We start from the raw sequence: 288,358 nt of genomic DNA, 5'->3' as shown, positions 1-288,358 counted from the left end.
CAACAAGAGCCCCAAACCGAGAAAAATCATAATGTGAACAACAAAGAGACAACTGCAAAGAAAGCTGAAATTGAGTTCCAAGCTCCCCACCCCACCCCATTCCCAATATCCCCTGAGAATGTCTTGTGGCTAGAAAGGTCTTGGTAAAGATAGGCCCTATCTTGAGCAAGTTGACCCCAAGAGCAGAGGGGGACATATCCCCTTTGAGGGCTTCCTCCTCACCTGGACAGATGGGGAACTACTGCTGGGGTGCTGGGGTGGGAGATGAAAAGGGGATGCAGTGTCTGTCATGTCTATTGACTAAGCCTCAGAACCTCTTCTGGTTCTGGTTTGGCTGTGTGTTATTGGTTTTGTGTCACAATGTGTGTGAACCTGTTTGTGAATTTAATCCTGAGAATTAGATCATTCCGTCACAAGACTGTAACTCAGGGAGCAAATGTAGGGAGACATCAAAGAGATGCTGGCCCTGGTTGGGTGGATGGATGAAGGCGAACCCCACCAACAAAAACAACCACAGAGCTTGCCTCCCTCTTCAATAGAGTGCAGCCCAGGTGAGATATTTTTGTTCCACTGGCCGGGAGGGAATACCCCATAGGCTAACTTGAAGGCTCCTAACTTCCAGAAATGGACAGGAGTTTATTTTTCAGTAAGGAAGAAGCCAATGGACTGCTCCCCACTGCCTGTCTCTGCCCTGCCCAGCTTCCCTACTACTGACACCTCTGAGCTGGTACCCATCCTCAGTGACCCACCCACTAGGAACACTGACCAGTAGTGACCTGGCAGATGTTCCTCTTGCAGAAAATTCAGTTCCATTCAATGCCTAAAGGCCGGCTGCCTACCTGAACAGCTCAATTACTGCCAAGGATGCTCCCAGAAGCTCTATTTCCCATCTTCTCAGAGGGGCTTGGTATTGAATGATGTGAGGACTCCATCCTGAAAAGACAAGTGATGCTGACTTTGGCTGACCACCAGGCACTGTTGGGCGTAAATTAATCCTCACCACAAGCTTAAAGAAAACTATAATGATCTCTATGACACAGATGGGGACACTGAGGCTCAGAGAGATGAAGTGCCATCACCATAGTCACACAGCCAACAAATGAAGTTTCATCACAGACCTGTGTGGTGCCAAAGCCCGTGCCTCACCTACCACATCACTTGGCCTTTTGGTAGTTTGGGCACCACAAGGGCAACAACATTCTGGTGCAGCAATGCCAGCTTAGGCAGGGGACAACTGTGGCTTGTTTGTAGCCCCTCCCCATCTTGGGAAAATAAGTCTGCTCAGCCCCAGGGTTTCCCATTCAGTGTAAGGCCTGGGCCCTGGTATTTTAATAAACTCCCAGTGGTTCCCGTGGGAAATCATGGACCACTGAACTAGGCATTCTCTAAGCCCATACTGCATGCACCCGTGGATTTTTTTTTTTTTTTTTTTTTTGCGGTACGCGGGCCTCTCACTGTTGTGGCCTCTCCCGTTACGGAGCACAGGCTCCGGACGCGCAGGCTCAGCGGCCATGGCTCACGGGCCCAGCTGCTCTGCAGCATGTGGGATCCTCCCGGACCGGGGCACGAACCTGTGTCCCCTGCATCGGCAGGCGGACTCTCAACCACTGCGCCACCAGGGAAGCCCACCCGTGGATTATTGAGTGCTAACTGTCCAGACACTTTATGTTCCTCAACTCATGTAATCCTCCTGAAAACCCTGACAGGTAAAGAAATTTCAGTAAATCGTGCAAGGTACCACAGCTGGGAAATGGCAGACCAGGGAATCAAACAGGGGCAGTCTAGCACCAGAGGCTGCAGGATTAGCCACTGCTCCATATGGCCTCCCCACTTGCTCTGCCACATCTTAACAGGGTCTCCTGGAGAAAGTATCTTCCCTCCGGTGAAATGAATTGACTAGTAGGAATACCTCTCTAACCACAGGGCTGAGGTTAATAGGATATTTTGAGACAAACAAAATTTTCAACATTTCCCTCCTCTCCCACCTCAAATCAGATGCCACAGATATGCCAGCTTTTCTGCTGATAGCTAGCTCTGCTGATTCCTGGCATTTACCTCCTACTTCTTTGCTCTCTGTGTCCCCCCAACCCATCCACCCATATAGTTTGCTTCCAGTAGTCCACCAGAAACAGTGAGTGGGAGAAAAGGAATAGCAAAGAGAAAGATTAAGAAACTACTACTGTATTGGGAAGCAGTGATACTGTTTTAGATTGAAATTTAGACCACTGAGTCATGTTGACAATAATAAATAGTATTAGCTAAGACTTGCTTTTACCAATGGGCCAGGCACTATTTCAAGTAATTTACAAATATAACTCATTTAATCTTTACAAGAAGCCCACCAAGTAGGTTGTATTACTATTCTCATTTTCCACATGAGGACACTGAGGTGTGGAAGGTTTGAGTAACTTGGCCCAAGTCTCTCAGATTTGCATGTTGGGGCCATCCATGATTTGAACCCTGGCATTCTTGCACCAAAGAAAACAGGGCAAGCAGCTAGTTTGGGAGCAGCCTCTAGGATAGCAGTGGACTCTGCCCAGGAGCAGGGGCAGCACGCTCTGAATGACCTCTCATTGACCACCACCTCTTCTCCAATTTGCTCTCCAGGATTACCTGGTCATTAGTGGCTTTCCAAGGGAGGAGGAAGAAGGGGACTTTCCACTTTTATTTATGTTTTTAATTTTTATTGGAGTATAGTTGATTTATAGTATTGTGTTAGTTTCAGGTGTACAGCAAAGTGAATCAGTTATAGACATATATATATACATCCACTTTTTTTTTTTTTGCAGTATGCGGGCCTCTCACTGTTGTGGCCTCTCCCGTTGCAGAGCACAGGCTCCGGACGGCGCAGCCTCAGCCACTGTGGCTCACGGGCCCAGCTGCTCCGCGGCATGTGGGATCTTCCCGGACCAGGGCTCGAACCCGTGTGCCCTGCATCGGCAGGTGGACTCTCAACCACTGTGCCACCAGGGAAGCCCCCCCCTTTTTTTTTTAGATTCTTTTCCCATGTAGGCCATTACAGAGTATTGAGTAGATTTCCCTGTGCTATACAACAGGTTATTATTAGTTATCTATTTTATATACAGTAGTGTGTTTATGTCAGTCCCAATTTTCCAATGTATCCCTCCCCCCTCCCATCCCCTGGTAGGGGACTTTCCACTTTTTATTCTATTTTGTTATACTTCTTGTTATAAGGACAACTTTATATATATATATATATATATATATATATATATATATATATATATGTAAGTATAGATGATTTACAGTGTTTCAGGTGCACAGCAAAGTTATTCAGTTCTATATATATTTATATATGTATATTCTTTTTATATTTATATTTATATATATATATTCTTTTTTAGATTCTTTTCCATTACAGGTTATTACAAGATATTGAATATAGTTCCCTGTGCTATATAGTAGGTCCTTGTTGTTTATCTATTTTATGTATAGTAGTGTGTATCTGTTAACCTCAAATCCCTAATTTATCCCTCTTCCACTTTCCTCTTTGGTAACCATAAGTTTGTTTTCTGTGTCTGTGAGTCTGTTTAGGTTTTATAAATAAGTTCATTTGTATCATATTTTAGACTCCACATATAAATGATATCATATGGCATTTGTCTTTGTCTGACTTACTTAGCTTATCATGATAATCTCTAGGTCCATCCATGGCACTGCAAATGACATTATTTCATTCATTTTCATGGCTGAACAATATTCCATTGTATATATGTACCACAACTTCTTAAACCAGTTGTCTATTGATGGGTACCTGGGTTGCTTCCATGTCTTGGCTATTGTAAATAGTGCTGCTATGAACATTGAGGTGCATGTATCTTTTCAAATTAGAGTTTTTGTCTTTTCTGGATATATACCCAGGAGTGGGATTGCTGGATCATATGCTAACTCTATTTTTTAGTTTTTTAAGGAAATTCCAGACTGTTCTCCATAGTGGCTGTACCAATTTACATTCCCACCAACAGTGTAGGAGGGTTAAAGACAACTTTTTTTCTTTTCTTTTCTTTTTCTTTTTTTTTTTTTTTTTTTGCCACACCATGCAGCTTGTGGGATCTTAGTTCAATCCCGACCAGGGATTGAACCTGGGCCCTCAGCAATGAGAGCTTGGAGTCCTAACCACAGGACCACCAGGGGATTCCCAAGGACAACTTTTTTTAAAAAGGTAAAAATCATGACTCTCCTACAGATATAAAATGGACACATGTTAAAGATCATTTAAACACATTATTAATGAGAGGACTAGGCAGATGTTACAACTGACTCAAAGGAATCCAAAAGACAACACATTTATAGATCAGGAATATTGCAAAGAATTTGCAAATGGGTGGGAGCAGGGAATGTTGTCCCTCCACTGGACAGAATTCATTTGAATGTCCATAGGTGAGAATTATCATTTTGTACTGCTATCAGATCTCTACTATCTACAGGGTTACACAATAGATCAAAGACAATGAAAGGCTAGAATCAAATAATCCTAAATGGTATGCTTTAAACAATGCATAGTTTTCGATTGGAGACAGTTTTTTGGGTTTTGGGGGTGTTGCTATTCCAAATTTCCTTATATTCTGCTTTGCTAGAATCTTTACAGCATATATATATTGATGTATTATTTGAGTAATTAATATATGTTAACTGTATTTTTTAAAAAAAGAATCCAAGCCCAATACCCTCTTCATTCTCTCACCTTTTTTCTACCCCCAAGACATCTTTCTTTTCCTCATCTCTCTGATACTAAACATATTTAATTTAAATTCTGGTTTGATAATTCCCATATCTGAAGTCTCTGTAATATGATTCTTCTGTTGGTTGTTTCTTCTGACTCTCACTCGTGGCATTTTATTTCCTTTTATGTTTTATCATTTTTTAAAAATAAATTTATTTATTTATTTTTGGCTGCATTGGCTCTTCGTTGCTGTGTTCAGGCTTTCCCACAGCAGTTCAGCTCTGCAGAAGTCCAGCTTTGTGCTGGGGTATCTGATCGGATCCTTAAGCTTCTGTGGCCCTCTAGTTGCTAGAAATTGACAGATTTCACATCATGGTGCCTCTGGTACCTCTCTAGATTTGCTATTGCTTTGATTTTTTTGCCTCTTAGTTTTTCCTTTTCTCTCCGTGTGTGTTGCCGGGAGGTGGGGAGGGTGGGGATACAGGCACACCAGCTCAGCAGTACATTTTTAAAATTTAAAAACATTTTTGAGGGCTTCCCTGGTGGCACAGTGATTAAGAATCTGCCTGCCAATGCAGGGGACACGGGTTCAAGCCCTGTTCTGGGAGGATCCCACATGCCGCGGAGCAACTAAGCCCGTGCACCACAACTACTGAGCCTGCGCTCTAGAGCCCGCGAGCCACAACTGCTGAGCCCGTGCTCTAGAGCCTGTGCTCTGCAACAAGAGAAGCCCGCGCACGGCAACGAAGAGTGGCCCCGGCTCACCGCAAATAGAGAGAGCCTGCGTGCAGCAACAAAGACCCAACACAGCCAAAAATAAGAAATAAATATAATTTTTAAAAATTAAAAAAATAAAAACATTTTTGAGTATTTTTAGATATTTTGTGTATTTGGTAATGACAGGATTTTTAAGAATGTCTAGTCCACCATACTGTGGGAAATAAAAGTTATCTGTTATTACTAAAGTAGTAGCATATGGTAATAATATAAACCTGGGATTTGGACTAGTTCATCCAAAATGGCTGCTATTTGCCAGGCACTGTACTAGACATTGTGGACAAAATTCTGTCCTTGCCCTCAGGTAGATGCCTGGTCCCATCTCCTTCATGAAGTCAGAAGTGGACTGAATTGGGGCTAAGCTACTTACTAGGTTTATTAACTTAAATACATTTATTAACCTATAAAAAGGAGATATATTCCTTATGGACAATGGTGAAGACCATGTGGACTAACCTATGGATATCAGTCAGAATGATTTCTGATGCAAGCAGCAGAACCTCCAATTTAATATGATTTAACAATAAGAAAATTATCATATCACATACGAGGAAGTCCACAGTTATCCCAGGCTCCAGGGGAAAATATTAGGCCTCTTGGCTCTGCCCTCCTCTATGTGCTGACATTCATCCTGATGCTGATAACAAGACGAATGCAAGCAATTTCAGGAATCTCATCCCCACACGATACCCAGAGAGAAAAGCCATCTCTTTCCGTGTCTCTTTCCCAGAACCTTCCTCCTCTCCCCGCAGAAAGACTTCCCTTCATGCTTTATTGGCTAGAATTATATCACATGACCTTTCCTAAGCCAGTCAATGTCAAGGGAAATGGAAATATCATGATTGGTTTAGATTGATTAACACTACCTTTGGAAGTGGGGAATAGGGTCACCTTTCTCTGAGCCTCAGAAAAAAAGAATAGATGGACAAAACTGGGGTTCTGTCAACAAGGAAGAAAGAGAGAAATGTGAGTTGAGTAGCCCACCAGCAGTTTCCACGGCAGCCTGCAAATGCCCAGGACAATGATGGCCACCTGGCAGGTGCATGTCCAAGAAAGGTTAGTTACCAGTTCTCTCAAGTACCCCCAAACCAAATCTATACAAGCTGGTTTGAGGGCAACATCTTAATGCAATTCTCCACTTAGAAAGCAAGTCATCTGAGAGGGGCCAATGAAAAATTTTCAAAAGCTTGAGATTAGACAGTCTCCAGAAGGGGATGCCAGCTCTACATACCTTGCTGCCTGCTACAGAGCACAGCACAGTACAGCACATGGCCAAGTCGGTGTTCTTGGGTTGATCAGGTCCTCCTTCTGCTCTCCTCTGTGTTGGTGGGTCCCTGAGCCTCCATACAGCCTTTGTTCCATAACTGGCAAAGAAAGTCTTGTCTGGATAGAGCCTCCTGTCCCCCGCCACACACACACACCAGGCCTGGGAGGGATGATACCCAGCCCTGTCCTTTCACTTCAAATAAAATACAATAAATATGAAAATAGAAAAACCCAGACAGACAAAAAGCAGAATTAGAAAGACAGAATAAGGAAAACACACACATTTTCACAAAAGCAAGAGAGAATAAAAGGAGGCAAAGGAACGATCTCTGGGTCCACTGGAGCTCTGGGGAATCTGGAGTTATTTTTTTTTTAAAAAACTACTTTTCAGATTTAAAGATTTATTTCTTATCCCTCCTCCCTTCCTAATAGCCGTCTTTTCAGTAGTTCCTTTATTCATCTGGAAGAGGAAGAATGAACAAAGGATCTTTCCTCCTCAAGAAGCACCCACTCCTTCCTTGTCTCCACACCCCTGGCCTAGGAATCCATGACTCCAGGAGACGTTTTCAGATAAAACAATTCCAGATACTGGAAAATCTTAAGGCTTTCCTCTGTGGGTTTGCAATGGCCTGGGCTGTGACTTACAAATAAAATAGATTTACTAAGAGATAGTAACACCTTTTATGTAATTACCAGTCACTTTTTCTTCCCCAAGTTCAGACTCCTCAATCACTCAATGATGAAGGTTGGAATGGATTAGTGGTTTTCAAACTGTATCTGTGTGTGTGTGTGTGTGTGTGTGCATGTGTATATGTGTGTGGATTTAAACAACAGAACATCTTTTAGAATTATGCTATTTTATGTGGAACCCCAACATAAAAAACCAGGTAAAAGAAGATGTGCTTTTGTTGAAAGGAGGGTGGGAGTGGTGAGGGTAAGCGAAGTAAGTGAAGGAGGGGTGTCTTTAAAAGCCCCATTCTTGGCCCCAGCAGCCCCTTGAAGTACTGCCCCAAGCTGGGTCTTCCCACGGTCATTCGACAACCACTGGCCTAACTGTCCTCTATGGTCCCTTCTTGTCTAAGATACTAAGGTTGGGCTTCCCTGGTGGCACAGTGATTGAGAGTCCGCCTGCTGATGCAGGGGACGTCGGTTCGTGCCCCGGTCCGGGAGGATCCCACATGCCGCAGAGCGGCTGGGCCCGTGAGCCATGGCCACTGGGCCTGCACGTCCAGAGCTTGTGCTCTGCAATGGCAGAGGCCACAGCAGTGAGAGGGCTGCGTACCGCAAAAAAAATAAAATAAAATAAAATAATTTTTTTTTTTACTATATAGTTTATTTAATGTCTTTCCTATACTAACGCAGAAAGTTTTTTTTTTTTTTTTAGTTGCTGAATTTACATATCCTAGAACAGTGCCTGGCAAATAACAGACATTTAAAATATTTATTTATTTATGTTTTTGCGGTACACGGGGCTCTCACCACTGTGGCCTCTCCCGTTGCGAAGCACAGGCTCTGGACGCGCAGGCCCAGCGGCCATGGCTCACAGGCCCAGCCACTCCGCTGCACGTGGGATCCTCCCGGACTGGGGCACGAACCCGCGTCCCCTGCACCGACAGGCAGACTCTCAACCACTGTGCCACCAGGGGAGCCCTAAAATAAAAAAAATAAAAAATAACATACTAAGGTTCTGCTCTTTCTTTATCAAAAGAAAGTCTGATTCTTGCCTTCTAGATTCACAAGGTAGCACAACACAACTTCCATAGGTATGAATTAGGAGAAAATATAGCATTCCCTTCTTAATACCATTTCTCTCTTTTTCTTTCTGTAATTTTGAAAAAAAAATTCTAATAGAGGGAATAATATATATACAGGGTGTAATATATTATAGTATATAATATAATATAATAACACCTACCGTCCATTATCAGAAAATTACAATTTAACATATTTATCTCAGATAACTTTTTTAAAGCAAAGAAATAAAACCTGGCAAATAAAGTTAAATTCTCTTAGTTCATCTCCCCCATCCTATTTTCTTCCTTCTCTCCTCATATAAACACAATCATGCCTGAATACTGACCCCCTAAAGATGTTCAGGTCCTAGTTCCCTAGAAACTGTGGATACACTGCCTTACATGGCAAAGGGGAACTTGCAGATGTAATTTAATTAAAGATTTTGAGATTGGGGGATTATTCTGGATTATTCTGCTAGGCCCAATGTAATCACAAGTATCTTTACTAGAGGGAGGGTCAGAGCCAAAGAAGGACATGTAGTGATAGAAGCAGAAGTTGGTGTGGTATGACCAAGAGCCAAGGAACGTGGGCAGCCTCTAGGAGCTGGAAAAGGCAAGAATTCTCTCCTAGAACCTCCAGAAGGAACACAGCCCCGCTGATCCACTGTAGACGTCTACCTTGAAAACTGTAAGATAACAAAGTTGTATTCTTGAAAGTTACTGAGTTTGTGCTAAGTTGTTATAGCAGCAACAGGAAACTAATACAATGGGTTAAGCAAGTTTCCATATGGTCCATGTTTTTATACTTGAATTAGATGGATAGGTAGGTAGGTAGGTAGATAGATAGATAGAGAGAGGGAGAGAGAGAGAGAGAGAGAGAGAAAGAAATAGAGAAAATAATTTTGTTTTATGTATTTTCTATACTCACTTCATGTTTTTGAGAATCTATCCATTTGATACATGAATATCTAGTTCATCCAGTTTAACTGCTATATAGCATTTTGTCATATGAATATATCATAGTTTATGTATGTAGTTCTCTCAAATGGGTATTAGGATGTTTAAAATTTTTCACAGCAATAAACATCCTTGCTCATATTTCCTCACACACATCTCTCCTTGTACACATATACGAAGGTCTACTAGAATATATATCTAGAATTTTCAGATTATAGCTTTCCCCCAGCCTCCAGATTATACTTAGCATATGTGCCCAGACTCTGACAGGGGCTACCTCTGGGGAAGGGAATAGGATTTTGGGGGAAGGATGGGAAGGAAAACATTCTTGTTTACCTTAATTCTTTGATGTTTGTATTTTTTTTTACAGGTATATATTACTGCGGTTAAAAAAAAACATTATTCAGGTGTTTAGGTTATAAACATGGAATTTTTATGTGGAACCTAAAATATGATACAAATAAACTTACTTACAAAACAGAAACAGACTCACAGACATAGAAAACACATTTATGGTTGCCAAATGGGAAAGGGGGTGGGGGAGGGATAAATTAGGAGTTTAGGATTGGCAGATGTAAGCTACCGTGTATAAAATAGATAAACAGGGCTTCCCTGGTGGCGCAGTGGTTGAGAGTCCGCCTGCCGGTGCAGGGGACACGGGTTTGAGCTCTGGTCTGGGAGGATCCCACATGCCGCGGAGTGGCTGGGCCCGTGAGCCATGGCCGCTGAGCCTGCGTGTCCGGAGCCTGTGCTCCGCAATGGGAGAGGCCACAACAGTGGGAGGCCCGCATACCACAAAAAAAAAAAAAAAAAAAAAAAAAAAAATAGATAAACAACAAGGTCCTACTGTATAGCACAGGGAAGTATATTTAATATCTTGCAATAAACCATACTGGAAAAGAATATGAATATATATATATATATATATATATATATATATATATATATCACTTTGTTGTATACCAGAAACTAACACATTATAAATCAACTATACTTCAATTTTTAAAAAATTGAAGTATTCATTTATATTAAATAGGAGATTTCACATAAAAATCCAAAGTTCCAACTTCTCTTGAAATACTGGAAAAGCTGGAAACAGTGGACCTATTTTTTCACTTGACAATAATTGGCAGGAGCAAAGTTGGGCTGTCCCCTAAGAGGAGCAAGTGTTCTCTTGTTTTGCCATGATCCCCACCTTGTTATATTGCCTTACAGCTGGCCCATATTACTCATTCACTTTATCTCCTAGCCTTCTGTAGGCATTTGAATTTGCCATCCCAGCTAGAGTCGCCAGATTAAAAAACAGAAATTTAGTTAAATTTAAACTTCAGGCAATCAACAAATAATTTTTTAGTATATGTCCCAAATAATGTTGAACATCCTGGATTTTTATCTGCTAAATCTGTCAACTCTAACTCCAGGTCCCCAACTCTCAATAGCCTGGCCTCTTGATTCCAACTATCTCCCATTGATCTCCCTTACAGGCTCTATCTTCTGGCCAAACCAGACTGCTCACCAGTTTCCTGAACATGCTATTTTCATTCTCCTCCTGTCTTGGAGATCCTACCTCTGTTCCTCTCCGGTCACTTAAGATTAAATCAATGCCCTTCAAGACCAAGTTCAAGTTCCACCCTTGCAGAAATTTTCTCTGCCTTGGGGATCACATCTTCCTTCCAATTCCCGTAGCATGATTGGTAGAACTCACTTAGAATTCATCATTTTGAACTTCAGTGATACTTATCTTTTTGCAGATGAAACATTTCCCCAACTAGATTATAGTCTTTGAGTTTTTATTTATTATTGTACCCCTAGTGCCTAACAAATGCTTTGCACGTAGGAGGGAGTTGATATGAGTGCATAAGTGTAAGTTGTAAGGATGATGTATTAGATAGCTTTTCATAACAAACTATCCCAAAACTTAATGACTTAGCATATATTTATTACAGTTCATGATTCTGTGGGTTGGTTGGGTGGTTCTTCTGGTCTCAGCTGGTTTTGTTGGGGCTAGATGGCCTGGGATAGCCTTACCTGTAGATCTGGGGCCTCAAGTGGCATGCGGGAGCAATGGGTATGGCCAGAGCCTCTTTCCGTGTGGTGCCTTGCATCCTCAAGGGGTCAGGGCCAAACTTGTTCACGTGGTGGCAAAGGGTTCCCACCAGGGAGAGCCTCCACTGTGTCAAACTTACTCTTGTCCCATTCGCCAAAGGTCATCCGGCCAAGCCCAGATTCAACAAATCGCGACAAGAACAACTTAGAGGCTCTTAGCGCAACAGTCTACCTCAGATGATAACAAGAACCCAGCTTCCAATGTGCTTAGAAATTCATCTCAGTTAAAGAAGTATGCTTATACTAACATGAACAGTAACAATCCCAGTCAAATTATTAGCATGGTGAAGGCTTTTCAGACACTTTCACTAGCCTCACAATCAGTCACGCTTTTGCAGCCTTCAGCCCAGGGCTCACACGACCTCCTTTTAGATGTATGTTTTTGAGGGCAATCACCTCCAATGGAGGTTGGCTTCATCAAAATTTAAAATCTGATCCCTAGTGTAGTTTTAATCATCAAAAAATGTGGTTTTTTTTTAAAGGAAAGAGGAGAAATATCGTGGCAGCTTTTTCATCAGCACAAGCAGCACCACAATAGAGTTTAATGCTATGAAATGCACAGCAATTTTTGAAGCCACTAAACCATCTACTGCGTGCACTAATGGCACTTAGAAAGAACTTGCAGCCTTTTCATTAAGATCTCTATAGCTTACTAAGTATTTTCTTTAATGGTGAGAAAGTGTGGTCTTTATTGCTTCACTACATTAACCTGTTAAGGAAGATGATGGCATACGAATGGATATAACTTCTAGATTATTCTGCCACTGTTCTTTCAGTTACTAATCAAATATGGCCTAATTTGCAGCCAGACACTTGTATTTTTTGCAGAGCAGAGTGTATACTTATCTATTTCATTCTTTTTAACTGAGGTATACCACTTCTTCATATGAATATGCATTTGCCAGCTGGTGGACATTTGGATTCCTTCTATTTTTTTTTTCCCACTTACAAACAGTGCTGCAAAAAATTTCCTTGCACATGGCTCTGAGGAAGTAGTTTTCGTTTGTTTGTTTGTTTGTTTTTTGCGGTACGCGGGCCTCTCACTGTTGTGGCCTCTCCCGTTGCAGAGCACAGGCTCCAGACGCGCAGGCTCAGCGGCCATGGCTCACGGGCCCAGCCGCTCCGCGGCACGTGGGCTCCTCCCGGACCCGGGCACGAACCCGTGTCCCCTGAATCGGCAGGCGGACTCTCAACCACTGCGCCACCAGGGAAGCCCTGAGGAAGTTTTTATAGGTTATGTTCCTAGAAGTATTACTGGGTCATAGGACACGAACATATTTAATGGAACATATACAGTAATTTGAGGAGCATTAGCACCATCATGATATTGGGTCAATTGATGGGTATAGTTTAACTATCGATTTATTCATTTTTATGTCCTTTAATAATATTTTATAATTTTTTAAATAAAAGAGTTGCACATTTCCATTGAGCCTACTTCCAGGTATTGTATGGGTTTTATTGCTATTGTGACTGGGATCTTTTATAAGTCATATTTTCTAATTGATTTCTGCTGTTTTATGGTTATCCTATATCAATACAAATGTTAAACTCCTATTGATTCTAATAGTTTATGTGCAGGTTTTCCAGGATTTTAAATACAATCATATGTATAAATCCGACCCCCACAAAAAAAAAGAAAACAAAAAGAAGTATGCTTATATTCAAGCTTGGTCTCCATGTATCAGTAAACCTGGACTTCTTTTGATATGTGAAATGCCTTTCCCCGAGGGCCTTTCCCGTGCTGTTTGCTCTGCCTGCAATGTTCCTCCCCACCTCCTTGCCAGGCTAATTATTACATTTCCTTCAAGTCCCTTTCTGAAGTGACTTCATGAGGGGAGCTTTTCCTGACTCTTCAGACCACATCAAATCTCCTGTTCTGCATGATCAGAGCACCATGGGTGCTGCTTTTATAGGACCTCAAAACCATTGTTATGAATTTCTTCGTTGTGTATTTTTTTGTTTAATGTCATCTCTCCCTCTCAACAGAAAGAGCTCCAGGCCAGAGACTGGGTCTATCTTGTGTGATGCTGAATCCTCAGCATCTAGCATCATGCTCAGCATATAGCAGGTGCTCAGTATTGGAGGAATAAATGAATAAACACATGAATGAATGGCTGACAATGTGCTCCCAATGGAATAGGACTGTTCAGAGTACTCTGACTCTGTCAGACTAGAAGGCCATGGAAAACTGCAATCTGTTGGGGAGATAAGAATGGGTTGTACAAAATAATTCGAGAACAACTCAGGAACAAACAGAAAGCTAAACACCAGATGCTGGACTGTAATTGCTGTGGGAGATCAGGAAGAAGGGCTCAGGATATGCCAGTGGTTACCGAAGGCTTCACATAGGAGGTACCACTTGAACTAGGTCCAGAGAAGAAATAGGATTTTGATGGGATGAAATTAGGGAAGGAGGCTAATAAGTCAAGATTATGAGTTTGAGCCTCTGTAGCTCTTTTTATATTGATATCCTCATAAGTTACTGATCACAAGAGGGACCAGGCAGGAGAGTAAGTGGAGTCATTCCCACTAACACTGAAACAGCTCAAGAAGATTGTTTCAGAGGAGACTGCAAAGTCCAGTGTTGTCCACATAAATAAAAAACAGGTCATTTAGAGACCAGACTCCTCTGAACCAGTAAAACAGAACAACGGTAAACATCTCCTTCTACTCTTCTGGGAAACTTGTAGTCTGAATGATCGATCTCTCTCTCTCTCTCGCTTGTCCTCTCTTTTGTGTTTAACTATGTATTATGAAAACTTCCAAACATACACAAAGAAAAGAGTACAAGAAACCCCATGATCAAGTTCAACGAGCATCAATACTTTGACGTATTTATTTCATCTCTCTCCCTCTCCAACTCTATTTTTCCCTCAAAGCATTTTAAAGCTAATCCTGGATACCATGTCATAACATTCTGAACCACATCAGTATGCATCTCTAAAAAAAGTAAGAGCATTTTCTTACACAACCACAACACCTTTTTCACACCCAACAAAATAAAACGTAATTCCTCAATATCACTTAATACCCAATCCATATTCAATGTTTCCTGAACATCTAAAACATATCTTTTTACAGCTGGTTTATTTGAATCAGGATCTAAACAAGGTCCACACGTTATATGAGCTGACACATTTCTTGAATCTCTTTTAATCTAGACAACTGTTAAATTAATTAAACAAGGAGGTTGTCAGACAGAGGTGGCTGTAACTCCATGGCAGACTACAAAAGCAAACCAAAATCTAAGCCTGTAAATGCCTCAAGTTTATGAAATCAAAATGCTGAAGACAGCCAATCACGAACAGCCTATGGCTAGGCTTTAAGTCATAGCCAATCAAATAATTTCCTTTCTTTTCTTCCTCACTTTCTCTACATAAGTCCTTCCCCTGATTCCTGACAACAGATCAGTCCTAACCACTTACAGTTGGGCACCACCCAACTGGAATTGAGTTTTGCTCAAATAAACTTTTACAATGTTTACTGCGTCTCCGTTTCTTTTAACACTATGAATGTTCTCTTGTAGTTGGGGCTTCTCTTTGCTGCCAACCACCTCAGGCTCACACCCTTTATCTCACCCCTGGATGGGCAGGGAGCTGAGGGATTAGAAGATTTCAATATGGGGAGAGGGTGGATGGGATGGAGTGAGTATCAGAATCCTCAGATCTTACGGAAAAAAATTCCTAATGGGCTTCAGGGCAAACATTAAAATAAGAGACTCTTAACAACTAGAGTTGACCTGCACACTCTCCTAGCACCTAAGAATGACAAGAATTTACTGAGATTGTAAGAGTCTGATTCCTGTGAACAAGAGAGGGAGGGTGAGAGAAAGGAAATCTGGATGAACTGATAGACGATATACAAGCTCAGGTAGGACAAGCTACATAATTTGCAGGACCCAATGCAGAATAAAAATTCCAGAGCCCTGGTTCAAAAATTATCAGGAATTTCAAGATGGCAACAGGAGAGCATTAAAACCAAATGTGGAGCCCTTCTGAGCACAGGGCCCTGTGTGACAGCACAGCTGCGTGCCCACACATGAAGCTGGTCCTTGCATAAGTGGCAGAGTTAGGAGGCCCCAGGGAGTTCTACAGGGCAAGCTTTTTACCAATATGTGTCTCACTTGCATTTCAGAGACATGCCAAGACAGTGGGAATTGTTTCCATGTCAGGTGGCCACTACCAGTATATCAGACTCTTCAGGATGCTTAGGGGTGGTGAATGGCTTCGGGAGCATCGCAGAGATGAGCGCTACATGGATAATCACGGATAGTGATGGGTCTGGATCCCCTAGCCTTTACGATGGTCTACATGAGCATGGGCTCTACAGCCAGCATGCCTGGCATCGCATGCAGACTCTATCACTTACTGGTTACTGTGTAACCTTGGTCAAGTTACTTGATCTGTCTGTGCTTCAGTTTCCTCACCTATAAAATGGGGCTAATGAAAGTACCTTCCTGGGACTTCCCTGGTGGTCCAGTGGTTAAGACTCCACGCTCCCAATGCAGGGGACCCGGGTTCTATCACTGGTCTGGGAACTAGAGCCTGCATGCGGCAACTAAGAGATCCCACATGCCACGACGAAGATCACGCACACGACAACAAAGATCACCCGTGCTGCAACTAAGGCCGGTGCAGCCAAATCAATTTTTAAAATAAAGTACCTTCCTCATAGGGTTGTTTGAAGATTAAATTAGTATTTGCTGGCACATGCCAAGCACTATATGTGTTAGACAGAACAAATCCAGAGGCTAGAGCTGGAAGGGCCCACACAGATCTCTGGTAATGGTGGTTAACAGTCACGACGAAGACCGACTCTGCTCTTCTAGTGGAAGGAGGCTATGCCTGGCATCTTTATCCTGCTCCCCAGCAACTTACACAATGGTCATTCACTCGATAAGTATTTATTCAGCCCCTACTATATGCCAGGCACTTACTGACTGGAGAGTGGGCCAGGCATGGTCCTTGTCCTTACACTGCCGACTGTCTAGCACAGGGAGGGCTCCACTGAAAAGTCAGCCCTGCCCAGGTCTGAGACCAGGCCTGTCTTCTGGTAGGAGGAAGAGGAGATGCCCTCAGCCTGTTTCCCACTAACGAGGCAGTTCTGTAGCTAGTATCTTGGTTTGACTTCTGTATCCTGATTCCCTGTTATCAATCTGCCTTATGATATTCTATTTCGACCAAGCCCCTGCCTTATAATTCATCATTCCCCCTCTAAGATCCAACATGTTATTTCCTGCCCTGGAACCTAGACACCTCCAGCTTGAGTTCCAATACCTGCTGTTGAAACCCCAAGAGGCTGTCAGCTGCCTGGCTGACCCCCTTGGAGAGGCTCCTACGATCTTGGACTTGGTTAAGCCCACACTTGATTAACAATAATTATGTCACACTGGCCTTTCCAGGCTGGCCTGAACGCATGTGTGTCTATCTCTCCAGTAATTAGTCCGCAACCTTGCCCTGCCCTTAACCCCCAGCCATCCCTTGATTCGGAGCAGCTATGTGGATTTGCATCTTCATCTCACTAAGACTCAAGCCCAGCATCTGAAGGATACAGGCAGGGGAGGCTGTGGGAGCCCACTGAAGGGAAGATTTCTTCCCATCAACTAAAAAATTCTTGGCCCCCTGCCTTTGAGGGGTAGTTTTTGGCAGGGTGACATGGGAGGGTAAGGCCGGGTCATACGGGTGGAGGGAGGGTGGTGGTTAGAGACGCCAGCTGCTTTCCCATTGGCCCTCCAGTCCTGAGGCCGTTTTGATGCTATTCTACGGCAGCTCAGCGACACTGTCTAGTTTACCACCATCCTGGCTAAAGGCTTCCAGGCAATCGGACTCTCCCGTAGCTGGTGATAAAAAGTGGCAGGTGGGAGACAAGGGAGAGTTTTTCTGCATATCCTTCTCCTTCCCTAGATCTGCATTTTAGAATATCTGAAATGGTGAGACTGAAAAAAAATTCTCTAAAGTCACTTTGAAAGAAGCAAAGTAAATGAACTTCCTCCCTAGGGCCACAGAGCCAAGGTAAGTTAGAAAGCTGCACGTCCTGTCTGTGAAGTATTATCAGGACAGCAGAGAACCAGACCCCACAAGGGTTACCCTAAGAAAGTCGGAGAGGGACTTCAGTGTGTAAATCTAGGGTTGCCTCGGAATCCTGTGGCCCTGGGAAGAGAGAAAAGAGCCCAGTCTTGGGGGAGGCCAAGCAGGAGGACAGACAATGAGGAGGGTGCCAGGGCACAGAGCCAGGACCTTTTCTCCTATTAGCCCTTTGCTTTCCTGCAACTTCCAAACGTTCAGCATTCATCCTCCAGAAACCCTGGGCTTCTGAATGGAGAACAAATGGAGCCAGTCTTTAAGCTAAATTTTTTTCTATAATCTAGAAGATGTTAAAACAATTGATGTTGATGTCTTAGAGGACCAGTCGACAAATTAGTCAACAATATCTCCTAAACAAAACCAAAGGCTGGTGTGGGGAGGGAGGGAGTAAAAGATGTGACTTCCCGAAAGCATATTAGGGAGTGTGTGTGTGAGTGTGTGTGAATATGTGCATGTGAGTGTGAGAGTGTCTGTGTGAGTGTGAGTGCTTGTGAGTATGTGTATGTGTGAGTGTGTGTGTGGGAGAGTGTGAGTGTTGTGTGTGTGAGTGTGAGTGTGTATGAGTGTGCATGTGGTTTCTGGTATGTAGAGGGAGAGAGAGTGTTCTGGATGGGCTCCATTGAGGATGTGACATTTGAGCCGAGTCTTGAAGCCTCAGTTTAGTCTGTGGACTCAGAGGGAGGAGGAATAGCATCCTAGGTGGGGGAACAGCTAGTGAGAAGGTATTGTCAGGAGGCACAGATTAAAGACAGGGTGAGAATTCAGAGAAATCTGTGTGACTGGAACAAAGGTTACATGTTGGGTGTGGCAGCAATCAAGTCTGGGAAAAGGGGGCTGGAGAAGTCATGAAGGACTTCTAAATAGTGCCAAATAGTGTGCATTTTTATCATGTAAGGAATCAAGAGCCGACCACAACTTTTAAGCAGGAGAGGGGCGGCTTCATGCTGACATTTACAAAGATCACTGGGAAAAGGGAGTCCTGGGGCTCAGAGGAGCCAGAGGAAGGGGACCAGTTCTGGGGGTGGTGGGTGAGGCTTTTAAATGAGGAAATAGCAGCAGCTCATAGGACACTCAGAGCTGTGTGGTGTGCAGGATGCATTAGAGGCAGGAGCATTCTTCGGGTCTCGGGAAACCATTAGCGGGAAATGCCCTGTGAAAGCTGTTTAACAAATACTTTCCCATTGCTCCATTTCTCCCCCCAGGAGCACCTGTCATTTGGGGATTGTTAAAATAGCTGTCATTTCTGTAGCTTTCTGAAGTTTGGGTGATAATTTCCCTTTTCTCTCAGTTGAAATGGATTCTGCTTCTCAGGAATCATCAGAGTTGACTTCAACTTTTTGTCTCCTGAGGGCTGCTTCAGGGTGTTGTTGCCCCTGGCCTTTGGCAGAGGGAGGGTCTGTAACTGTCACAATGGTATGAATTTTCTAGAAATATGTACTGAGATCAGCTGGCACAATTGAGCTGCTTTAAAAAAACAAAACAAAACAAAACAAAAACCTTCCCAGGGCAGTCCCCAAATTCTGCACAAGGGAACCCTTTGCCTCACGGCATAAATGGTTAATCCTGAGTTACTCAGCACACCCTACTAGATGGAGGTTTTATGAGGTAGCTCTACCCTCACAGGAAAAGCTGGACTGTAAGAAAAGGGCACTGAAGGAAGTGACTTTTGTTCTAATGCCAAACCCCTGGGAGACTGGTGTTTGGAATGTTTACATCCTCCTGACTTTTTACATGATTTCTCCAACTCTTACATTTCATACACCAAGAGCAAAATAGAACTTGACCCTGGTTTATTACACGGTGGGTCTGCCAGGCTGGTCTGGAACTGTGGCTTTGCCATGTGCATGGGCTGGTTAGTCAGGAGATGGGAGCAGAGGGCAAGTAAGGTTGAGGTTATGGGTGAAATTCCTATAGAGGCCATTGGCTGGGCACACCCCACCCTTCTCTCTCTCTGGCCCAGGTCATGAGGGGGAAAGAGGGTAGGGATGGCAGCCCAGCCCCACTTTCTTAACCCTCATTTCGTGTCCTGAATGGTGGGTTCGTTAATAGGAATTTCAGACATAATGAGACCTTGATTAAGAAACCCTGTGGGAAGAAAACATCATTATATGTTTCAGCTGTGATTTTGTTTTTCCCCAGACTTCATTAGTGACATGGAGCAGTGTTGATTGGAGCAACTTGTCTACTAAACAGAAAATACTTTGCTGCTCTGGACAGAAATACCTGCCTTACAGCTTCAGTTTGCCCCCAGAGTGTTGTAGGTATACAAGGTAAGGCTGTGCTTCCTCCCCACTTCCTCCTTCTCAGCCCTTTCTCCCACAGTGGTGGCCTCGCCTCCCCTGGTAGCCCCTGGAGGCCTTTCTTCTCCCTATCAAAGCAGGAATGCTCAGAGTTGACTTCAACTTTTTGTCTCCTGAGGGCTGCTTCAGAGTGTGTTGCCCCTGGTCTTTGGCCAAGGGAGGGTCTGTAGCTGTCACAGTGGTGTGAATTTTCCAGACATATGTACTGAGATCAGCTGGCACAATTGTGACTCTTGTTTGTACTCATAGGTTGACAGATTGGTCTTCTTGGAAACTATTCAAGAGACGTCACCATCTCTTCAACTGAACATTGCATTTCAACGTGTTTCCTGGGAGGATAGTGGTTAAGAGCCAGTGGCCTAGAAGCAGATCAAAGCCAGGTTGGGATCTGGCCCTGACAGTTACGAGCTCTGTGATGTGGGTTAAGTGCTTTCCCTTGCCAAACCTCAGTTTCCCCTCTCTGTGAAGGAAAATCCATAATGCAGTGTTGCTGTGAGGACGCATGCTAGCTCTCAGAATTTCCTGGCACCTGGTAAATGTTAGTTGTGATTACTGGTTGGTGAACTGACACACAAACAGCTTTATTCTACTAAGTCCTTAGTGTAACAGCTAGCAAGTGGAGAGAATTTTTTCAGTTGATTGTATTAACAAAAGTTTCAAATGTATGGAAAAGCTGAAAGGATAGTACAATTGACTCTTGAATCCCTCTCCTTGATTCTACAGTTGCTTACATTTTGCTGTATATATGTATATATATATGTATGTATTTTTTTCTGAACCCTTTCAAAGTAAGATATAGATGTGACCCCTAAATACTCAAACATACCTCTCTTGAAAAATAAGGTTATTTTCCTACATATTCACAATAATCTTTATTATACTCAAGAAAATTAATAATAATTACCTGAGTTAACTAATTCCTAACCCATACAAAAATTTTCAAAATGTCCCCTAATAAGTCTTCTAATAGATTTTTTTCAAGCAAGATCCAGTCAAAATTCTGACATTGAATTTAGTTGTCATGTCTCTTTGTTCTTTTCTAATTTTTATTGGAATAAAGTTGATTTACAATGTTGTGTTAGTTTCAGGTGTACAGAAAAATGAATCAGTTATACATGTACATATATCCACTCTTTTTTTTAAGATTATTTTCCCATATAGGCCATTACAGAGTATTGAGTAGAGTTCCCTGAGCTATATAGCAGATTCTTATTTGTTCTTTTAAATCTAGAGCAGTAGAGAAATTTTGAGATCTACCTTGTTACTGAAAGGCTGCCAGGTGGAAATGGCCACGGCTTCCATTGAGGCCCCCTGGGTCTGGCACGTTTACTAACATGGGCCCTGCATTGTAATTGCGTTGTTTGCTTTGTTGAACTTGTTGATTACTAGTTTTACTACTTGATAACCTGAGGTTAGGAAGTCTTTTATCATCTTCATGTTCCCACCACCCACACAGTACCTGACACACAGATAGTCAATAAAAGTGGATGGAAGGAAAGGAGGCGGGGAGGGAAGGAGGAAAAAGAGGAGGGGAGTGGGAAGGAAGCAGGCCCTGATGGGCACCTGCTTCTGTGTCTGGTAGGTGCCTTGGAGGGAGGGGCGGGGGGGAAATTCTGCTCTCCTGGAGGCACCAGCCCTCCTTGGACTTGGGGAGGATGATTACCTGCTGTGGCATGTGCCTTCTTCCCTCTCACTCTTTTTCCCCACTTCTGCCTCCCTTGCCTGAGCACTAGCTGGGCTCCCCTCAGACCCTTTGTTAACTTTAAGCTCTTCCTCTCCAGTGACAGGATTAACACTTGACAGTATTTTTAAAAAGTCGTCTATAGTAGATTATCTTTTCCTACAACCACATTCATTTTTCCAACACCCTGGAAGGTAACTGCTACATGATTTCTACCTTCAGGAACAAAATTCCTGGCACAAAGTGAATCCTGGGGAATATGCACTCTTTGTCAGGAAAGATGTCATGGTACCTACAAGGGGGCATGATCTGCTGAAGGGAGAGGATGTGTGGGTTGATTAGCACCCAAGGCCAAGAGAAGCTGTCCTCCAAACACAACCAACACAGCTGGGCTCAGGCTTCAGGGTCAAACTATTACTTCCATTCGGTGTAGAGAGAATCATGACTGAATTGGCTGGAATAGACCAAAGTTTGTAGAGTGAACTTTCTCATACCTCATACCTAATCCATCTCTAAATCGCCTCTAAAATTCTGAGTTGAACAATGGCAGAGAAGATATAGGGAATGAATGTAAGAAACTCTAGATAATCTGCATGGTGGGCTGGCTAATTTCCATTCCAGGCTGACCTCTTGGATATGCTTCTCCGTCACCTCTCCTTGTTGAGCAGCTGGCTTCTAGTCAAAGTACACAAGGCCATTTAATTATTAATCTGAGCAAAACAGTATTAGGAAAGTTAAACTGTTGAGCGTGTGTCTATGTGTACACATGTGGATACTTTCTGGATTATCTGGCTGTTTTGTTTTGCTGTTTACCTTTCTGGGCCCCTGTTCCTCTCCATTTGTGGAGATACCTGTAAGGTGACTATGACCAACAGTGAATTCTGAAGAGCTTTTTGGTCCCCCACTCCTTGGATGTATGTGGAAATGTTTGTCAGCTGTAGAGGGCTCATGGACACAAGAAGTGACTGACCTTAACCTTTGATCGGACTGCGTATCTGTGACCAGGAAAAAGTTCAGTGTTTGTGTTTGATGATGGTTTTATGCCCTGCTGTCAGTAGAGAGTACTTTATAGGGCTTGCTGATGGCCCAGGGCCCCAAGAACTATCATGATTATTTAGCCAACAATTTTAATGAATCTATATAAACTCACTCTATTTTTATATTAATAACAGGGATGGAGAAGTTGGAAGATTAAATATAGAGGAGAATGGGTTTTAGTTTCACTGCTTAGGGCCACTGGGAAGTCTTTTACTGAATTAGATCCAGCCTATTCTCATTATTTCCTTCTTCCTATGGCTGTTATTCTTTCTTTTTCTTCCTTCCCTTCCTTCCTTCCTTCCTTCCCTCCCTCCCTCTTTCTTTCTTCCTTCAACATTTATTGCATGCTTAGTATGTATTAGACACAGTGCTAAGTGCTGGGGATACAGAGATGAATAACACATGGCCCCAGCTCTCCTGGAACTTGGTTTAGTGAGGAGGCAGAGACACATCATTTCAATACAATGGGACAGGATAGAGGTAAGCTCAGTGGAAAGGCCCTAACTCCAGCTTGACTTGGGAGAGATGGCAGAAAGCTTCCTAGAAGAGAAAACTGGATGATTGATTAGGAGTGGGGATGCGGGAGAAGCAGGGCCCAGGACCTTTACCTGGCAGGCCAAGCCATTCATGTTGTTCAGGAGCACTGGACAAAAGAATTGGGATGAAGGACTTTGGGGCTGTGGGTTTTCCATGGATGGATGACAACAGATTTTGATGTCACTGGGTATGGTTAGGACCACGTGGGCAGGGTAGAAATGATGCCTCCTTCTACTCTGGGAAAGGACAGGTGACCCACGCATGAAGTGCTGGATATGATCCAAGGTGCCTGCTCAGATAGCTGACCCCAGGGAAGCCTGGCAGACATGAGAGCTAAAGTGAAGGAAAGATCACCGTTGAAGGCCAATGCTCAGGAGTGAAGAGTTGTGTAAGGGTAAGTGGGCAGGGTAAAGAGGTATGGATGAAGATCAGTGCTCACCAGGGCAGGACAATGAGGGTTGGAGAGGTGGAAGAGCACTCCTGGCCTCCTAACAAACAAGGCCTAACTTGTGCTGTGAGTTTTACTGGGAGCTCAGGGCACAGGAGGAGTTCTTCTGGCCAGTACTCAGGCAAGTGGCCACCACAGTTCTTCTGCTCTCCAAGGGCAGAGACCTATGTTGGCTGCTCCACAAGATACAGAAAGCAAGAGAGCTTTTATAATCTCAGAAACATGAGAGGCAGTCAATTACAGGAAATTGAATTCCTGCTTCTTGGAGGTCTCAGCCTAAGAGTAGAAAGAGCACCTATGAGCCAGAGAGCTATAAGTATCATGTCCAATAATATCAACTGCAGTGATATTAATACCACTGTTTAGTCAGTGCTTCCTCTGTGGCAGAGTGTTTCACGTATATTTAATTTAACCTTCACACGATTATAGAATGATATATAATGATAGAAGGTATTATAATTCACTCATTTCATAGATGGGGAAACCCAAGTTTGGAGAGGTCATAGGCAGGGCATCATAGAATCACATTCGAACCCAGATCATTCTAATTCTCGAGCCCTGATCTCAACTGCTCTCCTTACTGTGAATAAATATTCCATGCAGCCCATCCTTGACCTGACCACTGGACCACAGCCCATCAGAAATGGTGAGGTAGAGAGACCCTAGAGACTGGTGACCTGCATTTCTACAGCACTAGTGGTTGTTATGAAGAGGCATCATTTTTATTTTTTTATTTATTTATTTTTTTGCGGTACGCGGGCCTCTCACTGTTGTGGCCTCTCCCATTGTGGAGCACAGGCTCCGGACGTGCAAGCTCCGCTCATGGGCCCAGCCGCTCCGTGGCGGCATATGGGATCCTCCCAGACCGGGGGCACGAACCCATGTCCCCTGCATCGGCAGGCGGACTCCCAACCACTGCGCCACCAGGGAAGCCCAAGATGCTTAATTTTTAAATTTCCATTTCTTTAACTAATATAGTCTTAGTACATTAAAAAATTTAGTATTAGCCAAAAATATATGACTTAGGGGGGAAAATATGGATTAGAAAATGGACTCTATAGATTGTGTCTCCACAAGATTCATCTGTTGAAGTCCTAATCCCCAATGTGATAGTAATTGAAGGTGGGCCCTTTGCGGGGGGTAACTAGATTTAGAGGAGGTCATGAGGGTGGGGCTCCCATGATGGGATTATCACTCTTATAAGAAAAGGAAAGAGACACCAGAGTGTTCTCTCTCCTTTCTCCCTTTCCTCTCCCACACCCCTGTACACTGTGTAAGGACACAGTGAGAAGGTGGCCATCTATAAGCTGGGAAGACAGACTCACCAAGAACTGAATATGCCCACACCTTGATCTTGGACTTCCCAGCCTCCAGAACTTTGAGAATATAGACATCTGGTAAGTCACCCAGTCTATAGTATTTTGCTATAGCAGCCCAAACGGACCAAATCAGAGGTTGATATCAGCAGTTGGGTGGACACGCTCCCTGTGTGTGTGTCCATGAACTAGATCCTCTTAGAGGGTTGTTGGCTGTATCTTGAGACCCCTCACTCTCCACATGACATTTGGCTGTTCTTTTTCTCATTGGTATTTATGAATAATTTATGCAAAAATAACTTTTCAAAACCTTCTAGGGAAAGTATGTGAGTTGCCTTATGATTCTTCAGCAGATGAGATGCCTGCCATCTGTAGCCCCCGAAGAATGAACGGGGAGATATGCAGGTGGTTCTCACCATGGAGGGGAGATCTGCACAAACCACCAGGCTGCCTGCCTGGCTCCTTGCTCTGGGTGTCTTTGATGGGCCTGAGGGAGGCACACCTCAAGTGTATTGCAGCTGCAGTCCCTCTGAACACACACCGGACTCCCAAGCTGTGTGGTCTCCCAGGAGTTTGCCACAAGGAGTCTGGTGTGTGTTCACAAGGACTGCAGCTGCGGTCCCCTTAAGGTGGTGGAGAAACGTGTCCTGTTAAAATAGATGAGTGGAGAGCTGTGGCTTGTGAGGGGAACAACAGCATGCCTCAGACTTCCTTAGCAGCCTGGTCCCCCCTCGCAGAGGGACCACACTGCTTCTCAACTGGGGTGGCCCATCAAATCCCCAAGTAGGAGGAACCTGCAAAGGTCATTCAGTCCAGCACTTCTCAGTCTGTTAGGTACAAGTGTTTCATCTGGGAATTTTGTCAAAGGAGACATGCTTACTCAGTAGGTGGAGGGTGGGACCTCAGAGCCTGCATCTTTAACAAGCTCCCAGGTGAGGCTGATGCTGCATGTCTGGGGACCACCCTTGGAATAACAAGGATTTACTCTTTTCCTCTGTGTCAAGGTAGGATGAATTTCAGTGACCATCTCAGTCTAATAAGAATCTATCCTGCTGCAGAGAAGGAAATTCTCTTGTTCAGCAGCTTTCTTACCTTGTGGAAGTTCTTACTTAGCAAGGCCAAATCCCTTTAAGCAAGTCCTTTGAGGCCCTTTTGCCAAGTTCTGCTCTCCGTGGAGATGGAGCTCCAAAGTAGCCCTCTCTCGTATCATAATTCTTGGTTATTTAAAGGCTACTAAGTCAGGCCTATTTTTAAAAGCACTGCTCCTCTCTCTGTTCTTAGGAAAGAAATTATCAGGGCACTTTTTGTGGTGGAATTGGCGTTTGGAAAATTCATGTAGCTGCCCATCCAGCTAGAACATCCTCGCACACCTGAACGCTATCCACTCCCAGTTTTCTCTAATAAAGAGGATGGCAGATGTTATGAAAGTCAAAGCCTGAAAGGAGAATAAAAATCTCCATTGAACCTGGGTACTCCTGTGTACTCCTGTGTACTACACCTGGGTACCACACTTATCAGAACCTGATCATAGTGTTGATCACAGGTAACAAAGACCTAGTTTGGGTTTTCTCTTTTCTCCCTGACTTTATACTTCCCCCCAATTGAGAGACCTGGAAGGAAGCAAGGATTTAGCCGTCTACCAGGACCAACCAGAGGAGTGTGAATCACCCACAGTGTGAATGAGAGTCAGTTGATTGTATTTTAAGTACCCAATAATCTGTGAATGGAGCCAAGCCACTTCCACCTCTGTTATAAATCCCTCCGAACTCTGTTTTCTTTCTGCCCCAGAAAGGTCTGCCATCAACTTTTTGTACTTTTGTGTGCCTTTAAATCAATGTGTTTCCTCTCTTATGGGCACTTGTATTTTTAAACCTTTTTCTGTGAGTAAGGAATGAGAAGATGTGTCCTTTGTGAAAGAGGCTAATGGTCTCCTGGTGACAGGTTGTGTTATGTACCCACCTGGAATGGCAGAGTGGGGCTGCTCAGCCATTGGCTGTGATAAAGAAGCCATGCCCCTTACAGGTTCACACTGATATCCACGGGGAGGGATGGACTCTTCCAGTAGAAAGTGAGGCTTCCAGGAGAGCCTGTGCAATTTGCAGGTTTCCAGAGCACAGGAGTACCCAGAAGTGTACTATTAACCTGACCCCACCCTCTGCAGAATATCCTTTGTCATTTCAAGGAGGTAAAATGAGACAACCAGAGGAGGGGAAGAGATGGAGACTTCTCCTGGTTTATTCTGACAGCCAGTGTGTAGGGTGCTCGGTGTGGGGAATATGACTCACCAGCCTTGGTCATGACTCTGGGCCCAGGATTCACAAGTGTTCCAAAATTAGCAATCAGCCTCGTACACCCACATAGTAAGACACTTCCCATTGAAAACACTCAAGCAATGGGCAAATACATGGAGAAATGGAAGGTTAAAAGAGCTGTAGATTATTATAGCTCTTTTGGTTAACCTGGAAAATCTTTCTGGAGAACATAGTCCTCTTTGTTTTACCATTTATTACCGCTTCATTCATCCCTTCAAGAATTTTTTTTTTTTTTTTTTTTTTGCTGAACATCTTCCCTGTGCCCAGCACTGTTCTAGACCTGAGGGAGGCAGCAATAATAAGGCAGTCCTTCCTCGTGTGGAGTTCACAGTTCAGTGGGGGACCCTTGGGCAAGTGATTTAAACTCTTACAGTTTCCTCATCTGTAAAAGGGGGATAATAATGTACCTGACTCATTGGATTCACTGGGTAAGGTATACACAGCACTCGTCAGAGAGCCTAACACTTAGCAGGCATTTAACTAACGTTAGCTGTTAGCTCCTGCTAAGAAACAACTGGTGTGGGACTCAGATTATCAGTGTGCTGATATGCCTGTTGGTGCCGTAGTCAAATCTTCCCTCCCGGGAGCTTAGCACCTCAGCAGTGCCACAGCTAGAAACTTAGCTCCAGCGGGGATGGGCCCACAAATGCTGACTTCGGCATAAGCCTCCACTCCACTGGACAAACCTCACCCTGACTCACTTGATCTAAAAGGAGCTGGGTAATCTGTTAGGGCTTGATGGTCATGATAATAATGCTGATGATAAAGAATCTGTATAAAGTATAACTCAAATGTATAGTCATTCATCTTATGAACTCGATTTTATAGTCATCATTCATTTCCTCTTTAGTATGGGGAGCCACCCAATCAGACAGCTGCACAATGAAATACAGTCTGGGAATGTCAAGGTGTGTCACAGGTCATAGCCCCATGCTGGAATGGGGAAAGTCAGATTGTAAAACCAGTGTTGCCTGCCTTCAGCTGATAAACACTGCTGCCTTCCAGGCCTGCAATTTCTCTAGGCCTCAGTTTTTTCCCTGGGTGTCCTCCTTGGTGATGTTTCTGGACACCTGCAGGCACTGATAGTTTCTGGCTGGGGTGTAAAACTTCTTACAGGCATCTGTTAACACAATCTCATGGTATTATCATTATGTGCATGTGAGTTTTTCAATAGATCCTATTTCTTTCTATATTCCTCGTGATCCTTCCAAGGACTCCTTCTAGTTAGAAAAAGACAGAGTGGACCCCCCGCCTTCCCCAGTGAGGACCTAGCAGCTGGAGGTATGAGGAGGAGGTTGGCAGGCAAAGCCGTTTTGAGAAGGCAGCTTCAGCGTCAGCTTCCATTGTATGATTCCAGACAAGTCCCTGAAATAACTCTACCACTAGCCAGCCACTGAGCCCCATTAATAAGGGGCAAGTCTTCTTCCTCGGTCAAGGAAAAAAGGTTTAAACATACAGTGAGTGGTAAGAGTTGCTTTAATTAGCCTTGACAAGGGACATTAGATCATCTCTAAGATTCCTTCCAGTTCTGCAATTCTGGAATCTGAACAATCTTAAGCTGAAGAGAGTTTGAAGTGGGTTTGAAAAATCCCAGTAGAGAGAGGAGAAAAGAAAAAATATTAGATGGCTTAGAAATTGAGGAGGGAGAGTGAGAAAAGCTTTAAGATTTTTCCATTTGGAGATCTGGTGCATTTAGAGTCATTTTTTCAGCTCTGCTGGGTTCACCTTTCTAAAAGGCATGCCACTCTGAGATTTAAATCAGCTCACCTATCTGGCTAATGGTGTGGCTTGAAAGTGGCAAAAGAGCAGGTAATCCAAGGTCTGGCTCCTTTGCTGTGCCTGATACAACCTCCAGCAGACCCAATCTGCACATCCCTAATCTTTGTGATCCTGCAGTGACCTCCTTTCCAAAGCCCACTGAACAACTCCCTGTCCTTTTCCACGGTCTTCTCTCTATATCATGGTGTCATGGAGTCAGATAGACCTGGCCTGAATTCCACAGATAGTTAGTTATGTCACTTGAACTGAGCTTCAGTTTTCTTACCCATAAGATGGGACCACCTTAACCTATAAGCTATTACAGAGTTACTGTGAGAATCAAATGTGGACAAACATACATGATCACACTTAACCGTTAATTGAAAAGCTTTTGAGTAGGAATTAGGTGCATGTCCAAGTGTGCCATATAGTAGCTGTGAGACCTTAAGCAAGTTACTTAACATCTCTGTGCCTCAGTTTCCTCATCTGTAAGATGGAGATAATAACACTACCTACTCCATTGATTTGAGGTAATGATTAAATGAGTTGATATGTGTAAAATGCTTGGAACAGTAATTGGCAGGCGGCATGTGCTAACTGTTAATATCATTGTTATTATTATGCAACACACATGCATAATATCTGGCACAGAGTAATGCTAAAAAAGTACGAAATCCCTGTTCCCTGACACCTTTATTACTAAACTTGCTGCCGGTCTTCTGGAACTCCTTCCTCTCTAGTTGTCCTGCTTAGCTGAGCTTCTCTCCACCTAATAGGAAGCTGGGGCTTCAGGAGCTGCTCAGCAATCAGGCATTTGAGAACCATGTTTGGTAGCCCAGGTAAGTCAACAGGTGTGTCCAAAGGAGACCAAAGGGGTGAGAAGGTCCAACACATTTCACTGCCTTTATTGCATTATTTGTCCAGGGCTCTAGCCTCAGGGACACCCCAGAAAGGGAAACCAGAGTGTGTGACTTAGACTACCTCTCAGGAAGCAGGCAGGTGTGCTGCTTTCCTGGAGGGAGGAGTCCCCAAAACAGATTGTACCCGTGCATTTTGTCGGCTCTTGGCACAGGCCAAAGGAGGCTCTGGGTGAGCTTTGGTGGGGATGTTTTGCTAAGCCTGCAAACTGAATACAAGAATTCAAGGGACTAGGATACGCGATTCTAGCCCCAAGAATCTGGCTCTGCACACAGCACTAGGCTTCCACTTGGCAGCAAGGGCTGCTGGCGCTGGGCCATCCAGGGAGAACTGCTTCAGGAAGGCTGCGGTGGGGGAGGGGGAGCTGGGCTGCTAGCCCACTGACTACTACACTCGTCCAAACTGACTGTACTGGGGCTGCACAGAAAACGCTCTCTTGGGACTTCCCTGGTGGCGCAGTGGTTAAGAATCCGCCTGCCAATGCAGGGGATACAGGTTCAAGCCCTGGTCCAGGAAGATTCCATGTGCTGCGGAGCAGCTAAGCCTGTGAGCCACAACTATTGAGCCCATGTGCCACAACTACTGAAGCCCGTGCACCACAACTACTGAGCCCGTGTGCCACAACTACTGAAGCCCGCACACCTAGAGCCCGTGCTCCGCAACAAGAGAAGCCACCACAATAAGAAGCCCTTGCACCGCAACAAAGAGTAGCCCCCGGTCTCTGCAACTAGTGAAAGCCCGCACACAGCAACGAAGACCCAAAGCAGCCTTAAATAAATAAATAAATAAATAAATTTACTTAAAAACAAAAGAAAATTCCCTCTCACCGATCAGCAGAAGCAATCATTGATCAGGCACTTACCGGGCAGGAGGCACCCTGGAGGGCACAATGGAACCTGAGGCCTAGCACGTGCCTTCAAGGAGGTCACGACTCTGGTGGAAGAAACAGAGGTACTTAAAAAGTAACGAAAAATAGCAGGATATCTGAAGTCATCAGCTTGTCCTTGCAGATATCAGTGACCTGTAAGACTATAAATTCCTGAGATTCTAGGTAGAGCAAACCCTACTAGCAGAGGCATAATAATAATAATATCTGCTCGATACTGGACACACTTCTAAAGGCTTTTATATATTATGTCATTTAGTTTTCACAGTAGCCTTTTGTAGTTGCCCTTGTCATCCTTATTTTCAGATGAGGAAACTCAGGAAAAAGGAGGCTAAGAGATTAGCCTAAGATCACACAGGTAAGAAACGATCCAGGATCCAAACCCAGGCCCTCTGTCTCCAGAGACCATGCCTTTACCCTTCTGATTAAACTACCTGGAGCTAGGGAGGGTGAACCCGTGGTCTCACGCAAGAAGGGATTCTTTTCTCTCTCGGATTGTAGGGAACCCACTGGTTACAGTTAATGGGGTTTAACCCATGGAGCTATCACCCGGCCTGCCCCTCATAAAGAGGCCACTCAGGTGTAGTGCATTCAACACCCTGAGGGAGGATCTACCTGCTCAACTAATTCAGTCACCACCCCAGGGCAGAGGTCTCCTGCCAGGTCCCATTTGGCCGGCCTCCAGATGGCTGCCTTTGTTGGGGAGGGGATACCAGTCCAATCAGTTGTGACCAGGATGGTGGGAGGTCATGTGGTACTGAGGAATCAAATGGTTCCCTGCAGCCTGAAAGAGCTTGACTAACACATGAACCACAAGGAAGCGTGTGGATGCTCTGCTTCCCTAACCCCACGGAATTGCTACTGGCTGCTCACTTACAAGTCTTTAAAAACAAAAATAAAACAAAACAAAACAAAACAAAATGTATATATACACACACACACATATATATGCACAAAGTATATTTATAAGATTGTTTATAGTAATGCAAAATAATACCATCCAGCTATCCAGCCATAGGAGATTGATTAAATAAATTAAGGTGCATCCAAACAACAGATTAATATATAGCTATTAAAATCACTGCTATACAAGCATATTTATTAACATAGAAAGATGTTTTCAGCATGATGCTAAATGTGAAGATCAACTTGAAAAACAAAACAGATATTCTGATCCTGTTTTCATAAGAAAAATAAAGTACATGTGTGTATAGAAAAAAATCTCATTTATATACACAAAATATCAATAGATGCTATCTTTGATAGGAAGGATTACAGATTGTTTAATTTCTTTCCTTTTTGCTTATTTGTATTTACATTTTCTATAGTAGACTTTTTTTTTCACTAATAATTTCCGTTTATTTAGAGTTTATTCTGTGCCAGGAAGCACCAGGCTAAGTTATTGACACTATTTCACAGATACAGGGATAGTCTTGGAGAGTGTGAAGAATTTGCCCAAGATTAAGAGCTAACAATTGGAGGAGCTGGGGTTTGAACTCAGACAAACTTCAGAGGTGATAGATTCACATGACAGAACATTGGGAAAAGTACACAGGCGTATTCAATGGAAATTCACCCTTTTCCCCAAGTTCCCCAGCCACATATTTCCCTCCTCCGAGACATCTGCTTTTGTCATGCTGTGGATCCTTCCAGAGAAATATTTATACCCCAACATGTATGTATCACAATTTATTGACTAATCTGTACCACTGATTTGAAGTGTCACTTTTATGGTATAATAGGATCTTATATGTATTTATATTACTCTTTTCAGAGCTGATAGTGACATTATTACATTTATAATGCAATAAACTTATTTTCAAAATCTAATGGTATGTTAGAAATAACCTTAATTTTGTAAAAAGAGTCATCTCACCTTAAATATGAGAAAACAAAATGTCTGAATTTCTTCTTCTCTCTCCTCTTTGTACCTCCTGCTTTTGGTGGAAAGCAAATAGTATTCATTGTGGAGAATGACTCTAGGCCAGTAGCTTACATTTGAGTCATGGCGTATAAGAGCTGGAAGGGATTTTAGAGATTGTCTAGCCCAATTCCTTGTTTAGCAGATGAGGAAACTGGACCCAGAGGCTTAGCAGGTTTTCTAAGCGCTTGGTAGCAAAACCTTGGCTGGAATCCAGGTCTTTGGACTCCCAGTTCAGGGCATTTTCTACACCATCATGCCAGACCTTTCAACTTGCCCATTAACACATAAAGAGGATTGGAGTCATTTGGCGTGGAGGTGACAACTCTAAGCATAGGACAGGCTTTTATGCTAATGATGGTCAGTCACTATTTTTCATCTCTACTGAGAAGCAAATATGGAAATTTGGGTTTAACTTACTGGTTAAACCCAAATTTAATAGTGAGAGTTGACATCTTACACTATTTTCTGGAAATCTCCTATCCGAAAAGCTTATATGTGATCCCACATGAAGGCAAAGGCCAGCCCACAAGTCTCCTCCCCATATTCCTTCCTCTTCTTCAGTAGTTGGGTCATAAATGCTGCTTGGGATATTTTCACTCTTCTTCCCACCATTTATCTTTCTGGGAAGTAGAGTAGTGATAGCAATTCAGTCAGCATACTATAAATATTGCTCTTAACCCTTTGTGAAACTAACTTTGAGAGGCTGCACTGATAACATTACTTTGTCAACTTCCCTAGGGAATTCTTGGCATTAGCGCAATCATATTAGTCAAGGCTTTTGGTTGCACACACCAGAAACCCCACTTGAACTAGTTTAGGCAAAAGAAGGAATACATTAGTTCATGGAATTCAAGGAAAGTTGAGTATCCTAACTAAGCAAAGCTCAGGCAAGCATGGAGCAAGGCACAGGAACCACTAGAACCAAAGACCTCAGGGCCAGGCCTTTGTCTCGGCCTCTTGTCTCTGGTTCTCTCTCATGGTTGCTTCATTCTCTTTCATGGCACAGGCTGACTCCACTTTCCATGGCCATATTTCCATCTGACAGTCTCCTTCGCCAGGGATGAACTTTCCTGATGATCTCTCCTTGTCCCAAGTTAAGAAATCCCATGGGAGGGCCAGTGTGGGTGAGCTACAACCAGGGTGCTGGGTCATATAAGAACATGACAATTCCAGTGGGAATACATTGTTTGTCCAAAAGGAAAAGCAGGTCCCAGAAGACTGGGAGGTATTTTATGAGATAAAGATCCTTCACCCTCTCCTTAGAGATAATGAGTTTGAGGAGAAGAGACTGAAAAACTAGATGGTGAGTGAGAATCCTTAAGATGTCAAAATAAAATTCTGGGGAGTAGGATCTGCCTGACCAGGGACATCCTTTTTTACAATGATCCACATCCAGTGGAAAAAAACTGTAGTGAATCTTCCTGGACTAGGCTTCCACAGAGACACACCTGGGTATTTTAGGACTTGAGACAAGTTTCAAGACCTGTGCTCCCTGCCTCTTCCCAACTCGCTCTTCAGAGAACTAAACCACGGGGGTAACAATCCTGTAATTTTAACTGTATTTATAAATCCCTGATCCTTTACGTAGCGCTTTTTTCTACTCTGCGCTTAGTCTGAATGTTGCTATTTTCGCAGAGGAAATCAGAGGAAAGAGGCTATAATTATAGGTCAAACACCAGCTCCGGAAGCAACGAAGGCAACAGAGAGCCTGTGGCTCCCTGCCGTCTTCCGGGTTGCACCCTGGACATTTCCCCCCTCTTTCCTTGGGCCTAGGTCAGCTCTTCAAGTCTTTATCTCATATCTTTTCTCCCTTTTGTTTGCCACTCCAGCAAGTCACGAGCAGAAAAGGGAAAGTTAGAACTAAAAGTCAATGAATTAAAAACTGCACGATGCTTGGGCAGGCCTGTCTCTTGGAGATAATTCAAATGGAAAAGAAAAGAAAAAAAAAGCCACCATTTCAGGTCACTGGCCTTTTTAAACAGACTGCCGGCAATATTTACTCCTGAAATAGCACAGTCACATGAAATAAAACCGTGCTCGGTAAAGCCTGCAAAACAAAAGGACAGTTTACAGGCTGGCATGCTCACTGAGGGCCCTCTGTGTGCTGGCTGGATCAGGGCCTCTGCTTCCTGACTCTCCGGGCCACCTTCTGCCCAAGACCTGAGGGAGATCTGTAGGGGTCAAGGTCAGATTGCCTTGGAGACCCTCCTGGACTTTTTTCCCTTCAAAGAATTTGAAAAGGTAGCCAGAGGGTTGAGAGCAGGTTTGGATGTGGCAGATGTGGCCTCTACCACAGAACCAGTGCCCGGGGAGCCCAGGATGTGGCCATCAGAGGGACAGCTGCCGGTGGCGCCCATCACCCTCCCTCATGGTCAACTCTGTTTCCTCCCTCTCCTTTACCCCCTACTTTTTTATCTGTTACCTACCCATCTTCCCTGTCTCATCCACTTTCCTCCATTTTCCCCTCACTCTTTCTTCTATTCCTCTTTTGCCTTCTCTCCCTATGTCTTAATTCTGCTGGGGCCCCTCGTGGACCTTTATTGATTAGCCCTGCTGTGGCCTGGAAAGTCTAAACAGGCTTCCGGTTGCGGTTAATGGATGTGCGGTCACAGGCCAGGTCTGGGATCATGGTGAGACTCAGACCCTACTGAGGACTCAAGGGGACCTTCTCAGCCTCATTCTTCGAAAGTTTCCCTCTTAGTTGCCCAAGATTCCTTTTTAAAAATGCCAAAAGCTATTTTTTAAAAAAAGTTCTTTATATTTGTGAGTATGTTTTCTCAAAGGCTTTTAGATCCATTGATTTAATCTTTATACCTTGGGATGTGGGCAAAGCAATTGACGAAACAGAAAAATAAAGCTGTTTGGTAACATGCCCCAGTCAGTCAGAGAACTCTGTTCCCTGCTCCTTGGCCTTCTATGCTTCAAAAAAGACAAACTGAGACCCATTGCAGATGCCAGAGAGGGGCCCTTCCAGAATCCAGAGTGAGAAGTATAACATTGGCCTGAATCCCTGGCTTATCAAACTTGAACACTTTGTTGACCATCAACTTTGTCACCCGGAATTTCATGAAATCGATTTCCCTGAGTATCTAAGTTGCTTGCTTCACATCAGCAATCCAGAAGGTACCACCTTCATTTTCTTTTGCACACGCCAAAGTACATACAGTAAGTGGGAAAGAGCCAGAAACGTGTATAATGTGCTCCATTTTTTCAAGTGTTTTATGGTTGTAAAGACAATTAGTTTTAGGACTCCAATGAAGTCTATTGATCAATCAATCAATCAATCAATCTGGATCTCTCTGTCAACAAATACTGAGTCTCAGCGCCATGCTACGTGATAATATATACTAGGTTCTGATATGTTTGTGGGAAAAGGGAACCTCCTGAAAGAGAGAGTAGCAGAACCTGTGTGCTTTCACTTCTAGCAGTCAGCACCTGCGTCTCTATGTCAAAGGGCTGCTCTCAGACTGCAGGATGGCCTTTGCCTGGGGTCTCTGCCAGCTGAAGGGTCTGGACTCCACATACCAGGGGAGTAGCCCTCAACCAATGACTGACAGGGGCAGGGAACACACATCCCACTCTGAGGAGTGACATGCACCATCGCTCCCCTATGGGACAGAGCTTAAGTTCCCCGCTGTGGGCCCTCACTCATGGCTTCCACACTTCCCAAGTGCTTCTTTCCCACACTGCTACTGCTTTTTCCTGGGCACATCCTAAAAAATGACTTTCACACCAATTCTTGTTTTAGGATGTGTTTGTTTTGTCTTGGGCATCTATCTTCCCACCCTGGTCTTTAGGGTCAAAGTAAATGAGAGACATGTGAGGGAAGAAGACCTCCTTCAAGTGCCAGAGAGAGACATCATTACAAGCTGAAGGTGAGTGGGGCCTTCCTAAAGGCCCAGGGGACAAGGGCAGCTCTCAGGCAGGAAGGGAGACCATGTCCTCACGTCTGCATAGGATGTGGCTCCAGTTCTGAAAGAGGAGGACTGATGGGAACTGAATGTCGTTTGATACCTTAAGGTTAGTGTTAGGGGTTTCCAATTCGAAGAACCAGAAGACAGAACTGAGGCAGGGGAACAGTGTTCTCACAGGGGACAGAGGTAGCAGCTGTGAGGCACTTCTCCCAAGTGGCTTCTAGAGAGCAGGCGTCTGTGAGCACACTTGTGCCTGAGTACACGGGAACCACCATCTGGGATGCCCAGAAAAAACTGAGAAAAGGAGCAAAGTACTGATACATATGACAACATGGATGGACCTTGACAGCAGGCTAAGTAAAAGAAACCAGACACAAAAGGCTACATATCGTATGATTCCCTTGACATGAAATATCCAGAACAGGCAAATCCATAGAGACAAAGAGTAGATTAGTAATTGACAGGGGCCGAGGGAGAAGGGAATGAAAAGTGACTACTTACTGGGTACAGGGTTTCTTTTTCAGCAGTGACAGTGTTCCAGAATTAGGTAGTGGTGATGGTTGCAAAACCTTGTGAGTATACTAAAAACCACTGAATTGTGCACTTTAAAATGATAAATTTTGTGGTATGTAAATTATATCTCAATTTTTTAAGAAGGAAGGAAAGAATTAGGAAACTTTGGGGTGATAGAAGGATGGCCCGAGGTCCTAATCCACCAGAGCTACAAGCTAAAAAATTTTGGTTATTTACATTAATGCGCCTTCATCTGTTACCTGAATTGTTCGTCATTAGGCTGCTGATGATTGGGATCACTGGCGTTACATAAGCATTGAAGGAGGTCTGGTCTTGCAGACTGTACAGGGTGTCTCCTCTGTGTCTATTATGTAGTGGCTCTGCTCAGTTCCATATCTCTGTGAACTTCTTTAATACTTAGGGTCTCCACTGCCCAATATAGAATGTGGGAGACATTTTTCTAATTGTTTCCTGAGTGTCCATTTCATTTCCCTAACTGCAATATAAAGTTTTTGAGGGTAGAGATTGTGTGTTTTTAGGGAATTAGGGATACCCTCTTCTTTTCCTGCCCTAAGCTGAGCACCCATACGTGGTCCTTGACCCAGTGACCTTCTCATGCTGACTCTAAACTGGATATAGACCTGAGGCCTGGCAACAAGGCCCACCCTGTGTGACTCTTTGACTCTGGACAGGGCTCTATTCTATTTGCTGCTAACCTCCAGCTTCTTCTCCAAAGGTGTGGATGGTTCATGGGTCCAGAGATTTTCCTGATTTCTATCCTGATACTTGGCATCATTTGTTCCCTTCAATGGGAAAGTGGGATTGATCTCTAGGGGTCATATGTCACCTGCTTCTTGGGTCACAATACATGCCAATGTGGAGTAGGCGGATTATGATATTTGATATTAAACTCTAGCAAAATTGAGGCCTAAGCAACGAAGCCAGTACAAAAGTCACTACAAGTTTTCTCTATTTTTTAAAAATTATCAGTATTTTTTATTGAAGTATAGTTGATTTTAAATGTGTTAATTTCTGCTGTACAGCAAAGTGACTCAGTTATATATATAATTCTTTTTTAATATTCTTTTCCATTATGGTTTATCATAGGATATTGAATATAGTTCCCTGTGCTATACAGTAGGACCTTTTTGTTTATCTATTCTATATATAAAAGCTTACAAGTGCTGCGGCCTTAGGAGTGTGGGCAATGTTCTCTATCTTGGTCAGAGTACGCTCACTATGTAAAAGTTTATCAGGATTCTTGAGATCGTGCACTTCACTGAATGTATGATAACTTAATATTTTAACTTACAAATAAATACTAAATAAGTCCTAAAAAAAAAAAAAAAGCTTACATCTACTAACCCCAACCTCCCTCTCCATCAAATTTTCCCTCTCAGTGGAAGAAAACAGAAATTCCAATTAAAGTGTAGAATTTATCTCCCTCCATCCAGCTCCTCCTGTACTTCCTAAGCTTTCTGGAATAAAAATAAATCATTTCTGACAGCAGTTAGTTCCCTTCTGCTCTGGGAAGCCCGGTCAGGAAGGTAGTTATGTCCCAGCAGTCCTTTGTGTGCTGTGCTGTGCACTGCAGCCCTCTGCCTCTCACTCCTCCACCTGAGAAACAGACTAGTACAGCTGGGCCTCCCCTCCAGGACCTGCACTTCATAGGGGTCTTCAGACACGCAGGTTGGCTGTTTACTGGAAGGCTGGGATGAATAGGAATGCCACTTCCTTGTTCCAGAGCTGGCAGACTGCCTGCCCCTCCTACTGGCTAAAAGCCAGCAATGGCCTGAGGTCTACACGTTCTCTCTGCAACCACATTCTCAGATTCCTGCAGCTGGGGTGCATCAGGACTCAGTGTTTCTGCCTCCTGAGGGAGTCTGTGTGTTTGTGTGCTTTATGTGTGTATTTGTGGGGTTTGTATATGTATATCATGGACTGGAGTATTTGTGTGTATGTATGGGTGTGTGTATTTTGGGAGTTGAGGTGCTAAGTATATGTAAAAATCAATATTTATTGTAAAACAGTCTAACAATAAAGAAAAAATAAGTAAAAAAAACCACTCAGTATCACCTTAGTGAACATTCTCCCATGTATCTCTCTCTCTCCGTACACACACACACACACACATAGATGAAAATTTCCATAAGTGGTAACCATATACTGGAAGGCTATTTTCTAAGCTAATGATAATAATTGTGAGTTACTGAGGGCTTGCTATGTGCCAGGCACCATGCTGGTCCCTTAACATGGACTAATCTCATCTAATCCTCATAACCATTCTATGAGGTCCATACTATCAATATCCCCATTTTACAGATGAGGAGACTCAGCCATAAAGAGGGTTAATAAGGTTAGCCTCCAGTTAGTGGCCTCACAGCTAGTAAGGGGGCAGAACCTGGATCTGGACTCATCTGATTCAGGAACTCTGCTCTTGACCATAGGGCCCAGCAACAGTAGGTAACAGAAGCCAGCAAGGGAGTTCATTCATTAATTCAACATTTACTGAGCGCCCAACATGGACTAAGTCATGAGGGTAAAAACATGAACAAGACACAGATCTTTTTGAGACTCAAAGTCTTGTGAGGGAGAAAGATGTGTAAATGAATCATTGCAACTCAGAGTAATGAGGCAGATTACAGAGAGAACAAAGGGGAAGCCATTAATACTATCTGGGGAAGTTATAGAGGTGACATTTTAATTATGTCTCAAAAAAAGAAAAAAGAGAAACTATCTGCAAGAGAGTTAAGGTGGGGGACAGATAAGGGGTAAGGCTATTTCAGGCTGAGCAAACAGCATGTGCAAAGGTACTGGAAATCTCAAGTCCACGGTGTGACTGCAGGTAGAGTGAGGAAAGGGGGCTTGCAGATGGGAATGCAAACTGTAGAGCGTGCTCCACCGAGGAGTTCGGCCTTCATTGTATAGGCAGAGGGGAGATACGGGGGCTGTTTGATCACGGCGGTGTTTTAAATGGACAGCTCGACAGTGTCCTGCAGGAAGGTTCAGAGTGCAGCGGGATGGGAAGCAGGGATGGTAGTTATGTGTTGAGGCAGAAAAGCAGTAGTTCTCAACACTGTCCAGGAGCATCACCTGAAGAAGGAGCCTGGAGCTCAAGAGAGAAGTCTGGGCTGGAGAGATTTTTGGGAACTATGAACATATGGGTGGAAAGCTGAAGCTATGGAAGGAGATAATGTTTTGATTCAGTTGGTCTGGCGTGGGGCTGGAATAACGTGAGGCTTTGAAATCTGCCCAGGTGATTCTAGTGTGCCCGCAAAGTTGGGATCACGTTAGTACAGGGTAGTGGTTATGAACAGAGGCTCTTGGCTCTACCACTTACCAGCAAGCAGGGAGCCTTGTGCAAGTTACTTGATATCTTTAGGCCTTCAGAAATTTTCTCATCTGTAAAATGGTAACTACCTCATTAGTTTGGGGGTTTCCCTGGTGGTCCAGTGGTTAAGACTCTACGATTTCATTGCAGGGGGTGCGGGTTCAATCCATGGTCAGGGAACTAAGATCCCATATACCGCGAGGTGTGGCCAATAAGTAAGTAAGTAAATAAATAAATAAATAAATAACGACCTCATTAGCTTGAAATTAAATCAGATAAGGTATATAAGGGTTTGAGCACTGTTCCTGGCACATAGTAAGAATTCAATACCTATTAGCTGTTATTATACTGCAGTGATTCTTGCAATTGCAAGAGAATTGGAACTAAGCCAAAGGAAGGAGAGATTGCAAGAAGAATATGAATTATAAAGACATTTTATAATCAGGGGTAGAAAGTTGCGGCTTGATGAGCAATTAGATAGAGGGTGCGTGAAGAAAAGAGAAGAATTGAAAAAACTCCCTGATTTCAAGCTTGAACACCTCAAGAGATGGTGACACCATCTCTGAGTTTGGGAACGAAAGAGGAACAAGAATAGGGTACAAGGCAAGGGGAAGGGATAAGCAAAGTGTTGGGATGGAGCCAACAAGCTGGATTAGACATATTGAGTACGGTGCCTGTGGACCACGCTGTAGAGACACACCTGGCAGGAAGTTGGAGCTATGGTCTGAAGTCAAAAGAGAGGTCTGGGCTGGAGATGTTTTTTGGGAGCCATGAACATATGGGAGGAAAGTTGTGGTGAAAGAAGTAGATAATGTTTCTCAGGGAGAATATACGAGTGAGACGAGATGAGGGCCAAGTCTAGAAATTCAAACGCCTGCATTTAAGGGGCAGGTGGTAGATAAGGTAGTCTGTCCCCCAAGAATGAGGTAGGGGTAGAAAGAATAAAGTAACAGGAATTATCATAAGGAAAGCACTAAGAAATAGCTGGCTGCAGGGAAAGAAATAAGCCTGGAATGGAAAGAAGTCTGGTTGAGAGTACTGAGCAAAATAACAAAATTTTTTATCTGGTCACTTTGATTCTAGGATGCTCTTAAAAGACTTTCAAGTTCTCTCACTTTGCCCACTCCTTTCAAAGGCATCTTTTCCTTCCAAATCGGGATGGCAGACCCTGGGGCAGGAGCAGTGGCACAAAGCCTTAGCCACGTCCTGCCTGGCGGCTGACCCATGCGGGGCTGCTATGAATCACTATACAGGGCACAGCTGCAGGCACACATTTTGTACACGGAGGACGTAGCTTGAAGCTCTCAGCATCCAGCCTGGGGAAGGCCCCTGCGGCCCAGCACTCCTCTACAGCTTTCTGAGACTCACAGAACCTAGCTGACCCTTTCCTCTATGTCTCTACCCTACAGTCAGGCCCCCCACTCCTCTCCCTCCACCAGGAGAATGTGTTTTCAAAGTAGCTCCTCCCCACGAAAGGTTTAGAGAACCAGATCACTCACTGAGCCCAGAGAGAGACCTCAGAAGTGGGCAGTGCTGGAAATCAGGTCTGTGTAAACGGCCGGTCCACCAAGGACTGTGGGAAAACTTTCTGAAGCTCTTGTCTGATTTTAGTGGTTCTCAAAGTTTGGGCCAGCAGGATCATGTGGGAACTTGTTAACAATGTAGATTCTCAAGCTCCATCCCGGACCTACTGAGTCGGGAACTCTGGGTGTGGAACCCCGCAATGCCCTCCACGTGGTTCTGATGCACTTTCAAGTTCGAGAGCCAGTATCCTGCATCATTAACAGAACTGGAAACACAAAGGTTAGGAATCTGTCTCTTTCCTCTGTATCTCTCTCCGTAGTACACAACGCTGCAGACAGTAGAGCATAATAAATACTAATCAGCAAGTATTTATTGAGGATCTGTTATGTGAAAAACTCTTCATTACACTGAAGCTAAACACAGCACATGACACACACACGCACACACACACACACAGAGACTTTCTCTTTGGGAGCTCGTACTTCCACTGGGAGGTAGTGGTACATACACATACAAAAGTTAGGTCAGAGACAGGGTAAGGCAAGATGTAAGAATTGAAATGAGTGGGTTTAGATGATACCACAAGGAAGCAGTTGGCCAAATGCAGAATGTGGGACATTCTACAGGACCTGGTTTATTTGTTTACTTAGGCAATGGCATGGGGGGAAAGGTGGAAAAATTGGGCTATTCTAGTTTAAAAGGAGTTTAGAAAGATCTCACAGGCATAACAAAGGATGATGAGTAAGTGTGACCTTCTTTGGATCCTGATTAAAACACACCCAACTCTAAAAATGACTTTTTAAAGACAATTTGGGAAACTTGAATATAGACTGAGTAATAGATGATAAGAAAGAATTATTGTCCATTTTATTAGGTGTGATAATGGCATGCACAAAAATGTCCTTTTCCAAGATGCCTGCTGAAGTATTTGTGTATAAATTCACACCATGTCTAGAATTTGATTTAAAATGGTCCACCTTCCCCCCACACACACCAAAAAAACAAGGATAGATAAAATAAATATGGCAAAACTTGATGGCTGTTAAAGCTGGCTGATGAGTTCATGAGTGTTCTAGATGTGTTTGAAAGTTTTCATAATACAAGTTTTTGCTTGTAAATTGTTTAGTGAGTGTTGTAGATCTGAATGGATGAGAAGTTCAGATCTGGGTGCTACAGTAAAGATTAAAGCCCTTGGAGAAAGATTTGTGGAGGGGATGTTGCCAAGCACTTCCTTCCTCCCTGCCTCCCTCTCTCCCTTTCTAGGAGTTAGCATCTCCCACATACCAAGTGGGGTTTGGTATTAAAAGCAGCCCAACGGGAGCCGTGGGTGTCCTTTGGAGAGTGGGGAATTGCTGGGGAAGTCAGCAGCCAGACTGCAGAGGAATGTGGGGAATGCCAAGCTGCATGTCTGGCTGGACTTTGTGCTATAGGCAGTGATGAGGTTTCTGTGCAGAAAATGTAGCGATAAAATCTGTGCTCTGGGTGGATTAATTTTGACATGCTGCGCAGGATGTGAGCTGGGGAGGTCTGGTGGGGGCTGTTACCGAGGTCCAGGCATGAAGAAGTGATAAGGGCTTGGACTGTACAGGAGTGACGGTGATGAGGGGCCAGTCGAATGACATTTCCAGATGAATCAAGGGACTTCCCTGGTGGTGCAGTGGATAAGACTCCATGCTCCCAATGCAGGGGGGCTGGGTTCGATCCCTGGTCAGGGAACTAGATCCTACATGCATGCCGCAACTAAGAGTTTGAATGCCACAACTAAGGAGTCAGTGAGCCGCAACTAAGGAGTCCGCCTGCCACAACTAAGACCCCACACAACTAACTAACTAAATAAATAAATTTTTTTAAAGATTCATCAAGAAGCAGCCAAAGGCTTCCCTGGTGGCACAGTGGTTAAGAATCCGCCTGCCAGTGCAGAGGACACGGGTTCGAGCCCCAGTCCGGGAAGATCCCACATGCCATGGAACAACTGAGCCTGTGCGTCACAACTACTGAGCCCGCGCTCTAGAGCTCTCGAGCCTCAATTGCTGAGCCCATGTGCCACAACTGCCGAAGCCCACGCACCTAGAGTCCGTGCTCCGCAACAAGAGAAGCCACCTTAATGAGAGGCCTGCACACCGCAACAAAGAGTAGCCCCCACTCGCCACAACTAGAGAAAGCCTGTGCACAGCAATGAAGACCCAACGCAGCCAAAAATAAAATAAATAAATTTATAAAAAAAAAAAAAAAAGAAGCAGCCAAATCTGCTGGTGATTATTTAGGAAGCTAGCAGGTATGAGTCAAAGATTAACTTGAATGACTGGGTAAATGGTGGTGCTGTTTAATAGAAGTGAGGAAACTGGGCTGATTTTGGAGATGAGGACGAAAGGCTGATTTCAAATGTGCAAAATCTGAGGTGAGGATAGAATAACCGAGATGAGATATATCAAACGATAGACTGTTCTAAACAATAGGCCGTTTCATGGGGAGGTAAGGAGACTGAGAGTCAAATAAATCTCCTGGTTAAGTAAATAAAGCCTGATGAAAGTTTGGAGACTAGAGTCTGAAAGAGAAAATGGAAAAGTGAGTGGCTGAGCAGAGATAAGAAGTGAAACTGTGGGGAGAGTGGGTGGCAAGTGGGTGTTTCCAAGGTGCTAAAGAAACCTTGCTTTCGAAATCCTGCTCTCCTATGACCTTTGCTTCCTGTTTGAGATAGGAGGCCCTTCCTAGGGTTCCATCCGTCAGGCATGGCTCTAGTGGGGCATTCAGTCTGCATCTCAGTTGGATACTGATGGCTGAAGAAGGACACAGGGCATTAGGCTAGAAGCTCCTGGAGGGCAGGGACCCATTCTATTACTCCAGTCCCAAGCACCCAGGACACAGCATGCGCTTTCTGGAGATGCCACGGTAGCTGCTGGTGGGCTCCCAGGTCTCTGCCTCACAGAACTGGGGGACTGTTTGTCATGACTATTTAATTACTGGGCTAACAAACAAGAAAAAGAAAAGCCACACAAGGCAGGATTTCAAGACCAGAATTACTTCAGCTGCCTGTGGAAATAACACCAAGTTGTGCAACAAGACTTTTGGGGTGAAAACCACACATTTGATCTTGGTCTGACAGTCTGGCCATTTGTAAAACACAGCCCATTTTTCCTTTTTTGGAGTTGCAGATAGGACAGTGGTAAGACTGCTCCCTGGCCAAAAAAAATCAAAGAGAGAAAGGCCCGATATTTTGTGACACTCCAGAAGCTTTGTGTTGGGTTCTCTTTCTGATTCTTTGTTTCCAGAAAATGACACCAAGAAGCCAATAAGACACAAGGTGGATTATCTTTTTTCTCAACTGCCTTCCTTCCTGCTAAAAACCTCTGTAGCTCATCCCCTCTTCCTTACCCCGCCCTTACCCCATCACAAACCCACTTCCGCCCCAGAGTCCTAGCCTGCCCACTAAACCCCATTTCTCCTCTGCCTCTGTGCTCCTCCTCCCACAGCTGCCAGCCCAGGGGTCACACCCAGGCAGCACGATCCTGGCCCAGATCCTTACCTTACTCAGCAGCCCTGGCCGGAGCTGGCACGGCCAAGATGGGTTACCTTGGGAGAAGGCAGGCAGCAGTGATTGGGGTTGTGGCCTAAGAGCACAGCCCATCTGGGCCCCGTCTTGCTATAATCATTTTAAATATGACTTCCTATTATTATTACTCTTAATATTCTTTTTTTTGTTTGTTTGTTTGTTTGTTTGTTTGTTTTGCGGTGCGCAGGCCTCTCACTTTTGTGGCCTCTCCCGTTGCGGAGCACAGGCTCCGGACGCACAGGCTCAGCGGCCATGGCTCACAGGCCCAGCCGCTCCGCGGCATGTGGGATCCTCCCGGACCAGGGCACGAACTCATGTCCCCTGCATCGGCAGGTGGACCCTCAACCACTGCGCCACCAGGGAAGCCCCTTAATATTCTTAATATACGAAGAAGAGCAACCATTGAGTGAGTAGCTAACTACATGCCAAGCACCTTACAAGCCTTTTCTCACTTACCTAATCCCCCGGCAAACACATAAAGTAGGTGCTATCACCGTCCCCTTTTTAACCATTCATCTGTTGATGGAACTTAGGTTGCTTCCAGGTCTTGGCTATTGTAAATACTGCTGCTATGGATGCTGGGGTGCATGTATCTTTTCGAATTAGAGCTTTTGGCTTTCCTGGATGTATGCCCAGGAGCGGGATTGCTGGATTATATGCTAACTCTATCACCATCCCCTTTTAAAACATAAGGAAATAAGGTTCAGAGAGCTTAAGCAACTTGCCAAAGACTGGATAGCAACCAAGTGGCCGTGCTGGGATGCAGACTCAGATATGCCTAATTCCTGATCCCCTGCTCTTAAGCATCATGACACGCTGCTTGAAAGGCATTTAGCTCAACTTATTCCCACCCACTGAAGTGGGGAAGACCATTTCAAACAGGAAGGTATTTTGGGGAGGAAGCTGGTCACCAGGGATCTGGGATCAGACTGCCCCAGAAGCCATAGGGACCTGTAAGTGGTCATTTGCAGGGAAGCTTGCTCTTTCTCAAGTTTGCAGTCACCATGCTCCAGCTTTGCCAGGCCTCTGGGCCCACATCCTACTTGGGCGAGTGGTAATAGGGCCAAGGTCACAAATCTGATTCCTTCGTGGGCCAGTTCACTTCCATCTATCTTGTGGCCACAGATGGTACTCTGAACTTGGGCCAGCATTTCTAAAGTGTACACCACTGGATGAAATGAAAGTGGCTTAATATAATCCTCTATTTTAAAAAATAAATCATAAAAGCATATGCCTTACAGATGGATGGTCAAAAGTTACAACCTTATATAAAGATAGTTTTCTATTTGCAATAGAGACCTCGCATCTCAGTGAATCCCAATCCCTGAAAGGCCAAGCTCTAAAATTTACTCCTTTTCCCCTAAAAGGTATACAGAGAAATTATAGAGGTGTTCTAACCCTGTTGAGATATCAAATTTTGTTTAATTGTTCTGAGCTTGTTGAGGTCATGACACACCACCTCCTGACATCCCAGAGACAGAAGTGAAATCTCTAGTGTTCAGTAACTCAGCACAGATCTGGTACAGGGCTGGGTATACAGTGGAAATGAATAGCTACAGAGAAAGCCATACAAGTTGGCCTCTTGCAGCTATGGCTGGAGACTGTGGGGACTGTGCGTTGCCAAAACAGGCTCCAGACTAGTGAAGGAGGTGAACTCTACTGTGTACACAGCACTACAGTGGGCTTGGTGGAGAGCCAGGGCCATCTTCGGAACCTCAACCTGAGTAGGGGAAGCAAAAATAAACATGGAAACATGTACCTCAAAACACAGCGCACATAATGATGAGCGGGGCAGAGATGAGAAGGGAAAAGAACCAAGTGGGTTTAAAAAAGGAACAGATTTCCAAAAAGAGGTAGAGCAAGGAGCCTGGGGTTGAAGAGTTCCAGCCTAGATGGAGAGAATAATGTGCCCCTGTAAGTGGACACAGGGCCTAGGTCAGAGAGGGCTTCTGGAGCTCAAGGCTTATACCCAGGGGAGCACTGGAGATGAAGTCAGCTGTATTCTGTGGCACCATGCCAATGCCAGCTGGTGGGCATGGTTTTACCCCCAATCTATACCTAATTAATTAGTTCATCAATATTTATTGAGCTTCAGTAAGTGACTGGCATTGTGCAAGACACCAGAAATATAATCATGGCTAATACATAGTCTTACCTTGTAAGAGCTTATGGTCCATAAGTCTAGTTAGGGAGACAGTAAAGCAAAGAGATGATTACAGTATCTTGTAATAGAGACAATGATAGAGATATGCCTGGGTGCTCAGAGATAACAGAGGACAGAGACCAAGCTCAGGGATGTGTCAAGGATGGTGGCACCTGAGTTATCTTAAAGAAAAAATAGAAAATGGAAGTGACGAAGGTGGGAAGGGGCATTCTGAGAGAGAGTTCAGCATGGGCAATGCTGTTGAAAGGAGAGAGCGCATGGGGAATTAGAAGTATTTAGGTGTGGCAGGGAGTGTTGGGAAATGAATTTGAAGATACAGGCAGGACTAAATGTCAAATCAAGTGTGCAATGGTAAGCATCTTGGGATGAAAGATTTTAAGGAGGGAAATAATGGTGTTAGATTTAATACTTCAGCAGTCAATAGTCATGGAGCTAGAGTGAGAAGATAGAATAGTTTTACGGAGAATAACTATAGCACCTCTGGGAATCCCCTGGCGGTCCAGTGGTTAGGACTCTGCGCTTCCATTGTAGGGGACATAGGGTTCAATCCCTTGTCAGGGAACTAAGAACACACATGCTGAGCAGCATGGCCAAACAAAATAAAACAAAACTACAGTGCTTCTCCTGAATGCCCACTGGCTCTCCCAACACCCTTACTTCCCCCTCAACATTTCTCTTTTCCTTTTCCCCCTGTACTATTCAGTGCACACACCAAGAATGTTGGGAGGGTGTCCTGATTCTACTCCATTAAGGAACACGAGCAGGCCTGGTGTCGAGCTTACAGGCCTCCACGTGAAGGTCTAGAATTCATTCCAAGGTGCCCTTCAAAAGTACCCAGGAGACTGAGAAGCAATTTGCTAGGAAGATGCCTTCCAAAGTCTTACAGATATCTCTTACTTGCTGCTCCAAAATCCCAGGGAAAAGGCAGGCTCTAGGAGACAGCATGTTCATGATATTTTTGATATTAGTTCAGAACAATCTGAGAATAGGTAGTATAGGTAGATGGTTGGATGGATAGATAGATAGATAGATAGGCAGGAAAGCAAGTACTACTTTCGGTATCACAATCATATCCTGCTACCACTTTCCCTTTTCAACAGCTACCCTCTCTGCTGTAAGAACTTTAACCTACTTACATCTAATTATTTTTCCTCTAAAATGGTTAAAATGCCCATTTGATTTCTAAGACAAAGTGGGTATTGGGGGCATGGACTAACTTTTTAAATGGGCCTATTTCTTTCAAAACAGGAAGTAGCACTGGCCACGTTCATTACAAATCAGCATCAGAGAACACTTACTAAGTGCTTAATTATGTAATCAGATTTTGGCTTGGGGGCTGGAATAAAGTTAGAAAGAAAGAGAGAGAAAGAGACTGGCTGTACCTGTGTGGGTGAAAAAGAGAGCATGAGCAAGTGACTGAGACAGCTGCGTCCCTCTCCACACATGCTGGCCTCTGTTAGTCCCATGTCCTTGAGCCTGGGGGCCCAAGGTAACCAGTCTTGAGATGTCATATTTCCCCAAATCCAGTGATTAGGGACTCTTCCCTGGCGAGGGTCAACCTCCTTCCAGGAATGATTGTCATTGGGGGATCATGCCCAGTGACAACAGTCTAACTTTAGAATAATAGAATTTTGAGGAGGGAAGGCACCCCTGTATTTTGCGAACCCATGTGAGTTGGTACCCAAACTCATGCTGCAGTTAATGATAAGGCCTGAATCACGCCTATACTGTCTTCCACCATGTTGCCTCCCGTTCTCCTTGCCAATTCACCATCACCTTGGAGCCACAAAAATGCAAAACAAGCTGGAACCTTGTGTTGAGAGCTAAGCCCATGAGTCATAGTTGAACAACAGCTTTTTTCTCTCCACATTAGCTGTGTTTTTCCTCCACTGTAGCCCAAACAAGAATCAACCATGCCAACCATTAATGTCATTAGAACGACATTGGTTCATTCAATGGTAATGGAGTGCCTGTTATGGAGCAGGCACTGTTTGGATTCTGCAATGACCCAGCTAGTAAGTTGTCTTCTCCTAATGGAGTATCCAGGGGAATTTGTGAATGCAGAAGGCACCTGACATTCACTTTCAGATGGTCAGCAAAGACTAAGGTGGAGGGAAGGATTTCCAAACATCTTAACTACCTGGGTGTAGTGAAGGCTCCCAGGGCAAGAGGAAGGAATTTCTGGGAATAAGCTGTCTGAGATCAGCAAAATAACTGATTGGTGAAAAATATATAGTTTTTAAAATTAAAAATTCAGAGGATGGGATAATCTTTACACCTGAAATAACTGAAAAGTGAATTAGTAAATTATATTTTGGTAGCAAGTAATTTGCCCAGAAGCCAGAAGGAGGAGAAAAAAAATTAAAACTTGTGAAAGACCATTTAAGAATCAGGGTGGATGGTTTGAGAGTCTCCAAATTTAGAGGCTTATGGAGATGTAGAACCTCTTATTAGAGATTCCAAAAAGAAGGCTGGATCAACTAAAGAGCAGTATTTGTACATAAATATACAAAAGTTTTCTTTCCATTATCACAGAAAAATGAAAATCCTAAGTTGAAAGTGCTCTGTAAGTATTCAGGAGCATAAATACAAATAAATCCCACACCTGGACAAATTTTAGTAAAACTGAAAAATATGACTTTCAAAAGCCAGTAGAGATAAATGGTAGCGTAGCCTAAAAAGAAGTGACTATCAGACTCAGAGCAGATTTCTTATCAGCAACAAAAGTTAGTAGAAGACCCTGGAAAAACACCGTTAAAATGATGAGGAAAGATAATGGTTAATATAGAATTTTATTCCCAGATAAACTACCATGCAACTTTGAGCAAAATAATTATATTATAAAACATACATTAGGAATGTTTAACATTTACAAGCAGTCTCTAAAAGAACTAATAAAGGATTTATTCCAGCAAGAGGACATGTGAATTCAGAGGAAAGGCATGAGGCAAAGGAAACAAAGCATTTGTTTTTCTTGTCAATGAAAAACAAGTGACATTGCTGTGGTGGTTAAGCTGTACCGCTTTCAAAAATGCCAAATGCCCTTGAATTCAGTAATCTTAATATTTCATCTCATACTCCCTACTTTAATATACTGTTTTTAATTTCACTAAAGGAGAAAATTATATTTTCAAGTACAGAGACCAAAAATTTTTTTGGCAAGAACATGCTTATAGAAATTTTAAATGACCAGAATAAATCAATTATATATAGACACAATGTACCAAGGATACAAAAACACTCTTCAAAAAAATAGTTATAAAACATCAGGGTTGCGGGGAGAAGGTAGAGGAAATACAACCATCAAAAAACTGAGAACAGGGAGAACTGTTGTATCCTGGACCCTGCTCTGTCACAAAACCAAGATCACTTTAACTGCTTAACCTACAAAATAAAGGTTTGAGGGACATCAACATTCTTGATCCTTGACCAAAGGAGTTGTTAATCTAAAAGATCATTAAGGTATCTTTCTGCTCTATTATTTAGCAAAAATTATATAGCAGCCACAAGTATAAAATCTTAGCCTTGTAATATATATGAATTAAAGTTTTAACTGTTCCAAAAAAAAAAAAAACTGATTGGAATGAGAACTTGTGTCACTTTCTAAAATTGGACGTGGCTAAAAATAGCTGTTGGAGGGACTTGGGAAAGAAGGAGCTTTACCTTGAGTTCTAGGAATGTCCCACAGGGTGGGTTTCCACTTTGCTTCCTGACCTCTGCTCTGTCCTTAGCTACCACCTCTGCCTTTCTCACTCCCACACCACTTCTGTTCTGCCTTTTCATGCTTATCGCAAACTTTTGCTTAAAACTTCCTCTCTCCAGTGTTGCTCTTTGTTCTTTGTAGAGGATGCTTGAGTCTCCTGAGTCCAAACTCAAAAAAAGTTTCCCCTAATTTTTTCAAATGTTCCCACTTGTTGACCAAATATTTTTTGAGCAACTATCATGTGCTGTTGGGGAATTCACAAATTATTAAACATTCACCCTGCATGATTAGTTTAAACAATACAAAGTAATATATGATTCAATGCCAAATACACACAATGGGTGGGGGGTATTTCAGGAATTTAGAGGAGAGAGAGAGATCATACTAGAGCTGGAGTCCACACTGAAGGCTCCATAGAAAAGCAGGCCTTCAGTCTAGATGGTAAGAGGGTGGAACTAGGGAGGTTCAAAGTAAAGCAAGCTTAGGGAACAAATACTCGCAGGAGGAATTTCATGGTAAAGAATAATAAAAATATGGGACTTCCCTGGTGGTCCAGTGGCTAAGACTCCACACTCCCAATGCCGGGGGCCCAGGTTCTATCCCTGGTCAGGGAACTAGATCCCACATGCTGCAACTAAAGAGTTAGCATGCTGTGGACAGGAATAAAGACACAGACGTAGAGAATGGACTTGTGGACACGGGGAGGGGGAATGGTAAGCTGGGACGAAGTGAGAGAGTGGCATGGACATATATACACTACCAAGTGTAAAATAGAAAGCTAGTAGGAAGCAGCCGCATAACACAGGGATATCAGCTTGGAGCTTTGTGACCACCTAGAGGGGTGGGATAAGGAGGGTGGGAGGGAGACACAAGAGGGAGGAAATATGGGGATATATGTATATGTATAGCTGATTCACTCTGTTATAAAGCAGAAACTAACCCACCATTGTAAAGCAATTATACTCCAATAAAGATGTTAAAAAAAATAATAAAAAAATAAAGACTTAACATGCCGCAATTGAAGACCCCACATGCTGCAATGAAAATCCTGCGTGCCGCAGCTAAGATCCAGCTCAGCCAAATAAATAAATAAATAAAATATTAATAAAAATAATAACAATAACGTTTAACAACTAAAGAGTACTTTATGATTTGCAACTTCTTGCATGCACACACTATTGAATTTAAGAGTGGTGAGCTGATACAACAAGGTCCTACTGTATAGCACAGGGAACTATATCCAATCACCTGGGATAAACCATAATGGAAAAGAATATTTAGAAAAGAATGTAGGGACTTCCCTGGTGGCGCAGTGGTTAAGAATCCGCCTGCCAATGCAGGGGACATGGGTTCGAGCTCCGGTCCAGGAAGATCCCACATGCCACGGAGCAGCTAAGCCCGTGCGCCACAACTACTGAGCCTGCGCTGTAGAGCCCACAAGCCACAACTACTGAGCCCACATGCCACAACTACTGAAGCCCGCGCGCCTAGAGCCTGTGTTACACAACAAGAGAAGCCACTGCAACGAGAAGCCTGCGCACTGCAACAAAGAGTAGCCTCTGCTCGCCGTAACTAGAGAAAGCCTGCACGCAGCAACCAAGACCCCATGCAGGAAAAATAAATAAACAATAAATAAGTAAACTTATAAAAAAATAAAATTAAAAAGAATGTATATATGTGTAGAAAAAATCTTAAAAAGAGTGGATTTATGTACATGTATAACTGATTCATTTTGCTGTACACCCAAAACTAACACAACATTGTAAATAAACTCTACTCCAATTAAAAAGAAAAAAAAAAAGAAACCTAAAAAAAAAAAGAGTGGTGAGCTGAGCCACATTATGAAACTTCTGAACAACAGCTAAGATGTGGAATATTCAGCAAGCTTGTGGTTGGGCAGTCACCTCCTGTCAAATAATTCTGCATACCTTATCTCATTTAATTCAGGAACTAAACTTGTGAGGTAGATGTTGTTATCACTATTTTACAAATGAGTAAATTAATGGTTAAGAAACTTCTCAAGGTCACATAGTTAATAAAACAACAATAGCTATTACACATGGTAATTACTATGTGTCAGATACTATTTAACAATTCTTATAACAACTCTATGGGGTAGAAACTATTGTTATCCCCATTCTTCAGAAGGGAAAAACTGAAGAATGGAGATGTTAAGCAACTTGCCCGAGATATATAACTAAGAAGTGTCAGAGACTAGACTTGAATTTAGACTATCTGGGTGTAGAGCCCAGTCTCTGAAGCCTCTACTCTAGAGCAGAGCTGCTAATAGAAATATAATGAAAGACACAAATGTGAGCCACATATGTAATTTTTTTTTGGCCGTGCTGCATGGCTTGCAGGATCTTAGTTCCCTGAACAGAGACTGAACCAGGGCCCCTGCAGTGAAAGTGCCAAGTCCTAACCAGTGGACCACCAGGGAATTCCCTACATATGTAATTTTAAATGTTCTAGTAACCACATTAAAAAAATAAAAAGAAACAGGTAAAATTAATTTTAATAACACATTTTAAACCAAATATTTCAAACTATTATCATTTCAATATATAATCAATATAAAAATTATTATATATTTCACATTTTTATGTGAAATCTTCTAAATCCAGTGGGTTTTTTCTAACTTAGAGCACATTTCAATTCAAATGTTAAATTTTCACCAGAAATATTTATTCTGTAATTATATTTCATAAAATTTATAGTTAAAAAATTAGAGTTGTATACTCAAATTATTCCTAACTTACTGAAAAGTTTTCCAATGATTGAACTGAGTTCCAAACACCACTCTTTTAATATTTGCATCTGTATTGTCAGACTTGGTTTCTTTATTTTAGAAGAAATGATCTGACTTTGAAGCAAATCCTATCAGTTTCAATTTTTATCTAAGTTGAGTAATTCACTAACTCTTCTGTCAACCCAGTATTATTAACATTAAATTCAAAGAAGTATTGCATAAATTGAAGAGCAACTATGAATTCATTGAAATTAATAGTGTTCTTCATATTTTTATTTTCAGTTTTGCAGCTAATTTACATAAAGCTCTTGATTACAATGAAACTCTTCTGTATATTAATTCATGTTTGAAAAATGTGTTAAATTGTTATTATTGATTATTACTATGAAAAATTTCAATTTCAACATAAACTCTTGTACATTCTAGCTAGATCACAAATACATTTTTCCTTTCCTTGGAACTTCAAATTTAGCTCATTCATATGCAGTATGATATCAGTGAGAAAACATAAATCACACTGCTATCTTTTTGTCTTTGATTTTGAATATTTGGCAAGTATTCCTTTCATTTCAAGAAAATCTTTAACTCGAATTAACAGTACAATCAATCTTTGTAAAGGTCCTCCACTACTCAACCAAAGAGCATTGGAAAAGAACATGATCATTACATTCACTTTCTTCTATATCTCTCTACAATTCTATAAGCTGATGATTCATAGCATAACATACATAGAAAAATTTTAACAACTATATCCATGGCACTGTTCAGAAAACTGAACACAAATATCTTCATATGTATCATATAGGAGGAATGAAGCAATAGAAGAAACATCCGTTCTTTGCTTTAAAATTTCAATAAATCCAGACTTCCAACATAGTTGGAGAACTTTTCATTGTAATGGAAACTACATTTTTCATACCTGGCTGAAGTCTTTCTTCAACAGTTGTAAAAGACTCAACAGTATCTATACCAATGAGTTCAGTTTTTAGGCTGCAAAATAAGGCTTTTTTTTTCATGAGTTTGAAAATCTTTTGAGATAAAACACATCCAAAGTATTAACTGTGCAGTATCTCATATCACAATTACTTTAAAGCTGAAGAAAGCCCTTGCAATTTTTCAAAAATTGAATCAATTAAATTTTTATATGGTTAGAAAGATTTTGTATTCAACAATCAATTATTTAGTACCTTAATTGAATAGATTTCACTTTTTGTAAAGAATATCTTTTCAAGTTTTTTTCTTATATGAAAACAAAATTTTTTAAAACTAAAATAATAATTTATTTTATTATCTCTCCATATAAAAATAGTTTTAATTTCTGTGCAAGAATCCAAGTCATCTTATAGCTGGCCAAAATTATAAGCTCAGATTCTGCTAAAATTTGTTTTTTAAATGTTTGTTGGACATTTAATTTTAATTTCAAGCAACTAATATTAATTCTCTTTGGTCTGTTAAGAGGAAACAGTTTATCAAATTCACTATGTATTTCATGAAAATATGTCTTAATATTGTCCACTTTATTATCTTTAAAATTATTTTTTACAAAACGAGCAGCTTTTTCATTTGCTTGGCTGCAGCAAATTGCAGTTGCCATTCATTTCAAAATCTGCAACATACCTTCTTCCAGTCTCTTTTTTTCTTTACTATTTTAGTCGGAGTACTTACTAGCTTCTGCATCTCTACTCAGTTGTGTGTCAGTAGTATGCCATCATTTTAAATATTAAAAATTTCCCATACTTATTTTTAAATTAGAAACAATTTATTATATCATAAATAAAATTAAAATAAGTATTTCAATTTCAATACTACTTATGATTTACATACATATTACTGTAACTTCCACTGTCTGCATAAAATAGTCAAATAAACATAATCTTACTTTACAAAAATCATTCAACACAGTCAATCCATCGAAACCAACTAGATCAGAGATATGTTTATGTGTGTAACTAGGCACACACCCAACACATACACTATGACAATATTTTCCACAATATGCTTAATAGGAAAATGATTTACAGTGCCTCAGGTTTTAAATTAAAATTAAATAAAATTAAAAATTCAGTTCCTCAGTCACGCTAGCTACATTTCAAGAGCTCAATAGCCACAGGTAGCTAGTGGCTACCATATTGGACAACACAGCTCTAGACTGTCTCTCAGCAGCAGAATCAGACCTATGATTCAAACCCTAATTTGAAATCCAGTATGCCTTTATTAACCCCTTCTTGCCTCTGAAGCCAGGAGCTCTTGGCTGCAAGGAGACATCCTGTGGCCTCTCAAGTTCAAGGTCTATAAACTTGGGTTAAGAGAGCCAGCATAAGTTTTGAACAACCAGCACTACAGGCATGTAAGAGGCTGAGGGAACAGGTGTGGGTCTATTTAGAAGCAAAAGGAAGCAAATGAAGCATAAAGCACTTCTAATGGTCCTCGTTCAGAGACCCAACAGAGAACTGGGCTCAATAAAAGCAAGATAAAGTAGGGAATAACATGAAGCCCTACACATAGGAAGCTTTGGGAAGCTGAGGGCCAAACTCACATCTGTTTAATGGTGAGGAGGCATGATCCATCCCTGTGGCAATCTAACATAAGGGCTACTTGGATACCAATTTCACTAAAGATGTCTGGCAGAGGAGTGATGAGATTCTTGGATTTAAGGAAGCCACTCTGGAAGCAGTGAACTTCAGGATAGACTGGATAGGGAAAAGAATGGAGTGTCAAGGGAATTCCCTGGGGGTCCAGTGGTTAGGACTCTGTTCTTTCACTGCCGAGGGTACGGGTTGATCCCTGGTCAAGGAATTGGGATCTTGCAAGCCGTGTGGCCAAAAAAAGAAAAGAGGGAAAAAAAAATTTTTTTAAGAAAGTTTTTTGTTTGTTTGTTTGTTTGTTTTGCAGTACACGGGCCTCTCACTGCTGTGGCCTCTCCCATTGCGGAGCACAGGCTCCGGACGTGCAGGCTCAGCGGCCATGGCTCACGGGCCTAGCCGCTCCGCGGCATGTGGGATCTTCCCGGACCGGGGCACGAACCCGTGTCCCTTGCATCGGCAGGCAGACTCTCAATCACTGCGCCACCAGGGAAGCTCTAAGAAAAAAATTTTAAAAATAAAGAAGAAAAATTTTTTTTAAAAAGGAGCTTCAAGCCCAGGTCTGAGATGATTGTCGTCAAGAAGTAAGGTATGGGAACAAGGAGACTAAAAAAAATTTTAAAGTGAAGAAAGTTGGAGATGCCACTCCACCCTTTTTTATTCTCAAGAGTTCCTCTTCTTACTCTGCGATATGTCTGCATCTTTGGTATTTGGGTTCTCCAGAGGGCCCACCTCTTCTCCTTTAATATGTTTCTGTGTTTGTGTCTCCTAGGCTGGTTTCTACTTTCTCACATCACAATTTGTACAGTTTCCTCCAATTTACAGATCTTTCCTCTTCCTCCCTGGACTAAGCCTTCAGGTACTGGTCCATTCAGAAAATCACTCCATTATTGAAAAAATTCAGAATGCATTTTCTATCTCAATTGATTTTTACCCTTCTTGGGGTTTGTTGAATTTCTTGAATGTATGGGTTTGTGATTTTTATCAATTTTGGAAAATGTGCCGCCATTATTTCTTCAAATATTGCTTCTGCTCTCCCCACACTCCTTTGGGATTTCAATTACACTGTCTTACACCATTTGATATTTTCTCATGGGTCACCAAGGGTTCCAGGTTTCTTCTTCTCTGTAGTGTACATAGTTTCTGCTGCTATATTTTCAAGTCTATGATCTTTTCTTCTGCATTGTTTGAGCTGCTGTTAAGTCCATTTGGTAAATTTTTCATTTCAGATATTGTACTTTTCAGCTCTAGAAGTTCCATGGGGTTCTTTTTTATCGTTTACATTTCACTCCTCATTATTTTCATGTTTTCCTTTAAATTACTGAGCACATTATAGCTCTTTTACAGTTTTTGTCACCTAATTGCATAACCTCAGTTTGATCTTTTTTAAGCTTTGTTAGGGAAGATCTAACCTTTACTTTAGGGCTTTACTTTAGGGCTAGTTTAGCCCTACTACATAGGCATGCTCCCTCTAGGATCTCTTCTAAAAGCCACAAGAGTTCACCAAGGTCTCTCCATTCTGCCTGCTTAGAACTTGAATGTTTCCCAGCTCAGCTCAGGAATTTGTTTAACTTTTAGCAATCTAAGAGTTCTCTTTCCTGCGTCTCATAGAGTTATACCTTATGCAGCCTAGTATTCAGCTTAAGACTCAAGGGGACTCAACGTTTCTTTCTCTGTATACCTCCCTCTTCTCTGGTGCTCTGCCTCAAAAATGACTGCCACCTCAGCCTGCCCAAACTCTGATCTTTTTGCCCTCATTTTAGCAAGACTGTTTTGTCTGCTCGGATCCCCCCTTCTTGTGATCTGGAAAGTGCCTCTAAGCTGAAAGCTAGGAATATTGTACATATCACTTCATTTGTTTCTCTTCTCCCAGGAATCACAACCCTGCGCTCTGTGTTGTATGATGAAAACAATTATTTCACGCTTTTTTGCCCAAACTTTTTGTTTACTGTGACGGGGAAATCCAGTTTCAGTTAATTTTCATGTCTGGAATTGCAGGTTTCTTCATCATGATTTCTTTTTGCACTGCTAAAATTGCTCTTGCTTAAGTCAATAAAAATATTTTTCTGTACAAGTCAAACTGTCTTCTAACTTTCCTCCCTGATGTCACTGACAGCCTATTACTTCCTTTCTCCCCAGGGATCTAAGGAATTGCATTTCCCTTGTTTTTGTTTTAGCAACCCATCTGTTCTTCTAGTTTTTACCCTGCTGGTGCTACGTCAGTGTCACTTTTCCTGTGGGTGGACATCGTCTAGAGTGGTGGTTGAGGCTCTTTTTCTTCCCTCTAGCTCCTTTTGGGGGATCCTTACTCTGGTGCATGAAGGGTGGCAGTCTGTCTGCTGGCTGGATCTAACGCATGTTGCAAAGGATTCTCTCCATGTCTGGATTTCCCCTTTCATAAGTGCCGAAGTATCAGCTCAATCTCACCATTTTCAAAATACAGAAACCCTACTTTGTTCACTCTGAAATTAAAAGATACATATATATAAATATATTATTTACTATGTACATACTGTATAGAGAATAACATAAACACCCACTAACCCAATATCCAGCAAAAAGGATATATAGATAAAGCTTTACAGATATAGGTATAACCCTCACTCCACCCCTCCCAGTTGTGTTCCCATTCCTATCCTCCTTCCAGGAAGTAAGAAGCTTCTGATTTTGATGTTTTTAATTCTCATGAATATAATGCTATTTATTATTTAGGAATATAGATAGATACATAGATAGATATGGCATGAGTGTTTGTATATATAACTACATGTATACTCTCTCCATACCCCTAAACAATAACATTTTACACGTCTTTAAGCTCTACTCATTCATTCAGAGTTATAGCTTTTCTGAGCTGCAGTGTTTGGACACAGCAGAAAAAACAGACACTCAACAGAACTCTACTTACCAGGGGCTAAGAGGTCTCCCAGTAGAGTGGTTACCTTAAGGGACAAAGGAGCCAGTACAATTGCTTGACCCAATACACAGCCTTGGTCATCTTGGGGGAGGGCCAATTCTGGCTACAGCAAGGGTTGGCCATTTGGTTTTATTTCTTGAACTCGTGGCAGAATTCTGGGGAGAAAAAAGGGTTACAAGGAAGAAGCGACAGTACAACTGCTACTGATGCTACCACCACCCCAAGTACCATCACCAGATCTGTCCCACATGCCTAGTATTAGTCAGGCACTGTGGTAAGTGTTTTTCAAAGAATTATGTCTAATTCCCCAGGCATCCTCAAAGTAAGCGTTTTTGTCCTTGTTTTACAGATGAAGAAACTCAGGCTATGAAGACCTTAACCATCCTGAACACAGACAGACCCTCATCCCAAGCTTTAATGAGCATCTTCATTTGGAGAGTCCACAGACATGTTAGACTCAACATGGTCAAAATTTCTCTCTACCTGTAGCCTCCTTTATTCCCTGAGTTATTATTCCCTGAGTTAATAGCTGGAGCAGTAATCCTCTTACATCCAGGTTTGATCAATCACTGCCTGCTCCTAAGTCTTCAATAGTTTCTCACCCTGCCATTCAAAGTACTCTACACTAGGCCCCCAACCTATGTTCCAGCTTTATCTCCTGTTACTCTATACTCCAGCCAGACTAAACTAGCTGCTGTTCTCAAATATGCCACACATTTCAGCAACTTTGCTTATGCTTCTCTTTACCAGAATGTTCTCCCCCTTTCCTCTACATATCTACCCATTGAAATTCTGTGCATTTTTCAAGGTCAGTTTTTTGGTTTTTTTTCTTTGCGGTACACGGGCCTCTCACTGTTGTGGCCTCTCCCGTTGCAGAGCACAGGCTCCGGATGCGCAGGCTCAGCGGCCATGGCTCTCGGGCCCAGCCGCTCTGCGGCACATGGGATCTTCCCGGACCGGGGCACGAACCCGCGTCCCCTGCATCAGCAGGCGGACTCCCAACCACTGCACCACCAGGGAAGCCCTCAAGGTCAGTTTTAAATGTCCTGCTCCTCCCTGTCATCTGTCCTTCACCTCCCCGCAGGATGTTATTTTTCCTCCTTTAATTCTAATTGCATTTTGTCTGTACATCCCTCGTCATGACTGATTCTCTGTGCATTGGACCTTTCTTCCCCATGAAAGCGTAAACTCCAAAGAAGCAAAAGCTATGTCTCCCTCATCTTTGTTTCCCTAGCACCTCCTAGCCCATAGAAGGAGACAGTGCTGTAAATCATTGAATTGATAGAGTTCTTTCTCTCTGAAGAAGACCAGTACTCAAAGAATTCATGTTGAAATATGGAGTCTAACATGTGCAAGGACTGGAATTGCATCCTCACAAGGTTGTGGTCATTCTCCAGTCCTATCCCACATCCTTGACCCTCCGTAAGCTGAAATACAATCACTAATTCAGTGTGAGGGAGTGGGACTGAGCTCCTTAGGGCAAGAAGAGGTCTTAGCCAGTCAAGAGGCTGGAGAAGCTGGAAACCTTACACAGGCTTTGCTTCAAGCTGGAGAGATCCTCAGTTGGTAGATAGATTTCTTCCTCTGTAAAGGTATCATAAAGAGATTTTGTCATAGTTTTGTGATTAGGATGGTGGTTAGGAATTAAGGACAGTGTGTGTGTGTGTGTGTGTGTGTGTGTGTGTGAGAGAGAGAGAGAGAGAGAGAGAGAGAGAGAGAGAGAGAGAGAGATGGTGTGTCCAGAGGAGTCACTGAGCCCTATTTGTGAATAGCAAGGGCTGCCTCATTCCTGATCCCTGACCCTCTGCCACAGCAGGTACAAGTGGCTGGGCCCTGCTTCTCTCCTGTGCACTCCTACTGTGCGTTTGGCACCAGAGACCGCTGAGACACATGACAGGCTACACATCTTTTGCCCATTTGTTTCTGTCATGATTTTTTTCTCCTTAAAGAGGAAAAAAGAGGCTTGTGTTGTTTGTGTAATTTCCTTCTTTGCTCTGGCCTACTCCAGGCTGTCAGCCCAGTCTAGTCTTCATCTTTCCCCAAATTAATATACAACATGTCATCACCTCTTTTTAAAAATAAAGATCCAGCCCTCCACCTCAATGACCTTAAAGAACTATTAACTCGACGTGTCTAACCTCAGCGTCATCTTTGCTTCCCCTTTCCTTCCTTCCTCTGGCACTCCTTTCGTCTCCCTCCCACAGAAGAAAACTGGCTTAGCTTTTGAACCTTTTGGTTAAAGGCCCACAGTTCATGTTGTCAGCCAGTTCAAAACCTTGGCACCCTTTGTAATTCTTCCCTTTGACTTGCCACCCCCCATTCATCAAATCTCTTGGGTGTTTCCTTTGTAATGTCTTTCATATCTATTCCCAGGGCCATTTTTAGCTTAAGCCAGTGATCATCAAGGAATGGGGGATGGGGATGGGTGGGTGGGGGTCTGGATTGTCACTTGGGAATTTTTTCAAAATACCGTATAGCTTAGAAAAGCTCCACAGGTGCTGACACACACTGCTCAGCACCACTCGGTCAAGTCCTTCTCCTGGACACCTATCCTCACCTCCAGCTAATCTTGCTGGCTTCCACTTTACCCACCCAGTACTCTTTTTTTTTTTTTTTTTTTTTTTTTTTGCGGTATGCGGGCCTCTCACTGTTGTGGCCTCTCCCGTTGCGGAGCACAGGCTCCGGATGCGCAGGCCCAGCGGCCATGGCTCACGGGCCCAGCCGCTCCGCGGCATATGGGATCCTCCCAGACCGGGGCACGAACCCGTATCCCCTGCATCGGCAGGCGGACTCCCAACCACTGCGCCACCAGGGAGGCCCCCACCCAGTACTCTTAAAACACTGCTTTCCACGTGACATCTTCCATTCAAACGTGCTTTGACGTCTCCCCACTGACCTCAGCATAAACTCCAAACTTACAGACACTCCATAATCTGATACCATCTTCTTTGTCTGCCGTTACCTCAAAGTTTTCATACCAAACTCCCTTCACCTTCCTGATGTATCCCCTTCTCTCAGGGCTCTGTACCTTAAACATCTCCTTCATGCTTCTTGAAATAAATTCCCCTTTCTGGGTTTTCCTGACTAACTCCTTTTTTAAATTTTATTTATTTATTTTTGGCTGCATTGGGTCTTTGTTGCTGCTGAGGGGTTTTCTCTAGTTGCGGCGAGCGGGGGCTACTCTTCACTGCGGTGCACGGGCTTCTCATTGTGGTAGCTTCTCTTGTTGTGGAGCACAGGCTCTAGGCACATGAGCTTCAGTAGTTGTAGCACACAGGCTCAGTAGTTGTGGCTCACGGGCTCTAGGGAGCAGGCTCAGTAGTTGTGGTGCACAGGCTTAGTTGCTCCGTGGCATGTGGGATCTTCCCGGACCAGGGCTTGAACCCATGTCCCCTGCATTGGCAGGCGGCTTCTTAACCACTGCACCACCGGGGAAGTCCTGACTAACTCCTTATGTTCTTCAGTTCTCAAATCTAGAACCTCTTCCTCCAGAAAGGCTATCTTGCTCCCCGCCCCATAGATTCTGCTTTCTTCCTCTGTGCTTACCTTTGACACAGCACTTATTATACTGTCTATGGTGGTTTGTGAGTTTTTTTTGTTTTTATGTTTTCATTTTACTTTCCTTTCCAGACTCTCTGAGGGAAAAACCCGTTGTTGTTGTTTTTTCTATCCCCAGAACCTAGAGCAGAAAATAGCCTATAATAAGCATTAAATGTTTGTTGAATGACTGAATGAATGCACCTTTTCCAGCTTTCTCTCCCATTACCCCTCCAGAAATCACCTTCTCTAGGAAAGACATCTAAAACCCCCTGTACATGCCTGTACTTCCCCACTCGTGTGCCTTCACACCCTTCCTTCACTGACTGGTGGGCGGCAATATCAAGTAGTGGGGGAGGAGGAGGTGGGCATAATAAGCTGGACACTTTGTGCTGGAGAGATGTGTAGTAAGTAGCTGGATGGTGCTCTCCCCTAACACGTCTACTTTTCTTTACTTAGTTAATTATTCCCAATCCCCTGGATCCAGCTAAAATCCCATGTCTTCCACCTCAGCATGAGCATCACCTGTGAACTCCCTTGGACTTCGTTGTCTTGGCTCTCATCGAATACTGTCCCGAATGAGAAGTTATCTTTCCCTGGGCTTATGCCTCATCTCTTCCCCTAGAGCTCGTGCTCCCTTAGGGTCAAGACCACAACGTTTAGCCATAGGCCGTGTTCATAACAGGCCTCATAAATTGGTGATGGTGCTTGTTTGGTCCATAGCATGACCAACCCTCCTGGTTTGCCCATACATGTATGCAATAATACCATGTTTCCTCTGGTGCATATTCCCTGCTTTGTTTCCATAGTTGAATTTTAATTGATGTGAGCTCTCCCCACTGACGGTGAGCTCCATGCAGGCAGCCTTGTGTCACTCATGGCTATTCGTCAATCACCTGGAATGAATCAGGCATGTTATAGGAGATTAATGAATATTTTTTGAGTGAATGAATGAATAAGAAACATTGGGCACCATTATATCTCTTGATAATCTAATTTTCCTTCTAGGTAACAGGACTTCAGAGCTCTACATATACAAAAATTTTAAAGTGCTGGGCATCTTATGGCAGTGACAGTCCAATCCATTCAATTTCATTTTTGGTGAATGTCTTTGTACAGAGTGAATAAAGAGAGCTTGAATTTTCACTGATGTTTACAAGAGAAGAATAGAGGACCCCAGAGATGCTAGAATACAAAAAATTGCTCCTGGACATGACAGAAGTCACTGGGACCAAACTCCCAGGGGAATAGACAGGAGTGTCACACAGATGAGAGGGACTTTAATAGAGAATCTTGTTTGATCTCTTTTTGCCAGATTCTTTATATGAATAATGCTTAGTACACAGTAGGTGTTAAATTTATGGTGATGATTATATATACACACCCAGAGACACACACAGTTTTTTTTTAAAAAAACTGTATCCTCTGGTATAGAAGTCAAAGCTTAGGATCTGAAAACACGGGAGAGTTTCCAGTTCAATAATTCCTGAAAATCCCATAGTACTACTAGAATTGCTTCTTCAAAGCAGAGACACCTCCTGATATTGAAGATACAAGGTCAATTTCTTAGATTTTCAAATTAATTATTTTCGGCAAGTTTGAGCCAAAATAACAAGCCAATAAGAGAGAACGTATTGCTGGCATGCAGCCGCTAGGTATTTTAAGACAGGGACTGCTTCGAAGCTTACTACGTGCTTCCTCCAGGCAGGTGAAAGAGGAAGACCACTTATAGGTTTATATAAAATCTGCCTATGAGTGGAACATTAAAGAGCCATACAGTAGTTTTGTAATCACTGCCCCTCAGTATATACCCAAAGAGCAGTCCTGTGTTGAATTTAATCTTTGTTTTTCTTTGCCCAGTCACCTCCAGGTCAAATTCTGACAAGGTGTGGCAAAATATATTCTTCTGTTGCAATGGAATTTTTTCTTTTTCTTTTTTTTTTTGGTAACATATTGTGTGAAATAAGTAAATTCATTGACTGAGATACGGAAATCTTTTTTTTTTTTTGGCCATGCATCTTGCAGGATCTCAGTTCCCCAACAGGAATTGAACCCGGGCCATGGCAGACCACCAGGGAATTCCCTGGAAATCTTTTTAGTGATGAAGAAATGTGGGAAATTAGTTTCTTGAATGGCAAGTATTCTTTTCTGTTGTTGTTCTTATCCATATGAAAACTTCATTTTGTTTCAAGGTTCACTTCAAGCATTACTTTTTCTGTTAAATTTTCTCTGACTCTCTCTTCACAAACCAAATTTGCTCTTCTTTCCACTATGTTTACACAACACTGTACGGAACATTTAGGGTATAGTCTTTGATTTGTTATGCTGTCCGTCCTCACTAAATTGTAAGGTCCATGCTTTATTTATCTCTTCACTCCTAGTGTCTGGCATATTGCCTGGCACATAGAAGGCACTTAAAAAATACTTGCAGCGTTGAATTAAAGAGTGGAGAGTTCGCCAGTATAGGTCTTTTAAATCCCACTCTGAAAGGACAAGAGGATACGGCATGAGCTGAGCCCCTTCAAACTATATCTTGGTTCCTCATCTCGTATACAGGTAGGATTGGGCACACCAGGGGTTATTGAACATTTATGATTGCAGCCCACTTAAGATGGGGCAAAAGATCTCACAGCTGTGGAAAAAGGATTCAGAGATAATCATAAAGTATAAGTGTACCAGCATGTTTTGGGGGGATTAATAATACCTCTGCTGTACCAATAGCTCACATTCAATCATTCTGCAAGTCCTATGTAATCCTCCTCTAAAAAAAGTCTCCAACCTAACCATCTCTACCGCCACTGACCTAGTCTAAGTTCTTGATTGCCCAAGACAGTAGCCTGTATAATAGCCAGCAACAAACTGATTTAATAATAACAAGCTTAACTGAAAGCAATTTATAATTAAAAGCAAAAATGGCAGCAATTGAAAACCATGACTACGGATCTTGTGCTGTTAACAAAGGACCCTTCCTGAAAATTGCAGGAATTCCAGTCATCTCAGTGTGTACTTGTGCTTGAACAGTGGCCGGAAAGACAACACAGAATTAGAGTCCCTGAAAAAAATCTAGAAAAGCGCTGAGTTTAGTTTATGAACCAAGTGCCTATAAGCTTTGACAACTTGCATAGTAAGTTATTGGTCAGAAGATCTCATTGTACATAGAAACAAAAGTCTCCTGTAAGATATATTAAAAAAAAAAAAAAGGACTTTCCAATTTGGATCAGTTTGAAGGAGGACCTTCTTGGTCTACCTGGGGTCAGGTACCAACTTGACTTGATTAGTATCTAAGGTCCCTTCAACTTTCATATTTTGTTGATGCATAGCATGTATATATAAATGTCTGTTACATGATGAATTAATGAATAAAATAATGAATGAATGAATAGGTATGAATAAACCTGTAAGAACTCTGGAAGGTTCATTGATGGATAGAGTAGTGGTTTTCAAACTTCTTCAGGTGATGAAATAACTATAAATCATGTAGCTTTTGGTGGAACATCTAAAAATGTGAATTTATTAAATCTTAAGGGAGTAAACCTATTCTATCTCTGGAAGCACATACAAGAATCTGATAGCATTGATTCCCTCCCAGGAGGGGACCTGGATTTTGGGAGACAGAAATGGGAGTGAGACTTTTCCTGTTACCCTTTCATTCTTTCTGAATTTTACATAATTTGAATGTATTTAAATAAAAAGGAGTGACATATTAAAAATTAAAATTTTTATGATAAATCAGATACTACCTTGATTTAGATTCCAGTATAGTAAAGCAATAGAAAGGAATCAAACTTTTAAGAAAGATGTAAGGAAGAAATTTTATTTTATTTTATCCTATTTTTGTAAATTTGGAAAAGACCACTACTATTTGATTCTGCAGATAAAACACATTTGTTTGGTGTTCTGTTGGAGCACAGTTTGGGTATTATGGCTCTTAAGGAAAGAGAACGTTGACAGCCAAAACTTTACTTGGACATGCTTTAGAGAATTTCACAGTGATTTGAAAAGAATACTCTCCCTGATGCACTCTTTAAAAAAATATTTCTTCTATTATTCTTGAAATTTAAAGCATAAATAATATACTCAGCCATCAGAGGTGCTGGAATTTTTTTTTCCCCCCTCGGATGCACTCTTTAAACCATTTAAAGACTGTGCTTTTGCTTTGTGGATATTGTTGTCTCACGAATTACTTATTTTCTCCAGCAAGCTAGGTATTGTGAATAAAAGAATGAGATCACTAAGCATATTTATGCTTATGGACTAAGGAATTCAAGTCATGCGGGGATAAAGTAAACCAAAGAATTTGCAGTGATGAAGCCTTGACCTCTGAATCACGTATGGGTCTTCACATGTGGGAAAAGGCAGGAGTTAAACAGCATGGAATCATCCTTGACACTCTTCCTGTGTCAGAATTACATACAGATCAGCACTGAGATTGCAGTTTTCTGTTAGATGATTATTAGTGAACAAATCTCTATTTAGGACCCAGATACCTTATTTACTTAAGATAGTAAACGGAAAATAAATGTTCAATAAATACATATGTCTATAAAATTATCATGTGCAAAATATTCACTTTCCCAAGTGCTTTGTTTTATGAATCACATTTAAAACTCATGTCAACGTTGTAAAGAAGGCTGGTTACTTATTTTTTTTCTGATAAACAAATGTGGAAACTAAGACTCAGAGGGGGTGAGTGACTTGACTGGCCCAAACTGTTGATAATTAATAAAGTCAGGCCTTTTGATTCTTTGGCTATGGTATTTTCCATCTCCCCCAAAATGTTTGGTGACTTCAACATGGAATGCCATCCTTCTCTCTTCTTAGGGTTTGACTCACTCTTTATTTAAAATTTTTCTCAAAATTCTTCTCCAAGAGGCTCTTTCAGAAAGCCCTGACAGTTATGCTGGTTCCAAGCCTCCCAATAATTTGTTTCTAGTATCTATTCTATTTGGTCTCTATTTTCCATTATTTATTATCTATCATATTCCAGTATGAATTTTAGCTTTATTGGTGTGCTTTCTGCTATTTATTTCCCCTTCTTATCCTATGTAAATGCTCTTTATTATAAATAGCACTACCCTTGACTTTTAGACATTTATAATCTATTCTAAATAAAATCCAGGTGACTAGAAAATAGTAGTTTCAAACTTTTGTGTGCATAAGAATGACCTAGGGAGCTTATTAAAAGTAGATGTCTCCGTGTTTTTCCCATAGGTTCTGATTCTGTGTGTCTGGGATCTGCATTTTAAATAAGCACCAGGAATAAGCACCTCAGAGGATTTTGATGCAGGCGATCCAATGATCATGCTTTCAGAAACCTTGTTCTTGAGAACTAAAAATTAGACTGTTACATACTGCATATCTATCCTTTGTTCAGTAAAAGATACAGAGGTATAAAATAACTGAGTTCTTCCTCTCTTAGTGTTTACAGACTTCCAGGGGAGAAAGAGCAGAGTGCCTGCCATCTCTGACATTATATGATGACAGACCCTGTGGGTGTTATAGATAATAAATGCTATAGGAATGTAAAGAAGAAAGGCATCCCTTTTGACCAGATTATCATGAATGGCTTCATAAAAGATAGGGGTTGAGCTAGGGTTAGAAAAAAGTTAGGTCTCAACAAGATGGGGAAAAAAGTGGATTATTTCAAGATGTTGGAGCTGAGGGTCAAGGAAGCACTATGCTTTTAGGGTATCAGTATGTAGAATGATGTGTCTAAATCGAAAAAAGAGTTTGTGTAGGGACATGGCACGATTTATGCCTGGAAAGACAGCCACGAGTTAGATTGAGAAGAGCCTGGAATTGGGACTTTATTCTGTAGGTACTGGATGGCTCTTCACACGTGCCAATAAGATAAATGTGGCATTTAAAAAGACGGATCTGGAAGTGAGTTTGAAAGCCCTGAACTACATTTGGTGGGTTGGTTGTGCAAATTGTAAGGAAGGCTTGGTTTGAACGTTTGTGAAGATAGATTCAACACGATCTGGAACTTGATTTGATGAGGAAGGTGTCAAAGACGCTGCTGAGGTTTGAACCTCCTTGACTAGGAGGCTTGTGTATGATTTCACCACTCAGTGAATGTAAGGAAGGAAATATTTTAAAGTAGTGTTTGGTTTTAGATCTGGAATCCAACTTCCTACCCAAAGTTGGCATCTTCGGTACATACGCATCAGATAGTTTTGCTTAAATATATGTCAACCATTTTAATTTTGTAGAAGGGAAGAGGTCTGGGGCTCGTGGGAGAGAAATGGAGATTGGGGTCCGCCAAACCGCAGAGAAGACAGACTGTTCAGCTCACTTATTTTTATTAAGCATCATTATACAGAAAGCGCCACACAAAAAAACTAAGATGACCAGCAGTCCCTGTCCTTAAAAAGTTTAAAATCTGGATGGAATCTACAGGGGATCCCAGTAAGAGTAAATGGCAAGCCCTCAAGTCCACAAACCACAGATCAGCCAATTTTTACTCTTTCTGTTGGAGCAGCTGAAGGCCTCCAGCTGAAGAAGAGTGAAAATTAGTAAGATAGTAAATTGGGAATGAGAAATCTCTTCCTGCAGGGTGTGGATCTGGGAAACTCTTTTCAGTAGTGGACGCCAGACTGCCCAAACTCGCGCTAGAACAGCTCTCAGGAACTGCAGTGCTACAGCCACCAGAGAGCTATAAATTTACCCCGTTAACTTCCAAGTGCGCTGCTTAGGGCAAGCGAGGCTCCAAGGCCCGCCCACAGAGGCCAGCACCTCGCTCTGATTGGACAAGTTCATTTCCTCGCCTTCCTCCGCGGGACTACTTCAGCCATCAATCACACTGCTTGTTCCACCCCTACCAGGCCTTTGCTCCACCCCTTTTCAGTGACGTAGCACCTGGCGCTCTTTCGCGCCCCAGCCCTCAAGCGCTCCAGCAGTCGCTTCAGTTCCTCATTGGCCAGTAGAGAGGGGAGGGAAGGATGGGCGCAGTCTATTTTGTTCTCTAGACTCCCTCCTCTAGTTTCCCGGTCTTCTCATAGGCTGTCAGGAGCGCAATTATAGCCTGGAGCTGTCGCGCAGGCGTGCAAAGCTGCTCGCTGGTGGAGGGGCACCTCCCCTCAATCCTTAGAGAGTTTGTTACACTGTTGTGACGTGAGAGTGGCACTCCGCTTGTCATCCTCACTAACGATTGGCTGTGGCCGAGGTCCGTCATACAACCACGCCCCATTCCTCTGCCTAACCTCCCAGTTTGATAGCCCTTGCAGGAGGCCAAGCTTCACCCCGTTGCTGCCGCTTAGCCCTGCGATTGGCTGAGGGAGCTGGCATGCTTTCCCACCCCTTACTCCTTCCCGGGCCTCCAAGAGGCTGGCGGGACCCCGCGGAAGTTGTCAGTCAATCTCCTCCCTCCCCATCCCCCGAGCGGTCCCTCCCCCTGGCCGCGCGCCCTAGCGCGCGCGCACACACGCACTCACACTCCCCCCTTGCCTCTACCCAGCACCTTCTCAAGTTGTAGCGGTCGCCCGCCAGGGGTTCTCTGTTGGCTGCGGAAGGGCGCGTGGGGGAGGGGGTTCGGACTGCTCGGCGCTTCGAGGAGCGAGTGTGTGTGCGCGCCCAGGGCCGGGGCGGCGGTTCACCGCCCCGGGAGATGAGGGGTCGGCGCTGACAGGGAAGATTGGACACCGCGGCGGTGGCGACAGCGGCTCGGAGGGGACCCGCGATGGCAGCGCCTCGGGAGGAGGCTCCAGGCAGGGCGGGCTGCGCTAGCTGCGGCCACTGAGGTGCTGGCGGGCCGGCCGGCTGGCGACCCGGGCTGCAGGGACGAGAGGCGCTTTCGACGTCCGCACCCCAGTGTCCTCCCCTCAGTTGTCTAAACTTCGGGCTCCCGTCCACCAGCCCTCCGAACTCGGAGTCAACAACTTCTTCACCCCCCCTCTACCCCCGCCCTCGCCTCCGTCAGCCCCGGGAGCTCGCCGCGCGTCGGGGACCAGGAACCTCCGGCATTGAGATGTGGCCGTGAGCCGTCGGTGGGCGGCGAGGAGAAGCTCGGCGGCGCCCGGGAGCGGGAGGGCAGTGCGGCCGGGGGAACGGGGCGGAGGGGCGCGAGCTCTCGGCGCCTCTCCCCCGCCTTCTCCTCCTGCCGCTGCCCGTTCCGTGCAAGCAGCAGCCGGAGCTGCCAAGCGCCAGGGCCGTGGTGATGTCGTCGTCGTCGCCGCCGCCGGCGGGGGCTGCCAGCGCCGCCATCTCGGCCTCGGAGAAAGTGGACGGCTTCACCCGGAAATCGGTGCGCAAGGCGCAGAGGCAGAAGCGCTCGCAGGGCTCGTCGCAGTTCCGCAGCCAGGGCAGCCAGCCGGAGCTGCACCCCTTGCCCCAGCTCAAAGGTAACCTCCGAGGGCGCAGCCCGGGGAGGAACGTGGGCGCTCGCCTCCGCGCCGCCAGAGTCGTTTCTTCATTTCTTTCTGGGGGTTTCTTCTGCCCAGCTGGGGCTCGGAGTGTGTGAGTCGCGTTCCCCATGCTTCCTTGGCGTCCTCCCACCCCCTCTGATTCAAACAGGTTTGCTGTTAAGAGCCTTGCTTTTCTCACTTCTGGGTTCACCTCAACTCTTCCGGTCTTGGAGGAGGTCAGCACCCCTCCCCACCTGCGCGCTCTTTTAGCTGCCCTTGCGACTGGAACTCTCCTCTTGCGTCCCGAGGGGTAGAGTTCTTCACTCTTCTTCCCCGAGCCTTGCCCTTACCCATCTTGCTTTAACAACCTGTCTTACGTTCCGACCTTCCCTTTCTGAGACCTGCCTCCTCTTTTCGGCCACCCTTAGCCAATCCTTTACTTTTCCAACTATAAAGCGCCTGTACGCACTCTCTCCCTAACTTTCCTTCCCATTGATAGTTCCTAAGAGTCGTACAGACCAGGAATCCTAATGCAAACACCGGTTAGGAGTTACCTGGCCTTCAGATTTATTTATAAAGAAAAAGCCTAAAAAAATCTGACCAGTGTAGTGTCTTACTTACTGGGTCATTAGATTTAAATGTTCCCTTTAGCCCAAAGAATAGAAAGACTTAAAATACTTTATCGTCTGAGAAGATACACACGGTAAACTTGGAGAGGTGTTAAGGAGTAGATAGTGTCGCTTTGCAATGGAATGGGAACTTAGTTCGCCAAGCAGTGATTGCAGGGACTTTGTAGGTTTGTACAGTAATTCAGATTGGTATCCGTGTCAATGCCTTGCAGGAGAACTTGGCACTCCTTTTGGCTCACTCCTTTTTCCCACTAGGTTTAGAGGATTAAAAAAAGAAAGAAAGAAAGAAATTGGTTCCTGGTGTTCTAGTTTATTCTTTGTGGATTACTGCCTTTTAATTTTATAATTTTAATGTCTTTGCTTTTTATGAGATAGGCATCATCATGGAACAAGATGATAATGGTCCTAAACATTCGAATTTTTTTTTCGACAAAAGAAACCTGATAGAAATCTAGATCATCTGTTTTGCAAGGCCAGGAAATGAAAAGTTCATACTGAAATAGATAATCGTTCAGCAGGTTTTTCTATCAGTTTGAAAAAGCTCCAGCATCCCCTTTAAGGCCAGTCCGGTTCTGATTTGTCTTTGGGCCTATGAATCCAGTCTTAGTTTGGCTAAGAGTCTAAAGAAAACCCCAGCTCAAATCACAGTTGACCTGCAATAGCTCTGGAACCCCATTCAGATCCTACACTGCCCTGCCTCTTGGGGTGCTTCTAAATTAAAGACATCCCACAGCCAGAATCAAACTGACTTTTTTTTTTTTTTTTTTTAATATTTTCTCCCATTCTTTTTTTTTTTTTTTTTTTTCTTTGCGGTACGCGGGCCTCTCACTGCTTTGGCCTCTCCCGTTGCGGAGCACAGGCTCCGGACGCGCAGGCCCAGCGGCCATGGCTCACGGGCCCAGCCGCTCCGCGGCACATGGGATCCTCCCAGACCGGGGCACGAACCCGTATCTCCTGCATCGGCAGGCGGACTCTCAACCACTGCGCCACCAGGGAGGCCCCAAACTGACTTTTGAAAGAAGGTTTTATTTAAGATGTGTAGCCTGTGGTACTGCATTTATCATTTGCTATGTAGCATACAAAAATTGTGAAAATTTACATAGCATAGTCAACAGTAGACCACAATGGTAGGCATTGCCAAGACTAATTCTTGAGTGATGTCATAGCTATAAAAGAATATCGTCTTACCTATTAGGACATTGAACTACTATTCATGAATTTTAAATTTTAAACTTAACTAAAACATAGATATTTTTACCTTTTTAATTTTTTTTCATTAAATTGGCAAATTATTTTTGCAATTTGAAGGTTTGGTGCTAGTGTTTTTCTTTCACGTTTCTTTAATTTGCTTTTTAGTAAGATGTTCCTTATATTGTCTTTTTAATATAATATTTACTTATATTTAATAAAAATAATTGAATATTAGATATATGGTTGCTTCAAGTCAGGAGATGCAATTTGAATATATTTTGTTTTTAAAAGCCTAGCAAAAATATGCAGAGTCAGTATTCATCCAGGTTTCATGGTGTATAGTTCAACAAGTTGAAGGTGCCATTGAATGTTTTATTTATAGTATTTTGCTCACTAGTAGAGAAAAAAATAAAATTGGAACTTTAATTTTATTCTATGTTTTACATGAAAATATAGTATTCTTTATAAAGAAAGTTACGTATTCAGGATAAATTTATGTAAATTTAATTGAGGAATAAGATTCTTACTTAGATTACCCACTAGGAAAAACTAGTTTTACTCCAGATGCCAAAATGCTTGAAAAGTGGTTTTTTAAAAATTCAGTTGCTTCACTTGGTACTTTGGCAGTGTCTTTGATACCACAACGTTGAGTGCTTTTTCTGTCAGTAGTAGTTTTTTCCATTTGTGGCCTTAACAAAAACCAGTGGAAAGCCCTGTAATACATGTATGAAAGAGAATTTTTCTTCCTGCTCTGAAATATAATATTGCTGTGGAGTGATTCAATGTCTGTAGCCATCCAAAATCTTTTAAGTGTTTATGCCAACCTGCTTATGTTACACTTTGTCCACATGAATCTAAACTGGAAAGGTGCCAGCTGTTTTCCTTAAAGCATGCTATGGGTAAAGAGTAACAAAATAATCCCACTTTTTAATCTATAAGAAGTTTATTCGTGTGAAATAATTTAGTAAGTGGGTTGCAGGATTTTAATGGTGAAAGTGTTCAGAGAAAATTCTGTTTTATTACAGAAACTATTTAAAAAACAAGCCTTGTTAAAAGGATGTTTTAAAAATGAGAAACTGTTATGTGGGTCATCAAACTTAACTATCTTATATTTTATAGCTTAAAAATTTTTTTTTTCCAAAATACTTGAAATTTCTTATGTTAATTCTGTAAGTTCCTCTGAGAACTAGGTATTAGAAAATAAAGGTAGGAACATTCTGTCAATCATTTTTTTCTGTATTTAAATTTACATTAGTATAGTACTTAATTTTTCTACCTTAAACTTTTCCTCTGGTAACCAACAGTTAGGAGACTTTTAACTTTTAAAAAAAATCAGTTAATTGGAAGCTTTTCAGTCTGATTAACCTTTTTTGTGTAAGTCTCTAGAAGGATTGGTTTGGTAAAATAGTAGATGCCATACAGTTATATAACATTTAGCATTTACAAATTAATTTACACTTTTCTTTATATTTTTAAATTACAAAAACAGTATTGCTCATAATAAGTGAAATAGTCCAAAGTTGTGTAACATCTTATCCCCGATATCCCTTGCTTTTTCACACCTAAGGTAATATTGTGATAATCCATAGCTCAATGTATTTTTACAAAAATTATATTTCATTGTGTTATCCCAGCAACTCTGTGCAAGACCAATATTGTTCCCAGATGAGAAAGCTGAGGCTTAAACAGCTTAGTTTCAGGCCTGTGATTACTTATCTGGATGGTGTTGCACCTGACACCGGAACCCAGGTTAAATGATTTCAGTATTTTTGCTGTTATCCTGCTTTATGAAATTTGGGCAGTATGATAGAGTTGGGTCATTGGGGTCAGCCCTGGGTCAAAGGTAAAATTTTAATCTTTCTGAGTTGCTTTCCTTATCTGTAAAATGGGGATAATACCTTCTATCTCCCCAGGATTTGGGGGATTAAGTGAAATAATGTAATTAGTGCCTAAAAATAGGCAAAGAATGTTAGTTCCCATTCTCTTTGATATTTGAAAATCCAGATCAAAGGTATTTTCTAAATGAAGGATTCACATAAATTGTAAACTTTGCTAGTGTACTTAATGTATAATTTGTTTATAATCAGTTTTCACATATTCTTTATGTGAAATGAGGTGAAGCTGTAACATCAGCATAAGTGTGGATGTGGAAATAGGGTAGAGTGACTATTTAAAATATTGAAAGTTGTAGTTAGAAGTTTTTTATCAAGCAGAGAAATTGAATTAACCAGTAAAATTGTATAGATGTGCATTTCTTATGGGAGACAGCCAGTAAATGGCAAAGAATAGAATGAAACTGGATTTGAGATTGAAGTCCCCTTCAGATGAGGTAAAGAACTTACCAAGTTTCCTCAGTTTCTTGGTTGGTATATTCTTAGAAGCTGGGTCCCACTGGAGGTATTGAGTCCAGTAACAGTGGTGCTCATTTGAAGTGCTTTGCTTACCTATAGGGAAAAAAATTTTTTTGTTTTTCTTGATGTATGTGGTCTTTTAGGGTATCTGGAACAAGAACAATGACACGATTTGAAATTTCATAACTAACTTAACTTTTTTGTGCTGGTGAGGGACACTACTGACTCAACTTTTAAGGTTTATAGATTTCTTTCAAAATTAATTTCATTCCATCTAAACCCAAAACCCGTTTTAGTAATTGGGGTGGCAATAAAGGAGAGTTGAAATTCGTCTGAATATGTTAAAAATGTTTGTTTACAAAGGGATATAACATTTTACCTATTTTAGGACTGTCTTCTGGAAGTAATATTATATTTCTTCTGGTAGACTTACATTTAAATTTTTAAAAACTTTTTAAGGATATACTTCTAGAGAAATTAATATAGTGTCCGTTGCTGGCCTTCACATGAAGGAAAAACTTCCATTTAAGTCTAACTTAACATCTTCAGAATTCCTATTTAGGGTCAAATTTCTTTTTCCCCCAATGTTATTACCTCCTCTGATTCTTAATTGAATTTTGGATCCTTTTATGAAGTGCCTGTAAAGTGAGAATCCAGTAAAATGTATTTAAGTAAAATAGTGTGATCACTGGGATAGAGTACCATCCTGTAAATAGTACACTTAAACTGTCTTCCTGTATCATTGATGAGTCACAGTTGCTTTGGGCTAGTTGTTTAACCCCTTTGGCCTTCAGTTTACTCATTTTTACTTGTAAGAATAATATTTTCCCCTAATAAAATCACAAAAATGAATTAGTCTTTAATGAGGTATTGCCTCTCTTTGGATGACAAAGACAGGTTTATCAACAAAAATCATAGATTTGGGAAATAATAGATTTTCGTGTGTTTTTAAAATTTTAACTTTTTAAATTGTAAAAAGCTGGGGATATAAAGTAGCTTATTTTTATTTTATGTGTTTAACAGTGTTCTCAACCTGGCTGTGCACTTAGAGAGTTTTAAAAAACATCAGTGCCTGGGTCCTACCTACCCTCAGGTGATTCTAAATAAATTGGTCTAAGGTAGGATGCAGGCATTTGTATTTTTGAAAGCTCCCAGGATGATTCTGATACGCAGCCAGGGTTGAGAATCACTGGTTTGGCATTATCTGTCTATTGATTTAATTCATTAATTGAGACTTTGTCCTTTTCTCTGGATACTCGCGGCTCATTACCCAGCCTATTAACATTTCCTGCCCTCACTTCACCTCGTGCTATTTACTTTTCACTCTCTTAACTTTACTGCCCCCTATGGCTAATCAGCTACTTTCCTGAAGGGGGATAGTGCTCTTGGATTCTGGAGTTTTAGGTGTGATGAGTTGATTCTATTGGATTTTGCTGTAGTTATCGTAATTAAAACTCAGCTATTATCCTTTGATACAAGGTGGTCAAGTTTTTTTTTTTCTCTCTGTGATTTTCGGAGCTGTGGCTGAGCTGTCAAGTAAAAGCGAGAACATATGACAGCAGTTTGCCTAGTTTTAATCCCATCATTCAGAAATGTAAAGCTGATATTTGCTATATGTTCACAGCATTGTTCTGCCTCTTGAAGATTTAGAACTAATATTACTAGTGTATATGTTGACTATTAGGTGTTGAACAGATGAGATATTGTTGATCATAACTGTTTTTGGTCATGCCTTATATTTATTTAGCGTCAAGTAATGTTTTTCTTGTGGTTGCTTTGACAGCACATATACTAAAACTGAAACTATTGAAGATTAGCATGATTCCTGCACAAGGATGACACACAGATTTGTGGAGTATTCCAGATTTTTGCAGAATAAACAGGGCATTTTAGAAAGAAAAAGAAAAAGAAAAAAGAAATGTTTTTCGTCAGAGTGTTTTTACATCTATCATCTTAATCTTGACCACAGTTTTTTACTGAAGGTAGGGCAGCAAGGACCTGGGGCCACTTATATTCCATAACTCTCTTTTGTCTTTGGCCTTTCTGCTCACCAGTTTGAATGATACCTGTATTTGTTGATTTGTTGTGCTGAGTCAGTGTCAGTTATGAAGTGATGTTCTCCCTCCAGAATGAGATGGTAAAATTTCTGTGAAAGCAGAAGTCATCTGTGTTTTCATATCCTATTATAGTACCAAATACAGTGTCCTGTGCATAACAAGTGTGGTCATGTAGGCGGAGTCACTGTTTTGATTAAGAAGTTACCTGTTGGCCCTCCCTCTACACACATTCCCCATTATTGATTATGCTTCCTTCAGTGGTGTTCCGTGCTATCTACCACCAGATTGGTTCTCTTCTGTTTTGTGTTTTGTTTTAATATATTTGTGCCTAAATCTGATTCAAAGTTATGTATTTTGGGTTTTTAATACCATGATAATAAATAGTAAATGTAGGTTTGAAACAAAGGATTGTTTGCTGCTGTATTTGTGCTTTGCCAGTGACGGGTTTAAGTGACGTGTAACATTATTGATAGATTTATTTCTAGGAAAGGTATTGTGTAAGGTCTGTGTGGAAAAGTAATACTGGGTTGACTTCCAGATGTGGACAACTGTATATAAATATTGGGTAAACTGAAATAACTAGTTTCCAGTAATTTCTAAATTTGAGGCTCAATTTTTATTTATAAGGATGTCCTTGAAGGAGATGAAAGGAACAGATTTTAAATATATAATTACTTTCAGTGCATTATTATGTAATAGGGAACCTAAATGCTTTACTGAAAGAGTTTTACATGACAGGCTAGGTTTATGTGAAATAAGCTCTGCTTGTCTGGGCAGGATATTCACTAATGAGCAGTTTCAAACCACTTTTTATATATATCTTTTTGAACTTTTCCTTGAAGGAATTTGTTTATGTGGGTTTTTCGTGTAATGGTGAATTTTAGAAATCCTGCAATTTTGATCAGATTTCTTAAATCTATTAGGATTTTTTTTTGTAGTTTGCCAAATATGATAGGTTCACATTATAAAATTCAGAGAACCTATTTCTAACTTGGATACTGAAGGCAAGGGATTTCTTGGGAACTCACTCCTCCTACTGGAATGGTGATGCTAATTGCATTTACTGTAACATTATTGTGATGTTATATCTAGTTGAGCCTTCCAGTGCTGAATGGGACCTCAGAAGTCATTCTGGTTTAGCTTTCATTGGGAATGAGTTTCACTCTTGTTCTAAATAAATAGCCATCTTGTCATTTCATCAGAAAAGCTTTCTTTAAGGTAGGGAGAAGAAGTACAGGGTTTTCAAGCTCTTAGATACTCTCTCTGATTTTGCTTAGTTAGTGAGGAAACTGCATAAACAATAGTTAAAAAGATGTTAGGTGTATGAAACTAGAATTTTTTAATGACTGGGCTTAACTTGTAGTACAGGATAATAAAATATTAAATATAGCTTCAAAAATGATACATTTTCTCTTTTTAATTGGATTTGCATTTGATTCTCACTCATTGATAACGGATATTCTAGAATTATAGCTGTTACCAGAAGATGATGATTATTTGAACTCATAGTTAATCCTGTGCCTCTAAATTGATAAAGTCAAAAGGATGAGACAGTTTTTGTCATAAGCTCTGAATTTTGATTTAGCAAAACTGGGTGTTTTTTTAAAGCATAATTTTCCAAACAGACTTTTCTAAAGATAAACATCTGTTGAAGTCATAAGTAAAATAAAATATAATTTCTATAGGAATACATATTTGCTTTTTTTTTTTAACTTGTACTACTGTTCTTCTTATAATTAGCCAGAGGAAAAAGATTTTGTTTGCCTGCTGTGAAACTAGATACATACTTTGCTTTCAAAATCTAGTACAGAAATATTTTCCTCTTTGATGTTCATCGTGCTTAAATTTTAGGTGAACCATTGTAGAGATTAAAACTTTTACTCAGTAAAGTGAATAAAATGATGAATGCTTTTTCTTTTGAAATTAAATGTCTTTAGGGGCTTAGAGTCTGGTGGGATAAATACAGACATGTAAGCCAGTGGTTTCAATTAGAGACAAGTGCTGTGATAAGAGTAAGCAGTGAAAGCCTAGGGGAGTGTGTGAGGGACCCAACTCAGTTTTGGTATGTGAGGAGAGAGATCAGGGAAAGCTTCCTGGAGAAGGTGACAGGTAAGCTGAGACCTGAAAGGCCAGAGGTGTTAGACCAAGACACATGGGTTCTAAGAGGTCCACCTAAAGGACAGTACGGGCAACCCCAGAGGTAGGTGAGCATAGCATATGTTGGGAACTGCCAGCAATATATGTGGCCGTGATAAAGAATATTATAATAGGGAACTGGCCAGACAAGAGACTGGAGCAACAATTAGTGTCTAGGTAACAGCCTTGATGCCATGTCCTGCACTTATTCCTGACAGTTGTGTGAAGAGTGTATTTGGAGATGAGAGTGAAGAATACTAGTTAATGCTGACACAGTAATCCAGGCAAGAGATGATGGTGGCCTTATCTAAGTGGGGATAGGTGGTATCACAGGGGGACTTGGTGAGAGGGAAAAATCAGTGATGATACATTTCTAACTTGTGCAACTAGATGTATGGTAGCAATTTACTGAAAGGGAAGAAGAGTGGAAGATCTGATGTGGGAGAAGATAATGGTTCTACATGTGGGACAGGTTGAAGTGCCTGTGAAAATAGAAGTGAAGAGTCTAGTAGGAAATTAGATATTTGGGTCTGGAGCTAAGTAGAAAAATCTGTGCTAAAAATAAGAATTTAGGAGCTTTAGATTAAAGGTGGCATTTGAAGAGATGCAACTGCTTACTGAAAATGTATATAGAATGAGAAGAGGGCAAGGAATACCATCATTTAGAGGATGATCAAAGAAGAAGGAGCAACAGCTTGAGTGGAAGACAGGAGAGAGTAGAGACAAGGCAGTCAAGGGAAGAAAATATGTTTTTAATTGGGAGTGGGGTGGGGCTAGTAACAGTGAGAAGAGCTGCTAGCAAGTCAAATAAGAATGGAAATGTTTCCATGGGTTTGGTAGTCTTCAGGCAACATTTGTGACTCTAGAGGGGTTTCAGAGGATTGATAGACTTGAAACCAGACTTCTCTAAGGAGAAGGGAGGAGTGAATGGAAATTGGGAAAGCCAAGTCAGTAAGTATGGACATCTCTTTCAGGAAGCTTGACAATTAAAAAAAAAATGTATCACTAGCTGCTGGGTGGAGAATGGATTGTAGCAGAGCAAGATTATTAGAAGGAGGATCAGTTAGGAGGTTGTTTTAATAGGCTAGATGAGGCATGATATGGCTGGGGCTAGGGTGGTAGCAGTAAAGATGGAGAGAAAGAGATGTATTCACAATATAACTAAGCTACGACTTGTTGATGAATTGTCGGGGGGAGATGGTAGGAGCCAAAGATGTTTCCCAGGTGTTTTAGCTTGGACAGCTGCGTTGCATAGGTCTACCACCACTGAGAAGGAATACATTAGAAAAAGAACCAGATAAAGAGGGAAAATCCAGAGTTATATTTCAGAGATTTTAAGTTTGAGATGTCTTTTGGAAACCTAGGTATAAAGACTTTTGGATGTGTGAATCACAGAGTGCCCATTGGTAATTTCTATGATTTCTAAACATTCATTAAAATATTTTCAACGGGGCTTCCCTGGTGGCGCAGTGGTTGAGAGTCCGCCTGCCGATGTAGGGGACACGGGTTTGTGCCCTGGTCTGGGAAGATCCCACATGCCGCGGAGCGGCTGGTCCCGTGAGCCATGGCTGCTGAGCCTGCGCATCCGGAGCCTGTGCTCCGCAACGGGAGAGGCCACAGCAGTGAGAGGCCCGCGTACAGCAAAAAAAAAAAAAAATTTCAACGTTGTTTATTAGAAAATGTTCATAGTTTGGGATGCTGACCACTTGGTCTTTTGGGCAAAATGGGATTATATATTCCCCATTCAGTGGAATGTCTGTGTATAAGACATTGTGCAGTGGTAAGATGTCCTTGGTATATGTGTGAGGTAGATTACAGAATTTGTTGGGACAGGTTCATGAGTAGGGTTAGTTACTTAATCGGCTGTTTTCTGCCTTTAGACTATAAGTTAGTTGGGACAGGTATGAGTAGGGTACTTAATCGGCTGTTTTCTGCCTTTAGACTATAAGTTAAGTGCTCCAGGACCTGAGATCCATAGTACGCGGGCCTCTCACCGTTGTGGCCTCTCCCGCTGTGGAGCGCAGGCTCCAGACGCGCAGGCTCAGCGGCCATGGCTCACGGGCCCAGCTGCTCCGCTGGCATGTGGGATCTTCCCTGACCGGGGCACGAACCCGTGTCCTCTGCATCGGCAGGCGGACTCTCAACCATTGCGCCACCAGAGAAGCCCCAGTACCTGGTTTAATATTTATTGAATGAAATAATGAAGCAAATGCTATTAAATTGATTTAAAGAAAAATACCGTTTTGTGTCATGCAGTAATTCACAAATGTATAATGATTTATAATTGAGTAATAGTTTACATACAACCCCAAATTTAGCATTTTGTTGATGAAGAAACCAAAACAGGTAGGTTATATTCTTGCGCAAGTCATTTATAGCTTCATCTTCTCAATTGATTCGTATTGTCTGCACTAAAGCAAAATTAGCATGTTATTGTCTGACAGTGCAAAGGAGAAATATTTGTAGTTGAGAGCCTTACAAGAGAGATAATGATTTCTTTTAGGTCCTGGGCAGGTAGGCCAGTACTGAAAGTAGGTTTTTCTAAGACCCTGTAAAGCAGAGCATCTTTATTTTTTTAAGTTTTCTGGCATAAAAATGCTTCATTGATCTTTGCAGGTCTCCCTTTTAGCACAATTCTTCCCTTTTTTTAAAGTAATGTAAAGTTTTTCTGAAGAAGAAATTGGAGAACGGTTGTTTTATGAATGAGTACTGAGAAACAAGATGAAATGAACTTTTAATCACTCCGCACATTTGTGTCAGAGCTAGATTTATAATTTGGAGTCTCTACTCACTTAAAGTTATAATGATATGTAATTAGCAGCTTTGAGGAATTATGGAATTATTATGGAATATCAAGACTGATTAGATTCTACTTATTTTTGCTTCTCTGTTCTATACACAAGCTATGTACACACAGTTTTTGAAAACTTTTTTTTTTTTAAACTATGACCACATTAACAAAGCACTGTCTTCCTGATCATTATTTCCCAATTCAAGGGAGGAAAATAAATTGGGGCAAGATAACTGAGACTTGGATATAAAAGTCAATTGGGCCAATTCATCTATCACTTTACTGATTTTATTTTCCTGAAAACTGAGAAAAACTGAAATTAGACAATATGTCATCTAAGTAGTTTTCTACATACATTTGTGACTAAATTTGAATCCAAAGTGGAAATAAAGTAGCAAATGTAACAATGAATGCTTTTAAGGTGCACTTAATTTTCACAGTCATATTTCCTTCATAGGAAATTTCTATCATTCATGTAGGAGAGGTAAAATATAACCCAGGTTTTACTTAGCTACCAGATACCCAGGCACTGATTTTGGTATTTCATATATTTTGATAATTCTGTTTTTAATTTGAACCACATGTATAAGCTTACACATAATCATATTTTGATATTTTGAGAACTTCTTTTTTTTAAAAAAAAAGATCTAGAAAAGTAGCTTCTCCTGTGGAATAGGAATGACTATTTTAGGATACAGTGCTTGCTGTGAGTCATGAGTGAGTCTCAGTTTTCATGGTTTTCCAAAATAAAGTCATTTAAAGACTATGCAGTGAGAAATGTCATATTCTTAACTACCCTATTTCTTGTATAATGGATTTATTACTTTTGTAAAAACTTACAGACTCACTCTTAAAAACAAGTCAATAGAAAGTAAAAATCCCCAAGCAGAGGAAACTTCTAAAATTTTGAACATCTTCCTATATTTTCCCATTAGTGAGATCATATAATGTATGTTGTTCTATAACCCATTACTTTCACTTTAATGGAATGCTATAAATAGCATGTTTCTGAAAGAAAAAAAATCTATTTAGAATTGTTTCTGATTAAACTTTTTATTTTTGGAAATACTGAGTGAAATAATTTTAAACCTTGATTATGAAAATTCATTATGTTAAAAGGAGAGGAAATAACTTCTAAGAGTACTGGTGTTTAATTTTAGGGAGATTATACATGGATCTCCTAGAAAATCTGATTAAAGGAATCCATCATCTCAGAAAATATCATATACAATATTTTGTATATAATTTCAGGGTCCTTGGATTTGTAGCACCACCGGCATGCTGAAGCCCGTCTCTGGTCAGATGGAGGAGGGAAGTGGGTGGGTTGTTTTGTGGCCCTTAGGCCCTGCTCTAGAGACTTGAACCACCTTGTTAAAGTAGGTAGTCCTTTTCCTCACACAGTAGCAGGTGTTGCTTAGGAGTTGCAGGTAGAGTTAGCTGCAAGATGGAACCTCATCACAGCTATGGAAACCATCTATAAAGATCTGTTTTAACACTTCTTGTTCCCCAAGGGTCCCAAATGAAACGAAGATGCTTCTAAAAACCTTTATTTAATGAATAGATTTTATATTCAAATTGAATTAAACAGATGACACAATATTCCATTTATTCTTCTAGGAGACTTTTTCAGTATTCTGCTTCTCAAGGTTCTACATTCCAAGAAATCCATATAACATGCTCCACTAGCTCATCTTCATTTCTTGTTCTTACCTTCTTTAAAGTGGTTTTGATAACAAAAGGTAACATAATTTTTTGAAATAAAAATTGAACAGTATATTTTAACCCTTTTGTAGTATAGTAGTTGTGAATGTATCTGCATTTGAATGGTAATTGAGTAAAGCATGTAAATATTTATGCTCTTTAAAGTTTTAGATAGTACTCTAGGGGTTTTCTTAAAATGGTATACATTTGTATATTAGAATGCATTATCAAACTGGTAGGGTTCATGTATTCAAATTCCTAAGATGTGATATCTACAATTTTTCCCACCATTTTCAAGTTTAATGAAATCATAGACCCTTACCTAAGTCATATTTAGTTACAATGCTGTGAATCATTTGTTAATAAACATTTCCATTATTACCTTATAAAAGCTTGATCCTCTAAAGTTTCAAATAAAAGCTGATTTTAGACTCTTAGTTATTAATGTTCTAGGGGTATTGCCAAAAAAAGCTGCATGTCCTATATTCTGTGCCAGTTTCTTAAATTAGAATCTTGGATTGCATCCTCAGCGTGTCACTGTAGTGGTATTGCTGGGTTGCTATGATACTGTGCTTGTTCTGTAATTTGTAGCATGAATCTTATATGAGAGCCTACTTTAGATTTCAAATATGTGAGCAACAGTAATTGGGAATATGTTACCTTTTTTCTTTAAGGAAAATTATACCTATAAAACTGTTATTTCTGTTACAAATTATGATATCTAGTACTTCAAACTATTCTTAGATGTAAAATAGAGGATTAACAATGAACAACTTGAAATAATTTGGTTATCCCTAAGAAGTTTAGTTTATCACATTGACTTTTATGAAAATGGACAAGAAATGGAAGGCTTTGTGATAATGAATATTTTAAAATTTTAGTGTTCTTGATACTTGAGGTCTTGAGAGAAACGAATATAGACTAGATTTTCTGGTAAGATTCATTTGAGACCGTACTAGCAAAACTATATTACGAGGGAAAACTCAAAATTATCTTACTGTACTGAATTTAATATTTTTTATTCAATGAACTGTTCTTAAAACCAATACTACATAGCCATGTTAATAAACTATTATTATTATCTCTTTATAAAAAATTTTATTGAAGGATAGTTGATTTACAATGTTGTATTAATTTCCACTGTACACCAAAGTGAGTCAGTTATACATATATATATTCTTTTTCATATTCTTTTCCATTATGTTTTTTTTTTAACATCTTTATCAGAGTATAATTGCTTTATACTGGTGTGTTAGTTTCTGCTTTATAACAAAGTGAATCAGTTATACATATACATATGTCCCCATATCTCTTCCCTCTTGCATCTCCCTCCCTCCCACCCTCCCTATCCCACCCCTCTAGGTGGTCACAAAGCACCAGAGCTGATCTCCCTGTGCTATGCGGCTGCTTCCCACTAGCTAGCTAGCTATTTTACGTTTGGTAGTGTATATATGTCCATGCCACTCTCTCACTTTGTCACAGCTTACCTTTCCCCCTCCCCGTATCCTCAAGTCCATTCTCTAGTAGGTCTGCATCTTTATTCCCATATATGTGTTAGCATACGGTATTTGTTTTTCTCTTTCTGACTTACTTCACTCTATGACAGCCTCTAGGTCCATCCACCTCACTACAAATAACTCAGTTTCGTTCCTTTTTATGGCTGAGTAATATTCCATTGTATATATGTGCCACATCTTCCTTATCCATTCATCTGTTGAGGGACACTTAGGTTGCTTCCATGTCCTGGCTATTGTAAATAGAGCTGCAATGAACATTTTGGTACATGACTCTTTTTGAATTATGGTTTTCTCAGGGTATATGCCCAGTAGTGGGATTGCTGGGTCATATGGTAGTTCTATTTTTAGTTTTTTAAGGAACGTCCATACTGTTCTCCATAGTGGCTGTATCAATATACATTCCCACCAACAGTGCAAGAGGGTTCCCTTTTCTCCACACCCTCTCCAGCATTTATTATTTGTAGATTTTTTGATGATGGCCGTTCTGATGGGTGTGAGATGATATCTCATTGTAGTTTTGATTTGCATTTCTCTAATGATTAATGACATTGAGATTTCTTTCATGTGTCTGTTGGCAATCTGTCTATCTTCTTTGGAGAAATGTCTGTTTAGGTCTTCTGCCCATTTTTGGATTGGGTTGTTTGTTTTTTTGATATTGAGCTGCATGAGCTGCTTGTAAATTTTGGAGATTAATCCTTTGTCAGTCGCTTCATTTGCAAATATTTTCTCCCATTCTGAAGGTTGTCTTTTAGTCTTGTTTATGGTTTCCTTTGCTGTGCAAAAGCTTTTAAGTTTCATTAGGTCCCATTTGTTTATTTTTGTTTTTATTTCCATTTCTCTAGGAGGTGGGTCAAAAAGGATCTTGCTGTGATTTATGTCATAGAGTGTTCTGCCTATGTTTTCCTCTAAGAGTTGGATGGTGTCTGTCCTTACATTTAGATCTTTAATCCATTTTGAGTTTATTTTTGTGTATGGTGTTAGGGAGTGTTCTAATTTCATTCTTTTACATGTACCTGTCCAGTTTTCCCAGCACCACTTATTGAAGAGGCTATCTTTTCTCCACTGTATATTCTTGCCTCCTTTATCAAAGATAAGGTGATGATATGTGTGTGGGATTATCTCTGGGCTTTCTATCCTGTTCCATTGATCTACATTTCTGTTTTTGTGCCAGTACCATACTGTGTTGATTACTGTAGCTTTGTAGTATAGTCTGAAGCCAGGGAACCTGATTCCTCCAGCTCCGTTTTTCTTTCTCAAGGTTGCTTTGGCTACTCGGGGTCTTTTGTGTTTCCATACAAATTGTGAAATTTTTTGTTCTAGTTCTGTGAAAAATGCCAGTGATAGTTTGATAGGGATTGCATTGAATCTGTAGATTGCTTTGGGTAGTAGAGTCATTTTCACAATGTGAATTCTTCCAATCCAAGAACGTGGTATATCTCTCCATCTATTTGTATCATCTTTAATTTCTTTCATCAGTGTCTTATAGTTTTCTGCATACAGGTCTTTTGTCTCCTTAGGTAGGTTTATTCCTAGATATTTTATTCTTTTTGTTGCAGTGGTAAATGGGAGTGTTTTCTTAATTTCACTTTCAGATTTCTCATCATTAGTGTATAGGAATGCACTAGGAAGGAAATTTCTTTCCTTGTGCTAACTTTGGGGTTTTTTTGTTCTTCTTCCTCTAGTTGCTTTAGGTGGTTTATTTGAAATGTTTCTTGTTTCTTAAGGTAGGATTGTATAGCTATGAACTTCCCTCTTAGAACTGCTTTTCCTGCATCCCACAGGTTTTGGGTCGTCGTGTTGGCATTGTCATTTGTTTCTAGGTATTTTTTGATTTCCTCTGATTTCTTCAGTGATCTCTTGGTTATTAAGTAGTGTGTTGTTTATTCTCCATGTGTTTGTATTTCTTACAGGTTTTTTCCTGTATTTGATATCTAGTCTCATAGTGTTGTGGTCGGAAAAGATACTTGATACGATTTCAGTTTTCTTAAATTTACCAAGGCTTGATATGTGACCGAAGATATGATCTATCCTGGAGAGTGTTCCATGAGCACTTGAGAAGAATGTGTATTTTGTTGTTTTTGTATGGAATGTCCTATAAATATCAATTAAGTCCATCTTGTTTAATGTATCATTTAAAGCATGTGTTTCCTTATTTATTTTCATTTTGGATGATCTGTCCATTGGTGAAAGTGGGGTGTTAAAGTCCCCTACTATGATTGTGTTACTGTCGATTTCCCCTTTTATGGCTGTTAGTATTTGCCTTATGTATTGAGGTGCTCCTATGTTGGGTGCATAAATATTTACAATTGTTATATCTTCTTCTTGGATTGATCCCTTGATCATTATGTATTGTCCTTCTTTGTCTCTTGTAATAGTCTTTGTTTTAAAGTCTATTTTGTCTGATATGAGAATTGCTACTCCAGCTTTCTTTTGATTTCCATTTGCAAGGAATATCTTTTTCCATCCCCTCACTTTCAGTCTGTATGTGTCCCTAGGTCTGAAGTGGGTCTTTTGTAGACAGCATGTATATGGGTCTTGTTTTTGTATCCATTCAGCCAGTCTGTGTCTTTTGGTTGGATCATTTAATGCATTTACATTTAAGATAAATATTGATATGTATGTTCCTATTACCATTTTCTTAATTGTTTTGGGTTTATTATTGTAGGTCTTTTCCTTCTCTTGTGTTTCCTGCCTAGAGAAGTTCCTTTAGCATTTTTTGTAAAGCTGGTTCGGTGGTGCTGAATTCTCTTAGCTTTTGCTTGTCTGTAAAGGTTTTAATTTCTCCATCAAATCTGAATGAGATCCTTGCTGGGTAGAGTAATCTTGGTTGTAGGTTTTTCTCCTTCATCACTTTAAATATGTCCTGCCATTCCCTTCTGGCTTGCAGAGTTTCTGCTGAAAGATCAGCTGTTAACCTTATGGGGTTTCCCTTATGAGTTATTTGTTGTTTTCCCCTTGCTGCTTTTAATGTTTGTTCTTTGTACTTAATTTTTGATAGTTTGATTAATATGTGTCTTGGCGTGTTTCTCCTTGGATTTATCCTGTATGGGACTCTCTGTGCTTCCTGGACTTGATTAACTATTTCCTTTCCCATATTAGGGAAGTTTTTAACTATAATCTCTTCAAATATTTTCTCAGTCCCTTTCTTTTTCTCTTCTTCTTCTGGAACCCCTATAATTCAAATGTTGGTGTGTTTAATGTTGTCCCAGAGGTCTCTGAGACTGTCCTCAATTCTTTTCATTCTTTTTTCTTTATTCTGCTCTGCAGTAGTTATTTCCACTATTTTATCTTCCAGGTCACTTATCCGTTCTTCTGCCTCAGTTATTCTGCTATTGATCCCTTCTAGAGAATTTTTAATTTTATTTTATTATTTTTTTTTTGCGGTACACGGGCCTCTCACTGTTGTGGCCTCTCCCGTTGCGGAGCACAGGCTCCGGACGCGCAGGCTCAGTGGCCATGGCTCACGGTCCCAGCCGCTCTGCGGCATTTGGGATCTTCCCAGAGTGGGGCACGAACCCGTGTCCCCTGCATCGGTAGGCGGACTCTCAACCACTGTGCCACCAGGGAAGCCCTTCTAGAGAATTTTTAATTTCATTTATTGTGTTGTTCATCACTGTTTGTTTGCTCTCTAGTTCTTCTTTAAACGTTTCTTGTATTTTCTCTATTCTATTTCCAAGATTTTGGATCACCTTTACTATCATTATTCTGAACCCTTTTTCTGGTAGACTGCCTATTTCCTCTTCACTTGTTAGGTCTGGTGGGTTTTTACCTTGCTCCTTCATCCGCTGTGTGTTTCTCTGTCTTGTCATTTTGCTTAACTTACTGTGTTTGGGGTCTCCTTTTCGCAGGCTGCAGGTTCGTAGTTCCCATTGTTTTTGGTGTCTGTTCCCAGTGGCTAAGGTTGGTTCAGTGGGTTGTGTAGGCTTCCTGGTGGAGGGGACTAGTACCTGTTTTCTGGTGGATGAAGCTGGATCTTGTCTTTCTGGTGGGCAGGTCCACGTCTGGTTTTGTGTTTTAGGGTGTCTGTGGCCTTATTATAATTTTAGGCAGCCTCTGTACTAATGGATGGGGTTTTGTTCCTGTCTTGCTAGTTGTTTGGCATAGGGTGTCCAGCAGCTTGCTGGTTTTGAGTGGAGCTGGGTCTTGGTGTTGAGATGGAGATCTCTGGGAGATTTTCGCCGTTTGATATTACATGGAGCTGGGAGGTGTCTTGTGGACCAGTGCCCTAAACTTGGCTCTCCCACCTCAGTGGCACAGCCCTGATGCCTGGCTGGAACACCAAGACCCTGTCCTCCACACGGCTCAGAATCAAAGGGAGGAAAAAAGAAAGAAAGAAAGAAAGAAGATAAAATAAAGTAAAGTAAAATAAAATAAAATAATTAAAATAAAAAATAATTATTAAGAAAAAATTTTTTTAATTAAAAATTAAAAAACAATTAAATTAAAAAACACCAAAATTAAAATTAAAAAAACACCAAAAATTAAATTAACACCAAATTAAAAAACACCAATTAAATTAAACACCAATTAATTAAAAAAACACCAAAAACGGACAGACAGAATCCTAGGACAAATGGTAAAAGCAAAGCCATACAGACAGAATCACACACAGAAGCATACGCATACACATACACACTCACAAAAAGAGAAAAAGGGGAAAATATATATATATCATTGCTCCCAACGTCTACCTCCTCAATTTGGGATGATTCGTTGTCTATTCAGGTATTCCAGAGATGCAGGGTACATCAGGTTGATTGTGTAGATTTAATCTGCTGCTCCTGAGGCTGCTGGGAGAGATTTCCCTTTCTCTTTATTTGTTTGCACAGCTCCCAGGGTTCAGCTTTGGATTTGGACCCGCCTCTGCGTGTAGGTCTCCTGAGGGCGTCTGTTCCCTCTCAGACAGGACGAGGTTAAAGGAGCAGCTGATTCTGGGGCTCTGGCTCACTCAGGCTGGGGGGAGGGAGGGGTACGGATGCAGGGCGAGTCTGCGGCGGCAGAGGCTGGCGTGACGTTGCACCAGCCCGAGGTGCGCCGTGCGTTCTTCTGGGGAAGTTGTCCCTGGATCCCGGGACCCTGGCAGTGGTGGGCTGCACAGGCTCCTGGGAGGGGAGGTGTGGAGAGTGACCTGTGCTTGCACACAGGCTTCTTGGTTGCGGCAGCAGCAGCCTTAGCGTCTCATGCCAGTCTCTGGGGTCCGCGCTTTTAGCCGCGGCTCGTGCCCGTCTCTGGAGCTCCTTTAGGCGGCACTCTTAATCCCCTCTCCTCATGCACCAGGAAACAAAGAGGCAAGAAAAAGTCTCTTGCCTCTTAGGCAGCTCCAGACTTTTTCCCAGACTCCTTCCCGGGTAGCTGTGGTGCACTAGCCCCCTTCAGGCTGTGTTCACACAGCCAGCCGCAGTCCTCTCCCTGGGATCCGACCTCCGAAGCTCGAGCCTCAGCTCCCAGCCCCCGCCTGCCCCAGCGGGTGAGCAGACAAGCCTCTCGGGCTGGTGAGTGCCGGTCGGCACCGATCCTCTGTGTGGGAATCTCTCCACTGTGCCCTCCGCACCACTGTTGCTGCGCTCTCCTCCGTGGCTCCGAAGCTTCCCCTCCACCACCCGCAGTCTCTGCCCACGAAGGGGCTTCCTAGTGTGTGGAAACCTTTCCTCCTTCACAGCTCCCTCCCCGAGGTGCAAGTCCCGTCCCTGTTCTTTTGTCTCTGTTTCTTCTTTTTTCTTTTGCCCTACCCAGGAACGTAGAGAGTTTCTTGCCTTTTGGGAAGTCTGAGGTCTTCTGCCAGCGTTCAGTGGGTGTTCTGTAGGAGTTGTTCCACATGTAGATTTATTTCTGATGTATTTGTGGGGAGGAGGGTAATCTCCACGTCTTACTCTTCCGCTATCTTGAAGCTCTCCTCCTCCATTATGGTTTATCACAGGATATTGACTATAGTTCCCTGTGCTATACAATAGGACTTTGTTGTTTATCCATCCTGTATATAATAGTTTGCATCTGCTAATCCCAGACTCCCAATCCTTCCCTCCCCAACTCGTCCCTCCCTCTTTGAAAATACAAGTCTGTTCTCTATGTCTGTGAGTCTATTTCTGTTTTGTAGATATGTTCATTTGTGTCATATTTTAGATTCCACATACAAGTGATATCATATGGTATTTGTCTTTGTCTTTCTGACATACTTTGCTTAGTATGATAATCTCTAGGTCCATCCATGTTGCTGCAAATGGCATTATTTCATTCTTTTTTATGGCTGAGTAATATTCCATTGTATTATATATATATATATATATAAAACACATCTTCTTTATCCATTCATCTGTTAGTGGAGATTCAGGTTGTTTCCATGTCTTGGCTATTGTAAATAGTGCTTCTATGAACATAGGGGTGCATGTATCTTTTCCAATTATAGTTATGCCAGGAGTGGGATTGCTGGATCATGTGGCATTTCTAGTTTTTTGAGGAGCCTCCATACTGTTTTCCATAGTGGCTTCACCAATTTACATTCCCAACAGTGTAAGAGGGTTCCCTTTTCTCCACACCTTCTCCAACATTTATTATTTGTAGACTTTTTAGTGATGGCCATTCTGACCAGTGTGAGGTGGTACCTCATTGTAGTTTTGATTTACATTTCTCTAAAAATTAGCGATGTGCCTTTTGGCCATCTGTATGTTGTCTTTGGAGAAATGTCTAGGTGTTCTGCCCATTTTTCAATTGGGTTGCTTATTTTTTTTGTTATTGAATTGTAGGATCTGTTTGTTTATTTTGGAAATTAAGCCCTTGTCAGTTGCATCATTTGCTAATATTTTTTCCCAGTCCGTAGGTTGTCTTTTTGTTTTGTTTATGGTTTCCTTTGCTGTGTAAAAGCTTATAAGCTTGATTAGGTCCCATTTGTTTATTTTTGCTTTATTTCTATTGCCTTGGGAGACTGACCTAAGAAAACATTGGTATGATTTGTGTCAGAGACTGTTTTGCCTGTGTTATTATCTCTTATGTGATGGTTTTGAATTTTCATTTACATGTTCCGTGAAAATTTCTAATTTAGTATTATAAATTAGTATAGGCAACATAAAGACAAAAACAAGGGTATTCTAAGCATCCATTGTATATATTGTACATTTATGGTGGAATGAAGTTTATGTTATTTTTACGTGTATTTGATCTTTAAACTACAATTGATCTTTAAACTTTTACTCTCTTTCAATAATGTCTTAGGTATTTGATATGAAAGTATTTTAGAGACCAGGACTGGACTAAATTTTTAAAACACATTTATTTAGATATAATTTATGTACCATACAATTCACCATTTAAAGTATACAATTCAGTGGCTTTTGGTATATTCACAGATATGAGCTACTATCACTACAGTCAATTTTAGAACATTTTCATCATCTCAAAAAGAAATGCCATACTGTTTAACTATTACCCCCACTATCCCCTCATCCCTCCCACCCCTACCCTAAGCAATCACTAATCTACATTCTGTTTCTATAGATTTCCCTATTCTAGACATTTTACAATAATGGAAGCCTATAATGTATGGTCTTTTGTGACTGCTTCTTTCCACTTAGCGTAATGTTTTCAAAGTTTGTCATGTTGTTGTACATATCATTACCGCATTCCTTTTATGACCAATTAATACTCCATAGAATGGCTTTAACACCACATTTTATTTGTCCATTCATCAGTGGATGAACATTTGTGTTTTTTCCTCCTTTTAGTTATTATGAATAATGCTGTTATAAATATTTGTGTACAAGTTTTGGGGTAGACATATGTTTTCATTTCTCTAGGGTATACCTACACCTAGGAGTGGAATTGCTAGGTCATGTGGTAATTCTGTGTTTAATCACTTCATAAACTGCCTCACAGTTTTCTGCTGCAGCCCCACCATTTTACATTCTCACCAGCAGTGTATGAGGGTTCTGATCTTTCACATCATCACCACACTGTTATTCTGACTTTTTGATTATAACCATCCTAATGGACATGAAGTGATATCTCTTTGTGGTTATGATTTGCATTTCTCTAATGACTATTGATGTCAAACATCTTTTAATGTGCTTATTGGCCATTTGTTATACCTTCCTTGGAAAAATGGCTCTTCAGATCCTTTACCCAATTTTTTAAAAATAAATTTATTTATTTATTTTTGGCTGTATTGGGTCTTTGTTGCAGTGGGCAGGCTTCTCATTGTGGTGGCTTCTCTTGTTGTGGAGCACGGGCTCTAGGCACACGGGCTTCAGTAGTTGTGACACATGGGCTCAGTAGTTGTGGCTCGCGGGCTCTAGAGCGCAGGCTCAGCAGTTGTGGTGCACAGGCTTAGCTGCTCCATGGCATATGGGCTCCACACACATCCCAGACCAGGATTGAACTCGTGTCCCCTACATTGACAGGCAGATTCTTAACCACTGCACCACCAGGGAAGCCCCTTTGCCCAATTTTTAATTGAATTGTATGTCTTTTTATCATTGAGTTGTAAGAATTCTTTATATATTCTTGATATAAGTCCCTTTGTCTTTTCACTTTCTTGCTGGTGTCCTTAGAAGCACAGATGTTTTTAATTTTGATGAAAACTCCAAGTTACCTTTTTTTTTCCCTTACTGCTTTTGGTGTCATATCTAAGAATCCTTTCTAAATCCAAGGTTATGAAGATCTACCCTTATGTTTTCTTTTAAGAATTTAATGGTTTTAGTTCTCACATTTAGGTCTTTGACCCATTTTGAGTTAATTTTTGTATGGAATGTGATGTAAAGGTTAAAATTTACTCTTTTGTGTGTGTCCCAGCACTATTTGTTGAAAATACTATATGTTTTTCTCATTGAATGGTCTTGGTTCCTTTGTTGAAAATCAGTTGGCACATGATTTTATTTCTGGACTCTTAATGCTATTCCATTCATCTGTCTATCTATCTTAATCAGCACCACACTGTATTGATTACTGTTGCTTTGCAGTGTGTTTCGAAATGGGGAAGTATGAGTCTTTCTACTTTATTCTTTTTATGTTTTATATCTTGCCTTCCCAACCTGCCTCTAAACTCCTGAAGGCAGTAAATCGTCTCTGACTTTCAGAATTAACCCCAAAGGATTGGTTTTCAAGATTGTTTTGGATATTCTTGGTCACTTGCAATTGCAAGGCTTAGGTTATTGATTTGTGATCTTTATTCTTTCTTATATAGGCATTTACAGCTATATTTGTCCCTCTAAATACTGCTTAAGCTACATCCCGTATGTTTTGTGTCTTCATTTGCATTTGTCTCAAAGTATGTTATGATTTTCCTTTTGATTTCTTCTTTGATTGACTAGTTATTTAATACTGTGTTGTTTAATTTCCTCTTATTTTTGAATTCCCCAAATATTCTTTCTGTTTTATCGAGTTATAATTTTATTCCACTGTGGTCAGAGAACATGCTTTGTATTATTTCTGTGTTTTTAGATGTTTTGAGGTTTGTTTTATGACCTGGCACATGGTCGGTCCTGGAGAATGTTTCACGTGCACTTGAGAATATATATGCTGCTCTGATAGGGTGGAGTGTTCTATAGTAAATAAAAATTCTGTAGTGTTCTTTAGAAGTCTGTTAAGTCTAGTTGGTTTATAGTGTTGAACAAGTCTTCTGTTTCCTGTCGATTTTCTGCTTCAATGTTCTATCCATTATTGAAAGTGAGATATTGGACTTCCCTGGTGGCACAGTGGTTAAGAATCTGCCTGCCAATGCAGGGGACAAGAGTTCGATCCCTGGTCTGGGAAGATCCCACATGCCTCGGAGCAACTAAGCCCATGCGCTGCAACTACTGAGCCTGCACTCAACAGCCCGCGAGCCACAACTACTGAGCCTGCGTGCTGCAACTACTGACATCCGTGCATCTAGAGCCCATGCTCTGCAACAAGAGAAGCCACCACAATGAGAAGCCCATGCACCGCAAGGAAGGCTAGCCTCTGCTCGCCACGACTAGAGAAAGCCTGCATGCAACAACGAAGACCCAATGTAGTCAAAAGAAAAAAAAGTGAGATACTGAAATCTCCAACTATTATTGAGTTGTCAGTTTTTTCTTCATGTATTTTGGCATTGTGTTAGTAGGTGCAAATATCTTTTTAATTGTTTCATCTTGCTGATGAATTGACCATTTTATCATTATAAAATGGCCCTCTTTGTTTCTAGTAAATTTTTTGTTTGCATTAAAGTCTGTTTATCTGATATTAGGATAGCCACTCCAGCTTTCTTGTGATTGTTTGCATGATATATCACTTTACATCCTTTTACTTTCAATCTGTTTATATCTTTGAAGCTAAAGTATATCTTTTGGAGACAGCATATAGTTAGGTCATTTTTTAAAATATCCAGTCTGACAATCTCTGCCTTTTGATTGGATTGCTTAGTCCATTCATATTTAATGTTATTGATATGGTTGGATTTATGTCTGCTATTTTATTTTTTGTTTTATATATATGTCATGTCTTTTTTGTTCTGTATTTTCTCTTTACTGCTTCCTTTAATATTAAGTTTATATTTTCCAAGTCAGCATTTATGTTTGTTTAATTTTTTTTCACTGTATCTTTTTTAGCTTATTTTTAGTGATTGCTCTTGGGCTTACCATATGCATATTAATTTATTGGAATCAACTTCAGATTTATATTAATTTAGTTCCAGTGAGATAATAGAATCATTACTCTATATTCCTCTATTTCCTTTTCCTCCTTTTTGTGGCATTATTGTTATACAGTTACATTTATTGATGTTACAAACCCAATCATACATTGTTATAATTATTGTTTTACCATAAGTAGTTATTTCTTTAGCCCAGTACAGTTTTGCTCCCACCCACCTCCTTTGTACTGTTACTGGCAAATATATTAGGTATCTATATGTTAATGACCCAACAATACATTGTATACATATTATTTTATACAATTTAAAATATCAGTTAAGAGGGGCTTCCCTGGTGGTGCAGTGGTTGAGAGTCTGCCTGCCGATGCAGGGGACACAGGTTCGTGCCCTGGTCCAGGAAGATCCCACATGCCGTGGAGCGGCTGGGCCCGTGAGCCGTGGCCACTGAGCCTGCGCGTCCGGAGCCTGTGCTCCGCAACGGGAGAGGCCACAACAGTGAGAGGCCCGCATACAGCAAAAAAAAAAAAAAAAAGAAAAAAATCAGTTGAGGGAAAGAAAAAATATGCATATACTGTCTTTTATAATTATATAATTACCTTTACTCTTGCTCTTTGTGTGTGTGTGTGTGTGAATTTGAATTACTTTCTGTAGTCATTTGCTTTCAGCCTGAAGAAATTCCCTTAAGGAAGGTTGGCTAGTGATAAATTCTCTCATTTTTTTGTTTATCTGGGAATGTCTTTATTTTGCCTTCATTTTTTAAAGAGAGCTTTGCAGGATTTTTGGTTGATGGCTTTTTCTTTGAGCAGTTTGAATATGTTATTCTGCTGTTTTCTGGCCTCTACTGTTTCTGCTGAGGAGTCAGCTGTTAATCTTATCCCTGTACAATCTATTTGTTTTTCTTTTGCTGCTTTCAAGGTTTTCTCCTGTCTTTAACTTTCAGCATTTTTACTATGATATGTGTATTTGTGGATCTCCTTGAATTTTTCCTTCTTGGAGTTTGTTAAGCTTCCTCAATGTGTAGGTTAGTGTTATTCAATAAATTTATTTGTTAATCAATAAATGTCAAACCTGAAGATGTCCCAAGAAGCTCTATTCATTTTTCTTCATCTCTTATCTTTTCCTCTCTGTTCTTCTCATTTCCTAATTTCTATCATTCTGTCTTCAAAGTTCTGTAATTCTTTCTTCTGACAGTCATGTCTACTGTTGAGTCCCTCTGGTGAATTTTCCATTTTGTTATTATACTTTTTGATGCAGAATTTCCATTTGTTTCTCTCTGTGTGTTAATTCTGTCTCTTAATTGGTATCCTCTGTTTGATTTGACATTGTCACATCTTCTCTACTTCTTTAACCATGGTTTCCTTTATTTCTTTGAACATATTTACAGTAGCTGCTTTGAAGTCATTTTCTGTTAAATCCAACATCTAATTGCTTTCACAGGCAGTTTCTGTTGCCTTTTTTTTTTCTTAGTGTATAGGTCATACTTTCCTGTTTCTTTGCACAGCTTGTAATTTTTTTTTTGTAAACTAGTCATTTTAGACAACATAGTCTAGCAACCCTGGGTACTGGTCCTACCCTTTGTTGCCTATTACTTTTGTTTGTTTGTTTGTTTGTTTAGTGACTGGGTGACGTTTTCCTCCACCACAGCATTAAGCCTCTGGTGTTCCTCAGCAAGGCAGCTTTGGGTATGCCCATAGTCCCCCTGAGATAACAGTAGTTGTGACAGGGCTCTCTTTGTCTCCTCCTGACCACAGCCCCAGCTTTAAATTCCAGTGACTTTCAGCTAATTGCTTACTTGTTTTCAACAATGCCGTGGAGCATACTTCTTCTACAGAGCAATCCAATCAAATTTGGGCTCCTTTGAAGGAATATTTCCTGACATCAGTGTTTGATATTTGTTCTGACACCAAGAGGGCTCCTCCAAGCTGTTCCTCTACCTGGTGTTGACCTGCAGAGTAGCCAGCCTAGAGTTTAGCCTTATATCCTCTTTGAATCTGCAAATCTCTCCATTACCTTTTACCACAACCTCAGTTGTTTTGAGGGGTTAAGCTTGAATTTAAGCTTGAACTTTCCCATGCTCTGTTGAAAATGAAGTCTTTGGAAAGAGACATGGCTTGCTTCCCCCCTATCCCACTGCCCCAGGCAAAATCTCTGAGCCAGGGCTCTGGAGCCGGTGGTGGGGAAAATGACAGACTTCTCTCTGAGGGACAACACACTTTAGGAGCTGAACGTGAGGTGGAGAGGGGGCAGTAGCCTGATATCTTGGCTTTTCCTCTTCCAGTATGGAACCATAGCATTACAGGCCAAGACTAAGGTAATCGGGGCTCTAGTATTCTCAGTGAGTGGTTCTGCACCAAAAATAGAGTCTCTGTCCCAGAAATACAGGTTGGGCAGAAGAAGGGAGCCCCTCTTTTCGACTACACTGGCCTGGAAATTGGCCTCAGCAACAGGTAGCTGTGGGCAGAATGAGAAATGCCAGCATTCTGCTCCACATCTGAAGAAAGCTGTCTGACTGGGAGCTGGAGGTAGAGGGAGCCTTGTGTTCTCTCTCTTTTTTTTAAATTTATTTATTTTTTACTTTTATTTTTGGCTGTGTTGGATCTTCGTTGCTGTGCGCGGGCTTTCACTGGTTGTGGCGAGTGGGGGCTACTCTTCTTTGTGGTGCACAGGCTTCTTATTGCGGTAGCTTCTCTTGTTGCAAAGCAGGGGCTCTAGGTGCGTGGGCTTCAGTAGTTGTGGTATGCAGGCTCAGTAGTTGTGGCTCACGGGCTCTAGAGCGCAGGCTTGATAGTTATGGCACATGGGCTTAGTTGCTCCGCGGCATGTGAGATCTTCCCAGGCCAGGACTCAAACCTGTGTCCCCCGCATTGGCAGGCGGATTCTTAACCACTGCACCAACAGGGAAGCCCCAAGCCTTGTGCTCTTGACTGCACCTCTCTGGAGTGGAATTTCTGCCTACTGAGCTGGGAGGAGGCTGTCTTGGTTCAGATACCAAGACTGGCTTTTCTTACCAAAGTTTCATAGATATTCTTGGATAGTTGTTTCCTCATTTACTTTTTTGCCTTAGGACCATTTCCAGAGGCTTTAAAAGGTTGTTTTAAAAATGGTTTTCATCAGCTTCACTGGAGAGCAGGTCTGTGGAGCTCTTAACCTTGTCTTGCTAAAAGTTGATCTCCCTGTGGACTAAAAATTTGCTTCTTTTATAGTGAAAATTAGTACTTTACAATTATCTAGGATTTCATAGCTTACAGGTATGTAATAATGCCAGTAAATTTGAAAACTTAGAGGAATTGGGAAAATCCCTTAATAAACAGCTTTCTCAAACTGACACAAGAAGAAACAAAAGTCTGAATAAGTCATATCTATTTAATTGAATCCTCATTAAAAACCCTGTTTTTAGGACATTATAAAAAAAGATAATTATAGACCAATATCCCTTATGAGCATAAATGGAAAAATCTTATACAAAAGTATAGCAAATTGAATTTAGCAACATATACATAGGATGATACATCATGATCATGTGGGATTTATGCCAGGAATCCAAAGCTGGTTTACATTAAAAAACGATTTGCTGAATAAATAAAATAAAATAGAAAAATCATATCATTACTTCAATATAAATAAAAAAGTAGAAAATTCCTTTTCTGTATAGTTACCTTCTCTCTAGTACTTTTCCATACAAATTCCAGCCACCTCAGTAGCCCTGATCTACACTGTCTATTTAGCTCAGTAAGGCTGCTGGCTATTTTGAAGCTATATTGCTTCTCCCTATGCTGCAATCTGGAAAGTGTTAACAGGTAGAACTGGTGCAATTATGGGACTCACTCTGTTTTCCTTCTCTCAGGGATCAAAGTCCCATACTGCCTGATTTTCAACATCTGAAAACAATTATTTCATATATTTTGTCCAGTTTTCAGTAGTTTACTATAGGAAGATTAATCTGCCAGAAGCAGAAGTCTTGCCCACACTTCTTGTCATCCTTATGCAATGGGTATGAAGTGATGTATGGCATTTCATACATAAATTCATATGTATAGTTTATATAATACATATTTACATTTTTCTCCTTACCAGTGTGGTTAAATATCTTTTCATATGTTTATTGGTCAGTTGTGTTTCATGTGCCCTTCTATAGGTTTATTTGCCTTTTTCTTACTGATTTATAGGTTTTTTTGTGTGCATCTCTGGATACCATCCAGAGTTGGTTATAAAACGCTTAAATGTTTTATAATTTTTCTATTCACATTTAATTCTCTTAGAATTAATTTTTTTTTTTTTTTTTTTTTTTTTTTTTTTGCGGTACGCGGGCCTCTCACTGTTGTGGCCTCTCCCATTGTGGAGCACAGGCTCCGGACGCGCAGGCTCAGTGTCCATGGCTCACGGGCCCAGCCGCTCCGCAGCATGTGGGATCCTCCCCGACCAGGGCACGAACCCGTGTCCCCTGCATCGGCAGGCGGACTCTCAACCACTGCGCCACCAGGGAAGCCCAGAATTAATTTTTATAAATGATGTGAAGGAGGGAATCTAATTTTTTTATATGAATAGACAGTGGTCCTTGCATAATTTATTTTAAAATTCCCCACTGACTTTTTAAAACACCAATTCTATTATATATTAACCTCCTATGTATGTACACTGGCATGTTTCCAGGTGCCTTATTCACGCTCCCCCCCCCAGTGGTCTTTTTGTCTATTCCTGCACAATACCATTTAATTTTGTTTTTTAAAAATAATTTTATATATTTTATTTACTTGGCTGCATTGGGTCTTAGTTGTGGCACACGGGCTCAGTAGTTGTGGCTCACAGGCTCCAGAGCGCAGGCTCAGTAGTTGTGGTGCATGGGCTTAGTTGCTCCACGGCATGTGGGATCTTCCCAGGCCAGGGCTTGAGCCTGTGTCTCCTGCATTGGCAGGCGGATTCTTAACCACTGTGCCACCAGGGAAGCCCCCACCATTTAGTTTTAATTACTATATGTGGTAAGATGACTGTTCCCTTCTTCATCTTAAAAATCATCTTGGCTATTCTTGGCTCTTTATTTTTCCAGACGAATTTTAAGATTAAGTCTTCAAGTTCCAACAAAACACCCGGTTGCAATCCAAACTTTATTCCCTGTATAGAATCATTGGGGAAGATGTTGAATATTCTCATCCATGGATACAATGTATGTTATTTACGTCTTCGATATATTTCTTAAAAGTTTTATAATTTTCTTCATAAAAGTCATTTTTGTCCTTTGTTAGACCTCTCAAATTACTTGCCCCTGGAACCCAGTCACTGTATTATGAGGAAGCTCAGGCCACATGGAGAGGTCACATGTGGGGGTTCTGGCACTAGCCCCAGCTAGTCCTTCAGCCAAAGGCCAGAATCAACTGCAAGACATATGAATGACTGAGTCCTCACATGAGTCTAGTCCCTAGCTTTCTAGTTTTCTAACTGAGGCCTTAGACATAATGGAGCAGAGAGAAGCTGCCTCTGCTGTGTCCTATCTGAATCTCTGACCCAAAGAAATCGTGATAGATAGTATAATAATTGTTGTTTTAAACCACTAAAGTTTGGGATAATTTATTATTAAGCAATAGAAAATTAATACACCAGACATCATTCTGATTATGGATTGGTTTCTCCTGTAGGTCTTCCTAAGGTCTAATTATATTCTAATATAATAAGAATATTTTAATATAGTACATGGAATAATTTCTCATCCTAAATTAATAAATTTGCATTTATTACTGTGTCATGAGCTTGGCTAATTTATATTTGTATTGTGTATAAGAAGAAACCATGTATTTGCATGTGTAAGGCAGAGGAATAAATTCAGACATTGAAAATTCATCATGAACACCATGAGAAACATACCCATGTGGTTGAGAATGAGAGTTTTCACATTCCATGATATTTCTGTAGTCAGATACAGTTGTACAATGTTAGAAAACCTGAACTTGTCTTAAATACCTCTTGATTTGGTGGTACAGTCTTTCTAAATATGTTTCATAGACTGACACCAAGAGAGTACAGTGTAAAACTTCCTTATATTTTTCTAAAGACTCTAATTTACTTCAAGAAAATTCTTACAAAGTTTTCTAATAACAAATGAGTCAGTGTGATCAGCTAGGCTATGTACTCAACTACATAGGTATTATTTTTCTCAAATAGTTTATTTGTGAACCTTGAGGTCTCTCATGACGCCAAGGTATTTCCAGGAAGAAACCACCTTGGAAGTCACATAGCCTCACTTTTATGACCCAGACTTGGAAGTCATGTAGCAGCACTTCTGCAATACTCAGTCTGTTCCCTAGAAGCAAGTCACTTTAGTCCAGCCCACATTCACAGGAGAAGTAGACTCTGCCTTTTGAAGAGACGAGTGTCAAAATAATTTGTGGACTAATTTTAGAACTACTACACTTGATAAGCATGGAATTAGAACAAGGGAAGTTTTATAAATATTTAATGGTATTAGGCTTAACATAACCTGATACTCTGTCTCACAACAGAGGATGTAGTCGTGTTTAATTGTCCTGGTAGACTTAAAATCCTTTGGCTAAAGCTTTTTACTCATTGGGTAGTGTTTGGATGGGCATTGTCTTTATTTGCTTCTGCAGAGAATGAAGAAGAATGATGGGAGAGTGCATCCCAACCAGTGCATGTGCAAATAGGCCATTTGGGGAACTTTAAGTATCAGTATAAATGGAACATGGGATGTAAAGGGGGGAATGATGGGAAATGAAGTTGAAAAAGCAGTGCCCCTCAGTTTCTCCTCCTCTCCTTTTACCCTCACCTTTTGTCATCTTTACATTTTTAAGGCTAATAACATTTTCTGTAGCCATAATTAAGTTTTCTGTAAATTGTAAGTTAATTCTAAAAGTTGAAAGCCAGTGAACAAGGTCTATATTGTGTGACTGTAGGCTTCAGAGCTGCATAATGTAATTATATTTCCTTTCTTATATACTTTTTTTAGTATTTCCTGGAGTTTCTAATTGTCTTTTTTTTTGCATCTTTAACATACTCTTGGTTTTTTCCTCCAAATCTTCATGTGATAAGATATCCTAATGATTCTGCTTTAGAGACCACTCTCATGGGGCCTTCTTTCCTCCTGCTCTAAACTGATCCACTTGTTCTCTAGGCGTGCTTTCTTGAATTTCCCTAATTCCTGGATTCCATTCCTTTCTCTTTCTCCCTATTGCTACATCATGTCCTCAGAATTTCCTATGAAAGGATATGAGGGTGCTAAGTTTTCCAAGTATTTGTATGTCTGAAAATGCCCTTTTTGAACCCATATACTTTATTGATACTTGGCTAGTTACAGAGTTCTAGATTGGCATAAGAATTCTAGTGGCAGAGCCCCATTATATTCTGGCATCACTCTTGCTGATAAGAAGTCTGATGGAGCTCTGCCTCTGGTTCTTTTTTGAGCGACTTTTTAATTTGAAAGCTTTTAGTCTTTTTTTCATGGGCATCTGAAATTTCGGTGTTAACTAAATTATCCCTTTGTTTAGGTTTTTTTCCCCTGCTGATTTAGTTTTTTTTCATGTTATAGGCTTTCCTCGAATACCTGGTGATCCTTTATAATCTATTGATATGTATGAGTGAACAAAACAAAAGTCACTTCAGAAGTTGGATGGGATTTGTTGACGGTCTAGTTTTGTTTAGAGTAATCGGGCAGGGAACTAGTTAAAAGCTAGAATGTATGAATATTTCTCTGGGACTATTCAGTTTCTTTAGGGAAGAACTTTCCAGGTTTTGTTTTTGTTTTTTTTTTGTTTCTTGGGTTTTCTTTTTGTTTTTGTTTTTGCCTGGAGCATGAAAGCTTCACTATCTTTTGGAGTGGGGTACTAAACTGCATAGCACATACAGATTTATGTCATCCCTCCTATTTTCAGTTCACTTCTTAATCCGTCTTCTATTTCATCTGGTGTTTCTAATCTGTAGTTCTGTAGGAACCTCACCTGTAATACCTTTTCTGTTTATTCTAGGATGTGAGTTCCTCTCTTTTGGGTTTGTCACTTACCACTTAATGTCCTTCGAATATTCCAGAAATTTGATTGTCTTTTGCCTGGGGGGACCATTCTTCTATTCTCTTTGATATTGTGGATTTATCCCTCTCCCTCCCTCCCTCCCTCCCTCTCTCTTTTTCTGGTCTAATCTTTTAGAGCAGGGGTCCCCAACCCTGGGCCTCAGACGAGTAATGGTCTGTGGAACTGGGCGAGTAATGGTCTGTGGAACTGGGCCGCCCAGCAGGAGGTGAGCGGCAGGCGAGCAAAACTCCCCATCTCTCGCATTACTGCCTGAACCATCCTTACCTTACCCCCAAACCCCCCACACCCCCTGGTCCGTGGAAAAATTGTTTACCGTGAAACCAGTTGCCAAAAAGGTTGGGGACTTCTGTTTTAGAGTAAAGGGAAGGAGATAAACAAATTTACCATTTTTAAGTATATGCATTGTGATCTATAAGTGGGTAAAGATTTAGAAGATAGCTATTAAAAGAACAGTTGATATTTCAAAGACAGTAGTCTTATATAATACTTGTTTTCCTTGCATTCTAGGTGATTTGGATCCCAGTTTTATTAGGGATATTCTTTGTGATATTGGGCATGCTATGTAGTGTGGGATCATATTGTACAGCAGTGTTTTTCAGGTTGTTTTTTTTTTTTTGACTGAAAACTACAACAAGAAACACATTTTACTTTACAACTCAGTTCTCATATAATGTTTCATAAAATAACACTCTTACATGTAATATGCTGATATTTTATATTTATTTTAAGTTCTGGTTGTGACCCACTAAAGTTATCTTATTCTACCCACTAATGCATTGCAACCCACACTTGGAAGAACAGTTCTATCGAGCAGTATTTTTTTTTTTTTTTTTTTTTTTTCTTTTTGCGGTATGCGGGCCTCTCACTGTTGTGGCCTCTCCCGTTGCGGAGCACAGGCTCCGGATGCGCAGGCCCAGCGGCCATGGCTCACGGGCCCAGCCGCTCCGCGGCATATGGGATCCTCCCAGACCGGGGCACGAACCCGTATCCCCTGCATCGGCAGGCGGACTCTCAACCACTGCGCCACCAGGGAGGCCCTCGAGCAGTATTTTTTAAAGTGTGACCCAGATACATGATCAAGTTGAGTGTTGAAAAAACTTAACAATTTAGAGATAAGAAGGAAAAATCTAGCTGGGCTTTTGTGAGTTTTAAAAGTTGTGTTAACAATTCTCCAAAGATGAAATGCCTCACTTCCCTAGAATTATCTTGATTCTCTCTCTGCCTAAGGGCATGGATCTCAACAGTGGTGAGAATTCTTGAGTCCGATCAAGTTTCAGTCATAATAATAAAATAGAAGACAGTTAAGTTTTTAAAGAATTCATCTTTGAATTCTTTGAGAGGGCAGACAGCAGAAGCAAGAAGAACTACAATCCTGCAGCCTGTGGAACAAAAACCACATTCACAGAAAGATAGACAAGATGAAAAGGCAGAGGGCTATGTACCAGATGAAGGAATAAGATAAAACCCCAGAAAAACAACTAAAGTGGAGATAGGTAACCTTCCAGAAAAAGAATTCAGAATAATGATAGTGAAAGAATGGAGGCAAAGATAAGGAAAGCTGCAAGAAATGTTTAACAAAGACCTAGAAGAATTGAAGAACAAACACCTAGAAGAATTAAAAAACAAACAAATGGAGATGAACAATACAGTAAGTGAAATGAAAACTACACTAGAAGGAATCAATAGCAGAATAACTGAGGCAGAAGAACGGATAAGTGACGTGGAAGACAGAATGGTGGAATTCACTGCTGCAGAACAGAATAAAGAAAAAAGAATGAAAAGAAATGAAGACAGGCTATAAGACATCTGGGGCAACATTAAACACAACAACATTCACATTATACGGGTCTCAGAAGGAGAAGAGAGAGAGAAGGGACCCGAGAAAATATTTGAAGAGATTATAGTCGAAAACTTCCCTAACATGGGAAAGGAAACAGCCACCCAAGTCCAGGAAGTGCAGAGAATCCCAGGCAGGACAAACCCAAGGAGAAACACACTGAGACACATAGTAATCAAATTGACAAAAATTAAAGGCAAAGAAAAATCATTAAAAGCAACAAGGGAAAAAATGAAAAATAACATACAAGGGAACTCCCATAAGTTTTAACAGCTGATTTCTCAGCAGAAACTCTATAAGCCAGAAGGGAGTGGCATGATATATTTATTTGTTTGTTTGCTTGTTTGTTTGTTTGTTTATTTTTATTTTTTTGTGGTACACAGGCCTCTCACTGCTGTGGCCTCTCCCATTGCGGAGCACAGGCTCCGGATGCGCAGGCTCAGCGGCCATGGCTCACGGGCCCAGCCACTCCGCGGCATGTGAGATCTTCCCAGACCGGGGCACGAACCCATGTTCCCTGCATCGGCAGGCGGACTCTCAACCACTGCGCCACCAGGGAAGCCCGATATGTTTAAAGTGATGAAAGGGAAGGGATTTAAAGGGATGAAAGGGAACCTACAGCCAAGATTACTCTACCCAGTAAGGATCTCATTCAGAATCAACAGAAAATCAAAAGCTTTACAGACAAGCAAAAGCTGAGAGAATTCAGCACCATCAAACCAGCTCTACAACAAATGCTAAAGGAACTTCTTTAAGTGGGAAACACAAGAGAAGAAAAGGACCTACAAAAACAAACGCACAACAATTAAGAAAATGGTAGTAGTAACGTACATGTCGATAATTACCTTAAACGTGAATGGATTAAATGCTCCAACCAAAAGACACAGGCTTGCTGAATGCATACAAAAACAAGACCCATCTATATGCTGTGTACAAGAGACCCATTTCCGACCAGGGAAACATGCAGACTGAAAGTGAGGGGATGGAAAAACCATATTCCATGCAAATGGAAATCAAAAGAAAGCTGGAGTAGCAATACTCCTATCAGATAAAATAGACTTTAAAATAAAAGAATGTTACAAGAGACAAAGGAGGACACTACATAATGATTAAGGGATCAATCCAAGAAGAAGATATAATGATTATAAATCTATATGCACCCAACATAGGAGTACCTCAATACATAAGGCAACTGCTAACAACTCTAAAAGAGGAAATTGACAGTAACACAATAATAGTGGGAGACTTTAACCCCTCACTTACACCAATGGACTGAGCATCCAAACAGAAAATTAATAAGGAAACATAAGCTTTAAATGACACAATAGACCAGATAGATTAAATTGATATTTATAGGACATTCCATCCAAAAACAGCAGATTACACTTTCTTCTCAAGTGCACATGGAACATTCTCCAGGATAGATCACATCTTGGGTCAGAAATCAGGCTTCAGTAAATTTAAGAAAATTGAAATCATATCAAGCATCTTTTATGACCACAACGCTATGAGATTAGAAATCAGTTACGGAGAAAAAAACATAAGAACACAAACACGTGGAGGCTAAAAAATACGTTACTAAATAACCAAGAGATCACTGAAGAAATCAAAGAGGAAATCAAAAAATACTTAGAGACAAATGGCAATGAAAACACGACGATCCAAAACCTATGGGATGCAGCAAAAAGCAGTTCTAAGATGGAAGTTTATAGCAATACAAGCCTATCTCAAGAAATAAGAAAAATGTCAAATAAACAATTTAACCTTACACCTAAAGGCACTAGAGAAAGAAGAACAGACAAAACCCAAAGTTAGTAGAAGGAAAGAAATCATAAAGATCAGAGCAGAAATAAATGAAATAGAAACAAAGAAAACAGTAGCAAAGATCAGTAAAACTAAAAGCTGGTTCTTTGAGAAGATAAACAAAATTGATAAACCATTAGCCAGACTCATCAAGAAAAAGAGGGAGAGGACTCAATAAAATTAGAAATGAAAAAGGAGAAGTTGCCATAGACACCACAGAAATACAAAGCATCCTAAGAGACTACTACAAGTAACTATGCCAATAAAATGGACAACCTGGAAGAAATGGACAAATTCTTAGAAAGGTATAACCTTCCAAGACTGAACCAGAAAGAAATAGAAAATATGAACAGACCAGTCACAAATAATGAAATTGAAACTGTGATTAAAAGTCTTCCAAGAAACAAAAGTCCAGGACCAGGTGGCTTCACAGGTGAAATCTATCAAACATTTAGAAAAGAGCTAACACCCATCCTTCTCAAACTCTTCCAAAAAATTACAGAGGAAGGAACACTCCCAAACTCATTTCTATGAGGTCACCATCACCCTGATACCAAAACCAGACAAAGATACTACCAAAAAAGAAAATTACAGACCAGTATCACTGATGAATATGGATGTAAAAATCCTCAACAAAATACTAGCAAACAGAATCCAACAGCACATTAAAAGGATCATACACCATGATCAAGTGGGGTTTATTCCAGGAATGCAAGGATTCTTCAGTATATGCAAATCAATCAATGTGGTACACCATATTAACAAATTGAAGAATAAAAGCCATGTGATCATCTCAATAGATGCAGAAAAAGCTTTTGACAGAATTCAACACCCATTTATGATAAAAACTCTCCAGAAAATGAGCATAGAGGGAACCTACCTCAACATAATAAAGGCCATATATGACAAACCCACAGCAAACATCATTCTCAATGGTGAAAAACTGAAAGCATTTCCTCCAAGATCAGGAAGAAGACAAGGATGGCCACTCTCATCATTATTATTCAACATAGTTTTGGAAGTCCTAGCCTCAGCAATCAGAGAAGAGAAGGAAATAAGATGAATGCAAATCGGAAAAGAAGAAGTAAAACTGTCACTGTTTGCAGATGACATGATAGTATACATAGAGAATCCTAAAGATGCCACCAGAAAACTACTAGAGCTAATCAATGAATTTGGTGAAGTTGCAGGATACAAAATTAATGCACAGAAATCTCTTGCATTCCTATGCACTAATGATGAAAAATCTGAAAGAGAAATTAAGGAAACACTCCCATTTACCATTGCAACAAAAAGAATAAAATACCTAGGAATAAACCTACCTAAGGAAACAAAAGACCTGTATGCAGAAAACTATAAGACACTGATGAAAGAAATTAAAGATGATACAAACAGATGGAGAGATATACCATGTTCTTGGATTGAAAGAATCAATATTGTGAAAATGACTATACTACCCAAAGCAATCTACAGATTCAGTGTGATCTTTATCAAATTACCAATGGCATTTTTTACAGAACTAGAACAAAAACTCTTAAAATTTGTATGGAGACACAAAAGACCCCGAGTAGCCAAAGCAGGCTTGAGGAGAAAAAATGGAGCTGGAGGAATCAATCTCCCTGACTTCAGACTATACTACAAAGCTACAGTAATCAAGACAATATGGTACTGGCACAAAAACAGAAACGTAGATCAATGGAACAGGATAGAAAGCCCAGAGATAAACCCACGCACCTATGGTCAACTAATCTATGACAAAGGAGTCAGGGATATACAATGGAGAAAATACAGTCTCTTCAATAAGTGGTGCTGGGAAAACTGGACAGCTACATGTAAAAGAATGAAATTAGAACACTCCCTAACACCATACACAAAAATAAACTCAAAATCGATTAGAGACCTAATGTAAGATTGGACACTATAAAACTCTTAGAGGAAAACATAGGAAGAACACTCTTTGACATAAATCACAGCAAGATCTCTTTTGATCCACCTACTAGAGTAATGGAAATAAAAACAAAAATAAACAAATGGGACCTAATGAAACTTAAAAGCTTTTGCAAAGCAAAGGAAACTGCAAACAGAGAACCATCAGAATGGGAGAAAATATTTGCAAACGAATCAACGGACAAAGGATTAATCTCTAAAATATATAAACAGCTCATGCAGCTCAATATTAAAAAAACAAAAAACCCAATCCAGGGGCTTCCCTGGTGGCGCAGTGGTTGAGAGTCCGCCTGCCGATTCAGGGGACACGGGTTCGTGCCCCGGTCTGGGAAGATCCCACATGCCGCGGAGCGGCTGGGCCCGTGAGCCACGGCCGCTGAGTCTGCGTGTCCGGAGCCTGTGCTCTGCAACGGGAGAGGCCACGGCAGTGAGAGGCCCGTGTACTGCAAAAAACCCAATCCAAAAATGGGCAAAAGACGTAAATAGACATTTCTCTAAAGAAGACATACATACAGATGGACAAGGAGCACATGAAAAGCTGCTCAACATCACTGATTATTAGAGAAATGCAAGTCTAAATTACAATGAGGTATCACCTCACACCAGTTAGAATGGGCATAATCAGAAAATCTACAAACAACAAATGCTGGACAGGGTGTGGAGAAAATGGAACCCTCTTGCACTGTTGGTGGGAATGTAAATTGATACAGCCCCTGTGGAGAACAGTATGGAGGTTCCTTAAAAAACTAAAAATAGAATTACCATATGACCCAGCAATCCCACTACTGAGCATATACCCACAGAAAACCATAATTCAAAAAGACGCGTGCACCCCAATGTTCATTGCAGCACTATTTACACTTGCCAGGTCATGGAAGCAACCTAAATGCCCATCAACAGACAAATGGAGAAAGAAGATGTGGTATATATATACAATGGAATATTACTCAGCCATAAAAAGGAATGAAATTGGGTCATTTGTAGAGACGTGGATGGATCTAGACCCTGTCATACAGAGTGAAATAAGTCAGAAAGAGAAAAACAAATATTGTATATTAACACATATATTTGGAATCTAGAAAAATGGTACAGATGAACTGGTTTGCAGGGAAGGAATAGAGACACAGATGTAGAGAACAAATGTATGGACACCAAGGGAGCAAGTGGTGTGGGATGTGGTGGTGGTGGGATGAACTGGGAGGTTGGGATTGACATGTATACACTAATATGTATAAAATGGATGACTAATAAGAACCTGCTGTAAAAAAAAAAAATTCATCCTCCAGTCAGATTTTAACTGTTATGTGTTTTGCAAGACATATCTGTTTTTCAGATAATTCCTTGATTGTGTAGCTTTTCTTGCATCTTTAATACTTTACATGAAGAGCTTTTTATATTGAGGATTTAATAATATTTTTCAGAAGAATACTTTTAGTAAATCCTTAGCTCTGATATTGTTAATGAAGAGATGCATATAAATATGAATATAATATATTGGTGTTTCAGGTCTGTTACATTGTATTCTTAAGTTGTGATTAAGTTTCTTTGAAGCAACATAAAGACTTAAGACATTTAAGATTGTTGAATATGCTATATTATGATCATAAATGGTGGTCTGAATTGCTCCCAGATCAATACCTAGGGGGAGGTCAAGATATGCTAATAGGTTTATGTATAGGACTGGGTTTTTCTCTTTATTTATTTATGTTTATTTTAATATTTATTTATTTGGTTGCTTGGGGTCTTAGTTGTGGCTTGTGGGCTCCTTAGTTACCACATGTGGACTCCTTAGTTGTGGCAGGCAGGCTCCTTAGTTGTTGTGGCATGCGAACTCTTAGTTGTGGCATGAATGTGGGACCTAGTTCCCTGACCAGGGATTGAACCAGGGCCCCTGCATTGAAAGTGCGGAGTCTTATCCACTGCGCTACCAGGGAAGTCCCTCTCTTTATTTAAATGGCTGTCACTAGGATCTTAAATGCTCATCCCTTATTTGCTCACGATTCATATACACGTTTTGGAAGAAATTAATATTTATTTGAAATAGGAACAGTGTCATCTTTCCAAGAAGACCAGATTTAAACTGCTCGAACAAAATTTTGCGGTCTCCTATAATTAATTTCAGAGTGACTAGCAAATACTGTGTTGTACTTGGGGCATGTTGCAAAACAATTACATTGTCAGCATCCACCATTCCAGTTGCTATATGATGTAGCACTGTAAGGTTTTCTGAATTTTTCCTGTGAATTAGTATGTTTCCAGGGGTATTTTTATTTTTGAACCTCTAAATGGAATTCTGATGGATAATATCAGTTAATATTGCAGGGAGAATCCCAGGTAAGGAAGTTATCACTATAGGAATCAGAATGGACATTATTATCCACATTGAGAATGGCAAGTGAATAATCAACATAAGCCTAGTAAAAATAGCCAAGTAAAAACAGCATGTGACCTAACTGCCTAAAAGTAAGGCATTGCCATACTGAAACACCACTGAGTGTGACAGACTTCATTTGCAGGCATGCTTGTAATGGGGAAGCTGAAGTATAAAGTGGTCAGTGTAGATACTGTCAGTGCTTTTTACATTTAGTGAACAGAATTTTTTTTTTTTTTTTTTGGCTGTGTTGGGTCTTCATTGCTGCACACGGGCTTTCTCTAGTTGTGGCAAGCGAGTGCCACTCTTCGTTGCAGTGTGCGAGCTTCTCTTGTTGCAGAGCACGGGCTCTAGGCACACAGGCTTCAGTAGTTGCAGCACGCAGGTTTTAGGGTGCATGGGCTTCAGTAGTTGTGGTGCGTGGGCTCAGTAGTTGTGGCTCGCGGGCTCTAGAGTGGAGGCTCAGTAGTTGTGGCACACGGGCTTAATTGCTCCACGGCATGTGGGATCTTCCCGGGCCAGGGATCAAACCCGTGTCCCCTGCTTTGGCAGGCGGATTCTTAACCACTCCACCACCAGGGAAGGCCCTAGTGAACAGAATTATTACCCATTCTTTTCCTCACAAAGTATTTAATATTCATATTTATGAAATATAGCCAGAATGTAGTCTGATCTTTTTTCAGCTTACTGAAATATAGTTTTTGCTTTTTGTCTCTTTTTCTTATAAGAAAATTCTGAAAATTGATGTTTCAGAAAGGTGCCTAAGGGTTGGGATTATATTAAACATCGACAAGTGCAAAATATTTTATAATTTTTTAATGATAAAAACAATGATCTCATCTTTTCTTACTAGGGTAACCATTATAAGAATGTTTTCGATCTATATGAAAAGGTTGCTTGTCTTGAACCTAGAAGCAGGCCAGCTAACAGTAGACGACAGGAGCATTCTCTTCTTTCACTTAACCTTTTACAATCTGATCACCTCTTCCACCGCTGTTTTACCTTAGTTGCCAAGCAGCTCAACACAAAGTGATTAAATATAGCAGTCAAATATCTTGTAATATCTGTAGCTTTCCTGCTTTTAATTAATCCTGATTTTATTTTTAATTGTTCTCCTTATATTTAATCTTGTAAGTGCTCTCAAATTCTTTTTGACTCCAGGTTATATAGAGAATAGATTGTGTGTATATGTGTGTGTGTGTGTGTGTGTGTGTGTATACATATATATATGGTAAACAACCATACCTTTTACATTTGTTTATCGCCTGATAGCATTATTTTTTAATGTTTTGTATCTTGCCTTCCCAACCTGCTTCTAAGCTCTTGAAGGCAGGAAATCATCTCTAACTTTCAAAACTAACCTTAAAGGACTGCTTTGAAAGTTAAATAAATAGACATAGGAAACAGAGTTGTATTTGGCATGAAGGAAGCGCTAATGTTAGCAGCATTATGTTTTATTATGTAGCACAGTAGACTGTTCAGTAGAACATGGATTACCTACAGGAGGGGTTAGGTAGGAAAAGATTTTTCTATTCCCTAATACCTAAAAATAATTGAGGTTTGGACATTTCTATTTCAACTCAGAGCCAAAGAAGTTGAAATGTTAACTGCTTTCTAAATATATCTAATGTTTGGGAAAATTCAGATGTGACCTGTTCCATCCAAATATTAGGTAATGCTGGGATATAATTCTGGAGGAGAAAGCAACTTCAAAGAAATCTTTAGGCTAAGTAGCGGATTACTGAATGGAGTAGCTATGAAAAACATTAATTTCTTCCCAAGGAGACTCAAGAGTTAGGTGCCCAGAAAGAGAAACTTCCTAAAAAAAAGAAAGAAAAAAAAAAGAAAAAGAAACTTCCTTTTTATATATAACATGTTCCTGAATCTACTGTTTGTCAGTCTTGAAAATCATTTTGTGTCTTTTAACATGTTAGCTGTAGGCTACTAGCCTGTCATGTAAGAGAAAAATGCCTTCCATTTGTATCTACTTTGACATATATGCACTCACCTTCATGATCATTATCTCATTTAATCCATTTAAATCAACCATCAAGGTAGGGTATTGATAAAAATGGTCATTGTTATAAATTCTTAAGCATAGATATGTTGTAATAATTCACTATTTATGCCAGCTTTGATATGCAGCCTCTTTTCCTTGTTCTATAGCCTATTTTAATTCAGTGCATAATCTTATTCTTCAAATTCAGAGTTTTTTCTACCATCAAATACACATTTGTTGGCTCCTTATATACCCTATGCTAGAAGTAAAAGAGATAAAAAGGAAAGCCTGCTCAGTGAATGATCCTTGCCCTTGAGGAACCTGAATTCTTTTGATGAGTGCTAAAAGAAATATTCATTAAGTACAAGCCCAAAGTTAATGCATGCTCAAGTGTATGATTGAGATTGTATTATAGATGTCCAGAGAAGGGAGGGATCAGTTTATCCTGATCTACCTAAGGGAAATTTGGTGGAGAATGTGAGATTTCAGTTTATTCTTAAAGGATGAGTAGGATTCGGAAGCATAGGGGAGGAATCTGGTAAGGTATTTCAGGTAGGGAAGAGTCTGAACAAAGATACGGCCTTTGGAGAACAGAGAGAGGAGTGATTTCACATAGAGAAGGTGGTTTGGAGGTGGAAGGAGAGAATAGCGCTGGCTATCTAAGGTGATCTCTGATTGAACTGGGATATTGTATGAGTTTGTATTTTTTTAGCATAAGGAAAAAAGCTTAAAAATATTTTAAAACTCTCTTAAACTGAGTTACCTTCTAAAGGTATGGCACCTATTTCCCCAAACCATCATTATAATGGAATTTCACTTATATAGATATGTGTTATAATAGACAGTATAAATACAATACAATAAGTATAAATACAGTATAAATACAATACAATATACAATAAGGATGTAGATATATTTATAAATAGATAGAGATATTACTGAGTAATGGAGAGAACTATGGGGATTTCTTGTACAGTGTGAGTTGAGTTTTTTTTTTCTTTTTTCTTTCACCACAGAAAATATTTAATAAATCCAAAAAATGGAAAGAAGAATATAATGACAGAAGAGTTTCTGTCTCAGTTCTCTGAAACTGAGTCCCCCATAGGAAACTGGTCCCAAAAGTTCTTGAGGGTTCACTGAAGAAACCAGTTTGCTAATGTTTTTCATCCTTTCAGTGTTCAAAGGTGTAGAACGACTCCTTGCCCTTGTCAGTTTAAACAGTCACATCTCCGTCCCCCAAAGGTTAAGAGTCTGGTGCAGATCCATAAAAACGGGTGAGGGAGGAGCGCTGGGGAAGGCCTGTCACTTCAGGAGGGGCTCCACCTCTCCAACGGCAGGAAGAGAAGGAACCACGCAGGCTCCAGCACCTCGCTCCTGCAAATGCATAATCCGGTCACATGGCCAAATTCTTACAGCCCAAATTATCACCCACTTCTCTAATGTATAATACATACCCAATCTAATAAGTTTAGCCTGATTAGGAAGCTTACAAAAAGGACAGGTGTCCATCTTCTAGTTTTTCAAGCCAAGTATTTGTATTAAGCAGACGTCTATTTAGTAATTGAAATAAACTAAATGCCAATCTTAAGTGGATACCTTTTTTTTTTTTTTTTTGGCGCTACACGGGCCTCTCACTGTTGTGGCCTCTCCCGTTGCGGAGCACAGGCTCCGGATGCGCAGGCTCAGTGGCCATGGCTCACGGGCCCAGCTGCTCTGGAGCATGTGGGATCTTCCCGGACAGGGGCACGAACCCGTGTCCACTGCATTGGCAGGCGGACTCTCAACCACTGCGCCACCAGGGAAGCCCAAGTGGATACCTTTTTAACTTTAAGGGAGAAAACACCAAGAGAATTTAAGAAAAAGGCCGTTTAAGATACAGCTAACTTCTCAGGGAATGAGCAGATTCTCCTTAGAATAACTAATGGTCGTTTTGGGATGAACTAGTATAGTGAATTATGACTGGTAAGATTATATGCAGTATGTATGCCGGATGGTGCTTCACTCTCACCTGCAATAGAATGAGGTTTAATAAACTTCTGGGTAAAGATAACTGTTTAACAAATTACTTGGTATTGAAAGTAGTTGCAAATTTAATGGTCTTTTTTTAAAAGGATACATAAAAATGTTCCCACAAAAGAACAGTTCGAATAAAGGTGTTCTTGAATCAAAAACTTTATGGAAGTGATCATCAAAAATGTCATGTACTCTGTCAATATTACATGAACTCTGATGCCTATCTTAGGATTGTAGACCTTGGCTTTCATGTAACAGAGAGCCATTATTGATTTTGGAACATAGAATGTTATGCAAATTCTTTGTAAGTGTGGCACTACCACAGAAGAAGTTGCTGCTGGCATAGCCATAAATGGGTTGCAGCAAATTCAAAATTTTTTTAGAATCTTTATATTTTTACTTCAAAAGTCATGTGAATTTTGTTGTTCTTTATAATACATATATGTTTGTTTTTTTGTAAATATTATGTTTTAAGTTATTGAACAAAATTGACTAATCAAAAAGATATGCTGTATTTGTCTTTTTTGTGTGAGTGGGCTTAGGGTATCTGACCTGCTATATTTTAGCAGTACCTTATCTAGCTCAGCTTTTTAAGGACAGCACTTGAATATAGCTGCAAAGTAATTTCACTTGGTTTCCTACCCCAGAGGAATTAAAAAGCGTGGGTATCCTTGGTTAGGTTAGCATCTTTGTGAAGATTTCTACCTCTATCTTTATATAAAGCAGGCATTGGTTTTGAATGCAGGAATACTGTTGTATACTATGAGCTCAATATCAGTATTGGAATACATGATTTTTAAAAATTTAATCTCAGTAGTTCAATAAACAAATAATTGAGCTGAATAACTGAAGGTCCTTGTTTATAGATTTGAAATTCAGAAGTGAAATTTCATTACTTTTTGAATGTTGCAAACAAAAAGATTTAATACATTTGTTAGAATCAAATGATTATAATGTGCCCATATTTTTATACTCAGTAGAAGATAAAACAATAAACATTTACTGAATGCATGTTGTGTGGCAGGTACTGTGCTAGATAATGAGAGGGCGGAGGGAGGGGGAGAGAGAGAGAAAGAAAGGGAGAACACTTGTTTCCTGTCTTTGGGGGCCTCGTAACCTAAGAGTATAATACATGTAAAATATAACTGCCATATAGCACAGTAAATACTACAGTAGAGATAGCACCTAAGATACATTTGGGTAAATGTGGATTAACCAACCATTTTAGCTTCAGTGCCATAGAGAAAGCTTCTGAGAGTGGAATATGCTTATGCTGAAACTTAATAAATGGGGAGAATTCTCAGGGTGGAAATGTGGGAAAAGGGCATTCCAGGCAGAGGAAATAGTGTAAAATCTTCAGGAAATTGCAGAGAGCATGATTTAACCAAAGTGAAGGTGCATGCTAGATAGTGTTGAGAGATGACTTGGCCGTAGGCAGCTTCATTTTGTATACAATCCTAAGGAGTTTGAACGTCATTCTGTAATTTTTGGAGGATCATTGAAAAGTATTGAGTATGATCAGAATGATTCTCATTTTAGCAAGATTTTAGCTTTTGAAGTAGTTGAGAGGATAAATCAGGAATCGCAGGTTATGGCCCCAGGCAAGAGAAGCAGTTAGGATGTCATTGCTGTAGTCTAAATGATGAATGTGAGGGCCGTTACAGTGGCAGAGGGAATGACAAGAAAAGGATAGATTCCAGATAAGTTAAAGAAACGGAATCAATAACATTTAATGATTCATTGTGGGTAGTGAGAGAGGAGGAAGATAGAAATTCATGTCTGGTGTGAATAATGGGATTAGATGGGTAAATTTCTCACTAGATTTTTGAGAGAAATTTTACTTTATATATGTGAATAGCTTCTACAAAATTGGTAAACATATGAAGGTAACTTCTGAGTAGGTCATTTCTAAGTTTCTCTTTATTTTTATTTACAGATGCCACTTCAAATGAACAACAAGAGCTTTTCTGTCAGAAGCTGCAGCAGTGTTGCATACTGTTTGATTTCATGGACTCTGTTTCAGACTTGAAGAGCAAAGAAGTTAAAAGAGCAACACTGAATGAACTGGTTGAGTATGTTTCAACTAATCGTGGTGTAATTGTTGAATCAGCGTATTCTGATATAGTAAAAATGGTAAGCTTCTAGACTTAAGTTCCTCAGATTTATATAAATTCAAGTAAGATCTGAGGTGTAATTATGATTTAATGAGACTGATTTTTAATAAATATACAATAATTAATGTGCTCAAAAGAATGTTTTTTTAAAATAGTCCATTTGAAAGATTATCCATCCATTTCAATGATGGTGTCATTGCTTTATAATAGTTTGGGGATTCAGTAGCCACAATGGCTGGTGGCTACCACATTGGATAGTGCAGATCTAGAGCTTAGGAGAAAGATATAAGCTCAAGATCATGCAGATTGATAGATAATTAATGTGCAGCTGAATAGTTGCGGAGAAAGAACATCTAAAGGGGGAAGAAAAGACCAATGAAAGACTATGGGGCTCTCAGCATCTCAGCAGTGGATAAGAGAGTCAGGTCTAAAATAAATCTTATTTAGGACATTTTGATATCATATATGTAGATTCTATAACACTGAATTTTAATCAAAACCTGGGACCTTTAAGAAGTTAAATGATATAAACAAAAGTTTGAAATATCTGATGTGAAAAGTATTGAAGTAAGGTTGTTTAGGATACTGTTTATTAATTATTTAACCATATTCTCCATCAAACTGTAGAAATTTGTTTCGGACTTGTGGTTTTTGTATTTTGGTGCATAACAAAATACAAAAAATTCATTTGGAATAATTAGAGTCACTGAGTACACAATTTAAGCTTAAATGTTGCTTATAGAAGGTTATAGCAAGTATAATCTAAGCTATAAACTATACAAGTTAGTTGCCTTAATTTCTTTCCCTGTGCCTCATATATGTTCTGGGGGAAGAGCAAAATGTGTAAGAAAGTTAAATTTGACCCTAATATACTAGTTGAGTTTTCTTTCATCATATTGTACTAGAAGACCAATTAAAAGGACTTAGGACATTTTGGTTAGTTTTTTTCTTTTTAAAAAAGAAAATAAAAGCCTTAGGATTTTTTTAAAGATTATCTCTAGAGAGAACATTAATCAAAATGAAATTAGCTTCCTCAATTCCACAGATAATTAAAAGAGACAGTTTGAGAATATAAGTATTGATTATTGATAGACTTTGTATTTTGTTCTTTGTTTTGTGTTTGTCATTAAAAAATGTTCAGGGACAAAATGCAGTATTTCCACTTTATTGATTTCAAATGGTTTGTATTCAGGAATTTTGAAAATCCTAGGGAAGATATTTTTATCTTTCTAAAGTTGTTGCCTCAGATATTGAAAGTACTCAAATATTTAAGTCAAGTTATTTTGTAATTTTCTATTTACTAATAAATTCTGAGATTTAATTTCTTTTACCAAGTAAAAAGATGTGTGTGTTTTGTCCTTTTTTTTTTTTTTTTAACTTCTAGGTACTTAATTTCTAGATAAGAAGCCAACTCACCCACTTAGTTCTTTAAAGCTCTTCTGTGTATTTGCTGTATACAGTTAATTTTATTGGTGGCTACAAGGTTTAACTTTTTCTTTTACTACCAACAATAATAAGTATGATTTCAAAGGCAAATTATGCCCTCCTATGGGATATATTGTTCTCTCTATGGCTTTCTGCCACTCTGTGAAATTGATACTTATCAAACTATTTATTGGCTCTGCCTTCATATACTGGCTTTGAGTTCTAGCAAATCAAATTCTGGATTATAACTTTCTAAGTCTTATGGTTATAGTAATTGACTGTTAGCAGTTATTTGGATTACCATAGATGCTACTTCATAAGAATGGTTGGGAATTTGCTTGCACCACCAAACAACGCTTGTCTCATCCTCTGTTCCCCAAATAATTTATCTTAAATGTCCAACCCCTCAAAATTAGGGCCTTACATGTTTACTAAACCATTTGGTCTGTCAGTCTGTTCATCATTCTTCAGCGAATTTTGAGTTGGGCTCACAATCCATCCTTTGCTAGAGAAAAAGGATATGCAGTTTACTTTGGTACTAAGACAGACAATGTGAAAGATGAAGTTATAACCTAAAATGAAGACTCTGAAATGAAGAGTCTCAAAGCATACCCTTATTCCAGAGAGATTAATATTTTTTTAAAAAAATGCTCAGAGTTAATGAAATACAGTAAATTAAGTCATCATGGGGTATTATAACTATGTCTGTAATGGCAGTGAATAACTACGTCTGTAATGACAGTGAAAGTATTCTACCCCCATCCTCCTCTTCTTTAGCGTGGTGTGTATGTGTAAGAGATATTTTACCAAACTCTTGGGTTATAAGGTAAGTAAATGGCTGGGTTAGAATATGGGGGGAGTTGTGGAAAGATAAAAAGAATCAAGTTGGGGATAGGGAGAGTTAGGAACTTTATGCTCCGCCCCCCCACCCAGTTCCCTCACATCCTCTTTTTTTTTTTTTAAAGCAAAACTTGGAAAGAAAAACTTGTGATTTAAGGAAGAGGAGTCTAGAGGTAATCTGTACAAAGTTTGATGTCTATAGAAGTCAGAATTATGGGACAGAGAAAAGAGAGAAACAAATGGCTGCCTTCATATCTTGAAGAGATTTATAGGTTTTGAACTAAGCTTACAGCCACAACTTAACCTTTTTCTTAAATAAAGTTATCTTAAAAATATTTCATTTTGCATTTTTAAATTCAATTAAGCAACAAAAACATATGTTTATGTTTATTTAGAACATGATTCTAAATTTATTTTTCTTTACAGATCAGTGCTAACATCTTCCGAACTCTTCCTCCAAGTGATAATCCAGATTTTGATCCAGAAGAGGATGAGCCCACACTTGAGGCCTCTTGGCCTCACATACAAGTATGGAACATAACTTTGTATTGACAATTTTTACATTTATTATATTCTGAAATCACAGAACTCTGTTTTAGACCTGAGTGTCTATTTAAAGTACTGGACTTTTAATATGTTTTCTTAACATTTTCTTTTTTTAAAATATTGCTTTTCACTTTTTTTATTGTGGTAAAATACACTTAACATTTACCATTTAAACCATTTTAAAGTGTATTCCATAGCATTAAGTGCATTTTTAATGCTATGCAACCATCACTACTATCTAGTTCCATAACCTTTTCATCACCCCAAATGGAAAACCCCTTTGTCATTAACAGTCACTTCCCATTCTCCCACCCCCACAGCCCCTGGCAGTTTTTCATCCACATTCTGTTGGATTTGCTTGTCCTGGATATTTAATATAAATGGAGTCATATAATATGTGGCCTTTTGTGTTTGGGTTCTTTCACTTATAATATTTTCAGGGTTTATCAGTATTGTGATGTATCAATATGTCATTCCTTTTAATGGCTGAATAATATTCCATTGTATGGACATAGCACATTTTGTTTATCCATTAATCAGTAGATGGACGTTTGGATGGTTTCTACCTTTTGGGTGTTGTGATTAGAGCTGTTAAGAATGTTACACATTCATGTACAAGTTTTTGTTTAACCTCTGTTTCCTATAGGTTTTGATATGTTGTGTTTTTGTTTTCATTCATTTCAAAATATTTTTTGATTTCCTCTGTGATTTATTTGGCCCATTAGTTATTTAGGAATGTGTTTAATTTCTACATATTTGTGACTCCCAGATTTCTTTCTGTTATTGATTTATAATTTTATTCCATTGTGGTTGTAGAATATACTTTGAAGTTTTCAATCCTTTTAAATTTATTGAGGCTTCTTTTTATGTTCTAGCATATGGCTTATCATGGAGAATGTTTCATGTGTACTTGAGAAGACCACGTATACTGTTGTTGTTGGGTGGAGTGTTGTGTTGAAATCTCTTAGATATAGTTGGTTGTTTAAGTCTTCTGTTTCTTTGTTGATGTTCTGTCTAGTTCTATCCATTATTGAAAGTGAGATATTGAAGTCTCCAACTATTGTTGTTGAATTGTCTGTTTCTCTCTTCAGTTCTGTCAGTTTTTGCCTCAGGAATTTTAGGGGCCCTATTGTTAGCTGCATATGTTTATAATTGTTTTATCTTCCTCTTGGATATGTCCCTTATCATTATAACTTTAATAACAGTTTTTGTGTTAAAGTTCATTTTTTCTGATATTTACTGTCTAACTGCCGCTGTCTCACTCTCTTTTGGTTACTGTTTGCGTGATATGTCTTTTCCATACATTTACTTCTTATCTGTTTGTTTCTTTGAATCTAAATTGTGTTTCTTGGGAATTCCCTTGTGGTCCAGTGGTTAGGACTCTCCACTTTCACTGCTGAGGGCCAGGGTTCAGTCCTTGGTCAGGGAACTAAGATCCTGCAAGCTGCACAGTGTGGCAAATAAATAAATAAATAAATAGTGTTTCTTGTAAGCACCATGTAGTTGGAACCTGTTTTTTTTTTTTTTTTTTTTTTTTTTTGCTGTACGCGGGCCTCTCACTGCTGTGGCCTCTCCCGTTGCGGAGCACAGGCTCCGGACACACAGGCTCCGCGGCCATGGCTCGCGGGCCCAGCCGCTCCGCGGCATGTGGGATCTTCCGGGATCGGGGCACGAACCCGTGTCCCCTGCATCGGCAGGCGGACTCTCAACCACTGCGCCACCAGGGAAGCCCGGAACCTGTTTTTTTTTTAAATCAATTTTGACAATCTCTGCCTTTTGAGCAGTGTTTAATTCATTTACATTTAATGTAATTACTGATAAGGTAGGATTTATGTCTTCCATTTTGCTGTTTTATGTCTTATATCTTTTTTGTTCCTCTATTCCTCCATTATTACCTTTTGTATTAAATAGGTATTTTCTATTGTACCATTTTAATTCCCTTGTTTCTTTAACTATATTTTTTTGAGTTACTTTCTTAGTAGTTACCCTAGGGATTACAATTAGCATCTTAAAATGATCTAGTTTGGTTGAATACTAACTTAATTTTAATAGTATAAAAAATTTTGGTCCAGTATACCTCCATTCCCTCCCTCTTCCTTTGTGGTATTACTGTCATACAAATTAGATCTTTATGCAGACACAAAATAGCATCTTACTGCACTTCACTTTATTGCACTTTGCAGATATTGCATTTTTTACAAATTGAAGGTTTGTGGCAATCCTGTGTTGAACAAGTCTATCAGAACCATTTTGCAACAGCATTTGCTTACTTCATGTCTCAGTGTCACATTTTGATAATTCTTAGAATACTTCAGACTTTTACATTGTTATATTTTTTTATGGTGATCAGTGATCTTTGATGTTATTATTACAAAAAGATTACAACTTCCTGAAGACTCAGATGATGGTTAGCATTTTTTAGCAATAAAGTATTTTTTAATTAAGGTATGTACACTGTTTTTTTAAACATAATGCTATTGCATACGTAAGAGACTGTAGTGTACACATAACTTTTATATGCATTGGGAAACCAAAAAAAATCATGTGACTTGCTTTAGTGCAATATTCGCTTTATTATGGTGGTCTGGAACCAAACCTGCAATATCTCCAAGGTATGCTAATAATACCTTGTACACTCATTAACACAGTTTTGTAATTATTGCTTTATGTGGTTGTCTTGTAAAGCAGGAGAACAAAAGAGTTATAAATAAAAGTACATTTATACTGTCTTTTATATTTACCTATGTAGTTACCTTTACCTCTTTATTTCTTTCTGTGGATTCAAGATATATATGGTGTCCTTTCATTTAAGCCTGAAGGATTCCTTTTAGTATTTCCTGTAAGGCACAATAGTATTTCCTATTTGTCTGTTGATCTGGGAATCTCTTAATTTTCCCTTCATTTTTGAAGGAGAGTTTTGCTGGATATAGAATTCTTGGCTAACCGCCTTTTTCCTTCAACACTTTGAAGGTGTCATCCTATTGGTGCTCTGGTGTCCATGGTTTTCTTGTGACAAGTCAGCTATTAATCATATTTAGGATCTTATGTACGTGATAAGTTATTTATTACTTGCTGCTTTGAAAATTTTCTTTGTCTTTAACTTTCTGTCTGTTTGATTATGATGTCTCTAGATATGCATCTCTATGACTATTCTAGTGGGACTTCAGTGAGCTCCACTTAATAGTTCATTGTATAAATTAATACTTTTCATCAAATTTGGGTTGTTTTTAGCTATTTCTTCAGCTATTTTTCTTCATCTTTCTCCTCTCCTTCTGAGACTCCCATTATGTATATCTTGGTATGATTGATGGTATCCCACAGGTCTCTGAAGCTCTGTTCATTTTGTGTTCAATCTTTCTTTCTACACCTCAAACTAGAAAATCTCTATTGACCTTTCTTCTGCCAGCTCAAACTGTTTTTCATTGTTTTTTGTGAGACAGCAAATTTACTGAAGTCCTCACTCTGCCATTGCAAAAGTCCATCTCTGTAGCACATCTTTTTAGTTGAGACTGAGGGAGGGATAGTCTTCCTGCCCTAATGCCATTGTGTGACAACTCACTCCTCATAATTATTGGAAAATTGGTAATAAAAATTTATTATATAGATTGGTTCAAGATGGCGGAGTAGAAGGACGTGGTCTCACTCCCTCTTGCAAGAGCACTGGAATCAAAACTAACTTCTGAACAGTCATCAACAGGAAGACACTGGAACTCACCAAAAAAGATACCCCACATCCAAAGACAAAGGAGAAGCCACAGTGAGACGGTAGGAGGGGTACAATCACAATAAAATCAAATCCCATAACTGCTGGGTGGGTGACTCACAAACTGGAGAACGCTTATACCACAGGAATCCAACCACTGGAGTGAAAGTTCTGAGCCCCACGTCAGGCTTCCCAACCTGGGGGTCTGGCAACAGGAGGCGGAATTCCTAGAGAACCAGACTTTGAAGGCTAGCAGGATTTCATTGCAGGACTTCGACAAGACTAGGGGAAACAGAGACTCCACTCTTGGAGGGCACACACAAAGTAGTGTGTGCATTGGGACCCATGGGAAGGAGGAGTGACCCCATAGGAGACTGAACCAGACCTACCTGCTAGTGTTGGAGGGTCTCCTGCAGAGGCAGGGGGTGGCTGTGTCTCACCGTGAGGACAAGGACACTGGCAGCAGAAGGTCTCAGAAGACTACTTGACGTGAGCCCTCCCAGAGTCCGCCATTAACCCCACCAAAGAGCCCAGGTAGGCTCCAGTGTTGGGTCTCCTCAGGCCAAACAATCAACAAGGAGGGAACCCAGCCCCACCCATCAGCAGACAAGCGGATTAAAGTTTTACTGAGCTCTGCCCACCAGAGCAACAGCCAGCTCTACCCACCACCAGTCCCTCCCTTCAGGAAACTTGCACAAGCCTCTTAGATAGCCTCATCCACCAGAGGGCAGAAAGCAGAAGCAAGAAGAACTACAATCCTGCAGCCTGTGGAACAAAAACCACATTCACAGAAAGATAGACAAGATGAAAAGGCAGAGAGCTATGTACCAGATGAAGGAAGAAGATAAAATACCAGAAAAACAACTAAATGAAGTGGAGATAGGCAACCTTCCAGAAAAGGAATTCAGAATAATGATAGTGAAGATGATCCAGGACCTCAGAAAAAGAATGGAGGCAAAGATCTAGAAGATGCAAGAAATGTTTAACAAAGACCTAGAAGAATTAAAGAACAAACAAAAAGAGATGAACAATACAATAATTGAAATAAAAGTTTCAATTTTCATTTTTCAACCTCTGGCAGGTTCAAATTTCAACCTCAGGCAGAAAGTTTGTTAAGAATTCATCTTGAGAGGGCAGACAGCAGAAGCAAGAAGAACTACAATCCTGCAGCCTGTGGAACAAAAACCACATTCACAGAAAGATACACAAGATGAAAAGACAGAGGGTTATGTACCAGATGAAGGAACAAGATAAAACCCCAGAAAAATAACTAAAGTGGAGATAGGCAACCTTCCAGAAAAAGAATTCAGAATAATGATAGTGAAAGAATGGAGGCAGAGATTGAGAAGATGCAAGAAATGTTTAACAAAGACCTAGAAGAATTGAAGAACAAACAGAAGAATTAAAAAACAAACAAATGGAGATGAACAATACAGTAAGTGAAACAAAAAATACACTAGGAGGAATCAATAGCAGAATAACTGAGGCAGAAGAACGGATAAGTGACCTGGAAGACAGAATGGTGGAATTCACTGCTGCAGAACAGAATAAAGAAAAAAGAATGAGAAGAAATGAAGACAGCCTAAGAGACCTCTGGGACAACATTAAATGCAACAACATTTGCATTATAGGGGTCCCAGAAGGAGAAGAGAGAGAGAAAGGACCCGAGAAAATATTTGAAGAGATTATAGTCGAAAACTTCCCTAACATGGGAAAGGAAATAGCCACCCAAGTCCAGGAAGCACAGAGAGTCCCAGGCAGGACAAACCCAAGGAGAAACGTTCTGAGACACATAGTAATCAAATTGACAAAAATTAAAGGCAAAGAAATATCATTGAAAGCAGCAAGGGAAAAAACGACAAATAACATACATGGGAACTCCGATAAGGTTAGCAGCTGGTTTCTCAGCAGAAACTCTACAAGCCAGAAGGCAGTGGCATGATATATTTAAAGTGATGAAAAGGAAGGGATTTAAAGGGATGAAAGGGAACCTACAGCCAAGATTACTCTACCCAGTAAGGATCTCATTCAGATTCAACGGAGAAATCAAAAGCTTTACAGACAAGCAAAAGCTGGGAGAATTCAGCACCATCAAACCAGCTCTACAACTAATGCGAAAGAACTTAACTTTAAGTGGGAAACACAAGAGAAGAAAAGAACCTACAAAAGCAAACCATAACAATTAATAAAGTGGTAGTAGTAACATATATATCGATCATTACCTTAAACGTGAATGGATTAAATGCTCCAACCAAAAGACACAGGCTCGCTGAATGCATACAAAAATAAGACCCATCTATATGCTGTCTACAAGAGACCCACTTCAGACCTAGGGACACATACTGACTGAAAGTGAGGGGATGGAAAAACATATTCCATGCAAATGGAAATCAAAAGAAAGCTGGAGTAGCAATACTCATATCAGATAAAATAGACTGTAAAATAAAGAATGTTATAAGAGACGAGGAAGGACACTACATAATGATCAAGGGATCAATCCAAGAAGACGATATAACAATTATAAGTATATATGCACCCAACATAGGAACACCTTATTACATAAGGCAACTGCTAACAGCTATAAAAGAGGAAGTTGACAGTAACACAATAATAGTGGGGGACGTTAACACCTCACTTACACCAATGGACAGATCATCCAAAATGAAAATTAATAAGGAAACGCAAGCTTTAAATGACACAATAGACCAGATAGATTAAATTGATATTTATAGGACATTCCATCCCAAAACAGCAGGTTACACTTTCTTCTCAAGTGCACATGGAACATTCTCCAGGATAGATCACATCTTGGGTCAGAAATCAGGCTTCAGTAAATTTAAGAAAATTGAAATCATATCAAGCATCTTTTCTGACCACAACGCTATGAGATTAGAAATAAATTACAGAGGAAAAAAATGTAAAAACACAAACACATGGAGACCAAACAATACGTTACTAAATAACCAAGAGATCACTGAAGAAATCACAGAGGAAATCAAAAAGTACCTAGAGACAAATGACAATGAAAACACGATGACCCAAAACCTATGGGAGGCAGCAAAAGCAGTTCTAAGAGGGAAGTTTATAGCAATACTAGCCTACCTCAAGAAATAAGAAAAATGTCAAATAAACAATTTAACCTTACACCTAAAGGCACTAGAGAAAGAACAGACAAAACCCAAAGTTAGTAGAAGGAAGGAAATCATAAAGATCAGAGCAGAAATAAATGAAATAGAAACAAAGAAAACAGTAGCAAAGATCAATAAAACTAAAAGCTGGTTCTTTGAGAAGATAAACAAAATTGATAACCCATTAGCCAGACTCATCAAGAAAAAGAGGGAGAGGACTCAAATCAATAAAATTAGAAGTGAAAAGGAGAAGTTACAACAGACACCACAGAAATACAAAGCATCCCAAGAGACTACTACAAGCAACTCTATGCCAATAAAATGGACAACCTGGAAGAAATGGACAACTTCTTAGAAAGGTATAACCTTCCAAGAAGAACCAGGAAGAAACAGAAAATATGAACAGACCAGTCACAAGTAATGAAATTGAAACTGTGATTAAAAATCTTCCAACAAACAAAAGTCCAGGACCAGATAGCTTCACAGGTGAATTCTATCAAACATTTAGAGAAGAGATAACACCCATCATTCTCAAACTCTTCCAAAAAATTGCAGAGGAAGAAACACTCCCAAGCTCATTCTATGAGGCCACCATCACCCTGATACCAAAACCAGACAAAGATACTACAAAAAAAGAAAATTACAGACCAATATTACTGATGAATATAGATGCAAAAATTCTCAACAAAATACTAGCAAACAGAATCCAACAACACGTTAAAAGGATCATACACCATGATCAAGTGGGATTTATGCCAGGGATGCAAGGATTCTTAAATACACATAAATCAATCATTGTGATAAACCATATAACAAACTGAAGAATAAAACCATATGATCATCTGAATAGATGGAGAAAAAGTTTTTGACAGAATTCAACACCCATTTATGATAAAAACTCTCCAGAAAGTGGGCATAGAGGGAACCTACCTCAACGTAGTAAAGGCCATATATGACAAACCCACAGTAAACATCATTCTTAATGGTGAAAAACTTAAAGCATTTCCTCTAACATCAGGAACAAGACAAGGATGGCCACTCTCATCACTATTATTCAACGTAGTTTTGGAAGTCCTAGCCTCGGCAATCAGAGAAGAGAAGGAAATAAAATGAATGCAAATTGGAAAAGAAGAAGTAAAACTGTCACTGTTTGCAGATGACATGATAGTATACATAGAGAATCCTAAAGATGCCACCAGAAAACTACTAGAGCTAATCAATGAATTTGGTAAAGTTGCAGGATACAAAATTAATGCACAGAAATCTCTTGCAGTCCTATACACTAATGATGGAAAATCTGAAAGAGAAATTAAGGAAACACTCCCATTTACCACTGCAACAAAAAGAATAAAATACCTAGGGAGACAAAAGACCTGTATGCAGAAAACTATAAGACACTGATGAAAGAAATTAAAGATGATACAAACAGATGGAGAGATATACCATGTTCTTGGATTGGAAGAATCAATATTGTGAAAATGACTATACTACCCAAAGCAATCTACAGATTCAGTGTGATCTTTATCAAATTACCAATGGCATTTTTTACAGAACTAGAACAAAAAATCTTAAAATTTATATGGAGGCACAAAAGACTCCGAATAGCTAAAGCAGTCTTGAGGGAAAAAAAGCGGAGCTGGAGGAATCAGACTCCCTGACTTCAGACTATACTACAAAGCTACAGTTATCAAGACAATATGATACTGGTACAAAAACGGAAATGTAGATCAATGGAACAGGATAGAAAGCCCAAAGATAAACCCACACGCCTATGGTCAACTAATCTATGACAAAGTTGGCAAGGATATACAGGGGAGAAACGACAGTCTCTTCATTAAGTGTTGCTGGGAAAACTGGACAACTACATGTAAACGAATGAAATCAGAACACTCCCTAACACCATACACACAAAAAAACTGAAAATGGATTACAGACCTAAATGTAAGACCGGACACTTTAAAACTCTTAGAGGAAAACATAAGAAGAACACTCTTTGACATAAATCACAGCAAGATCTGTTTTGATCCACCTCCTAGAGCAATGGAAATAAAAACAAAAATAAACAAATGGGACCTAATGTAACTTAAAAGCTTTTGCAAAGCAAAGGAAACTACAAACAAAACGAAAAGATGGGGCTTCCCTGGTGGCGCAGTGGTTGAGAATCTGCCTGCCAATGCAGGGGACACAGGTTCGAGCCCTGGTCTGGGAAGATCCCACATGCCATGGAGCAACTGGGCCCGTGAGCCACAATTACTGAGCCTATGTGTCTGGAGCCTGTGCCCTGCAACAAGAGAGGCCGCAATAGTGAGAGGCCTGCACACCGTGATGAAGAGTGGGCCCCGCTTGCCGCAGCTAGAGATAGCCCTTGCACCGAAACGAAGACCCAACACAGCCATAAATAAATTAATTAATTTAAAAAAAAAACAACGAAAAAACAACCCTCAGAATGGGAGAAAATATTTGCAAAGAAATCAACAGACAAAGGATTAATCTCCAAAATACAAAAACAGCTCATTCAGCTCAATATTAAAACAACAACTGGGCTTCCCTGGTAGCGCAGTGGTTGAGAGTGCCTTCCGATGCAGGGGATACGGGTTCGTGCCCCGGTCCGGGAAGATCCCACATGCCGCGGAGCGGCTGGGCCTGTGAGCCATGGTCACTGGGCCTGCGCGTCCGGAGCCTGTGCTCCACAACGGGAGAGGCCACAACAATAAGAGGCCCGCGTACCGCAAAAAAACCAAAAAACAGAAACAAAAAAAAACACAACCAACCCAATCCAAAAAAGGGCAGAAGACCTAAATAGACATTTCTCCAAAGAAGACATACAGATGGGCAAGGAGCACATGAAAGCTGCTCAACATCACTAATTATTAGAGAAATGCAAATCAAAACTACAGTGAAGTATCACCTCACACCAATTAGATTGGGCTTCATCAGAAAATCTACAAACAACAAATGCTGGAGAGGGTGTGGAGAAAAGGGAATTCCCCTTTTGCACTATTGGTGGGAATGTAAATTGATACAGCCCCTATGGAGAACAGTATGGAGGTTCCTTAAAAAACTAAAAATAGAATTACCATATGACCCAGCAATCCCACTACTGGGCATATACCCAGAGAAAACCAGAATTTAAAGACACATGGGGCTTCCCTGGTGGCGCAGTGGTTGAGAGTCCGCCTGCCAATTCAGGGGACGCGGGTTCGTGCCCCGGTCCGGGAGGATCCCACATGCCGCAGAGCGGCTGGGCCCGTGAGCCATGACTGCTGAGCCTGCACGTCCGGAGCCTGTGCTCTGCAACGGGAGAAGCCACAACAGTGAGAGGCCCGCGTACCATAAAAAAAAAAAAAAAAAAAAAAAGACACATGCACCCCAGTGTTCATTGCAGCACTATTTACAATTGCCAGGTCATGGAAGCAACCTAAATGCCCATCGACAGACGAATGGATAAAGAAGATGTGATACACATATACAATGGAATATTACTCAGCCATAAAAAGGAATGAAATTGGGTCATTTATAGAGACATGGATGAATCTAGAGACTGTCATACAGAGTGAAGTTATGTCAGAAAGGAAAACAAATATCATATATTAACACATATATGCAGAACCTAGAAAAATGGTAAAGATGAAGAGGTTTGCAGGGCTGAAATTGAGATAGGTGTAGAGAACAGATGTATGGACATCAAGGGGGGAAAGTGGCGGGGGGTGGGGGAATATATTATATAAGTAGGACCAATTCTTCCATTAAACCTTCCCAAACTAATTCTATCTAGCTCTAACTGCTTCAAACATTCCCCTCAAATATGTGACCTTAATGTAATATCATCTAAGGTTCACTCAGTTGAATCACATTGGCACTACCACATTTGATACTTCAGTAACTAGAACTCTTTAGATAAGATTCAGAGTAGAACATCTTACACCTCTTATGCTGTATTATGAAAACTGTTACAAAAATTCCATTATAGCTATAAAATATACTTACATGTGTTTAGAGTTTCTTTTGCACATGCTCTTATATAGCTAGTCTTTATGATGATTGGTTTTTTTACTATATACATTAGGTTTTATTTTTGTTCCCCAGAATGTCTAATTAAAATACTCTGAGAAGACTCATATGACACCTTCAGTTTACAGATATTTTCTTATTTTCAAAATAAGCAAAGCTCTGAGGGAGAAAGTGAAAGTAACTCTTGCCTAATGCTTTAACTATAATGACTTTAATATTTTTTATTGAGCTGTAGTTGATTACAATATTAGTTTCAGGTGTACAATATAGTAATTCAAAATCTTTATAAATTATACTCCACTTTAGTTACTGTAAAATGTTGGCTGTATTTCCTGTGCTGTATCCTTAGAGCTTATTTATTTTACACATAGTAGTTTGTACCTCTTAATCCCCTATGCCAATCTTGCCTCTCCCTGCTTTCTTCTCCCTGATGGTAACCACCAGTTTGTTCTCTATATCTGTGAGTTTGCTTCTTTTTTGTTATATTCACTAGTCGGTTTTATTTTTTAGATTCCACACGTGATATCATATGATATTTGTCTTTCTCTGTCTGACTTATTGCACTTAGCATAATACCCTCCAAGTCCATCCATGTTGTTGCAAATGGCAAAATTTTCATTCTTTTTTATGGCTGAGTAGTATTCCATTGTGTATATATATCTTTTTTATCTATTCATCTGTTGATGGACACTTAGGTTGCTTCCATATCTTGCCTATTGTTTTTGTTTTTCTTTTTGGCCGCACCATGTGGCATGCAGAACTTCCCTGACCAGAGATCAAACCCATGCCCCCTGCCGTGGAAGTGCAGAGTCTTAACCACTGGACCATCAGGGAAGTCCTTACCTATTGTAAATAATGCTTCTATGAACATTGGTGTGCATGTATCTTTTCAAGTTAGTGTTTTTGTTTTCTTTGGATATATACCCAGGAGTGGAATTGCTGGGTCCTATGGAAGTTCTATTTTTAGTTTTTTGAGGAACCTCCCTAATATTTTCCACAGTGCCTGCACCAATTTACATTCCCACTAATAGTGCACAAGTCTTCTCTTTTTTCCATATCCTAACCAACATTTGTTATTTGTGATCTTTTTATAATAGCTATTCTGACAGGATGACTTTTGTATTTTTACGATAGTATTAGTGACCTAAAATCTGCAGGCAAGCACAGTGAAGTGTTGTTCTAGGGAATTGAATGTATTTACCTACATATGACCAACAGCATTATTTATGAGACTGCTGATCATTTTTACCAAATTATATTACATATACATCATCTTATTTAATCTCTATAGTAAAACTATAAAGTAGGTATTGTTCATATTTTTATAGATAAGCTTAGATGAAACTAAAATAGATTAAGAATCCTGCCCAAGATTATACAAAAAGTGGTAGAATAAGATTTACCACAAAAGTGTTACTCCAGAGTCCTTGCTCTCCATTATTAAAAGCTTTACTGCCTCCCCTAGATATCATGTGTGGCTCTAAAACAAGTATATACAAATTCTTATGAAGTTTAATTAATACCTTTTAAGCTTCATTAAGCACCAATAATTAAGCACCAATCTCCCACTAGCTATCACTTTTTCTTTTTTAGCCCTCATAAATTACCTTTTAAAGGTATAATTATACAGGTACAGATGTGCCTTAGTTAAAGGGAACAAAAGTTTATATATACACATTCTAACAAGAAATAAAGAGAATTAGTATCATTACAAAGTATGGTGAAATGGAAATGATTCTGGTGACAGACCTCTACTCAAATCCCAGTTTTGATAACTTTTCTACAGAAATGGCCTTAGTTAAGCTGTTAAATTTCTCTGCATCCTCCTTTATGAAACTGGCCTAAAACAGGGCCTTGTAAGAACTGAATGGGATAACATCTGAGTGGAATCTAGCACAATTTTTTAAAACTGTACTGTTTTCTTTGCCTTCCCATTTTTTAAAATATATACTTTTGATATTTAGGAAGAGGTATATATTTTTTGTTATGGTTACCTTTATGCTGATACCTTTAAATGATACCCTTGGTTCCCTCTTTTGTAGTTAGTTTATTGATTCTCAGAATGAACAATATTGAAGGTAGTAAGTAGTCTTTTCTTCCCCCACTTCCTTCCTCTCTAGCATCTCATGTAAAGTAATAATAGCCTTTTACTTTCACAGTAAATACTTACATGTCAATTCAGAGCTTCTTCTACTTCCCATACTCTTCTCCTTCCCCTCCTCCAACTCCCTATTTCTGATAGTTGTACATAGTTAGAATATATAACTGATTTTGTACTATTCTGTCACCTTTATGCCCAACACTTGTCATTAGTTCTACAGGTAATATATTTAATATTTACTATCAATCCTTATGAAAAGTTTCTCTGACCATTTCTTGGTAATTTGAAGCTCATTCTTTAGTAGAAGGGCTCATGGGAACACTACTTCCTGAGTTGTTGCATGTTTCATCTCAGTTTGTCTCTAGCATTTATTTATTTTTTTTTATGTTTAAAGGTCAATTTGAATTGATATAAAGTCCTTGGTTCAGCATCTTTCCTTAATTTCCTTAAGTACCTTAAATATGTTATTCCATTGTCTTCTTATTTCAGTCTGATTTTTTTCCTCTTATATTCTTGCTCTTTCTGCCTGGATGCCCAAAGGATATTTTTCCTTTAATGGCCAATTGGTTTTTGTTTTTGTTGTTGTTTTTTGGTTGCATTGGGTCTTTGTTGCTGCGCACAGGCCTTTTCTAGTTGCGTCGAGCAGGGGCTACTCTTCACTGCGGTGCATGGGCTTCTCATTGCAGTGGCTTCTCTTGTTGCGGAGCACGGGCTCTAGGCGTGCCAGCTTCAGTAGTTGTGACTCAGGGGCTCTAGAGCGTAGGCTCAGTAGTCGTGGCGCACGGGCTTAGTTGCTCCTCGGCATATGGGATCTTCCTGGACCAGGGCTCGAACCCGTGTCCCCTGCATTGGCAGTGGATTCTTAACCACTGTGCTACCAGGGAAGTCCCGCCAATTGCTTTTCTTGGTCTATACATAAGTGTTGATTTTTCTACATCAGTTTTCCCAGTTGAATAGTGTTCTTTTGCTGTAAAAAAAAAAAAAAACCCACTTTTATTTCTGAAAAGTTTTCTTCAATAATACTTTTTAGTATTTCTTTTGTTCCACCACATTGTTTTCTTCTTTGGGAATACCTGCTATTCATATGTTGGCTCTTTGCTTCTGTCTATATATATCACTTTCTCTTGAAATCTTTTTGTTTTTCTTATCTCTTTCTTCATTTTGTTGGATTGTCTTTAATTTTTCTTTTTTCCATACTCATTTTCATTTTTCCATTACTCTGGTTGAAAGGCAGACTGACAGAATCAATTTAGTTTTTCCAGCTTCAGTAGTAGAGACATGCAGGGGAAAGGGAATGGGTGTTAGATTAGCTAAGCAACAATGCCTGCAACAGGCTTGAACCATTGGAGGCAAGAGTCTATCCTGAATAAAATGAAAAGTGATAGATTTGTTAATGACAGTAGGATGGATAACATCAGCTATTTTCTACATAGTTCCTGGGAGATAGAGAGGAACCTTGCTTTTATATATGGGTGTTCGGTGTTGCTTCAGATTATGTTTGTTTGTTTTTGGCTGCACTACATGGCTCACGGGATCTTAGTTCCCCAACCAGGGATTGAACCCAGGCCCTCAGCAGTGAAAGTGTGGAGACCTAACCACTGGACCACCAGGGAATTCCTCCAGATTGTATTGTTTAGTTTTTATTTTACAAGGACTTATATTTATTAGTGCCATTTCATTCTATTTTTATTATAAAAGATGAGAAAGAAATTTACATTCTAAACTATTTGGGACACTTTAAAGCAATAGTCTGCCTCATTATTTATTCACTCTGTCTAGCACCTATACATCCAAATAAACTGAAAGAGGAATCCTAGGATTAATGTAAACTGATAAAAACTTTTGAGATTTATCAGCACATTAGAGCTTATAGAATAGAAAATCTGAAGTGGTAAACTATGTTTTAGTAGCACTGCACAGGGTTCATCTGAAATTTCATGTCATAGTTGGTATAAAATTAGTGATACTAGGTTTAATGATGCAAAGGTTTTAAAAGCATGAAATTCTCATTAGCCAGTAAGTTATATATATTTTTAATCACATGTAGTTGGATAACCTGAAAAAAACCCTCAGTCTTTGAATTTTTAAAAACAATTTTTCCATTAAGATATTTTTATATGCCCTTGGGAATTAACAGTAAATATGCAGCCATATATACAGTGTGCTTTCTGTTTTTCACTGGTATGATTTGAAGTTTCACTTAAATTCACTGGAACTAGTGGTTCTTAACATTTTAGGAGATGGTGAGTTACTTTCAAAATATGATTTTTTAAAAATGAGTTTTCTCTCAAGACAAATTCATAGATACCCAAGAAATATTACATAGCCATGGTCTTCTGATTAAAAGGCTCTGCTCTGGATATATATGTTTATAGTTAAAAATCTTTCTAGTAACTAAAATTTGGTATACAGTTTTTAAATTTGGCAGTCAGATGGTCTGTTAAATGCGAAGTGAACTGATTGATAGGATTTGTCAGTAGCTACATCATTATTTAGTCATACTTTTTTTAGAGTGGAATGTTAAAGCTGTTCTGATGAATGAAATTTTAGAGAGTGTAGCACTGAGGAAGTTTGCTCAATGAAAATTTCTTTCCTTGTTGTTAATATACCTTGAATCATGTCACCTGGAATTTTTTTTTTGTACTAAAAGTTTACATTTTACATATAGCTTATCAGGTCTTTGATGCTAGAAATTAATTTGCCAGGATGAAAAATAAACATTAAATTTAGTTAATGAGGGGAATAATCTCAAGTAATTTCAGACCTTTCACATTTTTGTTTCTTCAAACTTTTTGTGGATTTTCTAAAAAGGTGCTAATTTACAATTTCTTTTTACTTTTTTTTCCATACTGTAATGGAAATACTAATGAACAATGGAATAAATGGAAGAAAGAACAAAAGAAAGGCCATTTTAGCACTGGGGATAGTGAATTGGCCATATCTTTTAATTTACTGAGTATTATATGATAATTATTGATGTAAAACAGCTATAAGTTATTTTTAAATTTTCTTTCCTAAGTATTATTGCTTTGTATTTATTGAAGACCAACAAGATAGTAATTTTCTATATACCTACTTCTAGATAATTAGAGAGGCATGACTGCTATACTAACCTGGAATACAGACAGGTTATGTAGTATTTTTATTTTCTTTTATCAACTATCTTCTTTTTTTGGCACAGATAATTAAGATGTAATTATGTAGGATACTGAATAGAACACAGACCTTTTTAGGATAACTTGATTTGAGGAACTAGAGGCTCTTCTTTATGATCTGTATAAGTAGAAATTTAAAGTGGGGACATATATATTTTATAATGTACACCTTCACATCCAAATAGCTCTTGATCAGATGCTATATTTTAAATATTTGCATGTTCTAAGAATCAAAAATTATAAGGATTATGACTTAATGCACCAACGCTTATACACAGAAATAGAAAAGGAACATCTTTTATCCTTATTTTAAGGTTGAGAAACATTTTCATTACTTTGACCTTTTTAATTGTAAATAGTGATTTGTTATTAATTATATTTTTAATTATTATGGTTAAAAGAGCAGCGGAAAAATAGGCTGATCATATTTAAGCTATTCAAGGTTTGTGCAGAATATGTCCTATTTTTAAAAGGAGAAAAAAAAAACAACCCAGATTCTTATAGAACTAAGATTTTGTTAGTGTTTGCTATGTCCCAGGCAGTGTTCTAGGCACTTAATATCCGTCATTGAATTTAGTATACGTTAATTCTTATATAAATTCTTTCAAATATTAAATCAGTTTTTAAAGCCCCGTTTAAATTATTTTCCTCTCAATGGAGGTGGGAAAACATTCAGTCAGCATACTCCTTAAAAAAGACCCTTTGTGTATTTGTAAATCATTAAAGTTGCTTTTAAGTCTGCCTTTCTAAGCCAAACATTTCTAGGTCCTTTAGCTTTTTCTACAGGTCTTATTTTCAAATACATTAATGATCTATGCTGTTTTGTGGTGTACCTTCTAAAATCTTTTATTGGTAAAGACCAGAATTTTATGTATTTTATTTTAACTGCCTTAGAAAGGACACAGTACTGAATAGAATGCTAAGATTATCCTTCTTTCCTTACACTTTTTAGTTATCTTTCATCTTTTAGGGTATTTTTTGGATTAAAGGAATAGGAGGACCTTGAACATATGTGAAGATTGCCATTTTATTAGAGAAATAAGCCCATTGCTGAAAGTATCTATTGTCCCTTTGCAGCACTGTTTGTTAGGTTCTTGGAGCAAATTATTTTTTCATGTGGAAGAACACAGAGAAACTTTAATACAGAAATACAAATACAGTTTCTCAACTATGATTTTCATTCATTCGGCAAATATTTATTGGGCATCTGTTGTGTTTCAGGCATTATTCTAAATATTGGGGGTAAAGCATTGAAGTAATAAGCAAACTGTCTTACACTCTAGGGGAAAAGAATAAATAATACTATGTCAGGGTGTGATAAATACAAGAAAAAAAGTAATGCAGGATAAAGGGTATAGAGAGAGTGACAGTGGGGGCGGGGTACAGTTTTATAGAAGCATGGTCTTAGTTGTGCCATATTGAAGAATTTTAGCTCTGTAGGTCACTCGTGTTTTTCGACCTCTGTTTGGGATTACTCAACATGTATTTAACCTTTTGTCATCATCTCTTCAGTGGTGCTAAGTTGATTGCATAAAAGCTTTTTGCTACTCATCTTGACTGGTCACTTAATTAATGTTCACTGTGTCAGGTAAGTGATGCAGATGAAACCTGTGTAGGAAATGATATGTCATATCTGTGATAGGCGCAGGTTTCAACTGTATATGTGATTTAGAGGATTCATTTTGATCTGGAGCTTGATGTCATATAAGTCTCCCAAAAGACATGCTGTTACTGTTAAAACTAATAAGCCTTAAGCCCTGAATTTCTGGTGTACATCTTAAGAGGTAGAATATACAGGCGAATGCATGCCATGCTTGACTCAGGGCTAACTTGGCCCCTCCTTACCACAGCTTTTAACTTGGAATCTGCATAAAGAGTCTTCTGATTTCATACCCACCAGCCCCTACGCTACACCATCTTCTTCTTGAGACATCTACCTTTCTTATAAAAGCCCTCCTCTTTCTTCTCGATTTGTCCAAAATCACACCTAATGCAGGGCTCAAGTTTTATGTCCTCCTTAAAACTTTACTGTTGACCTTATTCCACAGTGATATAGCCCTTTTCTAAATGTCTCCTGAACTCATAGTTTGTGCCATATAGTTTTTGTGTATATACCATTTTATATGTTTTTATTTTTGTTACTTCCCCAGTACGTGAATGAGCTTTTTGGAGCTTACCTGCTATCTATTCACACTAAACACAGTTAAAGGAAAACTTGTTTCTTCTACCCTCAACATTTCTGACACCAAATATATAGATTTTCCACACCAAGAAATTCTTCAGTTCTCTGTGAACATCAACTGGGTGTCCTACAATTTATTCATTCTGACACTAACTACCCAGAGTTAGCAAGGACCCCAGGGGTTAAGGGCTCAGTCCATCAAGACTGGGGTCTTGCCATCACTGCAGTTGGCATTCGAGAGTCTGGGCCTCCCATACTTCTGACTAACTGGCTATAAATCTGGGGTTACCATGACCCACTCTTCTGGTTCAATAATTTGTTATAACAGCTCACAGAACTCAGGGAAACACTTTACTTACTGTTACCACCACTTTCCCCCCTTGGTGTCCATACATTTGTTCTCTACATCTGTGTGTCAATTTCTGCCCTGCAAACCAGTTCATCTGTACCATTTTTCTAGGTTCCACATATACGCGTTAATAAATTATATTTGTTTTTCTCTTTCTCACTTACTTCACTCTGTGTGACTGTCTCTAGATCCATCCATGTCTTTACAAATGACCCAGTTTCGTTCCTTTTCATGGCTGAGTAATATTCCATTGTATATGTGTACCACATCTTCTTTATCCATTCGTCTGTCAATGGGCATTTAGGTTGCTTCCATGACCTGGTTATTGTAAATCGTGCTGCAATGAACATTGGGGTGCATGTGTCTCTTTGAATTATGGTTTCCTCTGGGTATATGCCCAGTAGTGGGATTGCTGGATCATATGGTAATTCTATTTTTAGTTTTTTAAGGAACCTCCATACTGTTCTCCATAGTGGCTGTATCAATTTACATTCCCACCAACAGTGCAAGAGGGTTCCCTTTTCACCACACCCTCTCCAGCATTTGTTGTTTGTAGATTTTCTGATGACACCCATTGTAATTGGTGTGAGGTGACACCTCATTGTAGTTTTGATTTACATTTCTCTAATAATTAGTGATGTTGAGCAGGTTTTCATGTGCTTCTTGCCCATCTGTATGTCTTCTTTGGAGAAATGTCTGTTTAGGTCTTCTGCCCATTTTTGGATTGGGTTGTTAGTTTTTTTAATATTGAGCTGCATGAGCTGTTTATATATGTTGGAGATTAATCCTTTGTCTGTTGATTCGTTTGCAAATATTTTCTCCCATTCTGAGGGTTGTCTTTTGGTCTTGTTTATGGTTTCCTTTGCTGTGCAAAAGCTTTGAAGTTTCATTAGGCCCCATTTGTTTATTTTGGTTTTTATTTCCATTACTCTAAGAGGTGGATCAAAAAAGATCTTGCTGTGATTTACGTCAGAGAGTGTTCTTCCTATGTTTTCCTCTAAGAGTTTTATAGTGTGCGGTCTTACATTTAGGTCTCTAATCCATTTTGAGTTTATTTTTGTGTATGGTGTTAGGGAGTGTTCTAATTTCATTCTTTTACATGTACCTGTCCAGTTTTCCCAGCACCACTTAATGAAGAGACTGTCTTTTCTCCCCTGTATATCCTTGCCTCCTTTGTCATAGATTAGTTGACCATAGTGCGTGGGTTTCTCTCTGGGCTTTCTATCTTGTTCCATTGATCTATGTTTCTGTTTTTGTACCAGTACCATATTGTCTTGATTACTGTAGCTTTGTAGTATAGTCTGAAGTCAGGGAGTCTGATTCCTCCAGCTCTGTTTTGTTCCCTCAAGACTGCTTTGGCTATTCAGGGTCTTTTGTGTCTCCATACAAATTTTAAGATGATTTGTTCTAGTTCTGTAAAAAATGCCATTGGTAATTTGATAGGGATTGCATAGAATCGGTAGATTGCTTTGGGTAGTATAATCATTTTCACAACATTGATTCTTCCAATCCAAGAACATGGTATATCTCTCCATCTGTTTGTATCATCTTTAATTTCTTTCATCAGTGTCTTATAGTTTTCTGCATACAGGTCTTTTGTCTCCCTAGGTATTTTATTCTTTTTGTTGCAGTGGTAAATGGGAGTGTTTCCTTAATTTCTCTTTCAGATTTTCCATCATTAGTGTATAGGACTGCAAGAGATTTCTGTGCATTAATTTTGTATCCTGCAACTTTACCAAATTCATTGATTAGCTCTAGTAGTTTTCTGGTGGCATCTTTAGGATTCTCTATGTATATTATCATGTCATCTGCAAACAGTGACAGTTTTACTTCTTCTTTTCCAATTTGTATTCCTTTTATTTCTTTCTCTTCTCTGATTGCCATATCTAGGACTTCCAAAACTCTGTTGAATAATAGTGGTGAGGGTGGACATCCTTGTCTTGTTCCTGATCTTAGAGGAAATGCTTTCCGTTTTTCACCATTAAGCATGATGTTTGCTGTGGGTTTGTCGTATATGGCCTGTGTTATGTTGAGGTAGGTTCCCTCTGTGCCCACTTTCTGGAGAGTTTTTATCATAAATGGGTGTTGAATTCTGTCAAAAGCTTTTTCTGCATCTATTGAGATGATCATATGGCTTTTATTCTTCAATTTGTTAATGTGGTGTATCACATTGATTGATTTATATATATTTAAGAATCCTTGCATCTCTGGGATAAATCCCACTTGATCATGGTGTATGATCCTTTTAACGTGTTGTTGGATTCTGTTTGCTAGTATTTTGTTGAGGATTTTTGCATCTATATTCATCAGTAATATTGGTCTGTAATTTTCTTTTTTTGTAGTATCTTTGTCTGGTTTTGGTATCAGGGTGATGGTGGCCTCATAGAATGAGTTTGGGAGTGTTCCTTCCTCTGCAATTTTTTGGAAGAGTTTGAGAATGATGGGTGTTATCTCTTCTCTAAATGTTTGATAGAATTCACCTGTGAAGCCATCTGGTCCTGGACTTCTGTTTGTTGGAAGATTTCTAATCACAGTTTCAATTTCATTACTTGTGACTGGTCTGTTCATATTTTCTGTTTCTTCCTGGTTCAGTCTTAGAAGGTTATACCTTTCTAAGAATATGTCCATTTCTTCCAGGTTGTCCATTTTATTGGCATAGAGTTGCTTGTAGTCGTCTCAGGATGCTTTGTATTTCTGCAGTGTCTGTTGTAACTTCTCCTTTTTCATTTCTAATTTTATTGATTTGAGTCCTCTCCCTCTTTTTCTTGATGAGTCTGGCTAATGGTTTGTCAACTTTGTTTATCTTCTCAAAGAACCAGCTTTTAGTTTTATTGATCCTTGCTATTTTTTTCTTTGTTTCTGTTTCATTTATTTCTGCTCTGATCTTTATGATTTCTTTCCTTCTACTAACTTTGGGTTTTGTTTGTTCTTCTTTCTCTAGTTCCTTTAGGTGTAAGGTTAGATTGTTTATTTGAGATTTTTCTTATTTCTTGAGGTAGGCTTGTACAGCTATAAACTTCCCTCTTAGAACTGCTTTTGCTGCATCCCATAGGTTTTGGATCGTCGTGTTTTCATTGTCATTTGTCTCTAGGTATTTTTTGATTTCCTCTTTGATTTCTTCAGTGATCTCTTGGTTATTTAGTAACGTATTGTTTAGTTTCCATGTGTTTGTGTTTTTTTCTCTGTAATTGATTTCTAATCTCATAGTGTTGTAGTCAGAAAAGATGCTTGTTATGATTTCAGTTTTCTTAAATTTACTGAGGCTTGTTTTGTGGCCCAAGATGTGATCTCTCCTGGAGAATGTTCCGTGAGCACTTGAGAAGAAAATGTAATCTGCTGCTTGTGAATGGAATGTCCTATAAATATGAATTAAATCTATCTGGTCTATTGTGTCATTTAAAGCTTGTGTTTCCTTGTTAATTTTCATTTTGGATGATCTGTCCATTGGTGTAAGTGAGGTGTTAAAGTCCCCCACTATTTTTGTGTTACTGTCGATTTTCTCTTTTAGAGCTGTTAGCAGTTGCCTTATGTATTGAGGTGCTCCTATGTTGGGTGCATATATATTTATAATTGTTATATCTTCTTCTTGGATTGATCCCTTGATCATTATGTAGTGTCCTTCCTGTCTCTTCTTTATTTTAAAGTCTATTTTATCTGATATGAGTATTGCTACTCCAGCTTTCTTTTGATTTCCATTTGCAAGGAATATCTTTTTCCATCCCCTCACTTTCAGTCTGCATGTGTCCCTAGGTCTGAAGTGGGTCTCTTGTAGACACCATATATATGGGTCTTGTTTTTGTATCCATTCAGCAAGCCTGTGTCTTTTGGTTGGAGCATTTAATCCATTCATGTTTAAGGTAATTATCGATATGTATGTTCCTATGACCATTTTCTTAATTGTTTTGCGTTTGTTTTTGTAGGTCCTTTTCTTCTCTTGTGTTTCTCACTTACAGAAGTTCCTTTAGCATTTGTTGTAGAGCTGGTTTGGTGGTGCTGAATTCTCTTAGCTTTTGCTTGTCTGTGAAGCTTTTGATTTCTCCATAGAATCTGAATGAGATCCTTGCCGGGTAGAGTAATCTTGGTTGTAGGTCTTCCCTTTCATCACTTTAAATATATCATGCCACTCCCTTCTGGCTTATAGAGGTTCTGCTGAGAGATCAACTGTTAACCTTATGGGAGTTCCATTGTATGTTGTCATTTTTCCCTTGCTGCTTTCAGTAATTTTTCTTTGTCTTTAATTTTTGCCAGTTTGATTACCATGTGTCTCAGCATGTTTCTCCTTGGGATTATCCTGTATGGGACTCTCTGCCCTTCCTGGACTTGGGTGGCTATTTCCTTTCCCATGTTAGGGAAGTTTTCAACTATAATCTCTTCAAATATTTTCTCGGGTCCTTTCTCTCTCTCTTCTCCTTCTGGGACCCCTATAATGCAAATGTTGTTGCATTTAATGTTGTCCCAGAGGTCTCTTAGGCTGTCTTCATTTCTTCTCATTCTTTTTTCTTTATTCTGTTCTGCAGCAGTGAATTCCACCATTCTGTCTTCCAGGTCACTTATCCGTTCTTCTGCCTCAGTTATTCTGCTATTGATTCCTTCTAGTGTAGTTTTCATTTCAGTTATTGTATTGTTCATCTCTGTTTGTTCGTTCTTTAATTCTTCTAGGTCTTTTAAATTTTTTTATTTTTTTTTATTTTTTATTATTTTTTGCGGTACGCGGGCCTCTCACTGTTGTGGCCTCTCCCGTTGCGGAGCACAGGCTCTGGACGCGCAGGCTCAGCGGACATGGCTCACGGGCCTACCCACTCCGCGGCATGTGGGATCTTCCAGGATTGGGGCGCGAACCCCTGTCCCCTGCATCGGCAGGCGGACTCTCAACCACTGCGCCACCAGGGAAGCCCGCTTCTAGGTCTTTTTTAAACATTTCTTGCATCTTCTCAATCTTTGCCGCCATTCTTTTTCCGAGGTCCTGGATCATCTTCACTATCATTATTCTGAATTCTTTTTCTGGAAGGTTGCCTATCTCCACTTCATTTAGTTGTTTTTCTGGGGTTTTATCTTGTTCCTTCATCTGGTACATAGCCCTCTGCCTTTTCATCTTGCCTATCTTTCTGTGAACGTGGTTTTTGTTCCACAGACTGCAGGATTATAGTTCTTCTTGCTTCTGCTCTCTTCCCTCTGGTGGAGGAGGCTGTCTAAGAGGCTTGTGCAAGTCCCCTGATGGGAGGTACTGGTGGTGGGTAGAATGGTAAATTTTTAAAATTTTATTTATTTTGTCCATTTATTTTTGGCTGTGTTGGGTCTTCGTTGCTGCGCTTGGGCTTTCTCTTGTTGCAGTGAGCAGGGACTACTCTTCATTGCAGTGTGCACATTTCTCATTGCGGTGGCTCTTCTTGCTGCGGAGCATGGGCTCTAGGTACATGGGCTTCAGTATTTGTGGTGCTCCAGCTCAGTAGTTGTGGCTCGCAGGCTCTAAAGCAGAGAGAGACTCGGTAGTTTTGGCACACAGGCTTAGTTGCTCCGTGGCATGTGGGACCTTCCTGGACTAGGGCTCGAACCCGTGTCCCCTGTATTGGCAGGCGGATTCTTAACCACTGTGCCACCAGGGAAGCCCTCATTATATTCTTAATTCATACTTAACATTAAATATTAAGTTAGATAATAATTAGACCAGATAAGCATCACTCTTTTTGCATAGTTGGGCAAAGATGAATCAAACCAAACAATATTTACTCAGATCTCAAAACTGTTGTTAGCCTTAGCATATTATTGAACTCACTGCAGTAAAAATTTGCTATTCTGTGGTGAATGATGGAGCTCAGATCTGGTAATGCTTTTTGTATGTTGTGAGGTCTGTAAATTTAGTGTAGCAATTTTCCCCACCTCCTGTCTATATTGTGGCCTAACTGGCTACCTAAATGTTTATTGAATGACTATTTCTACTTTGGGATCTAATCCTCCTTTTTTGTTTTTAGGGTGCCAGCTTGATATGTTGTTTAATAGCTAGTAAATTAAGGCACATTTTGGGCTAGACTCCTGCCTTTTATACCTATTAGGTTACCATAGAAAAAAACTTCAGTGTTTTTGCCTTTCTCCTTGAAAGGTAGATGTAGGTGTGATGTAGGTAAGTTGAACTAAACATTACTTTTAATTCTGATTTGTGGTAGCAAGTGAATATTTTGCTATTACAATAGTCCCCCTTTATCCACGGTTTTGCTTTCTGCAGTTTGTTACCTGGAATCAAACGCAGTTCAAAAATATTAAGTGGAAAATTACAGAAATAGACAATTCATAAGCTTTAAATTGTGCGCCATTCTGAGTAGCATGTTGAAATCTCCCATCAAGATGTGAATCATATCTTTGTCCAGCATATCCAGCCCATTAGTCACTTAGGAGCTACCTCTGTTATCAAATCGACTGTTACGGTATTGCAGTTCTTGCGTTCAAGTAACCCTTATGTTTCACTGAGTAACAGCCCCAAAGTGCAAGAATAGTGATGCTGGCAGTTTAGACATGCCAAAGAGAAGCTGTAAAGTGCTTCCTTTAAGCAAAAGGTGGAAGTTCTCAACTTAATAAGGAAAGAAAAAAAGCATGTGCTGAGGTTGCTAAGATCTGTGAAATTCTGAGGAAGGAAAAAAAATCGTGCTAGTTTTGCTGTCACACCTCAGACTGCAAAAGTTATGGCCACAGTGCTTAGTGAAGATGGAAAAGTCATTAAGTTTGTGGTTAGAAGATATGAACAGGGCCTCCCTGGTGGCGCAGTGGTTGAGAGTCCGCCTGCCGATGCAGGGGATACGGGTTCGTGCCCCGGTCTGGGAGGATCCCATATGCCGCGGAGCGGCTGGGCCCGTGAGCCATGGCCGCTGGGCCTGCGCATTCGGAGCCTGTGCTCCGCAACGGGAGAGGCCACAACAGTGAGAGGCCCGCATACTGCAAAAAGAAAAAAAAAAAAAAAAAAAAAAGAAGATATGAACAGAAAACAGGGTTTGGTGCCATTTGAGGGTTCAGTCATCCAGTGGGGGGTCTTGGAACTTAGCTCCCATGGTTAAGCAGGGAATACTGTATTTTTAAGATGTTTGGCACTTTTTAGCAGAAGGCTTGTTAGGACTTCTAGTTTATTCACTGTGGTGCACAGACATGTCTTGCTGAGCCCTGTACTTACATGATTTGGTTCATTACTTCCCAAGTGTGGATAAGATATCCTGGTTTTGATTTAATTTTTTCCCACTGTAGTTTTATAGAAAGACTTGAAGTTTTTCTCTTTTTTTAAATTGATATTGATACACTGCCCCTTATAATTCAGTTTACTCTTACCTGGAGGTTTCTGATCCTGCATTTAAGGAACTCTGGAGATTAAGCTGAGGTAGGTTAGTGGTCCCCTGGAGAAGGGTTCCCGGTGACTATGGAGCGCAAAATAGTCTTCTAAATTAAATATTTTATAGGCATCTGGCTCCTGTAAGTTAATATTTTCAATGAATGATGCAACACAATAAATAAATCCCAAAATCTACTAGCTTAGGAGACCAAACTGTGCATATATATTTAGTTTTTTAAAAACTGTTACCAACTCATGACATTTTTTAATGAGATCTGAAATATCCTTACTAAGTTGGTAAGGGAGGTATGTTTTTGGTATGAAGTAATGACTTAAGGTAAAATTTTATAGGCATCATCTTAGCTTTTATTTCACTTTGTCTTGTAGTTGGTGTATGAATTCTTCTTAAGGTTTTTGGAGAGCCCTGATTTCCAGCCTAGCATTGCAAAGCGATACATTGATCAGAAGTTTGTACAACAGGTAAGGAATTCTGATGTCTTAAATTTTTATATTCATCTTAGCAATGATTTATTAACTTGTGATTAAAATAGTCTTTCAAAACTTTAAGGATTTCTGTTTAACAGCACTTAATATTCTTGCCAGGCAATGAGAATAAAAGTAAGTAGCTTTGAGAATACAAGAGTATTTTTTAATCAAGGGTGGCCTTCTAGTGAAGTCAATCAAATTATCCTATCCAATCCTAAATCCTCATAGTTGTTTTATAAAGACCAGAAAAGCAAGCCTTTCTGGAATATCTAACTTAGAAAATTTGGTATAACTAGGGAGGAAACCTTTTTTAAAATCTTTAAGTCTTTGAGCTTGAACTTGACATATGGTTCTAAGCACTATGACTTTGAAATGACAGAGGGTGGAAAAAATAGAAATGGAATTATTGTTAGAAGTTTGGGCTTTATGCTCCTTTCTTATCATCAAGTGTCACTTACCTTTCCTTTTTTTTTTCCCCCTTCCCATCTTAGGCATTCTAGCCACCCAGTTCCTAAACCACAGATAAAATGGGATCTTTAAGAAGAAAAGGAGATAGAGTTAAACATATGTGATACCTTCTTTCTTTTTATAAGTTGATTATTAGTTGGTTTTGGGGGATCCTAAATACTCAAAATTAGTTTCTCAGAATGTGTTTATTTTTATTTTCAAAATCTTTTCAACAACTTAATGGTCTCTTTTTAACTATGTGGTCTTTGCTGGCCCTAGACAAAATTGTGAAGTAGACCAAACCTCTCTGGGTACATTTTCTCTTTTGAAATACTTATCTGTAAGTTGGGTCTCATTAGGAATTCTCCTCTTCTAAACTAATTAGCATTTTAAAGAAAGGAGATGGGTGGAAGGGTTGTAATGAAGTGCTGAGCCCAGGATTAAAGATCATTACAAGGACGTTTGCTACCCTCTTCCCACCATTGTGTGTCCCCTAGGATAAAGATTATACAAGCATGAGTTCCACATATTTGGAGTTCATTTTTGGTCATTTCCTGTAACTACCAGATAAAGTATTTTGACTAGTAGCTGTGAAGTATTGATAAGTGAAGAACATTGTCAAGAATATGTCCTTCAGCCATTCAAGTAGTTCTTCATAAACTATGAAGAAATATTAGGTGTGTGTTAACAGTAAAATGTTAATTTCATTTCAATAATTACAAGTTAAAAGCAGTCAGATTAAATGGAGCTATGTTATTTTGGTCATTGCAATTGAATGCATATTTATTTCCTTCTGTAGCTCTTGTGTGCTACAGAAGGAATACAGTGTATTAAGGCACTTTAGTAATGCCACGTTAAATTGTATTTAAGATAATAGCAGGTTGAGTGGAACAATTGCCTTAGGGCTTCCTCACTCTGGAGCTTGAGGTGTTTTGGCTGCTATATTATTCAGTGGATTTGAGGGGGAACAAGAAGAAAACTGGTAGGGTAGGACCCATTTTCTACGTTCTACTCTAAGTGCCTGAATTATCTGAGAAGCCAAGGCCCAATAATTTGTTTCTAGCAGTTTATATCACTGTGATTTCACAGATCACTGCTCTGAGGTATTCTTAGTGTGTTGCTTCATTCAATAAATATTACTATGAGAACTCTCAGCTTTTGTATTTTGAAATTATTTGATTATGTGGTAAGTTTAAGACTTAGAAGTACAAGAGAAAGATGTAAAGTATAAATTTGGACGTTTGTTATTTCAAGAGAAGAAAACAAGTGTGTAGTTCCAGGTTATGTTCAAATCATAGGATTTCAGAAGGAGGAAGCTAAGAATTATTGAGTGCTTTTTATGTGCCAGGCACTGTCCTTATATGCTTTTATATAAAGAGCTAGACTATATCCAAATTCACAGAGCTAGAAAATGGCACAATCAGGATTTGGTTATATTTGATTATATATAAATAGATTGTAAATTTGATTATATAAAATAGATTGTTTTATTTAGATTGTAATATTTCAAAATAACTTATTTAAATAGATTTGACACTTAGCTATCAACTGTTCTCTACTATTTTACGTTGACCCTGAGGATCAACTTGTATTACATAATGTTTGTTCTTGAATTAGACATAGCGACCTTAACAATTAAGGGTTCCTTTTATTAATTTCAAAGCTTATCTTCCAAGTAAACCCAACATCAGAGCTTGGATTTGAGTGTCTTAAGTGAATAGTTTAGCTATTTTAATTAGAATAATTTAAAGTGACTTAATTAGGTATATTAACATAAATTCTCATACTCTGTGGATATTTTTTGCTGGAGCCGCATGCAGTACTTAATAATCTAGCAAACAACAAATGCAAACTATAAGCCAGACACTTTAGGGTTATATAAATGTGACTAAAGTCATCACTACTCTCAAAGAATACCCACTCTTGTAGAAGAGATACACATGTAAACAATTACATATAATTCAAGACAGAATGGAAAAAGAACTTAAGCTTCAGAGCATGCCATCATGACTGTAATTATCAATCCCAAAGTACAGAACATAAAATTCCTTGACAACTTCATAGGTAATTGTATTCTATAAAGAGGGGTTATTGTATATTTTTTCCTAAGAAAATCCAGTGTTTCATTTAAAATACAGTAATACTTTTTTTTGAAGAATTTCGGTTTCTTTACCATTTTAAAATGGAAATTTGAGCTTTTGACTTTAAATTTTTCAAAGATCTCTTTGTCCTGCCTCTGCTGAAGAGTTGTGTAGAGGTGTAGGAAAATGCTGATTTGGCCAATTTGAACTGGTTTAAAATTTTTCAGCCATTTGCTAAGCTGACTTTAAATAAAAATCTGTAGTCTCATCTTTTATTTCAGTGTTATTTCATGAATGATTTTCTCTCTGTTAGCATATATCTACCAATATTTTACCTATTAACTAAATATTAATTTTTGAGCTGTTGGCATGGTGACTTGAATGTTTTTAGTGTAAGATCACACAAAAAAAGAAGCCTTAGTTTGTATAAATTTTCCTAGTAAACTAGAAATACGCATTTGTGCATGTGTATTTTTTAAACTTCATTTATTTAACAAGTTGCGGTCTACAAGCTTAAGATTCTGTATGTAGTTTTGACATACTATAAAAAAACATTAAAAATCTCTCACATTTCAACACTTTAAAATTATGAGCCATGTTTAGTAGTCAGGAGTAGGTCAGCATTTTAAAATGAGTGGCAAGGCCAAAAAACAATATTCCACTTCTTGAAGTGTTTATATTATTTATTGTGTGTCATTTTTCAAAATGAAATTTAAAAAAGACTCCATAAGCTTTTCTTTAGTTTCATTATTTAGCAAGAATAAAGTCAATCTGATGAGGCAGAATCTTTTTAAAACTTTTAAAGCTTTTGTGGATTATCTTAAAATCAAAATTAGAATAGAGTGAAGTTTTAGCTCGATTATTTTTAAAAAGTAATTTCTCAGATTTTTTTTAAAGCTCCTGGAGCTTTTTGATAGTGAAGATCCCAGAGAACGTGACTTCCTGAAGACCGTTCTGCATCGAATTTATGGGAAATTTCTTGGATTAAGAGCATTCATCAGAAAACAAATTAACAACATTTTCCTCAGGTAAATTGGTTGTGTATTCATATACAGCACTTTTTATTCCCTTCCATATTTTCTTTTTATTCCAGTTCTTTTAGGTTAATTTTTTAAAATAAATTTATTTATTTTATTTATTTATTTTTTGGCTGCATTGGGTCTTCGTTGCTGCATGCAGGCTTTCTCTAGTTGTGGCGAGCGGGGCCTACTCTTTCGTTGCGGTGCATGGGCTTCTCATTGCGGCAGCTCTCCTGGTTGTGGAGCATGGGCTCTAGGTGCGGGGCTTCAGTAGTTGTGGTGCGTGGGCTCAGTAGCTGTGGCTCACAGGCACTAGAGCACAGGCTCAGTAGTTGTGGCACACAGGCTTAGTTGCTCTGTGGCATGTGGGATCTTCCCGGGCCAGGGCTCGAACCTGTGTCCCCTGCACTGGCAGGCGGATTCTTAACCACTGCACCACCAGGGAAGCCCCTTTAGGTTAATTTTTAAAGTCTGAAACTTAGAAACTTAACTGATAGTATTTGAGTCATTTTTAGCCTGTTTTGTGGATATCATTTGATTGCATCTAACTTTTTCTTGTAACTTCTCATCTAAGTGGATAGTAGTAATGAAGACAGTTTTTAGTAGATAATACCGGTGTTACTGATGTTTAAAATTTATTGAGAGGAGAGTTTGTCTGGTTATCTATTTGAGCACTTGTTTAAAAAATTTTGTATAAATACCATTTAAATCAGTAGCTCTTGGCAGTATTTTCATTCGATTTTCTGACAAAGCTAATTAAATTTATCTTTTGACCACTTTATCAATGAAATCTATTGAGTAGTTGCTTCAGATTAGGAGATTTTGCTTTAATACCCAAATTTCAGGTTTGGTTTGTTTGTTTGAGTTGATAATGTGGCAAAATTAGGCTAGCATTTTCACACTGTAACAGTCAGAGATGAGAAATATTGCCTCCTCTAGAGAGAACATCTTTGTCCAGCTCTCTGTCGTTCTCTCTGGGGCCCTGCCCATGATTTATGGTATCTTCCCTGCCTATCCTGTCATCATTTGAGTCTATGACTCCCTACTTTAAAGGCGACCCTAATCTTAGAAAGCTAGTCAGCCTGTGTAGTTTAGGCTTAGAAAAATTCTGAATAAAAGTGGCTTTATTACATGAGTCCTTTTCTCTTAGAGTTACCTATGAGTAGAGGTTTCCTATTTTAAAAAGTATTTCTTTGAGAAGACCCATCTTCCTTATAGTAAAGTAAAGTAAAATAAAATATTCCAGATGAAATTATATTGTTATCTTAATATATAGCAAATTTTAGCAAAAGTATATGTGGTTTAATAGGAAATAGACCTTCTTTTATAAGATTGCTAAGAAGTAACTGATTAAGGCAAAATAGCTTACAAAGAATTCATTCCTAAAGTGTGCTTGAACATTTCTTATATTTGCCCCTTAGATTTCTTTGTACCTTCCTACATCTTTTTCTCAGTTTAATTTTCTGATGTTTGATTTTTCTTTATATCTATCTTTATTTTAAATTTAGGTTTATATATGAAACAGAACATTTCAATGGTGTTGCTGAACTCCTTGAAATATTAGGAAGGTAGGTCAGTTTTTTGTTCTTTTTAAGAATTAAGTAACTTTGAATGCTTTATGTATTAAAATAGCTGGGATTGGAGAAATTATTTCATATTTTAGAGTTTGAATATATAGTATAAGGCATAGTTTCTCAACTGAATTCTTATTTTAGCTTTTTAGGGGGTCAGCATATTAAAATAGTGCCATGCAAGACATCTGTTTCAGAATAGACTTGTGCTTTTGAAGCTGTGGCATATTTTATGCCTGATCTTGCCAGACTGCCTCAGAAACCTATAGGATCTGATTGGGAAGAGATGAAATAAGTTATAGTGAATCTTTGATGAAGTTACAGGAATTCTTGTTCAGATGTTGATAGATCATTCCTATACATCTGTTCTTTTTAGAAGAATCTACAGACTTTGATTTTAGTTTATATGAACATTTTTGCCTTCCTTATTCACCACATAGCAGTATTAACATGAGAGAAGTTTAGACCCTCTATTTATGTTTAGAGAATGGTTTTTGTCTCCTCTGTTAATACTTAGAGAATGATTATGGAGAGAACTTAATTTCAGATCTTTCAATAAAGTAAGAGAAACTACCCATTTACTTCAGAATATATTGAAAATTCTAACAATATTGTGATATTGACTCTCCTGTGCTTTAGAGAAGAAAAATAAAGGCATGAATAAGTGATAGGCTTTATAGAAAACATGAAGTTGCTTACTGGGACATTAAATTGGCAGTCCTCGTTTTCTTTTGGGATCACTGAATGACTTAAAGAAGCAGACTTCATAGTGATAGTCTAACGTAGTTTGCAGATGAGTAAGTCATTCAACACCAGGACTGAAGCAGAGCAGTTCCTAGGTACTTGGGGATGTAATAACTTTTAGAAATAAAGTAGTAACTACGTAACCCTTCCCCTGCTTTTTTTTCCCTCCAGTATTATCAATGGCTTTGCATTGCCACTGAAAGCAGAACATAAACAATTTCTAATGAAGGTTCTTATTCCTATGCATACTGCCAAAGGATTAGCTTTGTTTCATGCTCAGGTAAGTTGCAGGAGATTTCAGGTGAAATGAATGTTGTTTCAAAGACTGATATAAAGGCAGAGAAACTGAGAAATATTGAGGTGGCAATTTTAAGTATATTTAAGCAATTTGCTTTTGTAAGTTGCCCAAAGCAAATTTTTACTGTATCATAATTTTTAAAGCATTATGATATTTAGTGTTCTTAAATAAGCTGAATGAACTGTAAGTATAGATACAGGAAAGATCAAGTTCTTTTCTGGTCCAGGCCCTGACCTAACTCACTGTGTGACTTTGATAAATCCCACATATCTGTAGAATGTTCCATCTAGCCTCAGTGACCTAGTTAGAGAATGGTTTTAGTTTCCTCTGTTAATACTCAAAGAATAATATCATATCAGCATATATGTTAGAAACATGCTGAAAAACTAAAATGTTAGCTCTAGTCTTATTTCAGCCAACTTTATTTATTTATCTGTGTATGTATCTATTAATTTAGTGTGCTATAGTTACACTTCTGATTTGTAAGACAAAGACAGTGCTTTTAATTCCCCAAAGAACTGGTCTGCCACCTAAATGATATCGAAAGATTGATATGTCCAACTACATTTTCTTTAATATTTCAGTTAACTTAATATTCAGAAGTTACTACTGAAAAAAGGACATCTTTTTTGAAGTAGAAGTGACTTGCACAACTATGAGTATATTCATTTTTATATATTGTGATAAAGTTTGTCAAAATGAGGTAGTTTTTGTTAGCTAAATATAAAAATGCTGCATTACTAAATGTTATTTCATTCAGTGATATTTATAAACTGTCCCTTGTATTTTAGCTAGCCTACTGTGTTGTACAGTTCCTGGAGAAAGATACAACACTAACAGAACCTGTAAGTGTTTTACTTATTTTTATGTTTTTGGTCTACATTGTAGCATTTTATTTTAGCTTTCTTTATTCCCTTATAGAGTTACCAAACAGTAGTAGTAATATATTTTAAACTAAAATCATTTAGAAGAAGGAAAGTGAGGTTAATGTGTACTCAGAGAACAAGATTGGGATGGGGAGCTCTCATGAGTTATAATGTATGTCTTGAGTAACTTAAATGTAGATTAAAATTAATATATAGTAGTTAAGATGTATGAGGACAGGATCAAATGACTACAGTGAAATTTTATATACATGGTACCTTCAGTGATAGTCTTTTTAATCTTCATTCACCTTCTGAAAGTAAAACATAAAACATACTGTAAGGGTCCCAAAACTATTCCCTTGAGTTTTGTTTTTTCTTTAGAAATAGGATTTCCCCTCTTATTAACGGTAAACCACATGATAGGGATTGAAAACATTTCCTTGCCTTTGGTGATTAAGACATAATCTTGGAATAAAGATTGTTTACTTTATGAATCAACATAGCAATTCAGTCTTTGAATTCTGCTGCTTACTAATTGTCTATAATACAAAGATTCAGGAGAGAATAAAAATGTTATCATGAAAATTGAAGATTCAAGAAAAACAAAAGATAAGTTTAGGGAAAAACAGAAAAGGATAAAAACATAGAAAACAACATTTTAACCTTGGTGAAGTAAGTATTTTGAGAGGGTGTTTTCTAGGTATCCTAAATCTAAATATTTAAACTAAGAGTTCTTGAAGAATAGCAAGGGGTTTGAAGGATTTAAATTATATGATTTTCTTTATATTAGAGTTTTCTTAGGCCAGAGGCACTTGAAAAAAATTATGTACTTAGTGTTCTCCCTTTGACTTGAGCTTTGTCTGTGTAAAGGAATGAAAGATATTTTTCCACTCCCTGATGTTTAGAGTTTTAGACTTTTTAGGCTTGCAGTTCTTTCTGGAAACAGCTAAAAACAGTTTTTAAAGACAAATAGGAGAATTAGAAGCCCAGTATTTACATGAAAACACATAAACCTCTAAAGTGAAGTAAAACTTAATGCAAATCCATGATAGCTCTCATTAGAATTGAGACAAAGAAAACCCATAACATGGTTCATGCTTGGTGAATAATAAACAGATATAAATATAATTAAGTTAATATGGAGTGGATCGGGGAGACAGCTGATTTCTTTTTATAGAGTAAAAGGTTAGGGAGATGGATGAGGGCCGGACATTTGGCTTAGATGAGTTGGGTTAATAGAAATAGGAGCAGCATGAGGAGATAAAATGTCCAAGTTGACAAAGGAAAATATTTTTCAATTCATAAAGATCTGTAGATACAGAGATCTTGTAATTTCTACTAATAGGCCATTCTAGCACCAAAATTAAGGCCATAGTACTTGGGTTTGAGCCCTAATACTCATTTTCTAGGAGGCTGGAATTCATATCAAAGCTTCCTACAAATTGTAAATGAGTCAGAGCTTTAGGTAGTTTATTACATTCTTTATGTCCCTAGATCTTCTATTGAATTATTTTATTTTCCAAAATGGAAATGACTTTATTGTTACTTCCATTTATGAAAGTAATGTGTTAATTTGGTTCACACAAGACAAAATCATAAAGCATAATGTGGAGGAAGTTCCTTAAAATCTGATCCCCTAAAGATAACCATATAAATTGGTGAATATATTTCTATAAATTTTTTTCTGTACATATATTTATGTATAGGTTAAACAGTGGGACAGTGCTGACTAGGTTTTTTCACTTGTCAGTATAATGTGGATATCTTTCCATATTAATCTGCTTCATTTTTTCACTAGTCACATCAAATTCCATTATATGGATTATCATAACATATTTAATCAATCCCCAATTCATGGACACTTGAGTTATTGGAGTTTTCATTGTTAGAAGCATGTTGCTGGGTGTGGGGTTGTTTTAGGGTATTGGAATTATTCTGTGTCCTGTCTGTAATGTTGGTTACAAAAAAAAAATCTATGTGTGTATAAAAAACCCTGAGAACTGTACACCAAAAAAAGAAAAAATTTTACTGTATGTAAAATTTTTAAAAAGCCAAATTACTAAGGGGGGAAAGTGGCGGGGGGGATGGTGGTGGGATGACTTGGGAGATTGGGATTGACATGTATACACTAATATGTATAAAATGGATAACTAATAAGAACCTGCTGTATAAAAATAAAATAAAATAAAATTCAAAAATTCAAAAAAATATAAAACCAAATTACTGAAGTTAAAACCATATTGCTGGGTCAAAGAGTACAGTGTGTGAAGGTGCCTATTTTCCCTTATCAGCCAGTGCTGAATATTGTTTTAAATTTTTGCTAGTCTAATAGGTATGAAATATTTTAATTGGCTTTTTAAAATTATTACAGCCATCCTTTTATATGGTTATTAGTCATTTGTATTTCTGTGTCCTTTGCCTACTTTTAAGCCTTTGCCTATTATATTTTGTAAATTTTTTTTACCCATTTGGAGTTTTCCTTTTAACTTTGAATATACTGTTTTTAATATTTGCCTTTTTAAAGAACTAAAAATTTTTTATGTAGTGGAATCTATTCATCATTATGGCTTCTGGCCTTGATGTCATGCTAAGTAAAATCCTTCTGCCCTTTGAGATTATAAAAATACTCTCTAGTATCATATTCTAGTTATTTTATGGATTTAGTTTTTACGTGTAAAAACTTTATTCCATCTATAATAGTTTCCTAGGGCTGCCATGACGAATTACCACAACCTTGGTGGCTTAAAATAACAGAAATTTATTCTCTCACAGTTCTGAAGGCCAGAAGTCCAAAATCAAGGTGTCGGCAGGGCTGCACTCCCTCCAGATGCTCTAGGGGAGATTCCGTTCCTTGCCTCTTCCAGTTTCTGGTGTCTCCAGGTGTTCTTGGCTTGTGGCTGCATCGCTCCAATATCACATTGCTGCCTCTTCTTCGGTCTCTCCTCTGTGTTATCTCTTAGAAGGATACTTGTCATTGGATTTAGGGCCCACCCAGATAACCCAGGATGCTTTCATCTTGAGATCCTTAACTTAATTATATCTGTACAGACCCATTTTCCAAATAAGTTACATTCATAGATTTCAGAGATTAGGACATGAACATATCTGTTTGGGGGCCACCATTCAACCCACTACACCATTTGAAATTGAAATTTTTGTGTGACACGGGTAAGGAATTGTTTTAGTTTTCTATTGCTACATAACAAATTATCACAAAATTTCGTGGCTTAAAACAACAAACATTTATTATTGCATAGTTTCTGTGAATCAGGAATCCAGGCATGACTTAGCTGTGTCCTCTGCCTCAGGGTCTCTCACAAGGCTGCAGTCAAGGTGTTGGCCAGGTATAGCGTTGCATATAAAGTCTCAGATGAGGAAGGATCTGCTTCTGAGTTCACGTGACTGTTGTTAGCATTTGGTTCTTCAGATGCTGTTGGCCAGCAGCCACCCTCAATTCCTTGGTACTTGGGCCTTTCCAACATAGCAGCTTGCTTTATCAAAGCTTGCAAGACGAGAAGGCCCTAGAGAGTCTGCTCATAAGATGGAAGTCACAATCTTCTGTAAATTTCTCATGGAAGTGACATTCTGTCCCTTTTGCCACATTCTGTTGGTTAGAGGCAAGTCAGTAGGCCAATCCACACTTGAGGGAAGGACTCAACTACACAAGAGTGTGAATTCAGGAAGTAAGGATCATAGGAGATCATTTCAGGAGTCTGCCTACCAAAGGAGTTCCTTAAAATCTGAGGAAAATTTTTTTTCTAACTGGTGAACCACCAGTTCAAGTACCACCAATTAATTGACTAATTCAGCTGTTTCCCAGGAACTGAAATGCCACCTTTGTCATATATTAAAACCTCATATATACTTGAGTCTGTCTAGGTATTCCTCTGTGTCATGTATCTTCTCTGTCAGTTTCCATGCTACTACCTTATTGTTTTAATTATTTTTCTCTGATTATTGTAACTGATACTTTGTTTTAAAAGGTATTGATTTTTACATATTTATCTTTTATCTGACCACAATTGAATTTTCCTACTCATTCTAGTAATTTTTCATCTTTTAATATTTAAGCAGTATATAATTATCATACACTTAGACAAATAAGTATAATTCTGATATCCCTTTTCAACATTATTCATCAGATTCTTATCTTACTGGATTGGCTCCAGAACAGTGTTCTTCCCCAGTTTTAATTTGGATGAGTGTTCTTCATTACTAGACAAGACCAATAACTAAATTTACTTAAAAGGCTGTCAGAGATTTATTTCCACAAAAGCACCAGGCCCAAATGGTTTTACTGCCAATTTCCAAGAGACCATTATATAAGTTGATTGCTGATGGTTTCTGATAAATTCTTAGTTCTAGCTTACTAAATTGTTATCAGAATATGTAATCAATCAAAAAATCAAGTAACTTCAAAATCTTTTGAGATGATCATACAGTTTTTTTTTCCCCCTTTTAACCTATAACTATAATGAGTTGAACCATCCTGGAATTTCTGGAATAAGTTATTGGGTAGGTAGCAGTATTCTGTTAATATACTGTTATATTCGGTTTAATACAGATTTTTGCAACTATGTTTACTTAAATTCACGATCCCTTGTTTTGTTGTATTTGGGTTATCAAGACTGTGCCAGCTATGAAATAAATTGAGAAGCTTTCTGGCTTTTTTGGGTGCTTCATGATGGTTTAAATAACAGGAATTATCTGTTCCTTAATTTCTCCCTAAAATAACCTCCCTTCCTCACCCCACCAAGTCATTATCTCATACTTTATTTTCTTAGTAGGAAGTAGCACTTACTACTATTAAAATTATTTTATTTATAAGTTTAATTGCTAACTTATGTTGGTCTTCCTGCTTCATGAAAATCAGGGACCTCCTTCTGTCTTATTCATCAGTGTGTCCCTGGCACCTAGAACAGTATCTGGTACAAAGGCACTCAATAAGTATCTGTTGAATTGGTAGAAGTCTAAAGCTGAGCAGAGTAAGGGGATATACATAGTTATTGAATACTATTGTTCTCCATCAGAATGAATATTGATATTATCACAATTATTTAAAATTTCCTGAGATTAACCAGATTCTTTGCTTAATTCATGCTAAATAAACTTTTCCCTTTTTTGCAGGTGATCAGAGGATTGCTGAAATTTTGGCCAAAAACATGCAGTCAGAAAGAGGTGCATTTCATTCAACAAAAACAGTGCATTTTATTAGAACTTCTCAATCTCAGGGCTATAAACCATGCTTCTTTGGGCTGGGTGTATCATCACTGCTACCAAGCGGGAGATGTTCTGTGGGGATTAGAGAGACTTGGTAGATTATCTGTACATCATAGTAAATTGCATATACTATCAAGATTTTTTTCATCCACTGTTTAATTTGTAGGTTAACCTTCTCATTTGTGTTTTCTATATTAACATCATGTAATTTGTCATATTATGTTTCTTAAAAGAAAATTTTTTTAACCTAGGTGATGTTTTTAGGAGAAATTGAAGAAATCTTAGATGTCATTGAACCAACACAATTCAAAAAAATTGAAGAGCCCCTTTTTAAGCAGATATCCAAGTGTGTATCCAGTTCTCATTTTCAGGTATGATGTTTTCAGTGAAGCCATTTTTATTTTATACTATTACTTCTTTTGTCTTTTAGTTTTGACATTTCTAAATGTCTTTTTTTAGGTTGCAGAAAGGGCGCTGTACTTCTGGAACAATGAATATATTCTTAGTTTGATTGAGGAGAATATTGATAAAATTCTTCCAATTATGTTTGGCAGTTTGTACAAAATCTCCAAAGAACACTGGAATCCGTAAGTGTCTTTTATGTTGATTGTGTTATTTTTGTGTTTTTGTTTTTTTGACCTCTTTGTCATTTGATCTCATAACTCATACTTATGAAACCTGTACATATTTGGAATTGATGCCAAGGTTAACATCACATAGTTATATTTTATTCTGCACTGAGTTTTATGAAGTTGTATGTGTATCTGTATGTTCTGGGGTTTTTTGTTGTTTGGTTTTTTTTTTTTTTTTTGAGCAGAGAAAGGTTTATTGCAGGGCCAAGGAGAAGGGGTGGCTCATGCTCAGAAATCCTGAACTCCTGTATGTTCTTAATTTCTATTTAGAATTGCAAATCTAGGGACTGTCTGGTGTGACATTCTGTACCAGTGTGTGGTTAATCCCTGTTGGGGAGACCAACCCAACATCTGTAGAGGATGCACAGGCGACTGTGTGCTGCCAGTATCCAGTCTCACCTCCATAGCTGGCCTAGCCCAGGGAGAAGCTTCAGTGCTCAAGGTCACATCAGTGATGTTTAGATTGTATACATTCTAAATTCTGTAACATCCTTGTCCTGTTTTTTACTTTTCTTCTTACAACTTACGGTAATTGGATCTTTTTCAACTTCTTTTAATGCTGTTACTCAGGGTTTGTGATAGTAGACTCTAGAGCAGACAAGAAGCTGACCATAACATTTTTAGGGTTTAATCTAAGCATGATACAGTGGGAAGGACTGTATCATGGAAGGAGTTTTTGAATCAGACCGACCATCTCTACTACCACTGGTTGTGTGACCTTGAGCAAATTACTAAACTTATTGAACTTCAGTTTGTCAGCTCTAAAATAGATTGACTGAGTCAGCTAGCATCTAACCCATTTCAGAGATGATAGTGTTACATTTCCCATCTGTTAGTAGCATCAGTAACCCAGCACTGGCTTGTTTTCATTTTAGGACCATTGTAGCACTGGTGTACAATGTGCTGAAAACCCTCATGGAGATGAACGGCAAGCTTTTCGATGATCTTACTAGTTCATACAAAGCTGAAAGACAAAGGTATTTGACATTTTTATTTATAGACTTATCTGTACATTTTAGATTAGTTGAATGTGATGCAGTCCAATAAGGTATTCTAAGTTAAAATTATGTTTAAGAAGCGAATTGCTGCAGTAGGATAAATTGAGAGATTGGGATTGACATATATACACTAACATGTATAAAATAGATAATAAGAACCTGCTGTATAAAATAAATAAATAAATAAAATTCAAAAAAGCCAATTACATTTAGCATTACAATTTGAATGTCTCTAATAAGTACTTTAAAGTCATTTCCAGGTAAACTCCTAATGGTTAGATTATGATTTTAATGTGGATCATAAATTCTGTTTATCTCATTCTGAGCCTTAGACTTTATCAGTATGATAACATCTGCATTGTGAAATACAATTTTTGCTGAATTTTAAATACTACTTTACGTAATTATTTTTACATTTATGAGAATTGCTTTTGTCCACATGGGCTTCCATAGTGAGCTTATTCTTCAACTGTTCCTTGCACAATAATTTGATAGTTTTTAAGCTTCACATTTTAACAAAGTGGTATTTTAAAGTCAGTATAGTTCCCTTTTGGGAAGAGGAAACTCACATAAGGATAAGTCTGTGCCTGAGTACTATTACTGATATTTTGTTCCTTGCAATATATATTTTAGTGACTAAATGGTCACACACATTAGCATTTAGGAACTTGGCTTAGTGATTACCTCTTTTTGAAAATTTCATAAATTACTACAAAATAATGTAAAAATCACTTCCTTCTCATATATTTATTCAGTTTCAATAACTGCTGTACCTGAGCCCATTTATTTCTAATAAGTGTATTAACTATTCTGTTTGGAAAAGCTGATCTATTTTGACTATAAGTTCCTAGTCCTGGTTTTCTGGTGGCAAGTAGAGAAAGGATCTCTCTTCTTCAAGGCCATCCTAATCCATCAATAACTAACTCAATGCATTATTTCTTTTAAATAGCACCTTTCAGGCAGGAATAGAAGTTAGGTACATAGTTTGAGTCCCAGGAAGCAATGTGAAGAAGGAAAAATGACTAGGATCATATGAAACTTATATTTGAAAAATGCATATTTCACATAACTAAGAGCGATCATTATATCTTACTGGCTGCGTAAATCAGCACTTTTGTCCCCTTAAAGCATATGTAACTGCAGAACGGTAAGCCCATGGTTTTTTCACATGTTCAGATAGCCCTTCAGAATAGTTTGGTCCAAGTTATTCAGAAATGTTCTCTTTAGAACTGAAATTAAGTAGTTGAAGCAACATATTTTGAGTTTTGCTTTTCTAGAGAGGTTATTCAAACTTTAAAGTCTCCTTCTGACATGCAGGAGACAACACATAGTAAGACACAGACTGGTTGGCAGCTAGCGATGTGGAGCCAAAGGATATGGTATGGCTTCCACCTGGAAATGGCTCCAGGCTGACTCGTGACCAGCACTTCAGTCTGTCGGCAAAAACCCACTGCAAGGGGTTTACTGCAAGGGGTGACTAAGTACTTTGCCAACCATAAAGCACAGATGCCACAGTCGGTGGTGGTGATAAAATGCAGGGAGGGAAGGCGAACGATAACTTTCAGTCGGTACAGGAGCCACACGGACGTGGTATTACACTTAGGAGATGAAGATGAGTAACGTGGTGCTCTAGGTAATATAAAGTCTCAAATGCTTTAGTAGAGGGATTTAAGTGAAATGTGAGTGAACAGTCCAGCCAACTGCCAAACAGCATGTTTCTTCAAGCTCTGAAATAAAAGTTTCTAACTACAAAAGTCTTGCTTTATTTACAGGGAGAAAAAGAAGGAATTGGAACGTGAAGAATTATGGAAAAAATTGGAGGAGCTAAAGCTAAAGAAAGCTCTAGAAAAGCAGAACAGTGCTTACAACATGCACAGTATTCTCAGCAATACAACTGATGAATAAAAAAAGCCTTCCACCTCCGTTGGATAGGTGGTTTTGTACACTTTTTTGAAATATGTAAAAATTATGAAACAAACCTCATCAGTATAATATAATTAAAAGGCCAATTTTTTTTTCTGGCAACTGTAAATGAAAAAAAATATATGGACTAAACATAGCTCTGTGCTATATCATGGCCATAGTATATTGTAACCTTTGTCTAATCATTGATTTGTGTCACTCTTCTGAAGTTTCACAGAAATGAATGAACTTTATCATCTATGATATGAGTGAAATAATTATGGGAGTGGTAAGAATCATGACTTGAATTCTGTTTTTGGTTGTGTTGCACATAGATATAGTAGTCTGCTCTGTATATTTTTCCCTTTGATAATGTGCTTTTCACATTGCTGCAGACCTTAGTTACATCCTAGGAAAAAGACTTTCCTAAAATAAAACTAAGGTGTAATTCTCATCCTTCCCTTCATCTCTCCCAGAAATATGACGGAGGGAATTACTTGCCCTAAGCCTTCCTTCATAGAGATATTACTGTACTCTGGAATTTGAGCAAAAACTTAATTTCCAGGCTTTTTAAAGCACAAATTATAAATAAAAGCTGGGAAAGTAAACCAAATTCTTCAGATCGATCCTTATGAACATCCCCCTTCACCTGCAGCTCCCCAGAGCGCTGAGCACAGATTAGTGGGGGCAGTGCCGTGAACACAGCCTGCCTCTCAGTTCATTCCTCCTCTTCCTCCCAAAGGCTGAAGGCAGGGCCTTTCCAGTCCTCACAACCTGCCCTTCTCCAGTACCTCCTGATGCAGGGATGGAGGCTTTGAGTCCCACGGTGTGGTGATGCAGAGCGCTCATTGTCACTGCCTGGCTTTATGTAAAGGAAATGCAGTAGGCTTCCTCTGTAGGGTTCTGAAAAAGCTGACTATAGAGAAGTCGTATATGTTTCTACTTGGTCAAGTATTTTCTCACATTTTGTTATCAGAGTACCATTCCAATCTCTTAACTTGCAGTTGTGTGGAAAACTGTTTTGTAATGAAAGATCTTTATTGGGGGATTGAGCAGCATTTAATAAATCTATGTTTGTATTTTGCCTTACGTCGACTTTGCTTTTTTCAGCACTAAGGTTAGGCGCTCGGAAGAAGCCTGCCCCTGCCCCTACGTACATACATACGTGTATACAGAGAAAATTTTAAGGCAAATTGCAGGTTGTACACCAGTTAAAGAATAGGAAGATTGTGTGCCCGAGTCGAGTGTTCTAGCCATTTACCAAAGTATATCTGTTGTATAGAATTTTCACATAAAATTCTAAGTTCTAGGATATCCTTCCATCTTCCTTCATGTCCCTTTATGTTTGGAGGATGGGTTTAACTTACCTTAAATGTGTGTACATATGTACATAGTTTTAATTGAAATAGACCCATGGGATTTCCCTGGTAGTCCAGTGGTTAGGACTCCATGCTTTCACTGCCAAGGGCCCGGGTTCGATCCCTGGTCAGGGAACTAAGATCCACATGCCGTGCTGTGCGGCCAAAATAAAATAATAAAATGAAATAGACCTAGGAGGATAACTATCTCAAAATCTATAAGTAATAATAGCACTGTTTTTTTATGGGGCAGGGAGATGATTGTTACAAAGGTTTCAACTACTGGTGTCTGCTTCTACTCTTTCACATCCATGAAAAACAACTCTAGTACACTATTCCTAGGTCACTGTGAAAGCACCTCGTTCTGCTTGCTGTGAAACCAGGAGAAACTCTTCTTCATTTCGGGACGTGGCTCCTAGTTTACGATGCTCTCAAATGGCCGCCACCTCAGCCGTCCAGGCCCAGTGCTCTTGCCAGATGCTGTACACTCACCTAAGGCCGGCCGGGGGGATTTACTGACAACTGGGGGCAGCACACGGAGAAGGAGAGGGTGACCCTGCTACAGAACACAGCAAAAGGCAAGCCCCAGCCTCCCCAGAAGAGACGGTTGGGTCTAAATGTCTATTTTGTGGACGGTCTAGGCATACATTTCTTCCACTGAAGAGCAGCCAGAGTAGATTTTGGCAGACTGCAGCTAATAGTTGTTGTTGAAGAAAGAGCTAGAAATGCCCACTTCCTAATTAATTAGCTTACTCGAAAGCACATTCAAGAGGTCTCCCAACTTTCTACAGTACAGGAAGTACAGTTTTAATATGTTCACTGGAGCAAATTTTGTTAGCTATTTAATATTAAAGTGGTGTGTCATTTTTAGAGAGAATTAAAAAATACACATACCTGTTTTTCAATGCTGTTAATGTAAGCTTTAATGCCTGGCTTTGCATTTGCCTTACAATAAGATTTTATAGAGACAGGACCTAGGCTAAAGTTTGAATGTACCTGCTTCTGTGCCATAGAAAAATAGGGAATATTTCCTTACACAAGTTCACTTTTAATAATTCAACCAAAAACCAGTTTCTTGCTGCTAACTAGATATGAGATTAAAATTGCCCCACTCATACATTTGAGTTGTTCTCTTTGAATTATCTAAAACCGGGTTACAAAATTGAAGAAATGCTACCGAGTCCTCTTTGGAGCAAAGGGCATGTAAATAATTTAAAACTCTGGAAATAATCTTCATAACCTTAAATCAGCCAATGGCTACCATGTGAAAAATACCCAGAGGTTACTCATCTCTGTCACAGGCTGGGCTGAAAGCTCTGAGGGTCATACTGAAGGCCCCTTTCTCAGATGGGTGGGGGGTTTGTAGGACAGGAAGAGCTAACACAGCTTATTCATGGGGCTTTACTGTCACTTCCTGACCACGTGCCATCTATCGCCTGCCCACCTTGCCCTTCCCTGGACATGGTCATGATGTACCTCGGGAGTCCAGACCTGTCCATCGTGGAATTTCAGGCTCACACTCCCTTTTATTTGGAGGTCACAGAATGAAAGCATACTGGTGCCTATTGATTTAGCAGATATGCATACTGGCACACTGATTCCTTTTGTATTAACCTAACTTTTATTCATCTATTAATGAAATCATCAAAATACACTGAGTAGGCACCTACTATGTACACATGTCCTAGTGTTTTTGTATGTTCATCATACCTGCATCAACCAATATTCTAGCCAGACAGGTAGGTGGCTAGTCAGTCCACAAGAGATCTAATTACTAGTTTTTCTAGTAGCTTTAAAAAAAAGTCTCATTTAATATTTAACAAACAAGAGAGCGTGTCAGGGGCTGGCAGATGGCGCCAGAGACATGAGGGGTTTTGCATTTCTCACACACGGTACACCGGTTCCACAGCATGACCTCCACACCCGAGGAGTCACTGGTTGGGGAGAAGAAAATCACACTCTCCTGTCCATTTTTAAAAATCTCAAGAAAAAAACCTAAGGTCAGAGCCTTAATCATCCTGTTAGACCTTAACTATACACCAAACCAAGAAGGAAGGCAGCTTCCAAAAACCTTCAGGAAATTGGATTATATCTAATTCCATCTTCCACAAACCCTATTCATGTCGTATGTCAAAAAATGTTCATTAATAATTTAAATACTTAAATAACGGTTAAGGTCATCCATTGGATCTGTTCCATTGGGCTCTAGACAGTCTCTCTGAGGACCAGTTAGAAGCTGCAGTGTGACAGGCAGGCCCCCAGCAAGGCCCGTTTCTTCAAGTGAGGCAGCTAGGTTTACCAAAGCAGAAGTGATGAGAACTTCCATGAACTCGGGCAGTCCTACGAACAACGCAGGCGACTTCAGCTTATGTGGTTCGTTGCCTGACCTCTTTTTTTAAGGTATCTCTTCCTAATTTTGATCATCCACTTCACACTCAGTTTGGCAAATTCTGCAGCTTTAAATAATGCCAAGAAGGCCCCACAGAGAAGAGCGATCGTGTTCCAAGGATTGGCGGTGATTATCTGCAAAACAGAAACAAACAGGTTTCTCTGTTGGCTTCCATTTTTGATTTTCAGTGTTATTGTAAAAGAGCCCCTCCAGTTGCTGAGCAACAAGAAAAACAACTGGTTTCTAAAACTGCCATAACTCCATACTTTGTCCATAGCTCAGTTTGAGGAGAAAAATACTAATCCCTCCCTACAATAAAGTGATCCTGAAAGCAAAAAAAAATTTTTCAAAAAGCTCTGCACAAATAAGGTACTCAGTCCTGAGCTTTAAATTTCTGGCCTAACCCACAATGTGACTGACCTTGCTTTGAGACAAATCTCCCCCCAACTATATACCCCATCTGTACGGTCAGTTCCTGTTTGCTTCCCATCTCACAGTGACTCTCACCTCCCCTCCCATCCAGTCCAGCGACTGCCTGTCCTCCACTCACCTCATGGACTCCTGCCTGCAGATGGGCCCCTCCAATTTGCCCTGCCTGGGACACTTTCCTCCCACCTCGAGTTACTAATCCTTCCAGGCCCCTCACAGCTTCCTCTGACCACTGAGCCAAAACCCTCTCGACTTGAGCAGAGAGATTTATCCCACAAACCCCTCTGGCAGGTCCTTACTGTCTGGAATTACTTCCTTTACAGCCCAGATTGTTTTCTCACTGACTGTGCAACTCCTTCAGGCCGAGGTCATGGCTTGTCTGTCTGAGTTCCCCGCTTGGTAAACACACAGCACTTCTAAGACCCAGTTCAGCAGGGTGACCTCAGGCTCACATATGAAAGTTACACCGCCACCACCACCATTTAGGACAGTTGTGAAGCTGAGGGACGACGCAAGTCAGTCGGCCTCGAGCTCAGGGCTTTACTTGGCCCATAATAGGACTTCATACTGAACACAGTAGGTTAAAAAATGTTGGATCACACGTTTTACATGTGGAGCTGAAGGCGCTCGTTCTTCCACGTGGAGTCTTGATTCAGGGAGTCTGCACATGCCTACGTGTACACGGCCCAGCCAGGCCACGACTAGCGGTGGTGGGATCATGGGGCACATCCACATCACAGAGACCCTCCCTGTTTGAGCCTCAGGTTTGAAATGTCTTCCCCCAACCCACGAGCATATCAGGACATTTTGTGATGATCTAAACAACAATCAGTATCAGATCTGGGACTGGCTCTGGTAAATGGCATCTCACGAATGTTCTTTTGGCAAAGCCGTCCCATCACCCCTCCCCTTCTGAGATGGTGAGTCTGGGATCTGGCATTAATTGATGCTCTCTTAATTTCTGATTAGTACCTTTCTGCTCTGATTTACGACAAATAAAAAATGACTCTCATCCTACAGAGAACCAATAAAGAAGAATGGCTTCCAACAGCAGTAATCTAGATTATTAGCTTAATGCTTTCTACTTAGTTCATTCACTATCACTACTCAGTGGCTACGCTGGACTAAGCACCGCGCTGGACACCAGATAAACGGTGAACAAAGACGAAGCCCTCACATTCACAGCTACGACAGTCCAGGGTTAAAGATGAGGTCAATTAAACACAAATGATATAGAAAATGAATGTCACAAATATGAAAGACACAGAAATCTGCGCTATGACAGAAGATGAGGACAGCCTGCAAGGATGCACCAAAATGCCTCGGGGTGGGAACTTCCCTCTAAAGATCGGAGATAACACTCACGTCTTGGACTTTCTGGATGAAAGGATCTTTCCATTCAAAGACCACAAAAAACAACTGAGCACTTTTTTCGGCCGCTGGCCTCTGGTCAATGTAGTTAACCACGCTGGTCTAGGTAGAGAGGAGAGAAAACAGTGTTACACCGCTTCTGCGTCCCTTCCTGGCCAGGCCCACGGGGGAGGAGAGGGCAGTTAGTGGAGCTGAGACCTTGGCTCTCCTCACACCATCTTTTGGAGGGAGAGAGCCAAAAACCTCCTCTACACGATATCCCGAGACTGGTCCCAGAGCCAAGGCTTTACGTTGCTTTCCATCATTCTTTGAGGAAACGGACAGGATCTGGGGTACACAATAGGTGTTTTGGATTGTCACTGAAATCTGTCGCTAGGTATCTGTACTCCTGATTAAACCATTTTCAAAGTACTGTGCAAGACTCACAACTAAAAGCCATAAAAATCCCAAATGTCAATATACTTGACCTGAAGAGCTGAGTATTTCAACCCTTCCAGTCTGCAGGGACCAAGTACAGCCTCGCAGTTCTGCCCATCTGAGCACTCCCTGTAAACACACGGTGAGCAGGCGGGCTTGGTGAGGCCTGCTTACAGCTTCTACAGGGGCTGCGAGGTGAAATGGAGAGCAGACGGGTTCCAGAAGTCTGGCTGGGCCATCATCAGGTCTGAGCCTCTGCTTTGCTCTCATAAAATGGGGGGACAAAATGCCATTTTGGGGGACATTTTTTGTCTACTGAGTTGTAAAGAGGCTCTCATGAAACAACACACAGGAAAAGCATTTTAAACTTTAAAACATGATATAAAAACATTAAAAATTTTTAAAATTTTTGTTCAAAAGAGTTCACATCCCCCACCAAAGACTTCCAATGCAGATGATGCTGAGAGGCACACAAACATTCTACAGTGCACAGGCTCACGGGGGTCTGGTCCACTGGTTTCAGATCACAGCTGGAGCTACCAGGAGAGCCGCGGTAGCCTGGGGAGACCTAAGTGAAAGGTGAACACACTGAGTCTCATTTCTCCGCTGATTTGGGGGCCGGATGAGAAAGAACTTGGAGTTCTTGGAGAAAAGTGTGGCATAAATGTCCAGGAGATGACAGTTATCTTACAAAGTACGAATAAGGACCTATTGCCAGGTGGTCGTTGCCTAAGGCAGGAAAAAAGCCCTGTCCCTCTGAAGAAAACTGGCTTCAAGCCGTTCCCAAAGGCCTCCAATCTGGAATCGTCCTAGGAGCGCAGCGTGGGGAGGGGCAGACCCGGACGAGAGCCCGGCTTCCATCCACCCTGTCGGTTGGAGTGGGTCCTTCTCCAAGCCAGCCCCTTCCTAAAGCTGCCCCTCGGAGTCCAGCCCAAATGGAAAACCTCTAAGGAGGAGGAGGGGATGCGAGACCAGAGCTGTCTCCTCGCTGCCTCTGCAGGCACCCAGCCACTGACACGTGGGATGGCCAGGCCCTGGGCAGGGCTGCTGGCAGGATGGCAGCACCCCTGCAGAGGTGGAAGCCCCCCAGGAAGGGGTGCGGCCTTGCTTTGGGTGGTGACTGCCTACCAGCCCTGCTGAGGCAACCAAATTGTCCCGTCCCTCCATCCCTCCACCCCCGGTGCCACGCCTTTTCCCAACGTCCTCTCCAGCTGCCCCCAGGATCACAGCCTATCTCCTGGCCCCAGGTCAGGGGGCTGAAAGCTTTTGGATCACGCTTCCCATTAGTAAAGAATTCTGAACACATGCCAACATATTTATAACTTTCTTAGAAGTGACATAACATTACTATTATCGTTCTAATGTTACATGCATTTTAAAACATTCAAAAATAGAGAAAGGATGAGGTTTTAAAAATTAATACAAAAAGAGGGGCTTCCCTGGTGACACAGTGGTTAAGAATCCGCCTGCCAATGCAGGAGCACGGGTTCGAGCCCTGGTCCAGGAAGATCCCACATGATGTGGAGCAACTAAGCCCGCGCGCCACAACTACTGAGCCTGTGCTCTATAGCCCGCGAGCCACAACTACTGAAGCCCGCGCGCCTAGAGCCCATGCTCCGCAACAAGAGAAGCCACCGCAGTGAGAAGTCTGTGCACCGCAACGAAGAGTAGCCCCCGCTCACAGCAACTAGAGAAAGCCTGCACCCAGCAACGAAGACCCAATGCAGCCAAAAATAACTAATTAAAAAAAATTAATACAAAAATAAAGCTAGTATTTTCCTCCTGCGTCCCAATGGATCACCATGCACCCCACACTCCAGAGGCTACCATATCCAGTCTCTGCCCTGCAAATAGTCTACTTTTTTATGCAGCGGCCAGCCTCTCAGAGCGCGGCCGGGCAGGGGAGTACAGCAGAGCTAAAAACAGGCATCAGAAGGAGCCGCGTGAGGTGCCACTCTGTAGAACGCTCCGCCGTGTGCACTGTGAGGGCTGCAGCGACAAAGGGAAAGGGCCTGGGGTGTGCCCTGCCTGCAGAAGAACACGCAGACTCCCGGGCACCGGCTCCTCTCTCATCCTGGCGAAGGCCTCCTCACCCCAAAGACCCTGTGCACCGGTCACCCCCTCTGCGAAGCTTCCCTCCACCCTGCACTCAAGGGTGGAGTCAGCAGCCATGCGAAGCGAGCCCAGCACCACCTACCTCCTGCCGGAACTCCACCGCCTCCCGCCCATCCTCCTCCTCGGTCTTCACCAGGGACATCTTGACCCAGGTGCGGAAGCCCCCTGAGAACTTCCAGCCGGAATAGGCGCTCTCGCAGGCCTGCATGAAGCCTACCCTGTCTGGGCTTGGAGGGCAGAGAAGAAAGGTCCATGTTAATCAGGCGGGATTCGAACGTGGCCAGACTCAAACTCCAGCCCCTATGTCAAGCCGGTTTCTCTGCTGGTAGCACCAGGATGCTCCCACTGCCCACTCCCCGCTTCCTCAAAGGCCTGCTTTTTGGCTTCCAGACGGAGGGGGAGCTGTCAGCTGCCTCAAGGCACGAGCACGGTCGCTGAGGCTCCCGGCAGGAGAAGCCCGCCCCCCCAGCACCTGCTCCCGGGGAACCCAGCACTGCATTCTGCAGACGCGCTCCCAGTGCCTCGGAAAACTCTGGGTTTCAGCAGCCCTGGGGTGCCCTCACTGGCCCTCAGCCTCCCTGAAGGGCCAGAGAAGGGAAGAGGCTTCCCCAGGGAGCTCTCAGCCAGGGAGGACACCACAGCACCCACTCAGGACGGTGCAGACGTGGCAGGCAAGTGGCAACCGCATGGCGGTACTGAGGACCCACACAAGAGGAGCAGAAAGGGGCTGGGCAGGCAGGGGACACGGCCAGCTTCAAGCAGGGAAGGGAGAGGGAACTCTAGGTGGCAGAAGGTGCCGAGGAGGAGGCCCCGGGCTCCAAGATGGGCAGGATTGGGGCGCTGGGGTGTGACCGGCAGTGGCAGCTCATGGCCTCGTCAGCTGGGGGAGCGGCCTCCTCTGCCCTAGCTGCCGCCCGGCTTCCTTGAAATGGAACCCCAGGGCCACGCAGGACCTGGAGGGACTGAGTCACCCTCGCTCAGGCCCGTGCCGAAAGCGCTCCCATGGCCCATGACATGAGCACTCTGGGCCCCAGAGGTGGCACCACACACGAACAGGAAATTTCATCCTCCTGCTAGAAACACGTGGCAAACAGGCCCTGAGCCCTCTAGCAGGGCTAGACCCAGTTCCCGGACACCGTGGGGAGCCAGGCCCAGGGGAGGGGCTGCCCTCCAGGGGCTCACAAAACCCCGTCCTCGGCAGCCCCAGCCAGGAGCGGTGGGCCCCACCAACCTCCCTCCAGGACTCAACCAGCGCTGCGTTTCGGAACCCCCTACACCAGGCTCGCCTGACCGTGTGGAGAGGCCCTCCTCCAGGCCAGTGGCTCATCCACAGCCCTGCTTCCCTGCACCCTCTGCCCCAGCCCAGGGATGGGCACGGCCGGAATGAGAATGAGTGTCGAGCAAGCCCGCCCTGAGCTCTAAAGGCCACCTCTGCAGGAACTCCTGGAAAGAAGAGAAGAGGAGGTAATCGATGGCGCTGAAGTCCTCGCTGCTCTGGTTCAGGCGGAACTGGAGGAAGACCAGCTCCCGCTTCTTCACCTCCCGGGGCCCCTGCACAATCAGGGCGGATTTCTGCGGAGACAAAGGCCAGAGTCTCAGCTGGGAGAGCCGCGTGGGTGCTCCTGAACTCACCTCGGGCACACAGGGCTCCTCACCCCACCCCACGCCCAGGAACAGCGTCTGGACCAGGCCTGACAGCAACCTGTCCTCCCGCCACGAGCCTCACTGGCTGGCAGTGCTGGGGAAGCTCTTTATTTAGAAACGGTACTAACTTCCATCTGGTATAGGTACAAGTGTTTTTTTCCAGTCTGTCACTTTCCCATTAACTCTGTTCTAATGCCATTTGTTATATGAAGCTCTAAAGGTGATGCAGTGAAATTTGTCAGTCTTCTTCACAGCTTCTAGATTTTGCTTGCTAAGGGAAACCAAAATTCTATCAATATTCTCCTGTATTTCTTCTTAGCACTTTTTAAAAAACTTTACATTTAGATACACAATATGCCTGCCTTTCAGTTTTGTCTATGGTATGAAATAGGGATCTCACTCTCACTACCCAAACAGTGGGCAGACGCAGGTTTGACCCCTGAATGTTTACTCATTCTGGTATCTGACTGGGCAGGTCCCCTCCACATCACTCCCCACCCCATCCCCAAACCTGGCAGGGTTATTCTGTATACATGCTTTTATTTTTAAATAAATTTATTTTTATTTTTGGCTGCGTTGGGTCTTTGTTGCTGCGCACGGGCTTTCTCTAGTTGCAGCGAGCAGGGGCTACCCTTCATTGTGGTGCGCAGACTTCTCACTGCAGTGGCTTCTCTTGTTGCAGAGCATGGGCTCCAGGTGTGCAGGCTTCAGTAGTTGTGGCTCACAGGCTCTAGAGCGCAGACTCAGTAGTTGTGGTGCACAGGCTTAGTTGCTCCGCATCATGTGGGATCTTCCTGGACCAGGGCTCGAACCCGTGCTCCTGCATTGGCAGGCGGATTCTTGACCACTGTGCCACCAGGGAAGTCCCCACATGCTCTTCTAAATGTACTTTAAAACCAGCTTGTTAAGTTCCATGAAAAAATTCAACTGGGACTTTTAACTGTGATGATACTGGATTTACAGATTGGGGAGAAACATCTTTACATCTACTTTTATAAATACTATACTGAGATTTGAAAAGAGTATTCTGACAGGTACAGTGTTACAACATGCACTTACTCTAAGTTTATTAATTGTGCCAATTCAATTCTCACTTCTTATCCTTACTACTTTCTGTCTGTTTGAACTGTGAATTTGAGAGAGGTGTTAGTAACACTCTAAGGTGATAGTATTTTTTATTTCTAACAGGTTTTGCCTGAGGAATACAAAGGGTATGCTGTTTTGCAAATAAAAATTTATGGCTGTTAAGTCTTAGTGGGGAGAAGTGGAGTTTGAACCTCTTGTCTACATAAACAGCCCTCTTTTAACTCTTTGCATCTGGAATTCCATTTTAACTGACAGTAAAACTGCCAATCCACTTCTCTGGTTATGGCTGCATTTTCCCAAGAGATCTCTGTCCATCTGTTTATTTTCAACCTTTCCATGACAGGTTAAGGGGCAGCAGAGAATGCTAACTGTCCCCAGTTTCCATTATCCACTTCCTACTGCAGAACCAGTGCTGCTTCCCCAGTTGCAGATTTTAGCAGGATATAGTCGCCCACTGGAGGTGCATTTCTGGCCTCAGATGTGGCCATGGGACGAAGTTCCTGGAATGAGCACAAAAGTGACTCACACAATCCCACGCCAGGCCCCTAGCGGGGAACTGCCCGCCCTCTGCTGCTCACCTTCCCGAGATCGGGCAGCGCACACGTGCTGGTGGGCCAGCACTGACCCCGAGGACCGAGACGGCGCCCAGGGATGGCAGAGTGACAGACAGAAGCCTTCACTGGCCATCCTGCGAGGCAGCACTGCCCGCACTCACAGACGTCCCCCAAGAAAGAAACAGCCCTCTCTTATCTCAGCCACTGTGTGTGTCTGGAGTGTTTGCTTTTGTACAGGAGCTTAGCCTGTACTCTGACCAACATAAGTTGTTTTCCAGAACTGGAGTGCTGAGGGAACAACCACGTGAAGATAAGGCATCAACTTCACATTTGGACACCGGGAATATGGCAGGCGGTGAGGAAACAGACATGGGTCCTACAGGCTGGAATGGCGGTGACCCTAATTGCGCCACAGCAAGGCATTTGGTAAAAACTAACGAGATTTAATTGAGGGTACAAGAGGTAGAGACTAGAAAATAAATGAGAATCTGAAGATTGATGAAGCAGGACCAGATGAGCCCCTTGGCTGGGATGCTTTCACGTGGATGCAACAGGATGTAAACAGCCAGAAGCTCACGTTTCTGCAGACATCTCACTGCAAATAAAGGGGCTGCGGGCAGCAGAAGGATAAGGACTGTTCAGCCCCCCAACCTATAGAGCCAAAGCCGTGGGGCCCAGGGAGGGCCTGTTTTCTAGTGTCCACTCCAGAGGATGGGCCCAGCGGATCACAGCCAAGGCAGGCTCTCTCAGTGGACAAGGCCAGGGCAATCCAGGACACAGGAGTCTCTGCCAAGGTGCAGGCGCTGCCGCCCGCCTCTGCCTTCCTCCCCGGGGGCCGAGGCAGGACACCTCACAGGTCCCACCCAAGGGGCTCCATCAGGCTTCGGGGGCGGCCATGCTTCCCGCTCTCCCCTTTCCCTCCGGAGCTCCACTGAGCCCCTCTGCTCCTCCTCCATGGCTCTGCACTGTGTAGAGGGGACCCGGTACCCAGGGAGTGGGTAAGCTCTCTCTAGTTTACAGCTGTGGATGGCAAGGAGCCCCAGTGGTGAAGACTGCCCATCACCCAGGGCTGGAGACAGGTAACTGCAGTCAAATTAAGTTTTCATGGAAATGACTCCCCTTTTTGCCCTTACTTCATGGGTTTCTATTATACTTAGTTAAACTATGTAACTATTATAAGAGATACAACTGGCATGAACAGGTTTGGGACACAGGGACTCCTAGTTAGCGTACTACTCAATGGGGAGCCGAGAGGAAAGACGGCTGGAGAGCCTATACCTGCAGTGCCATCTAAGCGCGCATGGGCATCCAGTCGGTACACAGGGAACGGAGAGAGCGGAGAATCCAGACAGACAGCGTTTGTATTACCTAGCTCTTCATTAAAATTTTTTAAAGTTCTTTTCCTTTTAATTTAAATCAGCTTCCATTTCCCTGGAGTCCTGTTTTTTCCTCTCCATCCTTTTACGTGGTTGGTTTCGTGTAAAAGTCTAGTGGCCCTTAATTCTCCATTCTTCTTTCTGAGTGAAGGGTTAGGCTTACTAGTACAGGTCTGGGCTGTGGGTTTCTTCCTAACAGGCCCTCTCCCAGGCTCGCCCTTGCCTGGGGCTGACGGTAAGGACGCTCAGAGGCAGCGAGCAGAGAAGGCCAGCAGGCCAGGCGCTATGCGTACTTCTCTTCTGGGAAGAGATTCCTTTCTGGTGGCTCTCTCCTTCCATTGTGGATGTCCAATCTCAAGTTCTGCTCTGTTTCTCTCTGCTGGCCCAGTGCCCAAGCAGGGAACCTCCCCTTAGCTTAGGTAGAGAATGGGCCCAGAGCCTTTTCCCCAGAGCAAACACTGTCCCCAGCAGCTCTGCGTGCCCCGGGAGGGCTAAAAGCCTGGCAGGCGGTCCTGTAATTATTATCCTGACCTGCCCTACAGCAGCCCTGCTCTTTAATGTGCTGACACAGAGCCAGCAGTTGGAAGGAAAGTTTTCACCTCTACAGCAGTCCTCTCCGGCATCTGTTTTAGGGCATGGGTTTTCTCTGATTTTGCTCCATCAATCTGACCCAGTGTGCTATTTATATTTTACACCAGTTCCTCAAAATTTCTGGTCCTCAGATGATACCCGTCCTTGGGTATTATCGATATTTTATCTTATTCTATTTTTTGCAGGAGTGGGAATCATTTCAGCAGGATTTTAGGAGGAGGTCTAGAACAAATATTAATGAAAAAGTCTTAGTGGGATTCTTTCATCTCAAGGCCCACCTGTAGCTCCTTATCACCCAAAGGAGCAGGTCCTTCTCCACAGCAGACACACATGCTTTCCTCATCTGGCCGGTACTTCTGTCCACAACTTCACCGCCCACTGCCCTTCTGGGGGCACCTGGCCCTCCAGAAACACCTACCTGTGGAATTTTGCTCAGAGGCACAAACAAACATGCTGTTTCCTCCCTTTATGCCTTGGTGCAGAGTTCCTCTGCTTAGAAAACCTTTCCTTCCTCTCTTTGAGCTGGAAAACTTACTTAGCCCTGTTCAATCCTTTTGGAAACAAGGATATGGGATGAAAAGGAGAAGATGTAAATATATACGAAATTCCTTCCCTCCCTCCAGAACCCTGTGCAGACGCTGTTCCCCGCCGCCGTCCACTCCCCGGCTGAGCGGAGCCGTGGGTGACGGCAGGGCGGGGGTCCTTGTTCCCGGACCAGCGCTCCTTCTTACACTGGCATAGTTACTCCAAAGTATGGATGCCTAGGCCCCGCCCCCAGGAACAGTGATTCAGGTGGGCCCACATGGAACCCAGAATCTTTGCTTTCAGAAGGGATCCTGGCAATTCTGTCGGGCAGTCAGCTATGGGACCCACTTGGCTGTGTCACACCGGCCCCACCCTGCAGCCCGCCACCCTTCCATCCAGGACAGGATCTTATCACTTTGTCGGGAATCCCGGAGGGTCACTCAGAGGAGGCCGAAGGCCCCACTGCCCTCCCTGAAAGCAGGTGAGCCAGCCGCGGCCAGACTCCACTTACGAGTGTTTGCCAGGGGCCGAGGGCCCACACCACGGTGGGGAGTGGGGAGGCCACCTGGCAGAAAGAAGACTGGGGTTCTCAGGGTGCGAGGCCAATGGAGCATGCTGCCCAGACCCAGCTCGGGGAGACGAGAGTTACCAGGGTCTGATTGGAGAAGGGATCTGTGTAGTTGATCCTCTGGGTGGTGCAGTTCATGTCTCCTGGCTGGCCGGGGCTCTTCAGAGGTGGAATGACCTCGTAATGGTGCTTACAGCTGAGCAGCTGGGCCTGACCGGGGTACAGGGCAATGCCTGGGGGACAAACAGGGAAAACTGAACGGTCACAGTCCCTCACCACACCCCTAAAATCATGTCACATATATTTTTTCACACCCGCCAACCACCTAAGTTCAGGACTCCCTGGGTGACTGCAGATGAGGGAGAAGAAAAGTGTCACAGAGGATGGGGAACTACACACCCTGCCCTCAGAAAGCCCTGCCCTAATGGAGGAGACAACTGCCCCCTCAGTAAGCCCCTCCCGGCCAGGGATGCAGCCTCCCCAGTGCCTGCACCAAAACCCGCCCCGCTTCAGAACCCTGCTCCACACCCTCCAAGGAGGCCTCTGAGACAAAGTCAGGCACTGCCAGGCCCCCCGCACCGCCGCCCACCCGCAGACTCACTGGGCAGCCCTCGGCTACGGGACTCCCCAGGTCTCATTCCGTCTCGCATCTCCTGCCCAGACTGGGAGCTCCAAGTGTGCAAGTCGCAGCCCCAAACCCCTCCCCCTCCCCCAGCCAAGGCACCTTGTTCAAAGCTCTAAGGACAGCAGCTGTTCTAACCTCAATGGCAGAAACACTGAGAGCAGCATGTGGCCCCAGACATAGGCAGAGTAAGACCAAGAGACCAGATAGAGAGAGTAAAACCCACAGATACAGAGACAAAAGCAGACAGAGAAGAGGAACAATCACAAAACAGGCAAAGACAGGCAAGAGCACTGGGACCAGCATACCTGTCAAGAAGCCCCAGGCAGAGGGGACCTGAGACTCGGGCTCTGCCCTGTGAACAGACCATCCGAGGGTCACTCGGGGGCATCCTGGGGACAGAGCCTGAGCTCACAGAGCTCACACCTCCCGGTCCACTCCACGCTGCCAGAGCCCAGTGCCAGCCCCACTGCCCCGGAGCAGACAGCCCGCTCTACGGCAGAGACAGCCCCTCGCAGGGACAGGAGAGGTACGGATGATGTGGCCTGGGAGCCCCTCTCCAGGCAGGGCCCCGCCCACCTCTGGATGGCCTCGCCTCCCTGCCACCTGTAACTCCCACTTCTCCGCATCACTGGCCTCTGGCTCCAGCCAGGCTAGACTCATCCTCTCCATAGAAGCCCTCTGCCTCCCCATGCTCACCTTTGCTCCTGTGGACCCCCCTCCCAGAGAAACTCTCTTCCATTTACCAAAGCCCAGCTCATATCCTGCCACTGAGCATAAGCATTCCTTGCCCACCCCAGTCCTGCAGCGACCACTCCAGGCTCGGTCCACCTCCCTCCTCGGCATGTGACACTCTGCTGGGTACCAACAGCAGCTCTTGGGGTGCATAACCCACACCTAGACTGTGCTCGGACTCCTCTGCCCTGCCCGTGGTGCCCAGCAAGACGCCAGGAGTGCGATGGCAGCTCAGGGAGTATTTGCAAGTCGATGCCCCAGACCTGGGCCTGATGTCTGCCTGGGGCAGGCTCTACCTGGGGCGTCGTAGCGATCCACCTCCTTGTAAGACACTGACATGACAGGGTGCTTGAGTTTCTCACGAAAGTCCGTGATGGTCTGGTAGACCAGGAAGACGGCCACGGCCATGAGCAGCAGGTAGATGAAGATGAGCAGCACCGAGAAGACGTTCTTCAGGCAGGCCTTGCTAAAGCGGATGCTGCTGCAGGCGGACTCGCTGTCCAGGGCTGAAGGACAATGACACACACGTGATCCAGAGGAGGTGGGCAACCTCCAGGCCCACGACCTGCTTTACCAAGGAGGCAAGGTCGCCCACACATCCAACCTCCCCACCTCAGCCCTCACATCCGAATCACAACACACGGCCCCTGTCGACACTCACCACACACCTGCTCTGCCAGGAGGGGGACCCTGAGCTGAAGGAGGTGCCCCTCTAGAGGGACAGACAGTTACAACCCAGCAAGGGAGCCGGCCCCAGCCTACCTCTCTGGCCCCATCCCCTGACCACTCCACTCCCACAGGACCAGCTGTAATAAACAACTGTTCCCAGTGTGCCTTCCTCAGCCCTGGAGCCCCTCACACCCCAAGCCTGGCCTGAGGCACTGCTACTGCTGACTCCTAACTCATCCTTCAGGGTTCAGTTTAGAAAGGCATTTCCTCAAGGAAGCCTTCCCTGACCCCATAACTTGATTTGGGCACCCCTTCCTCAGTGCTCCCAGGGCACCCTATGTCCACTGTCATCACTCTGCAATGTTACTGTCTACATGTCTTTTTATCCCCCTAGGCTGTGAGCTCCATGAGGGCAGAGACAGGGCCAGTCTTGTCCATACTGAGCCCCTAGACCTTCACGCTGTGCCTGGAATAGAGCAGGCATTCTGCAATTAGATGGTAAATGACTGAATGTGTCCCGATGCCAGCCCCTCCCCAAAAGTCCTATGTTGAAGCTCTAACCCCCAATGTGACAATATTTGGAGACAGGGCAGTTAAGGAGATAATTGGGTTAAACAAGGTCATAAGGATGGGCCCTAATCCAATAGGACTAGTATCCTTATAAGAAGAGGGAGAGCCCAATGGCATTTTTCACAGAACTAGAACAAAAAATTTTTTAATTTGTGCAGAAACACGAAACACCCTGAAAGCCACAACAACCTTAAGAAAGAAGAATGGAGCTGGAGGAATCATGCTCCCTGACTTCAGACTATACTACAAAGCTACAGTAATCAAAACAGTATGGTAGGGGGGGCACAAAAACAGAAATACAGATCAATGGAACAGGATAGAAAGCCCAGTAATAAACCCACACACTCATGGTCACCTAATCTATGACAAAGGTGGTAAGAATACACAATGGAGAAAAGACAGTCTCTTCAATAAGTGGTGCTGTGAAAACTGGACAGCTACATGTAAAAGAATGAAATTAGAACACTCTCTAACACCATACACAAAAATAAACTCAAAATGGATTAAAGACCCAAATGTAAGACTGGATACTATAAAACTCCTAGAGGAAAACATAGGCAGAACACTCCTGGACATAAATTACAGCAATATTTTTTCTGATCCAACTCCTAGAGTAATGGAAATTTAAAAAAAAAGGGGGGGGGACCCAATTAAACTGAAAAGCTTTTGCACAACAAAGGAAACTATAAACAAAATGAAAAGACAACCTATGTTCTGGGAGAAAATATTTGCAAACTATGTGACTGACAAGGGATTAATTTCCAAAATATACAAACAGCCCATACAGCTTAATATCCAAAAAACAAACAACCCAATAAAAAATGGGCAGAAGATCTAAAGAGACATTTCTCCAAAGAAGACATACAGATGGCCAAAAGGCACATGAAAAGATGCTCAATATCGCTAATTATTAGAGAAATGCAAATCAAAACTCCAGTGAGGTTACCACTTCACACCAGTCAGAATGGCCATCATTAAAAAGTCTACAAATAACAAATGCTGGAGAGGGTGTAGAGAAAAGGGATCCCTCCTACACTATTGGTAGGAAGGTAAATTGGTGCAGCCACTATGGAGAACAGTATGGAGGTTCCTTAAAAAACTAAAAATAGAATTACCATATCATCCTGCAATTCCACTCCTGGGCATATATCTGGAGAAAACTCTAATTTGAAAAGATATATGCATCCCAATGTTCACAGCAGCACTATTTACAATAGCCAAGACATGGAAGTAACCTAAGTGTCCAATCAACAGATGAATGGATAAAGAAGATGTGGAATATATATATATATATATATATATATACACACACACACACATACATACATATATATATACAATGGAATACTACTCAGCCATAAAGAAGAATGAAATAATGCCATCTGCAGCAACATGAATGAATCTAGAGATTATCATATTAAATGAAGTAAATCAGAGAAAGACAAATATCATGGGATATCACTTATATGTGGAATCTAAAAAAATGATACAAATGAACTTATTTACAAAACAGAAATACAGACACAAACACAGAAAACAAACTTAGGTTACCAAAGGGGATACTGGAGGGGGTGTGGGGTGAGATCAACTAGAAGTTTGTGATTAACATATACACACTACTATATATAAAATAGGTAAACAACAAGGATCTACTGTGTAGCACAGGGAACTATACTCAATATCTTGTAATAATGGAAAAGAATCTGAAAAAGAGTAAATAAAAAAACATATATATATAAAACTGAATCACTCTGCTGTACACTCAAAACTAACACAACATTGTAAATTAACTATATTCCACCCCCCAAAAAAAAGAAGAGGGAGAGACACCAACAATGCATACACACAGAGAAAAAGTCACATGAGGGGGTGACAGTGGACAGAGTTCAAGGCTGGCAGAGCAGTCAGAGAAAGTTAGGGGGAAACCTGAAAGGGAGGGAGCCACATAGGGTAGTCAACTCCCAAGTCTGCAAATGAAATATGCTCAACTTCTTGACTGGAGACACCAGGAGGGCCAGCAAAAAAGCAGCAGCTGGAAACCAAAAGATCTGAGTGGAGATTTCAGCTGCTGCTAATGCAAGGAACATAGATTAGAACTTGAGTCTTGTCATTTTAGCTACCTGCTAAGACAAAAATTCTTCAGAGAATCATAAGAGAATCCAGAACCTCTATAACATGTCATTAATAACGTCTAGTGTTCAATTAAAAAATCACCAGACATGCACAGAAACAAGAAAATGTGACCCATACTCAAGGAAAAAAGCAGTATAGTAGAAACCAATGCCAAGATGACCCCAAATGTTGCAATTAGCAGACAGGAATTTTACAGCACTTTAAGGATTTAAAAGAAAATGTAAGGATAAGGAATGAACAGAGGGGAAATAGAGAATCTGAAACTGTAGAAAAGAACCAATGAGAATTCTAGAGCTGAAAAGAAAAATAAATAAAATGAAAAACTCACAGCATAGTCTTTAACAGCAAAAGATGACAAGAAAAAAAAGCCAGTGTAGTTGAAGTTAAATGAACAGAAATTATCCAATCTAAAAAAAAAAAAAGATTGAAGAAAAAAAACTAACAGAGCCTAGACAACTGTGGGGCAATATCTAGCAGTCTAACAACACGTAACTGAAGAGAGAAAATGGATCACAAAAAATATTTGAAAAAATAATGGCCCAAACTTCCCAAAACTGGAGAAAAAACATCAATTTATAGATCCAAGAAGCTCAATACATGCCAAGCAGGATAAATAAGAAAAACAACCCTATGCAAATCATAGTCAAACAGCCAATGCAAAGGTAAGAGAAAAATCTTGAAAGCAGCCAGGAAAAAAAAAGGTATATTACATACAGGAAATTATAACTAATGATAGGTTAACTTTTGATCAGAAATAATGAAGGTCAAAAGACAATGGAACATCTTTAAAGTACTGAAAGAAAAAAATTCTGTCAACTGAGAATTTTAAAATTCCAGCAAAACTGACCTTCAAAAATGAAGGGGATAAGGTTATTTTCAAACACAAAAGCTGAGAGAATTCATCACCAATAGACTTGCACTACAATGCACGCTAAAGAAAGTTCTGAAATGACACTAGATGGTAACACTCAGATGTATAAGAAGGAATAAAGATCCCTGGAAATGTTAAATAGGCAGGTAAATATAAAAAGCTGTTCACATATTTTTAAAATTTTAGGCTATCTAAAGCAAAAATTATACAACAATATTGTAAGGTTTTGTAACTTTGGGGAAAGAAGGAACAGAGAAACAACATATAAGACATAGAAAACAGCAAAATGGTAGAACCAAATGCAACCATATCAATAATTACTGTAAATGTAAATGGACTAAACACTCCAATTAAAAGGCAGAGACTGTCAGCCTGGATTAAAAACTAGATCCAGCCAAATGATGTCTATAAGAGATGGACTTTAAATACAAAGACACAAGAGTATTTGCTCATAATTATTTCATTTTCTTTTATTTAAAAGCACAAAAGCAAGAGGAGCACAGAAGTTTTAAATGTCCTAGGTTGACAGAGAGAAGGAAATCATTCATTCTTTACTTGTACAAACATACATCAAGCATCAACTCTACACGCGACACTTTGTGCTGGGTGCTTCAGGGAGAAACCAAGGAAGAAGGATTGATGGTTTGTGCTACCAGTGCTACAGGATTCAGAAGCATGTGAAGATGTAAAATGTGGGATGTCCTTTTCTTGGAGGGATGAATGGGGAGTGCAGGGCTAAGGGCAGAGATCAGCAAAGGCTTTGTGGAGGAGGTTGCATTAGCCCTGTCCCTAAAGCACCAGGAGGATTTTGAGGAAGAAATAATTTGGTGTTCATTATTCATTTGTTTTGTGAACTGAAAGACCAGATATCTAGGCCAGTGGTAGAGTAAGAGCTTGGTCTCCAGCCCCAGCTCTGCTACTAAATATAACTACTCTGTGACCCAGGACAGTTACTTAATGCTCCTAAGGCTAACTTTCTTCATGTGAAAAGGAAATAATCATTTCAAATGAGAGATTGTTGTAAAATGCACTATAGAGTGCCTGCTCAATGAATTACTGTTATTGGAGACAGAACGTACCCACTGCCCCTCAAAAAATGAAGCCCTCAGTGATGAAGATAACAAAGATGAAGAGCATAGAATGACAACCTCATAATAATTAACTAGAAAAAATATATGCTGAAGATAAAATGGAGGTGGGGCAGAATACAGTGTCTTTCATATAGTAGTCATGTAATGTTTCCATGTCTGTTAAATGAATGAATAACCCAAATAACAGATGAACTAAGTCTTACAGTGCTTACTAGCTACCCTGAATTGGTCAGAGAATACCAGTGTATTTCAGGCACATAAAACTATAAACCAACTGGTGTGCCTTATTATTTCTGGTAAAATAGTTTAGAAAATTCTTACTTTACAGGAATGCCAATTCGCAGAAATGTCTGTGTGGTTCCTTCAGGCTGTGAAGAACAGGTTAATGCTGACGATGGCTGTTTACTCTAAGAGGAACCAGGAAGCCCCAAGGAAATCCCTTGGGTAGCTGAGAGTTAAGCCAAGGTACAAAGCAGCTCTAGTTCTCCAAAAGGAATTAAAGCAATTCACTTTTTCAACTTCCTTTGTCTCTGATTCTCCTTTGGCTGCTTATTGTTTAGTAGGTCCCTAGTGGGACTGTGTCAATTTCTGCACCCTCACAGCTCTGCCACCTGCCTTCCCGCTGTGTTCCTCTCATGACCCTGCTCCACTTTTCTCTTCAAGTCCCTCTCTCTGAGTTTTGCATGCAGACCCCCTCCTGGAGAGTATCCTGTATAGGGTACCCCATTAGGCACATCACAAGACACTGCCCTTCTCCACACCCAGCCTGTAGATGGCTTCCCTTAGCTCTGGTGCTGATTCCTGATCAGTCACATGTAGCTTGGCTACAGGGCCACAGGACCCAAAGTACGGTGGTTTGTGCACAGGGACCTACCCATAGCTGTTTTGCTTGGAAGGCACTCCCAGCCCCCATGGTCCATGTGAGACCACAGGTTCACTTCAAAACATGGCAGGTAAAAGCATATTCACTGTCATGAGCTGCTCATAACTGCAGTGGCAACGGGTTTCAGGTTGCTACATTCTAAGGGGGCTTGAAAAGATCACAAGATAAAAGTGAAGGAACTTCAAATGACTGAATTGCTGTGTAACATCTGAATAGAATTTTTAAGAGTTGGTAGGGACCTGAAAGGCTATCTGGTCCAACCCCATTCCTTGTGCAGTGATCCTGGTCTCACAGTCAACAACTGGCACAGAATGAGGGTCCTAGAGTCCTGACTCCTAGCGCATGCTCTTCTGCCACATGACAGTAAACATCAGTCCTTAAGATTCAGTTACTACTGATGATAAAAGAAGATCTGATTGAAAAAACATAACTTCAAAACAAGCAGAACATTTTTAAGGTAAACTGCATATTACGTCTAGGCTGTACAACATGATGAAGATGAACAATGACAGGCATCTGTGGGCAGGTGTCTCCTCTATCACAGCCAGAACAACATGATTTGAAATGTTCTGCCTTCATGATGCCTTTGGTCGGGGAAAGAGGTGACTTTCTCCCTACTTATTCTCGAAACTTCAAAAAAAAAAAAACTAATTTAAGGCAAAAAGGCAAAAACTTTAAGGCAAAAAACTAATTTAACAAAAAGGTCACATGACAACTGCACAACCTGCATTTGTTTGGCAGGGGTACCTGGACAAATTACTCTCGTGGGAACACGGGCCCAGAGTCTCTTCTGTTTCATTCACAGAAGCCAGGTTTAGCCTCTTCACAGGCCCTTCACTGATCCACAAATTGGCATGTAACGTAAATAAAACACTGCAGAATTGTTTATCATCCACATGTGCTATACGTGACACTCCAATTCTAAAAGTAGACACCGTTTCATTTTACCATTCTTTTAGAAAGGTGCTGGATATTTGAGAAAATGTCCCACGCACTCTGCAGTCAGAAAAACCAAACTCTGGCTTTTTTTGTGGCAAGCAGGATTAATTAAAATTTAAAAGTATACATCCTTTATATATATTTAAAGTTTGTGGCAAGCAGGATTAATTAAAATTTAAAAGTATACATCCTTTATATATATGCAAAGTCACAGTAGTAGAAGAGAAAAATAATGCACAAGATTTTCTTGGGAAAGGTAATTTATGAGTTTTGTAAAACCCATGACAGAATTGCTTCAAAAACCCAAACTTGCCCCAGAATGTAAGTCAGGCCATTAAGAGGATATGTAAAACATTGTGGGACCTTTATTTACAGGAAAGGAAACTGGCTGACTACCGCAACTGTGCAAAACTCTACCTTGCAGAGAGCACTGGGCTAAGATGCATTCAGATTGTGAAAAAGAAACGACTTCTTTATCTTTTTTTCTTTTTAGTGATGTGGTGGGTTTGTTTTAATTTTGTTTTGGTTTTCCTGTGAGATATAATTTACATACCATAAAATTTACCTTCTTAAAGTGAATATATTTTGTAGTTTTTAAAATATTCACAAGGTGTATAACCATAACCACTATCTAATTACAGAACGTTGTCATTACCCAAAAAGAAACTCCACACCCATTAGCAGTCACTCCACCTTCCTCCTAGTCCCTGGTAACCAATCATCTATTGGGTTGGCCAAAAGTTTCATTCCGTTTTTTCCATAAGATGGCTCTGGTAGCACTTAGCTGTCCTTAACTTCGTTCAAAACAATTCTGTTAGATTGTATGTGAGAGCTGTCATAACAGCGTGCATTTAAAAAAAAATTTATCAAAATTTGTAAATTTCTGTGTAGCCATTTTAATATTGAAGATAGAAGAAAAAGAGCAACATTTTCAGCATATTATGCTTTATTATTTCAAGAAAGGTAAAAATACAACTGAAATGCAAAAAATGATTTGTGCAGTGTATGGAGAAGGTGCTGTGACTGATTGAACATGTCAAAAGTGGTTTGCAAAGTTTTGTGTTGGAGATTTCTTGCTGGAGGATGCTCCACAGTTGGGTAGACCAGTTGAAGTTGATAGCAATCAAACTGAGGCATTAGTTGAGAACAATCAATGTTATACCATGCTGAAGATAGCTGCTGACACACTCAAAACATCCAAATCAAGTGTTGAAAATCATTTACACCAGCTTGGTTATGTTAATCGCTTTGATGTTTGGGTTCCACATAAGTTGAGCCAAAAAAACCTTCTTGACCATATTTCCACACGCAATTCTCTAACATAATGAAAATGTTCTGCTTTTTTTTTTAAGATTTATTACTTATTTATTTTTGGCTGCATCAGGTCTTAGTTGCAGCATGCGGGCTCTTCGTTGCAGTGCACGGGCTTCTCTCTAGTTGTGGCGTGCGGGTTTTCTCTTCTCTAGTTGTAGCATATAAGCTCCAGGGCACAAGGCCTCTGTAGTTGTGGCGCACGGGTTCCAGAGTGCACGGGCTCTGTAGTTTGCAGCACGCAGGCTCTAGTTGAGGCACACCAGCTCAGTAGTTGCGGCACACGGGTGTAGTTGCCCCGCAGCATGTGGGATCTTAGTTCCCTGACCAGGGATCGAAACTGCATCCCCTGCATTGTAAGGTGGATTCTTTGCCACTGGACCATGAGGGAAGTCCCAAATGTTCCGTTTTTAAAACAAACTGTGACGGGCGATGAAAAGTGGATACTGTACAATAATGTGGAATGGAGGAGATCATGGGGCAAGCGAAATGAACCACCACCAACCATACCAAAGGCCGGTCTTCATCCAAATAAGGTGATGTTGTGTATACAGTGCAATTGGAAGGGAGTCCTCTACTATGAGCTTCTTCTGGAAAACCAAACGATTAATTCCAAAAACTACTGCTCCCAATTAGACCAATTGAAAGCAGAACTCGTGGAAAAGCATCTGGAATTAGTGAACAGAAAACACATAATCTTCCAACAGGATAACGCAAGATGGCATGTTTCTTTGATGACCAAGAAAAAATTGTTACAGTTTGGCTGGGAAGTTCTGATTCATGTGCCGTATTCACCAGACATTGCATCTTCGAATTTCCATTTATTTCGGTCTTTACAAAATTCTCTTAATGGAAAAATTTTCAATTCCCTGGAAGACTGTAAAAGGCACCTAGAACAGTTCCTTGCTCAAAAAGATAAAAAGTTTTGGGAATGTGGAATTATGAAGTTGCCTGAAAAATGGCAGAAGGTAGTGGCACAAAAGGGTGAATACATTGTTCAATAAAGTTCTTGGTGAAAATGAAAAATGTGTCTTTTATTTTTACTTAAAAACTGAAGGCATTTTCTGGCCAACCCAATACTTTCTCTGTCTATAGATTTACCTATTCTAGGCAAGTCACATAAATGGAATCATATAATATGTGACCTTTTGTGTCTGACCTCTTTCACTTTACTTGTTTTCAAGATTCGTCCATGTTGAAGCATGTATCAGCTCTTCATTCCTTTTTATTGCACAATAATATTCCATTCTGTGAACATACTATTTTATTTATCCATTCATCAGTTGATGGACATTTGTGTTGTTTCTACGTTTTGTCTATTATGAGTAATGCTGCTATGAACTTTCATTACAAGTTTTTGTGTGGACATAAGTTTTCATTTCTCTTGTGTATATACCTAGGAGTAGAACTGCTGGGTCATATGGTAACTCCTTTTGAAGAACTGCCAGACTATTTTTCACAGTAGCTGTACCATTTTACATTCCCACAAGCAACATATGGGGGTTCTAATTTCTCTATATCCTCACCAAAACTTGTTAATCATCTTCTTATTGATTGTAGCCATCCTTGTAGGTATGAAGTGGTATCTCACTGTGGTTTAGATTTGCCTTTCCCTGATGACTAATGATGTTGAGCATCTCTTCATGTGTTTATCGGTCATTTGGATATCTTCTTTGAAGAAACATTACTCAGATTCTTTGCCCATTTTTTAACTGGGTTGTCTTTTTATTATTGAGTGTAAGAGTTCTTTATATATTCTAAATACAAGTCCCTTATCAGATATATGATTTGAAAATTTCTCCCATCCTGCAGGCTATCTTTTCACTTTGATAGTACCCTTTGATGCATAAAAGTTTTTCATTTCAATGAGGTCCAATTTACCTATTTTTCCTTTGGTTGCTTATCTTTGTCTATTCTATTAATATACAACTGTTTCCATGGAGAACTGATTGTAATGACTAATTAACTGTTTTCCTCAATGTGATTACATCTCTGATGTAATAAACTGCTTATTCAATTAGCATGTCTGGTCTCATCTCTCCCTTCAAAAAGAATAATAAGTGGTTGTGCTTCCCCTGATAGAGAGGCAACGAACAGACTGAGGCTTTTACCACATTATGGTATGGAATTCTTTATCTCAGAGAGTAACATTGGGAACATAATCCTGGGCGCTAGGTGCTTAACTCGAACTTCAGCTGCTAAATGCTCAGCAGCCTCATACTGTCTTCCTGTCCTGCTACTCTTAGTTCCAGGCCCTGCATTCAACTCCAGCTCCACCTCCTCTTCTGGCCTCCAAGTGTGGACATCCTCCGAGGCTCAGTCTCCATGGTCCTCTCCTGCTCATTCCACATTCTGTGTCTCTGGCTTTCTTCCAGGCCCCTAAACCACCCACTACGGGTCCTCTCTCCAGTCAATCCTATACCTCTCACTGCCTCTAGGTCATCTCTAACCAGACCCACCACATCAACTGAAGCGTGGTGTGTGCACCGCAGACGAGCATCTTCTCTTCCAGCCACCTGCCCCTCTGGACTCTGTCTCTGTATGGTATTATTCTCCCACTCACCTGGCTTCAAACCTCAGAGTCTTCTTTGGTTCTTTCTTCTCCCCCTCCCCTACATCAAAGCAGCCTATCACATCGGCCTTCAGCCTTTGACGTGGCACAGTTGTCTCGCTTCACCTTAACCCAGGCCCACAACCTGCCACACTGATCTTCCTAACATGCCCACTTCACTCCTCTTACTGCTCTGCTCCAATCCCTTTAAATACTGCCTGCCCCCTAGAGAAAGTCCAAACCCCAACACTCAAAGCCACCCCCAGGCCGGCCCAGCTGAGCTTTCCTACCTCACCTCCCTCTGCTACCCCCACCAACCCTCTGCTCCAACCACTGTACCACCCACCGATTCTGAAACACCCTACTGTCATTCCCATCTCTCTGTGTTTGTGCACACACCCCTCCCCCCCGGCCAGCCCTTCTTTTTCACCCATATATCACCCTCCTTCAGATTAATCCCACTTCCTTCACCAACCAGCCCTCCTTCATTCACTCCTGAGGCACCTGTCTCTAGCATTCCTTTGGCCCTCATTCATTCATTCAAGTTGGCTTACATGAGATGCCTTCCTGCTCCAAATCCCCACCTTCCTCTCCCAGGGTACCAATACACACTGAGCACCTACAGAGGGCCAGGCACTCTACCAGGCACTGGAGTTACAATGGGGGTAGGGAGGGGACAAACCTTTGTGCCTCACAAAACTCAGGGTCAGGGCCTAGGGGCTGACACAATTAACGAAAGAATTATAGTCAATAAATGGACACTCTCAGCTGTGCTAAATGCTACAAAGGAAAAGTACTGAATACTAGAAAGCAGGTAACAGGGAGAAAAAGACCCCATTAGGTAGCTCAGGGCAGGCTGTGTAGAAGGAGGGCAAGTTCTTCTTTGGGTAACCTGCCTTCTCTCTCCACATGGCCTGAGTTCCCAGAAGTAGGCCATGCCTCACTCACCTTCTTCGTGGTTTTAGCATTGGGCATAAAGGTGAAGGAATCCATGAGTGACTCTGGTGGAGGAAGGGGAGGATTTTGGAACAAGAAAGCATCTCATCCAGGAACAACTGAGCCAGAGTCAGAATACGTTCAGAGACAGCCCTGGGTTCAATTTGAGCCCTGCTACTCTTTAACTCTGAGCACAGTACTTAACCTCTCTGTGCCCCCGGTTTCTGTCTATAAACTAGGACTAACCGCCTCCCTCAAGAGGGTGGCTGGGAAGATTATGGGATAAAGTACATAGAAAAAGCCCTACCCAGGCCTAGTAGAGGAAAGCACCTAATCATTGGTGGCTGCTGTCATTACCATTATTTGTATTATTCTTAGGGGACTCAGAGGCAGGAAATGAGCTCTGAAAGTTGTATACCAGGTCATCAAATTCGGGCCAAGTCACTACTGAGACCAGCCAAATGGGCTTCTGAGCGCTGGATTGTCTACGGTCTAAACAGGAGATGCGCCCAGGAGAGTTTCCCCAAAAGCAGGGAAGGCTCTTTGCCAGCCAAAGGAACGACCCAAAATTTGCTCTGCCTGAGGTCTGGCTGCCTGCTCTGACTGATTTCAGGCTTTGAGGCCCCAGGAATCTGAGGCAAAAGAGAGGCTGCCAAGGTCGAAGGTCATCATGGCCACTTCCTAATTTGCCTGGCATTTATCTATAAAAGGAAACACAACAGGAAACTTCATCTTTCCAAGTCTGGCCTCCCTCCTCTTCCTGCTGTCACCATCTATTCTCTTCTGACTGGGGGCAAGAGGGCGGTGCAGGGTGCAGTAGGCAGAATAATGGCCCACAAGAGATGTCCACGTCCTACATCTTGGAGCCTACAAATATGTCAAGTTACACGGCAAAGATGGGATCAAAGTTGCTAATCACCTGACCTTAAAACAGGGAAATTATTCTGGATTATCTGGATGGGTCCAATGTAATCACAAGAGCTCTTTAAACATGGAAGAGGGAGGCAGAACGAGGAGATGTGAGAAAGACCTGAAGATAGAAGAAGAGACATGAGCCAAGGAAGGCAGGCAGCCTTGAGAAGCTGGAAAAGGCACTAAAATGGATTTTTTCATGGAGACTCCAGATAGGAATTCGCCTGCCGACACCTTAATTTTAGCCCAGTGAGACCCATTTTGGACTTCTGATCTCCAGGACTCTCAGATAATAAATCTGAGCTGTTTAAGTCACTAGGTTTGTGGTAACTTGTTACACACACAATAGAAACTAACATACAGGGCTTTCAAACAGTTCTCCCTGGGACCTTAGGGCTTCAGAGGTAATGCCTAGAGTCAGAGTGAGGGTAGTCAGGCTACAACCTTTTACACATTGGGCTTTAATAGAAGGATGCTTAAGATATTTTTTAAAAATCACGGGTGCAGTAGAAAGAGTCTGGGGTCAGGCAGAGCTTGATCCAGTCTGTCTGCTGACCAGCTACGTGATCTTCCCACACTTCACTTAGCCTCTCTGAGCCTCGGGGCCTCATCTGGGATCATGAGGATGATCGCCTCCCAGGGTTCTTATGAGAATTAAATGGCCAATGGGGATGACAGAGCCTGGCAGTCAGTAAACATTAGCTGCCCTTCCTGCCTCCTTCCTTCTACAAAGTCCTCTCTAAGGTTTAGGCACAATCACAGAATTTCCTATCCCATTCCCCTCCCCTACAAATATGGGAATCCAGAGGAGCAGAAGCCCACCTCCCTCAATCCACCCAAGAAGCTGGAGTCAGGCTGGGACTCCATTCATTCACTCATTCATTCACTCAATGAATCCTTATTGCATGGCCAGGGCTGAATGGGGAGCAAAAGGGACTGTCTCCACCCTGGTGGAGTTTACGGTCTAGTAGAACAGACAGACATTAATCAAATAGTCAGGCAAACACATATACCATCCCATCAGCGACAGCTGCAAGGGAGAGATGTGTAGGCTACAAGTGACGGGGGAGGTGATCTAGCCAGGAGGTCAGAGAAGGCTTCGCAGGGAAAAACTGAGTGAGCTGAGAGCTGAAGGATGATTACGCATTAACAAGGTGACAGACGGAAGAGAATTCCAGGCAGAGGAATAAAACCGCCAAAAGGCCCAGTGGTGGGAGGGAGGCCCAAAGTAAAAGAAGGCCAGTATGGCTGAGGGGCAGTGAAAAAGGGGAAGTAGGGAAGGAAGGAAAAACAAATGACTTTCGGGTTCAACTGGGTGGTGATGGTACCATTCCTGGAAACAGGAGACACTGGTAGAGGGCGAAGCTGGCAGTGGGGAGACCATGAGGTCAATTCTGGACATGTGGAGTTCAGGGGACCTTTGGGACATCCTGGCAGAGCCACCATCTGGGAATCTGGATACACAGGATATGCGAACAGGTAACCTCTGGGCCAGAGATATAACCACGGCAGTCACGTGTGAGCAAACAGTGACTAAAGCAGGGGAGGGGGCCTGAGTGAGGTCACCTGCCAGAGAGAGAGAAAGGGGCCTCTGAGAAACATTTAACACCCAAGAGCTGGAGGGTGACTGCAAAGGAGGCTGGAAGGAGTGACCTGAGAAGTAAAGTGTCACATCATGGAAGCTAAGGAAGCAGAGCGTATCCGGGATGAAGAAGTGGTTGACAGTATCAAACATTCCTGCAAGGCTCTACGAGACGCCACCTTACTGATGGGACCACCCAGTTGGGCGACAAAACTGGAGAGGCCTGATATCCGGGGATGAGCCCTATCGGATAATCGCCCAGAGTGCCCTGGGAAGCAACCCAGGTATTAGAGGCTCAACTGCTGACAGCGTCCCTGGGAAAAAGGAACACAAAAACAGAGACCCAGGGCTTCCTTGGTGGTGCAGTGGTTGAGAGTCCGCCTGCTGATACAGGGGACACGGGTTCATGCCCCGGTCCGGGAAGATCCCACATGCCGCGCAGCGGCTGGGCCCGTGAGCCATGGCCGCTGAGCCTGTGCGTCCGGAGCCTGTGCTCCGCAACGGGAGAGGCCACAACAGTGAGGGGCCCGCGTACCGCAAAAAAAAAAAAAAAAAAAACAGAGACCCAAAGTTCTTGTCATTGTGTCCAATGGCCTGGCCTCAGGATCTGGCTCAAACTAGAGGACAGAAAAGAGCAGATGCCGGCTTGGACACATCCTCTGTCCCAAGGCTGGTTAAATATGTATAGCTCTAAAACGAGGGCAATACTTGAGATCCGACACCAGGCAGGGGCTGCGCCTCTGACACAGGTCCCCAGCTGGCGAGGAGCCTGGACTAGGGCCTCCAGCTGCAGCAGTGGCTCAGCACCGTTTGCCGGCACTTCCACCCCCAGCGCTGAACCCACTTACCTGGTAAGATCCCTGGACCCTGGACTTTGATCGCCTCCTTTTCCCGCTCGTCCGCCTGCTCTGAGTTCTCAACCACCTGATCCAACTCCTCACTCAGCTAAAGGGAGAAACAAAGAGGGCAAGGAAGTCAGCTACATCAGCTTTGCTTTTCTGGACTAGAATAAGAAAGCAGAAGGTGTTTCTCACTTAACTGTCATCAAAAAAAAAAAAAAGAAAGAAATCACATGATATAGGGTATGTTATACCAATTCTACAGATTAGCACACTGAAGCTCAGAAAATTCAAATAACTTCTATGTGTTAGTTTCCCAGGCTGCGGTAACAAAGCACCACAAACTGGGTGGCTTAAAATAACAGGAATTTATTCCCTCACAGTTAGGGAGACTAGAAAACTGAAATCAAGGTGATGGCAAGGTTGGTTCCTTCCAAGGGCTGTGAGGGAGAACGTTTTCCATGCCTCTCTTCCAGTTCCAGATAATGGCCAGCAACCCTGGGTGTTCCTTGCTTGTAGATGCATCCCATCTCCGATCTCTGCCTCCATCTTCACACGGAGTCTCTGTGTCTCCACATGGTCAATCTTCTTATAAGGGCATCATTCATACTGGGTTAGGGCCCATTCTACTTCAGCATGACTGCGTCTTAACTAAATACATCTGCAATGACCCTATTTCCAAATAAGGTCACTTTCTGAGGCGCTGGGGGTTAGGACTTTAACATACCTTTTTGGGGAAGACAATTCAACCCACAATACTCTCCATGGCCATAGAGTGAAGAGCAAAATCCAAGTTAGTCTAGTTCCAAAACCCATGGTCTTAATCACTTCCCAAAGAAGGAGGAAATGCAAGCTTAGAATCTGCTGAGGGAGCAGAGGGAACAGAAGTTGATTTCGGAGCTAAAGTCCACCAACTCAGGCTGCAAATGGCAGAACAAAGTGGGGAGGGCAGACCAGCCAGAGACAGGTGCTAATTAGCAGCCTAATAGCAGGCAACCTCCACCTCACTTCATCAGAGTTCTCACCTGTCAAATGGGGACAATGATACAATGATAACCAACAAGGTTCCACAGCATTAAGGAGAAAAGCAGGAAACACCAAGACCAGAGTTTAGAGGAGGACCTATCACTGGATTGGGAGGTGAGGGAGGGGATAGACTTCTCAAGTATTTTCTTAGGCTCACAGGGTCAACACTTAAGGTCGCAGGACATCATTAAAAATTCATCTCTAAGAAACGAGTTAAAACAAAACTCTTACATATCTAATATTCTTCCATCTCCTTCTCCATGCCTCTGCTCCTGCCCTTTATTTATTTATTTTTAACATCTTTATTGGCGTATAATTGCTTTACATTGTTGTGTTAGTTTCTGCTTTATAACAAAGTGAATCATCTATACATATACATATACCCCCATATCCCCTCCCTCTTGCGTCTCCCTCCCACCCTCCCTATCCCACCCCTCTAGGTGGTCACAAAGCACCGAGATGATCTCCCTGTGCTATGCAGCTGCTTCCCACTAGCTATCTATTTTACATTTGGTAGTGTGTAAGTCCATGCCACTCTCTCACTTCACCCCAATTTACCCTTCCCCCTCCCCGTGTCCTCAAATCCATTCTCTACGTCTGTCTTTATTGCTCCTCCTCTTTAGAATCAGGTAAAGCCTCTAGTTTAAAGCCCTGAAGCCCAAAAGAAAAGAAAACCAACACGTGAAAGATGACACCATGAAACACAGGCCCACAGTGGGAAGGAACACAGATCAAGAGGTCCCCAGGGCTCTTTCCCTTTTGCTGGCCAAAGAGCAAGGAGGATGTTCGTCCTGGGAAGGCACAGCGTTCTCTGATCCAAGCCTCGCACAGGTTCAGCCTAACCCTAACACACTCCTAACCCAGTTCCCCTGCTGACTACCTGCAGCCATAATAAACCCACCTCCTTGCCTGACCCTGGCCAAATTCTCAAATGCCCCATCCTGCAAAACCAAAATCTCCCCCCAGCAAAGAAACCTAACTCGGAGCTAGGTCCACTCTCAGAATGACCCATACAAGAAAGATTCAGGAGGCCTCCTTCTTCTGAAGAAGGTGAGAGACAGGGACTTCAGAACGGTCCACTAAAGAAAGTAAGGGGAGGGGTCCTTCCAGTGTCTTCCACCAACGGAAACTGAATCCACCCTTGGCCTTACCCCTGCAAGCAGGATAACTGCCTATATTTTAATAAACATTTTAGGAGCCCTGCTAGGTAAGGAGATAATGCAGGTTGCGTGTGAATGGTGAGGGACATGGTCTTGTAAACCAGGACCCCAAAGCTCCCCAGAAGCAGGAGATGCCCACATCCTGTTAATAAGAACTAGCATTCACTGAGGGGTCACAACTGCCAGGCACTGAGCTGAGCACTTTCACAGACCAACTCATCTAATCCTCAGAGCCCTGTGAGATAGGGACTATCATTACCTTCATTTTGCAGATGAAGAAACTTGAGGCCCAGAGAAGTTAAGTAACTTGACAAAAGTCACACAAATGGCAAGAGGCGAGGCAGGATAGGAATGCGGGCTTTTTGACTTAAAAGTCCTAGTATCTACCCACTATACTCTATTCCCTACAAACCTGAAAACTTTCAGAGTCAAGGAAAGACACAACTCATTTCCCAGGATTCCCCCACTGCCTCGGGTACAGAATCTAGGGGCCACAGAATCCACAGCACTGGTTAAAATCCATCAGGCTCCTTTTGGACAAAGGAAATGGTAGAAGAAATACAGAAATTTGTCCCAAGTCAGATTCTAGCCCAGATCCCACACTACAAAATGGCAAGCCTCAGGCAAATCTCATCTGCCTTCAACTTGGCTTCCCCTTCTACTACGGGGCTAAGGCATCTGCTTTATATACTCCACACAGTATCATTTACAAAGGGAGAAATGTACATCAATATTGATCAGTATTGATCAAGACAGCAGCAGTTCACATGAGAAGGACTGGCAGAATGATAGACTCATCTGGGAAGTGAGACCCCTATGGAGCATGTGAGATTTGAGATCCCTCTTGCACAATGGGGGGAATTTTAACCAAAGGAGTTTGAGAAGGGGTTAAAGAAGAAGAAATGGTGTGAGCATAGGCATAGCAGGAGCACGTTTTTAATCGGTGAATTTCCAGTGTGGCCAGAACCTAGGTGGGTGAGGAGATGACGAAGGTTAACAGAAGATACGGCTGCAGGGCTGTGAAAGCTTGTAAGAAGTTTGGACTGTTCTGGGTAGACCAACGGCAGCATCAGGTATATGTAAAAAGGAATGCTCGTGGATCAAGGCAGGGCCCCCGAAAGAATCTGCCCAGCATGGGAGACACCAAAGGGAGAGTTGGTTAGATCAGACTTGGGGACACAAACCTGAGGATTGAGGATATGGAACTGCCTGAACTTGCCAAGGGAGGGGAGAACGGTGAGGGACACAAGGGAGGGAAGAGAACTAGAAATGACCAAGGTTTGGGACCTTAGAGGAGGAGAAGGAGAGCAGTTCACCAGTGTCAGTAAGTCAGCAGGAGGAGCTGGTCTGAGGGAAGAGCTGGAACGGCACCCTGCAGCGCAGGACAGACAAGAATGAGACAAAGAACTGGAAAGTAAGAGTTACAGTCGTGGGAGGAGGTGAAAGTGGAGAGAGAAACGGAACGGGGCGAGAAGCAGCTCTGTCGGTGAAAGCACATTTTCAAAGTTGGTTGGCCATCAAAACGAGCTGTAATTATCGCTATCGTTAGCAGCTGCAGGGGCCACGAGGCCTTGGGCGTGGAGGGGGCTGATGCCCACCGCGCCTCTGCCCAGCTGGGAGGAAGGCGCGGGTGCTTCCACTTGTTGCAAAGAACCTCGGCGTGGAGGGCGGCGGGGTGGGGGGGGAGTCCGCCCGGCGGACCGCGCTGCTGCCTGGGTCGGACGAGGCTTTAATCATTCACCTGATGGTTAAGGGTCGAGACTCCGGGGCCCCGGCTCCATCCTTCTGCCAAGCGAAGGCAGCATCCGGAGGAGGCTAGGCGTCCCGCTTCCTTCCTGCTCCGCCGCAGCTCAGCACGCGGGGACCCCTCCTCCGAAGCACTCACCGCTACTTGGAGGCGGGCTCTGCCCGCCCGGACGCCCCCCACAGCCCAGCCGCCCAGACCCCCGGGACCCGCTCTGCCTCACAGGAAAATTTGCTTTCGCCCCCGCCCCTGCCTTGTACCTCTTGGTAGGATGTGGAGAGCTCCTGGCGGATCATGGCACTGACCGGACCTAAGGCAAACCTGAGCCCGCTGCGATCCCCGGGAAGCAGCTAGGCGAGCACCGCGGCTGCAGCGCCGAGATCTGCCGGCTCTCCGAGGCGAAACCGGTCCGCAGGAGCGGCTTCGAGACAAGGCGGGGCGCACTCGGCGCATGCGCCTCGCCCCCGCCGCCGCTGGAGCCGCGAATGGGTTGCTGGGAAATGTAGTTCTGGGCGTGAGGGCCCCACTCCGCATTCCCGGGGTAGCGAAGCCTTTGAGTTACCCAGAGCCAGGCTTAACCCACACGTTAGACGCACGTGCTTTCCTCTTCTCTTACTTCCTCTCTTTATTGGAGGGGGAAGGACCGAGAAAATGAGTGGAAATTGGAACAAGGGGGCCAAGTCAGACAGGTAGGAGATCCTAATCTATAACTGAAAGAGGAAGCTTGGCCTTGTAGTTTATAACCATAGTAAATATCTGGAGAGCATTTTATATGTTACAAAGCACGTTCATGCCCATTATGCCTTTCATCCTGCGAGGAACCCTGTAAAGAGGGCATTTTTCTCTGTTTTACAGGTGAGGAAACTGAGGTACCTTGTTTCAGAAGGGATGGGGAGAAAGCCATGAACAAGTGAAGATTATTTAATCTAGGAACAGACGACAAAATCCAAGTTCTTTCCATTATTCCTGGGGCAGACACTTGGAGTCAGGACCTCTAGATTCTTGTTCTGGCTCTGCCCTTCTCCCACAGGTCTTGTAATACTCTGAGCCATCCTCTGTTCACCTTAGAATGCAGCTGCTAAACCCTGCCCTTCTTCACAGGTCCTTATTTGAGCCAGAACAGGTCATGCAGCAAAACCCAAAGGTGCTGTTCACAGTAGCAAAAGCCTCCTGCCCTGAATGTGGTGGAAAATTGGGTGTTTGCCCTGTGGCAGGGTGGACCCACATCATCCCCTCTTCCCGCTGCCTGAACAGCTGTTCTGTGTGGCTGCCCTGGGCTGCTTAGTAGTGAAGCAGATAGAGGTTGCCTATGCCTTGGTGAATGCTGCTCTGTGTTCCGGGCAGCTGCAACTCTGTAAACCCCTGCACTCAGGGCCTCTTCCCTCCTCAGTGGCAACCATAGTAGCACCAACCACATCAGAGCAGCCTGGACCTTCAGAGTGTTAGTACTGGGAGGCCTCCACCACCTCTTCTGACCACCCTACCCCAGCCCAGACCCTCTGCTCTCACATCTATTAAATGGGACAATATATATAGCACCTAACACATAGTAGGCATTCAGCAAATGCTTGTTAAATTTATGAATGGAACACTTATTCCATCCATTTCAGTTAACAGTTGCTTACCAAAACAAATAAACAACAACAAACTCATTAAATTACTTACTGCTTTACTACAAGGGAGGTTGATAGAACAAGTCACACAATCGTAGAAATTTAGAACTAGAAGGAACCAGAGAAATCTAGTCCAGCCCTATCATTTCTCTCTACTCTTTGTTGGTATGACCAAACTGGAAAATTATGGGCTCCCACATTTGAAGGAGATACTGAGAAATACAATATCTGACATGGTTTAACAAATACAATGTGCCAGGCACTGGGATACAGACAAGAATAGGGTACTCCAAGGTCCTTGCTCTTGTGACTCTTCCATGCTAGAGTCGAGAAACAGACCTTGAACATGTTAATAGAATTTTCTGTACTTGCTGTCCCCAAGTCCTCTCCTCCCATTTCCACATGAGCACACAACAATCAGGCTTTTATGTTCTCCACTCCACTGAAACGGTGCGTTGTCAAATCAGATGGCCATTTCCCCATCCTCCTCTCGATCTATCAGGAGCACTGGACTCAGGTCATCCTCCCTCTTCCTTGTACACTTTCCTCCCCTGGCTTCAGGACACCACACGCTCCCACTTTGCTTCCCATGTCACTTGCTGCTCCTTCTCCAGTCTCCTTTGCCGGTTTCTCCTCATCTCCTCAACTCTACAGGGTCGTTTTCCTCAAGCTGGGTCTTTGATCTTTCTACTCACTCCCTAGGGACTAATAAAGTGGTCTCCTCTAGTCTCATGGCTTGAATTACCATCTATATCCTAAGGATTCCCGTTATGGGTTGAATTGTGTTCCCCAAAAAGATATGTTGAAGTCCCAACCCCTGGTACCTCAGAATGTGACCCTCCTTGGACATAGAATTGTGGCAGATGCCATTAGTTAAGATGAGGTCACACTAAGCAAGGTGATCCCTTCGTCTATTATAACCTGTGAATTTACAGGAAGATGGAAGACGATAGGAACGAAGACACACAGAGTGAATGCCCTGTGATGACGGAAGCAGAGATTGCAGTGATGCAGCTGTAGGCCACTCACTTCCTCACCATCTTCAGGTCTTTCTCGCAACATCACCTTATCAGCAATGCCTCCTCTGAAGCACCCTGTTAAAACTGCAAACTCCATTGCCAGCTCATGCCCCTACACTGCTTTATATTTCTCCCTAGCGTGTACCACCTTCTGACTTTCATTTTCAGTCTCCCTGCACTAGAATATAAGGTCCGTGAAGGCAGGATGCTTATGTGTTTTGTTCATTGCTATATCCCAGTGCCTCCAACGGTGCCTGGCAGTTACTGGTACTCAACGAGTAGTTTAGTAAATAAACGAACAAAATAATTTCACATAGTGACAAGAGATCTAAAGAAAGGAAAAGAGACCACGTGATAGCACATGATAGGGCAGCTGTGGAGGGAGGTGCTGATTGTGGGGAGTCAAGAGAGGCCTCAAGATAGTAGTTACTTGTGAGTTGAGACCTGAGTGACAAGAGGGTCATGACGACCTGCACCCCAGGCCCATGATGACCTGCACCCCAGAAAGAGGGTACCGGTACAGTACAGGGGCGCAGGCTGGGACCCAAGCAGAAGGCAATGTGGCTGGAGGGGACCGATGGAGGGGCACGTAGGAGAAAGAGTCAGAGGGGCAGGCAGAGACCAGATCCTGGAGACTGGGTTGTGCTGATCCTGGGCTTGTTTGCTCTCAGATCCCATCCTCGCCTCTCCTGCTCAGCTCTCGGTTACCGGGACTGGCCCTGAAGGCTGGGTTTCCACTGGGTTCAGTCGAAGCACTGCTCGGAGACTGGAGGGGATCTGGGCAAGGCGGAAGCCAGGGTTTTTTCTTCCCTTGCTCTCTGCCCCGGCAGCTTCCCTTCCATAGCTCTAGCCCCTGATGCAAAGGTTTTTTGGTGGTTGTAGCTTCAGTCAGGTGATCCAGGCTCCTAAACTCTAAATTAAACACCAGGAAGTTGCCAATCTTCCTGCTTTACTAATCTCTGGGCTCCCTCGGGGTTGCTTCTCAGCCTCTTGCATCACCTATGTAACCAACTCCCTGCATTACAGCCATTCTGTTTTACTTAGATTAGTTTCTGTTTTCCTTGCAGGTAACTTACTGATTCATTTGGAAAAATGAATCTGGGTTCAAGTAGGGAAGGGCAATCGGGGGATGCCTGGAGAAATCCAAGGGCATATGAGCACGCTATTAAATTATAGACTCACACTCAGTGTCTCAGGGACGAGGAAGCTAGATCTGATCAGTAGAAATTACAGGGAGTTTCTTTTGGCTCAGAGCAGTTCCTAACAAATCCAGCTGCAGGGAGAGAAAGGGCTCAAGCAGAGAAGCAGCACCCTGTATGCCAAGGAACAGGATGCATCAGGAAGAGGGTGATATTCTAAGGGTTTAGAAGAGCCTCTTCTAATCTGGAGACCCTGTGACATGGTGTAATGTGGATACTGCACAGCTTACACAGCTTTTCACATCCATACCATTTTTACTTTTTTTTTTTTTTTTTTTTTTGCGGTATGCGGGCCTCTCACTGTTGTGGCCTCTCCCGTTGCGGAGCACAGGCTCCGGACGCGCAGGCTCAGCGGCCATGGCTCACGGGCCCAGCCGCTCCGCGGCATATGGGATCCTCCCAGACCGGGGCACGAACCCGCATCCCCTGCATCGGCAGGCGGACTCTCAACCACTGCGCCACCAGGGAGGCCCCATTTTTACTTTTGATTCAGTCCTATCCAGGAGGCAGGCTGGTACATTACCTATGTGGAAATTAAGATTCAGACGATTTGTGGACAGACCCTGTTTAGGCTGCTCTGCACTAGAAGCCCATTCTGTTGAACAAGTACATGGATGAGAACTTGGTGCAGTCACTGAGGGGAGGTGTAGCCTGGCGGTCAGGGGCAGACTCTGGGACACAGGGCCTGTGCTCGAGTCTTGGCTCTGCCACCTACTGTGTGACCTTGAGCAAGGCACTTAAGGTCTGTGCACTTCAGCTTCATCATCTGTAAAATGGGTGACAATATTTCTTACTTCATAGAGTTACAGTGAGGATTAAATGAGTTAATACACGTAAAAGTCCTTGGCACACAGCAAGCCTATCTTTGGTGGCCGGTTCTCCCAACCACAAAATGTTGGCAAACCCCAAGAACTCAGTCTTTGGTCCTCCCTCCTTCTGACCCATGTGCTGTTCCTTGACAATCTCATCCATTCTGTGGCTTTAAATGCAACCTATATGCCAAGGATTCCAAAATTTATATCTCTAGCCTGGAACTCTTCCTCCAATTCCAGACTCATATAGCCAACTGTCTACTTGATACTTCCACTTGGCTATCTAAGTGTTCTCAAACTGAACAGGCCTGATCTTGATCTTCCCCAAGACCTGCTCCTACCGCCTCTCCTTATCTCAGTAAGTGGCAACCCCATCCTTCCAGCTGCACAGGCCAAAACCCTCAGGGTCATCCTTGGGTCCTCTCTGTCTCTCAGACCCCATGTCTTATCTGTCAGCAAATCCTGCCAGCTACACCTTCAGAACAAATCCGTGATCCACCCACTTCTCACCACCTCCCTGGCTACCACCTGGGGCCAAACCATCATCAACCAAATCATCTCTCGCCTGGATCATAACAGTAGCTCTCTGCTTCAGTCCTTGACCTCCCCTCCTACCCCTCTTCCCTCCCCGCTGTTCCTCCAACAAGCCGGGTACTATCCTTCCTCAGCATTTAAGCAGTTTTCCCTTTGCAGGGATTGTCCTCCCCCAGGTTACCTCCCTCACCTCCTGTAGATGTTCATACAAATACTGCCTTCTCATTGGGGCCTTCCCTGGTCAGCCTATTTAAAATTGCAACTCCCAATGCTCCCTATCCCTTTGCCCACTTTATTTTTCTCCCTAGCATTCATCACCATCTAACATACTACTTATGTATCGTGTTTGTCTATTTCGCCCATAGAATCCACGCTCCATGGGGCGTGGGTCTGTCTTGTTCAGCGATGTGCCTCCAGTGACCTGGTATATGGAGGCCCTCAAAAAGTATTTGCTGAATAAATCAGTGAAGAAATCCTTGCACAAATGTTAGCTATAATTATTTCAGTGCATGTCTTGTGCCCTACCCTCTGCAAAAATCCTTTGGGGACTCGAAATTTAAACACAACTGGGAAGAAAAAAAATCAGCCAAAAGTAAAAGTGAATTAATAAAGTTGGGGTCCTAGGTTATAAATCTCTCTTCCTAGGTGCTGGAATGTTGGCTGTGTCAACTCTGTACCTAATCAAGGAACTGCTGTAACAGACGCCACTGTTTGGCGCAACTTTCAGTGCGCAGTTTGGAGGCGGGAGCCCCCAGAATCCTAGCTCCAAGTTTCCGGCTTCGGCGTCCCAGTGGCCCAGGGCACCCCGCAGCGCGTGGAAGGCGCGGAGTCCGGCTCCTGACTCCCGGCCCTGGAGCCTCCGGGCGCCGGGCGGGCGCGCGGGGGTGGGGTTCCGGGGCCGCGGGGCGCGCGCGCGCGCGCGCGGGCCCCGCCGCCCAGGCCGCCCCGGGCCCGATTCGGTGCGCTCACCATGGCGGGCCCCGCGCCCGGGCGGCGGCTGCAGTGGCTGGCCGCACTGGCTCTGGTCCTGGCGCTGGCCGCGGGGCTTCTCGCAGCCGGGGCCGGGCAGGCGCCGCGCCCTGCTGAGCGGGGTCCCCCGGTGCGGCTCTTCACGGAGGAGGAGCTGGCCCGCTACGGCGGGGAGGAGGTGAGCGGGGAAGCGCGGGCCCAGGGACCGGGCCGAGTCGGGCCTCGCGGAGAGGGAGGCGGGGACCCCGGGAAGCCGCGGCGCCGAGGGGAGGCCTCGGGGAGAGGCGCGGGCCTCGGCGGGCGCCCCCTCCCGGAGCCCCGGCTCCGAGCTGGGCGCGAAGCCGGCAGGGCTCCTCTCTCCAGGCCTGGATCGCCGCCTGGGGACAAGGGGGGGGTCCCCAGCACTCGGGGCTCCCTGCTTCCCCCTTCCCCAGCCAGAGCACTCCACCCAGCGCTTCTCCCTCTCTTCCCGCGAGCTGTTTCCTAGAGACGCATTTTGGCTGGCGGTCTGTACACGAACCTCAAAACTTTTTTGTTGTCAATGTAAGCATCAGCTGCGGGCACACACTTATGCCTGCTCCGGGGGGAGTCGGGGGAGAGGGAGAGAGGGAAGCAAGGCCTGCTCCCTGGGTTAGGCGGGAATGGGGGCAGGTCCAGGGTTGATCCAAACTTTCCCTGCACTTTGCCTTCCTCATTTACCGGGCCCCTCTGCAGCCGACTCCTCACATTGGCTCTTAATGGCTGTGCTCTTGAGGCTGAGCCAGAGCTGGGGGAGAGGGCGGGGGGGAGATCGGAGGTTAGAGACAAAGACGACCCCCACCCCCAGACGCACCCACTTCGGTCCACATCGGTCAGCAGTCTGGACGTGTCTAGGATATTCCTCACAGCCATCTGACCATTCGGGTTGTTGGGGCCCACTGTGATGGCCCTGGAGTGTGGGAACAGGATGCTGCACATGGGAAGGGCCATGGAGCTGATACTGGATCAGGAGGTGGGGGGAACAGTTTGGTGGGGAAATCAGGGAATTACATTTCAGAGTTCAGAGTAGCATTTCAGAGTTGATAGGGATCAACCTCCTGCTTTTACAGGTGAGGAAACTGAGGCATGCCACCAGTTAGTGGTAGAACAAGGAAGGAACCTAATATTCTCTTGTTAAAACCCTCTGGTGTGGGCTCCCTAACCCCCAAGTTAAGTAGCCTTAGCTGGACTAGTTTCTCCAGGGGGATCTAGAAACCTGGCCCTTAGGCAGTGGTGCTAGTTTGGGAATCACTGTAAAGAGAGGTTGGTTAGAAGCCTGAGTCATTGAGAACACAGAAGGAGGGAGACAGGTATGTGACTGGATGTTAAGGGACACCATCTTTTGGAGCAGCTGGGAACCAGATGGTACTGGGTTAGGGAACCTGTGCAGAAAAGAGTTAACATAACAGGCCCACAGTCCTTAGAAAGGCCTTGGCTGATGTCTGGATTTCCAGGGTGTTCTGCATTTCCCTAACAGATAAAGGTGGCTAACTCTGGGCTCTTCGTACAAACTGTGCATTCACGTTGGACACTGCTAGGCAGAGAGGGCCTGCATGGCCGGTCCCCAGTAAAAACGTTGGGCTCTGAGTCTCTCATGGGCTTCCCTGGGCAAAAACATTGCACACGTGTTGCTGCATTTTGTTGCCGGGGAAAGAATGTGCTCTGTGGGGCCCCTCATGGGAGGAGACAGTGTAAGGAAGTCCACAGTAGATAGATTCCTCTAGACTCTACCTGTGTCCTTTCCCCTATGACTCTTACTACATCACTGTAATAAATCATAGCTCTGAGTACAATTATATGCTAAGTTCTATGAGTCCTCGTGAATCTCCAAATGGGGGGTAATCTTGGCGACCCCCAGCACAGAGTCCAAGGGAAGAGAGAATTCCTAGTGGAGACTGCATGCAGCAACCATGCCCAGGGTTCAGGATGAGGACTGAGAAAAGACCCTTGGCTTTTTTATGCTGATATTGATTGATACTCAACTGCCAGAAGGGGAGAGGGAGGCTTGAGATGGAAGCGGGTTAAGGAAAGAATTGTTTGGGGTGTGGTGCCCAGAGGATGTCTGCAGACAGAGAGAGTAAGAGAGGAGAGAGGCAGTTGAGTGCAGCTGGTTAGAGCTGCCCTGTGCCGAGGTTTGTCCTAGATGGTTCTGGTTTATGCCATTGTCCTGGGATAATTTTTTTTTTTTTTTTTTGGCGCTACGCGGGCCTCTCACTGTTGTGGCCTCTCCCGTTGCGGAGCACAGGCTCCGGACGCGCAGGCTCAGCGGCCATGGCTCACGGGCCCAGCCGCTTCGTGGCACGTGGGATCTTCCCGGACCGGGGCACGAACCCGTGTCCCCTGCATCGGCAAGCGGACTCTCAACCACTGCACCACCAGGGAAGCCCTGGGATAATTATTAATAGCACCACCTTTCACTCTCAGAAGTGTTACCGTTTGTATAATACATTATACAAATAGTATAATTAGAGCATTATGCCTTTGACTCATATCTGGGTTTGAGTCCCTTTGGGCAAATAGCTAAACCTCTTGGAGTCTCAATTTTCTTTTATCATCTGTGGTACTTGTTATCAATCAGGGTCCACCAGAAACAGAACCAGTGGAAAAAATATATATATATATAGGTATGTTTTTAATTGGAAGAATTGGTTCATGTGATCATGCAGGCTGGCTAGGTAAGTCTGAAATGCATAGGGCAGGCTGTCAGGAAGGGCAGGCCAAGAAACCCTTGGCAGGAGCAATGCTGCAGCCCACAGGTGGAATTTCTTCTTCCTCGGGGAAACCTGAATTCTGTTCTTAAGGCCTTTCAACTGATGGCTCACCTAGATTATCCAGGATAATCTCCTTTACACAAAGTCAACTGATTGTGGATGTTAATCACATCTACAAAATACCTCCACAGCAATACCTAGATAAGTGCTGAATAACTAGATACTGTCGCCTATCCAAATTGACACATAAAACTGACCGTGATAATGGCTACAGGATAAGAGTTCCTACTCTACATGGGGGTTTTGTGAGGATTAAATTAGATGGCGATATGCAAAATGCATAGCGTAGTAGGCCTAGTGTAGTCTTAGCATAGTAAGCCTTAATCAATGTTAGCTGCTATTATTTTTATTAGCTTATTATTAAAGATACAAACAAGAGGCACTATAACAGGCCCATAATCCTCTTATGCAATTCAGAAATCAAATAAGCTCTGAAAAGCAGAAGGTTTTTTGTTTTTGGCTGCACCGCTGTGCATCAGGCTGGTTCTTAGTTCCCCAACAAGGGATCGAACCCGTGCCCCCTGCATTGGGAGCGCAGAGTCTTAACCACTGGACCACCAGGGAAGTCCCAGAAGGTTTTTTTTTTTACGTCATTTGACAGCAAAACCCTGCCTGATCTGAACTCCTTTGGTGACGGAACCTTGTTGGAGCTACGTGAGTCTATTTATAGTCTTTATTTATCCTACTTAGTGTGAATATTCATGTTTATGCTTTACTGTGGAAATATTGATATAGATGACGATGGGGTGCCGCCTCAGACCCCGGTAGGTGTTCTGACATGTGCCCCTTAGCACCTTTCTAAAATCTGACAAATTCTAAATTCCAAAACACATCTGACCCCCAAGGGTTTCTGCTATGGGATTGTGGACCTTGTATAACAAGTCATTCTGAAACAACTAGCTATGAATTCTCATTTCTGTTATATTCCTTTTGGACGAGAGCCAAGGCAGACCCACCTGTTCCACATTCTGCTGCCTGGTTTGTGGTGAGAGCTCGGGCACCCCGACAGGAAGCTGCCTAGTATCTTCAGTGGATGCTTCAGATTGGAAATCACGAAAGACAGGGGTCCCGGCTGCTGGTGTCTTTCACCGAACCTACTGTGTTCTGGATCTACTGCACGAGGCCCTGTGCTACTTTATCCCTTTGGGGCAGTTTAGGTTGTCAGAGTGATCCACAGTGTGGCTCCCTGAATCATTCCCACGTGGGAGTGTGAAGATAGCTACACGTGTGCTTCTGGCATGAATTAGTCCTCTTGGAATACCTGCTGAAATCCGGCCTCCCCGGTGCCTCTTCAAAGCCCATTCTCCCAGTAATCCTAGTAAGGCTTGCAAAGAGGAGGTCATCTTAGGGACCTTTCCTGTAGATAACACATAGATCACAGAGTAAGCATGTTGAACAAAAATGAACGTAGGTTGAGAAAGGTCACATGTGTCCAGAGGGCCTTCCTGTGGACCCTGATTTCTTCAGCTGCCCTTATAACTAGAGATATTGATCACACGCTTTCATTGGCAGCTTTCGCCATGTCACATCAGCTGTTCTTTTAGCAGGGCTTCACTGTTTACAAATTATAGGTCAAAGATTGGCGTTCAAGTTTTCGACAAGGACGAATGTCGCGGGAAGGGCTTTAGAATCAAACAGGTGTGAGTCTGAATTCTGGCTATTTATTTACCAGCAGAGGAACTGTTGGCAAGTTATTTAAACTCTAAGCCTCAGTTTCTCCATCTACAAAACAGGTATAGTAATACCTTTTTCAGAAGGTCATTGTAAACATTGACCTAAGTGACATACGTTAGTATAAGTAAACATGTATAACATATGGAGAGAACCTATCACAGTAGAATCTCAGTAAATATGAATTTCTCTGGCCTACCTTTGATCACACCTGAAATATATTAATTGTCCTGAATTATAGGCCTCTAGTAACCAGCATGAGTGGCTGAGGGCCCAGCCCAGGCAACATGATCAAAATAATATTCTTGTATGACTTACCCTCACATCGAGCTTTTAGAATAGAAAAACAGCATAAATCACAAGCCATTCATGAGTTTGGTCATCGTTCTTCCTCGGGCAATAAATGTGTGGCAGGACTGGTGGGAGAGAGGTGTATATATCCCTTCTTTGCTGCTGGCGTTCTAACCTGTATGTCAGATGCTGGAATCTGCAGAATTTTCCCCAACGGAGACGAGTCAATGGCACGTGAATGTTATTTTCCCCTGCCTTAGCGATGGAGGAAAAAGGCGGGGGAGGATTAGTTTATTAAGGAAAGCAGATGTCATGAAGCAGTTAGCTTTGGGGCAGGGCGGCTGGGGTGACTTCGAGGGTTCTCTTTGGTCCGGAGCGAATGTCATCCTCCACCCTCCAAGGGCAAAACTGACTTTTGCTATCCTCAGAAAATATGTTTTCTGCCTTACTTGCACCGTAGGATACCAAATACAGGGAGGGGAGGGCCGCCTGCCCCCATACTCCCAGCATGACTTCTGGGCCTGGGACCAGATGTCTGTATTTAACAAACACTTAATATAGAGCCAACTCTGCCAAGCACCGTCCTAACCACTTTAAAGCATTAAATCATTTAATGATGACCCGTGAGGAAGGAGCTATTATCATCATCTCATTTTTCAGGTGAGGAAGGAGCCATAGGGCAGTTGAGTAACTTGCCCAAGGTTACACAGCTAGTGTGTAAAAGAGGTGGACCAGGCTGTGCTTTCTCCAGTTTGTACAAACGAAATGAACCACCAAGAGCCTCCCTTTCCATCACTCCAGGCAGTGACCTGTTCGGGGGTATATTGGTTCAGCTAAGAAGAAGGTATCAGAGGGCAAGCATGACCAGAAATGTTGTTTACCTTCTGAGTTTACTTAGGGCAACCCTGGACCCTGAGCTTGCCAAAGGCCCCTCTAGGCTTTAGGGTTATTCTTTGTAAATGGAATTTGTCTGTGCTCACTCACCAGCTCTCCCTGGAATCTGTACTAAGGGGGGATGGGGTGACATTTGTTTTCTGCTTTTCTAAAACTTAATAGTGAAGAGTAGGACTTGTACTTCTTCTGAAAGAATCATTCTGGACAGACAATAAAGAATAGACAGACAGTGAAGGCTGTTGGATAGAGGCAGGTGAGTAAAGAGGTGAAACCACCCTTTCTAATTATATAATAAAATGACGGCTTGCAGACGTTTTGGCTGTGTTAAGGAATGTATTTTGCATCCTACCCTGGTGTACACACACACACAACTGAAACAAAAGTGCCATGAAACTATGCTTATTCTTACTATGTGTGAAGCACTCTGATGTTTTCTAGTTTCTGCTCTATTTTGAACTTTGTTTTTCCTGTTTCATTTTTTTAAGCCTGTTGATAAATCACTAAATTGATTCCATGACCCACTAATATGTTACCAATGCCAAATGCAGTTAGAAAAACATGGCCTTAGACCATTGGAGGGCCCAGGTATTTCTGCAGAAGAAAACATCTGTAGTAGTTTCTCTCTTTTTCAAGAAGAGTCACCGGTGAGGAACTTCTGCTCTGTCCCCAGCCTCTGTTGCAGGGTCTGAGGGTGCTGGAGGCCCAGGAGTTCCCGCCTTCCTGCCTGCACCCAGGCTCCAGGGCTCTCCCAGGCGTGGAAGAGGCCCTCCTTCCTCTGCTGCACTGCTCTGGTATCCCTTTGTCATGGTAGCTCCCGAGGCACTCTCTCCTGGCCCTGCTTGGCCACAGGTAGGGAGGAAGGCCAGATGGCCAAGCAAGCCCAAGACCCAGAGGAAAGATAAAGGCCCTGCCTCACTGATGCAGGTGACTCCCCTGGTTCCCTAACATTTGGGCACCTCCAACCTACTCACTCCCTGTGTCTGTCTTCGTGGCCCTGGGTCTTTTGAATGAATTTCCCAGGACACCCACCCTCTCCTGGTCCCAGGCAAGTGCACTGTCCTCGTGCTGTGTGCCTTCTGGTGGGGCAGGCCAGAGAGGGGACTGAGCCTTGGATTCCTGGGCTCCAGATTCCAGAAACTGCTTTCCCTCTGATTTGCTCTGTGACTCTGGGTAGGTCTCATAATCTCCCCAGGCCTGGATGATGAAGGTGCATTTGTAAAACGAAGGTGTTAGATAGATTATCTTCAAGGCCCCTTCTGATTGTAACTTAAAATTCCTCCAGAGTCCTTATCTGTCGCTTGGCAATTACATTTTTTTCTATCTTTCCTTTTGTATACCCAGGAATGTAGCAAAAAATAAAGTGTAAAAGCCAAGGAACTGCAAGGAAACAGTATTGCTTGTATATTTCTAGCACCATAAATGGCTTTTTGAAAGGACAAACTGATAAAATATAAAAAGTGATTATGTTGTTCATCTACTTATATTCAATATATTGAAATAGGCCTCAAGGAGATAACTCAACAAATTAGAAAGTAACTTGTAGAAAGATATTCGTAATGCTGCCATTTATAGTTCTCAGGAATTGGAAATGATCCAAAATAGAATAGCTATACAAACAGGTACACAGTATCACTAAAATAAGATAGAACTGTTTAAGTGACAGCTGTTTTGGTTATTTCAATACATGAAAATGTTTGTATGAACTAATATTACCTGTAGGAAGCAAAATATTGATATAAAATAGATCATTTACACTGATTACCTCCATGTATGTACATTGATGAAGATGAAATTTGGATTGATTTAATTTTTTTTTTTTCCTGGCCATGCCATGAGGCATGTGGGATCTTAGTTCCCAGACAGGGATTGAACCCATGCCCGCTGCATTGGGAGCATGGAGTCTTAATCACTGGACCACCGGGGAAGTCCCATGGACTGATTTAAGTAATTCATTTAATATTCTTTTGAGTTTTTATCTGTACGGAGTTGCTTCAGTTCCTGGGAAAGGTATTGCCATAGGCTTGTCATGATGCTTCATGACTTTTCCAGATTTTTGTGAGTGGGCATGACATTGCACAGGTGGGGCAGCGAGCTCCCTGAGGACCGGCTTGTAACCTCACCTGCCACCCTCTGAACCGGCTGTGATGGGAAGAGATTTTACTCACTTGAACTGGCGGAGCTGGGCTCTTTGTCTCCTCCTCACAGCTTCTCTCCTGCTTCCCAGGAAGATCAGCCCATCTACATGGCAGTCAAAGGGGTGGTGTTCGATGTCACTTCTGGAAAGGGTAAGTGGCTTGGCTTTATGAATCCTTACCTCTGGGGAGCGTGGCAGCCTGAGTGGGTGCTGGAGGTGTGAGGGAAGGGAGGGAATGCTAGGCAGGTCCTTTTCCCCCCAGAATGAGTTCACAATCTTTGTCAGTGAGGTACTTCAACAGTGTTTTTCTAATGATGTCATGCTTCTGCTCAAAAGCCTTCCATGGCTGCCTGTTGCCTATAGAATTAAAGTCAAACTGGATGATTTAACCTAGATAAAGCAGTGAGAGGAAAAGTATTACTTAGCAAAGAGTCGTGATCATAGAACATTATAGAACATTTTAGTGCCATCTCACGTTTTCCCTAGTGGAAACTACAACTGATATCGTGGAAGTAGTCTTGTAATGGTTCATTGTTTATTTGATACCAAACAAAAGATGTATGGAAGTAGACTTGGCTTCCATGAACATTTAGGAAGACAGAACATTTTTCTTGTTTACATTTTTAAAATATATTTATTTATTTATTTGGTTGCAATGGGTCTTCGTTGTGGCAGGCGGGCTCCTTAGCTGTAGCTCACGGGCTCCTTAGTTGTGGCTCGCCTGCAGCATGTGAACTCTTAGTTGCAACATGCATGTGGGATCTAGTTCTCTGACCAGGGATGGAACCTGGGCCCCCTGCATTGGGAGCGTGGAGTCTTACCTACTGCACCACCAGTAGGAAGTCCCTCTTGTTTACATTTTAAATATTTTTAAGGGATTATTTTCATTCTGTATTAAAAAAAAAAATCACCTCTCAGCCCAGCATGTGTCACTTATTCCATATTCTGAATTAGCGGAATCCAGTGGGAAGGCTGGGGGTGGCTTATTGGACTTCCCATCCTCACTGATGTCCCTCTCCTCAGCCGAGCCTTTGCAGGATTGGGTGGGGTGGGGTCTCAGAAGCCCCACCCCCTGCCGTGTATAGGCTCCTGGCTGCTCTGTGCACATGCACTCACATCTTCTTCCTTCCTCCCCACTACAGAGTTTTACGGACGAGGAGCCCCCTACAACGCCTTGACCGGGAAGGACTCCACCAGAGGGGTGGCCAAGATGTCCCTGGATCCTGCAGACCTCACCCACGACACTGTGAGCCAGATAATGAGCCTCTGTCAAAGCCTCTGTCCCACCTCCTTGGCCACGGCCTTTTTTCTTCCCCACGCCCCACCTCTGGGCAGTAGCAAAGCTTCCTAACTAGTCTGTTTACTGTTCCAGAGGTAGCCAGTTGTTTTCTTAAAGTAGATATCTGCCTGTGCCCCTCCTGCTCAAAAACCTTCCGCGGCTCCCCACTGCCTACAGAGTCAAGTGTGAACTCTTGTGAACTTGAGATCAAACTCTGTTGATCTTCAGAGTTTGGCTCCAGCCTGCCCTGGCTGCCCCATCCCCCTGACAGTCTGCACCTGCCACCCCCCAGCCTCTGATAGCTTTGCTGTTAGTCTCTGAGACCCGCTTTCCAGGCCACTCCCGGTAGCTCAGGGGAGGAACAGGGTAGGAGAGCAGAGTCTCCGCCGTGCTCATATGTCTGTGAAGGAGAAAATAGCATTAACAAAAACCATTTCGGGGTCTTAAGTAATCCCAACAGAAAGGCTGGCATTCACCCCCCGTTGTGCTCAGGTGAGTCACACTCTTAAGCTGCAACATTACAGAAACAAATCAAGAAACTACAGAGGGGGGGAAGGGTGTGTAAATCTGTAAGGGGAGGAGTGTAGAGGGCAGGGGGCTTTATCGCGCAGGAGGAGGTGGTTGCAGACCGCAGAGCGCCCCCCAGCGCCGACCAGGCTGGGGGTTCTCTGGAGTCTTAATTCCTACATCAGTCAGACCACAAACACAGTGCAGCCATTGCTCCCCCCGCGTGTAACTTCCGCAACACACATGCACACACAGGGCTATCTCGAAAAAATTGTCCACGATTTGATTTCTGATACACTTTTTCCCTCGCGTTAGGGGACGTGGGGCGAGTAAAGTCGGGGTAGGGGCTGGCGAGAAGCCGGGGGCAAGCACAAGTCACTCACTCCTACCCCTGTATTTCTTGGGCTTTTCTCCCCAAGACGGGCCTCACAGCCGAGGAGCTGGAATCCCTGGATGATGTCTTCACCAAAGTGTACAAAGCCAAATATCCCATCGTTGGCTACACAGCCCGAAGAATCCTCAACGAGGACGGCAGCCCCAACCTGGACTTCAAGCCTGAAGACCAGCCCCATTTCGATATAAAGGACGAGTTCTGATCTGCAGGAGACCGTTCTTGGGAGGGTGAGGCAGGGAGACACTCAGATGCAAACTCTCCTGCAAAAGAGGCTGCTGGGGCCTCTGGTCACCGGATCTGAGTAAAGCAGACGTTTAACCTGGAACACTGAATGCCCTTTATTGCCCTTGGTCAAGTGTTCTACCCACCTAGGTATCCTGCCTGCACACCAGCCAGGGAGGTAATAGTCGCTGACGGGGGACACCTCCTAGGTGTCAACGTGGGCTGTGGGGGCAGAGGAGTTAGGAGTGACCTTTATTGCTTCTTTATATTGCTCTGTACTTGCCAAGTTTTCTACCATGACCATGTGTACTTTAGAAAAAGCACCAAAATAAACTTCCTATTTTCACAAAAGGAGAATTCTTCCACACGTGCCCTCTCCTTGGAGCCTCATCAGCACCCCTTGTCTCTTCTGGCCTGCTTTCTGTCTCCCCGGCCTGTGAGGGGGCCGGGCAGCAGGGGCATCCAAGAGATGTGGCAGAAATGGGGTGCATTAGGTGGAGGGGTGGAGAATGAGAAAGAAAGCTATTAAAGGGCCTGGCGTTACACCACAACCAGGAGAGTGATGGTATGAACTGGCTTCAGCCCCTTCTGCAGCTGGAAGGTGGTGAGGAGGGCCGGGGTCCAGTGTGGGCAGAGCCTGCCCTGGAGGTCATTCCAAAGATGGTGAAGCACATGCAACACGCTGGACTCAGGTCAGATTTCATAAGGAAATCCCTTTTGAGGGTAGGATTCTTCCCTAAGGGACATTTGGCAATGTCTGGAGCTATTATTTTTAAAATTTTGATTGTTAAAACTGTAGGATGCTACTGTTTCTAGTGTCCGGTGATGTTGTTTTTGTTTTGTTTTAAAGACTTTTTAAAAAATATATTTATTTATTTTGGCTGCACCAGATCTTAGTTGTGGCATGCAGGATCTTTCTTTTAGTTGTGGCATGTGGGATCTAGTTCCCCAACCAGGGATCGAACCCGGGCCCGCTGCATTGGGAGCGTGGAGTCTTAGCCACTGGACCACCAGGGAAGTCCCCCGGGGATGTTGTTAAACATCCTGCAATGCGCAGGACAGTCCCCATAGCAGAGAATTACCTGGTCCAAAATGTCAATTGTGCCAAGGTTGAGAAATCCTGGAAATTTTACGGTAGAGATAAATTTGACATACAACTTTGTCTTTTATTTAAACAAATAGCAACTACCCCTTCTTCTTCTTTTACATAGAAGAATTTTAAGCAGAAGAATTTCCTAGGATGACTGTTCAAAATGCTGATTCCTATGTCCTACCCCTAGGGCTTATGATTTAGTATTTCTAGAACATGGCCTGGGAACTGCATTTGTAATGAGCCAGGAGATTGTGATACACTTGGGCCCAGATGTACTTTGAGAAACACCACTTACACCTTACCAGTCACCGCAGGGAGGACTCCTCCAGATCCTTTTGGAGGACCACGTTTGACCTTTGCTTTACTCTTTGGTGTGTCCAGACTAATGGTGAACTCCTGGGTCCCACTCCAGAAGCATGGAGCTTGCTGGCCATCCAAGAGGAATGGGTCTAGAATTTATCAGAAGGACTCTTTGGCCTAGAATTCAGGAAGTTGCTCATGTGGCCAAGGTAGTCTGTACTGGGACATTTTGCCCCCAAACAGATGATGTATGAATGAATACAAATGGTTATAAGTCCTTGGGAACCCCCAAGAGATGACTCTTACTTATGTGCCACCCACTTCCCGCATCACCAAGCCATGGATGGGCTAGGATTCCATTCCTTGGAGCCCCGTCTCTGCAAGGTGGGCAAGGCCTCCAAACTCATGTCCCTGGGAACTTTCCAGGACCACTGTTTCCCCCGCTCCCCTCTCCTCCCCTTGCCCCCATCACAGCACATTTTTCCCTCAGGGTCTTAGGATCCCCACTCCTGGGGCAATTCTGCCCAGTTCCCTGCCCTGCACTTCAAAGACCACCTCCTACACCCCAGCAAGGGTCTTCTCTGAATAAGAATGTCTCTCATTTCGAGATTCCAAGCAGCCTTTGCCAGGACAGAGCACACACAAATCTGGGCACCCCAAACAGGCTCCACTCAGGGTAGGTACAGCTCAGGGGAGGGGGATGCAGGCTGGCGGGGGGATTTCCATCATTGGTGTCTATGGGACCTAAAGAAAAACACACAGATCCCTGGAGCCCAAAGCCTGCTGCCCCATTTACCCCTTCTCCCACATTTGTTCGTCATGTCTTCTTTGCTTTAAAGGTTTATATCCTTGCAAGACTCAGCTTGGATGTACCTCTGCCAGGAAGCCTTCCTCTGAGGTCCCCTATAGCTTAGCACTCACCCGCTTTGCTGTAATTGCCTATTGATGAGATTGTCTCCCCCAAACACGAAAGCACAGACACTCACCTAGGGTGGCCAACCTTTCCCGACTTGCTGGGTTTTACACTGAAAGTCCTGCATCCCAGGAAACCCTTCAGCAGACCTGAGGGACAGAGCTGCACCAGCCTCACCAGCTGCTGAGGCAAGGCCTCCTCCCAGCGGGGGACCCCAGGCATAGTGGGGAGGTCATGCATCACCTTGGAATGAAGAAGGAAGAAAGGAGCTATGACCTTTACCCAGGAGAAGCGAAGGTGAGGGGAAGGCGATGGGAGAGTGGATGGGGGCTGGGTTTTTTGTTTTTGTTTTTTTTTTTTTTTGCGGTACGCGGGCCTCTCACTGTTGTGGCCTCTCCCGTTGCTGAGCACAGGCTCCGGACGCGCAGGCTCAGCGGCCATGGCTCACGGGCCCAGCTGCTCAGAGGCATGTGGGATCTTCCCAGACCTGGGCACGAACCCGTGTCCCCTGCATCGGCAGGTGGACTCTCAACCACTGCGCCACCAGGGAAGCCCTGGGGGCTGGGTTCTTAACCACACAGGTTCAAGTTCAACCTCTCAGAAGGGACACTCAATTTCTGGCCTAAGGTAGGTGCCCAGCACATTGGAGTGTTGTTGATATTGGTGTAATTCATGAAGTCCTTCCCCAAATCTAAGTTCCTCTTGCAAGGTGCATCTCCTCCACGGTCTCCCAGGCGCTGCCCAGCCAGCTCCTTCTGCCTCGTGTTTCCTGCAGCTGGGGTACTCACCCCTCCCTCTGTGTGCTCCTGGAGGGCAGCTGCCCAGGCCTCCCCAACAGGTGGAATGGAGCTGGCTCCCTGCCCATAAGAGGGGTGAAGAGGCTTAAAGGTTTAAAGGCAGGAGAAAAGGCCTGGGAGCAGGGAGCCTCGTTCTCCATTTGGAAGATCACACCACTAAGTATTGAGCGTCCCAGAGGGGAGAGCGATGGAGCTGACTGGTTAGCAGGAGAGGAGGCAGAGGGACCTGACCAGCAAGCCAGCTCCTAGAGGTACGGTCGTGCAGAGGGCATCCTGCCCGGTCCCAGCCTGGTCGGATGACCTCCAGACTCAGACACCTCATGTCCTTCAGGCATCTGCTCCAGGGGGGTCTGCTCACCACCGCCTTAGCTTCCAGGAGAAAAACTAAGGGTCTGAATAAAGCAGCCTTACCCTCTACACTGGCTTCCTTCAAAAGGCCGCTTCTCAAAGCCCCAGACTCCAACAAGCATGGCCTGCTGGGGCTCTGTCAGCTCCTGGAGGCTTCCAGGCCACGAAGGCCTTGCTCAAGCAGGCCTGGAGGTGCCCAGGCTTCTCTGGAGAGGCAGGCCGGGCAGGCTGCCCCACGACCGGTGGGGAAATTATCCAGGCAGAGGCTGGCCCTGCAGGCCTCCTTCCAGGACATCAGATGTAATCATTGCCTTGATACCACGATGTGTCGCTCATTTTTTATGCTCCATTTCACGGTCAGCCCAGCACGTGTGGTGTCATCCCTCAGTGACAGACTCAGCTCTCTTCCCTCGACTCCTCTGCCATGCAAGCTGCTCTGAGCCATTCTGAGGCATTCCCAATGGCAAGTGCAAGGCCTTAACCCCCCGGACCAACGCTACACCAACAGGGCTGGAGCCAGTGCACCAATCCCACACCCTGAGGCCCATTCTACAGGGGTCCCAGGAGATGCTGAGCCCCAGCTGGGCACAGCAGGAATCAGCTCCATACACACCCTTGAACTGGCAGATCCCATGGCTCACTTCCAAAATGTGAGCCCCTGCTCAGTCTCTGCTTTGGGGGAGAACCCCGGTTAAGACAAAGTTTACTTCCTAAGACACTAACACAATCCCCTTATGCCAAACTCAGTTTTACTAATAACACCTGACACTTGTATAGCACTTTACGGTTCACAAAGCTCTCGTTCCAGTGACCATGGCTTACAAATCACCCCCAGAACCTAGTGGCGTGAAACAGCTATTCTTCGTGCTCAGAGACTGTGTGTGTCGGGAACTCTGAGAGGGAGCAGTGGGACCCACAGGTCCCATGGTGACTCTGGCTGCCGGCCCGAGCTCCAGCTCTCTCCACGTGTCACTTCTCACAGCGTGAGGCCCGGGCTGTGCCTCCTTTTATGACCCGGCCTCGGCACCAGGCAGCATCACTTCTACTCGCCAAGGCAGCCACGGAGTTCCGCCCAGAGTCGAGGGGCAATGGACCATTCTGGGGAAATACAATCTGCGGTCATTCCTCCCACATGATCTCATTAGATTCTCAGAGAAGAGATGCTATCTCATCTTTTGGTTTGCAGTACTTAGCTCGGTGCCTGGCACACAGCAGTAAATCACATTTGTCTTGTAGAGAGAGACAGGGTTTAGCATCAGGCGGACCTGGTTTGAATCCTGGTTGCATGACTTTCTACCTGTATGATCCTGGAGAAGTTATTTAGCTTCTCTGAGCCTCAGTTTCCTAACCTTTAAAAGGAGGGGTTCAAAATACCCATTTCACAAGGCTGGCACTAGGATTAGGCTCAGTTGTGTATGTAATGTGCATGTAACACACATGGAGTGTGCATGTATGTGAGAGCAGACTCCTGATACCGGGCAGTGTCACCTTCTTGTTTCCCCACCTTGCACTCCATTCCACCCTCACCTCAAGGACTGGTGGCTTCTTGGACTTCCCATCAGGGTCACGGACCCAGGTGAGAAGAAACATTTAGTTGTTTGTCTGGGGCCTTGGCAAAAGGCTGGGGTTGAAGAAGTCAGGGTGACCAGCTACAGTTCGTTCTCTCTCTCTCTCTCTCTCTTCCCTCTCCCTGGACTCTAGCTGCTCAGCCCAGAACTATGAGCAGTAACCCAACTGCCCTGATGGAACCTGCCTCTAATAGCTCAGACTCTCTGGTTCCCCAGAAGCCCTGGAGATTCTCCCAGAGTCCCAAGGGCAATGGGGAATCGTGCCCCTCTACCCCCAGGGCATTGCCCGGACTGCAGTCCTGCTGCCAGAGGCCTACAATCAGGTGTGCCTGGGGGTACCCACTGTGGTGCAGCCTGTCCCACCCCTGCCCGTACCTGATGGTTTGGCTCCCTGCCCAGCTTCCACCCTACCCCACACTCCAGAAGTTAAGTGACTTCAGTCCTAGGAGGTGCCTCCCTCACAATCTCCCCTGGCCCCTCTCCCATCCTGTTCCCTCTGCCTAGAATGCTCTCACCCCTTGCCCACATCACCTTCAAAATCTTATCGTGGCTTACATATCACCTCATCAAGGAAGTTTTCCTGGATCCCTCTCTGCCAAGATGGTACCCAGCATACTCCTGTGGAGGCAATTGTGTTTTAATTTCTTGCACCAGGTTGTGAGGCACTTGCCCTGTTCTCAGCTCTCTCCACCACCTAGCACACCGCCCAGCACCTTCTGTGTTTGATGAAATGAATAAATGAGTGAATGGATTGGTGCTCCCACACCCAGGGCACCCCTCTTCTTGGCAGCCCCCTGCCTCACCCTACACTCAGGGATGTAGGTCTGAATCCTGGGGCCTCACGACCACTCCTGCCCTCCAGCCAAGGTCCCCAGAGCCCACTGGGCATCGCTGCTTCCGGGATCTCTCCTGGACCAAACACGCCTGAGCCTTTGCACAGCCTTGTCATGTGGGAACGTATACAAATAATAAGTGGTTCCCCTGGCAACCATTTCAGCAGATGGTAACCAGCACAGACGTCCTGGGAAGCCTTCAGGCTGGAGGAAAGAAGCCCTGCCCCAACTATTGCTGTCCTGTCTGGGCCGGGCAGGGCCCATCTGAGCTGCCTCTTCTCTCAGGGCTTTCTGGGGACCACCTGCTCTGAAGCCTAAAGGGAAAAAATGGCCAAAGGAGCTGCCCATCTGCTCAGACTATCCACCCCTGCCAGTCCCTGCACTGCTGGCCTGTCCCCACCCTGTGGGGTCACTGGAGTCCTCCACTGGCTGCCCCGCCCTGCCCAGTGCCTCACTTCGGAGGCTGCCAGCTGGAGACTCAGTCCTGCTGCCAGAGGCCTAATGTTACAGGTGCCCATCGTGCTGAGCTTGTCCCAGGCCTCACCTGCAGGGTCTCTGCCCAGGTCTTCAGTGCCCACCCTGCAGCCAGGCCCACGGCCTTGATCTTGCCAAGCCTCCGCCCAGCTCAGCCTAGGCCCTGTGGTAACTCCGCTCTCAGCACTACCCCAGCTCCCCTCCAGGGTGACTAGAGGACTTGGGGCTCCTGCAGGCTGAGGTTCTAGAGGCCCGTGGGTTATGGGAGTCAGAGACATGAGCTACAGAGGGTGCTGGAAGAGATCTATAAAAGCACTGGTAGGGACTTCCCTGGTGGAGCAATGGTTAAGAATCCGCCTGCCAACGTAGGAGACATGGGTTCGAGCCCTGGTCTGGGAAGATCCCACATGCCATGGAGCAACTAGGCCCGTGCACCACAACAACTGAGCCTGTGTGCCACAAGTACTGAAGCCCACGCACCCAGAGCCCGTGCTCCGCAACAAAGAGAAGCCACGGCAATGGAAAGCCCGCGCACCACAACGAAGAGTAGCCCCCCCTCACTGCAACTAGAGAAAGTCCACGTGCAACAATGAAAACCCATCGCAACCAAAAATCAAATAAAAATATTTTTAAAAATAAATAAATTAATTAAATTAAATTAAATTAAAAAGCACCGGCAAAGGGTGAAGCCGTGTGAGCTGCAGACCACCTGAGGGAAGCCAGGCTCCGGTAGAACCGAGAGAGGGGAGAAGCGGCAGCTGAGAGGGGAGGGTTAGAGGCAGAGTCTGGGGTGTGGCCTTGAGGTGTCTGGGAAGTGGACACCCCAGGCCTGCAGTGGGTGGCTGGTGGGTGTGGCCTGTCAATCATGCTGCTGCCGGCTTCTCCCCATTCCTGAGCGAGACTCCTGCTCTCCTCTCACTCCCCTTCCTCCTGGGGTACTGAGTTTACTGCATCTTCGGGGCTGCAGTCACTGCCACCCAGGCAAGCCCACCCTGTTGCACACCCCTCCCAGCTGGACCTGGCTTCCTGTCTGTCTATACACTCATGCCGTTAGTCAGCGTTGCTGTGGGCTCTTGGACCTCTTGTCTAAGTTCACTGCTGTGTCAGGGACGATTACAGGCATGAGCCCTGTGCCCTAGGTATTTGCTCCTTCAAACTGGTCTCAGGGAAAACACACCTCTGACACCTAACATGTCTAGAGCTGGGATTCCAACACAAGTTTTATTCCCTTCCTATGTTCTTTCCACTCTGCCTCATTATGCTGCACCTGAAAATCAAGTCTTCTAGGCGAGGCTAACCTCTGGGCAGGTGGAATTAGGATGCAATATGCTAGGCTCGTGGCAGAGACTCTAAAATCCTTGAGGGTCTCTTGAGGGAGACTTTTGGACTAAGGACGTGTGATACAGGTTCAGGGTGCTGAGCCCTGGGGCCTCACCCAGAAGGAGGCAGTGGGATCCAAGCCCACCCGTGGGAGCCCACCTGATGGTGGCAGCTGCAAACCACCCCAAAGACAGGAGAGACTACAATGGCCTTGGGGGCCAGCAATGCCCACCTGGAGGTCAGCTGAGCAGTGCTGGGCTGCTCGGGCTCATCACCCCCATAGTGTCCTGGTACTGCCACCCAGGACCCTGAGGTAAGGATTCGACCTGGACGTGGAGCAGTTTCTCATTACCCAGATCTCTGAAATACATCTGTTGCCTCCCTGTTGGAGTCCCCTCACCCTGCTTTCCCATTTAGCCATGACCCTCCCCTTGACCATCAGCCTTAACCCTCTTTCTGATCCATATTACCCCACACTCTCACCATTCCCCCAAAGCGCAGGCAGCCTCCTTTCCACAATGTCTTAATTACATCGGACTTCACATAGCCATCTACCAACCAGCACATGCCTGCTATGTATCCAGTGCTGTGCTAGTCCTGGGGGTGGGGTGGAGGGAAGAAGCCAGGAAAATAGATGCAAGAACTGTCCTGGCCCTTAAGGGTCCCCGAGGAGGAGAGCAGTGGGCTGAGCTGCGAAGAGGTATCTCTAGGACCAGGAACTGGTGATCTGTGGGGACCCGAGCCACAGGATCCTGAGCGGGACAGGCTCGGGCATGAAGTTGTGGAAGGGTGTTGGGATTTTCAGGGAAACTTCTGACCAGTTCCGGCTCACCAGCAACCACTTGAATGGGACAGTAGTGCCCCCCGCTGGTTGGTTCATGGAACTCTCCAGCAGCTGTTTTGTAAAGCCCAGAGGATTAAGGTCCCCTTAAGAACATCTATTTTTGGTTCCCAATATTTCCATAATGAAATGCTAACAGGAGCAGCCAAAGGGCTTCCCAAAGGACCCAAAACCTGCCTGCTGAACTCCCATGTTCTCCAGCTGCCTGTTCCCCAGGGGTTAGAGCTGCCCTTCATTCTCATGTACAGTTCCCTCTTCCATTCAGTTTGACTAAAGGGTCCCAGGGCAGCACCCATATGTCCTCTTTGCCGAGTATGTGCCCGGCCTCAGAGGGAAGGCTGTGTGCACATTCAGAGTGACGTGTTGGAAAGAACACTAGATCCAGGATCAAGAGGCTTGGATGCTCGCCCCACGTCAGCCGCTAACTAGTGGTGAGATAATCATTACAATAATAGCTACATTTATTCAGTATTTACTGAGTCAGGCATTGCACCAAGAGCTTTAGGTACATTGTTGACTTTGATCCTTACAATAATTCTCTGAGGTTGGGATTGTTCTTATTTCCATTTTACAGGTGGAGACATCAAGGCACAGAGAGGTTAAGTAACTTTCCCAAGCTCACACAGTATGTGGCACAGTCAGGACTTAAGCTCCTAGCAGGGTCCACAAATTGGTGTTTTTAAATGTATCCCAGTGACTGTGACGTGGAGGCATCTTTGAGATCTATGGGATCCCACCAGCTCTAACACTTAATGAGCCCAGTGCCTTCGGAGGGTCAGGAGTGAAAGTTGTGCAGAGGAAGAAGCCTGGGTTAGGCCCTAATCCCCATGGGTGTACAGGACCATAATCCCAGCAGAAACGCTGCAGAGGGCAGAACAATCCTCCTGCCTGCCGTCCTCTCAATCTGGAAATGGTTTGTGGGAGAGGAGAGTAATTGCCCTCCACAGCATTCTTCTCAGAGTTGGTTATGCCACACACACCGCTAATTCATAGCTCCATCATCCATCAATTTATCACAACTCACCTAGAACCATTTTATATTGTTAAGTTGATTCATCTGACAAACCCTTACAGAGATCTACGATGAGGCGGGCACTGGGCCAGATCCTGAGTCTGCAGTGGTGAAGGAGGCCGGCATGGCCCTGCCCTGTGGGTCTGCTGTCTAGAGGAGACCGGTAATAAACCAGCTGCAAAAGAATAGAATTGCCCACCATGACAGGTGCTCTGAAGGAAATGGCAACACACAGGGATGGAGAACAGGGGGGTGGCAGAGGGACCTAATCAGAGCGGGCTGGGACGATCTCTCCGAGAAAGTGACATTTAAAAGGAGCCCAGAAGAACGTTTTTAGCCCATACCTTCTATCGGTAAAGGAGTTTCATCATGTTTCCTGCGTGACGAGCAATTTAGTGCAGAGTTGGCTTTATCTCAGCTCCTGGGACTCTCCTCCAGGACAGGGGTGGGCACCGCCGATGATGCCTACCCCCCAGGCCCAGATGATCCTCCAGAGATGGAGAATTTTGAGCTTCCTTTTGATACAGGATCTCAAACCATGGGGCTGTTTGGGGGTGTGGCAGTAATGGGCCCAGGGGCTGGCAGTTCAGAATCAGAGAAGTTCCCCCAAGTCAAGGCCATGAGGTTTGCTGACTTAGCTCTGACACTCAAGGGGCAGGACCCACAATCCAGCCTGCAGGGAGGGAGCTTGTGGTTTCGGTGTGCGTGTATATCTTTGTGTGTGTATCTATGTGTGTGTATTTGTGTATCTGTGTGTCTGTGTATACCTGTGTGTGTGGTGTGTATCTGTGTGTCTGTGTATACCTGTGTGTGTGGTGTGTATCTGTGTGTCTGTCTGTGTGTACCTGTATCTGTGTGTAGGTCTGTATGTGTGTATCTGTGTGTGTATATCTGTGTGTGTGGTGTGTGTGTCTATCTGTGTATCTCTGTGTGTGTCTGTGTGTGTGTCTATCTGTATGTATCTCTGTGTCTATCTGTGTGTGTGTCTATGTGTATGTATCAGTGTGTATATCTGTGTGTGTGTCTCTGTGTGTATATCTGTGTGTGTGTCAGTGTCTGTGTGTGTGTCTGTGTGTATGTACTGGTGTGTACATCTGTGTGTGTGTCTGTGTGTATGTATCAGTTTGTATATCTGTGTGTGTGTCTGTGTGTATGTATCGGTGTGTATATCTGTGTGTGTCTGTGTATTACCGGTGTGTATATCTGTGTGTGTTTGTGTGTGTGTGTGTCTCTGTATCTCTGTGTGTGTCTCTGTGTGTGTCTGTGTATTATCAGTGTGTATATCTTTGTGTGTGGTTTTATTGGTGTGTATATCTGTGTATCTGTGTGTGTGTGTATATCTGTGTGTGTATCTGTGTGTATATCTGTGTGTGTGCCTGTGTATCTGTGTGTATATCTGTGTGTGTCTATGTGTCTGTGTGTCTATCTGTGTGTGTGTCTCTGTGTGTGTCTGTGTATTATCGGTGTGTCTGTGTGTGTGTCTCTGTGTGTGTCTGTGTGTATGTATCGGTGTGTATATCTCTGTGTGTGTCTGTATTATCGGTGTGTATATCTGTGTGCATCTGTGTGTGTCTGTGTGTATATCTCTGTGTGTTTCTCTGTGTGTGTATATCTGTGTATTATCGGTGTGTACATCTGTGTGTGTGTCTGTGTGTGTGTGTGCACGTGCACACATGTGCAGAACAGGCCCCAGCTCGCGTTCCAGGAGCGCTGGTCTTTCTCCGGTCCGTGTCCGAGGCGCGGGGACCCGGCAGACAGCTTTTGGCTTTGGCAGCTGCTCACGGTTCAACTCTGCCAGTAGGAGGCGCGAGCAGAGGCGTGGCAGGCTGGAGGGAGATGGGCTCTGTCCTGCTCACCTCCCGCCCCGGGAGCAGCGCCACAGCCCTGGCTTCCTCTGCCCAGCAGCAGGGCTCCTCCCCACAGCAGCAGCTAAATCCAGTTTGCCATTTTCCAGCACTTGCAGAACCAACATCGTTGCCCCCCTTCCACCCCAGAGAAGTCACACCGGCTGAGGGGGGCCGCCAGCCCAGACGCCTGGGTCCCCGCCCTGTGGGGCGTGCCCCCATTTCTAAGTTTTGATAGTCCTCCACGCTCCCCTCCCTGGCCTCGCCCTCGGGGTGGTGATGCTTCCTGCGGTGCCACCTCCATGATACATGTTTAGGTTTTCCGATACCAGTGCCAGGTGGCCCAAGCCATGTCCTGGCCTCTGGGGGCCTTTTGGGCCACAGGGGGCTGAGGAAAGATCAAAAGCAGATTTTCTACCCCTGCAGGTGGTTAGTAATTGCCGCCCCCTGAGAAAGAGGGGCTGGCTTGTTCTGGAGAGGTCAGTGGTCTGTTCTCAGCTCCTCCCTGTGTGGGCCTCTGCGTGTCAGGAGAAGGGACGATGAGGGGAAAGGGGACACGTGCCACCTCAGCTCCGGTATCTCAGCACCCCCCAACGGGTGGCATCCCACCTCTGGCCTGTTCTGCCCACAGAGCTTTTTGGGAGGCCGGGCCCTGGGCTGCTCCAGAAGCTTCCCTCGTCACTCTGTGCATGTGTTCGGGCCGCAGAGGGCTCGGGAAGATCTGCCGCAGGACAGAGGCACAGGGTGGTGGCCAGTCCCACACGGTCACCCACCCCTGCAGCTGACCCACAGGGCTGGCCAGCCAGCAACCGTGCCCCAGAAAGGTGGACCCATTCGTTCCTGCCTTGGAAAACGCCAGTGGAGGGTCGTAAAAACTGAGCTAGCTGAGAGGAGCACTCCTGAGATACACAGCCAAGAGTGAGCAGCACTGAGGTGGAAGCTGGGCAGGGGGAGGAGAGGGGACAGGAGACTCGGTGCCTCTGGGGGAGGGACAGAGACTGGCTGCTGGGATCCTGGGGGTTTCTGTTTCCTTTCCCAGGAACATCTTTCTTTCCCATAAAACCTCTTTTCCTGAAGTTACTTGACTGAGTCTGAATCTTGCTGCCAGAAAAGCCCAGGAGGTGAAACCTAAGGGGTGGTCCCCCAAGCTGTCCCTCCCCAGATGGCCGAGGCCATCTCCTTTCCTCTGGGAACAAGTTCTCTCTCAAAAGACACCAGTGGACTCCTGGCGTCCCAGCCCACAAACATGCTGGAATGTCAGAGCAAAACCCCACCACGCACAGGTGTTATTACCTTCATGAGGTGGGTGGGGAAGCTGAGGCCCTGAGCGTTAGACGACCTGCCTGAGGTCACACAGAGTCTTCAGGTCCCAATGACCGTGGCAGTCCTGTGTCCTCTTCACCAAATCACACTACACATCATCTCCCAGTGGTGCCGGAAGGTTGTTTCAGGGCTGCCACCATCCAGGCCCAGCAGGTCTAACATGGGCGCTTCAAGGAATCACTGGAGCGGCTCCCACCCAGGCCCTGCATCAGAATCACCTGTGGAGCTTTGAAAAACACAGATGCTGGCCCCCAAGCCCAGGAGATCCTGATAAACTAAATCCAGGTGGGCCCAGTCATAGCACCTGGATGGTGGATTCTCATTGTTCGCAGTAGTTACGCTCTGTAAAGTTGGAGGAACACTGACCTAACAAACACTAAACCTTTGCCCCTAGACGAAATACAGGGTTAGGCTCCTGTGAGCCTCTGGACACAAGCTTTATCAGCTGATTAATACACAACCTTGTTTTATGTGTATTTCTGTTTAAAGACACTTTAATATATATTGTTGATTCAGTAATGTCAAGCTCATGGCCAGCAGCACAATAACTCACACCTGAACCAAGCTTGTCTCACACTCACCTTTTCTCCATAAAGCACATCACAGCCTTCTTGTGCTTAGGAACATCCTTGTGAAATCACCAAAAGCACAAAAATTTTAAAATGTGACACTAACTAGACTTGTTTCCAGCAGGGGAGCTGAAACGAGAAGGCAGAGTATCACCTTGTGACCTCAGCTGGGAACGTCCTGTCAGGCAGTTCAAATTGTCACCACTTTGCGTGTGTCCACGAAGGACCATGAAAGACCCCTGAGTATTGACTTTGGGGTAAAACATTTTAGTGACTAGGTGAATCTGTGAATAGTGAGGACCGACTGTGTTTTCAAAGCTCCGTTGGCCCAGTGATGTGCTGGGTCTTTTGGTAACTGGCAGCAGAAGTTGGAAGGGATGATGGGAGCTGCAGACGACAGACTGAGGGCGAGGGTGCAGGCCTGGGGGCCCGGGAGAGCAGCTTGGGCTTGTGCCCATGGCAGGCGGCCACCGTGGGTCTGGGCCATGAATTCTGCCCTCCGCCCAGCACCCAAATCACCACAAATCCTGGACTTGCGCACCTCTGCAAGCGGGTGGCTCAGGATTCAGAACTGGTTTCCCTGCAGAAATCACGTTTGGTGGGTTGGTCCTCAGCCTGGGTCACAGAGGCCCACTTCACACCTAGTTAGACAAAGTGGTGGCTTTGTGGAGCCAGGCCCAAGCCCTCACCCCAGCCCCCCAGGCACCCCAGCAAGCCTCCCTGCAGGTCTCAGGGTTTCAGGCTGTGAGAACAGGGGTGCCCTCTGCTCCTCCTGGGCCCTGAAATGAAGGGGGTCCTCAAGGGTCATCTCAGGTGAAGGGCCAGGATGGTGTGCTGGGCAGGTGGTGGAGACGTCTGTCTTTTGTGAGGTGGGGTGACAGCCAGGGACGGTGTTTTCAGTGGGGAAGGGGGACAGGCATCTGGGGGTGCAAACTGAAGGGGCGAGTGGATGGAGGGCTGTGAGGACAGGCCAGGGAACGGATGTTCTGCAGCCACAGACCTCCCTCCACCACTGCCTGCTCTGTCATAGACATCCTCCAAGGTGGTGGGCCCGGCGGCTCTGCAGAAGCAGCACAGTTTTCAAAGAGGCGTATACAGCTGGGCCCGTGTTAGGCCTGAAGCTGAGCTCTCAGCTCTGGGTCACTTGGGACACCCACCTCCCACCTCGAGCCGACACATGGCTGAACGCTCACCCCTGCCTCAGACAGTCTTGTTCGCCCGCCCCTCAAGCCCCACTGAAGCAGGGGTGCAGGTGAGCAGGAGAAGCACAGGCGCCGCCCACAGGGTAGGGCTCAGAAGATACCCCTAAACGCGGAGCCTGGTTCTGTGTGAGGACGAAGCTTATCTCACTCACATATTCTTCTCACAAGGCGCACACAGCTTTCTTGCACCCAGGATCACCCGTTTGCCCTGCCCCCTCTCACCATCTGCCAGAAAAGGGTGGAGACCTGACCAGCCTGTTCAGGAAACTTCTCGCTCCGGGGAGCTCTGAGTCCAGGCTCCGAGAAGGAGGACGTGGGTCCGGGACAGGGAGTCCTGGGGCGTGGCCTCACGTGTCTCCAGGGGGACAATGAGGGGAGGAAAGCTGTGTGAGGGTTGGAAGGCCCTCTCCCTGGAGCCGAGCTGGGGAGGGGGATTCGGAGATGAGCTTTGCCTGAGAGGCCCGTCCGACAGACCCCTGGGCCCTGCTGGCCCTTGGCAGGAAGCTCAGGATCCCGCCCACCTCTCAGGCTGGCTGGGCTCCCGGCTGTGTGTGGGGCAGGGAGGTGGCCCTTCTGGGAAGCCCTTGTCGCCTGGGTTGTTGCAGCTCCGCGGAGGGTGAGGGGGTTACGGGGGTGGGGTTCTTACTCAGAACCGGTCGGGAAGCTCCTTGAACTCACGTCTCCAGAATTCGTGTCACTGTTTCTTTTCAGAGGCTTTAATGTTTACAAGCTCGAAACCATTTATTCAGTAAAATTGTTCAGTAAAAAATAGTCCTCATTGATGACTGTCTTATTTCTTCTTTTCCTCCCTCAGTAAGGAGAATGATCCAGCTAAACAGAGCCATTCCCTCCCTCCCCTCCTTCCTCCTTTCCTTCTGTCATTCAAACATCATTTGTTTAACATTGGCTACATGCAGGGGCTGGGTACGGGGGTGGGGGTGGGGTGGGGGGCGGTTCCTCTCCCATTTGATGCCTTTGCTGTGGGTCCCCGCTGGCAGGCTGCCCGCCCTGCCCCCGTGCCCCTCACTCACCCCCAACCCAAACTACCAGCTCAGGGCACACCTGGGAGAAGCATCCCCGCCCCACATGCGTGCCAAGCGCAGGCTGCCCGGCATTCTCCTGCTGGCTGAGGTGTGTGACCTGATCGGCCTCAGGGGTCTTCACTTCTCCCCCCAGGCCTTTCCTGGGAGGACGTCCCATTGCCTCACCCGGGCTCTGGCCCACCTTCACTCCAGCGGCCCCTCACTGGGATGTGTTATTCTGCGTGGCTGGGGGAGCCTGGGCTTGCTTTTATGTGGTTTCTCTTTTGGACCTGCTTCTGCGCCTGTGTGTGTGTGTGTGTGTGCACCCCCTACATGCTCCCCAGCAGCCGGGGAGGCCCCCACACGCAGGAACCATTTCTCCTCTGCCTCCCTCTGGATACTGGAGCCTCAGACAGGATTTCTAGGGGAGAAGAATCAGAAAGCTGTCCCCTGCCCCTCCCTCGCTGTCCTCCTCCCCCTGAAGCCTGGCACACTCAGGGACACAACCCCACAGGGTGTTTCTGGGACTCTGGTGGGCAGAGAGTGGGTGTTGAACCAGAACAGGCAAGGGCTCCCCAAGGCAGGGAGTGCCCAGCCAGGAGGGCTCTGGGATGGCGTTTAAAACTGTTCGATGAAGTGGCCTAGGTGTTCCTTGCAGGTGGCTCCAGGGCCTGGGGAAAAAGGGGATGCCTTGGCCGGGTCGGGGAGGCAGGGCCCAGCTGGGCTTTCATGTCAGTCAGTGTTGCTCCTCTGGTTTTAATGGGCTTGCATTTGAAGAAGGTGCTTCTGTGGCCTCAAAACTTGGCAAACCTTCCGCCTATCCTAAGCCCACAGCTCTCCTCTGTTCACATGACTTTCTAGGTACTCAGCCAGGGCCGTGGGCTGGAGGCAGGTGCCCACAGTGGCCACGTCACAGCAGGACCACAGCCTCGAGCCCGCTGCGTGTCGTCAGCTGGAGAGGGCAGTGGCCAGGGCTAGCTCAGGGCTGTGTGCACAGCGTCAGGAGCGCCAAGTCCGGAGGTTGGGGAGACATGGACTGGGCTTCCCTGGCTCTCAGACACAGGGGTATTGGGGGTCCCAGAAGCATGACATATACCAGGAAGTACTGCTTTCTGAGGGAAAGAGCCCTTGCCTGGGAGTCCAAAGGCACAGGCTCTGGTTCTGGTTCCCATTCACCAGCATGGGACCCAGATAACTGGCTCAAATTCCCTACCTGTGCAAATGCAGGTGGCACCTCTGCCAGTCCTTCCTTGTGGGGTTTTATGTGGAGCTCAGGGTGCTTTGAACACTGTCTAGTGCTGTTCACATACAAGGTACTGCTGTGGCTCTAGTCGCTGTCCCTAGGTGAGGATGAGGGCCAGGGCTGTCCTGGGGTGTTAGGCTAGCACCCGGGTCGGTGCTTCTGAGCCGAGCTTGAGAGGAACTGGAGAGTCACCAGCTCAGTCGTGGGCAGGGGTTTATTTGGGAGGTCACAGCCAAACCCACCATCCCTGGTACTGTGTGGGGTTTAGGGCTTTTGTCAGGTGTCCCTGGCCACCCTGAGATGGCTCCAGGGGCTTTGGGGACAGCAGAGCTTTTCTGTGGGGCATAACATTGGGCTTTTCAGAGTTAGTCCCAGGATACGGATCTCTCTATCTCCACCCTTCAACCTGGTGAGCTAACCTGGCTGCCCCAATCCAGGGAGGGTACAAGACCCAGCCTTCATCCCAGGGGAAGCAGGGCAGGATGTGGGCTGCCTGGCCTGGGGGGACTGTCAGGTGAGTGGGAGGCCGGAAGTGGGGAAGCTCACATTAGTGGTGGGGTGGGAAAGAAGCCTGTGTCAGATCAGGAGCTGCACAGGGCAGTACCGTCAGAAGAATGCAAAATAACAGGTTTACAGCTCCAGAAGGGAAGCTGTGGACGTGCAGATCCCTTTGTAGCCTGTTCCTCTGCCCATGCCACCCCACATCCTCACCTGTCCACTTAGAGAAGGCCTGTCAACCTTACAAAGAACCAGAGGGTCTGGAGAGCAGTGAGTTCCAGGCTGCACGTGTCCCCAGGCTGCCTTGATCATCAGCCTTCTTGGAAACATTTTTGTATTAGAGAGGTCATTGGTGCCTGCAGGAAAAAATCATGCAAGCAATAAATAAATGAAGATAAGGAAGATTCTCCTCCTTCCCCACCAATGACCTCTGGACCCTTTTGAAGCCAGGCCCAATAAAATAATTTCTAACTTAGGAAAGCCAAGGATATGCATTTACATGTCCTTCCTCCTGTGGATGTGTCCATTGACATGCATTTCCATGTGACAGACTCCAAGCATGTACAATAATGAACTCAGGGCTTGGTTTTCCACACATGTGGGCATCAATGACTGAGGTGACCCAAAGCAACGGGTCATCTCAAGCCAGTTTTCTTCAACGTGGTTTGCATGTTTGGTTTTATAAATTTTTGTTTGCTGCAGAGTTTGCTTTCTAGATATGCCTGGTTCTGGTTGAAATGGAGTCCTTCAGTCCAGTTTGGATTAACTGAGCCCAAATCAATTAGTGGAGTTGGGTGGGCAACCTGAACCCAAAGGTGTTTTTTTTTGTGGGGGGGGATCGGTGGGAAAGCTGGAGTGGGGACTCAGCAGCATGAAATGATTTTAAAGGCAAAAGGCCAAACTATCACCAGGTGTCTCTCTCCCTGCCAGAAATCTCCTCCTCTGGGTTAATAAGAACCAGTGTAGAGCCAGCTCTTCACTGCCTGTATGACCTCAAGGAAGATGCTGTACTCTTCCCCACTGGGCCCTCCAGCTCTATGTCCCTGAGGCTGGCCTAAAGCTGCACTGGTGGGCTCCCTCCATCTCTGGCTTCAGCTGGATGAGAGGAGAGTGAGGTGCAGACGCCCTTCCTGCTGGGCTGGGGCTTGGCAGTGGCTGACGTCTCTCCCAAAGGCCCCCGCTCCTCATGGGCAGCCCTCTCCTACAGCTACAGCACACACCAGATCCTAGAGGCCTAGGGCGGCAACAGCCTCCTGCTTTGCGGGCTCTGGGTGCCCACCAGCCCATGTTGGTCCCCTGACTCTGCCCACACTTCTGTACATAGTCTTTTCATCAAGACCTTCTGCCTCTGTTTTGCATGTACCTTCTGTCCCTGAACTGCCTGCAACAATGCTGGCAGTTTCCCCACCCTAGCTCTGGGGACGATGATGACATCTGCCTCTAGAAGCTGGAAGAGACGAGGAAACGGGTTTTCCCCCTAGTGCTACCCGAAGGAATGCAGCTCTGCCGACACCTTGAGTTGAGCCCAGTGACACTGATTTTGGAGATCTGGCCTCCAGGCTGTAAGATAATAAACTTATGTTGTCTTAAACCATTAAGTTTGTAGTTCTTTGTTACTGCAGCCACAGGATACTAATACATGGGTCCAGATCCCAAAGAAGCAGAGACTGTAATAAATTTTGGGCTCTGCTCCAGCTACAACTGACTGTTCCAGGAGCAGCTGCTCAGGGGGGACCTGACCGTGCCCTCCCAGCACCTCAGTGTCTTCATTTTGGTCTAGAAGGCACATCTATTTTCTTTTCTCCCAGGTGAAATGCTGATACCAAATTATGTCTCAAGGGTTTCAGACTCCAGTGTTATCATGGGCCACAGTAACATGGTAACTTGACTGAGTGGGATGGTGTGAGGCAATAGGGAGTGGTGGGGTCTGTGGCAAACTGGAGAATGCACATCTTGCTTAAAGACATCAACTTTAAGTGCCAACGAGAAATAAATCCAGCCAAACAAAACCTGCATCTAATCTATCTATGAGGCTTATGGACTACGAGTTTGGGGTCCCAAATTTACCTTCTAGTTTAGGGCTGATTACAAGGGGAAGTGCTCCATGGGGAAGAGAATCACCCTGGATGTGATGAGGGCTTCTCAGCCCTAGCTGCCCCTTGGAGTCGCCCTCCTCCCCCCACACCCAGACCTCCACCATGCCTAGCCTCTGTGTTTCCTAAAAGGGGATTTTGATACATTGTTGCCTGGTGAGATCCACTGGACCTGCTGGCTAGCGGGCATTGCCTCACCTCCCTCATCCTTCCCCACTCTCCAAGTCGGTCCATTAGCCCTGGGCCACAACCTCTCCCCTCTCTCTCCAACAAGAGAGGCCTGTGTGGAATAACCAAGAGGCTACTACTGTTGTGTCAATCTCTAACCAATCCAAACCACAGGTAGGGGAGTGGGAGACACAGAAGAGAGGGGCACGGTCCCAGAAAATGATGAGAACATAGATGTCCTGTAAAGATCATGGATTTTGGAGTCAGACAGACCTGGGTGAGTCCCCACTTCACCACATACCAGCTGTGTGGCTTTGGGCAACATACTTAACTTCTCTGAGTGTTAGCTGTCACATCTTTAAAATGGGGATAATAATACCTTTTTGCATTGTTGCTGTGATGACATTGACAGATAATGTATGTGTAGAGCAGTGCCTGGCCTACAGGAGGGGCTCTGCACAGACTCTGGAATGGGGTGACTTGGGTTAGAATTCCCTTTAGCTGGTTGCGTGACCTTGGGCAAGTTACTTCATGTTTCTGTGCAGAATGTTCTCATCTGCCATATGGGTTCGCTGGTGTTCTCATAGGGCTATTGGGAGGATGAAGTCAAGGACTGAGACCATGCCTGGACTTCGTAAGGACTCCTTGAGTACATGAATTATTTACTAGGTGCATTCTGACACTGGTGAGTGTGTGTCTCCCGTACCTGGTGGGCCCTGGGGTGTGTTTCTGGGATGTGAAGTGGAGAAGTCAGAGACTGTTTCCTGGTTTTCAGGAGAGGCTGACCACGTTCTACCTACACCTGTCTGCCTAGTTCCTCCCCTAATCCCCACCCCCATCCCCCAAATCTTCCACTCTTTTCACCTCCTGCCCCAGCCTCTGTCTATGACTTCCCCAGACACCTCTCTGGCAGCCCCAGAGCCTGAGGCACAGGGCTGCTAGGCTCCACGGTGTACCTAGGAGGGGCCTGGGGCTTCCGTCTGTCTGAGAAGCCCCATTAGTCACTGGAGAAGGCGAACACTGCGCTGACCTCGCTCCAATGCGTGTGCACACGCCAGGCGGTCTCAGATGAATCACTTCCACGTCGCGGTATTACCAGGCTTGCAACAGCGGGTCTGTGTGCTGGCTTTGTGTGTAGTGTTTCTTTCCATTCCATGATTCAGAAAACACCAGTCACTCAGCCATGTGATCCCCTGATCTTCTGCCAAGGAACTGAGTGCAAAGGTTTGCTGGAAAACCCTCAAAGGATGGGGGAGGGCAGCTGTGGTTGCCAGAAAAGGGACTGAGCTGAGAGAACTGGAAATTGGAAGTGGTGAAACCATCATCAGGAAAAGAGCATCAGGGGACTCAGGTATAATGAGGCCAGAGACCTGCCCACAAGAGCAGCTACTGGTCGATGAAGGGCCCTAACTCGGATATATGCAGATTTCTACCACCCAAGCCCCAGAAAAATAATGTTATTTTTTTGTCTGATTATAAACATAAAGCTTGTTTATGCAAAACTTCTGATCAGTACAGAAAACTATAAAAAAGAAAGGACATATATCTCATATGCTGCCACCAGACACGGTTTCGACCCATCAAGACATTCGGCACATGACTTTGTGCTTGGAACTGCCAGGTTCTGGTCCTCTGAGCTACTGGCCACAGCCTGGGTCTGATCCTGGCTCCTGCCCCCATCCTGGGACACTGAGCTCCAAATGTTCTAGGGACATGGGCTGGATCTGGGCTCCAACGTCTGTGTTCTAGTCCCAACTTGGCCGTTTGTCCTTAGGCAAATCACTCTGAGTCCTATTTCTCTATGCAGTTAATAATGGGATAATAATTGGGCTGAGTTGTTGAGAGGATGAAAGGTATGAGGGGCTATGAAAACTACAAGCCCGCAGAATCTCTTCAAATGTAAGAGACGTGCTGGTGTGATGCCCATTCCCCTGCCTCGGCTCCTTTAACCCCAGGGGTAGCCGGTAGCCTTGAATCAGCTCTGCTGCTCCACGACTGAACTTGGTCTGCCCACGTTGACCAAAGGCCTTCCCCAGACATGCCCAGGATTGGCTCAGAGGAGGCAGGCCTCAGGCTGGGGTCCCCAGTCACGGCAGCACCGCCCCTGAGTACCAAGGCGGGCAGGCACCTGGTTCAGGAAAATTCAAAGCCCAGTTGTGTCACTGGTTTTGAGCCCAGGTAATTCCCTTCCCTCATCTCCCACACAGATACTTACTCTCACCATGGCTGGGCCCTTTATCAGCGCCATTCCTGCTCAGAAGCCTTGTCTGATTTCAGGAACCTTCGTGAATTCCCCGATGTGTTGTATCGATTTACCTTGTAGTGAAATTTAGTAAAATCCTTGTGTACTTACACAAGGGACAGTAATGACAATATAAGAACATTAGTTCAGCTATTTCCAAACTACTTCTTACATTCATCTCCATAATACACCCAGGAGCTTAAGTATTGGGGATCATCACTATTTCTGTCTCACAGAAATGAGTTAAAGGAGGCTCAGAGGACGTGTCTCTGAGCAGCACAGTATTTCCTTGTGACTCTATTTCCCAAGCCATTGCCTCCCCGGCTCCCCTAGAGCTGAGCCAGCTCTGACCCTGTTCTGGCTAGCCCATACCCATCTAGTCTGCAGACAGGAAGCCTCAGGGGCCAGCGAGGCCTGTCTCCACGTGGCTCCCTTTGCGGGGAGTGAATTCAGGTTGATCTGGGGCAGGGCCCAGTGCGGACCACTACAGCCGATCAATCCGTGCATTATGTCCTTTGGCACCATGTGAATTCTGGAGATGGTGACCCTTCAGCCATCCGGTGTGCATCCAACCTTTTTCCACAAAAACAAGACCTGCCCAGTTCACGTGTCTGGGCATTGACCTCAGTTCCCCAACCCAAGGCCCTGTTCCCACTGTGAGTCCCCTGACCCATCCAGGCTCCTTGAGCCCCATCCAGGAGATGGCAGGGTCTGACTGCCTGCCTCCAGTCCACTCCCTCCCTGAGTCAGTGTTCCTTCTGCCTGCTGGATGCTCAGCTGCTGGACGCCCCGCAGCCGGGAGCCCTCGTCACACACCTTCGGCCCTGGGCTTTGCCTGACCGGCAGGACCCTTCCTTTTAGTACAGTCTCAGGCTCAGGATCCCTCTCCAGCCTGTCTTGATTTACTTGAAGCAAACAGCCGTGCTTTCCTGACAGGAAAAAGCAAAGCAAGGACTCGAACCCAGGGCCTCTCACGCCACACTCCACGTTATCTTGTTCAGGCCATGGCAAGGACTGAGGAGACGTGTGCTTCAAAGCCGGCTTTAGAACGGAGGAAGTGAAGCTGAGAGGTGGGTAGTGGGCCATGAAGAGGCGAGAAAGCGGCAGGGATGAGGGGCCCTGTGGGAAGCGACGGGGCTTAAGGTGGGAAAGTCAGTGGGTGATGGAGAGATGGACGCTGGGAGTTAACCTGGAGGGGCCCTGTGTGGCTCTCAGACTACAGCCACCCTGAGGCTGCCTGGAAGACTGTTGTAACAATCATAATCATTACCGTAATGGCCGGTAACACTTAGTGAGCACTTACTGTTTGCTAAGTATGGAGCTCAAATGCCTTACCTGTGTTACGTCATTTCACCCTCACGGCACCATGATGAAATAGGTGCTATTAGCAGCCTTCATCTCACAGGTGAGGCGGCTGAACCTTGGTTTGGTTACACGACGTGCCCAAAGGCATTATCTTATCAGCAGAAGATCTGAGATGAGAATCCAGGCTGTCTGATTTCATGTTCTAACTTCTATAATGATCCACCCTGCCCAGAAGTTGGGTCAGGAGTGTCAGGCTTGCTGAGGAAAGATGAATGTGTTACAGACGTGGGGGCATTTCTCTGACTTCAGTACGGGGGATCCCAGGGACCCCAGGGTCTGGGCTGCCCTACAGGGGAATGCTGCCTTCCCTGAATAAAGACCCAACTTCAGGGCCTCAGAGTGGAGCCGGGCAGGGGCGGGGCGGGGGGAGGGGCCTCCGCGAGGCCGCCAAAGCAGGCCTGCGATGCCCAGGGCTGGCCAGACCAGCCTCCGGTGCACACCACACAGCTGAGGGTCTGTGCCTGGGATGCGAGGAGGAAGTCCTATAAATATGCCAGGACTGGTTGATTTGAAGCAGGGAAGAATAAATGACAAATTCATAAACTGGATTTTTTAAATATAAATATTATAGTAGGATTTTAACGACAAATATGCCCTATGAAAATATAGCTTACGTTTGGCTCCAACAAGCTGTGTTAATTCAAACAATTTAACTTGCTCACAGGCCTCAAGGTTTTAATGAAGCACAGGTGACTTCACTTAAGCAGGTGACGCGCTGGGTCATCATCTGGGTGGTGCATTTGGTGGCCAAGGAGTGCAACCCTGGCTCTGTGGCCAACAGCTTCCCTCCGTGTGCTGTCTTAGCACCACTCACCCCTCCTCTGTTCCATCATGGCCAGTGTAGACTGGCTGATAGAAACTCACTTTCAGATTAACACGAGCAAAAAAAACCCATGGGTTGTAAAGCTCCTGTAAACAAGTATTGTGAAAGCAGAGGAGAAAAACATTTAGCTATGTGGCTCTTTAACTTTTTTGACTGGACTCACAGTAAGAAATATATTTTATATCGTAGCCAAGTGTGCGTGTGCACACACACACATGCAGGTGCACACAACTAAAACAAAATTTCCTAAAACAATTCTTTTTTTTTTTAATTTTGTGGTACGCGGGCCTCTCACTGCTGTGGCCTCTCCCGTTGCGGAGCACAGGCTCCGGACGCGCAGGCTCAGCGGCCATGGCTCACGAACCCAGCCGCTCCACGGCATGTGGGATCTTCCCGGACCGGGGCACGAACCCGTGTCCCCTGCATCGGCAGGTGGACTCTCAACCGCTGCGCCACCAGGGAAGCCCCCTAAAAAAATTCTTAACCATGCTACATAAAATGCACACGATATTCTACATTTTAATTAGTTTCTTGTAAATAAAATGTGATTTGAGACGCACTGAATGGTTGTCATGATTCACTGATGTGTGGCGACTCACAGTTTAAAAAACACTAGCTGACTGTGCTTGATAGAGAGAGAAAGGAGCCAACGGAATAGTTCATCCACCTCGGCTCCCTTTAGACATATATTTCCCAAGACCAGAGACTGTGCCCTCCCATCCATACTGCGGGGGTGTCTGCACCCAAGAACCTTCTGCAAACACAGATGCTGTGACAAACACTGGGACTCTGAGCAGAAAGGGAGGGTTCCGGGGGAGAAGGCTCAGGTGCCTCTCTTCTAGTTAATATTTAATTGGGATTCATTTAGCCATTAAATACCCTTCAGGGAGTGAGAAACAGGTTGAACAAGGGTGGTGAACAGGATAGAAGATGGTTAAAGGCAAAACACTCCTCAACGTGGTTCTGGGCATCATTGTGCAACCAGCACAAAGAGGGTCAAATGGCAAGTGGTTAAGAGCATAGACTCAGGAGCCAGCGTCCCAGTTCTGGCTCTGTCACCTCAGCTGTGTGGCTGTGGGTGAGTCCCTTTGCCGCTCTGTGCCTTGATTTCCTCATCTGTAAAATGGGAACATAACAGTATTTAGTTGTTAGGGTTGTGACCTAATCAATACGCCAGCTGTTGGTGCTAAACAGGAAGGCAGCTCACCTGGCCACACAAATTAGGCTCCAACTCCAGCCGGTGACGGGCAGTATAAAGCACAGAGCAGCTCCTATTATGTGGGGTATAAGGGGTGGCTAGTGTTAAACTCCCAGAGACGCCATATGGCAACGAAGAGCCCTGCACCAAAGGTAGAATTCAAAACACTCCCACCCAAAGTCAGCGGGTTGGTCCTCAGGTTCAAGAGCACTCAATAAATTAAGACCCATCATTCTCTAAAGCACATTTCTGTCGGGTCACCTGTTTCCTGTGTTTATCTTCACAAGTTAACTGCCTTTCAGTTCTCTGCCACTTTACCACTTCTCCAGTCCTGCAAGCCCTCAGGAGCGAGCACAGGGGGTGAACAGCAAAGACCTTCAGATGTAGGGTTCTCAACCCTCAGTGTGCATTCAGTCCTGGACTAACTGGTCCCCCTCCCACCAGCTCATATTCCACACTTGTGCTAGACTGATTTTCTGAAGTGCAAATTTGATAATGTTACCTTTTCTTGTCCCTGTATCACATCCCTGCTTAAACCCTTGGAAGACTTCCCACTGTCTACGATGCATTTCAACCCCCACTGGAGGCAGAGCCTCAGCTCCCCTCTTCAGCCTCACCTTTCACCACCCTGTACAAGCCCTGCTCTCCAATCCTACCAAATACCTTGCGTTCCCTGATGATGCAATATAGGCTCAAGCCTTTAGGCTATTACCCATGCCATTCCTTATGCCTTGCCTGTCAGGTCTCTGACAGCTGGACTGGCCCCATTATAAAGAATTACCATGCTCAGTGGAAGGAAGCATCGTGTCCTCTGGGAAGCCTTCTCTGACACCAGAGAGCCTGGAGCTCCTTCTTCACGTTCCCGCAATGCTCTATCCCTAGGAGGTAGCCTTGCAAGGCGTGACTGGCTTCCCGGCTTTGGCCACTAGAAGGCAGTCGAGTGTAGCGAGCGTCTGGCCTGGCAGCTACCGGAGGCTGTGAGCCCTGGGGAGGTCTCTGGCTGCAGACTCTGCCCCGACTCTGCTCCGTCCTCACACACATCCCTAGTTGGGCCTCGCTACACCTCACTCCTGGAATGTTGCACGGCCCCTTTGTAGGTCTCCTGGCCTCTGCCGCTCTGCCTCCTCTCCTTTATGTACAGGACTGACCCGACTATCTTCCTTAACCATTATTTTGATCACCCACCCCACCCTTCCTCGAGAATGCTCAGTAGTTCATTATTAATTTCATATTAACCCAGAACTTCTTATTTTGGGTTTCTTTTGTTTATTAAAGTGTTGCAACTTTGGTAACAATTTAAAAAATGAAGAAAAAAATAAAAATAAATAAATAAATAAAAATAAAAAATGAAGGAAAAAAATTCCTAAGTCTATCCCATGATTTTCTTATGTTTTGGTCTGTCTGTATGTATATAGGCACATATATATGTGGTAGTGGTCAGGGCATAGATACAATTTTGAATTTAACTATTTTGACTTATTTTGAAAGCACAGACAATTTTTCAAATTACCATTCTGGCTTTATAAATATTGATATGTGTATTTTTTATTTTATTTTTTTTTATTTTTTTCTGTACGCGGGCCTCTCACTGTTATGGCCTCTCCCGTTGCGGAGCACAGGCTCCGGACGCGCAGGCTCAGCGGCCATGGCTCACGGGCCCAGCCGCTCCGCGGCATGTGGGATCTTCCCGGTCCAGGGCTCGAACCCGTGTCCCCTGCATTGGCAGGCAGATTCTTAACCACTGCACCACCAGGGAAGTCCCTTAAATATTGATATGAAGGAATGCCAGTTTGGGTTTCAAGACCAAGTTTGCCAGCCCTCCTGCTCCATTCAGTCATCCCCAGCACAGATTCTGCTGCTCTTCTGTGGCTGAAATACCTGCCTGGCCCCCATGCTGGTGTCCACACCTACCAGTCCCTTTCTGAAACACCTTCCCCCTCCTTCTCTACTAAGCTCCAGTGCACATCCCCCCAGACCTCTGCTCAAACTTCTCCTCCACCAGAGTTCATTTCCCAAGCAGTCAGCCCAGCTCTGGCTGCCTTGCCCCTGCTGCCCAGCTCTCTCTGGTGCAGCCCCAATTTCCCTCGTGAGACTGGGAGGTCCCTGAGGATTAGTGGACGCTGTCCATCCACTGGCAGCTGAAGCAAAGTACCACAGACTTGGTGGCTTGAAACAACAAAAATGTATTCTCTCACAGTTCTGGAATCCAGAAGTCCAAAATCAAGGCGACATCAGGGCTACACTCTTTCTCAGGTTCTAGGGGAGAATTCATTCCTTGCCTGTCCAGCTACTGGTGGTGGTCGGTATTCCTTGGCTGTGGCTACATCACTCCAATCTCTGCCTGTCTCATAGGGCCTTCTCCTCTGTGTCTGTCTTAAATCTCCCTCTGCCTCCCCCTATAAGGACACTTGTCATTGTACTTATTGAATAATCCAGGATGATCTCCTCTTTCAAGATTCTTAATCACGTCTACAAAGACGCGTTTTTGAAATAATGTAATATTCACAGGTTCCAGGGATTAGGATGTGGATATGTTTTGGGGGGGCCTGGTAAATTTACTTGGGTGTCCTGCTTCGCTTTTACTTATTTTGGAGCTTAGGTTAGATTTTTTTGGAATCAAAGTTTTCACTGCCAAAAAATAAAAGTTTGGAAAGCCACGGCTAGCTCTTTATTTTTTTTTCCACATTGAAAAACTTAGGTGTAATGAATATGTAATGCATTATTTCACCCCAGACATACTTCATGGAGAGTTTTGACAGCCCAGGCACTGGTGCAGACCATGGGGATAGCATTAGGTGAATAAGACAGAGCTCCTGCCCTCTGAGACAGCTCTCAAGTTATGGAGAGAGAGAGTCGAGTCAACCACTGACCACGTGTGGTTGGAAGTGCAAGAGGTAGAGAGGGAGTTAGCGCCTCGTGGATCATGGCAGAGCTGTGAAGAATAAAGAGAAGCAGTAAAGAGATGCTAACCCGGCATTGCCACTGGCACGCTGGTTTCCACAAGTCATGGTCCAAATTGTAAGCATCACACTGGCAAGACCCTGATCCCCTTGGACTTTCTCTTTCCTTTTCCTGTAACTTATAGTTTAATAATGACTTGGTTAAGACTGATGAAGTAGTCAAGCAACCACTTTCTGTTTGGTTGACTTAAAAATGATGACATTGGTGAGCCATTTCCTTGGGGTGTCTTCAGGACCTAACACCAGGGTCTGGCCCAAGGTCCTGCTGGCTTGGACAGGAAACACCTTCACCGTGTTCTCGAGACTCTGGCCCACCCCTGCCAGTACCAGGAACATGGCAGAAAGAAATGAAGAAATTCTGAAGGAGGAGGAACGTTCAAAGGGCAAAATGCTCTGCACTTTATTAACTCTCACGTACACACCTCAGCCTTATGTGTTGATGAGTAAGCCAGGAGGAAACCAGGTCTGTGAAGGCACAGTTGCTTTCTATTGTCCAAGGAAACAGCAAAGGTAAAATGAGAGTTCCGTGCTGTTGTGAACATTGTTGTCATATTTTTTTTTAGTCCTTAGAGGAAACTATTTCCTTTCTGGAAGAGTCTCTCTTCTGGGAACTGGGCACTTGAAGGTGGGTGTCGAGTGGGCTCGTGGGGGAATGTTCTGGGGATCAGGAGACTCGGCCTTGGAGCCCGGTCACACTTGGTGAGGAAGGCGTGAAGTCGCCAGCATGTGACCCTGCCGTGATGGACTCGGCACCGGTGTGGGCCGTGGAAACGAGGCTCAGAGACGGTTTTGTGGGAGTCCAGAACAACCACATGTAGCTGAGGATTAGTGAGCCGACCTCAAGTGTGTGAAAAGCAAGAAGGTTGTTGTCTCCTGCTCCCACGGGAGCTAGAAATAGAACCCTGCCCTTTGTCCTTGGGGAGCTGAAGCAACTGCCTAGCGTGGGTGTCCTGACCACAGGCCCCTTTGTTCCTCTCTCCCACCCATTCCCCTCTCCTGCCCTTCTTCCTCTGTGACCTCAGCCCCAGCCTGTGACACTGGCTATGCTCAGCCCTACTGTCGGGCATCTCCATCCTGGCACATCTGGAGGATGGGTGCACTCCCAGCTGCCGAGAACACGACAGCCCTTTCCTCACTGGTCTTAGCTGCCACCCAAAGCCCTGATCTGGGGCCATTCAGAAACGTTTTGCCTCTTCCTGGCAGTAATTTCAGCGTCAGGCACATGGTTCCAGGGTGCTTAAAACTTCATTAACTGAGACTCACAGTAAGAAGTGCGGTGCCATTTTACATTGCATCCCATGCACACATTATGTACTGGCCTTTTCCACACATGGACTGGGTCCGTGGCTGCCGGCCTTCAGGCTTTCCTGGGCTCAATTAGTGGGCAGCCCAGCAGGAGCTGGGAGGGAGGGAGAGGAGTGAGGGTAAGTATTCATTCCCCATCGGGCTGATGATCACAGCTCCTGTCTGAGCCTTCGCCACATCACTCTCTCTGTTTCCAAGTTCTGGAAACACCTTCCACCTTCAAGCCTTAAGCCTGAGGGTGATAACTAAGCCTCACAATTCTCTTGTGACTTCCCTACACCCTGCCCACGTCTTTGTAAATAGTTCCTTTATTAAATGCCCACAAACGACCCAATCAGAATGTGCCATCTTTCTATTGCTGTATCCATATAGTACATGTGTGTTCATACATACAACACACATACACACACACACGAGACTCATGAAATAACACTCACTCTTACTCCCCATGAGGCACTCTGATATACGTGACCCTGTTCTGGCTAATTATGAAGAATGCTCATCCCACCCACTCAATTAATTCCATGACTCACTTATGGGTCTCGATTCCCAGTTTGAAAAGCATTGCATAGGGCCAGCCCGGGGGAGGCAGCTGTCAGCTGGCCTGGCTATGGCATTTGGAAGAGGTCAGCATGGAACATGCTGAGGATGGGAGCTGTCAGATGAGTCTGTACAGTGGGTGTCTTATGGGGCTCCCTTAGGGGAAGGCTAGACTCCTTTTTGGGGGTAGTTCCTTTCTGTGGTCATACCATTCCCAGGGCCCAGTTTCCACTTTGTAAGCTAGAAACCTGTGTTGGTTAGACGCTCCGAGATGGCTGGGCTCAGGGGTGACCTGCACCCAACACGAGCATACATACCTCTATTCTGATTCAGCCACCCCCAGTGAGGAATCAGCCATCCAGTGGGCCTGAGAGGCATGTTCTCCCACCGACACCCTTTCTCTGGTGGGAAATTCTATCCAGAAAGCCAGGCTGTCATCAGAAGGTGCCTGGCCAACACAGCCTTAGGGCAAGGGCCTTCCTCAAAGACCGGAGCGGGTCTGGGTGGCCCAAGCACCATCTCTCCGGAGTGCCTGCCTCACGGCCCCTCCTTTGTTCCCACACCCTTGCCGACCCAACCCCTCTGGCTGACCCACTGACTTTCTTGTTCTGTTCCCTTCTGTGTCTGGGCAAGTGAAACTTCTTATTCCAATCCTTGGTGGTGGTGGAGGGAGGTGGCTGCCTCCATCGTGGCCGCCCATGGCTGCCCAACGGGGGGCTGGCATGTGTTTTCAAGGAGTAGTAGAGCTCCCTCTGCCTCACCTTCCGGGTGGTCCTGAGATGTGCGGCCAGCAGCTAGCCAGTCAGCAACCACGAAAGTGCATGCTTATCGAGTTCTTTGTGGAAACTAGGCTGGTGCGGAGCTCTTATTGGCACAGTCTCATTTCTCTCCCCTCTCAGCCTGGTGAGAAAGTACCTGTTTCCCCATCTCCCCAACATAAGGAGATTGAGGCTCAGAGTGGCCAGGTGACTTGGCTGAGGTCGTATTGTAAGTCAATTGCTAGGTGGCCCTAGAAACTGTCTGTGAATACACATGTGTGCTCTGAAAGAACAGGGAATGCATCCCCAGCCTCATGAGCTCTCACTCCCTGGAGGCAGGACTGTGCCTCCTTCAGGAAATTTCTTCTCCACCCCGCTAGCCACCCAAAGTGCACACGGCAGGACTCAGCACACCAGGGTGCCCAGTTACCCACGCTTGCTGACAGATGAAGACCGGGACCAGCCTCTTGCCAAAGAGGGAAGGCCAGTGGGAGCCTCAGACCACAGGGAGGTGACTCCAAGGATGCACCAGACCGTGGTGGTGACTCAGCTGCCTGGCTGATGGATGGTGCATGGACGTCAGTCCTCACGCTGTGGCCCTTCCCTTTTTTCCCTGGAACAATAACAAAATCCTGGCTGTGTGATTCGGTTACCATAGGAACCAGAAAACATTTAATAACATGGAGACTCTGGGACAGGTGGACTGAGCAGGTCTGGATAAAAAGAACTCTCTTCTGCCCCTTCACCCCAAATCCTGGGCATCTCATCCATTTGGAACAGATTAGGTAAATTAGTCAGGAGAAAGCTACGCTGCTGCCTGGACTGAGTGACCTCGTCCGACCAGGAGTCTGGGGCAGTCACAAGTCTGCGTGCCTGTGGGATCTGGCCCAAATTCCTGCCGAGAAGAAACGGGATCTGAGGCACCCCCGTCTGCCTGGGAGACTGAGTGCCACGTGGGGTGTCCGCCCCCAGCATGCGTGGGCCCCGTCCTGGACTCTGTAGGGAAGAGGAAGAGAGGAGACATGGGTCCCCATGCTCAGAGAGCTCCTGGTCTACTGGTGGCAGGACGCACACCTGGACGGTCCTGCCGGGTCCCAGCCCACATCAGGAATCACCAGGAAACAGTGGGGGAGGCGCATGGGAAAGGGGCTTTGGGCGGGGATGGGGTTCAGTGATGAGACCCAGAGCCCTCCACTCCTAGCAGGACTCGCTGAGTGTGGCACCAGGCTCACTCACTCACACACAGGGTCACGGTGACAGCTGGGGCCAGGGGACTGGATGCTCTTAGAGGCTCGACCATCCCTACCTTCCCCGCCGGCCACTTTGTGGTCCCCGGCCTCCCTCCCACTCCTTCCATGCACATCGGGCACCTCTGCGTAGGGCAAGTGGCTCGGGCATCCTGACAACGATGTCCCGCCCCCCCCCAAGACTAAACAGGCTCATATCCAAACTCACCCGCCCCCCATGTGTCTCCTTTTCCGAAATCACCGACATCATTCCAGGTTTAACGACGTGCTCTATATCCGCACAGGTGACCCTCCTTCTACCCGTGTCTCTCCCGAGGGGCCCTCCCTTCCTGCCCCGCGTCTGCCACCGGGGCCATCTGGCACGTGACCGCTGTGGCCACCTCCTGGACGTTCTCTTCGTCCCGTTCAGGCTTTGAGGCAGCGCTCCTCAGGGGCTTGACCTCTGCTCTAATTTCCAGCATTTTCCACTTCTTCTTGGGCATCGCCCCACGCAATTCAGACTCAAAATGTCCGAGACAGAACTCGCATCCTGCTCCCATAGACCTTCTTATCTTCTGTGTTTCTCCTCTTAGGTGGGAGTGGCCCGGCCCCCAACGTGTCCCTGCCTCCTGGCTCTGCCCCCTCCATCCTCCTCCATGCAGAGGTCAGAATTCACTTCCTAGCACTGCTCCCGCTCAGAGACGCTTCATCTCCTCATTGCATAAGAGTGACGCCCAGCTCCCCTGGAAGGGCAGCTGAGGGCCTCCCAGGCTGGCCCCCAATCTTCCTCTTCAGCTTCACCTCCCAACTCTCTCGCTATTTCCCTCCCTCCTCTTTCCTTCTGTCTGTTGTCTCTCTGTCTGTCTGTCTGTCTGTCTGTCTCTCTCTCTCTCTCTCTCTCTCTCTCACACACACACACACACACACACAGCCTGCAGCAGCTCTAGCTACACTACCCTGCTGGTCTCTGTGCCTTGCTCTTTTCTAGCTTCGACCCCTTCGTCGTACTGACTCCTCTGCCCGAAACCCCCCTCTCCCTCAACCCAGGGAACCCTCACCTCTCCCCAGGGCCCTGAGCCCAGCCCACGTATCTTCCCAGCCCAACCGCACCCCAGGTCCGGGGCAGAATTCACCACGCCGCCCTCTGTGCACCCACAGAATTCAAGCATTCTCCACACCGAGCAGAAGTCCCTGTTTCTAGCCTCCTCCACTGGCCTGGGGACCGCTGGTGCCGGGCCTGTCTATTCCTCCCTGTGTCCTGACACCTACACCTCAAACCAGGCGCCCCGTGAATGCCGCGCGGATCCCTGGACCCACAGCCCTTCTTTGTCCCGACCTGGCACGGCATCTGCCTCCAGCCACACTCCCACCTCTGTCCCCAGCCTCCCTCACAAGGTCGCCGGACCCTCCTCGGGCAGGTTGCAAGGTCTGCAGCCTCTACCTGAGCTCTCTTTGTTCTCTCACTGGAAGCTCTCCCTCCCTGTCTATCCGTCTTTCCTGCCAGGCAGAGAATGCCTCTAATTCACTCTCTGAGGTGTAAAAACCCCACGCCCTCCTCAGAGTTTCCTTCTCCAGTCAGGACTAAACTCCCTGCTTCCCCCGCAGCCTGGGAACTCGGCCCGCACCTGCCCTTCCGTCAGCGCTGTCCGCCACATCTGTTCTCTTCCCGCACACTGGCCTTCCTGGAGGGCAGGAAGCCCTCCTCACTTCTCTCTGTTTCCCTGTGGTGCTCTGTGCCTAGCAGCTACCCTCAAAATGCCTGTTGAAGTGCCGGATCCTGCAGTGGCTCCCCAGGGCCTGTGACAGGCTGGCCACCTTGGGTACCTGGGGCAGCGGGTGACCTATCTGCTGGCAACCCTGATCAGAGGGGCCTGTAGAGCCCCTGCCGCCCCGGGCAGGGTGCGGGGCCCGGAGGGAAGAGCACTCGCTCAGCCCTCAAGTCAGCCGCCCATGCCTGCTGGTGGCCAGCAATTGCTGGAAATTTCCTCAGCTCCCTCCCCGCCCCTCAGCCCTCCAGTGCTTCCCCTCCCTCACCCCACCCTCCTCCCATCATTTCCATCAGCCCCAACTCCTGGAGCCCGGCTGCAAACACTTCATAACTGCCCCCGCCTCCACCTCCTGCAACACGCATCCCCTCTCTCACCCTCTCGCTAATCTTATCTTCCTGCATTTAATGTACAACCTCTGCTTAATCCAGGCCTCCTGTCCCACATACTCTACAGGCAATTGCTCACGCAGGTCCCCTTCCCCAGAACACCTGCCTTCTCTTCTCCACTGACCCAAATCCCCCCGCTGTAGGCCCAGCTCCAGTCTCCCTTCGTGAATTCTCTGACGCAGAACTGGCTCTCTGAGCCACATTATAGTCCTGTTGCAATCGGCGAGCACCACACCAGTTAATATTTAATTATTCTCCACAATTTTATGTAATGCACCTTTATTTTCTTTTTCTACCTAGATTATAAGCTCTTAGGGGTAAAACTAGTTCTTAAGTTGCTGGGGAAGGCAGGTGAATGTAGGCTTTCTCTAAACTCTCTCAGCTTCTTCTTTGTGTACCCAACTTTAGTACAATCATCTATTAAAGTCCTAATGTCTAAACTGATGAAGTCTTTCTTGGGCAGCCCTGAAAATAGATCACAGATTACAAGGAAGCCTCACACCGGAGGCTTCCTGGACTGGGAAATTAATGGACCAGAAGCCCAACTTCTGCATTCGGCCCAGGTGGTTGAGAGGGCTCCTGGGATTTCCACACCATGGGAGAAATTGTAACCCTATTTTGCGGTAACTGGGGAATGACGTCCATGGCTGGAGCAATGCTGTGATGAGACCTGTGCCCAAGGGAGGTGAGCCACCCAGCCCCCTCTGGCTGGCCTCGCAAAGGAGCCAGCCTGGAGCCGGTGAGGGGGAAGCCAAGGGCCTTCTGATGCCCCGCCCGTCACTGGGCACCGTGACCACTCCCTGTCCAGGGCCTCTGAGCAGGGCTGGCTTTGGAGAGGGGCTTTAGCGAGCTGAGTAGGGCAAGGGAATCCCTGGAGAACTGTATTTGCAGTAACTTTCCCAGCAGCTTCCTTTAGGTCAGGTTACAGGGGACTTCCTTCAGGTTAGACACACGTGTCGATCGTGCGGCTGAGCCACCAGCAAGTCCACGAGCAACCGCGGCCCGAGCCCCTAGGGAACAAGCACAGCATGAGGTCTAGGAAGGGCAGTCCAATGTCCAGGGCTCGTGTTCCTCTTTCTCCTTCTCACCTTCCCTCCAGATTCTGTGCTTTTATCCCCTACACCTCACATTGCCTCCTTCTTGCCAATGTCACTCTCTCTTCAATCTGCTCCTTCTCTTCCAGGAGAGCTCTCTATCTGATCACCCAGCAGGCACTCTACCTGACCCATTTTAGGGCTGCCTTCACCCCTTCCTCTCCTTTTCTTCCCTCTGGAAACTTGATTTTCTGGAGGTCACCACGGACAATGGTGATGTCCCCTGAGTTTCTGGAGCCCCCCCTTCCTCAGGTCACAACATTTATTTAACCATCCACTGAGCCCTTACAACGTGGAACCTGGGGAAACAAGAGGGGCCTGCATCTGGCCCCTGCACTTGGGACCTTGTGGTGTGGCACAGGCCGCGCCAATGGGAGACTGCACAGGGTGCGAGGCACAGGGGCACAGCCAGGGCCGTGCTAGGGAAGACGGCCCAGGGGAAGTGACACTGAAGGGGGAGCCTGAAGAATGCTTGGTAGTTGGCTGTAGGCTTGGGGAAATTCTGTTCTGCACAGAGAGAAGCCAAAGAGAACATGCGGTCTTGGGGAACTGCCAGCAGGTCCATATCCCTCAGAGTCAAGAGGTGAGAGTGCAGGTCGGAGAGGGGCCAGGAGAGGCTCAGGCAGCATCTAGAGTGCAGGAAGGGAGCCTGGAGTCAATCCAAGAGCAATGGGGGTGGGGTGGGACTGCTGCAGGGTCTTAAGCAGGGGGTGACACTGAGTAGGTAATGTCGGGAATATTCATTTCTCTTCATATAACGGGGAAAATTCAGAAGGAGGCTCGCTTCCGCCCAAGTCCATATTCAATGAGCAGATGGAAGAAGCGAGGCCTTGAGTCCTGCCCAAGGCCCACAACAGGCAGGGCCGAGCAGGCACAGGCCCTAAGCCTGTGCTGGGGCAGGTGGGGGTGAGCAAAGAGCAGACAGTGGAGAAGTTGGGACTCTCAGGCTGCAATTAACGGAAGCCAACGTGATACGACTTAAGCCACAGTGGACATTGGCTGAGAGGATGCAGGCCCAGGGCAGGGCAGGAGAACTTCTAGAGGAGCCCAGATTCAGAGGCAGGGGTGTCCTCAGGACTCTTTCTCCACCTCACTCCCGTGCCTGCCTCTGCCGACCTGCTCCACCCCTTCTCTTTGCAGTCCTTCCTTGGTCCCTCTGGCTGCTGGCAGAGGCTGCTTGCCCCACTGACCTTGAGGTGGTGAGTTATAGGCTGGCTCTGGGTTCCAGGTCCAAGTTCCCAGGAAAGAGACTCTGAGAACCCCAGAGTATCTATTGTAAGCAGCTACGGCCAGGGGTGTCACACATTACAAACCGGGGGCTGGGTGGGGCTCACACTGTGCAATGGGGGCGGTTCCCAGAGAAGGAGGACTAGGTACCAGCAGGCACCCCAAAGCTGTGAAACTCAGAACGGTATGGTCTCCACCCCTCCCAGGAGTACAGTTATATAGAACTTTATAATCTTGTAGGAACAAAATACAGATTCCCTATAATCCAAAGGATTTTAATGACAAGAGCTAATATTTTTGAGCCCTTTGCTAAGTGATTCACGGGTATTTTCTTACTTAATTCTTGTGGTCCAGTGAGGTAGATGCTATTAGTGTTTCCAACTTACAGACAATGAAATGGAGGCACAGAGAGCTCTGATTGAGCTTTCCTGTCCTGTTTCTGAGGCACGGCACCCCAGTCTTGAAGCACAGAGGAAGAGAAAGCCTGCCCTCTTACCCAGCACTGTGCCGGTAAATGTTTACCAGCTAGCTCCCTGGCAAAAAAAACAAAAACAAAAACACTGGTTTGCAGCATTTACTGATTTCCGAGGTGTGAATACTCCCACTGTGGCTGATTTCAAGCTACCAACCTCCTGGAGCCAGCGTGAGAGGCTCCAGCACACACTGCCTCTCTTTTGGGTGAGTTCTGGAGATTTAGAGCAGTGCTTCTCAAAGTGTGGTCCCTGAACGAGCCACATCAGCATCGTCTGAAAATGTTCAAATTCTCTGACTTCACCACAGACCTACTGAAACCCTGGGGTGGGAGGGAGGAGCCTCCCTCTGTTTTCAAGCCTTCCAGGGGATTCAGATGCATGTTCAAGCTTGAGAACCTCTGGAGCAATGCGGTAATAGGCCCTTTCACAAACTCAGCTGGTCCCAGTCTTCATCCTGCGGTTGGGAGAATGGGGTTTGTTTCCCACTCCTCGGCAGATGGGCAAACTGAGGCCAGAGAGACAAAGGTTGCTGGAAATTGGTGGGTGAGAAAAATGGATTAAGAAACCCTCCAGCCTGGGTTTCCTTCCCCATAAAGTAATGGGGGTGGGGGGGTCTCTGCAGAGTCCCTCAGTCCTGGCCCTCCATGGGTCTGTGAAGTGATTGCCCATGGACCCAAGGTTAGTGGAAGGGTGGGAAGGCTGAGCTCTGACTCCGGGCAAACGGCCAGAGCAGAGGGAAGGAGAGAAATCCAGGGTTCTCTGGCGCTGGCCCCCCTGAAGAGGGGGGAAGTGAGGAGAGAGCCATGTAAAAGCATAAGTCTCAGCAACGCCTGGTTCTGGGCCTTCGAGGTTGGTCCAGAGAGGTCCCAAATCTGAAGTAAGTCCCGGGAGGGTGCTAGAGAGTCTGAACCAGCAATCTGTCTGCCTCAGGCCTGAGCCCAGAAGACCTGTGATGGCTCCTGGGGTTGAGGAGGGGCAGGAGCCGCAGGCCCAAGTCCCGCCAAGCTTCTGTGGGACGTGTTTGCTGTCTGGTTGTCTCAACAACTTCCCTCGACCCCAATCCAGATTTGCTATTAACCAAAGACAAACAAATCAAGAGCCAAGTATCAGAAGTGATGCAAATTCCGTGTCAGCCCCGGGAGGCCCTGAAACACCTGGGCAATCAGCAAGGGCATGATGTCACCCAGAGAAATGCTTGGCTCGCAGGCAACTGTGGTCACGTGACACGGCCCGTGTGCCCGGGTCACACAGAGGGTGGGGTTCCCCTCTGAGCTCAGAGCGTCTGACAGAGAACCAAAACACAAACAGAAACTGTCCTGTCAGGGCGAAATCCGTAAGTCATGTGATGGGGCAGTTTCTCGCCACCAAGTTTGAGTCACAGAAGCGAAGACTCAGAGCCAGCATTACCTAGCAAAATCAGGCCCTGCTGGGATGCTGGTCTGCTGTTTGCTTGGGCTGGAAATTTGGATCCACTGGAATTCCAGTAACTCTCCTTTCAGGAAAGAAGTTCTGTAGGAGTTTCCTCAGAGGCACGGCTCTAGAATTTCTTAGTGAAAATCCTGGACCCAACACCAGCCTCCCCCACTGGGCTGCTACCGCCCTGCAGTGTCTCACCTGGGCTTGGCTTCCATGTTGGTCAGTCCCCAAGGGGAGGCCAGCAGCCTGGGTAGCCACTCCTCCTTCCCAACCCAGAGTGGCCCACATGGGCTGCTTCCACAGCTGCTGGTTCAAGCTAAGGGAAGATTTGGGCTCAGCAAATGCTGAGCGAATACCTGGGGCAAGTTGAAGGTTTTAGGTAGCAGGGAGGTATGAGGTGCTGGGTGCCAAGGGGCAATGGCCCACTCCATTCTCTTGCCCCCATTCTTCCAGGCTCCCACTCTTTGTAAAGCAGCTGTTGACCACCTGGATCCTGGCACTAGGCAATGGTGTGGGCTGTATGTAAGTGGGCAGCCAGGTCACTGCCCTCAAGGGGCTTATGTTCTATAATATTTAGGAAGATAATGCTATCACAACCCAACACAGTAACAAGCAACAGCGAACAGCATGTGATTTACCACAGACCCAAAGCAGTGAAGCACAGTGGGAAAAGCATGGATGGTCCCTGTAACAGACACACTGCATCTGAATTCTAGCTAGGCCACTCACCAGCAGCTGTGTGACCTTGGGCAAAGTGCTTAAACTCTCTGAGCCCCGGTCTACACTTCTAAAAAATGGAGATAAAAATTTCCAACTCACGGGGCTGTGGTAAAAAATGAAATAATGGCTGCAAAACGCTCAGCACATAGTAGGTACTTGATAAACTGTAATAGTTCCCTTAATTCCTTTTTGGGCTGAGATGGGCTATAAAAGATGAAGCATTTATGTCTGGTCTCCAAACCTAGAGCACATCAGAAGCAATAAAGTGAAAGCACTAGAAGGGAGGCTCAAAAAGAGAAGGGAAAATTAACACACAAAAGCCTGACAGTGAGAGAATACCTAGAAAAACTACAAAAGCAAATGTAAAGACAAAATAGTGCACAGGGACCATAAGGGTAGAAGCAAACAGCCACCCTCACCCCACAGCCTCCAGGGCCATCGCCCTATCACAGGACAGCAGAGCACATGTTGTTCTCAATGACGATGTATTCGATAGTCACTAGGAAGCCAGGGATGAGAATAGTGTGCTTAAAAAATATTTCCATCCACAATTTTTAACATTAAGAAAAAAGTGCCAGAGCGTGTGGGGCTGGTAAATTTTCAGGCGTCCAGAAAATTCACCTGCCACAATTTCCCAATGGTTGGATTAGCTGAGTTTTTACTCTACTTTTTATATATTTGTCAGAGACCTTAGAACCATGCTGAGCACATCACGGGGGCTTACCAGACTGTTTACTGATAAATTTATACAGGGTTGGAATGCGGTTTTTTTCTGTTTCCTGTTTTTAACCCTTCAATGCATTAACTAATTGAGGCCAGGTACAGGAGCCAGCTTCTCTTTGAAAGGGCAATACTGTAACTGATTATCTTCAGCCTCCCCTGCTACCCCCACCAGCCCGTTCCTCTTTCTATATTCCAGGTTTTAGTCAATGGTGCCATCATCTACTAGACACCAACAATGACAAAAGCAATAATAATAATTATGTTAACGAAATTAGCAGGTTCTGTTTTCTAAGCACTTGCCAGGCTATGCACACCTTGTTTTTTCTCCCTAAAGTCCTGCAAGGTAGGATTATTTCAGTTCTCAGATGCAGAGGGTGAGAGTCAGAGAAGTAACCTGCTTCAGGTCACCCAGCTCCTAAGGGGCAGAGATGCATCTGACTCCTTCACTCCGCGCGCAGTCCGCCAGCCCGAGGCGGGAATGTTCCCGGGACCTAGAGCAGCCCGGCACGCTCCTCACGGTCAGGCCTCCCCAGCTCTTGTCAGGTGGCAGACTGCTGCCTGCTGCCCAGAGCAGGAGGGACTTGGCGCGAGCAGAGATCCCCTGCCCCACTCGCCCTCCAGCCTGGCGTGGGCCTCCCACCCTCTCCCTTTCCCTGTCTCTGGGGTCCCCAACAAAAGGTGCTATCATCCCCCACACGTCTCCTCAGTTTTCCATTTGATTTTTGACTTTTATTTCACGCTAATGCTAAGTGTAAAACAGATTAAGTTCTTCTGGCAATTAGCCCATAAGTAAGTAAGATATCCCTACATTTGAAAACACCCACTTGGAACAATCTGGGCCTCTCCATTCCCTTTTCCTTCTGACCCTGTCAGAGTTCTGTCCTGGAAACACACCGAGAGCCTCCCCATCTCTGAAGCCTCTTCTTTCCTTCCTCTTACATATGTACTGAGTCTGGCAGGTGACAGGTGAGCCTGGCAGGGGCAAGGGAGCCTGGCAGATTCTGGAATTTGAATCTACACTGCCATTTACATGACCCTGAGTGAATTATTGAATATCTTTAGCTTTCATTTTCCTTATCTCTAAAACGGAAACTGGAACTGCTCCCTGGCATGTGAAGATAACAGAAGCTCCCCTCCCCAACCTGTGTGCCTGGCATGTGGTAAGTTCTTATCTCATCCTACTGTGGCCCATTTCTTCCATGAAGTCTTCCTTAATTGTCCCAATTGTGGCAGAGACAGTTAACTACCAACCCCATCCCTACTCACCCTTTTCTCATTACTAACAAAACCCCAAGTTCATTTGGGGGAGTAATGTGCCCAGCTAAGAAACTACATTTCCCAGACTCCTTTGCAGTTAAGGTGTGCATGGGTCACAGGTATGGCCAGTGAGATGTAAATAGAAGTTGCTGGGAGAGGCTCTGAGAAAGCTCTTTAAAGGAGGCTGACTCAACTGTGCCCTTTTGCCCCTTACCATCTTTCTCCTTTTTCTTGTCTGGAATGCGAATATGATGTCTGGAGCCACAGTGGCATGTTATGACCATATGGCAACCTGGAAGATGGAAGTCACATCCTAAGTATGGCAGAGCAGAAGAGTAGAGGAAGTCTTTGCCATGGAGGGTGTGGTCCACCACACGTCAGGATTTACATTACATGAGGGAAGAAGAAACTAGTTATTTAGGATTTCTATTATATGTAACCCAACATAGTCCCTATGGATATGTAGATTGGTGACCTTGCCCTCTTCTCTGAGCTCCAGTCACACACATGGTCACAAGTGTATTCAGGAAGATTTTGGTTATAAGCAAAGTAGCCTAACAATCTAGACTTTTTGGAGCCACATTATGTGAGGAGTAGAAAGTTTCTGATTCATGTAGGGTGTCTGCGCCCCAAAGCTAACGAGGTCCTGCACTAAAGTTGGTTCTCTGTCACCTGCTCCTTATCTTATGGGAGGAATGAAAGACACTTGGATGCTATTGCAAAGCAAACATTGTTTGCAGGACTGTAGGATTTGTTAAATCAAATGCAGAATGACAGGGAATGAGTGAGCAGAAGAAAGCAGGTCTCCAACCCACCTGTGAGGTTTGGGGAAAACTTGGTGCATTCTGATTGTAAGAGTATGGCTTCTAGGGACTTCCCTGGTGGCGGAGTGCTTAAGAATCTGCCTGCCAATGCAGGGGACACGGGTCCGAGCCCTGGTCCGGGAAGATCCCACATGCTGCGTAGCAACTAAGCCCATGCGCCACGACTACTGAGCCTGCACTCTAGAGTGCGTGAGCCACAACTACTGAGCCCGCGAGCCACAACTACTGAAGCCTACATGCCTAGAGCCTGTGCTCCGCAACAAGAGAAGCCACCACAATGAGAAGCTCGCATATCACAACGAAAAGTAGCCCCTGCTCACCGCAACTAGAGAAAGCCCGCGCGCAGCAACAAAGACCCAACGCAGCCAAAAATAAAAATAAATAAATAAATAAATTTATTAAAAAATGAAAGTATGGCTTCTAGACCATGGAGAAGTAATGAGTCCTACCTTGGGCAGCATAAGTATTTCTTCACAGGTCCACATTCTGCATCCCCAATGAGTTCAAATTTGCAGTTAAATTTAAAGGCATTTATTCACTTCCCACGTGGAAGTTTCTGTGCTAAGTGCTGCAGGGAACTCAGAGATGAAAAAGATCCCGGCCTTGCCCTCAGGGAGTTGACAGTCGAGTTGGGGGATGGCAAAAGCATATATGATTCTCACATGAATGCAGGAGGTTGTGGAAAGTCAACCATAGAAGTTGAGAAGGATGGGGAAATACAAAGGAGGAGGAGACTGAGGCCTTGAAAGGAAGGTACATCTGAGCTGGGCTTTGGAAAATAGGTGGCATTTCAGCAGGGGGCAGGGTGGGGAGGGCTTGCCCAGCCTGAAGGAGTAGCAGGGACAGGATGCAGAAAGGTCACCAGGCATGGGCTGAGTTCAAAATGGTCACAATCTAGTAGGGCTACAGTGTTGGGAGCCTGAGGAGGGGAAACTTGGGTGCTGAGTGTGGGAGATAAAGCTATGATTGAGTTTAAAAATAAAAACAACGATGTGGCACGCACTGTGTGTGTAACGTGTCCACCACGGTTCTAAGTGCTTTCTGTGGATTCACAACAACCCTATGAACCACAGTGACTGCCCCTGGGAGGGGAAGTCCAAAGGACAGAATTGGGAAGGAGACTTCTTACAGTGTAACTTCTGTAAATTTTGAATTTTGAGTCACGTGAATGCTTACCCTATCTTAAAGGTTAATATGAAATTTAAAAGAGGAAAAAAAGGAGGCTTCCCATTCTGAACTGAAGGAAGAGAAGGGAGAGAAGGAAGAAAAGGTGGCCAGATTCTAGCCCTTCAGTGATGGGTCTGGGTGAGGTCATGGGCCTCCAGCCAGGAGAGATTACAAGGTGAGTTCAGCCTTGCTTTGCTAAATGACCCAGGACAGCTCCCCTTCCCTGGGGGTGAAGGGTCAGTGCTGCTCATGTGCCTAGAGGCCCTGCCTCAGAAGGGGCTGGAAGACTGGCCTCTGTCTCTCCGCCTGCCGTGGGAACAAGGGAAATGGACAAGGAAACACAGACTACGGCCTCATCAGTCATTGATAAACAAGAAGCAGAGCAGATTGGGAATGTGTAATGGTGAGGAGGACTCAAGGATTCTGGACACTGAGTTCTGGTCCTACCTAGTCACCAACTGTCTCTGTGACTTTAGATAAGCCATTTTCCCTTTGGGGTTCAGCTCCATCCCTGTCAACAGGGGCCTGGACCAGACTGATGGTCATCCAACTGCCACTCCCCAGCCCCGTCGCCCGCTCTGACCTACTTTACCTTTTGGGCATCCCCTCAAGACTTCACAGAGGCCCTGGATTGAAAAAACGACAGCTAGCCAGTCAAAACGATAGCCAGTCTCACCTAGATGGTCTCCAGGCCAAGTGGTTTTGTCACTCCATAGCTCTGAGAGCCTCGCCACCTCCCCGGATACAACCCCTTCAGGGAAGGAGGTCAAAGGAACACACTTCAGTCAGCTAGGGGCTGAGCAGTGGGGACCCCACGCCCCTGGGTGATGGCAGATCTGGCGGGGCAACAGCAGGCAGCAGGTGGCTGGAGGTGGAGCTTCAGTGCACATGGTGGAGGGCCCCTCTTGGGCAAAGCCAGGCAGATGCATTAACAGCCCAAGTGCTGTAGCAGCTGCAGCCTGCTGGTTGGTCCCTGGGAAAGTCGTGCTAGAGGTGGGGCACCTTCAGTGGAGGTCTCTCTACCTGAGCAAGGCACGTGGCTGCATCTTCCTGGCCCTCATGGTCAGGAGTAGCCAGCCCAGAGGCTGGCAAGTATCCTCAGAGAGCACTGGGTATAGAGCTCATGGTTGCCCTCCAGGCCTGGAAGCCTCTCCTCTCCCTTTGCCCTACAAGTCCCTATGCCTCATTATCATAACTTTGTCATAAGTTTTGCTCAAAGCTTTCCTGTTGAACACAGTAGCCAACTTGAAGGAGCTCCCGATGGCCAAATCTGAGATAATTTGAGCAAATTAAAAAAAAATTATCACAACAGATTATAACTTATAGAACAAGAGAAAAATAGGAAATAATGTGTCTATACTGATATAAATGTTTGAATAAACAAGTAAGGGAAAAGGGACAGCCTTTCTTACAGCAAAATTTCAATTGATGAACATTAGAAGGTGTGAAGGAAATAGAAAACCACCATTTGGCAGACACCCACGGTTGTGATTGTTTTAAGCAAGACTCATCAACGGAAACAAACATTTGTGGGTAAAAATAAGATGAGAAACAGGATGCTTACATCATCTCAAAGTAGTTCCCTACGAGATGTCTATTAGTAGCAAAGGGGAAAAGACTACCTTTACAGTGGAAAACCTGGCAGACCCCACCTTACTCGGGTGATCACAGTCAACATAACAAGTACCCCAACACATTGGCCTCCTGTGCCGCCTGATATGATGCACTGAGAAGGGCACAGCATCACTCCTGTGGTGTTCTTGTCAAAATGCACAACCCGAGGAAACACCAGACAGACCCAAATTGAGGCACATTCTACAAAATAACTGGCTAGTACTCTTCAAGAGTATGAAGGCCATGAACGAGTAGATGAAGGTGCTATCCCAGGCCAGAGAGACTACAGAAACATGATAACTAAGTGCTATGGGTGATCCTGATTTGGCTCCTGGATAAGATGAAGCATACGAATGGGGAACTTGATAAAATATGAATGAGGTCTGTAGCTAATGCTAATTTCCTGGTTTTGATGACTGTACTGTAAATTTGTAGGTTGCTAACGTTTGGGGAAACCAGGTGAAGGGTATTTGGGAATTCTTTGTGCTGTTTTTGCAACATTTATATAAGTCCAAAATTATTTTGAAAAAGCGAAACAGAAACCTTTTCCTGTTTTGTCCGACTTCCCCAGAGTCACTCCTTCCTGTAGCTAGCTGTGTGTAGCCAGCTACTTCACATGGTATGTTGGTATTATTTGTTTATGTGTCTGCCTCCTTCAGGCTCCGAGTTCTAGGACAGGGACTATGTCGCGTTAATCTCTGTTTTGGCCTCATCTTATAAATCTTACTTGGGTGGGAGCTGACTGGCTGTTTCTCTTCAAGAAACTCCCTACTCTATCCACTCCCACCGTAAGAAGCACCACTGTCCTTTCAGCTGCTTAGCCCAAAGTCCTAGGGGTCATCGTAGGTACCTTTCTTTTTCTCTCATCCCAGGACTAGCAAGTCCTATTGGGCTTCTCCAGAGTTTATCACCAACCAGACCACTTCTCCCCCATCCTCTGCCAGTGCCCTAAGTCAAGGGTACTCATTTCTCATCTGAACGTGAACCTCACACCCCTAACTGGTCTCCCCTTTCCCCATCCTCAAATTTCTTTTCCACCGAGCAGCCAGAGGGATCTTTCAAAGGGGAAAGTTGGGTCTCACGTCACTCCCTCCAGTGGTTTCCCATTGCAATTAGTGTAAAATCCCAATTCCCAGCACGTTCCATGAAGGTTCTATCCTATCTTCCCTCTCCTTGAACCTCTCTGCCCTCACTCACCCTGCTCCAGCCACATGGGCCTTCCGTCTCTCCCACAGATATGCCAAGTTAGTTTCCATGTCTGAGGTGTGTATCTTCACATAAGCATCTCCTTGTCAATATTCAGGCTTCAGCCCAGTTGTCACTTCCTCAGATGGACCTAAGCCAATCTGTTAGCTAAATTAATCCTCTTCTCCCCCAGACACTCTTTGTCTGTGTGTTAGTTTGTTAGGGCTTCCATAACAAAGTACCACAGACTGGTAGCTTAAACAACAGAGGTTTATTGTCTCACAGTTTGGAGGCTAGAAGTTTCCAAGATCACGGGGTCGGCAGGGTTGGTTCCTTCTGAGGGCTGTGGGGAGAACTTGTTCCATGCCTCTTTCCTAGTTTCTAGTGGCATGTGGCAATCTTTGGTGTTCTTGGCTTGTAAATGCATCACTCTGATCTCTCTTCAACTTCACATGGTGTTCTCCCTGGGTACCTGTCTCTACATTTTCCCTTTTTATAAGGATACCAGTCATGCTGGATTAGAGCCCACCCTAATGATCTCAGTTTAAATCAATTACCTCAGTAAAGACCCTATCTCCAAATAAAGTCATATTCTGGGGCTTAGAACTTCAACACATAACTTCTGGGGTAACACAGCTGAACCCATAACCATTCCATTACCTTGTTTTTTGTTTAGGGCTTTTTAAAAAAAATTATTATTACAAATTTATTTATTTATTTATGTTTGGCTGCGCTGGATCTTCGTTGCTGTGCACGGGCTTTCTCTAGTTGCATCGAGCTCGGGCCACTCTTAATTGCGGCGTGAGGGCTTCTCATTGTGGTAGCTTCTCTTGTTGTGGAGCACAGGCTGTAGGAGTGCGGGCTTCAGTAGTTGCAGCACGTGGGCTCAGTAGTTGTGGCTTGCAGGCTCTAGAGCACAGGTTCAGTTGTTGAGGCGCATGGGCTTAGGTGCTCTGCAGCGTGTGGGATCTTCCTGGACCAGGGCTCAAACCTGTGTCCCCTGCCTTGGCAGGCGGATTCTTAACCACTGCGCCACCAAGGAAGACCCTAGGTCTTTTATAACCATCTTAACTATCTCATTTATTTGTTTGTGGTCATCGTCCGTGTCCCGCAACTACAACATAAGCTATATGAGGGCAGGGATCTGCCCCAGCTTTAGTGCTTGGTCCTTTTCCTGTCTTGCAAAAGGACACTAGCTCCTATTTCTACAGCATGAATCAGAATACTTCCCTTGGATTGCCCCAGGTGAGAGGAACAGGCCTGCCCCCATTCACTTTCCACAAGCAACCAATGTGCTTGCTACACGTTCATCGCTTAGCTCAAAGTCCAGTCAAAGATCGGCAGCATCAAAACCTGGATGTAGGGCTTCCCTGGTGGCGCAGTGGTTGAGAGTCTGCCTGCCGATGCAGGGGACACGGGTTCGTGCCCCGGTCTGGGAATATCCCACATGCCGCGGAGTGGCTGGGCCCATGAGCCATGGCTGCTGGCTGCGCGTCCAGAGCCTGTGCTCCACAATGGGAGAGGCCACAACAGTGAGAGGCCCGTGTACCACAAAAAAACAAAAAATAAAAAACAAAAAACCTGGATGCAGCCATGAATCTCAGAGCCCCAGAAACGCTCTACATATACCCAGGTTTCCTGCCCTCTTGCCAGTGCAGCATAGCCTGATGGCTAAGGGCATGGCCTGTAGAGCTAGACCACTTGGGTCTGCCACTTAAGCTGAGAGACCTGGGTACATCACTTACCCACACTGTGCCTCAGTTTCTCCAGCTATAAAATGGAGACAATTTTAAAAGTACCTCCCTAGTAAGTTGTTATATAAAATGAGATCCACACATGATAAACAGAACGTCTGACCATTAGGAAGTGCGTTATGCTAATCCAGGTCTCATCTTTTAGGCCTGGTCTGAAGTCTTGGAAAGTTCCTGGTGGACAAAGGGACCAGAGCCCAGGAGGTGTCTCTGGTCAACTGGGGACACAGAGGCTCCAGGTTACTGCTCTGACTCCCCCTTCAGAATCCCCGTTTGCCCCCAAAGACGGCAAGCCAGCACTGGGGAGATTTTGACCATAAGATGCTGGGTGGGCCTTGGAGTTTCACTGGTATTTCTGGATGATTGAGGGGAAGAAAAAGAAGGCTCTCGACTTCCGGGTAAGATGGCGGAAGAGTAAGACGCGGAGATCACCTTCCTCCCCACGGATACACCAGAAATACAGCTACACGTGGAACAACTCCTACAGAACACCTACTGAACGCTGGCAGAAGACCCCAGACCTCCCAAAAGGCAAGAAACTCCCCACATACCTGGGTAGGGCAAAGCGGAGAGATCCGCACACAGAGGATCGGTGCCGAGCGGCACTCACCAGCCCGAGAGGCTTGTCTGCTCGCCCGCCGGGGCGCGCAACGCTGGAAGCTGAGGCTCGGGCTTCGGTCAGAGCGCAGGGAGAGGACTGGGGCTGGCGGCGAGAACTCAGCCTGAAGGGGGCTAATGTGCCACAGCTAGCCGGGAGGGTGTCCGTGAAAACTCTGGAGCTGCCGAAGAGGCAAGAGACTTTTTCTTCCCTCTTGGTTTCCTGGTGCGCGAGGAGAGGGGATTAAGAGCGCTGCTTAAAGGGGCTCCATAGACGGGCGCGAGTCGCGACTGAAAGCGCGGAGCCCAGTGACGGGCGTGGGACGCTGGGGCTGCTGCTGCCGCCGCCAAGAAGCCTGTGTGCGAGCGCAGGTCACTGCCCACACCGCCCTTCCGGGAGCCTGTGCAGCCCGCCACTGCCGGGGTCCCGGGATCCAGGGGCGGCTTCCCTGGGAGAACGCACGGCGCGCCTCGGGCTGGTGCAACGTCACGCCGACCTCTGCCGCTGCAGGCTCGCCCCGCACTCCGTGCCCCTCCCTCCCTCCCGGCCTGAGTGAGCCAGAGTCCCCGAAGAGGCTGCTCCTTTAACCCTGTCCTATCTGAGCGAAGAACAGACGCCCTCCGGCTACCTACACGCAGAGGCGGGGCCAAATCCAAAGCTGAGACCCAGGAGCTGTGAGAACAAAGAAGAGAAAGGGAAACCTCTCCCAGCAGCCTCAGAAGCAGCGGATTAAAGCTCCACAATCAACTTGATGTATCCTGCATCTGTGGAATACATGAATAGACAACACATCATCCCAAATTGAGGAGCCCGGAGTCAGTGCTGTGCCTCTGAGGTGGGAGAGCCAACTTCAGGACACTGGTCCACAAGAGACCTCCCAGCTCCACATAATATCAAACGGCGAAAATCTTCCAGAGATCTCCATCTCAACACCAGCACCCAGCTTCACTCAACGACCAGCAGGCTACAGTGCTGGACACCCTGAGCCAAACAACTAGCAAGACAGGAACACAACGCCACCCATTAGCAGAGAGGTGGCCTAAAATCATAAAAAGTCCACAGACACCCCAAAACACACCACCAGACGTGGACCTGCCCACCAGAAAGACAAGATCCAGCCTCATCCACCAGAACACAGGCACTAGTCCCCTCCACCAGGAAGCCTACACAACCCACTAAACCAACCTTAGCCACTGGGGACAGACACCAAAAACAACAGGAACTACGAACCTGCAGCCTGCAAAAAGGAGACCCCAAACACAGTAACATAAGCAAAATGAGAAGACAGAAAAACACACAGCAGGAGAAGGAGCAAGATAAAAACCCACCAGACCTAACAAATGAAGAGGTAATAGGCACTCTACCTGAAAAAGAATTCAGAATAATGATGGTAAAGATGATCCAAGATTCTATTTCCCAGATCCAAAATCTTGGAAATAGAATAGACAAAATGCAAGAAACAGTTAACAAGGACCTAGAAGAACTAAAGATGAATCAAGCATCGATTAAAAACACAAATAAATGAAATAAAAAATACTCTAGATGGGATCAATAGCAGAATAACTGAGGCAGAGGAACGCATAAGTGAGGTGGAAGATAAAATAGTGGAAATAACTGCTGCAGAGCAAAATAAAGAAAAAAGAATGAAAAGAACAGAGGACAGTCTCAGAGACCTCTGGGACAACATTAAACGCACCAACATTCGAATTATAGGGGTTCCAGAAGAAGAAGAGAAAAAGAAAGGGACTGAGAAAATATTTGAAGAGATTATAGTTGAAAACTTCCCTAATATGGGAAAGGAAATAGTTAATCAAGTCCAGGAGGCACAGAGAGTCCCATACAGAATAAATCCAAGGAGAAATACGCCAAGACACATATTAATCAAACTGTCAAAAATTAAACACAAAGAAATCATATTAAAAGCAGCAAGGCAAAAACAACAAATAACACACAAGGGAATCCCCATCAGGATAACAGCTGATCTCTCAGCAGAAACTCTACAAGCCAGAAGGGAGTGGCAGGACATACTTAAAGTGATGAAGGAGAAAAACCTGCAACCAAGATTACTCTACCCAGCAAGGATCTCATTCAGATTTGATGGAGAAATTAAAACGTTTACAGACAAGCAAAAGCTGAGAGAGTTCAGCACCACCAAACCAGCTTTACAACAAATGCTAAAGGAACTTCTCTAGGCAAGAAACACAACAGAAGGAATATACCTACAATAATGAACCCAAAACAATTAAGAAAATGGGAATAGGAACATACATATCGATAATTACCTTAAATGTAAATGGACTAAATGCTCCCACCAAAAGACACAGAGTGGCTGAATGGATACAAAAACAAGACCCATCTATATGCTGTCTACAAGAGACCCACTTCAGACCTAGAGACACATACAGACTGAAAGTAAGGGGATGGAAAAAGATATTCCATGCAAATGGAAACCAAAAGAAAGCTGGAGTAGCAATTCTCATATCAGACAAAATAGACTTTAAAATAAGGACTACTAGAAGAGACAAAGAAGGACACTACATAATGATCAAGGGATCGATCCAAGAAGAAGATATAACAATTGTAAATATTTATGCACCAAACATAGGAGCACCTCAATACATAAGGCAAATACTAACAGCCATAAAAGGAGAAATCGACAGTAACACAATCATAGTAGGGGACTTTAACACCCCACTTTCACCAATGGACAGATCATCCAAAATGAAAATCAATAAGGAAACACAAGCTTTAAATGATACATTAAACAAGATGGACTTAATTGATATTTATAGGACATTCCATCCAAAAACAACAGAATACACATTTTTCTCAAGTGCTCATGGAACATTCTCCAGGATAGATCATATCTTGGGTCACAAATCAAGCCTTGGTAAATTTAAGAAAATTGAAATTGTATCAAGTATCTTTTCCGACCACAATGCTATGAGACTAGATATCAATTACAGGAAAAGAGCTGTAAAAAATACAAACACATGGAGGCTAAACAATACACTACTTAATAACGAAGTGATCACTGAAGAAATCAAAGAGGAAATTAAAAAATACCTAGAAACAAATGACAATGGAGACACGACGACCCAAAACCTATGGGATGCAGCAAAAGCAGTTCTAAGAGGGAAGTTTATAGCAATACAATCCCACCTTAAGAAACAGGAAACATCTCGAATAAACAACCTAACCTTGCACCTAAAGCAATTAGAGAAAGAAGAACAAAAACATCCCAAAGTTAGCAGAAGGAAAGAAATCATAAAAATCAGATCAGAAATAAATGAAAAAGAAATGAAGGAAACGATAGCAAAGATCAATAAAACTAAAAGCTGGTTCTTTGAGAAGATAAACAAAATTGATAAACCATTAGCCAGACTCATCAAGAAAAAAAGGGAGAAGACTCAAATCAATAGAATTAGAAATGAAAAAGGAGAAGTAACAACTGACACTACAGAAATACAAAAGATCATGAGAGATTACTATAAGCAACTCTATGCCAATAAAATGGACAACCTGGAAGAAATGGACAAATTCTTAGAAATGCACAACCTGCCAAGACTGAATCAGGAAGAAATAGAAAATATGAACAGACCAATCACAAGCACTGAAATTGAAACTGTGATAAAAAATCTTCCAACAAACAAAAGCCCAGGACCAGATGGCTTCACAGGCGAATTCTATCAAGCATTTAGAGAAGAGCTAACACCTATCCTTCTGAAACTCTTCCAAAATATAGCAGAGGGAGGAACACTCCCAAACTCATTCTACGAGGCCACCATCACCTTGATACCAAAACCAGGCAAGGATGTCACAAAGAAAGAAAACTACAGGCCAATATCACTGATGAACATAGATGCAAAAATCCTCAACAAAATACTAGCAAACAGAATCCAACAGCACATTAAAAGGATCATACACCATGATCAAGTGGGGTTTATTCCAGGAATGCAAGGATTCTTCAATATACGCAAATCAATCAACGTGATACACCATATTAACAAATTGAAGGAGAAAAACCATATGATCATCTCAATAGATGCAGAGAAAGCTTTCGACAAAATTCAACACCCATTTATGATAAAAACCCTGCAGAAAGTAGGCATAGAGGGATCTTTCCTCAACATAATAAAGGCCATATATGACAAACCCACAGCCAGCATCGTCCTCAATGGTGAAAAACTGAAACCATTTCCACTAAGATCAGGAACTAGACAAGGTTGCCCACTTTCACCACTCTTATTCAACCTAGTTTTGGAAGTTTTAGCCACAGCAATCAGAGAAGGAAAGGAAATAAAAGGAATCCAAATCGGAAAAGAAGAAGTAAAGCTGTCACTGTTTGCAGATGACATGATACTATACATAGAGAATCCTAAAGATGCTACCAGAAAACTACTAGAGTTAATCAATGAATTTGGTAAAGTTGCAGGATACAAAATTAATGCACAGAAATCTCTGGCATTCCTATATACTGATGATGAAAAATCTGAAAGTGAAATCAAGGAAACACTCCCATTTACCATTGCAACAAAAAGAATAAAATATCTAGGAATAAACCTACCTAAGGAGACAAAAGACCTGTATGCAGAAAATTATAAGACACTGATGAAAGAAATTAAAGATGATACAAATAGATGGAGAGATGTACCATGTTCTTGGATTGGAAGAATCAACATTGTGAAAATGACTCTACTACCCAAAGCAATCTACAGGTTCAATGCAATCCCTATCAAACTACCACTGGCATTTTTCACAGAACTAGAACAAAAAATTTCACAATTTGTATGGAAACACAAAAGACCCCGAATAGCCAAAGCAATCTTGAGAACGAAAAATGGAGCTGGAGGAATCAGGCTCCCTGACTTCAGACTATACTACAAAGCTACAGTAATCAAGACAGTATGGTACTGGCACAAAAACAGAAAGATAGATCAATGGAACAGGATAGAAAGCCCAGAGTTAAACCCACGGACATATGGTCACCTTATCTTTGATAAAGGAGGCAGGAATGTACAGTGGAGTAAGGACAGTCTCTTCAATAAGTGGTGCTGGGAAAACTGGATAGGGACATGTAAAAGTATGAGATTAGATCACTCCCTAACACCATACACAAAAATAAGCTCAAAATGGATTAAAGACCTAAATGTAAGGCCAGACACTATCAAACTCTTAGAGGAACACATAGGCAGAACACTCTATGACATAAATCACAGCAAGATCCTTTTAGACCCACCTCCTAGAGAAATGGAAATAAAGACAAAAATAAACACATGGGACCTAATGAAACTTAAAAGCTTTTGCACAGCAAAGGAAACCATAAACAAGACCAAAAGACAACCCTCAGAATGGGAGAAAATATTTGCAAATGAAGCAACTGACAAAGGATTAATCTCCAAAATTTATAAGCAGCTCATGCAGCTCAATAACAAAAAAACAAACAACCCAATCCAAAAATGGGCAGAAGACCTAAATAGACATTTCTCCACAGAAGATATACAGACTGCCAACAAACACATGAAAGGATGCTCAACATCTTTACTCATTAGAGAAATGCAAATCAAAACTACAATGAGATATCACCTCACACCAGTCAGAATGGCCATCATCAAAAAATCTAGAAACAATAAATGCTGGAGAGGGTGTGGAAAAAAGGGAACACTCTTGCACTGCTGGTGGGAATGTGAATTGGTACAGCCGCTATGGAGAACGGTATGGAGTTTCCTTAAAAAACTACAAATAGAACTACCATATGACCCAGCAATCCCACTACTGGGCATATACCCTGAGAAAACCATAATTCAAAAAGAGACATGTACCAAAATGTTCATAGCAGCCCTATTTACAATAGCCCGGAGATGGAAACAACCTAAGTGTCCATCATCGGATGAATGGATAAAGAAGATGTGGCACATATATACAATGGAATATTACTCAGCCATAAAAAGAAATGAAATTGAGCTATTTGTAATGAGGTGGATAGACCTAGAGTCTGTCATACAGAGTGAAGTAAGTCAGAAAGAGAAAGACAAATACTGTATGCTAACACATATATATGGAATTTAAGAAAAAAAAAATGTCATGAAGAACATAGGGGTAAGACAGGAATAAAGACACAGACCTACTAGAGAATGGACTTGAGGATATGGGGAGGGGGAAGGGTAAGCTGTGACAAAGTGAAAGAGCGGCATGGACATATATACACTACCAAACGTGAGGTAGATAGCTAGTGGGAAGCAGCCGCATAGCACAGGGAGGTCAGCTCGGTACTTTGTGACCGCCTGGAGGGGTGGGATAGGGAGGGTGGGAGGGAGACGCAAAAGGGAGGGGTTATGGAAACATATGTATATGTATAACTGATTAAATTTGTTATAAAAAAATAAAAATAAAAAAAAAATAAACATCTCTGCAAAAAAAAAAAAAAAAAAAAAAAGAAGGCTCTCACTCCTCAGACTCTTTCTGAACACTCAATGTGAGGTATGCGGCCTCCAGATGACTCAGCAGGGCCAGTTCCCTTGGAATCAGCTGCTCTGTCTCAGAACTGTCCGTGTTGCAGCAGCCTCACTCAGCCACCCCCAGAAAAGCTAACCCACCACTCAACTTACTTCCTGATTTAATACCTATATATAGCCATGTGTATAGACCTTTCTATATATGTATGTACTTAGAAACCAGCGAGCCTAAAAATACCCCTGCCCCATACTTCATTTCTTTGTTTTCTGTAGGTTCCTTGTCTAATTTTATAGCTCAGGAGACTGGAAATTGCTGTCAGAATGGAGTGACCTCCATGGGTGGCAGGGGGACCAGAGGACAGGCTCTGTTTGGGAGACAGGAGGATCCATTCCCAGTCCCAGCTCTAAAGTCAATGTGCTGTGATATTTTGGGATATCCTCCTCCTTGCTAAATCTCGGTGTCCCTCAAGTGAAGAAGGTATTGAACTTGATGATCTAGGTGTTTTCTTGCTCTTCCATTCATTGGCTAAGTGCAATGGTCCTCATGGGAAAAGCTGATGCAGACACACCAGGACCATTGATTCCTGTTCATTCGCTCAGTTAACAAATAGTTGTTGAGCACTTACTGTGTGTCTGATAAAAATCTCTAACCTTAGGGGACTTACATTCCCATTAGAGGAGATAAATAATAAACAAAATAAATAAAGTTTATATTATGTTTGACGGTGATAAGCGTCATGGAGAAAAAGAAAGTAAAAAGTGGGGACAGAAATTGGAGGGGGTGCAATTGTAACTAATCAGGCTGGGGAAGACCTCACCGAAAAGGTGGCATTTGCATACAGACAGGAACAAGGTTGTGCCCAGGACGGGAGGCAGTGAGCACGTGGAAACCTGGGGGAAGAGTCCCAAGCAGAGGAGCTGCACACACCAAGGCCTCAGGTGGGAGAGTGCCTGGTGGGTTTGAGGCCACTGGGGCTGGAGTGGAGTGAGCGGGCAGCGAACCCTACGAGTGCAGATGGAAAGATAAGATGGACCACTGCTCTGGATGGGATGGGGCACCCCTGGAGGGCATTGTGCTGAGGGGAGACCTCAGCTGACCTCTGTCTTCACAGGATAGTCTGCCTCCTGAGATAGTTCACAACAGACTACAGGACACAAGCGTGGAGGCAGGGAGACCACTAAGGAGACTACTGCAAACAAGGCAGGACTGATGGTGGCTTGGAGCAGGGTGAGGGAGAGATGGGGAGAAGTGATCAGAATCTATATGTATGTGGAAGGGTTTGCTGATGGATTGGGCGTGAGTATGAGAGAAACAGAAGCCAAGAGTGACTCCAAGGTTTTTGGCTTGAGCAATGATGGAGCTGTCATGAACTCAAATGGAGAAGACTATGGGAGGAGAAAAGATCAGGAAGTCAGTTTTGGACCCATGAGGAGCAAGATGCCTATTAGACATCCCAGTGGAGAAGCTGAGTGGGCAGTTGAATGTATGAGTCTTGAGGTCAGAACAGAGTCTGGAATGGAGATGTACATTTGAGAGTTGTCAGCAGGCACATATATATGGTACATAAAGCTGCAGGCCTGGGTGAGGTCTGTGATATGGTGTGGGAGGATCCAAGCTCTGAGCTCCAGGGCACACCAACATTTAGAGATTGGGAGGTGAGAAGGAACCAGCAAAGGGGACAGAGAGCCAGGGAGGCATGGACAACCTCTCTCTAGGCTTTAGCTCATTTAGTAAAAGGGGAGGCTCTCCAGGGTCCTCTCCCACTCTGATACCTGTGCTTATAAGATGCAGAATGGAGCTGTGCCCAGATCGCAGCAGGAAACCCTTTCCTAGCTCTTTTCTAGGATGCACGTGCGATCCAGGCTCCTACTTGAGCTGCCCCTGGCATGGGGGCATCTGCCAGCCTGAGGTAGCTGGTCACGGTGAGGGTTAGGGAGTGGGGAGTCTGGCAGCCCTGCCCACCCCCCAGCAAGCCTTCTGCAGTCCCCGCCCAGGGAGGGGGGATGGCCAGGGCCAGGGTTGGAGAAGTAGGAGCTGGCTTTATTCTGACACTACTTTCCTTCTGCGGAAAAAGAGCTTCACTTCTCTCTTGTGATAGATGCTAACAGGGGAATAAGTGCTTGGGATACTAACAATGCACACGATTCTGAGTATTTTTAACAAAAAAGGGGAGAGTGGTTTCTAATTGACATCTCTGTCCTCCAGTTATCTCATGGGAACTTGAAAAACATTTCTTGCCTGCCCAGAGGTAATGTCCCAGTCAGAGTTTTCCCCAGGATTTCTAGGATCTAACCTTGGGAAGAGCAGAACTAGCCCTGGAAGCAGCCAGGCTGTCAGGATTCCTGGCCTCAGGGAGTGCGGGCTCAGCAGCCCTGCCAGAGTCTGACCCTGATGTGCTCCCAGCTAGCCCACTATCCCTCTCTCAGGGAGCCCGCACTTAGCCAGCTGGGGAGCTCTTGTTTTACTACTGCTAGTCACTTCCATTGCACATGTACTGTGTGAAGCATTTTATATATGTTAACACATTTTAATATATTGTATATACATATATATATACATTTAATCCACAAGAATCCTACAACACCTCATAATAATTGAATAGACACAATGCGATTAGCTCCAAGTGCCCCATCTTTTTTTCTTAATCCTCACTGTAATGAGACTCCAAGTTTTGTGCATTTGAATTCTTGGAATCCTACGTATGATGTTCTGATTAGGTTTTGCAGTATTATTGTTCCCTTTTACAATGCAGGAGGCTTAGAGAGATTTACTTACTGATGTCACTCAGGAAGCTGGAGATTTGTGCCCAGGCGTCCTGGCTCCATGGCCGATGGGCTTCATCCCCTTGCTGTAGGATTCCCTGTACCTTCAAGGTCATCTCACCTGACAGCTGGGGAAACCAAGGACCAGAGAGGAGAAATGCCTTGCTGCAGCTCACAGAGGGCCCTGACGGTTGAGAACAGGCCCAGGAGTCCTTTCATGGGCTGCCCACCACTCATTTATAGATATTCTCTGCCTACACACTATGGGCACTACCTGGTGAGATGGTGGGGAGGCTCTTCCCAGGGCAGAGCATCAGCCTGGTGTCTCTGATGCTCACTGTGGCTGGCCCTGTGACACTCACCATGGGCCAGGAGAGACGTGTCCTGTGGCCAGGAACTGTTCTGGGGAGGCAAAGATGAGCCAGCAGGAATCCTGCCCTTACCACTTCACACTCCCTAAACTACAGCGCAGCATCACCCCTCCTGCCTCCCCCGCTGGGGGCCCTCCTTCTCCCTCTCCACCTGCTGGAATCCCAGGCACCTTTCAAGGCCCCTTTGGTTCACTTGACCTCCTCTGGGAGGCCTCCCTGCAGAACCCAGACCCTCTTCCTCTCCCTAGCACTTAGTCTAAAGGCCTTTCTCTATTGCGGGTACTTGGCTGTATTTGTGTCTTCTCCCTAGGCTGGCAGAAAGCCCCTCAGGGCCGGGACCACGTCTTGCCCCACTCTGTATGCCTCTTCCGAGCACCCGGATTGATGTGCTATAACATAACTTGCAGCACTAATTATGAAGCCGGCAGAATGGTGTTACCAAGTGAGAAGTCTAAGAATTCAGAGGGGATGGAGGTTACTTGAGGAAAGAGTTAGTATCCTGCCTTGCTCTCCCTCTCAGAGAGAGATTATGCACGTGAAAACAGGAGAGGAAGTGTTTAGGAAGAGGAAAGATCTTGAACAAAGGCATGGAGACAAAATTCCAAGGAAGTGGAAACTAAGGATCACATATGGGAGACAGCAAGTCACTCTTATTTGGCTGGACCTGTGAAGGAGAAAAGGAAAAACTCAGGTTGGATGACAAGTGACCCTAACTCAAGAGGACACTGTGAGGATTAAGTGAGTTCGAACGTAGAGCAGCACCTTGTGTACAGTAAGGGTTATTGAGGCTTTAGCTGTTCTCTGTCATTCTGCCACGCCACCACCCGTTTGCACCCCTCCCAAAGCGGGGGTCTCTGAATTCTTGGAACACTGGCTGGCAGGGGACTGGCATTTTCCCTGCTGTTACCAAGTCTCTCAGGCTGAAGGTCATTTGTGCGTTTTAGGGGCCACAGAACTTTCCCTCCTCACGTACCCACTCCCTTTTCAGGGATTCATCACCTTGTTCTTTATTGTCATTATTATTAATTAAAACTACAAAGGGAATGTATGATCATTTTACCAGAATTGAAACATACAGATGAGTAAGAAGAAACGAAAATCACTTCAAATGCCACCATTTAGAGAGAATTCTGGTTAACATCTTAGGGTACCTCTCTCTCTCCAGACTTCTCCCCATTCAATATGTTTGTTTAAATAAGTATGTGTATATATTTAGGCCAGGGGGTCAGCAAACGCAGCCCCAGGCCCTCCTTGGAGGCCCCCTTAGTTGGGTGGGGCACCAGATCACTGTGGGTTCTGAGCCTGGCAGGTAGGGACTGGACTTTTCTGCCTGATGCCCACGTGCTCCCCACCCCCAGCTGAGCCTGGAGCTGCCTTCTGCCTGCCCTGCACGAATGTCCCTACCTGGACCTGCTTTTGGATCCCTCCCATGGAGGCAACTTGCTGTGTGGGACGACTGCTTCAGAAGGAAAACCTGCAAGCAGCCCCTGGGAATGAATTGGGCCTTTATGTGAAAAGCCACTCTCGGCCGCATCCCCAGCTTCTCCTAAGCCACTCTGGAAGGTGACTGTGACGTCACTAGTGACCAAGAGAGCGAGGGGATGGGGTGGGAGCCCGCGGAATGTCTGCAGCTTTACAACAGCTGGAGAACTTACTGGCAAATGCAAAGGTAACATTTATCCAGGTTTTCTCAGCTCCTCCCAAACATGGGGCAGTGGAGTTTGCTTTCATTCTACCATGGAATTTCTCAGAAGTCTTAAAAATCATAATGGCTATGATTTATTGATCATATATTCTGTGCCAGGCCCTTTACAGAAATTATGTTTAACCCTCACCTCAGTTTTACAAGGTAGATAAGGAAACTTATCTACCTTGTAAACAAGGTAGATAAGGAGCCACTGACTCAACCCAGGCCCTGCTATCAGTAAGAGAGTAAGAGAGGTCTGAACCTAGGTAATTGGACTCTAGAGCCCATGCTCTTTATTTCTGCATAAAAATGTATGTTTATTTGATTAAAGTGACCTATTCCCATAGTTAAACATCAAATAGGGCTAAAAGGCATGGTGAAAGCCAGTGGCCCATAGTTCAACCCTTTCTACTCCTCTGCCCTGCTCCCCAGAAGCAACCACTTCCAACTCAGTAGCTTCTTTTTTTCTGTTTTTTACTCTAGATTTCAAAATATCCACCTAAATACCTTTTCTCATGCATTTTTTCAAAAATAATCCCCCACCCTTTTCCCACTTCTTAGTTTCTTCTACGTATATCAATTTTCCCCAATTCCTTCAATGGATCTATCGGGGCCTAGCAATAATTTGCCCACTGCTTACCCATGCTGTATAATCTGCCAGTCCTTGCCCTGTGTCCCTTGGCCCGAAACTTCCCTTCCCCGTGCTGGTTCCACTGCTCAGGCTGGGCTGGCTTCTTGCTCTTGGTCCTGAGACTTCCCTCTGCTCTTTCCTTTGCTGGAGACCCTGTTCCTGGATGCCATGGCTTCCTCTTTCATGATGAGCCCAAGTTTTGAGTCCTGCATGTCTAAAAGTATCTTTACTTTCCCGTCACATTTGATTGATCATTTGGCTGAATATAAAATCCTGGTTGAAATAATCTTCCTTCAGAATTTTGAGGGCATTTTCTCATTACGCTCTATCCAGTGTATCTGGAGAGAAGTTTGATGCCCTTCTAATTCCCATTCCTTTGTCTGTTAGGGTTTTTTTTCTTTCTGGGGCTTTCATGATGTTCTCTTTATCCTTTGTGTTCTAAAATTTGATACTGATGTGCTTCTGGGGTGAACTGGTTTTTTGCTTACTGTGCTGGGCACCTTCTGTTGAGATTTTTTTTTTACTTTAGTTATCATATTTAAATTTTTCAAGAACTCTTTCTTTTCTGTTCCTTTCTCATGGAGTTCTATTTTTATGTCATATTTTCCTGAGGTTACTACTTTATAGGTTCTTCTAAAAAGTTATTTTAAGGTTTTTCTGCTTGCTATATGTTGTTTCCTTCTTTTCTGTTTGTTTTGACCTCTCTTTCATTTCAAATGTCTGATGATCCTCTATATTAAAGAGCAAGGCAAGCCTATAGTCTAGTAGACTTCACAGTACGGTGACCAGATGGCTAGAAGGCTGTTTTACTGGGAAACCTCAAATAACATTTTGTGGGGATCCTTTCCTAGGAACAGAGGATGGGGGTGATGAAGAAGTCAATCTATCCAGAGAAGAATCTTCCATTGTCTGCCTGGAAGGGAAGTGACACTTAGCTGCTGGTGTCCTGGGAGCAGGCAGAGAGTCTGAGGGGCCATAATTTACTTAGTTTTTGATTACTCTCCCAGTTTTCAAGCTCCTACCTCACTGTCACCCTCTGCTGTGACTAGTCCTGGAGTCCAGAGTATCTCCAAGTCATCTTCTCCAGATAATGGCTTCTGGTCTCTCACATGGAAAAAGAGACCAGGAGGGGGTGGTGCTTGCATTTCTGAGCCCTGGGCCTCACTCCTGGCTTCTGTGGTACCTGGTACCTCTTAGCACCCAACCCTCGCGGACTCTGTGGGGCTCCTTGGTCCACTTCTCATCATTTTCCTCTCTTGTACACATGTGGACTGTGACTTTCCCAGCTCCACTCAGAGACTGCTCCTCTACCCACGTGCCCATCTGAAAAGGGTTTTGAGGTCTTTCCCCTGCAATGGTCTTCTCTCTTCTCTTCACCCTTTTGGCTTAAAGCCTTTGGAATTCCACTATTAGTGGCTATTTGGGGAAAGAGGTGAATGAAGTAGAATTTAGGAGGGCTGTATCAGTTATCCATGATCGTTATAACAAATCACCCCAAAACTTAGTGGCTTATAACAACAATAATTTACTACTTTTCATTATGCTGTGGGTTAATTGGGTGGTTCCTCTGATGGTTTCACCTGGGCTCGCTCATGCAACTGCATTCAGTTAGCAGTTGGTTGGGCTGGAACATACAAGCTGGCCTGTTCATAAGCCTGGTGGCTGCTGCTGCCTGTTGACAGGGATGCCTCGGTTCTCCCCCACTGGCCCCTCATCTTCCAATAAACTAGACTAGCTTCCTTAAGACATGATCTCAGGGCAATGTTCCAAAAGATTCAAGGCAGAAGCTGCAAGGTCTCCTAAGGTTGAGCCTCAGAAGTCACGCAGTATCACTTCCACTGAACTCTATCAGTCAGAGCAAGTCAACCCAGATTCAAGACCTTTTCTCTTGATGGGAAGAGTGGCAAAGTTGCACTGTAAAGGGGTATGTATGCAAGAAGAAGAAAAATTGTTGCAGCCATCTTTACAAAAAAAAATCTATGATAGAGGGAGAGAAAACAAATGCAGGAGATCAAGCTTCCATGTTTAACTGGAAGTCTTCCTTGCCCTTTGTATTACCCCACACCACCAGGGTCTGTGTCCTGGACTGGCAGATTATACAGCATGGGTGAGCAGTGGGAAAATTATTGCTGGGCCCCGACAGATCCATTGAAGGAACTGTCCTGGACATTCTTTTCAGAACTTTGCTAACCAAACCTCCATCGTTCTAGGTAGTTGTGAGTATATAGACCATAACCCCACACTGGAGAGAGGAGTAGAGCCTATCAAAGGGTTTAGAAATGGAGAAACTTGGATGAAATCCCAGTTCCACTACTTACAGCCCTATTACCTTAGGCACATTACTTAGTCTCTCTGAGCCTCAATTTCCTTATCCATAAAAATGTAAAATAAATGAATTAACACATGTAAAATCCATACTTAGCACAGTGTTTGACACAAAGCAAGTGTCCAATAGTATCAGTAGTGATTTTTCTGGAAAAATATTACATTTCTAATGATTTAACCACTAGAGATGGAATTTGAGAAAAAGAGTTTAAGTCCAGGGTTTTACAGAAATAACTTCCAGGGCTGTTGCAAGGGTTCAATGAATTAAAACAGATAAAGCACCTAGAAGAGCACCTGACACATCAGACACGCTCAGCAAGTGTTTTACGTGCACCCCTGCTTGCTTAGGTGGGTGTGTCAAGCACACCTGGGCTCTGACAGGGCCACTGTGAGGAACACCACCACCTGTCAGGGATGGTGGCATCTGCTCTATTAGGCGGGGGACAGGCAGCAGGGTTAGAGTCATTGTGTCTGCTCTCCAAGGTCTGAGCGGTCAGCTCACAGGTGTGCCAGTCTCTACAGCTGGGGTTCTTAATCTGGGTTTTATGGTTGAGCCTCAGGGGCTAAGAACCACCTGGTACTGCACAGAACACACTGGGTGTGAAAGCATCTTTCTGGGGCTAGAGTTCATAGTTTAGATTCTCAGAGAGGTCACTAACCCTCAAAATACTGAACATCTCAGCTCTAGAGGCTCTTCTGTCCTTCCAACTTATATCCTTCTAATGTGGTTTGGGTTGAGTAATAGAAGTGTTTATCATGTTGAATTACAATTAAAGTAGGAGTCAACAGTACCTGAAAAAGCCAGATGGGCTCTCCTGTTGGAGAGGGGGTGAGCTTCACAGTGAATGACACTATGGACTCCAATTTTTGCTGCCCAGCGGTCTGCTTTTGCATCCTGACCTTTAGCTGTTTGAAAAATGTGGATGACTAGACAAGTGACCACCAGTGAAGTGAGCTGGTTTTCACAGTGTCCATGCTATGGGCATTTCAATGTCTGCAGACCAAGTATCCTGAGTCCTGTGTGTTTGCTCCATCCTAACCTGTGGGTTTGGGTACATCAAAGAAATCCTCACGCTGCACCCAGGAGCAGACAGGGGAGGGTCGGCCTTGTCAGGTGACCTTCAGTGACATCTGTCTAAGGAGATCACCTGCTATTCTTCGACAGACATTTTCTCATACTAGTCCTTCTAACATAGTCACATGTATGACCAAAAGAGTCAACTTTTAAGGCTGGAGCTTTCCTCATGAACATGGCAGTGTATAGTTTTTAAGGGAAAAAAATCAATCCCAACAGAACTGCAACACCTAACCTAAATCTTCCTCTCTCTTAAGTTTAAATTTTTATCACCTTCCTCTTTTGTGATTCAAAGGTAGAGAGAAGAGGATTCACCCAAACTGTGAAATATTCTTTGGCTGACCTGGTTCTGGGAGGGTTATGCAAAAGCCTTGGAAAGGACTCGGGGAGTGACCTGGAGCCTGACTCAGAAGCACCCTAGGAAATTCGGTGGCAGGCAGAAAGTGAATTCTGGAGCCCTTTGAGATCTATACAAATCCACTGCGAGGCACCCACTTTCCCCAGCTGGAGGCTGTCTCCCTTTCCCCCCTGCCCTCATCCTCACTGGACAGCACTCACCCTCAGGTGGGCCTGAGGAGGCAGCCAGGCCCAGGGCGAGTTACCCTATCTCTGCAGAAGGCCCTTCCCCCGTGCCTCTCACCACAGGGATTCGGTGACTCACTCTGAAAAAGGCATCATAAATTTCTTCCTAAGAACACACTTGTCACTGAACCATTCCAACAATTTGGCAGGACAAGAGATCTGGCTCAAGGCAGCAGGGCCAACAGGTAATCCCCTGTTTATAAAGTGCTTCCCTCTCAGGGCTGGAGAAGGGCAAGGACCCTCAAGTCAATGTCACACATTCCATTTAGAGCTGGAATGCTCACACCCACTTCACAGATGAGAGATGCAGTGACTCAGGGCCTCCAGACCCAGCTGGGACAGACCCTGCCCCTCACCCGAGCCGGCAGCACTGTGCAGGGACCGTGGTGGTAGACAGCTGGGGTTGAATCCTGGCTTTGCCTGTTCCAAGCTGGGCAACCTTAGGCAGGTTCCTTAGCCTCTCTAGCCTCTCGTGTCTCCATCTGTGAAATGGGATAATACTTAACACGTGAGGCTTTTGTAAAGATTCGGTGAGGCACGGTGGGTACAGAGCTTTGAGCACAGCGCCAGCAGGCAGTGAGAGCTCCCGCGTGCGGCTGCTAGGATTCTGTGCTGATTCTGGTCGGGCCCCACGCGCCCCTCTCAGCTCCTGGCTCCTCCACTTGGCTTCCTGCTGTCCTCTCCTTTGGTGCTCTGTCCTCTCATGCTTTCTTCAGAATAAAGAAAGGTGGCCACTCCTACACTGTATTACTTCATACCCTTAACTAGCATTTGAGGGAGATACTCTTATCCCTAGCTGACGGGGTGGAAACTGAGGCTGGGTGAGTTTGGGTGACTTCCCCGAGGCCACCACTGGGGGCGTGACAGAGCCAGCAACACGCAGCACAGCGCTCCCAGGGGAGGCCCAGGATCCAGGACCAGCTGCCAGCAGGGAAGTTCCGGATGTGGCCTAGTATTTCGGTCACTGAATTCTTCCCAGGCAGCTCACTCTTGGGACCCTGGACAGTTGCCAAGGAGGTGTGAACGAGAAGGCAGAGAGAGGGCTTCCTTTGGAGGGGGCAGGGAGGCAACTGAGCTGCCATTTACTGAGCCCTTGCCATGTGCCCTCCGTGCTAACTTTGTGCATCTTTAATCCACACACACCCTCCTGTGAGGCAGGCTTAGTGCAGCCCTACTTCACAGAGGAAAATGAGGCCCAGAGGGCTCAGGTCACTCGCCCCATCCTGTACCTGGGTGTCCGGTTGTGCTGTTCATCTCTCCACCTGGTGCCTCCCATCAATGTGGCATGAAGTTTGGCCAGAGCAGTCAATTTTGGAAACCACTTCCAGGCTAAATGACCTCAACCCACCACCAGGGGCAAGATTGGTAGACCCTGTGTCCCTTCAGGAACCCCCAGGCCTCTTACTAAGCATCCTTAAGCTTGTGTGTGACAGTGTGTGTGTGTGTGTGTGTGTGTGTATGGGTGTGTGTGTGTGAGTGAGGGGCATCTCCTGCTGCTTCCATGCATCCTGGGGGAACCAGGGGGCATTAGGCCAGGCAGCAGCCTACTCAGGATCGCCCACCTGAAAGCTACCTCTAAGTGTCTGCAGTGGAGCTGGACTTCATTAAAGAGCGAGGCAGGTCCTGGAGCCCACAGGGTCCTCTGCCTCTTCCTGTACTAAACTGTCCCCACCCCACCCTGTGAGGACGGGAACAACCTCCCTGAGAGCAGGGGCTCTGCCTCATTCTCCTCTGTATCTCCATCACCCAGAACAGTGCCTGGCCCTCAACAGACATTTGTTGACTGACGGACTGACTGACCGATGATGGTCTGATTGACGAACACCAGCCAGCCCCAGTGATAAACAGCAGCCAATGTGGCAGGAATTTGCTGGGCTATTTAAAGGGTGAGGGGTCCACATGGCTCCCGAGGCAGCTACCGTGTGGTGAGCCGAGGCGGGTGGCACAGGAAGGCTGGACAGAAGGCACATGAGGAGGACTTCAGAAAGCACAGGTTCCAACTGGTTGAGGCCACTGCCAACGAGAGAGGCCGACAGGCTGGCCAGGGTGCCACAGCCTGGGAGTCTAAGGCTGGCTGGCCACACGCTGGGCCTCTGTCATGTGATATCAGGGCTGCTAAAGGGCTTTTGCCCCCAGCACTACCTCCTCTGTCTCTGACACTTGAGTCCACCAGGAGAAAGGGCTGTGGGGTAATGGAAGTCCTCCGGACTGGGAGTTACAAGATCTGGCTTGGAATGACCTCCTCGCTGCTGCTGTGTTCTAGCTCCTAGCCGGTACCTAGAGACTGTCCCTCCATCTGTCCATCACGGCTTTGCAGGACCGCTGTGGATTCGAGAGCCTTGAATCTGTGAAGGCCCTGGACCCCTATTCTGCCCCCGTCACAGCTGAAGGCACTAACTCCGCCAAGATGCCACATCCCTCAGATGTCTCCTCTGGTGTGGACTTTCCACCCCCCAGCTCAGAGCACCAAGTCTTTCCAGGCCTGGTACCCCCTCCACATCCTGTACCTCTGCCCTCTAGACCCAGAAGCCCGGCCTCCCTGTGGAGCAGTCCTGACACAGAAAAGGAAATCATTAACATAATCACCAGTTCAGTTCTCTCCACTCACTTCTCTGTGTGAACAATTTGCTGGTGCCCAGAGGCAGGGCTGCTCCCACAGCCACCAGGCCGGTGGCGGTGAGGCTTCAGGAACTGTGGAATCCCAAGCTAATTAAGTGGAAGTGATGCCCTCGGGGAAACAGGCTCGCGTTCCTGCTGCTCTGAACACATCACATTAAACACAAAAGGGGCCTTTGGAAAGTTCAGAGAAGGCACGGAGGGATGTGAACAACAAAGATGATTAGAGGGCTGGGAAGTGAGATGGATGCGGGATGAAAGGTTAAGGCAATTGATGTGTTTAGCCTGAAGGAAAGAGGAATGAGGGGCAAGCCACTTCATCATTTGTCCCTTCTGCTGTAGAAAGATGATTGCCCCTTGGCTCTGACCCTCCTCCAAGCCTGTGTTCTCTTGTCCTCACTCTCTGTATCTCATCCATCTCTGTGCTCTGTTTACTTGTCAATTCATTTTGCCATTTATGGAGCATCTACTCTGTGCCAGACTCTTTGCCAGGTTCTGGAGATGAAAACAGTCTCTGCCTTGAAGGTCAAGTGGGAGAAGTGGGCCCATAACCCCAAACAACAAACACTATAGGGCTGGAGGACTAGAGGACCACAGGTCCTGTCTCACGTCTCAGAGGAGGGCAAGACCATGGGTCAGGTGTGATGGGAGTTCATGAGCAAAGGGGGTCCTCAGTCCTGTCTGGGCATCAGGGGAGGCTTCCTGCAGGAGGTGACGCCCAAGTGGAATCCTGAAGAATGACTCAGTGAGCCAGGCAAGGACAGGTGGGGAGGGCACTCTAGGCAGTGGGAGCAGCCCGAGCAAAGGCCCAGGACATAAAATGCAGAGTGCATACAGGCAGCTGCCAACTGTTGGGCTTTACTGAAGTAAAAAGTAGAGACCGATGTGGTACAGGGTATGGCCAAAGGGCCACCCAGGGCCCAGATCCCAAGTCCCTGACTTGGGAACGTGGGCTTTATCTGGATGCAGCACTTCCCAGAGTGTTCGGAATAACACAGTCACGTGCAGTGTTAACAGATGTTCCCCCAAAATAAAAGGTGCTTCTTGGTCAAATAAGTTGAGTGACGTTGAGTTAAACTAGTGGTTCTCAAGTGAAGGGCAATCTGCAAAAGGGAACATTTGGCAATGTCTGGAGATATTTTTGTTGTCCTGATTTGGGGGTAGGGTGCTACTGGCATGTGGCAGGTCGAGGACTGGGATGCTGTCGACCGTGCTACAATACACAGGACAGCCCCCTACAGAAAACTCTGCCCCAGCCCCGCCCCAGGGCTCCCAGAGACCCTACACAGGCCCCGCCAGATCTCTCAGCATTCTGTACTATCGTGGTCTGTTTGCTAGTTGGTCTCCCCACTAGTCCCTGCACTGGATTTATGCAGGTCTGAATGGCTGGGTTCAGACAGTCAGTATTTGGGGGAGGGAGGAGGAGAAAATATAGCAGAAGAGGACATCCTGGCAGGGTTGGGTGGAGGGAGTTGCACTGGGTGGAGTCTGCCTCCTGGGGCATAACTCCTGCCGGCAGGATTGGTGGGTTATTCTAGGAGCGCTTCCCATCCTAGCAGCCCCCATCGGCTGCAGCTGGAAGGTGTGGGACTCAGACCCAGCCCTGACGAGCTGGACAGATCAGAGTCAGGGACCCACTCTATGCTGTGCACTGTGTGGGTGCTGGGAAGAGGGTCCCCTATGGCCAGGTTCTTGCCTGTTTTAATTTTCTCCATAGCAACCTTTAACAGAGCCATTCATTCATTCATTCGTTCATTTAACTTGGCTGCGTGGCCTGGCATGTGGGATTTTTGCTCCCCCACCAGGGATCGAACCTGTGTCCCCTGCATTGGGAGTGATGACTCTTAACCACTGGACCGCCAGGGAAGCCCCTCACATAGCTATTTTTAAGTTTATTTTTCTGTCTCTTCTTACTCCCCTTCCCACCTCAGAATGTTGGCCCCGTAAGGCAGGGATTTTCATCTGCATTGCTCACTGCTTTATCCCCAGGGTCTAGAACATGCCAGGCGCATAGTACGTGCTCCATTAAAACATGTTGAAGCAACAAACGCCGAGCAACCCCCATGCCCACCAACACTGGCTGTACAGATCCAAGTGCCTGGTGCTCGGTCAAATTCTGCCACACTTGGTCCTTCCTCCTCTGCACTGGCAGACAGGAGAAGTCCCAGGAGCCTCCCTCCTAAACCATGCAGCATTTGCTCATGGTCTAGATAAGTCCAAAGCTGCTTTAGGGAAAGGCACAGGAACTTCACAGGCACACCCCAAATCTTCCCTGAAGAATCTGGGATGATGGACTAACCACTAGCTGAGGGAGGAGGGAGCAGGCCAGGATGATGCAAAAGGCCAAGCAGGCTGGCAGCCAAATGAACTGCAGCCAGTTGACAGGACAGTGGCCTGAACAAAGGCCTCGCTGCCTCCCGGAACTGTTGCCAAGCATTGTGACGCTCGGGGCTAATCGCATCTGAGTGTGTTGCTGCAGAGGAGGGCCCATATGCTGGCAGGGCTTCAGTCACTGCCCGCTTGCCTGAGGAAGCCCATTCATCATAGCGCAAGGCCAGCAGGGCGCTCCCAATTACACTCGGGGAGAAAGGACCAAAGCAGGGAGAGCAAGCGCCTGCTGGTTCCCTGGGAAACAAATGCAAGAAAATAAAAACCCATGGGTGGAAGCAGGTGCCCAGGTCTAGCCAGGGTTGCCAAGGAACTCTATGTTAATGGAGGGGGTCTGTTTACCCTCAAGACTGCGGCCCATAGGGCTTTTGTTAAACTTGGGCTCATGGCTTGGGCTATGGGCGGCAAGGCTGTTAGAAACCTGGGTTCAAATCCCAGCTGACCCTCCAACCTGGGGGTTCCAGGCTGCAGAGGAGCTATCCTTTTGAGCTTTATGGCCTCAGGCCACATAAAAAGTGCATGTGGGCGAAGAGAGGGTGTATCTGCTCTGCTAACCTAACAGGTTTATTGGAAGAATGAAAGAGTGGAAGGGCCTTAGGAACCATAAAGCATGGAGTGCAGGTAGGCATGAGGGGATACAACGGTGCTCTTCCAGGGAGGGGCTGTGTACAGGGAACAAAGGCAGCCGGGGGTGGCCTTCGGCTTCTTGTGGAAACCAACTGGCTTTCATGGCACGCCCCTTATCTGCAAGAGATGCCTTTTCAGACCTTGAGGTGGTTCTTAGAGTCGCATTTAAAGCCCCTTAATGGACAACCTCAAGGAGGCCTAGAGACACACAATTCATTTGGGTTATTGTGAATGATTCCTTTAGGCAGATAAATTTATAGTCAGCTCATAGTCACATGGCACTTTCCAATTGGTAAAACTCATACAAAATTAATCCTTAAATAACAACAAAAGATAGGCATTACTATGCTCATTTTACAGGGTATAATTGTAGAGACTCAGAGAGGTTGGGTGAGTTTCCCAAAGTCACACAGCCAGTTTGTATCAGAGACAGGCTTTGAGTCCAGGCCTCCGATTACTGGTTAGATTAGTGCCGGCTGTGTACACGTGACTGTCTCTCCCTCCAGAGTCCCCCTCCTCCCCTTCTCATTTAGGGTCTTAAGTTTGGGGCCCACTTTTGTTGTTTGTATTTCTTAACCACATTCCCTGACAAATCTAAGCAGAACTCTCTTTCGGAAGAGGACAGCCTGGAATAGAGAATTCTCCCTGGGAAAAACTAATGTTCCAAGAGCTGAGCCTGGGCAGCTTCCTTAGTGGGTGCCATTCCACTGTGGTCTGAGCATGATAGGGCGGCTCACATGGTGTGCAGCATGCCTGCCCTGAGGACCTACAATCCCAAGTAAGGCAGACACAACTATCTCAACATCTATGGTGGTCTGAGAAGGTGGTTACAGTAGATCTCCTAGATATGAGATGAAAGACACACTCTCTCCTTAAAATCAGTACAGTTCAGGGAATTCCCTCGTGGTCCAGTGGTTAAGAATCTGCCTTCCAATGCAAGGGATGCAAGTTTGATCCCTGGTCAGGGAACTAAGATCCCACATACCATGGGGCAACTAAGACTACACACTGCAACTACTGGGTTCACACGGTCTAGAGCCCATGCACCACAACTAGAGAGCCTGCATGCTGCAACTACCGAGCCCACACACTCTGGAGCCTGCGCGTTATGACTACTATGAGAGCCTGTGTGCTGCAACTACTGAGCTCGTGCACTCTAGGGCCCGCGCGCCACAACTAAGACTCAGCTCAGCCAAACAAATAAATAAACGAATAAATATTTTAAAAAATCAGTACAGTTCACTTACTTCCCTGTGGAGAGATTGTGTCTGGATTGTGAATGCTGAGAATGAAACAGAGGGAAGAGAACTTTCATTTATAATAAAGATAAAAGTGCTCTCTGGTTTTTAAATGACATATTACCAATCAAGTTCACATCTATTACCACAATTAATCTTTACAATAGCCCTGTGAGAGCAGTTATAACCCTGTGAGGTATTATTATTCCCATTTTAAAGATGGGGAAACTGAGGTTAAAAATTGCATAGGTGACTTGTCAAAGGTCACAAGGCTGATACATGGTAGAGATGGAACAAAAAGACTTGGTTCTTCTATCTACAAGTTCAGGGTTTCTCAGATGACACTTTTTATTTCCCATGGGTGAGAAGTTAATTAACAGTAAATTCAAAGGATGATTAGAACTAGGGACTTCTAATGGGAATCCTCCTAAATTCCTGGTAGCATCATTACTTACCTCTTCTCCAAGAATCATAAAAGCACGCTAATGGCATCTAATCAGCCCTCAGCACAAGCCTATAATCGGTATCACAGCAGATGATGAATGAAGATGGAAGGTATGTATTAAGAGACTCACCAGTACCTGCTTGAGGTTAGGGCTGCCTTTCCAGGCCTGGAAGGTTGCTTCAATGAGCTTTCACAGAGAAGCTCTAGGTTTCTTGCCTGCATGCCCAGAGGCATTTAAGAATAAGTATAAATCATAGTCCCTCTCTTCAAGGACTTTACAGTTTGGTAGGAAGCTGAGATTTGTTATGAAATCTTTTAAATGGCAATATACAAAACAGAATGGAATTAAATGCCTATCTTTCTGGTTCACAGTCCAACAAGGCTTCTTCATGAAGGAAGTAGGTCTTGAGTGGGTTGAGAATGGACAGGACTTGGAGAAGGAGGAAGGAGAAAGTGTTTCCATTCTGATGGAGGATGAGGTGCCAGCAGCAGGCAGGATGTAGGGGATGGATGTTTCCCAGCATCCTAGTCATGCTGCACACATTACCTGGGTCCTGGTATAGCCAGGTTTTAATGAATCTCTAAGCCTTGTACCTGCTATTTCCTCTTCTGGAAAGAACCTCCCTCTCTTGATTCCTTGTCCCCTGATCTCTCATGCCCTATCTTCCTGTTAACACCTGTCAACTTAGCCTTACTTCTGCTGTGAGACTGTCTCTGATCTCCTGCAGTGCTTTGCCTTCCTCTTCATGGCACTAACCATGCTGCATGATGATGTGTTTGTAAGCCTGTGTTCTCCTCCCCACCATGACCCTTGAGGACACTTCTGTTCATTTTTGCATGGCCATCTGTTGAGTAAATACAAATGAAAGATGGAAATGCAGATTGACTGAATGAACGAACCTGCAGAAAGAGACATATGGGCTGACACCTAGAACCAGTGGTGCCCTGGGTCATTAGGTGTATTATGTCTAATAAATCTGAGCGGAATTAATGATTCTTCGATGAATGAATGGTTGATGGATTGACTGGGTCATTATATACATCATGAGGAAAACCGAGGATCATTATTCAGCTAACTTGGTTGACTTTTTCTGTCTTAACCTTATGTCTTGAAAGTTCGTGAGGTTGAGAACTGAGGCATCAGCAGAAGTCAGCCCAGGGGAGGGTGCACAGCGTACAGAGCAGCCGTGCGGGACCTGGAGGCGAGGGGTTCAGAAACAGCTAGTGGGTGGTGGGCAGCATCTGGAAAGTGATTGACAGGTGGCCAGTTGTGCTGGTCATGGGGGTGGAGGCAAAGGAGTTGAGGATGAGAACGCTAAGGAGCCTGGCTTGGGAACTGGCGGATCCCAACTGAGATGAGGAAATTTGGGGGAAGAGGTACAGTTGAGCTGAGAGGGAGGAATAATTGAGTTATTTCCAGAAATTGTTCTATACCTAGACTTTGTAATGAGAGTCTTAATTATATGATATATATAGATGTAGGTATACATAGATATAGATATATTATGTTTTTTCAATTAATGTAATAACATCCTCCCATGATATTACAGACTCTTCATAAGCATTACTCTTTTTTTTTTTTTTTTTTTTTGCGGTATGTGGGCCTCTCACTGTTGTGGCCTCTCCCGTTGCGGAGCACAGGCTCCGGACGCGCAGGCCCAGTGGCCATGGCTCATGGGCCCAGCCGCTCTGCGGCATGTGGTATCTCCCCAGACCGGGGCACGAACCCGCGTCCCCTGCATCGGCAGGCGCACTCTCAACCACTGCGCCGCCAGGGAAGCCCAGCATTACTCTTAATAAGGGGCAAGCTATAAATAAATATGCAAACTGTCAGAGAAAATAAATCAGGTGTGCTGATTGAAGAGGGTATTTCATAGGCTACACATGTGCTAGAGCAGGTTGGCCAGTTGGCGGGCCCATCAACAGCATTTTCAGAGCATCTTCTGGGAGAGGCCTCTTCCAGGTGCAGTGAGTGATACAAAGAACACATAAAGAGCCTACGGTTGTACCCAGGAGGCCCCAGCAGACTCAGCACCAGCCAGGGTGTGGTCTTGGTCATAGGCAGATAGCCTACAAAAGGGGAAAGGGACCCA

At 43.8% G+C, this 288,358-nt stretch overlaps 3 protein-coding genes across 4 annotated transcripts; 2 read left to right on the top strand and 1 right to left on the bottom strand.

The window, feature by feature from the left end:
- The first annotated feature begins 70,638 nt into the window (after positions 1-70,638).
- On the top strand, positions 70,639-164,745 carry PPP2R5A (protein phosphatase 2 regulatory subunit B'alpha). Its single transcript, XM_082612033.1, has 13 exons — positions 70,639-71,550; positions 118,466-118,662; positions 121,335-121,436; positions 147,780-147,872; positions 151,304-151,434; positions 152,934-152,993; positions 153,912-154,020; positions 154,830-154,883; positions 160,032-160,082; positions 160,376-160,495; positions 160,584-160,711; positions 161,632-161,733; positions 163,527-164,745. Exons 1-13 carry the CDS (start codon positions 71,367-71,369, stop codon positions 163,657-163,659), a joined length of 1,464 nt encoding a protein of 487 aa, XP_082468159.1. The 5' UTR covers positions 70,639-71,366; the 3' UTR covers positions 163,660-164,745.
- Positions 164,746-164,821: 76 nt separating this feature from the next.
- On the bottom strand, positions 164,822-199,086 carry PACC1 (proton activated chloride channel 1). The gene is made up of 8 exons (XM_082612034.1): positions 198,914-199,086; positions 194,733-194,829; positions 179,733-179,942; positions 178,161-178,312; positions 173,165-173,307; positions 171,818-171,962; positions 169,198-169,305; positions 164,822-167,537 (listed from the first exon to the last, which is right to left on the bottom strand). The coding sequence occupies exons 1-8, from the start codon at positions 198,947-198,949 to the stop codon at positions 167,376-167,378; spliced, it is 1,053 nt and encodes a 350-aa protein (XP_082468160.1). The 5' UTR covers positions 198,950-199,086; the 3' UTR covers positions 164,822-167,375.
- Positions 199,087-204,612: 5,526 nt separating this feature from the next.
- On the top strand, positions 204,613-215,331 carry NENF (neudesin neurotrophic factor). Of its 2 annotated transcripts, XM_082612720.1 has the most exons (5): positions 204,613-204,727; positions 204,770-204,977; positions 212,669-212,729; positions 213,721-213,824; positions 214,784-215,331. In XM_082612720.1, the coding sequence occupies exons 2-5, from the start codon at positions 204,801-204,803 to the stop codon at positions 214,958-214,960; spliced, it is 519 nt and encodes a 172-aa protein (XP_082468846.1). In that variant the 5' UTR covers positions 204,613-204,727; positions 204,770-204,800; the 3' UTR covers positions 214,961-215,331. The 2 variants fall into 2 exon arrangements, with proteins under 2 accessions (XP_082468846.1, XP_082468847.1); XM_082612721.1 differs by lacking the exon at positions 204,613-204,727 and having other exon boundaries at positions 204,766-204,977.
- Positions 215,332-288,358: the final 73,027 nt, after the last annotated feature.

This window comes from Mesoplodon mirus (genome assembly GCF_964341445.2).
Source record: "Mesoplodon mirus genome assembly, chromosome: 3".
NCBI lineage: Eukaryota > Metazoa > Chordata > Mammalia > Artiodactyla > Ziphiidae > Mesoplodon > Mesoplodon mirus.
This window is presented reverse-complemented; position numbering and strand designations above follow the sequence as displayed.

What these genes read in the sequence shown, in the direction of transcription:
- PPP2R5A (XM_082612033.1), top strand. Translation starts at nt 71,367, where the DNA reads ATGTCGTCGTCGTCGCCGCCGCCGGCGGGGGCTGCCAGCGCCGCCATC. An exon ending in ATCAGAAGTTTGTACAACAG is followed by an intron (nt 147,873 to 151,303) that starts GTAAGGAATTCT and finishes TTTTTTTTAAAG; the next exon opens with CTCCTGGAGCTTTTTGATAG. An exon ending in TATCCAGTTCTCATTTTCAG is followed by an intron (nt 160,496 to 160,583) that starts GTATGATGTTTT and finishes GTCTTTTTTTAG; the next exon opens with GTTGCAGAAAGGGCGCTGTA.
- PACC1 (XM_082612034.1), bottom strand. Translation starts at nt 198,949, where the DNA reads ATGATCCGCCAGGAGCTCTCCACATCCTACCAAGAG. An exon ending in GGATCGCTACGACGCCCCAG is followed by an intron (nt 178,313 to 179,732) that starts GTAGAGCCTGCC and finishes TTTGTCCCCCAG; the next exon opens with GCATTGCCCTGTACCCCGGT. An exon ending in CGGTGGAGTTCCGGCAGGAG is followed by an intron (nt 169,306 to 171,817) that starts GTAGGTGGTGCT and finishes CTCTCTACCTAG; the next exon opens with ACCAGCGTGGTTAACTACAT.
- NENF (XM_082612720.1), top strand. Translation starts at nt 204,801, where the DNA reads ATGGCGGGCCCCGCGCCCGGGCGGCGGCTGCAGTGGCTGGCCGCACTG. An exon ending in CGATGTCACTTCTGGAAAGG is followed by an intron (nt 212,730 to 213,720) that starts GTAAGTGGCTTG and finishes TCCCCACTACAG; the next exon opens with AGTTTTACGGACGAGGAGCC. An exon ending in CAGACCTCACCCACGACACT is followed by an intron (nt 213,825 to 214,783) that starts GTGAGCCAGATA and finishes TTTCTCCCCAAG; the next exon opens with ACGGGCCTCACAGCCGAGGA.